This window comes from Paralichthys olivaceus, chromosome 18, assembly GCF_024713975.1.
Source record: "Paralichthys olivaceus isolate ysfri-2021 chromosome 18, ASM2471397v2, whole genome shotgun sequence".
Lineage (NCBI taxonomy): Eukaryota > Metazoa > Chordata > Actinopteri > Pleuronectiformes > Paralichthyidae > Paralichthys > Paralichthys olivaceus.
The window spans coordinates 4646814-4935171 of NC_091110.1; the positions used below are offsets into that span (position 1 = coordinate 4646814).

A 288358-nucleotide genomic window follows, 5' to 3' on the forward strand; every position below is an offset into this window, starting at 1 on the left:
TTGGAGTCTACGTCCTCCAGTGCATCGGCATCTCTGGCTGGGGCGCCAGGTAAGACAACAAGGCGTGAACACACTGAGGGACAAAAAACTAGAGACAGCTTAATTTATCCTTAGTGCCACAATCCTCACAGGAGAAAGAAGTTCCATTGATTTTAACATTGTTATATATCTTTTTTTTTTAGAGCAGCATAAATATTCTTTTGGTTCTTTTAGTTCGCAAACATTTGATGGCCTCTCAAATCAAATATTTGCTTTGTCATTACATTTTACTAACGTTGTAGAAACTTTATCTTTCAGACTGGTAGTTGGACAAAACAAGACATTTGAAAATATAGTCTTAGGCTGTAGAACATCATGACGAACAACATGGAGATATAGATAAAATATTTATAAAGATAATTACTTGCAGCCCGAGAGCAGTTCTTACAAAATGTGAACATTCAGAACTTCAGCCTCTAGCTCTTTTATTCCTATTTAAGGACATAAACCATTTTAACAGAAATGTAGACTTGTTTGAAAAATACAAATTTATATGTATATTTTTTGTAGTTTTTACTAAATTAATCAAACAGTAGGAAATGATGCATTTGTTGCAGACTATTTTCAGTGGCGGATTAATCCACATTTGAGGCAGCAGGACGTTTGTGTGACAGAGACGTGGGTGTTCATGATGAACAACAGTGTGTCTCATTGACGTGTTTGGAAACAATGTAGCTCAGTCCATTAGAGAAATTGGACACATCAGGCTTTGATACACTCTGTACTTATTAGTCAGATAGATGTATTCTTAGATTTGGTCTTTTCATGGGCTTTATTGACAACGAACAAAATCCAGACCCCTTAATGAATGTCTTTTTCTTAGTGGGTGGATCTCGGCTTTGACCGGGCTGAATCGCAGCATCCCAGTGGGCATTATAATGATCCTCATCGCTGCTCTCTTTACCTCACTGGCCGTCATGTCCCTCATCATGTTCAAAAAGGTACAGTGGACGCACCACAAGCCCAGAGATAGATTCCGAGTGTGTTACTGCCTGTTCAGCTTTAAATCGTCCTTTCCTCCTCACCAGGTCCATGGGATGTACCGTACCACTGGCGCCAGCTTCGAGAAGGCCCAGCAGGAGTTTGCCACGGGCGTCATGTCCAACAAGACGGTCCAGACGGCCGCCGCTACTGCCGCCTCCAGGGCCGCACAAGGAACCTTCAAAGAGCAGATCTGATTGGCCCCAGAGAGCTCGCTCAACTCTCCGTCCAACACCCCCCTCCCTCGTCGTCCTCCTCCTCTTTTGCTCACAAATGCAGCCCCCAGCTTCCCTTGAGCCAAGTGGCCTGTTTAAACACATGGAGATTCCCCCCCTAGCCTACTGACATTGTCAGAGTGGTTCATGCGGGGATGCCGCAGTCACCCATGATCTTTAATCTGAGAGAAAACCACTACTGGGATGATTCCGACCGGCTCATGGCTCCACCGACATCACACGCGCTCATCTCTGACTCTGGGAACCCCTCATCGACGCTGCACTGACACCACTCAACCAGCGCGCTCTACTTTGTTTCTGTATGTGTGTTGTGTGCGTGTGTGTATGTGTGTGGCCAATTTAATGATTGTTTGTGTGCCTATATAAACGTCTGTCCAGCCTCGATTCCTGTGCGTAGACTGATTGTAATGTAGATGAACCAAGTCCGACTCTCTGAAGTTATATGAAGATCTGTGTGTTTCTTTAATTTATCAACCTAATCACTACTTCCTGTTTTAAAAATTAATTTATTATCGGACAAATAGAAGTCATGCAGTGCCCTCTAGTTGTCGGTGAGAATTCTGAGATTTATTTTGCTGGGGTACATCATTTATCACTGCTGCCCCCGGTGGAGGGATTTTGTATTGTCAAAGATGAATGCTGTGCATTCCAGTTCACTGCCTTGCCTTCTGCTTTCTGTTTGCTTTTGTCAGAATTTGATTTTAGAGTCTTTCTCCTTTTAAAGTGACACTTCAACTGAAGTCTCATCTGTTAAGTATCGACCCCATTTGTTTTTTCTGTTGGTGAGAAGTGCACATCACGATTTCTCGGAAAGTAAATCCAAAGTGCTTGGTTTGTCCAAATGTGATGTAAGAGCAATCAGTCACATTTAACAGGTTCTGTCAGAGGTGATGTTTGCAGTCATGCAACATGGTGTGATATGGACGAGACCACGAGAAGATGATTCTGTGTTTTGAGAAGTTTCTTTAATTTCAATTAAAAGCAATCAGAGCTGCAGACTTTTAACAAACCACCTCTTCCACCTTCAGCAGTGTTTGATACTTAAAAGATTGTTTTATTTCAGGGGGAACATCACTTTAAAGTTTGCTCTCGAGTGTCTTTTTTTTTTTTTTGCTTCAAATCTTTTGCCTATACTGATCTTCTTCATATCCACAGTGAAATCACACCAAGTTGCACTTTAAATCCGGTTATTAGATTGTTTATTCAGTCAGTGCAAATGAATTGATATCTATTACAATGGCCTCACGCCTTCCCGCTCATTCGTGTAATTCGTAGGTTCTAACATGCACCAGCTGGGTTCAGCATCGTTTTCACATGGAGCCTACAACACACACTGTTCTATATATACAGCTGCATGTTTATACAGTCTCTTTGAGAGGAACGTTTCATTCTTCTCCAGCTTTTCGTGTGTTCTGGAGATTTACCTCAGTCGTACTCAGGATGCGCTCTTCACTTGCATGACAAGGATAAAAATTAAATTATACCAAGCTGAACAGAGACTGACACCTAGATTTAAATACACGTGCTGTTAATGAACACGTTGCAATAAAAAACTTAAAAAGACGAAAAACATGGTCAGTAAAGTTCATGTGATATTCTCTTGATTGCTTGCTTATTAATATCTTGAGAACCGTGGATTGAATTAACCACAATCAGATGCGCAATCAAATCTAAAGATGAGGTCATTTGTTTAATCACCAGTTTGTGGTCATTAATAATGTTCTAATGCATTTTACCTGCGAAAATGTCTCAGAATGTGTGTGTGGAGTTTGGGAAGTGCGAAGCAGCTGTTCACTGTGTCTTTTTTCTCTCTGTTGCATCTCGTGTTGAAGCCGGTTAAGCCTTTTGTGAGTATGTGATGTGTCAGAGTGTAAATAGAGAGGAACTAATATTTGTGCAGGGCAGAGTCTGAATCCGTCTCCCTGGAGAGGAGATTTTTTTTTAATTCAGTCTGTCCGAGTGTTCTCCAAGGCTGTAACATGCCTTCTTGGCCCTCCCCTCCTTTTTGCCTCTTTTATTTCACATTGGCTTAATTTGGACCAGTACATTTCTCTCTGACTAAACACATGCATGTACAAAGCATCATGAGATTGTTCCTTAAAGAGATTCCTGATGTTATTTCTGACTTCAAAAACGTTCTCGCTTAAAAAAACCCAACACGTGTGAGAAAGGCAACAGATGGACTGTAATGTGAACTGTGGTTTTAAATTGTGCTTATGATAAACACGGTTTGTGTTGGAAACAATGAGAACAAAATGAAAACTTTCATAAGCTTCTCTAACAGTAACACTTTAATAAAATGATTCAGGATTACTATTATTCAGAAAAATACTAAGGAATGTTTGTATATTTTGTCTGATTTACTGACGGTTGGCAGTTTGCTCTAAATTTGTGTGTAATTTGAAGATGCACTCTGGTTTCACCTTCAGTCGCATGTTGAGCAGTTGAGTTTTGTATATTTATGGTATAAGCACTGAATAAATTCTTCTTCTGTACCGTTTCTCTCATATTTGTCATGTGCGAGGAGAATGCATGTTTCTGAGGGTCCAGCAGGTCTTGTGCTGCACCGGCAGCTGAAAACCAGAGGAGGTCAGTAGTGACCAAACAACATGGATGTTCAGTGCAGATGTGTTGCTTATTAAATCTGTTTATTTTAGGTGAATCCTCAGTTTTCATATTTAGAACAACAAAAGTGAATTGGTTCTTCACCACTTTACAAAATGACATGGAAGAAGCTCAGCACTTTTTACAAAATACCGTTCTAACAAAAACATGAACTCCTTGGTGGAGGAAAGATGAAGTATGAATCACTGAATGGTTCTATGAGGCGTAAAATAATGATAAGCTCCTTGTCCTCTTTTAAACCTCTCTTAAAGACACATTTATCAGGTGATTTCTTCCGGTTCAGACTATTTTTTATCATTTTACAATGTTTTATTTTATCTTGTTCTCACTCTCTTCCCATCTGTTACATTATTTACTGCTGTAACTGTTTCCTATTGTTTGCCTTACATTTTTCATTTCCAACTGTGTTTTGAAAGATGCTACATATACACGTTTCCAGTTTTGTCTGGATCTTTAACTGAAGCCCCTGACCTGTGTCTGCAGGACTGAATCCCCTGCACTGCTGCCACCTGATCGGCTGATTTCTATTTGAATAGCAGGTATGCAGGTGTTCCTAATAAACTGCATAACTAACTGATCACTTGTCTCCTGCAGAGACAAAGCACTTGTCACGTTTCCTTTCTGTTTGGTGGATTTTTGTTTCATAAAGTCTAGACAGAGGGAGTGGCTGCTGCAGCCACCCTGGCAGATTCACTTGTTTTAATACTTATAGTTTTGATTAGGGCGGCACAGTGGTGCAGTGGTTTGCACTGTTGCCTTACTGCCTCTTGGTTTGAATCCCATGTTCAGTCTTTCTGTGTGGAGTTTGCATGTTCTCCTCGTGTCTGTGTGGGTCGCCTGGGTTTAGGTTAATTAGTTGGCAATGCACCCTTATGGTTGATGCACTTATTGTAAGTTGCTTTGGATAAAAGCGTCAGCTAGATGAAATGAATGTAATGTAATGTAAAGGTGAGTTGTGATTTGAACATTGTAAGGTTGGTGCAGTCTCTGATGTGTTTGGGGAGAGAGTTCCAGAGGGAGGGGCAGCTGTGGAGAAGGCTCTGTCCCACCAGGTCTGGTGCTTGGTCCTTAGTGGATGAGACAGGAGGTTAGCGTCAGTGGAGTGGAGCTGACGGGATGGAGTGTGGTGGTGGAGCAGGTCGGTGAGGTAGGAGGGGGCCTGGTTATGGAGGGCTTTATGAGTGAGGAGAAGGGCTTTGTATTGGTTACGTTGTGGGATGGGGAGCCAGGAGAACAGGGATGATGTGATCAGGGGAGCAAACAAACTTTTAATTCACACCTCAAACATACGGGTTGTTGAAAATAAATGAAATCCATGCAGAAGAATACAGTATCACGCTCTTAACTTTTGTTCCAATCTTGAGAAATTCTTTCAATGAGTTTACTGTGGAATCCAATGCCTGGGGAGAAATTCCTCAGATGATCTCTGAATTTGGTCTGAGATAGTCTCTGCATCATCCTGGATGCATTTTCAGTAGTAGGTAGTAATGTACATAACACTTCTCACCCTGGCATGTTTAGTGCTGATAAAAACGACAAAGGTGAAGGAAAATACAGAGCAAAACTGCATGGTAGCAATTGGTGATTTGTTCAACTCAAAAAAATTTCCTGACCACCAGAAGCAATGCTTAACAATAATAAGCTTGTGTAGGTCAGAGTGGAAACAAGATAAGTAAGAAAGCAAGCAAGATAAGTGATGCAGAAAGAATCTCCTTTATAATAGAAGGAGCAGCTGCCTGTCGCAAAAACCTCTTTATATTATGTATTTATATTTATAATTTATGTGATGCATTAAATTTATTATTATTATTGTTATTATTCAGTCAAAGCACTTTGGGGGGGGGGGGGGGGGCATGACATCACCATGCCATTGATCCTCCATGCCATTGATCCTCCATGCCATTGATCCTTTCATGCCTTTGACCATTCATGTCTTTGAAACACGTACTTTACCTTTGACATTGTATGGTCATTAGGCTCATTAGCAGAGGCACAAATCAAGAGAAGCAGATTTTTTCTTCATTCTGACCCCCACATATTCAGAAGAGACAAAACCCAACAACATGCCCTTCCTGACCCTTGGTGTCCTTGTAGGCACCGCAGTTACTACAACTGTGAAGAGTCTGTTCGACCATTTCCTCCCACCTGGAGAGAGAAATGTAGCAGCACCCATGCTAACCACTGAACTGCCTGAATGGGAAGCTAATGTTGAAGAGGCAGAGGCCAATCCATTGGCCACTGCAGAGTCAGAGCCTGCAGCTGTGTCCAGTAAAGAAGAACAGGTTGAGGGTGGACCTGCTGCAGCTGTGTTAGATGTTGCAGCATCAATGGATACAACCAGTACTGCGGCTGTGTCCCAAGTTGCTACGGCTTTCAAAAACGCTGCAGGCGCTGTGAATAAGGCTGTAGCAGAACTGATAAGGACCTGCCCCGCCTCTATTTTCTCAGGTGATACAGCGCCAATGGAAGAGACCAGTGCTGCAGCTGTGTGGAACCTGTCTGAAGCTGCAGATGCTCTTTATAACGCATCAGTAGAACTGCACCAGGCCAGTGATGATGTTGCTGTGTTTGACACTGCAGATGTTGCCCTCAACGCTACAGCTCTAGAGGAGGACTCCAGTGTTTCAGCTGTGCTCAATGCGGCTGTAGATTTGTATAGTGCTGCAGATGCCTTGCACAAAGTCACACTAGCATTGGATTGGACCAGTGCTACAGCTGTGTGCACCTTTGCTGCAACTTGGTACAATGCTTTACTGGCTATGTACAAAGCTGCAGCAGCACTGCATGAGGCCAGTCGTGCGGAAACTCTGTTAGGTGTAGTGCAACCTCTCTTATATGTAAGAGAAAGAGCAGATGTGAACAGTGCTGCACCTCCGTCACCCGTTGCCACAACTGTTTAACGGAGCAGGTGATAGCTTTGGAGTTGTCATCTCTCGATGAGACCAGTCCAGCACAATCCTGGGAGGATGCAAACTGTCAAATTCTAAATAAATAAAATTGAACAATATCTGCTTGGTATCGATTTTCTTGTATATACCAGTAGCATTGCTCCTCTGTTGATTCACACCAATGTTTAAATTTACAGAAATTAAAATTAGTCGTAATACTCTACTATACTATTGATACAACTTTAACTGTCATTTCAATTCTTTTTAACTTTATAAAAGTCAAAACTTTAAAGAAAAATTACAATCAACTATCAGTGAATTTTCAATTAAGATGAAACACAAACATGAAACCAACTGGTACCCTCTGCCTCCCTCTTCTCTCTGGCATACTGTATATGAGTGCATGGGCTGTGTTGCATTGCACCGGGCTGCACAAGAATCCTGTGTGACAGTCCTGACTCACTGCAGAAAAGCACAGGGGTCACTCAATTCAATGCATTTGTTTAGCACCATAAAACAACATACATTATGTCACAGCACTTTGGGGGGGAACGGGGTAACAGATGTTTGAGTAAGTTGTGAAAGTTTTTCATATTATTGTAGCAGTGGCAATAACAGACCTGTTCAAGCAACTGTAGAATATAAAAACTAGTCTAAGACAATGCAAGGGCCAGGTCCTCTGCTCTCAAACAGTCCTGTGTGAAGTCAAGCAGAGCAACACTCTCACTCAAGAGGAAACTGGTAGCAGACTCAGTTCACTGCCAACAGGAAGGGGCACGGATGAGGAATAACAATCTCCCACAGGCTTCGGGGGGGCTTCTCTTCTGCCTCTCGTCCATTTCAGGACAGTGTGTGTGTGTGTGTGTGTGTGTGAGTGTTCTGCTCACACTATGCTGTCACAGGATGAATTCACTTGAGGTGATATAAAACGTTTAATGTTGGTGATTTCATCAAACCCTGGGAGGTGAGTCCCTACAGTGAGATGAAATGAGGCTGGATGGAGGGAGTGGTCCATCACCATCAAACCAAGAATCATGAAATCACTGATGGACGAATTTCAGCATCAGCAGAACAAATCAGGGTTTTGGTTTGAAACTGTTTTATAAAATTGTATAAAGTTTGGACGAGTGACCTTGAATTTACAGTTTTTTGAATCTACATTTCTTCATATTCATATTTTGTATTGTTGTTTTTGTGTGTTAGTAAGCACCCCCCTCTGTGTTTGCTCTTGCTTTGTCACACGTGTTCAAAACGATAAAACAATACACCTTTTTCACAGCAGCATTAATTAAATCACATTCATAAAGGCTCTAGCTATATAGAGCACAACCTGGGCTGCAGTGAAAAGAGGCTATCGTTTAGAATTGTACAATGACACTCACTATTCAAAGTGATGAGTTGATTCTCAGTGAAATTGTCACAACTTCTAAACTTTCTTTCATTGTGCATTTTCTTTTTTATTGCACACAATCTGGGCTACAGCATCTTGCCCAAGGAAACTGGAGGAATCAACCCACCATTATCTTCATGTCTTATACATGCAAATAATATATTGATTATACTATGTTTACAAAGATGGTACAATTAACAAAGCATGCTGAGACTAAATAACATGGAAAGGAGCTGTTTGGCTTCTGACACCCTCGTATACCTGCTGAAAGTGAGGAGTTTGAATATTTTTTCTCTTCCAGGTGTGAAAGGAAGCAAAACTCTGAGGCTCTGTCTCCCCTCGTTCTCGTCTCCCTCTGATGCTTTCTGCAAAAGAGGAAAATGAGAGGCATGACTAAAAGCCCCTGGCAGTGAAAACAGGCCTGAATTTGGGATTGCACGATTTGTCATAATCTGGAAGTCATCAAGCTCTGTGTTTAGTTTGAGTGCACTGGTGGAGGACGGCGGCCACAGGGTTGTGCCAGAGATCTCTCTGTAGTCCACAGGGAGGGTGGAACATCTGGGGAGGGAGTTGATGGACACACACACACACACACACACAGACACACAGACACACACACACAGACAGACAGACAGACAGACAGACAGATTACACACTAAAGAGCAAAAACGGAGGCTAGAAGTGGGAAGTGTATGGTTGTAATTTTGAAGATATAAGCAATGGGGGAGGAAATAGTCAGATGTTTTACTTTAAAAAAGTATCAATACAACTATGTACAAACACTCAATCAAAAGTGCTGAATTTAAAAATGTATGTGTCCAAGTATTATCAGTTAAATGTGCTAAAAGCATCAAAAGAACAAGAACTCAATCTGCAGAACGAGCTGCTCGTGGTGGAACTAGTTTGATCTAATTCATACAGTTCGCTTGTTCAGCAGTTCCCAGGGTCAGGCTGCTCGATGGTCACCAGATAAACCTGAGGGTCTGTGACATGATTCAAGAAGAAAAAAACAAAGTTCTGCTGAGTAGATTTCTAGAACTGTGTCAGTCTGAATATACGACCATTTATTTTTCTGTGAATCAGGTTTGAAAGAGCAGTGGTTGTCTTTTATCTGAGGATAACGTTGTAAACTTTGCTCTTTTGACAAAAATGTAATATATTATTCTGACTGAATGAAACAAGGGCCACTGGTTGAATTGTGTTGTTAATCATCTTTTCTATATGTTAATCTTAATATGAATTTAAATTACTACAGCTGTTAGATTAATGTAGTGCAATAAGAAGTGCAATTTTAACAATCACTGGTTACTGAACAGGTCTGGACCACGCCTGCAAAATGTCCCTGTAAAAAAAAATGATCAGAACAAGACACAAAACAACCACAAAGAGACACAAACAACCACAAAGACACACAAAATGATCAGAATCAGACACAAAACAACCACAGAAACACAAAATGATCAGACTAAGACACAAAACAAACACAAATAGACAAATAAAACCACAAAGAAACACAGGCAACCACAAACAGACACAGATTATCAGAGTAAGACACAAAACAACCACAAAGAGACACAGAACATCCACAAACTGTTTTGCATCTCTTTTAGTACGAGGGGGGTCTTGCTCCTAAGATGGAGGAATGGATGGGGGGGCTTTTCCATGTCTGTGCCCTGGGGTCCACTGTCTCATGATCCATCCATGTAGTGGAGTAGAATTATAAAGAGGCATAAAGTGGAAATGTAAGTACCTAAAAACTTTACTTTACTTTAGTATTAATGTAATCAGTTACTTTTCTCTCTGAGTTTGAGGCCCAAGCACACAGGGACACACACACACACACAGAGTTCAGTTCTGCATTAGTGGAAAAACTGATCATCCGCTGGATGGAAAACGCACCCACCCCCACCTGAGGCCAAACCGAGGTCTCGGCACCAAACTGGATGCATCCCCTCCCTCCTCCTCTCCCCCCGCAGTGCAGCTTTCACTCTTTAAAAACTGAGACAAACTGGATTTTTCTTTCACTCCCCCGTCTCTTTATTCATTTGGCAGAAACAAATGAGAACAGATTGGACACTATCCACAACTCAGAAGACTCCCTGAAACTGCAATACTTCATTTTACGTGTCCTCATATCTCAGTCCATGTCTTTGTGCGCAGGTCGCAGGATGTCCGCTGAAGGGGGGAGCAGGCGGAGACCCTTCACAGGTCCCACCTCTCAGCTTAGGCTAGGATTACGTTTGTTTAATTTCAAACACGCTTCTCGCAAAACGGAGGAGAAACAAAACGCACCGCAGAGCTTCGTTTGCTCGTCCTCGTGCAGTTTCACTGATACATTTCAAGGGTCTGCAAACACATCAATCATTCCTATAACAGTACATTCTGTGAGCTTTAAGGACATCCACTCTGAGCTAAAGGCCTTTTATTCTGCGAGTAGTTTATTCTGACTGTGTAGTGGTTCCCTCGAGTTCATACTCAAACAGTTTACAGGTCCAGGTTCACTGGTCGTGGTCTGCAGGCAACACCAGTGTGTGTTTCTTTTCCTCAAGGCAAGAGTGACATCATCAGCCCAGCTCGGATCATTCCGTGATCGTAACTATGTACAAAATATATATAATCACACTTATTTACAGAGCATGTGGTGACGGACAAAGCCTGTCTGGGCGTCCACATGGTTACACATGAATACAATAACATACACAGCACCCCTAGTGGCAGAAAGACAAAGACACACATTGAGAAAAAAAGAACTTGGCACTTGTAGGTTTCTCCTACGTAAACACACACAGACAACATGAGAGTCAGTTTTAGTGGTAAACAATTCAGGGGTCTCCATTTCACGTGCCGGCTGGAGAGCAAGTGTTGATGGTTATTTGTTTGTCTCTCTTCTTCTTCTTCTTCTTCCTCCTCCACAGGACTTAAGTATCTGAGGCCTCAGAGGAGGCAGATCAGGCTCTTGCCCTCCTCGATCTCCTCCTGCACCTTGTCGCTGGAGGTGGCGATCTCGGCCTGCGCAGAGAAGACGGCGCAGATGAAGGTGAGCACCGTGCCGCCCATGGCCGTGTAGAAGGCCCAGCCCATGGAGCAGAGCCCGGCCCGGTACGGAGCGGCGTCTTGGCCGCAGTACAGCTGCACCTTGTCTGAACCCCAGCCAGCGGGATACAGCATCAGACCCAGGATCAGAAACAGACCTGCGAGACAGGAAACAGGGAGGAGGAGGTCAACTGATGGTAGCTTATTAAAATAGAGTAGGGCATTCAAATTAATTAATTTATCCTCTTGAGAACAAGAAACTGCTCAGTAAACATCAAGCCTGTCTATCTAGATTATTAATTAAAGTGTGAGCATTTCAATTTTGACCTGTTGTCGTACAAATAGTTTGAGTAGCTTCAGATGCAACAATTTAAGAGAATTCATCAACTAATGTCAGCATCCTCTCCAAAACTCACAATCCATCAAACACGGTTCATTTTCTGCGGGAGTCTGTTAATGATGACTGCAGCAAATTATCTGTGTGGCCCCTGCACAACACGTTTCCTGCCACACTGCCATTCTGCCATTCAAAGCATCTCATCAGGCCAAAAAACAAAAGTCGCAGTTTCCTGATGACCGCCTGAAATGTGACTGAAGACAACCGCGACGACTTATCGACTGAATCTTGGCACCCGGGGCTGTCGGGTCAGTGCACAACGACGAGAGGAGAACAACAGGAAAAGGCAAACGAAGGGTTTCACCGTCTGCCTCAGTCCCTGGCCGACCCTCCGGCGTCCTGTGTCTCGCTTGGAAGGACGGGGGGTCACTTCCTGTGTTACCGTGACCCACTTCTGCTGCCGCGCTGACTCGACTTCAACACGGAGATAGTATTTCTGACAGACACTGCTACCACACATCGAAAAACAACCTTCCCTCTTCAGGTGATTTTACATCATGAGGATTCTGGCATGTTCAACAAATTAAAGAGTGGAATATTTTTTAAAAACTAGAGAGAATGTATGGAAAAGAGCGAGGGGGTGGGTTTTGCTCGTGTATGCCCAGGGGCCCGATAACTCATAACCTGACCCTGGACCCAGATATGCTGCAGCAAATTCATAGATGGATGAATCAATTAAAAACTTAAAAAGCTTCCTATCGACAACCAAAATTTATAATACATTTTCCAGTTCATGACAGACCAGAAAAACATTCAAGGTACATTTAGTTTAAGGCTTTATATCTTTTAAGGAAGGGACTTGAATGTTTTTTCGATTCTCCTGCACAGTAGAGGAGCAGTAAGCTGGAGGAGCCTGCCACCAATCAAACCTCAGCAGGAAACATTTACAATAATAAAATTACTGATAATAAATGAACCAGGCAGCAGATGAGAATTTCAGACCTGACTTTTTTTGCTCTCCTCCATCGAGCAGGTCTCGCTGCTCTGCTCCATAAAAACAAGCGTGGAGGTAAAACTCTTCTCCTTTCATTTTTCATTCTCTCCTAATCTCTACCTCTTTTTCTCCCCCCCATCTCTCTGCTTCCTTTCTTTCTCCTCCCATTCTCTTAAAGCACCCAATATCGTATTAAACAAGGAAATGAAAACTAGGTCATAAATTCTTTCCACATGTTGCTGCATTGCCCTGACGTCCAGACTGGCTTCAGTGATGGATTGAAGGTATGGTTTTAATTCCCAAACCCCACTCCTCCGAAGACCCCCACCCTCCTCCTCCTCTCCTTCCACAGACACACACACTCGTTCCCCGAGACCAAAGACCCTCTAACCTAATATCCCACTGCACTCCACCCTTCCAGCCTCACTACTCCCACTGCACTGGCTCTTGTCTCGGTTAACTTCCAAACTGTCAATTCGCCACCATCAATCTATTTCTGGTAGCTGACTCCCTGCCACCACCCAAACAATTTACCAACTAACCAACCAATCCCCCCTTCCCGTTCCAACCTCTGCTCCCCCGGCCTCCACCTTGTAACACAGCCTCGCACTCTGCTCCAAAGAAATCTGGCCACCTTTCCCCTTTTCAGGAAAATAAAGAGGAGAAGCCAGGTCCACCTCTGGGATCCAGGAGAGAGAGAGAGGGACAGAGAGAGAGAGACGGGTGGGCATTGGGGGTTTTCTCTTTCTCCTTTTTGTTTTTCAAAACTGCTGATGGCCTTCTTATTGGACGTTAGCCACTGACGTAAACTTGGCAACTGGGTTAAAGTATTCTGATCCAAACATAATATTCTTCAGACAAATCCCCGAATTATCTAACATATTGTTGATGACTTTTATCTATTGGTTGGAAAATGCTTAACACTGTAACATATATGTATGTTAATTCTGCAGGTTAAGGAAAAGGTTTTCCTAAAGGTGAAATACTTGTACTTGGGTTCATAATTTTAATTTGGGGCACTACTTGATAGGTTTACAGGCTCCAATGTTCAGAAAACACTTTAGTGTCTGAATACTGTAGCTGCCTCTGACGTTCATTATGAAACACACACCTCCACTGTAAACACAGGTATCCAGAAAAGAAATAGGACTCGTGTGTTTATCAGTGAGAGCTGGTGACTCAGCTTTCCTATTTTCAGTATCACAAGCGTCAAGAGTCATCACCAGACAGTTCCTGTAAAGGTTTTTATTTTCCTTTCTTCCCTCTTCACTCCAAGTCTGGAGATTAGAGTCACCGTCAGCGTTTACACTTGTGATGGGGTGTGTGACTCACAACTGGAGGGAACGTTTACAGCAGGTAATAAAAGCATTCGACACCAAACGCACCAGATTTGGAGACAGTTTTACGGCCGGGTTTGTTTGCCGTCTTGTCTCTAATCCTTTTCGACATGAATGAGAATAAGTGTAAATGTACAGAGAATTCCCTTTCAGGTAGTCTAACACACCAACTGGAGTGTGTAAGGACTCTTCAGGGGCCCTTAAACGTGCGCCAGCAGGACACACAAGTTTACTCGACTGACCCTCAGCAGAAGAATCTGTTTTAGCCATTCCATTACGTAAAGACGCGGGAATGAATACACCCACGGGTGGAATCTGAAAGACTGCCATCAGAAAGTGTGTCACAGGGGAGGTCAACGAGTAAAAAGCACAAGTGACATCAGTCTATGAGAAGACTAGGTTAATGGGGTTTTGGAGGTACTTCAGTGCAATGACGTGACCATCTCTGGCAACGGCATCACACTCTTCCCATCTGAGGTCAATCACTTCCCCAAACATCTGCCGTCTGGCTCCAGTTTTCTCATTACCGGAGGGTCGGCAGTCGCTGTGGAAATAATGATTAGGAGAATAGTCAGCGTGGTGGTGGATATCAGCGAGAGTGATATCATTCACAGGCCTCGTGGAAAGACGGCGCCCAAGTGGAAGATGGTTCCGTGCGCTAACCGAGCGATGATTAATGCTGGTGGAACAACAAAGAGAACATCGACTTTGCTGGATGTCTCACCAGCCGTATTGATGGGTCTTATCTCCCCCAGTGGTTAAAGGGTTATCGGCCTTAAACTCCAGGAGGAAACGCTCCCGCCTCCTCTGCTGTTTGATGCTCCGTCGCCCCCTTTCCTGTTCCTCTTCCTCTTCCACATCCTCATCTTCTCTACAATGAGGAGACTCAGCAGTGCATTTCCCTACTTTCATTCCCTTTTCTCTGAGGCCTTTATATAGATGGTAAACAGCAAGATTTCAAGTGATGATTAAACCATGTGTCTAAAAACATTTCTACAGCTCAATGCTGTATTAAACTAATTCTGTGATGGACCTTAAATATGAAGTACAGTTAAACTGTGCACTTCAAGGACTACCCCTCTTCTTGTGGCACATAAATAAACCCATACATACATCTTATTAAATCGACACTTCAAATAGTTATATCCCATATTTTTCTGTATGTTCAGTGTGTTTCAAATGTGTCTCCATTACATACTGGAGCTGTATAAACTCATAGCTCGGCCAAAATGACCACATTTATCAATTTATTGGCAAAGCGATGACTGATTTAGAACTTGAGCCTGACCAATAAATCAGCCAATGTTTAAAAAAACACAAAGGAATGTAATGTTGCTGAAAAGCAGGAATATGATGTAGAAAAGCCAAATATGTGTTTGAGGTAAGTGAAAACGAGTTGTGTCATAGTTTGCTTCCCAGAGAGCTCAGACAAGTTATTTTTTAAAGCAAAATTACAAAAATGCTTTTTTATATTAGATATTTGTGTAAAAAAATAAAAAGGAAACCCACCACAAAGTGTATTAGGTTTACCAGGCTTTCAAGGCTTCAGGGAAATAAAACAGCTGCTCTTACCACCTCTGAAAATTAATTTCCTGAGAGAAATCCTGAGCTATTTATTATCAGTCCTGATATTGAATACAGTAATTCAATATTGGACTGATTATTCATAACAGCGAAAACAACCTGAACACAGCTGTTGTCTTGTTTGCAGGAGCCGTTCAAGCCTTCAGCTCGACAGTACGCAATACTGGATTTTCTCCTTTTAAAGTCCCAAACAGCCTTTTAGACAAACAGTGTAGAAAGTCCATTTAGAAACTATTTACATGTGAAATAAGCAATGAGGAATGTCTGGTGTTGGCTAATCCATCTGATTAAATTAAAGCACTTCATCACGTTGATGTGAAAACCACACAATAATCCAACAATGCCTTGGAGTCCTGCTTGTTGATTTGCAACATCGCCCACGATTGCCTCATACAGTCAGTATTAAAGCGTCTGTTCCCTTGGTCTGAACGTTACAGCAAAATCTCTTACATTAACTCATCAAATAAATTGTCATGTCGCACGCCCCCACATGTCACATGCAGAGTTTCCATTCATCATGTGAAGGGATTCGAGCCATGTTTCAGGTCAGCGGAGCCACATGGAGCTGGGTCCACACCACACGCCCACCTTCTTCTGTTTTGGCCTGCACCAAATAAACAACTGTGGGGGAGGAGAGCCATAATCACCAGAGAGCTACAGTCTCTGAGAAAAAAAATTAAAGAAGGAGGTTGAGCGGGCCTGATCTCATGGCCTCCTCCCTCCCATAATTCACCACAGTGAGTCAAAGTGGCCCAAAGACACATAACCACAGCAATACACACCCTTCACACATAAACTCTGATACGCATGCGTGGTCAATTACTTTTTTTCAATCTAGAGACAGAAAAGCTCAGATGGACAGGGCAGAAGGTAAATATTTGGATGGGAGCAGCAACTAGTGACAAGAGACAAGTTACTGTGTCATTTAGAGTCCTGACCGGTTTGGTAAAATGTCACTGAAGGCTCCACAACAACCAAACACACGATTGAGGCAGTGGAAGTTGTGGCGCTCGTAATGAATGTGTTCAGCTGAGAGCGTAACTTTTCATTTACCTTGAGGAACGCCACGGAAACAAACAAACAATGAGGGTTTCATGACCTGAGATAGCTTCAGGACTCCTCTCCTCACATTTCTCTTTAATTCTGTCTTTCTAAATTTTTGAACCACCCCTTAAACACATCATTCCACTTAAAAATACGTTAAGTAATAGGTTTTCGAGCCCAAAACTGATCTCATCGGCTACAGAGGGAACAAACAGATACAGAACATTGAAAACATATTAGTGGGAGGTGTGTACTGACCCTGCAGGTTGTAAACACATCCACCTGTGAAACTCAAAGTCAGGTCATACTTAAAGAGAATCAGTTTGTGAGATGTGATGTCATGTTAGAAATAAAATGTGTTTATAGGTGTGGGGGGGCATTCATAGTGTTGCACTGGGTTGTAAACAAGGGAAACAACAGAGGTAATTATGTAAAAATAGCTGAAAGTATCACTTTTGACTCTTCTCACTTCTATAATGTCAGTTTTCAGATAGGTCCAAGAAAATCTGAGGTCAGAAATTCACTGTTACAAACCAGTGTGATGGATACCAGCAGGCAAGTCGAGTCTTGAAACCTTGAATGTAATATGATAAAAACTTGGAGGAGTTCAACAAGTCTTTGGCAGACAGCAATCCCTCTCTAGATCTGCACCGAAACCATTTCAACATGTGTGTTATCGTGTGTAAATCTCACCTGCGATCCCTTGCAGCAGTCCACACACATTGAAGATGCTCTTCTTCATGATGCTTTGGAAGCACATGGTGAAGACCGAGATGAACGCCACGGCACACAGCAGCAGGATCCCTGCAGCCAGGAAGATTGAAGTAGCCTGCCAGAACCCGCTGGCGATCTCCCCAAAGTGCACAGCGTACGGTCCACACAGGATCCCACGCAGGTGTGGCAGTTTTATACAACGGCCGTAGATGCCTAAAGTGGGCCTGTAGGCCTCTCCGGCTGTGGTGGCCCCATGGGGGCCGAAGACTGCATCCGGGGTCCGGGGAAATCCCACCAGCCAGTCAGTGCTCATGAAGGCGATGAGCTCTCCGAACGCAGCCACAATACTCAGCAGAGTCCACAGCATGGAGCGGCAGGTGACAATGACATGGCACATGCTGACGGTGGCTGGAGTCTCCCTCTGTTCAGATTCACTGAGAGGTGAAAAGGTGTGAACCTGTGGGTCGGACGTCCGCAAAGGACCGAGAGCTGAGGGTGTGATCCTTCTCCGGCTGAGACACAAGTGTGAGTGTGCGCTTCACAGAAAGGAGTAGGTGACCCTGCTTGACACAAAAGGTTCACGTCAATGATTCACAGTCTTCTGCTTCCCGTTTTTCCCTCTCTGCTTCCTTCACTTCTTATCTTCTGCTGCTGTCACTTCGGCACAGCTGTTGTTCCTCCTCCCTGGACTCTCCCTCCTTCTGTCGGCTCGGTGCTCAGACTCTGACTGCGTCTGCCTTTTTGGTGTCTACATTGTACTGAAGTTCAGTTCCCCGAGCCAGCCCGCTGGCGTCACATCAGACACACCTAAGAGATAAAACACAGAGACGGAACAGGGTGAGTGCTTTAATTGCATGTATAGAATGTAACTGTGTGAGATAAAGCTCAGAGACGATTATTGATTTATGTTGTCAGAAGTGTGGGGGAGGAGTGTGGGGGTGAGATAGGGGGGTCTAATGAGTTGTGTGGTTTGAAGAGAACCTCGTCTGTTTCCAGTGTGTTTATGTTTGAGGATTTGTAATCAGGGTATTCAGTTTACTCTCCACTCCCAGTGGATCCTCATGACAGAAGCCATAAAAATAAGAAATCATTTAACAGAAAGTTTATATGAGTGTGTGTGTGTGTGTGTGTAGAGATCGGAGGGTTAAAACAAATGTGGAAACAGCAGAATGAGAAGCGGATGCAGACAGAGAGAAAAACAAGCCCGAGGCCTCTCATCAAGCAGCCCACACAGCTGACCCGGGGTCAGTCAACGGTTGATAACACAACGTTCGTCCGGCCGTCACAGGACCGCTGATAACCTCGGTGACTTCAACCCTGCTGCACCGCACCGCACGGTGACACCACAATGACGAACAATGAAATGTGGAACAATAATGAGAAATGCTCATTTTGATTTCCCAATAACAGTTTTTTCTCAAACCAACAGTCAAAAACATAAAACAGTGACTCAGCACTAACCATTTCATTACAAAAGATACTTTTTTCTGACAGACTCCAGTGAACAGACAAACACAGTGAGATTGTGAATTAGGAAATGCTCACAAATAAAATACAAAGTGAGCTTTTAAACATGAGACATTATCAAACCTGGACAGAATATCCATACGACTGGCATTTTCAAACTAAAATGATCCGTCCACACGCTCCATTTCCAGATGGGAGTCATGTAAAAGGAGCCTGGTGAATCAGTGAAGGCTGCGTCGTGACCAAAAACACCCAATCATCAGTGTCTACCTCAGAGTTTCAAAATGTTTCAGTTTCTTCCCATCCAGATTAAAATGCACCCCCAGATTTTTCAAACTAAAGCATTTCCAAACTTCTCTGTTTTAGCGGCTCTCAAACTGGAGTAATGTGGATGCCAGGCGTCTCCGTTGCCGAGGTGATGAGTTTTCAAACAAAAATGTACTAATGTAGATGTAGCCTAAAACACAGGAGCGGGATTTCCAGAGAAGATTTCCAGATGTATACAGGCCTTTGTGCTCATGTTATAAATACAGCTCTGGGCCAAAGCTGACAGTTGTTTCTTTTCTTTGAGCCCCTTTCTTCTGCTCTGGTTTCCCTGCCGTCTCCTGGGTGTCTGTAAGTCATTCTCTGACCAGCGTTTGGCAGGGCAGCAGTGGGAGCCGGGGGCCGCTGCTGACACGTGTGCCGCCTGCGCTGCGAGGTTCCCATCACTCGGCCCCTGGAGCAAGAGGGGCGGGGAGCCACGGTCATCCCTTTGCGGTCAAATCCCAGCAAGAAAGACTCAGTGTGTGAGTAAGAGCATTACACAAACTTTGATCTTTGTCATCCTGTCGAAATATCAACAACAGTTTCTTTTTCCCCCACTTCTTCTTTTCCAGTGTAGAAAATGACCCTGTGGTCTCTCGCAGGGTGGTGTGTGTGTTTGTCTTTGTGTATATGTGTGTGTGTGTGTGTATATGTAGAGTATGTTTGGACTGTGTAAAACAGATGACATCATAAGAACAGGCACGGACAGCCGCCTCTGTGGATTTGGACCAAAATTAATTTTATGAATCACAAGCGTTCTCATTGCCTCACCATGAACAGATGCAGGAACAGATGCAGACACGCATTCGCTAACTGAACTTTCTGGAAACACTCCTCCAAAGCCCCTCACACAAAGGCTGTTGACGTTTAGGGGGGTGAGTCCCAGAGGTCCTTTGACAAGACTGATGTTTGACGTTAGGGTTTAAGACAAACGGCTTTTCAGGCACGAAGCACGGGCAGTCCAAAGTTTTAAGGTCAAACATTTGCTGGAAGACTAATTCTTCACTGACAGGAATATTGTAGCAGCTCAAACAACTCGAACCACATGGGGAGATACGCAGCTTTGAAGAGCTGGACACTTAACCTTTGACCTTGCTTTGCAGCAGTGTGTTTGCATCACGTGCCTGTTGATTGCATAGTGCCTATGAGGGGGTCCGACTTGAATGTGGGTTAATAGATCTGAAACAAGTCCGGACAAGTCTGCTCCTATTAATGTGCCTGGTATTTGTCACAGCACATGTCCAGACGCCTGCTCACTGTTCTCAGATTTGAGCCGTTATCATGAACAGGAGTTTCCCAGGACAGAGTGAGGCATGGTAGTCTATATGTGAAGCAGATGGATTTATGATATCCCTCACTGAGTAACCAGGGAGGGAAACTGAGGATTATTTGGGTCTCACTTTACATACACATAAGAGTTTACAACCCCAGAGTACACCCACCACCCTGTTGACCCCCCCAGTGCTAATACCCATGGGTGTGCACACTTACAAGACTCCCTGGCTTCTTACACAAGCTCCCCAATGAGTTTGTCCTGACGACAGCGCAAGAACAAAAGATGTGGAGAGAGTGGCACAGGAGGAAAAGTGACTGGGCTTGGGCTTCATCCTCTGGGTACCATGAATGTCTTTACCACTTTTTGTGTTCCATCCCTTTCGAGAAGATGTTGAGATATTTAACAGGATGAATAAAAAGAATTGACACCCTGGTGGCACCTAAAGAAAAGTCAGAGGATCACCAAGCTGATGATGATCTATCCTCTAGGCACAATACATGTCTGTACTGAATCTTGCACCATCCCTTCTAGAACATACAGATCATTTTAACATGATGAATAAAAAACTAACATACTAGTGGAATGTAAAGAAAAGTCAGAGGATCACCAAACTGCTGATGATCAATCAATCAAATTATATTTGTATAGCACATATTCACAATTTGTCTCATATGGCTTACAAGGTGATAAATCCTGTCCTTAACCCTCAACAAGAGTAAGGAAAAACTACCAAAGAAACATTTTAACTGAGGAAAAAGTGTAGAAACCTCAGAGAGAGCCACATGTGAGGGATCCCCCTCCCAAGACGGACATGAGTGCAATAGATGCCACGTGAACATGATGATGATGTATTCTCTGAGCACGATAAACGTCTGTACTGAACCTTGCACCATTCCTTCTAGAAGATGCTGAGCTATCTAACAGGATCAATAAAACAATTTGCTGATGTGATATAAAGACAAGCCAGATGAACATCGAGCTGATGATGATGTATCCGCTGGGCACCATGAATCTTGTCTGTACTGAATCTTGCACCATTCCTTCTAGATGATGCTGAGACATATAACAGGATAAATAAAAACTGAGCCACTGGTGCCACGTAAAGTGAATTCATAGGATGACCAAGCTGATGATGATGTGTCCTCGGGGCACCATGAATGTCTTTGCGGAATTTCAGGACAATCCATCCAAGATTTGTCAATGAAAAATATAAGACTCCATCAAATCATCGCCAAGATATTTCGTTTTGAACCAAAGAGACTGACACAACATTGCCGTCCCTGTAGCCGTGTTTCTATTGTGGCTAAAAAGCTTAAGCTAAAACTCCTGTTCAAATTGTCCGCTCAGCCTTTCTCTTATCACAGCAGCGGAACAGCAGGAAGCGCCTTTCTACGCTGCCGCCGACAGGAAACAATCTACATATCTATGGACACGAGCAGAGTCACATTTCACCACGGAGAGGGGTTAAAAGAAAGTCCACCATACTGACAGGACATCAAGAGAAAGCAACTAATGCAACCTGCTATGAAACATCTGCAGTTCAGCTGCCTCATTGTGGTAAATATGACCCAATGACAGACTCTGACATTTCCAGCTGCCTTCTGGAGGCCCCGCATCTCCAGCCCTCATTCCCTTTGCCTCAGTGACCCAGCAAACGGCAGAGCAAATTTAAAACAATGACAGTGCTCATAATCTGTGAGGATCTGTTTGAATGAGAAGCCCCTGCAGCTACTGAAAGGGAATGTGAGAGCCGGTTGGTCACAGAGGACCTCAAATACTAATCCAGGAACACTTCCTTTTCTAATATCAGCTCTGAAATCAAGATGAACCATGTAGGAGAAAAAGGGGCGACAACAACCGTGTGAATTGATCACCTATAATAAAAGCATGGCATCCATATGTTGAGGGTTAGAGTAAAAAAATAACCCTGAATCTTGTCATTACTTAAGGAAAATTACAGACTTCAGAAGTAATAGTCAATAACAAAGGAGTTCATAGTCATAGTCAGACTTTCCACTGAAAAGGAGCCAGTCTGTCCGAATACTTCTGCACAGCTGCTCAGCATCTTGGAGAACGCCGCTAAGAGATTGTGATTAACACCTAAAACACAATTTTTATATTCCATTACATCAGCTAGGAGCCCAGCTGACAGTTCATAAGAGGAAGCGTGCCCCCAAAGAGTATCGTCACTGGGTTAAAGGAGAAATTAATGTTAGACAATTAAAAAATAAGAAAGTAGTCCAACCTGTCTCCATTGGCCTGTGGGTAAAGTCCAGCTCTCCTGGAGATGTGCCTCCTCTGCCCTGACTCTCCTCCACCGCTTACACTCTCTCTAATGCCTCTTTCAGACTCTGACTCACAGACCCTCCCCGCGTCCCTCCTCCTGGAGCGCCGCACTCTCCTCTGATTGGCCAGGCCCACACTGGAGCCACACTTCTTGAGAGGGTCCACATGGTGGCCATATTTCAGTGCTGAATCTGGGTTAAAATAACAAGAGCTGGAGCTCCAGAGGGTTTCTCTCTCCCTCTCTCTTTCTCAGTTTCTCACACCTTCTCGTCGTGTTTTCACTGCTCTCTGCACTCTTTCAATCAGCCAACGCCAACATCTGACTATCAGCCTACATGACAATTGCATTTTCACTGCTGTTCAAAAACCTCAAGTAGACACCGTAAAGTATACTACTGTGAATAAGTACAGTTGTGTTGATATAATGTTGGATTAACTCTTGGCCTTCTTGGAAGTGGACAAGCTTAACACTCGGACTAACTGTTTTCACTTGTACACTAGTGTATCCACATAAATGCATCTCTGATCATATGACATTGTTTCCTACTTCATGCAGTTCCAGGGCAGTAGTACGGAGGCAAAAGTGATGCCAAGGACTATACGTTTTTTTCGAGTTCTGTTTTTCCATTTGTCTCACGAGTATTTGTGAAACTTCTCCTGTGAACAACTGTGTTTTCCTAGAAAGACTGTCTGTCAGTATACACAATTATCCACATTTATATTTTATCGATGACCTCTGTAGCTATTTGGATCAGGTATAAAACCTCTGATTTCCGACAGCACATCTTGTGAACGACGGATCATAAACAGGCGCTTACAGTTCAGTGCTCTCTCCCCCGCACAGCTCAGCTCAGCGGCTGGACTGATCAGGGATCAGATAAACGCCACAGCAGCTCAGTGCGCCTTGTATTTGATCGTATGTGTAGAAAAACTGATGGAGCAGTTTCTGCCCTTTGTTGCTTTAAGGAGACGGGGAACAATTGGAAATTTCAGAGTAAATGAGGACAGAGGAGACGGACCAGGGACGTGTTTGGAGAATCAGACAATGTGTGGCTATTTCCACAGACCGACACAGTTACAGTATATTATGGAAGAAATGAAGCTCACATATGCCTCTTGGAAAAACATATGCATCTTCATGTTTTTCAACATCTGGCTAGAATACGTCTTAGATTTCATTGCATTTGATTCTGAGGCTGAAAGCTTCATGAATGCATTTAAAATCAGCTGTTTTTAGATCAGACACACATCTGCTCAGCACAAGATGCATGAAGTAACGTGTAAATGGAGTCTAGTCTAGTTTATTGTAGACTACATATATGTTCTTCATGCGAGAAAACTACTAGTACTAGTGTTTTTTTGTTGTGAAAATACTCTTCTGGCCATCTCGCAATGATCAGAGAAAGAGTGCTATTGTTTTGGAACATTGTGCTTTAACTTTATTAAATTAATTTAAATCTACACATGTGCAGTTTAAGCATCAACATTTGTTTAAAGTATTCCTAAAGTTACCTTGAAAAACAATTGTGTGTGAAGTTAATATTAAGTTGCAAGTATTTAGGCAGTTACTTTGTGTTTAAAATATAAAGCAACTTTGCAAAATAGTAAAATTTGAATATTGCAATGTCAAGTGTTACTTTACATTCAAAGTAAAACTGCAGCTTAAAAACTGTTCTTTTTGTTTGTGTAAACTAAGTATACTACTATAGTTCACTTAAAGGCTTACCATGGGGTGAAGATATTCTCAATGTGAATTTATAGATACTGTCTATATTGTTTCTCTGTTATTTTGCATTGTTTTAATTGTAACATCTTATGACAAATTTTTTGTGTGAGGCACTTTGTGAATTTTACATCTCCAGAAGTACACAGCTATCATGGCGCATACCTAAAATGTTTATACATATTTACTTCTCAACTGGAAGTTTAATTTGAGTATTCAAATAATTCACTGCTATTATTTAGTTTGTCTATAGATTTTAAGCACAAAGCTTGTGTGGTTGCTGCCATTAATACATGAATCTCAACACACACCTTTCTTCAGTTGACAAACATGTGAACGGCACATTAGATAACAGTCTAGATGTGTAGATAACTGACTGATGGAGCAGTCGCTTCACTGTCAGACTAATGGATAACCTCTGTCTGATGGGAGAAGTGTCCCAGGATTGCTTGCAGCAGCACAGGGTGCTTTGAGCCAACACTGAAGTCAGCTACAGTATTTGTCTGACTCGTGTTCGCTCACAAATGACTTCCATATGAAGACGGAGGGGAAAAAAAAAAAAAAAGCAGTCGACTCAAACAGGAAGACGAGCCGATAGGTCAGCCAGGCAGTTGAGCGCAGCGTGGAAGGCCCGAGGAAGAGGCCGTCCTTATCAGTTTGAATGGAAGTTAGACCATGACAGCTCAAAAATATATCCTTTCAGCAGAGATGAATCAATCCCAGACCTACTAAAACGTCTCCTTTGACCCATTTCTAATAAACCCTGGTGACTCATCCTCTCCCTGCTGCTGTGAATTGGTGGGAAGAAGTTAATAGACAACTTTTAAAAGACAACTGGCTGTTCCCTAAACCCTGCCCTCCTTGGACTACTGTTGTAATGGCTGTCAGACTTTCCTCTCTGGTGCGGTATGTTTACAACTGTCATGGTGGCAGATGTTCAGCTCAAAACGTCATTTTTGAAAGAATAGCTCCTTGATTTCAGACAAAAGCCACTTCTCAAGCCTGTGACACACAGTTTGGAGCAGGTTTGAATCGTCACGCTTCTAATGGCAGCAGACAAACACACACATTCCTTACCCTTCCTTCTGCTCTTGTGGTTTTTGGTTTATGGGAGGCTAAAATGACACCACCCTCCAAAACTCCCCAATGCAGAGTCTCAGTATCACCAAAGCCACATGCACCGCACTTCACCATGAGGAGAAACCCAAAGCTACACACACCTGCTGTCTGGTTGAGGACGTTAACCTGTGATTGTACGGTTTATTAAAAGGTGAAAACTATAGTATATATACTTTATGCACCAGTCAGTGAGACTTTCACTTTCTGATCCAAGCCGTGTGCACTGTGCACATCACATCACTCCACACTGTGGAGGCTTTTATGTGTGTGTGTGCACCTCCCATACATCAAAATATATGTTACAGTGTTATCTAGAGATGTTACCAATATCGGCATCGGACATCTATGTTACGATCTGATAACAAATATATTGATACTTAGATAAAAAGTGTAATTTTCTTTTCCTGGAAATCAATTCTTCTTACTGTTACCGTTGCTCTTGTTTGGGGCTCTGGAGATACATAAACACGTCAGACCGAGACTGACTTCATATCATTCTACAGACTGGTGGAAAGCTTTGTGGTGCTGGGGGACTAAAGATGCTGCTGGAGATTTCTCCTGGCAGCTCCGACACAGCACAGACCCCTCACATCAAAGACCAGAGGATCAGAGAGGACGGGGGAGACAAAAGATCCTCAGCAGTCCTAATCCTCTCAGCACATATGCACACATGTACTCACCAGACATATGCTGAGCTGAATCATCCTTCATACGGATACGACAGAGCTAAAGGTAGAGTCTGGTCGTAGCCTGCTGGTGATTCATCTTTCCCTGTCAGACTCTGATCAATAGTTTCTTGTAGATCTAAGGAAAGTGGATGAGTGTGAAGCAAAGCAGGGTCACAGCTGATAAGAGTCAGATAACAGGTGGGGTAAAACCAATCCAATCTAGCGAAAGTTTGTTTCAGTCACAACAAATTTGATAAGCCTCATAAAACAAATTTGCAGGTAAATCCAAAGTTTATAAAATGTGCAGAAACTCGCAAGAAATAAGATGATTCAGTCCTTTCCCATTGTCAGTAGAAAGGTTTGCCTTTCTGTATTTTTCCCCGTCTTGCCAAATAACCTCACTCGAGTGTCATGTTCCATAAAACCCGTGTCTACTGCAGAGTTACTTGACCCGGGAGTGAATGGTGATTGTGTACATTCCCATTGCAGACAAAAGCCAGATGTTAGCAGACGTTATGGATTTTTTTGACCAGCTGAAAAAGGCTTTACAAGATCTCTTCCATCACGTCACAATCAATTTCTGATCCATTGATTCATCGACAAATTCTTGCAGCTCGACTGTCAATCGAATCTGACCAAACACCAGTTCAGTCCTCAAGACGCAATTTTCAAATGTTATTGTTGCCATTCAGATGCAAATATCTAAAGCTACACAGATGTGATTGTATCAGGTTGAAGGTTTTCCTTAAAGAGACAAACCCACAGCTCCACAGTTTCTCTCTCTCGCTGCAGAGCATTTCAACATCTTTCAGCCTTTCAGGTTTTATTACCCTGGCTTTGCCTGTTTTAACTCAGTTTCACTGCTCTCATGACAGTACACCCCCGGTACAGCCATCGCAGGGCATGACAACAAAGTTAGCAACAAAGTGGTAAACACAATGGAGCCTGTGGCTGCCAAACATGCCAGAAGTCTTCATTGTATGAGTTGTTGGAGACTAAAACTAAGAATAAAGGGGAGTGAATATTGGATTTACATTCACCAGGTCAACAGAATGGATGTTGATTTAAATTTAAAGTTACATTTTTGGTTCTTCAGGTGGTTTAACATATTTTCTATTTTCCACACATCGCATCCACTCATCTGTTTTCCATTAGGCTCGCGACAACATTTAGCAAGATTGCTATCATAGGGAGGATGAAAGGCTGAAATGTCATGTTCAAAACAACAAAGAAATGTCACTGGACACATGACACAGTGGAAAGTTATTCAGTGGACCTACAACTCCACAACTTGAGTCTATCAGCATGAAACACAACCTTACATTAAAGATCATTTAAAGTTTCAGACTGTAAAATTAAATTGGAGAAATATATGCATACAAAGAGTATATAAAAAGGACAAGCCCTTTAAAAAGTTTGCACCTTTAAACAAAGTTATTAACATGACAGCACAGGTTTTGTATATATACACCTGAACTGGATTTAGATCCAGGAACTGATTTATACAACATAAACCTAAAGCTTTATTTTTGGCTAATGCCGCCACGACTCCCGGACGTGCCTCAGAAATCTCAATGAGGTTTTTATCTCCACGTGTTTTTAATCGGAAGTGCGCCTGCATGCGTTGCATCACTCCACCGCCCATCCGCGCTGAAGAGGCTACACTTCACTTTCTAAAAGCCTCTGTGGAAAAGAGATGGCAGCGGAGGGGAGACATGGAAATAGATGGAAGCAGCGGACAAATTATATATTTGGCTCGTGGAGTTTCCACTTGAAAATAGTAAAGGCAGCTTACTGTGTGTTGAAGTCAGATGCAGAGGAAAAACTCACCAATGCAAAAACAAAAGTTAAGACAAGTGGAGAATCTGATACCTGATGGTAGCATATGGATGTTAACAGTATACCCTTCTCATTTCATCGTTCAAATATGTCAGGCATTTCTCTACCGCCCCAAAGAAGGAATGTCTCAATGCAGTCTAAAAGCAGATCTGAAGTGACAAATGGATGTTGGGCAGTTCACTGTAGTACATTAGCTTCTTCGTGCAATCAGAGAAGTCTGAGCTCGGTTTGAATGCCACAGAGGGAGCAGCTACGACCATCTGGCCACTTACACCACATCTGGCCTTTCCAACCATCACGCCACAGCTTGATGGGTGTAAGTCCCATCAACAGGCACATGGAGACATATGTTTAACATATTCACACAGGGGAAGGGGCTGCGTCGACCGAGAACTATATATTTTCTTACTTACAAGAGCAGGGTTGGGCTCGCACTGATACAGTTTCAGAACGAATAACACACTTACTTTGAGAGATATTAACCTGTTTTTCCCCTAAAATACATTTTATTATTTAAACCAAGAACTTTCTAAACAAAGAAAAAGTTGAGAAGAATACCAGTTTGACCAAAAGTTCAATGCCATCGTTTAGATTTGCCCAATTTTCAGTAATCTCTGCTACAGACACACTTTGGTCCAAGCCAAGAAGATCTGACTTCAAGCTTTCACCACCTCATTATAAAGAGTAATGCTGATGGTGTAAATACAAGTGCCAGTAATATCTTCACTGACAACCTTAAGCTGTTATTAATATGACACCGGTCCATTCATTCAATACAACAGCTGAGGTCAAGACACATATCAATTTCCCCTGCGAGGTCACGCCACATCACTTTTATCCATTCTGCTTTAGTCAACAGTGGTTTTATTTCTCTGTATCTTTGTAAAGCGGGTGTTATCTCAGCAGTGTATTTGCTAATTTATTAACTTTCTGGGGAGTACCGCTGGAGCATAAACACACGGATGTGTTGAGGGTGAGGAAATCCCAACACTGAGCTTCGGGGGGGGAAGCAGGACGGGAGCGTGGGAAAGAGAGTAGGAGGGAAAGGGAATATTCCTGCAGAGACCGGAGCGTTGACCAGATTCCACAGCTCGTGGTCAGCAGGGAGTACACCTGCGAGAGGTGTAGAGCTAACATGTCGGCCACAAAGTCACAGAGGACTTATACCAGCAAAGTTGGAGGAACTGTTGAGAAGTATGAGGGGGGGAGGAAAGAAAACAATTTCACCTATTAAGTCTTTGTCCAAATACATAATAAAAACACAGCATAGTGTACACATGAACACATGTGGACCTAAGCGCACAAAACATGCACACCTCTGTCTGATCTCAGTGCGAGCAGTCAACTGTTGCCTCCCCGGGAAACATCTGTTTACACAATAGTGAAGCAGAGCGGGAGTCGCTCTGGTAGGAGGGACAGCTGTGCTTCTGTGGAGGACAGCGGAGGTCAACAGTCCCTCATTTTCTCGTATTGACCATAACAGCACTCACACGGCGAGCCCACGCCACGAGGCTAAAGAAGGTGACGGAAAACAAAGACCATCTGACACATCACAGTCTGGCCTCAAAGTGGGTGGCCAACTGATCAGCCGCAGAGCGGGTGGCGGAGGGAGGGAGGGTGTGGTCACTGGATAGGCATCTTGAGAAAAGATCGCTCTGCGCGGTTTGTCACAAAAGAGTTTTATTTGTTGCTGGTCTGACTCCGTGTGAGCGTCTCTAAGGAGTTAGATAACATCCATCACAACAGAGTGATAACAGCCGAGCTACAGTCACTGCTACAGTCATCGTTTGTAGCGCAAGAACAAAAACAAGTGGTTGTACAAGCACCAAAGGATAACTTGAGTCAAATATCTCTTCATTTATAAAGACGTTTAACCAAAACAGTGATTTTTTGGAAAAATAAACCCCCAACAACACATTTTGCCATTTTAGGGTGTTTTTATTATGTTAAGGTATAAGGACGTATCCACTGTGTGACAAAGATAACATGAATTTGTTTTTTCAGTCTTCTGTCAAGTTGTTTCTTGGGACTCTGATTGTTCTTGAACTAATCAGTAGGAACATTGACAGTACAGTATCTGCATAAAGCAGCATTAGCACACAATGATAATGTCATCATATAATGCTCACTGTGAGGGACTGTTTATCTCAAACCTCAGTATTTTCTATCAGCAGCAGCCAGAAAAGAGGATCCCTCTGGTCCAGACTAGTATCTGGACATTGTTAAAATGATACAGTATAAGACTCACTCAGGCTCTGAGAATTCAACAATCTTAAGAGCATTGACTACTTATAAAACACACCACAAAGACACTACAGAGACTGAGATGTTTGAGCTAGTCAGTACATTCTAGGGCTGTGGCGAAACAAAGTTATCACTGATTAATATTGTATTTTATTGATTAATGGAGTAATAGCTTGGACAATAAATCAAAAGACACTGAAATAGTCCATTTTAACATATTTGACCACAGGGTGTCATTTTCTAAATGTCCCCTTTTGTCCAACAACAGTTCAAACCACCAAAATATTCAGTTAAATACATTTTAATACCAAGAAACAGTAGATTCACAATCAACAGCCACACACTGAAGCTTGGCAACATGGAGGTAACCTTTCTTTAATCTGTTTCTTTTGAACACACGTCACATAAATAACTGGACACATAGATTTTGGTTTCATACTTCATCGATTTATTTGTATTTTTTTGTGGGATTTGATCAAGTTTTCTTTGAGTTACCAGTTCCTGGGGGTTGCTGCTGGAGTCGTCTGGCTGGCCATCAAAAGGAGGTCCAGCTGCAGCAGACAGGCTTAAAAGGTGTTGAGAGCTAATTGGACTGCACCATGTTCCTCTAAATCATGGGGAGGGACATTGTTTCCTTATTTAGATTTTCATTTGTTAATTTTTGACCACTGTTTGACATTGATGTTTCATTATTTTGCGTGAGTTAATAGTAGATGGCCTTATACTGGTTTGTTTTGTGGCTGCTGTAGTTTGTTTAAATGTTGGTACATCTTGGTCTATCGCCCTTTTGTGTTTTATATATATTTCCCCTTTGTGTCAGTATTTGTGCTGTTAACCTGTCTTTAGTTTGTGCCTGAGATTAGTTTTATGATCCCAAATCTGTTGTTAAGTTTAGTTTTTTGCCTTTTTCAAAAACATTTTTGCAGACGAAACTACCTGTGTCTCTCTGTTCTACCTTCTCGGTCCCTGACACTCGAGTGGAAGTCAGCTTGTTTGAAATATGACTTAATTTATTGGTTATCAAAACAGTTGCTGATTAACTGACCAATTGCTTGTTTGACCAATTGTTGCATCTGTATAATGTTATGTACCTCACTGAGATTAATTTGCATCTGTAATAACAAACTGCAGAGGAATAAAAATATAGGTCTTGGTCAGACTAATGTGATTTTCAGTACTTCACATATTCATCAGAAAATATTCACAGGTGTGAAAGATCACTTACAGAAATTATGGGCAACATTCTTCACACCTATTTCCTCTGACTGCTGATTGACTGGGGGCCCCAAGGAGCCTCAGCACTTCTGCTCTGTTTCCCACTGTTAGAGAGCTGCAGAGTTTGGGGGCCCTCAGGCCTAACAGTGTCTCCATTATGCTTAACCATTTCCAGCCCCACCTAAGGCCTGGAAACAGCCCCTGGGGTCTGTAAAAGGTAGGGGGTCGCAGGAGAAAACTCCTTCCACTTCAAATCCCCACGTTTCTGTTTTGCAGGCCCGACTCTGCTGAGCTGGGTGGATGTTAGGTATTTGGCCCTCTTCTCTGGAGGGGCTCAAACCATTGTTCTCACTGTTTTGTGTTTGGGATGAGTGCAGTTTAATCCTTACTTCCCTGTGGCTCTGACCTGCTGCTCCCAACTGAGTTTCCCACTAAAGCACACATACAAAAAAAACCCACAAACCCCCTGCAAGCTGAGACCTCGCTAGCCGCTTTATCCAAACGCCCCTTGGGGCAGAGCCATAGCTGTTGTGGGCACTCGGAGCTCAACCTGATACTCCGCTCAAAATCAAAAGTAAGCACCGCTGACGAACGTTGGCACCAGACTACCTCTCTCTTGAGTTTCAGATAATAAAAGTATCAAGTGAAATCATCCCCCGGCTCTCGGGCTCTTGGCAAAACACGTTAGCGGCATGTGTAGGAGTCGGGGAGGCGAAGGACGGAGACAAACGAGGCGAGACCCCGGGTGAAAGCGAGACACTGCGGACAGAAAGGAAAGGTGGGAAGCTGAGAAATGAAGAAGCGTGTTGCTTTTGTCAGTTTGGTTTCGGGGGAGTAAAGTGAGATGTGTAAGTGCTTTCACTTGCAGACAAAGAGATGAGTGTCGACAACTAAAACCTGTCCATGTCAGATTATAACAAAACACGACAGATATGGACACCAGCGCTGTATCCTGCAGAGACAACAGGACTAATCTGGTTGAATTAGAGCTGACATGGCAGGATATATAAAAACTGTCAAGTCTCATGTTTCCAGATTACATGAGCGGAGACATTCCTTGGACAACAGCTAAGAAGATACCGATTTTTACAATTCTTTAATCCAAACTCCTGATTAAAATAAGTGTTTGTCCTAGTTATATTAAAGCACGGCATATTCTAATTGATGTGTCCGATACAGAGCATGAGGACATAGGAGGTTTAGGAGAAAACACGTGTGAGATAACAGGAAGCGTGGCCGCTGACATGAAGTCTCCCTATTTAAGGAGCAAAGTGACAAACAATCATTTTGTTTATTATGTTAGCGGGTGCTTTCCACTTTGCAACGACCTCCACAGATGGTCTCTGCTCAGTATCTCTCACTCCATTGTTTTCCTCCATATTGGAAAAACATGGAACACCCGCCTCCATTCCATCCACCCACCCACCAACACCCCCAATTTCCGACCTCATCCGCATAAATAAACCAGACTGATTTCAAAAGTGATCATGGATGGTGAAAATACAGCAGGGGATTGAAGCAGTTATGAATGCGGTTCACCTTCAGTTAACCATTCACACGTGGCCTTTAGACTTGGATGATGTCACGTACATACAACTCACTTTTCTAGCATCTGAGAGTTAAACAAATATAAAACATGCATGGATCTAAAAAGTTGTGATACACAAGACTAACACTTCTAAAACAGTCTCCTCTATAATGCTGGTTTAATATGAAAATGAGTTTTGTGGCAGCAGGGATTTTCAGTTTGCAGCTAGTGTCACATGACTAAGTCAAACTTTTCTCAACTTCGATCAAACGCCACAGAAGAAAAGAGGAGAAATGCAACCATACTGTAGTTAGGCACCCTGTGACGTCACTTCCCATTCAAAGTGAATGAGCAGCCTTTCCATTGAAGCCTTCAACGCGGGAGTGCGAGTGCTTGGTGTGTTATTATTATCCACTATGCTTAACTTTTGATATTTTGTTTTGGCAGAAATTGTTCTCCATAAATTTTGATTTTAACTATGAGCCTTTTGATGAATGAGTCTGACAGGAAACAACCACAGGTATTCATTCATTTTCACACATTACTTTGTCGGAAGCAATTACTCATAGTTGGAAGCTGAGTCAGAAAAAACAACAGTCTTTAGGGTCTTTAAAGGAGAGATGTTAGGTAACACCTGCCCGGAACAATAGGAGTCATGGGAACAGCTTGTGTTTCCATTAGTAACAGACAGCTGCCAGGAACCCCAATAATATCACACAGAGAAAAGCAGGAAACCAAGTTTCTGTTTGTTTTGTTGGTCCTCACAACTCCAAAGACACACACATCTCCGGGGGAATAAGTGTTTACTGGAGCGGACAAAAGAGAGCAGATGAAATTAAAGGAAAAATACACGATATGTTATGTAGATCTACTCATTTACAGAAGTGACGACACCGACCTCTTGTGTGGAATCTCGAGGCGAGCACAGAGGCCAGTTTCTTCAGTTTAAATCCAGATGTTGTGCGAGTCCTTTCTCACTCTTCACAACCTGCGGAGACAGTAGAAACGAGGCAATGAGTCCAAATCGCAAAACCATACCACCTCCTGAGAGGCAACCAGAGTTCAGTCATTGTTGGCTCCTCGACAAGAATGAGCATCATTTTCTCTTTGCTCATCGGTATTTTCCATCCAAACCTGAGAGTGAGCAGGACCTGCACCTGGAGAAGCTTTTAAACTGTTTCACATGTAAAAAAACAAAAGACAGACAGACGCTGATGTCTGCATCACTCACTTGACATGATTGTGGGTCCCTGGGGCAATGTTACATAATGCACAACACAATGTGTATTATCTAATCCAATCAAGGCGCTAAATGGGATTAGCCATAAACTCTGTGTGAAGGATGCAAGTTTCCCCACGTCCTAATTTTAATTTAACGCAGACCAACTGAGATTAACATGAGTCCAACTGGTTATTAAGTGACTTTAGACTCACTTCAACTCAAAGCTTAACCCAAACAAGCCAACTTTGATGCTGAGGAAATCTTGTTGAACGGGTTTCTGTTTTTTCTGTTTGACGATGTAAGTCACTCTAAATCTAAAAATACACTTGTCATGCAGACAGTTATAAAGAATTCAATGACCAACTCATCAATGGGGCCTGTGTGGCAAGACACCAATCACTCCTAATCAATACAAACTATTGACAATCATCATACATCTTCCTGCTGTCAGCAGCAGATTCAGGTCCCTCTGCCCTCCTCACACTAAAGCCACACATACGTCAGGATGTAGATAATTAACTAATGGCCGACTCTCCTCCCTTTCACTCAGCACTGCTGAGGTCCTTAAAAGGATCGTGTCCAGAGAGAGCAGCACTCTGCTCGGCTAACAGTCAGGTCAAAAATCTCACATCAATAGTCACGACGTTAACAGGATTGCAGAGTTTTTTCGCCATCAGTGCTCAACAACATGAAATGAGATAAATGGACCTCAAACTCAAAATGATTTGTCAACAGCTGATCATTGTTCCAACACTAAAACAAGATTTCTTAACTGAAATTACACAGATAAAACAGATTCTATATTTGATGGTTACAGATGGCACCTACATTTTATTCTATGACACTTCAGCAAAGTCACAAAACAGCTGTGCAGGAAGGTTGTTGTGAAAAAGGATGAGAGGTAAAAGTAATTCTGTTGTGGCCTTTCTGATAACTTAACAAGGACTAGTGCACCACCTCAGCTCACCACCGGGGCTAAATACTGAATTGTGTGACCGATCTGACTCTCAGACTCTCAGCAGTGCAATGACCGCTTCCTCTTCAGGTAACCTCAAGCGGATCATGTGAGAATCTACTGTATGTTTGCTGAGTGATAAAGCTGAATGGATATTCCCTCAGGAAGGCCTCACACTCACTCATCACAGTGGAATCTCCATTGTTGAGATTTTGAGTGAAATAACAAGACGCATAAAAGACTTGATGACGGATTTGACTGTAATGGTATCAAACAGCTCCTTTAATTACACAAACCACTCCTCACAACTGTCTGAGTGCCGGGAACAGCCCCAGATACTGACGTCAGTGTGAACCTGACCTGTCCTACAGCAGCAGGTGTGGACAAGGAGGTCTTGGAGACTGTGTCCAAACACCAACTGTGCGCTTTGTTTTTGTGTCGAGTTATGAACAGTGGAAAAACAAGCAGTGTTTTACCACAAAAACGCTGAGAAAAGCCTGAAATAATATAATTCAACTCAGCAGCTTCACCGGGATCTCTACGACTTCCATTCGCTAATAAACAACACACCAGCCATATACAGCAGGCCTCCATTAACCTTTACCTTTTCATACTTTTAGCATTTCTCTAATATTTGCATGATTAATCATAAGAGTCTCCAACACCTGCATTTTATTCTTTAGGACTTGCAATCAGAATCACAACTAAAGAAATAAACACAGAAATTGATGTTGATCAAGCTTTTCACTCAACACAAAGTGGGAACCAAATATATGTTCACAGGCACCGATGAATAATTTAGTGGGGCTCAATAAGTATATGTAACTTTTTCCGGCACCACAAAAAATCGCAGAATCATTTTCAACACCAAATAAACCTTTTAAAGCCTCAACTACAGGTTTATTTTCACTGTGTATACAGAGCCTCGCTCCACTTGCCAAAGGTGCACCAGAGAGCGTCTGCGAGTGAAACCAGAACTTGTGAGAAAACCTTGTAACTATGATAATAACTAAAAACCCAGCTTTAGAACAGAGCCTAACAGCATGTCACGTGGCTCATCTGCTAAGAACATGAAAATAATCCCGTGTCGTAAAAAATAAAACCCAATCTGATATTTCATCACAACACAGGCTTGGAAAAGCTTTTCACATTCGGCAGCTGCTCAGGTGTCGTGGGGGCAGCTTGAAGGAGAATGTTTTATAACAGCATTACAGTGTAAAAGTCTGGGAAAGAGTCACTGTTAATGTAAAATGCACATTGATCACACATTTTAATAGTAAATAACATAAACCATCTTCAACATACTATGCAAACTAAGACATTATCTTTTAAAACTTTTTACAAGATTATTGCTTGTTTTTTTATATATTTCATTATCATATTGTTTTAGGTAGACGCTAGCTTGTTTTATTGCTTAATTTTTTTTTTACTTTTGTTTTATTTTTTATTTAAAGTATCCTTTGTCTCTTGCATGAACTTGTCAACATTTTTAACTGCACTGCATGTATTTTTTGCTTTTATGCCTGTGAAGCTCTTTGTAAACCTGAAAAGTGCTATGTACATTTAGTAGTAAAATTATTATTCATATTATTATCATGAGGTTTTACGTAAATAAAGTCTGTTCACGTCCTCCTGACTCCACTTACGTGGCTGAGCTAGCAGAGCTCAAAGAAACACTGACTGTACACACGTGCTGTGATTTTGTTTGTCAGTGATTTTGTGTGCGTTCAGCTTTGAGGTAAACGTTTCAGGTTGAATCTTATTACAAGCAGTTTGCACACTGTGTTCTCAGTGATCTAATGAAGCCGGGTGGATGAAAACGGGAACCTCCATTCCGAGATAAGGTAAGAACAACATGAGACATCACATAATAAAAATAGAGTGTTCCACTGCTCACCATCTGCAGATCCATGTTCTCACTTGAGTTTGGTTCTTACATAAACCTCAGCGGTATAAATTCTTGTTGAGCATTTAACTTAATTGGAAAATTTGCCAAGCTGACGGGATTTTTTTTCCCCCCAGCATCACCAACCAGCTACGATTTTGGCCTTTAAAAGTAATGCCAAAAATAATGCCCTCACATGCATTAAACCTGGGAATACCTCTTGGGCTGTGTTAGGTGCTGGTGTTTGAAGCTCAGCTGTTGAACCTTAACACAGCTGGGGGGCAGGCTATTATGTGAGGACTGGGGGGGGACGTCTGTAGGTATGTTCACTGCTGCCAGGCCCCACCACAAAAGGCTCTTTCTTATAGTATTTAAAGGCTTTGGGAACAGGGGGGCAGGATGGAAGGGAAGTACGTGGGTTGTTAGGATTTAAAGAAATGGTTTAACATTTGGGAACGAGGATTCTGTGCTTTCCTGCTGAGGGTTAGATGAGAGGATCACTGCCGCTCTCATATCTGTTAAATATGAAGCTACAGCCAGCGGCTTAGCATAGCATGAGAATGGGATGGTTTGGGGAGGTTTGCTGACTCCGACCCTTATCGCCAAAAGCTCTCAAACATATTCATATTCATCCAGTCTGACATCTGTCTCATGTTAGAAATATCAACAAACCATGTTACTGCTGTGAATGTTCCAGACATTTTACCTCTGTATTGTCAAGTGTCAGAAAATGTCCTGAGAATACGCCCTCAGCAACTGACTCGGACATTTGCTTTCTCACAAATATTTGGACTTCAGTGCATGTCTGAAGGGAGCTCTACTTTGGCTGAAGCCAGACTAGCTGTTTCCCTCTGAGTCTTAATGCTGAGCTAAGCTGTTGCAGCTTCTGGCTGTTGCTTCAACAGACATGAAGTAAACCAAGCAACTACCTTAAACTACTATCAAGCTATTTGTTTAAGTGGAGCTGCACATTGAGGCCAAGATTGGCCAAGTATGCTGTTTAAACAAGGTCAAAGGTCAAGGCTGGGACATATCAACCACTGTTACTGTGTCCTGGCAGAGACGTAAGAGAAGCAGGAGGTGAATCAGACACATCTTCCATTGCCATCCACACATGTTGTTGTCTCTTAATGAGAGGCATGTGGGGCTGAAGCAGAAAGCATTCTCGTTAAAACAACCAGCTCAGGAGTCACATCCCACAGGCTAACAAACACAACACAGGTGTTAGTGGATGGAGCTGGGCAGGGGCTGCTTCCGAACACTAATCCCAATACTGCAACTGCTTCTGCAAAGTGTTCAATGAGCGATTTATTGGAGTCAATCATCTCAAGCACTGAAGGTCTGCAAATAGAAACAGGGATCAGGCCCAAACAAAGACAAGTTCACCTCAACCAACTAATGTACAGGGTCGAATACAACGTGTTTATCTGAATTGAGAGGGGAAAGTAAAAACTGGATTCACAAACATTCACCATGTGGGAACATCTGTTTCTGGAGTTTATAAAAACATAATACATATTGTGAGTGTAAACTAGGTTATATACTGTAAGTCCTCTATCTTAAGACTGGAACTGAATGGGCATTGCAGCTGCTGTCTACTCATTCAATACAAAACAGATTTGACCAACAATGACTTCATACTTGCACTAAGCAGCCAGTGTGTGTGTGTGTGTGTATGTGTGTATGTGTGTGTGTGTGTGTGTGTGCGCACACAGGCGTGTGTTTTGCCTGTGTCACTGGAACATTTTTATATGACTAGCGAACTGTTGCTGCATCAGCACCACAGAAACCGCTCAATGGCAGCACAGTGGATTCAGGACATGTGGGACAAGAGGATAATATTTTTCACGACCGTTGAGGCGAGGGCAAGTGGCAGTTCGTAATGATTCTCTCATTTGTCATGTAAAATGCATGGAATGTGCACAAAAAAGAGCCAAACATTTTAAAACAGGATAAATCAAAGCAATTATTGTTCTTGAGAATAATAAGCATTGTCTGTTCCTGCTCAGCTGGGCAGCTGGATAACATTCACTACACATTATTTTAGGAGCCAGTGTTGAGACAGAGGGGCTTTGAAAGCTTTGCCAGGATCTCTTCAAAGAGAAGAGGAAAAACCGTTGGGTTTCTGGTGCCTCTGCAGCTTCCGCTTTGGGTTTAGATGCAACCCCCGGCCTGTTGACGGGGATGACGAGGCTGAAACAATGTTGTTCCACTATCTACATGAAGGTTTGAGTCCAGTTGACAGTTCACAACACCAATCCCAACACCTCTTAGTTATAGCCATAGAGCACTTATGGAGTTTACATAATTAAAGTGCCAGTTTTTCCATCAGTGCATCTTTGATTCCAGACAGATGTAAACAAAAGCTGAATTCAGGTTTTGAGCTGCCAGACATCAACTCAAAGATGGTGTCCAAATGTTTTGCCCAGCAGGTTTGGTTTTAATTAGTTATCTGACGCTAAAAATATAAAACACACCATGATTGACAGCAGCCTACTGACTGTTGGTAGTGTGGCATTTTATTTTCTGTCCATGTGACAAATGAATTTCCCCACTGTCTGACTAATAAAAGATTATCTTACCTTATGTTCCATTATCACCTCATGTATTTTCCAAAGAGAAACCATGTAAAATGCGTTAGAATATAAAGATCATGCTCAAAGCCAGAGGCCAAACCTAACATGTCCCAGGCAAAACGTTAGCATCCTCACTAGGTGTTGATCCATGCAGGTGACAAGTTAATGAAGATGTGTTGCTCTTGTGTTACAGTCCAAAGCTATAGTTGGTTCTCATAACGTCAGTGAAAATCAAAGATCAGGCTGTTGTTTCATTCTAGCTGTTTGGCTTACATAATTTTTGCCTTTGGTAAGGCTTTGAGGATGAGGACTAACCAGTGTTTCTGGCAAACGTAATGGGAACGTTTACCACAGTCGCTGGAGTGTAAACTTTCCAAATTCCAAATAAGAGCTGGCTTACAGCATCCAAGTTCACACAGTAGAGAAATGTTACATAGTAAATGTAGTTGTGAGCAGGCCTTTTTTTAGCGTAACCTTTAACCCCACAAACTCATTTACTTAGTAAATGATATGCTCCTTGGAAATGGAAGCAACACTTGGTTACTTGGTGGTGAACTACGGTGCTGAACGCCAGACTGTCAGTTTTCATTTGAGCGGACGATTCAAAGACATGGAAAATGAAGATTTGACTTGGTGTGGAGCTGTATCTCTCTTTATATCATTTATTCCCAGAATTCTTTAATACGATTATCTGCACATGAAAACTGATCCTGTGTGACATTGTTCGATGACGTTACGCCACTAACGTCCAGCTCGATCTCCTCGGGTCGCCCCTAATTCCTCCGACAACGCCACCCCCCTCGTTCCACTTCCACAAAAAAAGGCACTTAACACTGCAGCACAAGCCGGGCCATTAGAAAAAAGCACTCGGTGTGGAAAAGTAAAAACACAAGGTGTGTTTTACTCCCTCGGGCGCCCGCTGATTACACACTCTGCAGTAATGCAAAGATTATCCACACTCTATCCAATTTCCTCCTACATATGTGTGTACTGTATGTGTTTTTTATGTGTGTGTGTGTGTGTGTGTGTGTGTGTGTGTGTGTGTCTGTGTGCATGTCCTGCCTGTAAACCACAGAATGACGTCACCTTGCAGTGATTAGTCTGTTAGCTCAACGTGAAACACAACAGATGGCCACATAGCGTCATTCAGCAAGACTGGGTTCTAATTCTTATTACAGATAAAGGAAAAACAACCGATATGGAATCAAAGAGGAAGAGGAGGATGAAAAACTACAACCTTTAACCCGCTTTGAGTTCATGTGTGTGCAGTTTTCTTTGATCTGACGTGGTGAAGTCATCACTGCCGTATCTCTCTATATGATAAAAGACAGGTGTATTAAGTGCTCTATAATGGGAATAGGAGGGTCATTTCTCCGGACTGGATGCAAGCCAGGTTTCTCCCAGACTGCGATGACAGACATAATGGGCAAAGGGGTTTCGCATGAGTTTACACACACACAATCACTTGTTCCCACACACGTGCGCGCACAAACACACACAGTGCACGTGTTGCAGCCTAACTCATGTTCCCCAAATTACATTATGAAGTCTAAAAGAAGGAGAGGCATCGTCTTTTCTGTCTGGCCTCTGAACCTGTGAACCTGCAGTCATAAAGATTCCCATTCAGAGTCTCAGGCCACTGGCTCCCAGGAATCTGATGGCTGTGCAGTAACTAGCCCATAACGGCCTCTTTAATGTGTGTAACCATCCTGAGAGGTGGATAAGATCGTGGAAGTGTTTACATAATCTGGTATTGGCACACCTCAGACCACTGGTGTGCCCATCACAAGACCCCCTGCAGTTTGCATATCAGCCCCATGTTGGGGTTGATGATGCAATCATCTACCTGCTGCAGAAGGCCTACTCCTCTCTGGACAGACCCAACACCTCAGTCCGGATCATGTTTTTTGATTTCTCCAGCGCCTTCAACACCATCCAGCCCAGACTGCTGAAGGCCAAACTGGAGGGCACGCGGGTGAGTGCTCCCCTCATCACTTGGGTCGATGACTATCTGACGGGCAGACCACAGTTTGTGAGATTACAGAACTGTGTGTCTGATCGTCTGATCAGTAACATCGGGGCCCCCCAGGGAACTGTACTGTCCCCCTTCCTCTTCACCACATACACTGCTGATTTTAAGCACTGCACTGAGTCGTGTCATCTGCAGAAGTTCTCTGATGACACGGCCATTGTGGGGTGTGTTGAGGGCGGGGGGGAGGCTGAGTACAGGGACCTGGTCGACCGCTTTGTGAAGTGGTGTGGGGAGAACCGCCTGCAGCTCAACGTGGAGAAGACGAAGGAGATGGTGGTGGATTTCAGGAGGAACAAGCCCGTGCCCTCTCCTGTCTGCATCGGTGGGACGGATGTGGAGGTGGTACCTGCATACAAGTACCTGGGTATCACACTGGATAATAAACTGGACTGGTCCACTCACACAGAGGCCGTCTACAAGAAGGGCCTGAGCCGGCTTTACTTCCTGAGGAGGCTCGGGTCCTTCAATGTCTGCAACAAGATGCTGCAGATGTTCTATCAGTCTGTTGTGGCGAGCACCATTTTCTTTGCTGTGGTGTCCTGGGGTGCGGGCATCAAGGCAAAGGATGCCAACAGACTGAACAAAATCATCAGGAAAGCCGAGTCTGTGGTTGGCTCTAAGCTTGTCACCATGGAGGAGGTGGTGGAGGACAGGATGCTGGCAAAACTGCTGGCAATTATGGACAATCCCTCTCACCCCCTCCACAAAACACTGGACAAGCTAAAGAGCAGCTTCAGCCACAGGCTCATCCAACCCCGCTGCTCTAAGGAGCGATACAGGAAATCGTTCCTCCCAACCGCAATAAGACTCTATAACTCATCTACCTCTGTCAGAGCCACCATCACAGAACTGCACTAATATACCTGTCACCTTTGCACCATGTACCCTGCACTACACTACGTGTGTTACTTTAAACCACTTTAATATTACAGACCTTTTTATACAATAATATTGTCTTTTGCACATCCAGTCCACGTATTCTTACACTGCCAGTATATTGTATAGTCAAGTACTTATAATTATACCCTACTATATATTATATATCATATCATATTATATCATACTCTGCATACTCTGCATATTCTCTGTATATTCTTCGGATTTACAAGTCTATATACACATATTTATACATGTGTACATGCTATTATTATATTATTATTATCACTACTACTACTACTATTATTATTATTATATATACTATTGCTGCCATTATTACTATATACTGCTATTATATTGGTATAATTACTGTCTATATAAATATATATTATGTTATATTGTATACTATATATATATATATAAATATATACTGTACTAATATTCTTATATACTGTCTAACAATAACATTACCATCATATCATTATTACTATTATCATCATATTGCCACTGCACTACTTGTCTGCCTATTCATCTTGTGTTTCTGTTTCTGTTCTTTTTACCTAAATGTTTTGTTTTGTTTTGTTTTGTTCTATTGCATTGTGTTTTGTTGTGTTCCGATACACAAGCTGCTATGACACCTTAATTTCCCTCCGGGGATGAATAAAGTACTCTATCTATCTATCTTAAGTGCCTGCCCGCTGTTAAACTGTCTCAACTGGGCAGCGTCAATACAACTGCAGATACTTGGGTAATTTGGTGTTTTCAGTCCACACACTGTATTTTCTGTTCGGTTTTTTTAATAGGTCAATTACATGTTTTCTTTATCACCTCTAATTGTATCTCTAAATGTAAAAACATTTTTTTTTAAATAGTAAAATATGAGTCACATTACTCCAATTGTAAATAAGAGTATAAGTTTACACTTTATTTTATATTTAATACTATTTCTACGACTTTATACTGTACAGTATTCTACTTAATAATATATTTTATAGTGGTCCATAGACTATCCATATCATGTTATACTGTAAAAGAGAACAGTTTCCAATAATCTTATATAATCTATGGTGACCGCAGGTCTCCAGTGTATTTTAGGGAGAACTGACAGATGGAGGGATGAATATATGGAGGTCAGAGGCAGCTATTAAAAAAGTGGAACCCCTGGAGTCATCAGAGCTGGTGGAGGGACGGGGGGGGGAGAGAAACGATGGATAGAATGAGGCAGGTTACAAAGACAGCTCCAGTCTCCTGCCCCTGAGAGACTGGGTCACAGATGTCTGACCCAGAGCTGCTCCAGTTAATTGTGAAACAAAAGCCTCACCTTCTCTTTCTTTCTCTCTCCAGTTTTCAGCTCTTTGTTCTCCTCTTTTTCATTCCTCCCTTTCTCTTTTCTCTCTGACATTTGTTTTCCTTTGTGTCTGTTTTCCATCTCCCTCCACTATTATTGCTGCCCTCCATGATTCCCTTTTCTCAGGCCTGTGTTTACTCTCCCTCTCCACGCAGCGAGCGACGCTGTAATCCCTGCTGTCTTCAGACGGCAAATACCACTTGGCTGTCGAGGGCCGCCCCCAAAAGACAACAGCAAACAAAGAAATGCCTCATTCCCTGCATTCTTTTTTTTTTTTTCCAAAGCATGTATGCAAGCTTCTTGGGACAGAGCAAAAGTCAATCACAGAGAGAGAGAGAGTTGGAAATAAACATGAAATCATAGCACTCGTGTCTGCAATCAAAGTATAAACACTGAGACAACAGCAGCTTCACAGCTGGAATGATCTGCTGCAAAGATGCTTTCCTGGCAAAAACAGGTGAACTTGACACAGTGGAGATTTGAACAGTGAAGAGACTGTGGCTCCATCCTTACTAATACACTTTAAGATCAAAACAGCCTTTTAGTAAGCATCCATACTAACACACCTGAATAAGTCGATATCACATGACTTCACATACACTGGTCATGTCCAAACAGCAAGCAGATTGTCTAATCGGCAGTTGGATGCTCAGGCCAGTGTTTTTCAAAGTGGGGGGGCCGCCAGGGGGCGCTAGGGGGGCCTCAGAAAAAAAGGGAAGATAAGAAAAAAATAGCAAAAATAAAAAAATAGAATCTACTTATTTTATTTCATCATTATCATAAAATAGATTCCATTTTTTTAATCATTATTATAAAATATAATTTATAATAATATATCATATCGAAATGTTATTTGCCATGCTCATCTTTCTGATTGCCTGCCAGTCAAAACATCATTCATGGCGTCATGACTTCGTGTGTAGACCTGGCGATGTGCGCCATTTATAATATATATAATATATAATACAGTGTTGAAAACAGTTAATAAAAGTAAGTTGATGTTTCTTTACATACTTTGTAGCATTGTCTGTGGGTTTGCAAAGGGGGTCCCCGGCCAGAAGCTATGCTGTTTGAGGGGCCATGGCATGGAAAAGTGGAACCCCTGGCTTAGGCTACAGACATTTAGACTAAAAACATGGTGTAAATGACACCGTTCCAAGTCCAGTATGAATGTAGGGGCTTATGGACACTTGGATGACACCACAGGAGAGGTATGGAGGCATTTTATGTTTTTATCTGTTGCTTTTATACGTTTGAAGAAGTGCTCACCAGTTACTTTAATCGTATTGGATTTGGCAATAAAAAAAACAGGAAAGAAAACTTGCAAAAAGGCAATTTTTTGTCCTGAGGCTTGTGTGCATGTCTGTGTGGTCCCACGAGTGCTGTAACATTATCCCCGACCAGCCTCGCTGAGCAGTCACCCTCACCTGGAGAGTGCTCACACTACAAATCAATTCACAGCTGTGCAGACCATTAGGCAGTGACCAGGGCCTCTCAGCGACACAGTTGAGATTAATGGAGACAGATTCCGTCAGAGGTTCCCAAGCTTTTATATTCAATTTCACATTTCAGCGTTTTACACTTAAACCACCAAATGTTTATCCTTTCCATTATTGTAATAAGTGTAAAGCACTTTCATTGATTTTGAGGTTCGGGCTGTTGTCTGAAACTTTACAAACCAAACACTCAGAAAATCTGTGATGAAAATAATCATTCACTTGCTATCACTTACACAAATACACTTTGAAGTACATGGTTATAATTACATCATTTTGCTTGAGTAATATTGAATGCTAAACTTACATTTTTTGCAGTATAGTATTGGTACTTGAAAGTATTTGAATACTTTTTCCACAGCTGCACACTGCCTGTGTAATATGTGAAGATGGAAAGCTTGGCAGAAAAAGAAAAAGTAACTAAAATACAAACGGTCTTCTACAGTGACTACATTTATTAATATGAACAGCATCAGGCTGAACCAGTGACCTGCCTTACATTTAGAATGAGTCACTTTTATTAAAGGTACTTCTGCCAAAGCAGGATGGAGACAGAGAAAGCATTATAGCTGCTGGTCCTGCCGTGCTCTGGATACCAGGCTTCAGTGGTGATAATGACCGGTGACAGTGGGCCAGCCCAAACCAAAAAGGAGGGTTTCCATGGTGCTGGTGAAACCAGAACCCCAAACACAGGGAATCATGTCTCTGGTTGTGAGTAATACAGGCTTCGAGCAGCTGGAGGGTTTCTCAGCTGTGCGGAGATTTAGCAGATTTAGTAAATGTGAAAGTGAAATGACTCAAGTCAAGGCTTTCCAGTGAGAGCTAATCAGGGGCGTGAATGGAGTCTTACTCAAAATGAAACTGGTAGATAAACTGCAGTAAATTGGTCAGTTGTTAGATTATACAATTAGATGAATACATAAAAACACAAAAACATGTCTTAAATACATGAAAAAAGTACAATGAATTATTTTACTATATAATTATTTATTAAATAACTTATCCTGTGTGAATGTGAGCAGCTGTTTTGATCTAAAGCTAAAAGGATCGGTGATTAATCAGCCTCTCGAATGTGAGGACTCCCTGTTTTCTCATAAACTCTTTGGACAAATCAAGCTGTGAACCTAGAAAGAGTAAAGTGCTTTCTGGTTCAAGCTTCATAATTAGTCTTAAAGGGTTAATCCTGTTACATGATCGGATTGATTAATAAAAGAAATGACAGGCAGTTGCAGCCCTGCTTTGGTTTAAACCTACAGTCTCTATTTACAGTCATTGTTTTCTCATTGTAACACAAACCAACTGGAACATGAAAGATAACTTTTTTCCGCAGTGTCACAAACACATTGTGCAGCCTGCTGTTATCTTATTCATACATCTTAAAGCCTTTTCCATGACCTAAGCCAAAGTGAACATCTGATACGGCCTTATCGCGCATTACACACAGACGGCCTATTGTGGCAGGTCGTAACCTTCCACCATTAGCATACAGCTGTGAGGCCGAGTCCCAGAGTTCCAGCTTATTAATCAATATTCATGTCTGATACGAGGATTGCCAGTAAAGACAAAGGGATGGATGGCTGGAAGGTAAACAGGAGACGCTGCCGCTGACTCAAGAGACGTAAACTGAAGTGAGTGTTGAACACGGTCGGCAGAGTTTAATGAGCCTGCAGCTGCTCCGCGACGAGATAGAGTGCTGGAGGCCATGCAGCTGCAAAACCCACCGTCTGTCTGCCGCACATTCCCCTGAGAATGACCCCCAGCTCGCCACAAAAGAAACAAAACCCACTTCTTTCTCCTCATTTCACCCGACAGGAGGGTCCTGCCTCCCCCCCCCTCTCTCTCTGCCCCCCTCCGCAAGTGATTCCCTTTCCTAGATATCTCTCTTTCTTTCTGAGGGTGGGTACGTTCCACACAAACCTACAGTCAGCCCTCTATTGATAGAGGGAACAAGTGTATAGGGTGCAGGCTTTGTTCCTGCCAGGACCCCACCCTGCTGGTTTCCTAGTAAACAGTGGGCTGCAGAGCTGTTGTTGGAGGAAGATGTACCCCCCGGGAGAGGCTCATCTCCAGGAGCCACAGGGGAGAGGGGTGGGGGGGGGGGGGTAGAGCCAGACAAGCTAAGAGCAGCAGAGAGGAGAGAGAGGGGTGATTAGCTCCAGCGCTGCCTAATCTAATCAGCTCATGCATGGCCGGCCCACAGCGTGGGCAGGGAGGTGAGGGGGCGAGTACAGACCAACAAAGTTTTGGTCATTCTGAGGTGTATGGAGGGTTTGGAGACATGAAGCAGCAGTTTCAAAAACAGATACAGGTCATCACATGGGTGAGGTCATCACATAGGTGAGGTTAGGGTTACCGCAAAGCCCTCTGGACACTAGGGCCGGGCAATTAACCGAAAATGTATCAAAACCGATGTTCATAACCTCTGACCAACTTATTCTTGCTCATGTCTGTTGATTCAGTTAATACATTCCCCAATGCCTGCATTCACAAACCGTTGGGTTTCCGCTATGTTCGTATTTGCAGCCCCGGGAACCTTGTACAGTGCTGGATTATCGTGCTGCATGTCCTCCCCCCCTCCCCTTCTGATTTAGCTTGACGCTGTCCATTGACATTGTAAACCAAAATAAATAGGATAAAAAGAAGTTCATAACACAGGTTTTTATACGTGTGTTGCGTTTTATTTTATTCGAACTAATTACAGGGTCAGATACGAGTTATTTGAAGATGATTTCTTTTTATTCCCTATAGCAGACAACAGGAGAACGCCTCTCTGACGTCTTCCTCTTCCTATGTACTTTGCAGACCTTAGAAACTGAGCCTGTTTCTGAAGCTGCTCTATAAAACAGAAACCAACACGGACACACGGCTGCTTTTAATTCTCTTTGGAATACTCCCTCTAGAAGCTTGGAATTGAGAGCCCTCATAACGTAATGTGACCCAGTTAAGATTTGTCTGAATTTTAAGACTTGTCTTCCCCACATTACGTCAATTTTATAGCCAAATAAACAATCTTCAGGGTAAAAGGGGTGTACGAACAAAAAAGAAAAACTTTGTAATGCGTCGGTTTCATTAGAGAACTTCCTGGATGCTCCTGTTGAAAGCTTTATTGACCACTCACTGAGAGAGCAAAAAAAAAAAATACTGTGGGGTGAAACAGAGACTGAAGAAAAAAGAGCCGATTGTCAAAAACAGATGTTGCTGTTCCGTGTACAAGTGCAACAGCTACAGAAGTCTGAAGAAATATAGTACAAATAAGCCAGTCTTGTTACCAGGGCCGTCGACACTGGAGGAAATCCAGAGCGCTGCGACAAACTGTATTCCAGATGTTGGTCGCAGCCGGCCGGAGTCATCTGGTTTGACCTCTGACACAGGAGCAGCAGTTCAATTAGCGGATTTCACACTCTGGTCACAGATTCACTATGGTCCTGTTCTTTGGTTTCCAGCACACACTGATAGTGCCCAGGTCTGATTTCCATCAGCAGACCACTCTGAGATATTTACACTCACAGACGCATAAAAGTGAAGTGTTTATTTAGGCTCCAAATGTGCGGAGGAGATGTAGATCAAATACCCCAATGAAAAAAAGGAAGTCGTCATTCCAGGAAAAATATGCTGACCAGTCCCATAAACTACAGCCAGGATGCTGGATTAATGACAAAAGCACTGCCATCAAAGCTCGGAGAAGCACGGCAGGCAGATGATGTGGTCTGCATGAATGGGTTAGCAGTTAAACTTCATTTACTTATTTATTTATTTTTACACTAAAAGTATCACCAGCTGCTTCATCTACAGTGGGCGAAAACAGTGACTGGCAAGTTTTTTTTTTCCGTGCTTTGAAAAGTTTACCATTCTGTTTAGGGAAATGAGAGGAGAAAAAAAAAAAAAAAAACATTAAAGAAGTTTTCCAAAGCATCTGCGCTGCCAGGCTGCCAAGAGAGAGAAACTCAAGTATTTTTGCTTTTCCTGTGGCCTACACGGAGGAGAGAGAGCGTTCTGCAGGGTCGTAATGAATGAAGCCCAGAGTTTTTTAATGGGCCAAACACGGAACCCTGAGGGACCACGTGCACTGGCACATAAGTTGAAACCACTGGCAATCCCTGACGGTGGACTCCAACTGACCGCCATCTTTAATGCTAGTTGTTCACTGATGACATAAGCATCATTAAACTTCTAAAGCTCACTTGTGCTAACTCTAAAAAAAGGAGAAATTACAAAGAAATGGTTTCGGCTAATTACAGAATATCGACTCACGGCAGAGACCATGCGGAGGCCGAAATGCTGCAACTCCACATCTGGAAATACGGTGACGATGATGCACTGAAATACGATTTAGCACGTTCAGATTTACAACATTAGACTGCAGAAATCTGAAGCGACATCAGCAGTGGTCGTCTACAGGCAGCGAGAGCAACATCCATGTGGAAAAAGACAGATCACATGGCTCGGATGTTTCCTACCACAATAAATCAGTGACTGAGGTTTGGAACAACAGCGCTACATCTCTCATGAACACTGTCTATTAAATAGCTGCAATAAAGCATCACATATGGAAAAAGAAGAATCGCAGCTTGCTGGGAAACACATGGAGAAAAAGAAAAGTGGGGCTGTCCTGAGGCAAAATACATGACACAATGATTGACTTTGGTTACACGGCGGTGAAGACTTCATATATGTATATGAAAGAACTGTGCCCTCGGGAGACCTTTCTGTTTCACACACAAACACCGGTTTACAGGCCGGACCAGTTCTCATGTTTACTGTTGAAACATAACACAGGAAACAGGATAAGAATCTGTGTCGCACTTTGTCAAGACCACTGACTGACTTTATCTTCACCTCACAATAGCAGAGGCAACCTGAGACCCCTGATGCGTCCACTGATGCACATGTGAAATCAGCAGGTGTTTGGGGTTCATGATGCATCCATGGGGCTTTTTTTTTAAAAATTGAACTTAGAGACAAGAGAATCAATGGATCATTTGATTGCCAGAAAATCAGTTGAGAGAAATTCCAAGTTGGAGCATCTATTGATTTGACAGTGTCTGCTGTAAAAAGAAAGACATCTGAAAACATTAGCCTGTTCATTCGGGAAATTGATTTTCACCTTTATCTGCCAGTTTATGGACAAAACAAGAAATGAAGTGCCTCATATGAGTCTCTTTTCCATCTTCAGTAAGACATTAAACAAAAGAATAACAAAACAGATAAATAAAAGAGAGGAAATCGGTTTTTAGGTTGAATTTTGCAAACAACAAGGGTTACAATTGACAATTGAAATGAAAATGTGCCACTTTCTTGTGTTTGTTGGACAGAAAACACGACTTTTGATGACATGAGTCCAATTTCAAAACTCATTTCTAACACGTGATGCATTGTCACCCAGTTCAAACTACATTAATGGAGGAGTCAGATTTCCACAGCTCCCAGCCCTCAGCAACACGCTGGGCTCACGATGAGCTGCAGTGCCTGGCAAAGCATCAGTCTGCTCGGCTTCCCTGCCACGAGTTTTCCTCCACAGCCCAGAGAGAAACTGCTTCAATGAGAAATGTGGAGGATCTTGGGCGCAAGCCACAAAGATCCATGTGGGAGTTTTTGCAACAAAGACGTGTTTCATAAAGAGATCATCTCTGTGCTGTTAGTTTAGAAAGAAGAGGTTTGTCTTCTGGTTGGAGAAGGACTGTTACTTACGTGGAGCTGAGCAGCGACGCCTCTGAACTCCAGCGAGTTGAAGGATCTCCGTGCGTCTTTTTACGCAGCGTAAGTTAAACTGTCGGACTCGATCCTGGCTTGGTTTCGTCTTTTTTTTTCTTTTCCTCCGCCACCTCCTCCACCGCTCAGTGTCTCCTCTTCATCCTCCACGTTTTCTCCGGGACCACAGAAGAATGAATGGCTGGCTCCGTCCCCTCCTCAGCTCCTCCTGCTCCAGACAGACTACTGTTGGGATGGGAGTGACTGCTCCGGTAGCTCCCTCCCCCAATCCACCAGTCACTGGCTCTCTGCAGCTCCCACTGCACTCATGACAGTCTACATGATGGATTTCATTCATGACACCGTGTGTGATCACACAGCATGTGAATGGACAACACAGGGATGTGGTGGAGAACACAGCAAAATAAAGTGGGCCTACAACTTAGTGTTATTTGAGAAAATAGTGCACGTTTTAATTCTCTACATTTATCTAACATGTGCAATGTAAGTGGTCACTTAAGACTTAACACAGAAAACATATCCTCTAACACATGATTATCGATTAAACTACAGTCAGAGTAGAGTAGTTTGATTTAGTAAATTGCTTCTTGAAATGCATCCAAATGAAAATGTCTAATATTTAACAACAACAACATAATCATTGTTTGAATAATAACTTTATTTTTAGAGCACTTTTCAAGCACCGCTCAACAAAACAAATAATTAAAATACAGAAGGAAGTACATCATAATGGTTAATAACAATGGTCATAATAATGATAATAAGAAAGATACAGAAACAGACTCATTCCCTCAGGCAATATAATTTTCAAACAGGGAATTCTTTTCTGCATAACTTCGGGTTTTTGCTTTTACTTTTGCTATTAGTTCGGAAGCACCACTTTGAATTGAAAGGTTTGCGTCAGTAAAGCAGTTACTTCTCCCACTGTTGTCCGATGTGTTGTCCATTATCAGATGGATTGAAGAAGCTGCCTGAGGGCAATAGCTGATTTCACATAGTGGCGTGCAGACTCTCTGAATGGCTCCCATTCATGCATCATGGGAATAGCTTTCATCTCAAAGCTCCCTGGGTGTAGTTTAAGTAGAGCAGTGACTTTTCTAATTATAGATTCACCCTCCTCCATTGCTCAACCAAAAAGAAAAGAAGACAAAATATAAAAAAGTGGTAATGAATCTTTTAGAAAACAATTTCTTTGAAAGGAATGTGTAGTTTACCAATAAAGGGGTTGAAAGTACAAGATTATCAATCAACCTCAATCGAATCTTATCTGTGTTGTATTTTTCATACATACTACTACTTATTTTCATAATTATTCATAAGCAAAATGATTATGTAAATAATAAAACAGCTTTATGAATAGCTCAGATATTCAAATATATAATATAACATTAAATATATGACTAAAGCAAATGAGAAATAAAAACTGTGAAAAGTAATTATAAAACCATGAGAAAACATATTTACAAAAATAATTTTAGTTTGTATATCAACCCACTGTCAACTGTTCTGTACCTGGCTTACATTTATCAACAAGTCTTGACATTGCCGTGCCCGTAGACAGTTTTCTCTGGTGTTCTGTCAGCAATTCTGCACTAACTGCTTGTTTACTTTGCCGTTTTGAGTAAATTTCACTGATTATGTTGTTGTACATTGTTTCTTTCCTAAAATAAGCTCGTCTCTCATCGCCGATCAGATATACTTTTATAATTAATGGAAAAAGTTGTCACATCATGATTGTGGCTTTCACCGTTCCTTTCATTAACAAACACCTAACCAACGCTGATGTATTCTAACCAAAAATGTCAAGTTAAAATACAACAGATGTCTTTTTACACATTGAGCAGACATGTCACAACATTAGCTTTTATTTGGGGTCTTGGTTTTGTCCAACTGATCAATGCACATTTAATATTCACTCTTCTTGTAGCTCTGTTTCTTTCTTCCACAAACTGCTCTTTAGCTGCTGAATGTTCCACTGTATTCACCAGGGAGTTGTCGTGTATGTGGTGTACTGGGTTTTTGGAGTAACTTTTGCTGTAGAGCCACAAGAAAGAATTAAACCAGTGAAGTTGTGGGATGTTAAACTATAACAATAACATAAAGGATGTTTGAACCGCTTGTAGAGCTAAAAATATTGATTATTGCACCTTAAAGTGAATGTTAAGGAAAAGTAATGTACGACTCCAAAAGTAAGGTTCTCCAGATACAGTATGAAGTCATGTTATCTGGCTCACAAGTAATATTTAATAGCAACCAGAAAACATTACACTGATTATCTACAGTTTATGAGCTCTGGTGGAGAAATTATCGCATAATTTATTATCCTGATGTGACTCAATTCAACAATACAGGGTTGGATTTTCACTAATATAACTTGGGAGGGTGTCTTTAGATGATTGACTTATGAGCTGATGGGTCAAAGGTCAAGTTTAACAAAAATAACCAAGGCAAATGTATTCATATAGCAAAATAATTCTAATAAGAAATAAAATAGTTAAATAAGAAATTAGAAATGATTTAATTTAATAAAAGGCCGTGGCGAACCGGAAAGTGTTCTATTGATTTAAAAGAATTAAGATTTGCAGTCGACCTGCAGTTCTGCCTGTTCCACAAATGTGGAGCATAGAAACTGAACGCTGCTTCTCCGTGTTGAGTTTTGACACTGAGGACAGAAAGCAGATCTGTTCCAGACAACCTGAGGGGGCTGGATGGTTCATAACCTGAGATCAGATATATATTTGGCCCTAAACCATTCAGTGCTTTATAAACCAACAACAGGAATTTTGACAGACCAGTAGAGTCTTAGACCTGCAGTGATATGACCCACTTTCTTGGTGTTAGTGAGGACTGGAGCAGCAGTTTTTCTAAATCCTGCTGAGACATAACTCCTGTAATCCTTGATATGTTCTAAAGGTGGTAATAAGATGAAGTTAAGGTTAACCTCATATTGTGTATAATTAAAAATTCACGTAGGACTGTAGACAGGACCTTAAGCTTGTATGACTCAAAGAAGATTTGTTTACAACCAATAAGATTAGAGCCATATCTCTAATCTTATTGGTTGTAAAAAAAAAAATCAATGATGGTTAATACAAGCTGTGATCTACAGCTTGTATAGATTAACCATCATTCGTCAACCATCATTATGAATAGGTTTTATTACAATATGGAAAAGTTTGTGAGGTATACACTGGGTGTGCACAGGGTATCCATCAGCCCTCAGATGTTTTTCATTCTCATAATCATTAAATCAGTCATAATTCAAAGACAATCTTTTTAAAATGCTGTTTCCAGCTTCTCAGTTATGAAAAACACATGCAGACACAAATGCATTGGGTAATTTAATAATAAGAAATAAGCATTTGTATGAAATAGTTCCCCAAGATTCCCCCAAGTAAACTATTCACACAGCATTACATGAATATTTGGGTACCCAACACTGAATCTCTGTGGCTCTGAGTCTTAACCTTTCAGGGGAGGCTAACAGCTGAGCCAAAGACCCGCAGCCGGCAGCAGTCACTGCAGATTGCTCACATTCTGAAGGTTTAGTCACGTCCAACATGTCTAGGTCCATGCTGCACAGCAGAAAGCCATACTTTGCATTATTTCCGGATGTGAGTCTATGAATGCACCCGCCAGTCTGAAGTCTTCTGTTGTTGCCCAGTCCAGTGGAAATATAAGGCACCTGTTTGCAGAAGATAGGGTGACATGGTGCCGTCGGCAGAACAGAAAAAAGTGTGAAACAAAACCTTTTGTATATTCATGTACGGTTTCCATGACAGTGTGAATGGTCTATTTTGAGAATGTTGTGTCTAGTAAGGAAACAACTGGTGCCAGGACCTCGGTGCCCTCTTATTTGTGCTGCTTGGTCAGTAAAATGAGACTTGAATGGAGCGAAAATACAAAGGCAGTTGCATGACTTTGGTTGGAAAGTTTCTTGCTAAACAGCTCCGCGGTTATTGACAATAATAACAGGCCTGATGTTATCCATGCAGCTCCTCATTGTTCGGATCAGTGAGTGACGTTTTGTTTGATTAGACTCACAGAACAATAAGCCGCACTTACCTCTAGCAAATGACTTATTGAGTCATAAGATTTATAGTTAATCTGAGATCTGATGGACTTGAACTCTCTGTAGCCAGTGTTTAATTATAATAATATACAGGAACTTTATTTATATATCACGCAGAGACAAAAAGGGAAGGCAGCTGAAAGTGATGATGGAGCGTTCCCATTCATGACACCGTGAATTACACTGAGATTACACTGAGATTACAGGGATACATAATACTAAAGGCACACACTTTTTACAACCTTGCACTATATTTCTACTATTTATGGCTGTACATTTTATAGCAGCTTTTGTTGATTGAAAAATTAGAAGTACAAATCCAGTATGAAATGGTTGCTTCTCTGGAGATTTTGCATTAAAAACTGAACTAGAACAAAGATAAGGATTTGACACTGCTGTAAGTAACAGTGTGATTATTTATGGTTTAAAAAAGATGTAAAATGCAGAGGAATAGTAAAGTAGTGGTGGTTTCCATAGTCCAATGATCAAATCTGAGGTTTAAGAAGAACCTACAAGAGCTTGTCTGTTCTGTTATATCATCACAGAGGTGTTTCTGTCTTTTGGACCATTTATATCCGGGATGATTCACTCAAAGACAGAAACGCCTCTGTCTTTTAGTGAATACTACATCCTCCCAACAGTCATACAGGGAAATCAACACTTTAAAATAACACTGTCAGCTTCATGGCAGAGGGATCTACAGCAGGACTGTTGTGTAGCCTGAGCTTATTGTGCCTAATGGAATGACAACTGAGTGTGTAAGAGTCCAAATCTCCTCCACGTTGCTAACAGCTTACATTCAAATCTTACTTATACATGTTAATGCACACATGATACAAATTCTATAATGTTTTGTATTAAAAAAAACATAAAGGCTCATTCTGCATCATAAGTATTTGTACTAATATTATTCCAATTAGAATTTTCTGATGCTTGTGTACTTATACTTCAGTAAATTGTCTCTGTGCAGTAACTCATCAGCTTCATTGAAAGTGATCTGCACAACTACTTTTTTTTTCTGAACCACGTCATGCTCCGTGGTGGTCTCCTTGCTCTGTGAGGGACTGTTGGGAAGGGGGTTCTCTTTTTTCTTTTTGTCAGGCGCGATGAGCTGTCGGATTTCCCCCCTTCAGGCTCAAGGTTCAACACATTCCTGGCTGCACTGGTCAGTATGATTTTAATCTGTTTTCACAGGCAGGGCAGCACACACAGACAAGACACAATCTCGTTTGGAATTCCAGTCCCTCTTAACCACGAGAGACCTTCAACTGCCGCAGAGGGAAATCGAGTGGAGGTGGCATCCATTTTTTGTGTCCCACGTGTTCACCATCAAAACATCTGGGCCTCTATTTGTCAAACTTTCATGTGGGTGAAATCTACAGGAATTATGAAAAAGGGGAAATTAAAAACTGTTATTAATGTAGATTAAATATAAGGAAATGCTTCTCTTTGTAGAAAAAAAACGTCATAAGAAGAATTTAGTACCACACAGATGAAAGTGTCTAAGCATCGGATTTATTCTTGTGTGTTTACACAATATGAATCCAAAAGAAACAAGATAAATTGGTGTAAGGTCTCTGAAACTATCTTAACTACAGTACTTTAGTTATTGTATTATCATCAACAGATGGCAAACAAACTTGTCTTTACTGCAGACATCATGGATCCACTGAACAGACCTCTGCAGATTTTTTATATCAAAATAACTTTGACAAATTAGTTTGTAATGATTACATTTGTCAGTAAAAGTGAATGGATCTTTAATTTAAGCACAACATTTGACTTTCAGCTGTTTTTTAGATACGAGCTCTGAGCATCATGCCAGTTAGTCATATCTTTGCACTGTCATATCTTTCCAGGAGGCCCACACTTCCCTGTCACAGCTGTAAAAACAAAACGTGAGGGTCAGGGCGACGTCAGAGCCGCTGTTGATTCAGCAGAGGAGTGTGTTTGTCACTCTCTGTGAGGCTGACTTCACAGGCCAGTCTAAGCGCAGGATTAAGTGTGAAAAACACACCAAAACCACTTTGAAAAGTATGAGGAGGAGACAAGTAGTGGCACAGCCAAGGTTGGCCACTCATAATGACAAGGAGGGTGGGGGGGTGGGGGCTGGAATAGTAGTTCACCACAGACCGGGTATGTGAAATGCAGCAGTGGTCTGCAGCCGAGCTGAGAAACTCGCAGGCCTCGGTTTTAGGTGACCGGCGAGTCCTGGCAACATCTAATTATACGAACCATCCCATCAGCCTGAAATGCAGAGTTTTGATTGCAGAGTAAACTAACAGAATAAGCGAGTGACAAATTTATGGCCTCAGCAGTGTAAGAAGTGCTTTCTCAGAAACAGAGAATAATCGTGCGGTCTGCTGGTAGTCGTCCATTTACCAAAATCCCACTTTAAATTCAATATCACAGCAGCTGGAGTAGAAGATGGTCGTATACACTTGTGAACATGGTTGTTCTGTCATTTCATGTTAAATCAGAGGCCGACTTGTCTTAAAGTGCTAGAAAATATATGATTGGTTTTCAAACAAGGCCCAGTCCCAATACGAAACCTTCAAATTCACTTCATCCAGATCTAATTTAGTTCCTCACTCAATAACATGCATGAGACAAAAGCCAATGCATTTCAATGTGTTCCTCCTCATTTGTTAGAGCCTGCTGGTGAAAACTAGTAATGGACACCAGAAGACGTCCGGTCCAATGTTTTGTCCCTCGCCTCCAGACTCTGCATATTCTGATTATACCTTAACTCTGCTGGTGTCACACCCACCTGTGTGTATGTGAGGAAGAGGAGCAGTAAAGATGATGAAGCTTGTGTTTGTGAAGGCTCTGGGACTTTGAACTGGAGGCATTTGACGACCCTGGAATCATATCAGGAGCAGTCACTCCTCCTCCACCATCTCCTCCGTCCATCCCTGCAGAACCAGTCACTCCTTCACCTGCTCCTCCATCCATCCCTGCAGAACCAGTCACTCCTTATCCTGCTCCTCCATCCATCCCTGCAGTACCAGTCACTCCTCCTCCACCATCTCCTCATTCCATCCCTGCTGACCCAGAGTCAGCAGTCACTCCAATTAAATGTGTTCAGTCATTTTCAGTTGTTGTGAGCTGCAACAGGAACATTTACACACAGAAATAACATTAAATACAGGAGTCCAACTGATTTCATTGAATTATTAATTATTATTATTATTATTATTAATATATTTAATATTATCATCTGCTTCTGACTCAAGGTCCAATTACCATCTTCTTCCTGAGCCTTCTGAAGTCGTCCTGTCTAAACATAGGACCAAGACCCTAATGCAAAAAAAATTCATGAGGTCAAACCTTTACTGGAACAGAACTACAGGAATAATTAATAAAATACCTTAAGAACCAAACATTTATTTTCATATGATGGGTCGTGGTTGATTTCAAAATAAGGAATGTTGATATATTTATGTCTTCACTTCAGCTGATAAAGGTGGAACTAATTTCAACTATTATATATCACTAGCTTCGTCTCAATGGACGCACGGAAGGACAACTGGAAAACACAATGCCTGTGGCTAATGGCTGTCGCCAGAACAGAGGCATGAAATGATGATTGGTTTTTAAAATTTAACTAAGTAACTGGCATCACACAGTAGTGTTGGGTCGACCATATGGGAGGACTGTTCCTACATAAATAATTCAGTGATGTACGACATAAAATCTTTACTCATTAATTAAGTGTCACAGTTGATTCTAGGTTTCAGAAATGAATTGTGTGTTGATTATATTGCTCTGTCAAACTACTAACTATATTTAGGAATAAATGTTCTGTAACAGTTCAACAATTTTGGAAATAATGAGCTTGGGATGGGAGGACATATATCACTTTAATGTCCATTTCCAAAAAATCTCCTGGCACCTAAAAAGCTCATCAATTTACATGTTACATTAAATGTTAAATGATAAATCGTGGTTTTGGTGCCAAATTATTTCTTGGCCACATGCTGCGACTTATCTGAAAGTTTCATAACTCCTGTTAAAAACCACAATAGCTGATATACACTTCAGCTTTTGCAATATAAACAACATAACACAGCAACTACTGAGTGTTCAAAGGCATTTGTTTTGTATTTTCACACAGAGCCTGGCTAGTTGTTTCCCCCAGTAAATTTAAATTAACAAATAAAGTAATTGCATTTACAATTAAACTCAAAAACAAAAAAAAAATGTGTAAGTATAAAATGTTATACAGATATTAAGCATCAAAGAGTTTGAAAGCTCAGTCTCTTTTCTTTTCAGGGATGAGAATGGTGTTGATGTATGAACAAATATGAACTATTCCTTTAAGCATCCCTCTCTTTCTGCATGTCTGAAGTTTGGTTGTGAAAAGGAGGAGCCACACTGAGACTCATAACATCCAGCTCAGTTATTTTATGTCCTACTGTACAAAAAGCTAAATCCAGCTCAGTCTAAACCACGACACAGAAAAACGCCGCCACCACCTCCCTGGCTGCAGCAGTGACAGGTCTGACAAAAAACAAAGATGACATCTGTAAAAGAAACAAGCTTCACTGACACAACGAACCTGCTTTTGTCGAATAGCTTTAAAGCTCCACTGTTTTCCCCAGTAACCACTATTGTTGCTGCCTCGCTCGGCTGCCAATCAACTCGAGGGGCGGGTTAAGGGTCACAGCTCGTATTAGGACGGGGCCGCCCAGTCTCTGCAGGGAGCATTTCCTGTGGTGGTCTGCATGCTGCTGCCAGTCGGAGGTCAAACACCAAGGGGCCAAAGGTCAAATTGCGAGTATGTATTAAGGAAGTTTGTTTCTCCCGCTCATACTCCAAATATGCTAATGACTCTTTTGGAAAGATGCACTTTTTTTAGCGTTTAGCATGTTGGTCCTCGGTAACCTTCTAACTTCAGCTGATCAAATGAAATGAAACAAAATCGGTTTCCACGGCAGCACAAATAATCTATGTCACGTCCATGAGAACTGAAGATTCACCAGTGACTGACATGTGGGAATCATCTCTGTAGCCATAATATCAGAGACACCTGAAGACGTCCTGGAATTCCTTTCGGTCTCTCAACAGAAACACACAGCCAACCCAATTAACTTGAAGGCAACAATGAAGGAAATACATTTCGTACTTCACTGAATACAAAGCAAATTAATTATGAAATAAAATCCTTTATTTTAAAAACATTTTATTTCAAACGTTTCACATTTTAGCCATTTTTTTTATGCAACAAACCATTTTCTGAAATAAAAAAACCTGATTTCTCCGAACACAGCTTTTAATGGTTGGACTGATGAGCGAATCAGGAGAATGGGATCCGCTGAAAGCTGAAGAAGTGCTCCAACTATGAGTTATCATATATTATCTGTGGCTCTTTTACTTATTGAACCAGGGGGGCTCCCAGAATCCCTAAAACTAATGGTTGCACAGCAGAATCAAGTTACATTTGTTCCAGCAAAGAAGCGCAGAGCTGAATAACAGGCAAACATTTTAGCATATTAGGCTGAGAGCAAGAAAATAAGAAAATCACTTTTAAACATACAAGATACTGTTGGAAAACAAGTGTAAAAGTTAGATTTTCCCCCTAAGGTCACAAGTGCAATTACAAGCGTCCATCAACTCCTGAGGAAAAAGTCTGACTCGTAAGCAGCTAAATGTTCCACTGTGTTCACCAACTTGTCTCTAACTTTAGCCGATTCCAGACATGAACTCCAGAGGATGTTTTTGCAATTGGATCCAGAGTTTGTCTTTCACACATGAATAATTCAGCAGGAGATTCTCTGGCAAGATCCGTTCACAACACAGAAATCTGGAGAACGTTCAGGTGAGGGGGGGGTGCAGCAGGCAGAGACGTAACAGGGCTGGGCGATATGATTTCAAATCAATATCAAGATCTTGTACCTTGATTGTTAGCTATATATTATATATGATGTTTATTATTATTATCACTCAGAGCATTACTCAGTGTGATTCTGCTCCTCTGCCTTTTTCTAACCACACACACTTGTTGTGAACTGATCTTTATAAAAACCGTCTGAATTCAGATAAACAGAGCATCGCTTCTTCTGCAACAATGAAGTCAGAACACTGTGCTTTTCATTTTCGCTTTAGAAATGTCATCAGCACGCCCACTCGCTCATTGTGAATCCTGGGGAAGTTTTCCTGCTGTTCTCACAACCCCCCCCACCCGCGGTGTTCAGTTAGGGTCTGAAAGCAGCTTTTGTCTTTTTGCTTGTTGGTCCTGAGGAGAGTACAGTGGCCCCATCAGAGCTGTTCTGCTGTCAGTCTACTGCTGCAGTCAGAAAGTATGCTGATGAGTGAGCCAATATTAAAGTCACATGTCCAGAACAACGAGCTGAAAAATACAATTAGTGCAGGATGGTGGAACCTCTCTGTGGGACAAAACTTCTGGTTTAGTGCAGCTTTAAATGTCAAAAATATGACCAAACTCCACATTCTGTGTGATACTCTCTCCATACTATCATAAAAGAGCTGAAAAATACCCTGGCGAGGCCCCACGGTTTGGATGGTGACATATTTCTCTCAGGTTAAATACTGCCTGCTATTTCTGTGGGGCTTTGTGTTTGACAAATACAAGGAGCCTGCAGCTTCTCAACAGTAGATAAACGAAGTGCAAATACCTGAAACAGCAGGGAGAGGGTCTTTACAAATCAGCAACATGTGTCTTTAAGACGTTTTACGCAATCGCTTTAATTTACCTCTGAAAGCATTATTGACCTGGGACGTAAAGATGGATAACAAGGACAGCATCCATTAGTCAACTAATGGATGGATAACATGTCACATCGAGTTTCTGCAAAGCAAAGAAATTAAATATATATGATTGAATAAAATGTCTTTTAGACAGCCATTATAAAATCTAATCATAATTCATTAAAAAATAGGATTTTCTCCACAGAGGAAAACAAAAAGTTCATCCTTTACAATCAGTTCATCATCTCCAACTAAGCCCAGGGTCCCCAGGCTCCGGTGGGGCCTGGGTCACATTTGGGGTCATCGTCTGGGAAGTTTATTGGCAAGGCGCTTTTCTGGTGTTGGTGGAGCCTACTGAGGAGATAATCCACCACTGAGGGGAACTGATCAGATACCTCCACCCTCTCCTCTGGGTCTTTCTCTATGTCGAACAGCATGACGGGCTTCAGTTGACCCAGGCTGGAGGGGCTCGACTCGGAGCTGTTGTGGTCGGGCCGCGGGAACCACACGTCACAACCTGGAGGAAGACAGATGATTTACTCAACACAGTAGTTTGAAGTTTAGCTTGTACTTTATTTAGGTTTTTCCATTTTATGCTACTTTATACAATTTAAATTTAACTAAAATAATTATATGTAGATTCTATATAAAAAACATATAATAAGCTTGTAGAATAAAATGACCATAGTATATACAAAATTAGATCAAATCAGGGACTCAACATGTTTAGCTTGTGACCTCTTACAAATAAAAATATCCACTTGTTGCATCTCAGATGTCCATGAGTGGTTGGATTTGTTTAGTATATGTCATTAAAAAGTATTTTTATTTCACTCCCTGTAGTTTCTAAGAGTCCAGACTGACAACTCTGAAAAGCAACCAACTACCACAAACTAAAGATACTTTATAAACTCTTATATAATGTAATGATACAAACAAAAAGTGGAAAATATTCACATCTGAGATAAAAAAAACCCTATAAATATTTGTCCATTACGCTTAAAAAAATACATTAAAATCTTTGTGTTTATTGAAACAATTTGAAAACAAATACATATATGCAAGATTTACACAAAGATGTAAAACTCTAATATTACTATAGCCTCTTTCCTCTTCCATTAATTATCTGACAACCCCTTAGACCTGAGGAGTCATGATAAATGAAGGAGATGAGCTCTTTTAATACTTTAAGTACTTTCAGTGGAACAGGACATTTCACAATAAGGTTTGACTCTTCCACTGATTAGCTTAGAGATAAGAAGTGAATGTGTGCCTGTGCGTATTTACGTATGTTCTTCATTTTCAACTTCCCACTTAGACTAAACATGTCTTTATGGGTGACAGGAGATACTGACCTGGGTAGCTCGTCAGCAGCTTCCAGTTATAGGATCGAATGGCGGCGTGAATGGACACATTGAAGCCGGAGTTGGCCCACGAGTCTCCGCCGACCACTTTGGCCAAAGTTAACCGACGCTCCCTGCCAGGACCTGCACAGAGCAGAGGACAGAGCTGATCGCGGAGGTCATCCATCTTTTTAAAACAAAGATAGAAACTGCTGATTAAGATGATATTAGACTTCCACTGCATACAAAACGCCCTGTGTTGGTTGACTGGCACCGAACCTTGCATACCTGGAAATCAGTCTGTATTGAAGGTGTGAAAATAAATAGTGATACTGTGAGAAAGACTTCTTTTGTGCAGAAAAATCTGCAGTGAAACGGCAGAAATCTGAGTGGGTCAAAAACTGCTAAAAACAAAACAAATTCAGGACTATCTTCTTCTTTAAGAGCAGAAATGATTTGACGTATTAATTTCTTTAAACACACGGTACTTTGGGGTTGGAAGAATGTGACAAATTTGGTGGTAATGCGGTCGACTCAGCACCAGTCTGCCACTTCTGCCAAGCACAATGAATAATTTGACTCTGCTGCAGTTGGGGCAGATTGGAAGAAGGAACAAGGGTCTTAGATACCAACCGGCATCATTTTAAAAGTTTCACAAGGCAAAAGTACATAATTAATGGATGTTTTGATCGTGTCCAGAATTTTCTGTAGCCTCCTGCATGCTGCTATTTCTGTCCCTCCAGAAAATGTCTCCCTGAAGTGAGCACACATTTCAAGGTTTTTTTTTTTTTTTTTGGAACGGAGATCTGGCCTTGGGTGTATTCTCAGGTTCATGCTGTGGTCGACCCCCGACAATATGGTCCTGATTAGACAGATTTGCAAGTAATTTTTGCCTCCTCACGCTGTCAAAAGCAACTATTTCCCCCACATTCTTCGCAGATGGACAAAGCCCCACCCACACAGAGCTCGTTTTATAGAGCCGATGCGACCACAGCGACGTGACGGGAGAATTAAAACATTTCTGATCTCAGCGTTTTTTTGCCACCACATGTTAAAGCTGCGACATTGAATTCTTCTCTGCTGGCAAATGACATGCGGGTATCTTAATTGCTCTCACATGAGACATGGAAGCGTACTTATACACATGAAGGTTGTGAAGCTCAAAAACTTGCATAAGAATAGTGTAGTGACATCTTGTAGTATTCTGGTGTTGACGCAGGTGGTAAGACAAACGATTTGGGCTAAGCAAACATCTGAGTTGCAGGAAAGGGGCTTCAGTCCCCAACAGTAACTCTGCCCCTTTTATTATGTTCATTCCTCTCACAGGACTGAGAAGAGAATGTCATAGCAGGCCCTGCTCATCTGGATCCACAGCAGGAGGATGCACAAAGAGGCTCAAGAACAAGCAGGGAGGAGAGGGGGAGAAACGGTGGGCAGAGACCCTTAGAGAGCAAAGAAGAGTGTGGTGGGGAAATTTGGGAGTGATATAAGACTTAGGTAGAGTCCAGCGACTCTCTCTCTCTCTTACTTCCTCTCTCCCTCGAGACGTGAGCACTTCAGGGACCCCTCTGTGGCCCATTTCAATCAGGATCCCTCTTGTCACACGGTGCAAGAGCAAAGAAGAAGGGTTTTCAACAGCGACTTGAAAGGAGAAAGGTATGCAAGAAAAAAAAAAAGGGCCACAGTCTTTTTATGAGCTAAATAGACAAAACCCAAAGAAGCTTGAAGAGGGAGTTGAGAAGAAATGTGGAGAGCGCGGTTCCAAACAGAGGCCGGGTTATGAGGAAAGAGAGGGGGTGAAAGAGAAAGAGGAATCTCAGGGTGGAATGCGCCGAGGGAGGCTGGTTGTCACTGTGGAGGCTGACAATAAAGATTCAAACATAAAACACGGGGGCGAAAGCTTGTAAAGCGTCAGGGTTTTTCTCTGATCATGCGGGTGATTTAAATGGTAATGACCAATAGTAAACTTGGAGGATAATTCGAGGACGCCTGGCTTAAGCTTTATAAACAGGCAGTTCTCGGAAACGTGATAAAGCGGTGACTGAACTTTCCACAGACATTATTCATCACACAGAGGCCACTCGTATTTATTCCCAGTAGGTTTTGACTACTTCTCAGCCATTAGAGGAAAGAGAAAGAACATTTGCATTAATTTACTCTTCTTTTTAATTTAAAGAGCTGCAGTTTTTCTACTTTCATAATGGTCATTAATCAAAATTGCAGTTTAATGTGAAAGGTGACTTTGCAGACCCCCTTAGATCTGTGGAATGCTTTAGTGTCACTCAGCTAATGCTTTTGGTTTTTTACGGCCTGCACCATTAATGATTTGGTCTCCACACTCCATCAACCTCGTTAACGGTTGCGACAGGAAGCCGTTTTCAGATAACGTCATTGTACACAGCCTGCCCAGCAGCACACAGCCCACAGACCAAGTTAGCAACGAGCTAAACAACAGACAGAAGTCAGATTTGTGCCTCTGGAGTTGGTGGACACCACTTCACTGATGATGATCCAACATCTACAAGTTTGAGTGTGGTCGGTCAGCGCAAGTGTAAATACTTTTAATTTCCAAGATTGATCAATCAAATTTTAATTGTACAGTCCATATTCACAAGTTGTCTAATAAGGCTTAACAAGGTGTGACATCCTCTGTCCTTAACCTTCAACAAGAGTACGGAAAAACTACCAAAAAATCTAACAGGGGAAGAAAAAAAGAAAGTAGAAACCTCAGAAAGAGCCACATGTTGATTCAAAAAAAGAACCAGAAACTCTGCAATACCTTCACGCTGGATCAAAAGCTACGCATCTGCTCTCTTGCAGAATCATTATGTGCCTATTATGGTCCATCTGTGAAACATTTCAGGACAGAAATGTACTCCTCCTATACCTCTTCTGTTTTTGAATGTCCAACAAAGGTGCAGCGTCCTCCACAAAGTCAGAAATAGTGGCCTCACACCGGGAATACGCTTCCTCCTCAGAAATGGCTGTGGTTTGGTTCACCTAATAGCAAGTGGTTCAGACAATAATGAAACCACTCCACTGTGTAACAAAGCAATAATAAAGGGCAGTCGCTAGACCCATTTCCTGGAAACCTCCCTACAATCTTAAACTGTACGCACCCTGCCCTCAAATGTCAACCCTCTTCGATGACTGATTACAGTTTCCACAGTGACTGATTACATTTTAAGAATTCAGATCACCGTTGCACACAAGTGGAGGAGGTTTCATTTTAATCAGGCAGACTTTCTAAACGTGGCTAAATTGGAGACCCACTGATGATAATCCAGACACCACGTGAGATCAGCCACAAACAACATCCGCCCGAAGACTCGCAATCCAAACAAACAGACTTCATGATGAGCATAATAGGCTAATAGGCTGAGTTTAGTCAAATGTTATGTAATACGCTTCCTCAGTCTGTTTTAACTTGCGTCAATTGGTTTTTACAATGTCTATGGTTTGGGAGTTTTGGCCCAAACAATGAGGTCTTGATACTTATGGCCATGTTGGGGAAAAAGAGCGAGAATTACAACATTAGAAAAGAAAGAACACGCTTCCCACAAAGTATAAAAAAGGGATGAAGGGAAGGAAGGAACACAGGTTTTCCATCACCTCAACATCCTTTGTCAAATTGATACCTTCAGTGGCTCAGAGGGTTTCAAGCAGCCAGGGCTGTGTACGTGTCTGCACGTGTTTCCTCCCACAGTCCAGAGACATGCAGCTTAGGTTAACTGGTGACTCTAATTGCCTGCAGGGGTGAATGGTTGTGTGTCTGTGTTTGTCAGCCCTGTGACAGACTGGTGACCTGCCCAGCGTGCACCCCTCCTCTCTCACCCTGTGCGAGCAGGGAGACTCCGGCCCCCGGCGCCCATCTATACATAGATGGTGGGTGGATGGATGGATGGGGTTTAAACTAGTGGCTCCCAACCTGGAGAGGTCAGCAGATAATTAAAGGGATATAGTTTACAGACAGTGTGATGTCACTGTGATGGCAGTGTGTGAATTATGTGCTTGAATGGGTGAACAGCAAAAAGAAGAGCTCTATATAAATACAGACCATTTATTATTCATACCCACATAAAGCTTCAACCTGGAATGAAAGACCACAAGCAGACATAGTTGTATTTTAAGAAGTCTGAAAAGTTGGAAACCAACGGGTTAAAATTCTGTCAATATGATTCTCTTCTGGGCTGAGAATACAATTTTATATTGTGACATGTAATTTTTTGCTTTAGTATCGGATGTACACTGAAAAATCCTTCATTACCTCATTTCCAATGAGCTTCAGGACAGTGTTAAATCTGTTCAACAGGACAAGGTGCAGGAGATCAGGTAAAGAAAAGTAGGTGTTAATTAGGTGTGTTAGATTATATATATCTATATAATGTGACAACCCCGCTCTGGTCGGATTAGGTAGTTTGTTCCCCGATGAGAGAACTGCAGACAAGAACAGTATGGACGTGCAGTAATGGCGACGCCAGACGACGCTCCTTGGAGGAACACGGCGGTCAAGAAGGAGCATGAGCCCGTATGATTTACATATAGAAGTGAAATGATCTCAGCCTATTGGCAGGATTTGCTGCGATCTGTTTACCTTGTGTCAGTCAATGTTTCTATTTCACGACTGTGTGTTTCAACATTCATGTCAAAATTCTCCCTTCACCAACTCTGGAAAAGAGCATATTCGGTGAATGGTACATACATTAAGCTGTGGCTCAAAGCACAGGGGAGGAAGAGCGGGAACGTCCAATAACCGCTAACCAGAAGGTCAGCGGTTCGATCCCCGGCTCCTCAACTCTGCATGTGGAAACTTCCTGTGCCATATGAGTGTGAAGGATGTGTGATAGAAAAGCGCTGCATATAGAGCTGCAGAATGAATGTGTGAGTGAATGAGTGAATAGGGTTTAACTTAAACCTGAAATTGTTGGTTGGAGAGTTTTTCTCCTGGGAGCTTTGTCATGATGGACATTCTTCATAATTGTCTGACATTGTATAGATTAATCCATTAACATGATATAATCATTAGTGTTCTGATGTACAGTGAAAATGTGAACTTACATGGAGCAATATCTTCATAGAGAGGGTCGATGTTGTGCAGCAGCTCCAGTCTGGGTGAGGCAAACCCGTAGCTGTAACATAAAAGCAATGTTACTAAAAACACACGAATACACCAACACACACCACACAGCCTAACTCGTGCACTGCAAAGTTTACTGGGATGTGTAAATCTGAACCAGCTGGCCGATGTTCACCAGGCAGTCATATGCTCTGACCGCACTCCACCGCAGAGAAAACGCACCGCTCTCACTGACCACAGTGTCTGATAACACAACTAAAATAACTCTCACTCTCTGCTGCCTGCCTACTGTTTTGGTTTCATTCGGCTTTTATTTCACGACCCGAGCTGTCAGGCTGCTGTTTTCTGTAACCAGCGAGCCAATTAAAAGACAAAATGCAACTGTAAAGCAGTGCAAACAAACAGCAGTTTGTTCCTCGTGTTGTTGCACGGCTCACACGGCAACGCCAGCAGCCAGCGGTCAGCTGATGTGCGCCGGCCAATCGAGTCAAGTGGAGGCTGTGAGTAGTAGTTTGTGGTCCTGGCTAAGCCTTGATTTTCTGCTGGGGCTCTGCAGTAGCCCTCAATTTCACCTCTTTCACTGCGTCCACATTTAGTTTACAAATATAATTTGTCAGTCAAACAGGACTCGGCGACAGCTTGTGTGATGACCCGAGCACAAACCAACATGGAAAATTGACTTAATCTGATTCATCAAATCACCAATTTCTTTGAAAACTTCGAGAACACATGATTTAATATATCATGCACACAATAATTACAACATCTCAGGTTTGTTCAACTTCCAACATGAAAAGATTTGGAGAAAACGAATTAGCTGACATAAAAGTAGGCTTTAATAGTTCTGAGAGGCAGAGGTGGGGATGGAGAGCAAGTAATGGCAAAAAACAGAGGGATGAGGGGACTACACATTGGTGTTAGAATGGCTGATGGAATTTCCTTCTCTTTGAGCTCCCATTGCCACAGTAACAAAGGGCTTATTGAAGGAGCAGGAGCTCCTACAAGAAAAAGACGCTGGGTCAGGGAGACAGACAGAGAGAGCTGGAGTGAGAGTGCACTGGGGGAAGGATCAGGAAGGGGCACAAAGAGAGGGCAGGCTGTCAGAAGTAAAGAGCTGCTATCGCTCACGCTGTAAGTGCAGGCCACAGGCCGACCTGCCACCGTGACAAATTCTCAACAGGGAATTTAAGATCTGTAAAAAACCTTCTTCCCTGCTCACCTGATTGTTTTCCACACGTTGAATCCATCTAGAGGCTTTGTGGTGTTGGGAGTCGCTCCTGCCAGGCCCACAAGGGTAGGCAGCCAATCAGAGATGTGGATCAATTCGAGGCTGACGGTTCCGGGTTGTTTCAGTAGCGGACTGGCGACAAATCCAACTCCTCGGACCCCACCTTCCCACAGTGACCCCTTCCTGCCTCGTAGTGGCCAATTGCTGCCGCCGGACAAAGTCTGACCTCCGTTATCTGCCGGAGGAACAAAATGTAAAGACACAAGCAGCAAAATACACTATTTTAATTCAGTGGATATAAAGATGAACGAGGTGTTAATGAGCCGCCTCCACCCCATATAGAACCCAAACCTTAGGGTTAAAGGCAGAATTGCAATCAATTGGCGCCCAAGAAAAACAACAATTTAAATTCATATATATAGCTCTTCTCTTTACATCTGCTGTTATGATTGAGTTCACTTTTCCAGGTTAAAAATATAGTTACATTTTAAAGTAACAGAATTTGTTAGATGAAGAAGATGAGAGTAGTGTGGTGCAGTCTGTCAACACAAAGTTGGCAAACACATTATCGTTCCTGGCATGAAGTAGATATCTATAAGATCTTAAATAGATGCACACATTGTGTTTTCCTGTACCAAGGTTCATGACAATCAATCCACAAGAGACGTTTCACTCAAGTACAAGTACAAATTTCAAGCTCATGGTTGTGCTTGATGAAAAGTCACAGGTTAGCAAATCAATCATTGGGATATTTTCTCTGGGAACAATGAATATCTACAAGATTCTGTACCAATACTGAAAATAACTAAAACCTTATTGTAGAACTAGGATAAAAGTCAGGGGATCAACAATGTCATTATGCTTCATCTTCTGAGGACCATGAATCTAAAAAAAATAGTCCAATAGTCAGTGATGTATTTTAATTAAAGCCAGATATGAGCAAAAGATCGACAAATTTAGAGAATTTCATCTTCTGGTGACCAAGAAAAGGTTTTATGGCAATTCTTCCAATAGCTAAGTCTGGAGATACAGTCTATGGTCTGGACCAAAGTGGCAGGGTGACTAACACAGTTAGCGTGGATAAAAACAAGTGACCTAAGACATTAAACAAACAGAAATATTCATCCCTTTGTCCGCCCTGCTAGACAAATATTCCTGCACCCCGTCCAACCATTACACAAGTGCACACACAGGCAGCGAGGCCGACTGTCCCAACAGGCCGGTCCAGTATAAACACACATGGCCAATCGCATCCAGCCAGGGCTCCCCTTTCAGCGGCACAATGTCGTGCAAGTCCAGGAAGTAGTCTGTGCCGATTCCCGAACTGTTCTGGAAAAGACCGTCTCGCTCCTTAATGCCTTTTCAAGCTGCCTTGGCTCTCTGCTGCTGGCCATACCCCCACGCCCCCACCCCCGCTTTAACTGCAGCTTATTTGCTTACAGTCAAGTCCCAGTGAGGCGGTGAGTTTGCAGAAAATGTCATCACTAAGGAACAAGTTCAGGGCTCATTTGTTTCCTGTGAGGCCTGACACATGTGGGTCAATAATAACAGCTTGACCACGAGAGAAATTCAAATGATCAAGATGCAAATATCATCAATAACACCTTTGGTCAGATAACTTTGCAGCAACAGTGACAATTATTGGTTTATAAACTATATTCTGGTCACATCAGAGATTACATAACCGGTGCATAACTTTTACTGACACAGAAAACAAGGAGTTTTCTTAGAGTCTTTCTCCTCAGCCTCAAATCAGCAGATTGTGTCTGCACAGCACATGGCTGACTGAATCCTCTGAGTCAGAGCCAACCAAATGTGTGGAAGAACAATGAAACAGGCCACCTACCGCAGCCCACCACACGCATTAAAACCTCGCACTTTACTTTCACAGCATTGTTCCTGTCTTCTAATTACCCCTTTAAACCCCTAAAAATAACCCTTAAAGGAGTTACCTACTTCAGATGCAATCCATTATAAGTTCCACATGTGGAAACCAGTGAGTAGGCACATGTTTAGATGATGGCTCTAGCCTCGTCTTGGCCTTATTATGTTCCTCAAAGGTTTATGGGATGGATATTTTTCAAGATTCAACAGAACTGAGACTCCAGTGGTCTATTTGAAGACCTGAGCCAAGTGAAGTCTTCTTTCTTTCTGTATAAATCTCTGTGTCCTTCTCGACCCTGATAAACAAGAAGCCCTGTTAGAGCCTATAAAAGAAAACACTGGTCTCTGGTGGACAAACTGAGTATTGCAATGGCATTTTTCCAGTGTTACCAGTCATGAATGACTCAAAATCACAACTAATACAAACATCAAACATGCAAAGCAGAGGTAAGGGCTCAGAATCAGGGACGGCTTTAAGAAAGGGGAGTGGGGCACGTTGTAGAATTAGTCAAAAGTGCTTAAAGCTCTTGTTCTTGGTGTCTAATAAACTGTATATTACTAATATTTAATTAAATGGATATCAAATAAGCAAGTTTAAATATTCTGATATGAAATGTAAGGAAAAGAAATGTATTGAAAGTGATGCAAATGGCGAAAAATGAATAAAGTCTTCAGGAATCAGTTAGAGGTTGTTTTGTTGGTTTGGCATAATTAATATCTTGAATCATTTTCTGTCTTTTTTTTTTTTTGGCTCTATGCTTTCTAAAAATTCTCTTTAGAGTTGTTTTTAGTCTTTTCCTCGTCTCTTTTTGTTCCTCTTTGGTTGTTTTGCTTCTTTTTGTGCTTTTTTTGTTCCTTTATTTATGAATGATTTTCCATCAAGCGTCACTTACAGACCTGACAGAGCCTCAGCCTGTTCAGTAATGCATCCTATCAACCAACTACCTGTCACCCTCTGGCTCTGGATGGGGTCACCATGTGCACTCAATCTGATACTGATTTGTCTGATGGAAAAGAGATCCAGGTAATTCTTCATCAAGTTGTGTATAAAATGTGCCATCAAACCCTCTGATGCATTAATTCAATAAACCTGGAGCTAAGCTTTCACCTGAACTCTTCACCCTGGGAAAATCTGTCTCTGATGTTTAAGGGAAATCAGATTTTCTGCAAACATAAAACGTGACTACTCTTTTACTTCATCAGCACCCACTGATCTGGTTTCAATTCTGGCTGAATATAAAAAAAACCACTGGATAAAAGCATTCCTAGTGTCATTCATGATTATCCTATTTGTGAGTTAACCTTGTTTATGACTTGTACTGTAGCAGGCCACCAATGGGCGATCAAGACACAACCATAACAGAGAGAGTTAGATTTATCCAGTGGCTCGGTACAGGCACACACCTGTCGAGAACACGAGCACTGTGTCGTCCCAAAGTCCTGCCTGCTGCAGAGCCAGGGTGATGTTGCCCACTGCCTCATCCATGGCCGACACCATGCCAGCGTAGCGCCTGCGGTTGGGGTCGCTGATAAAATGGTAGGGGGCCAGGTAGCGCTCTGGCACCTGGAGGGGAGAGTGGACTGCCTGCAGCGCCACATAGAGGAAGAGCGGCTGAAAGATAAAGAGGAAAACATGTGAAGACCCGTCTCTGTGGCTCAAGCTGTCTTCATTGTCTAAAAGACAAATAATCATTTTCCAACCCACATAATACTGGACTGGACTCACAATCATTGACTGACAGAACTGTGACAATCAGTTGCACCTTAGGTCAAACACAAATCACAGCATTGTGACTCCTCACCAAGATGAGAGACCCCATCTCCCCCACACTGACCTCTCTTCACTCCTGTTCCACTTTTAGGGAAACTAAAAAAGCGATCAAGCATTTTCCTTTGTGATATATATGTGTATGTGTGTGTTTATGTGAGTGTCACCTTGTCGGAATTGTGTTTTTCAATGATGCTGATGGCCCTCTGACTGAGTAGCTCAGTCGAATAAACTCCTTTGTATCCGGTGGCGACTTCTTCTCCCTCCCTCAGGTCCAACGCACAGCGAGTCAGGTTCAGAGCAGTGATGGGATAACAGCGCTCATGCGTGTAGTAATCCTCACTGCCTGTCAGGTAGCCTGCAGGCAGACATGAGCCAGAACAATACTATTTGAGTTCAACTCACTTTTAAAAGTTTCAGCTTGATTCACTGAGTGAATGACCCATGAACAATTTTCTCTTTGTTGTTCCAGCCACAAATGATTCAGCATATTGTCTAATTGCTCCTAACCTGTATCTTTCAGCTGCATTGGAAATCCCTCAACTTATTTTTCCAAACTAATTAAGCCAACAAATAAAATACACAACACATACGAAACATTTTTCATATTGCACAAAACCATATACAGCAGTTATACTTGTTTTGTTGTGTTCATTTAGTGTGTAGGTCTCAAAATATTGTGTGATGTTGAGATTCAGTGTCAGTGATGCCTTCACACCTTCACCCTGTAAACACTTCACTACCCGCTTAACATCCCACAGAATTGAGGAACATTCTCAATGTTTTTTGGGTTCTGCTCCAGAAATGCCAATATTATTGTGATTTGAATTCCTTTTCTCAAATATTTTATACATATCATCATAATAATATTTATGAAAAGTATCAGGCCTTTATAGAGGAAATAATATGTGACTGGACAGTGGACTAATGAATAATAATACAGAATTTACATTGCATGTATTATGTACTAACATTATGGACAGCATGATTAACAATTTAAATATGTTTTTACTTTTCTTATAACACAGTCACCTAATAAAATGTTAATACAACGACAGACAAACCAAAGTAGGAGTCAAAGCCGCGGCGGGTGGGCAGGCAGTCCTTCTTGTACATGCCCAGGTGCCACTTGCCGACCATGTGTGTGGCGTAGCCCTCCTCCTTCAGCAGCTGGGGCAGCAGCTTCTCGTCCAGGGGCACACAGTACGGCTGACAGGGCCAGATGAGCTGGTGCTGCAGGCCAGTGTGGATCTGTGCAGGAGGTCAAACATGTTGAAAATGGCTCCAAGCCAAGAGGGAACTTGCAGACTCTGATATGCAAGCAGAAGTTTTGAAACACACATGGTGAAGGGAGGAAGGTGTGATTGGTCTTGTAGTTGAAGTTCATAAGAGTCTGTCAGCAGGAGGTTCTTTTACTATGAATTATCTTATTATTACTCATACGTAAAAGTACATTTTAATTCAGAGCTCAGTTTCACACAGCAGTGTGTCCATCTCTTGTGTTTTCAACCAACCTTATGATGCACAATGATGTTAGTCTTCTTCATCATTAAAATGTTTTAAATGGCTTTATCTGTCGAAGTATCATCGGTGTCTAATAATGTTTTCATTGTGTAAAACCTCAGCTGTTAGAGAGTTTTCGCATCTATAGTTGTATTGTGTCTTTTACCTCTTTTTCTACTCTTTCAATCTCTTATTCTCCTTGAAAATTGTTTGAAACTGTGCTCTTTGAATTGAAATGGACTTTTTAATGTTGTCTCTTGAGTTGTGTTCATGTCCCTGTGCAGAATCCCCTTGTGTGTGAATGAACTTTAGAAATCAAACCGCCTCTCCTGCTGACAGGCCTGCAGCCCAGCAGCTGTGACCGGGCAGCGGGCTGCAGGCTGCAGGCGGAGGACCCCCCGTGGTCTCACCTGGTACCTCCCGGTCATGAGCTGGTTGCGGGACGGGCTGCACATAGGCTGCACGTAGTAGTTCTCCAGGCGGACTCCTCCGGCCGACACTTTGTCCAGGTTTGGCGTCCGGATCTCCGAGCTGTGATACCCGACATCGTTCCAGCCGAAGTCGTCGGCCATGATGAACACGATGTGAGGCCGCCGGGCAGCTGCCAGAGCCGGGCAGCTGAGCAGGAACACCACGGTCAGGAACTTTTCCTCCATCGTTAGCTTGTCATGTGCACAGCGGCTTCAGACTCGCACAACGCTCGGGTTAAAGGCGGAGGAACATGGCGGAGGTGGAGCAGCAGTAACCAGACGCATCAAACTGAAGATCGAAGAAGGTAAAAGTAAAACCTGTTCTGCTTTTCACTTCCCTGTTCAGCAGATCAAAAACACTGCCTCAGCTGCAGCAGCCAATCAGATGGCTGGAAAAACAACCAATCACGTGAATGTACGGAAGCCTAGTGTGGGTTATGTCGTTACTAGTGTGTGTGTGTGTGTGTGTGTGTGTGTGTGTGTGTGTGTGTGTGTGTGTGTGTGTGTGTGGTATGATGTAAATTAGGTTTAAGTTAAGGGATAAGGTTTTGATTAGGTCCATAATGAATGTAAGTTAACGCATAAGTCCTAACAAGCAATCTTTGCAAAGTTACATGTGTGCACACTATAACTCAACAAGGCACGGACTAACTGCACATGCACAAAGCTATTAGAGCAGGGTCAGTATTGAGCTGGGGTCTCCCTGTCTGCAGCAATGTTTTCTATCACTTACCTTGACCACAGTGACCCAGTCAAGTTTGATTTTGCGTTGAGTATTATAATAATCTGAAAAATGTCCCACCCTACTCATAATAATATAAATTACACCTGTTTTGCTCCACAGCTTTCTGCGACAGTGTCCCATTCAAACATCCATAAACATTTTTACGTTATGCATGTTGAGGCAGAGTCTGTGCATGTTCACAAGGCATCATTACAATATTACAAAGTAAGCACTGCCTCATTGTGGCATATACAACAAACCCACTGGGATGGTTTTCATTCGGTGTAGTTAATTATCTGTTTGTTAGTTTTTTTTACTATTAGAGTTTTCTTCATGTGGTTTTGCTTTTAATTGATTTTTGGTGTTGATTTGTTCAATTTGTTTGACGATTTCACACAAGGAGAAACCTCATGACAAGGCAGAGTGCATTGCTTTAATTATAAAGGTATCGATGAACACCAATTTAATTAAATACAAGTAAAAAAAACGGATTTATAAAACAATCTTTGTACAAGTTTGCAAACATTCTGTTTCTTTTTGTTGTTGGTGTTTAAAACAGCTTTTCTTCACATGTTGTTATTCTTCGTCATGGTCCCAGAGTGTTCTCATGACCATGAAAACTGCAGCTGCATCATTTGGGACTTTGAAATTAACACAAAAAGCTGATTTTATTTGACCCTTTCTTTTGTTCTGCTCTTTGCAAAAATCTACATCTATTCATTCAATTAAAAAAAGTAAATTGCTCCTCCCACATTTTAAGACACTGTGGTGCTATTGCATTCGTCAACAGTTGTTCTCTCTCAGAAACGCACTCTAAAGATGACTAAGCATTTCTCACTTGATCAACAGGAAGGAGGACAGGAAGAGGAACTAGTCAATGATGTGACTGTGCCTCCTGAAGATGCCACTGAACTCTGAATGCAAACATATCAGTACATGGATTGCACGTGATTCCTCCGCAACATCTTTACACATCATCTCAGACTCTCATTTATAATTCACAGTGTGATCGTTCATCTGTAGCTGCTGACAGACTTATTTGAGGACAGTCCATGCTTATGCTTTGCCCTTTGCTTTCTTCTGCAGCCGGGTCCGTGTGGGCTCGGTGAGGACTAACGGCTCCTGGATGACCATGGCGGGGTATTTCCTCCCCAGCAGTTCCACCTCCACATTCTGGCCCACAGAGCACAGCTCCAGAGGCAAGTAGGCGAACGCCAGGCTCTGCTGGCTGCTGTAGCTGTAGGCGCCGGACGTCGTGTTGCCGACCACCTGATGAGAAACACAAGGGACAAGGGCTGAGTGACCGCAACCTCAAACTAGCCACATGCTACAGGAAGTGTTCAGCAGAAGACTTCAAGAGGCTGGTCACTGTTGCTGTTGCTAACCTTGCCGTTGTACCAGACGGTCTCGTTGCCCTCTGGGTCGATATTATCCGTGTCCAGTGTGATGTAGGACAACTTCCTCTTCAGGCCTTTGGCTTTAATTTCCTGAAGAGCTGCTTTGCCAATGAAGTCAGCAGGCTGGACACGCACAGACACAAACAGTTCACATTGAATTAAAATAAGAATAATCATAAATAAGTATAATAATCATATTTGTATAGCATCTCTCAAAGCAGTCAATACAAAGTGCTCAACAACAAGAATACAAAACATTAAAGGCAACAGGCAAATTAAAACAATAGCATTTAACATTACAGAAAGCAAATGTATATATATATATATATACAAAGAGTATATATATCCCTGCTATATATACAAATGAACACGTGCGTTCACGAAGACTAAAGTATGTTGTTTGTACCCAGTTGGCGTATACAGACTGATGTAAATTGTTTTTCCTCACTTGGAGTATACAGATGTGTTGGATCATGTCCACACATTTATCATTTATTTTATGGCCTAATATTATGGCATTTCTATTATAGTTCTGTAATCGTGGAGAATTCTGGAGGACTTCATCCAAAAGTTGATTTACAGTATTTTAGTCTGGACCATAATGGTGGGAGGCCAGAGCAAACAGCATCTCTAACCCTGACGTCATACACAACTAAAAAGCAAGACAGATGGTTACCTTGTTCAGTTTGATGAAATAATCCAACCCAGCCTCCAGAGGATTGGTATCACAGTTCATCTGAAAAGATCAACAAGTTAGCAAATGACCACTCAAAATGTCTAGGTGTGTGTGTCTGTGTCTGTTTGTGTGTGTGTGTGTGTGTGTGTGTGTACCTCAGCTCCCCAGCCCCTGAAGCCTTTCTCCAGTCTGAGGGAGGACATGGCGTAAGTGCCGAAGTTGTCGATGCCTTCGTCTTTTCCTGCTTCCATCATGGCCTGATACACAGCTGCCATGTTCTTCTGGTCAATGTACAGCTCCCAGCCGAGTTCACCTAAACACACACACACACACACAGGGACATGCAGTATCACCATATGCAGTAGGCTATTGGTGGGGGGATGACATGGGATGCGATCCTCGGTGAACAAAAATGACAGAAACTTCATCCTCTCTCAGCCACCCCCATCACCTCTGAGAGACAGGGCTGCGTGTGCACATAGAGAAGTGCTGCTAACTAAATCACAGGATGGCCGGTGACTGCTCCTGCAAAATGATGTAGTTTGCAAGAAATTACAACATAGTCCATACAAGTAAACAGCTGTGGGACGACATGATTACTCATCATTATTTATCTCCCCTATTTTATGTCTTCAAGATGCTGATGGTCAAACTACTCCCTGAGTACATCAGCTCTCGATGAGTATCATCTACATCCACTGCCACCAAATCTGTATTTTGCTGGAGTACATTACATTACTGTTTGCTCAGTGCAAGATGTTTTCTTCGCGTGTTTTCATATGCTGCTGTCGTTATGTTCGAACTCAACTCAACTTGCCTGATGAGCTAATTAACTGGATTTTTTATGAACAGGAGCAACAAAAGAATGATTTAGAACAAACAGGGAGTGGCTCTGTACCGGTGTAGGAGATCCTGATGGCCCGGACAGGAACGCCGGCCAGGTTGATTAACTTGCATTGGAGAAATTTGAATCCCGCGTCGCTCATATCCTCATCTGTCAGTTTCTGAAGAACTTTGCGCGAGTTTGGTCCCGCAATGCCCAGCACGCCAATATCATCTGTAACGTTGCTGATGTCCACGTTGTGTCCACCATCTGCAGCTTCTGCCTCTATCCACCTTAAAAGCATAGCACAGCAAAGACGTTTTAATATTAAGCATCTTTATAGCAACTACAGTGGTTACACTATTGCCTGGGGGGGTTCTCTGTGTACTCCAGCTTCCTCCCACAGTCCAAAACATACAGATTATGGTCAGGTTAATTGGAGACTCTGAACTGACCGTAGGTGTGAATATGAATGTGCATGGTTGCATGTCTCTTTATGTTTGGACCCGTGATGGACAGGCCATCTGTCCACAGTGTGTACAGCGTCGGAGTCAAACCCCTCAACTGCCTTGGTGGTAAAGTAACTGTAGTGACTTCCCTCATTTGTAATCTTGTAGCATCACCACTAGAGGTCGCTCCACAGCGTAAAATTGTCCTTCACTCCCTCATGCTGGGCAGGGTTGTTACAGTGAAGGAATGATGAATGATTTTATATGCTCCCTTCTGGTTGGAGCAAACGGAGAGGCATTGTGTTAACAGCTGCTGAGCGGTCTAAAGTTTCTGCGGCATAAAACAGACTGTGAGAGAGTTTCATTCTGCACAGCTTAAGAATCAAATGATGCATGTGTCTATGTGTGTGTGTGTGACAACTGAGGAACATTTGCTGCAACATACAGTATGTACTCTTTTTGTGCTGGGACACTGACTACTGAAATGTTGTTCTCTACTATTGTGCTACGTTTTGCAAAGATGCATCAAAATGGAAGAAAGTAAGTTCATCTATTATAAAAAAGAAATATTACAAACTTCAACTCGTCCAAAGGGCTTAGCACAGGAGAACAGATGGAAGGGAATGTACGAAAGAAAGTGGAGACATTTCTGTAACATCTGTGTGTGATGGGGGATGAATCAGTCAATGTCAACAGGGTTTCCTAGCACAGAGGTTAGGTCATAATAACGGGTTTCATTGCAGAAGCTCGGCTTATTTTATATAACTGGAAGAGCCCACATGAACCAAAATGTACAGAGTGGCTTAAACTCCAACAGAGGGCACAGAGTACTTGTTAGCAGACTATCAGGGATTACTGGGTTTCTTCTTTTGACTGCTTCCTTTTTTATATATAACTGTCTCTAACTGTCCATTGTATTCTTATTTTAGAATCTTATTCTAGATTACTTTACTGTGTCAGACTTGTACCATCTGTAATCTTTATATATAAGTGTTAAAACAAATTAAATGACAAAAAAGAGCCATCACACATTAGCTTAAAGTGACCAAAATTCATACGGTTGCAAATTAAAATGAGTAACTTTAATTATAGTTTCTAAAAGTTTCTTTTTCAGATGGCTGTTGTCCTTTGTTTTAACTGTATGTATGTATGTAACTGTACTCATGTAGAACTGGTTGTGTCAAATGACCCGACTGTACACTGTGTACATGTTGTTGTTGTATGAAAAATTAACCTGTGGCATTTTAATGCATATGTCAATAAATCAGGGTAGGGGCATGTCCGGCCTCCAGGCTGTGCATGACCCACGAGACAATTTGATTAAAAAAAAAAAGCACCTACGAAGGACAAACTATTTCTCATGACATTAACTGTCCTTGTCTGAGAGAAATGGACAAAGTGCCTCTGTCTCTGGTTCATTTGAACGGCAGTGATGAAAAGGTCAACCTCAAGTTTCATTACAGGTGGAAACGTGCAGATAAACTGAATGAGTTACTTGGATAAAGTTAATATCCAACAAACATGTAGGCATGTGAGCTGAGATTTTTTGAAGCAGCCTTGCAGCTGTTCAAGCATCGTCTCAAAAGACTAGATTGTTGATATGGTACAAGAAATTCAAAAAGGTTTTGCTGTATTTGCCAGTCAGACATGGCTCTACCAGAAGTGGGGATTTGTTTGAGCAAGTTGTTCTGGCTAAAATCACCGGAGTAGCATCATCATCATCATCATCATCATCATCACTACCACCTGACATCAGACACCTCGCTAAAAAAGCCATCAGATCAGTAATTAAGTAAGGCCCTATTATGATGTTATAAAAATATGATATGAATAAAGCTTTCCCACACACGCAACATATAAACCCTGTTGCATTTTCCCGGAAATTATAGTTTCACTATTTTTCTCTGGGATAATATCAGGTGACGCACAGATGGGAGTATTTCTACAGCTTGGATTGGCATGAAATGTTTTAGCAGATATCTGGTTCCTTTATAAAAGTCAAATGAAAAAGACTGTTTACATTAAAATCCATGATCAGAACGATGATTCCCACAGTGCATTTTAATAAAAAACATCCTCTCAGAGTCCACGTCATACCAAACTAATAAAACCGGTCCCTGTGTTAATTTGTTAACCGCTGCTTATTTTCACCTTTACCAGTTGCATCATCATTCACTTGGAGTCGTGTTTGTGTCCACCTGACAATTCTAAGCCCAGTATTATTTCTCAATTTTGGTCTCTACTGACTCCTGAGGGAAATATCTGTCTCTAAAGCTGCTAAATCCTCTGCTACAGTTACCAGCTGGTTCCTGACTGCATCTGTTTGCTGATGTCAACAGCTTTTTGCTCTGGCCCAAAAAGAAAAGAAAAAGCTACGGAAGCAATGAGAGTGAGACAGCAAAGTTGTTATAACTTGAGCATTATTGTGCATGTGTTTTGATGCATTTCACCTGAGGTCGTGTAGCTCTGACCCTGAGCCAGTGATGAGCAAGAACTCTCCTGGAGCCAGCTGCGTGATGGTGACCTCAGCGAAGACCCGTCCATTGGGTGTCAACATGTGGCTGATATTAGTCTGGCCCACCTGAAAACACACAGGTGAAAGGACACAGAGCCAGAGAGAAGAGAGTTTTTTAATATCACATCCCCAAATCTGTCAACCTCTTACCCAACATTCACAGCTACAGAAAGTTAAGCCTGCTCTACCTTGGGCATGGTGTTAGCAAAGAGACGGTCCAGCAGCTTGTGTGAGTCCTTCCCCTTCACGATGAACTTGGCAAAAGGAGTCAGGTCGATCACTCCCACCTTCTCCATCACCAGCTTGCACTCTCTGCCAACTGGTCCGAACCAGTTGGTGCGACGGAAACTGGGCCTGTGTACAAGCACAATGTGAAGAGCTGCCTTACATCTGGATCCATTATTATTACACAAGTAGCAGCTTTTTATTCCAACAACTGTAATTGGCTTTTTTTTATTAGATTGCACAAATAGTATATGGGTGTGCTAATAAATGAACATTGTTCTAACAGAGAAACAGATTTATGTAGCTATTGCTTAACATTTAAATAGCTCTAAAGGTTCTTGTCATAGGACACTTCAGTAAGCAGCCACCTCCTGAGCAACAGCAAAGTGTAACAAAGTTTACCTGAGGCTGATTAATGTATTAAAGCTGAGTGTTGCACAAATTTAACTTTTTACCAGATGCTTTTTACTTGATGCTTTGTTAAGGGCTCAACAAAGTTACGATGCATTCTCTGTGGATTTCATGTCAATCGATCCTGTAGTTGGTTAAATGACTCAATTTAACCACACCATAAATGTGCCTAATAATACAATATAGTAAAAACTGGGGAAAGTGTATTGCATAGCCACATTATGACTGCTGCCTTCATGTCTGTACAAAGACACATCTCTGTGTCACAGATATGAGCCAAGTCTGCAGCTACTGAGAAGGCCGTCTGAACTCGACACCCCAGGTTTGGTACGAGTCCAAACTTTCAAATATATTATCTAACACAATCTTTGACCATGTGGTTTTTAAGAATTTCATGGTGCATATTTACAGACTCAGATCTGGTGATGTCGTAATGTAATCAGCTGCTCTGTTCTTTGAAAGAAAAGCACAGCTGAATGGTATCTGAATGGTTCTCTTGTCTCGCAGTTTGGAGTCAGTGTAGTCTGTTGGATGATTTGCGTCCAACTGAAAGAGCTGGGAAGGAACTCTGTGCGAGCGCATGTGTTTTTGTTCTCTGAGAACATTGTGTCCTTTAACGTTTATTCTGGCATGACTTCCTTCGCATCACCATCATTTGCACATCATATACATATATGCCGAGCTGATTATCCACACCACAGACTATTGTTGCTTCTTTTTTTATGCACTGGTATGCAAGCACCATCAGTATATTATCGTTCTTTCACAACAGTTATGATAGGGTATTTTAAAGTGCAGAGGTGGATGTGGTGTGGATCTAGGGCAGGGACGAGCGATGTGGCTGGAAGACAGCAATTAAAATGAAATCAGTTATGCAACAAAAGCTAAAACATCCTGTTCAAATGTTTACTTATGGAAATGTTGCTCAGGTCTGAGATATTGTAGATGCAGCTGGTCAATCAAATCAAATTTGACACAGTAGCATTACTTGTATTCTGTGTCATCTCCAGGTTTGTAGAACCAGTGAGGTTGTTCCCAGCCAGCGTGAAAGCCCATAGATCCGCTGTCCTTCAGCAGTTCGTAAACGCCACTTGTTCGGCTGGTTGGCCGGCCAGCGAAGCGCTCCTCCTTGGGGTAACCAACTGGACGCACCGACAGAGTGAGGAACATACAGCAAGGAGTTAATTGGAAGTAAAAAGATAAGAGTTTCCCCAGAGAATTTCCAATATTTTTTTTTTATTCGACTTACCAACATTGTTGAAGCCATAAGACTCTCGAGCTTTGGCACACATGAAAGGCACATCTGCCCATTTGCCGTAGCGGTTAGGGTCGCATTCAATCAGGTCATAAGGAGGCTCTCCATTCCTGATCCAGTCACTCAGGAACTTGCCGATACCACCAGCATGGATGACTCCATATCTGAACACATGAATTATCTTTATTGGTCTTCAACTAAAACGGTGTTGAAAAAGTTTGAGATTAATTAAAAAATAACTTTTGACAACAAAAGCTGTGATCAAATTACTCTTACAATTCAAAGTGCATCATGCAAGAGCATGCATCTGCAGAATCACACATTGTAGCCCCTGATTAACGAAACAGTTTCCTCCTCTGACCAAGTTTCTCAATTAAGATGGTAATTTAGTTAGTTGACCTGAAGCAATGCTGTTGTTAAGAAGCTTGTTATGTTTAGGAACTTTCTGCTTCTGTCAGTATCTCATCTTGGAATAAATTTATTTATGTACTAAATGAATCGACAGATAAGGTACAAAAACATGCAGGTATTTATAAAAACGTGAGTTAGTATAACATTTATATCCATTAATATCACTTTCAGTAAGGTGTCGTTGAAAAAGTTCAGGGATTGAAGGTGACAGTGCAAAAAACCACACTGAATCCACATAAAATCCTTCCACACATACCCAAAGCCAATGGCACACCAGTAGTTGGGAACTCCCTGGTGTGGTCCCACCATGGGCAGCAGGTCAGGAGTGTATGTGATTGGTCCCGACACAATGTTGATAATGTCAGCTTTCTTCAGCACAGGGACCATCTCCATGGCCATCTCCACGTGCTCCATTATCCTGTCAAGGTCCGACTCAAACAACTCCTTACCGAAACCTGTGGCAGCCAGAAGGCACACACGGTGGAGACATGCATGTAATCTACAAGAAATGTTTTTGCAGTTCTTGAATGTGTCGACAAAGCTTCGCGGAGGACAGACCTGGAGGTACACCATCTCTGACCCAGGAGTCCTGCAGCACCATCTTCTCCATCTTTTCATACGGTCCAAACAGCAGGCCGTCTCTTTCCTGACGTAGGTAGTAAGAGCCCTCCAGGTCTCTGATGACAGCCAGCTCCTTCTTTAGAGCCTTCACCTCCGGCACTGTTGCTGTCACTACGTACTGGTGATGCACTGGGATGGTTGGGTGATCAAAACCGATCAACTGTCCCACTTCCCTGGCCCAGAAACCTGTGGACCAACAGAGATTAGATAAAACACTTTAACACGATGGATACATTACTTGATGAAGTTTGAACTGAATGTAGGTTTTCTTTTAATTGACCAAATTAGTTATTTTTGATGATGCATATATGTTCATTACTGTGCATGAGCTGCCTCATGTTTATTCTGTAGCAATTAAAGGAATAGTTCAACATTTTGGCAAATGCACTCATTCCCTATCTTGGTAAGAGTTAGATGAGAAGATACATTTGTGCCCTTTCACTGTGAAGCTGGAGCCAGTGCGAGTGGTATTGCTGTTCTCTTTTAACGCTCTGCAAAAAGTGAAACGATTCCTTTATAGCTGCTTCCACGGTACAAATATAAAAAACTGTACGGAGCTGAAACAGTATGTTCTCCAGTTTTATTGCCTCTATACGTGATGTACAAAAAGTGATGAATGAATAGTGTTTCCAAGTGCCACCTCCTGCAACACCCCTCTTTTACCATTTGGTATTCAAGTGAATTCAGGCACTGTTCCTTGTGAACCCAGTGCACTTATTGTAGCACAACTAAATACTGTGAAGCCATGTACACACAGTCATCTTCATTAACTTAATCACAGATACGTGTAGATAACCTGCTGTCCTACACCTGCTGCCTGACAGACTTTCCACCACACCTTCATTGTCTTTTTAGATATCATGCCAACAGATCAGAAAGCAGGTCATTCCCAATAAATCCCCCAAAATCCTGCAATACAACAAATGCTGCAAAAACACGGTGTCAACATTTTGCATTGAAATTATTTGAGCAGCATTTCTGCCACTGCGCCTTTTTGTGGATTATCCAGACTTCACGGGATCACCATTTCTGATCCATTGCACAGGTGGAGGATGAACTATCTGAGAGTGCAAACTCTCCACCTTAAACCAAAAACTATCAGCATGGTACAATCAGGGGTTGTTAAATGTCCATGTTTTTAATAACCAGATCAAACTTTTCACACATCAGACACATTCACACATCAGACACATTCCAGCAACAAAAATAGATAAAAGAGCAGAGACAGATGCACAAACACTCACAGAAGAATGTGGACATGTGCGAAGGAGAAAAAAGCGATGATTTAAAGTCACTCACAGGAGGATTCAAAGTATTTTAAGGGAAGAACTTTTTTTTTTTAATCACCACAGGAATCTGCTGTATTAACATGCTTGCCCTTACAGGATGGGACAACCAAGGTAAACAGGTACACATGGGCTGAAAAGGCAAAGATAAATTGTAACCAAATGTTCAGGTTTGTCACGGGAGCTCAAGCTGATTTAATAAATTGCCCAAAGCAACAGCATCAAGGAGAACTGCCAAGATTTTATTTACTTCCAAAGGGCTATTTGTGAGCAAACAGGATATTATTTGGTTACACAGCATGAAATAGAATTTAACCTCAGGGTTAAAATTATGTAACACTGGCAATTTTTCATTTTGCAGAGTTCCTCCCCAATATTGTAACAGCATCTCAATATCGAGTGGAAATAAAAGTCAGCTGACCGAAATATGGACCAGAATATCAGAATAACAATACATATACTTTTTTAAATTATTATTTATCTCTATATTTATACTCACACATTCAAGCCTGTGTTTATTTCGCTTTTTTTGTGTGAAAACAGCTACATCCATCTCGAACAAAGCTAATGAGAAAAACAGAAAAAGCGTGGGCCTTAACGCTGAAGGAAATGAGTTTTATGAAAACCCTAGAGCTGACAAAAGGTTCCGCTCGCTCAATTTCTTTTGGAGTCAAATGTTTTGCCATCGGAAAAACTGGTTTTATATAACCTGGTTCATACACTCAAACAGCCACAAAACAAATACGCTGTGTGTGTTCTGAGTCTGTATGTGGGAGATGTGACCTCAACAAGAATCAATGTGGACCTTGTGCCAACTCAGCTTCTGTGACCAGAGTCAGCTGGAGCATGTGGACCTGTCCGTCTCTGTCGCTATCTTCAGCCGCGTGTTGCAAGAGCGACACTTGTCAACGGCGCTCCACAAATTCAGCTTCATTTTTAAAGTTTACACCGCAAATTATGTTCATCTTTGTAATAACATGCAAGTCTGCAAACAATTACACTGCAGCATCTATTTATATTCTGTACGTGAACTTTATCTCGAGGTAAATGATGGGGTGGGGGTGCATAAACACAACATGCTGATAAGTGCAGGCAGTTTAGGTAAGAGTGGGGCCTGTTTACCAGGTGGCTGCACAATGGGCCGATTCACTGCAGGTTACACACTCTGAGTCAACAAGCTCAACAACATACAACAAACTTTGAAGCTGTCAGCTGGCAATGCATTTAAATTCCATTTATGAATCTATACTTGTGATACTCAATCAGAATTTGGTGACCAGTAGTTAGTAAGCAAGCAGTTTAAATCAATGAATAAATTGTTAAAACTATTCCATTTTTTAAAAATGTGGATAAACGGAACAGACAATGAAATATAAAGAAGAAAAAGTATACTGAGAAGAAACTGAGCGGAAGCACAAATCGTGTTGCATGGAAAAACAATAGTACTGAAATCCATGTATGTTTTTAATTTGATGTCAAATGGAAACGGATAAGATGTATAGATTTAGAGGGACATATATATTTAGAAAAAGTGCCGGCTCCTGTTCACACAATGCTCAAAGCACTGCTCTCCTCTTGTTGGTCCCAAAACTGATCTGGGGAAACTGATCTTATTGGAGGGGGGGGGGGGGGGGGGTTCACATTCCAAGGAACATGACCTTTGAATTTTATTTAGACTTGCTGGTCAGGGGGGGAACAGCCCATAGTATGAAGTTGCGGAAATAATAAATGGGGGAAGCAGATTCATTGACTGGAAAATAAAAAAAGTATGCGTCTCTGTGGAGGCGGAGGTGGAGAATGAGAGCATTATGAATAAATAAAAAAAGAAAAGAATAAGGGGAGGAAAAGTTGAACTCAAGATGCTTGGTGTTGTGCATGCTCAGCAAAAAAGCTGCCTGTTGGTTTTCAGCAGTACGTGAGCACAATGCGTTTATAAAAAGACTGGGGCCACTATTGTTTCTTGGAAACTGTCTGCCTTGTTATCTGGGGTATTTAAGAATGATTTTTTTTTAACTAGCTCATTTACCCCTGCAGCCCACAATGCATCTGCTGTTGCATGGGAATATGAAATGACAGGCACAAACTCCACATGGCGACCCTGAGTTTGGAGCGCGACTTGCAAAAGCCATTTAACACACACGACTTAGATTTCAATGAAAGCCGCTCAGCTGCAAACTCATGGACATTAGATTGACGTGTTTGTCACTGCACATAAAAAGGGAGCATCAGCACAGCGGCAAAAAAGATAAACCCGACCTTCAGGAGGAGTGCATGTGCTGCTGCTTCAAGATTGGATGAAATCTGAACTGCTGGCCTACTTGGATTGGCCGACTGTCCCAGCGACGGCAAAGGGCCAGCGGGGCCCCAACAACATAAACTGGCTTCAACCAGAGAACAGAATGTGCACATTCAGGTGGAAAACACGGAGCGCAGAAGATATGCATGAGATGTTTCATGAGCACAAATGTTTATGATGCCATTTACAGTTTAGTGCTTGAAAGTGTGACTGGAAATTTTAAGGGACAGAGAGTTTTTGCATTCGTTGCTCCAGGTTTTCTGCACGGCTCATCCAATGTCACGTAGATTATAATTGAATACATGTTGTATGGTATGAAAGAGCATTTATTGACATTCATCACAGTCCTACTACTTCTTCTGTCACTATACCTCTCAGTTGTAGGAAACAACAAATACCTCCACCATGAGATTATGTTTTCACCCCTGTCCCTTTGGATTTTCTATTAATTGGTTTTATTTGCATAAACGTTTTGGATTACCATAAAACCTGGTGTGGATGGGACATGGGCCAAGAAAGAACCCATCACATTTTGGCGCAAAAGCAGACAAAGGAGCGGATCATGACTTTCTTTACATTTTTAACAAGAGTATAATTCTTTAACATTGTAAGGAGGCAGCTTTTTGAGATTTTTAACAATTTCCCTGGGAAATTCATGGATGTTAATGAAAAAATCAGGCATATGACTTGTATGTAACATAAGTCTGAGACAGTGGTATTGGAGACCGTGGTACTGGAGACAGACAGACAACACCTACAGACACTGTGCATAGTTGAGCTTTGACCTGTTACACATCACTTGAAGGTCTAGAACTCTTGTCGTTAACGACACAAGAAAATTGTGACGGAATTCTAAAAAATATTATATATAAAAATGAGTAATGAGTAATAATATATTATTATATATTACTTTATAAGTAATGAGTAATGCAGTGGTAAGCACTGTCACTTTATGGAAAAGTGTGAAGTTTACTATGTCTGTCTGGGTTGTCTTTGTCCAAAGACAGGAAGACTGAGGTTAGACTAATTTGGGACTTTAAATTGCCTGTGTGCATGAATGGTTGTTTGTCTCTATAGTGAAGTGAACCCTACGATACAGTGACAACCTGTCCAGACTGAACCCCGTCACGCACACAGTCAGCTATGATTGGCTCCAGCTCCCTGTGACTCTTGGATGGATGGATAGATCAAATCAGGCATTATTCAGTGGATATCATATGATTACTAGCATATGCTTCGAATTACATGTGGTTTTGTTTTGCATTTCGGACCCTCAAAATATACCTGCATTTACATGTTGTCAATGTATTCAAATATAGTTAATGCTGTTTAATATTCAAGGACTCGTTCAGACTTTGGTCTCTTTTTGCAGCTTTTATTTGTATTTTATATTGTATTCTATACATTATATTATCTATCGGTCTATCTATAATGTTTGTTGGTTCATATGTAAATGAACGCAGTGCCAAAAAAAGACACATACAGTTAACTGAGATATGTTACACAATAACCTCTACAGACGAGGCAGAGAAACTAAAGTGATTTCCTGAACCTCACCAGATAAACAAGCGACAGCAGGAAAATCCCCCCTGAACTGGTATGACCCAGTTCAAGCCAAGACTCTTCTCCCTGAACTGTGTGAGCAGTGGTCTGTGTGGGCAAAGGTCTCCTGCTGCTGAGTTTGCATAACAACAGGTATAACAACAAGATAAGGTAGAGCAGGACCTCTTTTTCCTCCGAATAATGGACGTAATGTAAAGTTATATACAGATAGTAGGGGTGTAATGATTCACCAAATCAGATCTTGATTATTGAGCTCCAGTTAAGTTATTTTATTTTAACTCTTCTGAGTAGAAGATACCTGGGGGGTCATATGTATTATAGTTTCAAGCTGAAACTGCACCAGAAAGGAAGCATAAACATCAGCAATATCCATGTTTCTGAAAAACATGCCAGTTTCCCATTTTCTCTGGTTTGAGAGAGGATGCACGTTTTAACACTAACCTGAAGCATTGACAATGCGGTTGGCACGGATCGTTCCATGAGGAGTCAGGACGTCCCACTTGCCATCAGCGGTTGGAGTGAGGGCAGTTACCGGGGCTGGATTGTAGATCTGGGCGCCGTACATACGAGCCCCAGCCGCCAGAGCCATGGTCAGAGAGTAAGGGTCAATGTGGCCGTCTCCTGGGGTGTACAAACCTGCCAATACCTGAAAATATACACAACAGTTCAACACGTTCAACACTAATTGGGGGGTACGAGTTTTCTGAACTGGAAGAAGTTTGTGATTCTTTCCCCACCTGTAATCTTTGAGCACTGAGTACAGGTCTATATATATCACTGAAGAAACAAATGTGTATGGGGATGCATTAGTAATGTTGATGTGGTCCACACAGACCTTGTCAATGTTGAGCAAAGGGAAAAGCTCGTGGACTTTCTCCGGTCCGATGAAGTACTGTTCCGTCACATGCCAGTGCGTGCGGGTCATCTGGTACCTCATCTCATCCACCCGGGCCGCTGTCGAAGCGATACGGACGCTGCCGGGCTGGTGAAAGCCCACCGCCTGCAGGGAGACAAATGTGAATGTCGTGCAGGCGCACAAACAAACATTTCATCATAGTTATCGAAGATGAGCGAAGAGACTCACCTGTCCAGTTTCAGCCTCCAGAGTCTCGTATAATTTAATGCTGTCAGAGTGGACGTGCTTGAGGTTGATGCCAGGGTGGTAGTATGTTGTCAAACCAGCCTGGAAAACAAAACTAAATGAATTAAAAGCAAATACAGGGCAACATTATTATCAACGTGGAGTCATGTTTGTGTCCACCTGACGAGTGTAAGTCCAATATTCACTGTCCTTTTAGCTCTGTTTTTGGTTTCTACCACTAAAGGAAACTATATCTGGCTCTTTAGCTGCTAAATGCTCCACAGTGAAAGTATTAAAAGCTTCCTAAGTTCAGCAGCAGCACAGCTACATCAGAAATCAGTAAAGTTGTGATCCAAAAACCAAAACATTGAGGTAAAAGAGGCTAAACATCTTCCTAGTGACAACTCTTACATGCACAAAGTCATTCGATGCAATGTTAATAAAGAATAAATATTGATTATATCAGCGTCCATTCTATACAGTTATACACTGATTATTTTTTATTGATCATCTTCATTAAGATTTTTAATGGAAAGTAGCATCTTTAAATCTTATTCATGTCTGCGTGTGTTTACTCTGGGTGCGTCTCTCTGAGGGAATATCAACCTGGCAACCCACCTGTCACCCAGTGCATGCTGGGATGGATTTCACGGAAGTAGAGAGTAACCAAATAGGAGTAAAGCCCCCCCCCCCCCACTGTCACATAAAGCATGTTCATACTGTTACAGTGAAGTACATGAAAGTGAATGAGTGACAGCGTGGAGGGGTAAGTGGGTCAAGACCCCGAATGCCTTGAAAACCTAGAACGTGACAGATGCTACGACTGAATGACACAAACAGAAGTGCGAGTAAACACCTTCACTAAACAGGCTGCTGAGGAAAAACCACTCCATGCTTTTATTTTCTAGTTTCATTAAAAGTTCAGCCGTCACTATTCCTACTAGTCAAGTGTCTGACTAACAGACTAATTAGAATTGTCAAGAAAAAGTCTCTTCATGTTGAGACTTGTGGCTGTGCCATCATTCCAGCCTCTAACTTGTGAGAACTTGCTTTTTACCTGGAGAGCTGCAGCGATTGGTTGATTTATTGAGTAGGAGGAAATTAATCTGCAACTGTTTTAATATTCTCTGGTTCCAGTTTTTTAAATGGGACATTTTCCTGTTTTTCTTTGCAATAAATTGTAGTTAATAAAAGCTCTCTTGGCTCTGAACATGTTAAACAAATGTAAATAATAAGTAAAACAAGCAATTTAAGAATACAATTATTCTTAAAATAATTAAAAATAATAGATTAATCTAGGATCAAAAGAAAATGAAAATAACTGTTAGAGCCAGTCGTACATTTATGGGATATAATTTGGATTATATTTATATGTAGTCATTAGATGCAGGCCTAACTTGAAATGTGTTAGAAGCAGGGAGTGCAGCAACATATGCTCCTTCCCATTCATGAACCTGGGGACATTTCAGACCAGCATGGTGCGTTTCCCCTAGAAGAAAGAAACGCAGGCTGTGGTAGACGTACAGCGTGCCAGGTGGATCCAGCCGTCAGCTCAGACTTCTCCAGCAGCACCACGTCCTTCCTGCCAGCTTTGGCCAGGTGATAGGCCAAGCTGACCCCCACACATCCACCACCGATGATGACGGTGTCCGCTGTGTCCTTCCACCGCTTCCCCAACACCAAGGATTCATCGCTGGAGAAAAGTAAGAAAGAAACGGAGGAGTTAGATTATTTTTCATTGATTACATTTTCAATTTCATTATTGAACCAAAAGTCAAAACTATCTTTTGATACTCACTCAAGTCTGGAAAAGAAATGTAAGAAACTAGAAATCTGTAATATTTGAATTTACTTTTACAAATATTATGCCAATGCATTTTCTGTGAAGTGACTAATCAGCTATTGGACTAATGGTTGCAGCTTTAAAGGAGATAGGTGAATACATATGGAGAATTAGTGTACATATACGCCATGCAAAATATTGTGCAATGCCAGCAACCACAGACTGAAGTCAACATGAACATATGAGGTGACTTACATTGACTCTAAGCATCTAAACAATAATCTCCAGACAGGTTCAGCTGCAGGACTCAACCAACTTTACGCATGGAACTACAGCACTGGAGAGATTTAATTCAGCTTTCAACCCGCATGAGTTTAATAGTCTTCACTAAAACGTCTTACATGTAAATTCTACATGTGATGTGATTCACTTCCATATGTAAACTGTCCAACAGTCTCACCTCTCAGCGTGTTTTCTTGTCGTGCAGCTGATGGTCCTCAGAGGAAGCCGAGCAGTCCCACGACACGCGGATAAATCTCTCCGCAGCTGAACTTTCAGCAGGTTTAATATTCGAGACATGATTATAGAAATATATATATATTAAAAAACTATATATGTGCGGCTCAACGCATACACAACACTGCAGTGTCCTGCGTAGTAACTAATATCCCTCCTCTGCGCCTGCACGCAGCCACGTTGGCACGCCCACATGTCGAGAACCAAGTCAGGACGAAACTTTACCCAGAACAACCCTCAACCAAATTAACACTTGCTGTGCCACCGCCCCCAAATATAGGTCACACACACACACACACACACACACACACACACACACACACACAGACACACTCACACACACACACACACACACACACACACAGACACACACACACTCACACACACACACACACATCCCCCTGAACCTGACAGCAATAGATCTGGATCATCACCATAGACAGTAGGGTTCATCATCTGAGAACCATGAATGTTAATCAATTTAATATTTGTTTATATATTAAGTCACAATGATAAAAATAGAATAGATACCAGTCAAAATATATGCAGCATGTATATGCGTGCACATAAATAACAGTCGAGACATTTGACCTGGAAGTGTCTGTTTGATCCAGTCTGAACTCTCCACAAAGAAACATCTATCTCTGATTGGTCCTTGAGCCTTTTTATTGCAACACAGCCTCCTGGATCAGCTGCAGCAGGTTTGAACCGGACAGGTATCCTGATAAGTGCAGTGCATTTCTTTACTGGACTCATCGTAGCTCTCACTGAGGGGAAAAGCTCAATGATCGTTTGACAGGAAAAGGATCAATTCTACCGATCAGTCTAATGATCAACTCACCCGCAGGATTGGAACTGAGACCATGGGCCAATTTAAAAAAAGACAGACTTTGACTGTACATCCACTTCAAATGGATTTCTAAAGTCATTGTGCAGAGATGTCAACTTCAATTATGGGTGAACTGAGAAAAGTTTAAACAAAAACATGGCTGGCCTGTTTGCCAACTGTTACAACTGACATTTTATTTCGAAAGTTCAGTTAAGGGGATTTAAAAAAAGGGCTGAAGAACTCAGTCAGATTAAAAAAATAATAATAATAAAAACTCAGTGGCTGTGCAACTATAAAGGTCCAAGTGGATCAATTACCAACTTTTTTGATTCTTATCATCTGTTTTTCAACGATTTCTATCCTCCTTTTTGTGGGAAACACAATATCTGGATATTATATTTAAAAAAGCACATTCGCATTTGTTTACCTTACTGGATTATTACAAATCACGTGGTAAAAAATAAACCAACTGTTGCCCCCTGAGGGTAAAGAGACAAGTTGTGAACTGGTTATGAATGATAAACAGATGAGATGTGTGTGATGTGGTCACTGCTCTTAGAACATTTTAAAAGCCTGGCAGCTCTTTGTGATTGTCACTTGCTGATACCAGTTTTCAAATTTAGAATCTTTCAATGGAACATATTTTCAGGTTTTCAGGAAAAACAATTCTGAAACTTCCAGAACAAAAAAAAAATTGTTAGTTGAGAAAACAATCAGTAGATTGATCAAAGATAAAGATAATAGTGAGTTGCAACCCTGGGGAATTACTTCTCATACATTATTGCAAATAGGAAAATGTAAAAACTCAAAACAGAATTATCAGACCACTTTTAATTCGATGACAAGTGGCAGAAAAAGTAGATGTAGGAAAAAGCATTTAAAGCAGGGCTACTGAATACATGGCCAATATTGAAGCTTTAGATATAGTTTCCATATTCTCAAGTTCTCTTTAAATAGTATTAAACAGATTATTGTTAAATGTGTGCAGGAGCTGAAATATTCAGGGTGACACCATAAAGGGTTAAAGATTCTACTCCAGACGTTGTTCAGGACCTTTAAAAATGCTTTGCTTTGAATACTGACTTGTGTTTGGTATGTTTGGCATGTTTCCTTGTTAGAAATCCAAGAATTACATCTCCTCCTTCTCCGTCATTGCAAATGTTGCTTTTTTCAAATGTTCAGAGGAGCCTTACATCCCTGCAAAGCCCCTTTGCCCACTGGAGTCAAATTGTGTGCATGTTTTCCTTATGTAAGATTAAATGTGGTTCCCAAAAAACAGGTCACTAGAATCATGCATCCACAGTGTAAACATGAAACTCAGATTTAATGGGAGGATTGAGAAACTTTTTCCTTCAGCAGAAGAATGTGAAAACAGCCTTTAGTGTCAAACTCTGCACACACACACACACACACACACAGTCATATCTCCATAACTTCCAAGGTCATTACATTACATTGATGTCCTGGAGACTTACTCTAACCTTAATTATAGTTACTACTTGCCTAAGTCTAATCTTAGCTGAAACCTAACCCTATCTCCAACCTGTCGTCACCTTAATATTAAATGATTTACATTATGAAGACCTTTTTTCTGTCCCCATAATAAATACAAGTCCACATAATGTGAACACATTTAGATTCCTTCATCATGACACATCTGTGCAGTGAAGCTCAAACATCCAAGTGGAGTAACAAAAAGCAGTTTTGACTTTACATTAACATTCATTATGTTATTTTATATAACATTATATTCATATATATTCTATGTTTGTATTCCATGTTTTTGCAAAAGGTTACATGCGGGTATCTAAAGCCTCGTGTATCTAAGATCTGTGACTTTAAGTTCTAATGTCGTCAACTAAACTCACCAATAAGCCACAGTGTTGCAGTGGGTGATACATTCTGTCATTAACATGAACACACACACACACACACACACACACACACATACACACATACATCAGTCTGTGCAGTGGAGCTCAAACACCAAAGTGAAGAAACAAAAAGCACAGTATAATGGCTGCTACCGCCCCTTTTCACCATACCATGATGCGTAATCTGCATTTTCCAATTTATGCACTCAAGATTTGCATGCACTCATCTCTGTGTCATCTTGTGTGCAGCTGTTGTGTCTCTGCATGTATGTGTACGTCAAAGAGCCAGTTCAAGACAAATCACATCCTGTCCCCACTTGATTCATCTCTTCCAAAAGCACCAAAGTAAACGTGCTCACATCCAGCTCATCATGAGAGCTGACTCTTCATATTTCTGCTGTATGAAGAACAGTGGGCTGTTCTGTGGAAACTTACAATGAGTACGAGGAGGGGTGAGAGGAGGGATTTGGACCTGACATCAGGACAGCCGCGCCCCTCTTGGATTATAAATTGAGCATGGATGCCTTCACTAAACCCTTTCCAAACTCAGAAGGACGCTGAAGCTGGGAAGTGTTGGCCGGTCACTGCTGCAATAATCATGGCACCAGCTGGAGCAAAGAGGGTGAGTGACTGGATCTGATGTCTCAGTTTATTCTGTCCATTGCACCTGATCTTCTCCTGCAGAAGAAAGTGGGTGTGCGCACTGCCTTGCGCCGTAGTGGTAAAGTGTGTCCAAACTTTTGCGCATTTCTGTGTTTTGACCCCCTCTCTGCGTGCGTAATCTTCCTGCAGGGCGTTCTGGAGCGTCTGGATGCGGGAGAGGTCGTCATCGGGGACGGAGGCTTCGTCTTCGCCCTGGAGAAGAGGGGCTACGTGAAGGCAGGGCCGTGGACACCTGAGGCTGCAGCCGAGAACCCCGAGGCGGGTAATGTCCCATCCTCTGTCATTACGCAGATCATTCTCCTTGATTGCTGGGCTGCAAATCCAATTTTGTGATGTATGGGATGAGCCACGTTCCATGTTCTTGATGTCTCCTTTGTTGCAGTTCGACAGCTGCACAGGGAGTTCCTGAGAGCAGGCTCCACTGTCATGCAGACATTCACCTTCTATGCAAGCGATGACAAACTGGTGAACAGAGGCCACACTCAGCGCTTCACTGTGAGTTGTCTTCATATTAAAGTTATTTTTGGCATGAACTCCAAAGAATGTCCACACAATTGGGGTCTGGACTCTCTCCAGAGCTTGCATTTCATGCATGAACAATGTAGCAGGAGATTATTCAGTCAGATGCATTCAAGACCACAAATAAATCTTGGCAGCATGCAGGTGAGTGGTGGTGCAGCAGAGATCTCTGGAGGATCTCCTGCCGATTCAGGCTCATTCAGAAATTCTCCAGGGGTTTTTAACTCAGAGGCTGGCCGGAGAAGTTCTGGAGAAACTCTGGAGCCACTCACTCAGCTATTTGTGTTATCACACTCAGCCCCTCTTGAGAATTAGAGTTTATCCAGAGTTCATTGCAAGTCTGAAGTTGCCTGCAGCTCCTCAGAGGTCCTGCAGAGACATTGGCAGAAACAGAAGTAGAAATTCCATGTTCTCCTGATATCAAAATTAAACCTTCTTTTTCCTTTTATCATCCACAGGGGCAGCAAATAAATGAAGCAGCATGTGACCTGGCCAGAGAGGTGGCCAATGAGGGGGATGCTCTGGTGGCAGGAGGCATCTCTCAGACTCCCGCTTACCTCAGCTGCAAGAATGAGGGGGAAGTCAAGGCCATCTTTAAGAAGCAGATCGACGTGTTCATCCAGAAAAATGTGGACTTCTTGATCGCAGAGGTACGTAGGAAAGACTAATGATCTTTTCCCCCCTTATCTTAAAGTTGATGTCACATGAGATGAGATTTAATATCTGAAGTGAGCTTTGTTTAAAAAAAGGTCTAAACTGAAGCAGCGCAGGACGAAGTTTCCTGACTTTCTCCTCAGCAGTGTGTAAATCTTCCCTGAGCTGGTGGCATTTTGATCTTCTTAAAACCAGCAGTTGGTAGATGATGCGTATTTGTCCACAACTTCCAGAGTGAGGTAGTTTTCCATCGGTGTTATGGGCAAAATCTGAGAGAAAAAAGTCCCCAGACACCCACAGGCTCCATAGACACTGCACAAAACTCCCATTTGCAAAATTGAAGGAACATCGTGTGATGTAGCTGGTGGCGACAAAATAAAAATACTCAATTGAAAGTCTCACTGCACACAACAATGACACCAGTGTGTGGGTCAGTCATTCCCACATTAGGTTGTTAAAACGGCCTCAAAACGATTCAATAACATGGTGCACAAATGTAGACAGGGTGACTTTCATCTGTCTCCAAACTCCAACTCATTCGTATGTCAATATCTGTCAGTTTTATTCTGAAGTTTCATGCAAAACCTACAAATGCACTTGAATCAAATGTCACATCACATGCGTCTTGTAAGATGAATTCATAAATAAAAGCTCAGCGGTTGTTATTTGCTTTGAATTTATGACTAATCCTTTGTTCCATCAATTCATTGTTTGACCTCTTTCGTTTTTGTTTGATGTGAATGCAAAAAGTATTTTTGCTTTCGTATATTTGATTCAGTTGTTTTATTTACCTGGCTTGTGTTTTGCTTCGCAGTACTTTGAGCATGTCGAAGAGGCTGAGTGGGCAGTCCAGGTTTTAAGGACCACCGGCAAGCCAGTGGCTGCAACTCTCTGTATTGGACCTGAAGGAGACCTGAATGGAGTCAGCCCTGGAGACTGTGCCGTCAAACTTGTCAAAGCTGGTATGGCGAATCTAAATCCACTGCAATGCATGAGTCCCTGTCCCAGTGTGGAGAAATTGGTGGGAGGACAGAAGGAGAGAAAGAGGGGGTGATGCAAGGGAAGACAAAGGTTAGAGCCAGGGTTGGACCAGCCTGTCATTGGCAGCTGTGACTGATGTAATTTAAGCGTGCAGACAATCTCTCAGTCCAGAGGAGGCAGAGTCCTGACGATGCAGAATTTATACATTTCAACTTGTGGCAGCAAGTGGAGAGAAATCAATTTATTAAGTACATTTAGCTGAAACTATTGCAGTTGTCTAATACAAGAGATCCTGAAGGATATAATGTTCAGTCCATCCCATTTATATCTTTATATATATATGCATTAGCTCTACTGTGCACCTGAAATCATTTTCACATGTGCAACAGTTTTATATAAATGTGCAAATTCAAGAAAAATGCCCTTCCATTTATCTGAGAATCGCAAGAAACCTGATTTTCAAAGATTTCAGAATAAAAGCAGCAGAGTCTGAGATTCTGACTTTTATAATCTGAATGAAGTTCATACCCCAAAAATGCTGGATCCTTCAATTCCCATAATGCAAACCGGCATGTTTTATATCGACCCTGAAACGTGTGGTATCGGGACAGAGAGCTGCCGTTCTGAGCCCTGAGGATGTTTTCTTGTTTCCTTTGTTGTAGGAGCTCACATTGTGGGCATTAACTGCCACTTTGACCCGGAGACCTGCGTGAAGACTGTGAAGATGATGAAGGCCGGAGTGGAGAAGGCCGGCCTGAAGGCTCACTACATGAGCCAGCCGCTGGCCTTCCACACTCCTGACTGCAACCGCCAGGGTTTCATTGATCTGCCCGAGTTCCCCTTCAGTACGTGCACACTCTGACAACTGATGCGTCTCCACATTATTAGTAGAACTGTTGTGATGGAAGATCATAATCCACACACTCATCAGCAAATGTTTTCCCACAGGTCTGGAGCCGAGGATCCTGACCAGATGGGACATGCAGAGATACGCCCGGGAAGCGTACATTGCTGGCATCCGCTATATCGGAGGCTGCTGCGGATTTGAACCCTATCACATCCGTGCCCTGGCTGAGGAGCTGGCACCTGAGAGGGGTTTCCTGCCCGTTGGGTCCGAGAAGCACGGTAACTGGGGAAGTGGCCTGGAAATGCACACAAAGCCGTGGGTTAGAGCGAGGTAGGTTGAGGCTTTTCTTTTCCGCACATCATTATTCCCCTAAAATGCTTAAAGTTTGGTTATTTTATTTTAAAAATCACCTCAATCCCCTCTGTAGGGCTCGTCGTGACTACTGGGAGAAGCAGAAACCTGCGTCTGGCCGTCCCTACTGCCCGTCCATGTCCTCACCTGACGGCTGGGGCGTCACCAAGGGCCACGCTGACCTGATGCAGCAGAAGGAGGCCACCTCCAAGGAGCAGCTGAAGGTTCTCTTTGACAAGGCCAACAAGTGCCACTAAGTCGTGTCTTCATCCCCCCCCCCGAACCCTCATCCCCGTCTTTCCAGGCTTAATTTGAAAGGAAGAGGTCGAGGGGGGGGCGTGTGAGGAAGCACACTCACACATTCCCTTCAAGTTCGCATACCAAAATAAATGCTGACATTGTTTCTCTTAAGGATCTTTTTTTTACTAACATTTCAAATTAGCTGTCCAGCCTTAACCAACGATGAGTGTTTCAGTACGATGATGGTATCTGTGAAATTACAAAGCTCAAAAGAGCAGCTGTGATAACCTAACACTCCAAACCAGCAATTCTTGTCTTTTAAAAAAAGGACTGAGTTGTAAGTAGAAATAAACTTGTATTTGAACAAAACCAGCGCGTGTGCGTGAGAAGTTCTTCGTATTGATTGCTTTGTAGATTTTTATCAGTTTTATTTATCAAGCACATTTCATACACAGAGGTAGATTCATGGCATTGACAGAGAAGTGATCCTCCAAATTATCGAGAATGGTTTAACACCCTCACATAAACGCCTTTCTATTAATACCTCATTTATAAGATAAATAAAAACTTCTGGGAATTTTTCCTGTTACATTCCAGGAAAAATGGGAAAGCTAAAAGAGTCTTAGAGCCAATAACACATAGTTGAAGCCTAGAAGTGCAGACAGGTGTTATGTGTCCAGGTTAAAGTGGTGGGAGATACAGCAAAATACTGTTTCCTGACTGTTATGTTGCAACATTTTGATTTTTTTCTTTTCTTGTAAGTGTGTGTCTATTTTTTATTTCATGGGAACAATAAAAGGCATAATAAAAAAAGACATTTATGCAGTACAGGGACATGAAAAACAACAGTGACGAAATTAAAAGAAATCTATTAAAATAAAAATGTGAGCAAAATAAAAGATAAACAGCAGAATCAAGGGGATGAAATAAATATTTATGTAAATAAATAAATATCTTCCCCATTAAAGAACACATGCCAGCCTTATTATAGTAGATGACCTACATAGTGGAAGATATTACCTTAACCTTTTTACCTTAACTTTGGTCTGATGTGCGTGATACAGAAGTTTACCTTGTTGGATGTGATTGGTTACTGTAACATATCAGTCCTGTGCTTTAATTGTGGTTTACTACAGGCTAAGATGCTGTTATCAGGTTAAATCAAACCTGTGGCGTCTTATCAAGCCCATCTGACTTGTTGAATATGATTCAATGGTTGATTTTAATCCTGGAGGAATATTCGCTCTAATTTTGTGTTCCTGCATGTTCTTGGTTTTGTGCTCACTGACGATGACACTTGGATCACTGACACTCCCACTGAACAGGGTCAAACAGTAAATGATGTTTGATGCGTCTCCTGCCATCAGTGACAATCACCAACCTTTCTAAATCTCTTAAACAACAGCTTTAATTGTTAATATTTAAAATGATTCGGCGTAAACAAATTACCATTTTATTGTCAAGTGACTCAATGGTGAGTATTTTATATTTATTTGACTTTTTGCTCTCTGCAACATTTATATTTTTTCTGTTTTAGTACTCAATCCTTTATTTTGTTAAATAATTTATATTATGATTGTAATAATTGTGCCATCAGGTCGATATATATCATCAATAACATGATCGTACTCATATCAAATAAATCTATAATGAAAGAGCATTAACATTATTAAGAACGTGAGAGATTTGCATGTGACACTGAGTTCAGATATGAGTTTCACTCCAACAAATTCATATAATGTGGATAATTCTGTATATAGAACATTTAAAACAACTCGGTGGAGCAAAGTGCTTCACAAAGTAAAAGGTACAACAAGACAGCAACATGCAATACATTAAAATACCAATAGTAAAAAGAAAATATAGAAAATAGAATGAAAGAAAATAAAATCTGCTTGGATAAAAACATTCTCAACTCGAAAAGAAGGCCAAAGATAAGAGATGTGTTTTAATAATGATTAAAAGTGTGCTAGATAGGAGGCAGATCTAATATGGCTATATAAGCTATTCTGTTATTACAGTAATATGAGAAGAACTGGGCCCTGGAGACTTCAACAAGTCAACATGATCCTCATACAGTGTTTCACTCATCTAAATCTTCTGCTCTTTAGTATCACAAACACAAGGTGGCAGCATTGCACCTCTGTATTTGAGATACGACAAGTGAGTCCAAATTGAAGAGGTACTGCTGCTGTCATCTAGTGGTCAAAATAATAAGGACAGAATCAAAATTGAGTCATAATGAAGTAATTCCATGAAATAATGTAATATATGTAAGTATTTAGGTTTTAAAGGTGACTGCATGTTAAGTTATCATTGCTGAAGATGTTAAAGTCACTGGACGAGAGAGAAAACAAACCCACACATGTCAATTTAAAGTCTGGACTGTCACTGCTCTATCTTTTCTTTCCAAGAGACGAATTACGATGGTAATGATTTACTTCCATGTGGGTTTTTATACTGGAGGTCCAAAGGGAATTTTGATATCCTGTGTTTCCTCAGCTGACATCCTGCATCTGTACACAGAGATGTGGGAATATTAGTATAAGGTCTTACGCCCCTGGTGGACCTCGTTATTAAAAATAAAGCATGGCGTTCACCCTGGGAACTACAAGTAAAGCATTTCCTAGTCTCCTTTGAACGTGCTTTCATGAGCCCTGCTAGAGGCTGCAGTCCATAAGGAAGGAGGCATGAATACATTTAAAAAGCATAACATCTTCATCAGCCAGCCATCAGTGAATAACAACACATAAGACACATTTTTAGGCTAATCTTATTCAGAGTAACTCACTCACATGACTAAAATATACAACATAAATAAAAACTTGCTTTTGAAGAAGACACCACCCCTTCTGCTTCATTCCACAACTGAATAAATAACATTACCGGCTCTCTGCCTCCGTTTTGTAGATTTGATTAAAGCAAAATACGATTCACTTACCCTTAAGTGATGTCTTACCATACTGTTTTTACATTTATACAAATGTACTTAATATTAATGTACTAAAACATCCCTGTACAATATCACTGATATATTAAATGACTTAAAACCGTAACATCTTCCAGCTAGATTGTATCAACTTACAATTTAACTGTAGTGAATTTGATCTTATGTATGATTACAAACCAAAGGGTTAGTTCAATATAGAAAATATAAGCAATTACAAAATGCATTGTGCCTGTGATTTCCAGTTAAAGGTCCAGTGTATAAGATTTAGGTGAAGGGAACTTTTGGCAGAAATTGAATATAAAATTAAGCCTATGTTTTCACTCATGTGTTTCATTAAAAATTTACAAATTGTTGTTTTCTTTACTCTAGAATGGGCCCTTTATATTTAAATACTTATATTTACATCGAGGGGACCCTCTCCGGAGACCGCCATGTTTTTTAAATTAGTCCAAACTGGACCAACTAAACACCTTTTGAGTTTTTATGACAACTGAAGCTACCACAGGTTCTCTGTCATGTTTGGAAGAAGAGGGTGAGGTGAGGGGTGTTCAGCTGCAACATGAAACTTTACCGTTAGATGTCACTCAATTCTACACAATGAACCTTTAAGGTCAAAGGTTAATCCCTAGATGTCACAGCTTCCTCACTTTTGTCCTGGGTTTAGACGAATGCAACATGGCTCCACATGGTACAGAGCTGTCTGACAATGTAATGAACCAGACTGTGAGACTTCATGAGGACTGGAGAGGATACAAGAACATCACAAGGCTACTGGTCATACTGTAAAGATATAGAAGATGCAGGAGGAACCATGAGACAGAGTGCACAGAAGCATTGCTCTCAACCACCACGAAACTGCAAGATGAAACTTCACCAAAGAAATGAAAAGAGGCCTGCAGGATACTGGCAGCACATCCTCTGGTCAGAGGAAACCAAAAAATGAATTTGTCTTGATCAGACGGGTTCCAGTGTGTTTGGCTTGGATCTGACGAGGACCGGCAACCGCGGTGTGCCGACTGTGAAACATGACATGAGGGGATCGGACTGACGCGGGGGCTGCATGACTGAGGGATTTATAGATCTCTCTTTGAATGCAAGATTAAATGAAGAGATGTTGAATGAGAAGATGACTAGTGGTCTATATAGGCTTGGCAGGAAAGGGATTTTCCAACATCACCATGATCCCATACACACAGACAGCAACAAAGCCCCTCCAGGAGAGAGCAGCTGAAAAGATTCTTCTTGGACTGGGCCTAAAAGCAAGATTGTAATTACTTTACTTTATTGGCACTGATCATTCAAACTAGTCGTATCACTATGTTTTCCACAGTGAGATCATTATGGATATGAATACAGCATGGTGGGAAGAGACATTTCTCCCTTTGTTTATGTCCAACTGTCTTTTGTCTCAGTCGGGTTTCCATACAGCATCCGGCCGTCTGCACGTTCCCTGCGTGCTTGCGTCACGGATTTGCCCACGTGCAGATGTTTATGCTCCTCGTGCACGTCTGCAGGAGTCAGAGGGATGAGCGTGAAACAAAGAAAGAGCCGCCATGGAGGCAAACGAAGATGTTATGCGATCGTCAGCGTCGAAGCACTGACAGAGGAAACACAATGTCATCGTTATCTGCGTCTGTTGTTAGGTTCAGGGACTCTGCTTTGATTTATTACAGTCTGAAGTAAAGGGACCGTTGTGGTGCCTTCACGTCGTCTGGGAAACAAGAGGCACATTCTGGAAAATATAAAAATATACAATAACTCGAAAGTTCAGAACGATAGATGTTTGCGAAAACATGAATGTGCAATACTAAATTGTTTGTTCTTTGTAATAAATGAATGCCAAGATGAACAATCTTTAACATTATATAATATACTTTACCACTGCATAGCTTGCAGCTGTATGGTCAGAACATGACAGCTTGCTATAATCTTATTACCCTCACCCCTGGTAGTTCCACCCATGTTTAGATTTTTATACACCCTTTTAATGAGAAAGTGATCAACAACATTATGTATTATTACCACTGACAACCGTACAATTAGAAATAATGCCAACAACATATACAGTAGAAGTGCAATATTACTCCAGATGTGTAATACTACTATCATTGTGCAATATTACAGTTTTATTCACCGACTTATGTTAAATATTGTGCAATATTGATATACATGTGAAATATTATCATCATATTATGTCAAATATCACGTGTAATATTAGTATTCACGTGTAATATTACTGTTTTTCCATCATATTATGACTTTATGCTATTATCACTACTACTTACTCCAAGTTTAGTTTAGTATTAGTTCACTGTCTCATACAATTTACTTATTTTATATTCATTTCTATTTTTACTTCTATCAGGCGCTGATTCCGCATTTACTTCATGTACACTTCATCATTTTATCTTTACTTACAATACTTTTAGTACTTTTTATTTTCACTCTCTCTGTACTTCATGTACTTGAAGTGCTTGATAGTGGCACAATCACTTTCTTCTTATCTTATCGTATGTTATGTTATATGTCTGTTTTGTCTCATCTCGTTTTGTCTCGTCCTATCTCATCTCGTCTTGTCTCGGGATGGTTATTAGACATCATCTTCTTAACCAAGAGGAGGACATCTTATATCCAGTGTATGTTTATATTTTAAATTTTAAATAATTAAGTTTAGAGTCACTTATATTTAGCACTTATAGTTTGGCTTTTTAAAGACTAATTGTACGTACTTGAATCTTACTGTTCTGGGTTTGTATGTTTGGACAAAAGTGCCAGTTAAATGATATGTAATGTCTTGTCTCATACAGCAAACGACATTCGGATCAGTCCTCACATTTGGTATTTTCATCATGTCAGTGAAGGCATCGCGTGGGACGAGGAGGGGGGTGCAGCAGTGAAATCCCTCCCCGGTTTGACACACGCGCACGCACGCACCTTGTCTGCTTGTAAACACAGACTCACACGTGACGGCGCGCGGTCGCATTGTGTGCGAGCGGACAAAGGAACTCTCACGGTCCGCGTCGTTGTTGTGACCGAGCCCCGGCGGCGGCGGCCAGGTGAGCGGACAGGCGTCATGACAACCGACCCCCTCTCGGCGATCTGCCCCGAAATGAAGCCCAGTCGCCCGCTGCGTTCGCACCGAGGAGTCCGGTGAACTTCTCCCTCGCGCCTGGATCCCGGAGCCCTCCGGAGCGGACAGCGACGTCAGCTGCGCACTCCGCCGCTCACACGCAGCTGGCAGCGGGTAAACAAAGCCGGAGTCCCTTTGTGTGTCACCGCTTCATTTCAGCCGGGTTATTCGCCTCTGCTTCGGTGCTTCTCTCCGGGCTGGCGCCTGTCGTTAGCTCGCTAGCCGAAGCCCTTTAGCCTCGACATTTTTTTTCCCCCAGCTCACGTTTTAATCTGCTCGTCTCCTCTTCACTGGCTGGATGAGATGTCATTCACCATGGAGGACAACTTGGAGTCCGGGTGGGTGTCCGTCCGACCCCGACTCTTCGACGAAAGAGAGAGGCACAAATTCGCTTTCATCGTGGCCTGGAACGATGTCGAGGGGAAGTTCGCCATAACCTGCCACAACAGAACCGTGCAGAGACGGGCCACTTTCCTGGACCCGCTGCTCGACTACAGCCCCGGCTCCGCCGTGCCTCCTGTCTGCGGAGCCTCCGGGGCAGAAAAACACGCGAAAAGTCCAGGAACCAAGAGGAGAGACGAGGCTAAAGTTAGACCCCACTCCGTCCCCAAAGGAAAGACCACAACAAAGCCTGGTGCCGGGGACAAGAGGGCTTTAAAGGCTGGTGGCTCACAGACATTAGAGTGCATCAGCCACACGTTAGGGTCCTGGGACATCGTGACTCCCAAGGTGGTGGACATCGAGATTCTTGACCCCGTGGATGTCCCGCTGTCTCCGGATGAGTCCGACCCAGGGGACCGTGACGCCAGCGGCCGCGAGGACTTCAGCTGGGCCGGGCTGTTCTCCTTCCAGGACCTGAGGGCAGCCCACCTCCAGCTGTGCTCCGTCAACTCCGACCTGGAGCCGTGTCTGCCGAGTTTCCCGGAGGAGCAGTCCGGAGTTTGGACGGTGCTCTTCGGTGCCCCCGGGGTGTCGCAGCGGGAGACGGAGGCCCTGTGCTACCAGCTGCAGGTGTACCTGGGTCATGCCCTGGACACCTGCGGCTGGAAGATCCTGTCGCAGGTGCTTTTCTCCGGGGGCGACGACACGGAGGAGTACTACGAGAGCCTGAGCGAGCTGAGGCAGAAGGGCTACGAGGATGCGCAGGAGAGGGCCAAAAGAAGCATGCAAGAGGTGAAACGTGCATTTCAAATTTACATCCGATGTGAAGAGATGATGTTTAGTTTGTGGATCAAGGACATGAAGTATTTGGCACGATTTTGAGAATTTCTAAAAGCACACATACTCTCTTTAAAGTCGTTTAAGACAGAGCAGGTCTTTAAGTCATAAAAAGGTATTTAAAAAGAGAAAAACATATCCTAATTCCATATAATAACCCAAAAACATGAAGATATAATGAGTTAGAGTATGTGATTATTGGCAAAAACTAGAAAATCTCAATTTCTGTTCTCCCACACCTCTGATTCTGTTCAAAATACACCTGTGTATCGCCATCCATCCATTTATTCGTCCAGTTTTTTGCTGCTCATCCAGATCCACTACAGCTGCAACGATCCATCAATTTAGGCGACGGACAGAAAATTAACCTGCAAATAGTCTAGTACCAAAAATAGTGTCAAACATTTGTTGTTACTAGCTTCTTAAACATGAATATTTAGTTTTTCTTTGCTATATATGACTTGAATCTTGATATATTTGGGTTTGGGATGGTTGACCAGTCAAAGCAAGTCAGTGAAAGTTGTCATCTTGAGAGAAGCTTTTCTTTGATATTTTATGGACAAAAAATGTTAATTGATGATAAAATAATGTGCAGAGTAATCATTAATGAAATTAGTCATTGGTTGATTCCCTATATTTGGTGATAAATAACATGAGGAGTAATTATGTAGAAGCACTGAAAGATGACGTGCACTTCGATTCTGGTTCTACCGGTTTTTATTGATATCCTGATGCTCACAAGACAGGTGTTCAATGACATGTGACATTGATATGTAAGAAGTCTTAACTTTCACTTGGAGAAACCAAACTGGTCCCATCCAGTCTGTAGTTTTCAGAGCATAATTGTGCCTCTTGGTCGGCTCATTCTCCTCCTCTTCCTTTGCACCCCCCCCTCCTGTGATAAACCATCTGTTGCTGCGAGTTCACAGGCCTGTAATATGATCGGCTCTGGCCAGACATCACACTCCAGTTGGCTGAGCAGTGTGAAGGGAGTCGAGCAAAAAGACAGGGGGGAGAACAATCAGAGGTGGAGTTACCGAAGTGACGTGTCAGCACAGCTGTTGGGATTGTTTCAGTGTTGGTCCAGAAAGCTGCAGACACACATTTAGCCCAGCAAACGTGTGAGGAGCTAACACATGTTTTCATTTATGTGCATTGAATAAGTGTCAAAGGTTATCCACTTGTGCCCAATATACTATATACTATACTACTACTATGAAGTGTAAACACAAGCAGGGAGGAGACAGAGCAGCAGGAAAAGTCTTTCACCTGCTCTGTTGTTTTGTTTAGCAGATGAACACACAAAGAGCAAACAGCAGGGTAAGGAACCAGGAAGAGAGTTATTTAAAAAGACATAATGTCTCACTTATACGCTCTGAAGCCACTTTGTTGGGTACACTGGTTAAATATAATTGAATCGCAGACAATAGCTCCGACATAAATGTTCCCTTCACCAAGATAGTGATGCTCACTTAAATCTTGCCAACACCCTTTACAAACATGTGGTTACAAACTGCAACCTTCATAATAAATATGCAGTTGTTTTGAGTGTATACAGAGCTCTTCTTGCACAAACGTCTTGGAAGGACATGGCCCCTGTTATTGTTGTTGTCAGTGGTGAGTTTCCTGGATTCTCTGCGGAGAATATGTCAAAAACAAGGATGAAAAGGGAAGCAGAGAAATGTGTCTGTCTGCATGAGGACAAACACAGCAGAGCTGAAATGATAGAGAGAAGTAGAGCTGATATGAGCTGTCAATTAATTGATTTGTTTCTATCGACTGGAATTATTTTGTTGTTGTTTAGAGAAAAAAGCTGCTGAAAATATTCCAGTTTCTCAAATGTGAGGTTTTTGCTGCTTTTTCAGTTTGATATCATTGGACATTAAATATCTTTTGGTTTTAGACTGTTGGTCTGACTAAAACAATTTGAAGTATCTTAGTCATCTGAAAACGTCTTCTTGTTAGTTGCAGCCATAAAAAACAGACATACATATTTGTCTTTGTATCTTGTCCTGTGTCTATTGAATGTGTATTTAATATTTGTGTCTATGCCATTTACATGTATGGAACACAAAAACACATTGTAATCTAATGCAAGCCAGCTCAGTCACTAACAACAGCCCCAGAAGGACCCCATGATACCGCTCTGCTAAAGTGCAGGGCAGTGCACGTGCTTCCATTTTCCTGGTCACTGAGACTGTAGGTATTATAATAAGCCAAGCACTGACCTGGTCCCACTAGTTTGGAGGCCAGAGTCTAGATTTATTGGAATGTTGAGATATGAAGAAAAGAGACACACACACACACACACACACACACACACACACACACACACACACACACACACACACACACACACACACACACACACACACGCCTCTGTGGAAATAGAATGAGAGTTTATCTGCATTTGACCCTTGAGGTTACTAAGTAATATACTGTTGAGCTGCATTGATTCATCTAAGTACTTTTGATATTCAAACTGATTTTTATTTGTATCCATACCAAATCGCACACACTCTTAGATATCATTCCCATAAACATGCCTGATGTTTTTCATCAAGATCCATGAATTATCGCCTGGGAAACTGGCGTAAATGTCAAAAAACCAAAGTGATGAAAACTTCCTGGGTCCACCCCAGAATGTATCGGGTTCTTTCTCTCTCTCTCTTTGCGTGTTGCATCCTTCAACCAAGTTTTGTGGAAATCTGTTCCATTGTTTTTGTGAAATCCTGCTGACAAACCAACCAACAAACAAAATTGGCAGGGGTGAAAACATGACCTCCTTGGTTACAGGAGGAAATAATCCGGTCAGTCATTTTCAAGCAAAACTGGTTTAAGCTTTTCAAATTTGAGATTATGATGTTTTTCTTTCTCTAAATGAATCATTTGTCTAAATGACAAAAACAGGCAGTGTAAAGCACGTGTTGTGTTGTGTTGTGTTGTGGGATACTATGACAAACACTTTTCTGGAGGATCAGGTGGAGAACCACTGTTGTGCCCTGACCACAACTTCTCATAAGATGCAGCCTCAGTCTCCTGACTGTGATGTGTGATAATGACTGGGGCCAAGTATGCATGAGGACAGACTGTGGAAAACAGTCATCAGATGTAGGGCATCCGTCTGTTAATCATTGACCACAGAACAAAGTGTATCTGTGGCCTGTCTTTAAATACAAACAGCTCCCCTACAGTAAACCTGACACGTTGCAAGCTCTTTGTTGGTCAAGACCATGTAAAGCATAATTAAAAAATGATAAAACATTAACTAAACTGAAACGCAGGAAGGATAATGTTGAACAGCATGATTAAAACCAGCTGGGTGGTTTACATCAAACACGAGTGGAATTGATTATCACTTGGTCTATAAAACATTAGAAAACAAAACACATTATGAGTTTCGAGACTTTAAGTCGACATATTTTAATGCAGTTCATATTTCAGACTAGTTTATCTCATCCCTCATTACAAAAGCTGCAGTGTGAGGTGATTTTGAATTGTACTGCATTGGACCCAGAGTTGGTTCGAATATTTTGCTCGCCCCATTTATTTGAATGATCAGAACCACCTCAGTATTATGCAGTTTAGTCGAGCAGCACCACAAACTGCATCCTCAAAACAAATCGTACTCTGGAATCAATACCTCTTTAAAACAGTATGGACTACAATCAAACATTATATTCTCCGTACAGTGAGGATATATTGCAGCACATTTTTATTACACAAGTTTCTGAGTGGTGTAATAAATCATCACCTGAGGGTATCTTTGAGCTGAGAGCAGTAATACTGTTCTCAAGTTGCTTGTTACGTGTTGAGACTGTCTCTGTCATCTACAGATACAAATGTTACTGTTGTACTTGATATACACCAGCAAAAATACTTATAGTACAATGATGAGCCAAAACATTATGCCCACTAACAGATGAAGTGATTCATGCAGATAATCTTGTATGAATTTCACATCTCAAAGTGTGGGAATATTTTAGAAGTTAAGGGAACAGTCTCTTCTCGTAATCAGCAGGTGTAAAGATCTGAGCCACATGACTCAAATAAAGCATCCCCAAAACAGCAGAGGCTTGTGGAGCTCTCGTGGTCAACGGTGGCGAGTACCTGCTGACATTGATCCAAAGCAGAACAAACCAGTGAAGCCTGTCGTTCCAGGTCTGAACCAACAGCTAAGTGAGGGATGTTGTGCAGAGTACGTCGCATGCTTCTGCGTCTTGTGCTGTGTTGATTGATCAGTCTGGTCCAGGTTGATCTTATCATGTTAATGTTGTACGGATGTAATTTGCTGAAAGAATTTGTGGCAACAGGTCTGAGTTCAGTTGATTCTCAACTGGTGGCAGTTCTGCAAAATACTGGTGTTCCCTTTCGGACTAACTTTGCTTTTGACGACTCTTGGATGGGCATTCAGTTTCAAAAGAGCTTTTTGTGTCTGCTCAGATCACAGTGGAGGCGTGTTCCTCCTGTGAGATGTTTCAATTAAAAGGCAGAGAGAAAAGTACACCAGCAAGGCTGAGCAGATTTAGCTGCGACAAACTGGACGAGTGAGTTCTGATGACAGGGCTGCACCGGCTACACTGAAGCTCAAGTCACTCACAACATCCTGTAATTACGATGTCATTGCTCATCGGAGTGAAATGAGACTTAACAGCTAAATTTAGCACATGTGACATCTTTCAAATAAGTTGGAAAAGTGAAAAATAAGTGTATACACTCACTGCTTTAATTCAGCAGTTTTGGTCTGTATTTGTTTGGGATATCATAAGTGATTTATCAGCAACAACTTTTAAAGATTTGCATTAGCACAGTAAGAGATCAATTTGATGCTTTTACAATGTCATGGAGTCAACAGACAGCAAAAAGAAACATTTTGAAAATGTTGCTCTCAAATATAACTGGGATTAAACTGGGTTGAAATATCAAATCATTTCCTTTTCGATTGATCTACTTACTATATTCTGGATAATTAATCAATCGTTCATGTAAAAATATGCCTATCATAATTTCTCTGAGCCTCTATGACATCCTAAGATATCTTCAGTTTTGTCTAAGTGCCATTTCAAATCAGAATTAAAGCTGCAAACAGCAATGGTCAGGCCCTCGCAGTCTGCACATGTTGGAATCCGCTGCGGCTGTGGTGTAGTTCTTAGAGGTTGGTTGACATGGCTTGGTTTTGCATTATGCGCATACACAGTGCATGAATCAGTTAAATGTCACATCCTGTTGAGGCGTGCATCCCGTTGCTAGTGGGGGGTGCGATGATTATTTTGAATATTGGCATATAAATATGGTCACGCCAGGTCATCATGTTCAGTCATGTTTCATGCTCCTTGGTGATATGGCCACAGGAATGCTGTCGAAGGAAAACGCATGATTAGCACAAATTTTCACTGTCACGGTTGTTTGTTTGCACTAACCAAACCTTGGAGGATGAAATTGAAATAATTGTTCTCTAGGAGGAGTTCGTTAAAGTAGAACTTCTGCAAATAGCAAAAAACAAGCAACAACTACTTCATCCAAACGGCTGACATCTGGACATGATACATATGATGTTTCTTCCAATAGGGTGAATATTGAGTTTAGCGGAAGCTGCCTATAATTATACAGTTTATATTCAAATAATTTTGTGTCGACGGAAAAAATAGATAACTTAACTCTTTGTTTCTGTTCTATAACAAATGGTAAATATTCTGCATTTATATAAATGGACTGGATAACTGTGGTCTAGTCTTATCGCCCACTCAAAGTGCTTTACACTAAAAATCACCTTTACCCATTTATTCACACATTCATACAGTGCGTCTATACGCAGCACTTTTTGAATCACACATCATTCACACACTGTGGGAACAGCAGTTAGGGGCAATTTACTACAATTTACAACAGTAACAACATAAACAATGAAAGAGGAAGTTAGAGAACTATTTTGAAGAGACAGTGTTGTGCCTTTGGCAGCAGACTGGATGTTTGGATGCTAAATGTTGTCCCGCAAGTCTCTGGTAATAAACTGACAACATTCAATGAACTGTTATTTCTTCAGTGTTTAATGACAGTTTGCTTGGAAACCATTATTTTGTGAAACAACATATAATCACAACCCTACTTTCACTGAAAAGCAATAAATAATGTTGTAAGATTAATTTAAAGGTAACCTTCCATGATAAGCGCTCAGCATGATTGATGAATCTGCTGGTTATTATGTTTCTATTTTCTTTACCGTTAACATAATGAAAAATTGCCCATCACAACTTCTTGTGGCCCAAATTTACTTATTGAAATTTACTAACAGTCCAGAACCAGTAAATATTTAGTAAATATCACCCAGGACAAAGAAAAGCAGAAATCCTCTGCACTGGAAAACTAGGACTGAAGAATGTTTGGTATTTTTGCTTTTGATTAATCGACTAATAGTTTTGGCTCTAATTAAGACGTGTAATCCTGCTGGCTCAGCAGCTCAACACACTAAGCAGTCGCAGGCCTTCTGGCCCTCATCAACAAACAGATTCGACCATGTTAAACAGTTACAGTAGAATGGGGCATCATATTAAAAAATGTCAAATCAATGTCGGTGATTAATCTAATTATAACTAAAAGCTAGTTTGAATCCAAGTTGATAACAGCAAAGCTCTAATTCAGTGGTGCCCTGGCGGGAGTCGACTCATTTAGCCCAGGGGTTTTCCTGGCTGGCAACGACTGCAGGGGCAGGGAGTCGGTGTACGTTTGGTCAGCGGTTACCAGGGAGACGCAGGCCCAAGGTAAACAGTAGGAGCAGTGTTCGAGCTGAATCGCGCTGTGTCTGCCCCGCTCCCCAGCATGGAGGGCCTTGGAAAAGCAGCCTGGAGTTAACATAAGAGTGTCTATTCATATCTATAGAGAGAAGAGCACTTCATTCACTGCTCCGGACGACGATTGGGTGGTGGTACATTTCAATATCATATGAAGCGGACGTGAAGGAGGTGTATTGTGCTGTAGAAATCGGGTGCAGTGATCTCTGAGAGTTGGGAGATTAATTGTGTTTGTGTGTACAATAGCTGTTTTGATGGCGCTTATCTGAGCAACAATGCACAATGTGGATCGCTGGACATATGGTATGAATCAGCAGCTGGGGCCAATTCATTCCCATTGTACTGCACTCAAACAATGCATTTTATGATATCAATCCTTACCACACACACACACACACCAGCGTGCCTGCACTCTGACTCTCTTGACTATTGTTCTTCCATTTTTCTTTCACATTCTTTACCTTGCATCACTGAGTTTTTGAACATTTTCAGAAAATGTTCAGCGAATTATGCACAGACCTTGATTTTCCACTTTAGTACTAGGTTTTATTACGAATAAATCATTCATCAGACCACTGGGCAATGGCGTAGGGTTGTTTGGCCTTGGTTTGCGCTCTGTTGAATGCCATTCTAGTATAATCTGCAATGTCATGTACAGTATTTTCCGGTAATATGTCTACAATTTTACAATTTCTTGCTCTACTTACCTCCATCGTTGTCCAGACAGGCTTTCAAATGCTGAACTTCACTGTTGCACTGGGTGACCTGTCCCTTCATCATCACTATGACCAATGTAGGCACCGATTCATTTAGAGTCGATCCCACATACACGTCCAGCTGATGTTAACTCTCTCCAGATCACTGAATATGCAGCTGAAGATTCTCACCAACAAGTGAAATCTTTACTCCTGTTTGTGATTACTACTAGAGATTACTTTCTCTATTAATTATAATTAAATAATGTGATTAAACAAATTCAAATTTCTTGGTAATCTCCTGGAGCACGGGTTGATGTGTTGATGTCTTGATTTGTTTGATCAAAACCCAAATTGTTTTACTCTCATAGAAATTTCAGAAAACCTTCAAATATTCACACTGGAGAAGATGGAACCATCGAGCTTAAGGCAGTTTTTGAATCCTTCAATATGAATCACAAGCTTGGTGTGCTGAGGGCCACATACAGGCTGGAAGCACTCAGAGACTGACTGACACAATGTTGGTGGACCTGAGACAGATAAATCAATAAGTTGCCTCTCAAAAGTGTTTCAGTCATTTTTGAAGCAAAATTAGAAGAAGAGAAGAGACACTTTGTTAATCCCTTGAGGGGAAATTCTTTTAGTAATTTGTTTTAGTGAAACGATGCCAAATACTTGCACATTATTGTTATGAGAGTCAGGATTTGTTGCACTTTGTCATATATCATTGCAAACCAAATTATTTGGGGGGTTTTGGACCAACGTAGTAGTAACTGCAATGTTGTGATGGACAAGTACTGGAGCTATAGTCCTAATCTCATTGACATCTGTTTTTCTTAGGATTTATTGACAGTTAGACAAATATGAAACAACGCCAGCCTTGTCCGATTTGAAGTGGATCTTTGTCCATACCAATTTCCGAACTTTGTCTTTTTTCCTCTGTGCGTCTTGTCCCAGGTGTTGGACAAGCATAAAGCCATGGACAGCATGGTGGAGCTGCTGCAGGTGTACCCCGAGGAGGACGAGGCGTATGGAGAGCTGCTGGAGGCAACGACTCAGCTATACCACTACCTACTTCAGCCTTTCAGGGACATGAGGGAGCTGGCAATGCTGCGCAGACAGCAGATAAAGGTAACACACATGCACACACGCACACACACACACATGCACACACACACACACACACACACACACAGTACCATCTGTTTTAGGGCTTGATTTAAGTAGGTTTAGACCTCGCTGTAGCCTGGTAACTGGTGTGTCCTGGAACACACTTTGACTTGTGTCAGGCTGCCTCTACGCTACAGTGCACTCCACCAGTCACAATGCCGTCTTTTGTGGTTTGAAAAGCCGAGGTTAGCGCTGGAAAACGAGCCCTGAACCACTGCACGATAGAGTCCTCCATTGAGCCTGCCCTTCTAAGCCCACTGTAATGACATTAGCATTAGTTGCTGAGGCTACGTGTGGTAGTGATGGTGTAGTACCCGATCCGTGCTACCGTCTAGCTTTGCATCTGGGGGCTGTGGAGGGCAGAGGATCAGCCAGAGAGGCTTTTTTCCCCCCGCCCAGAGCGGCTTAACAACCAGCATAAGTATTATTACAGCAGCCACTAAACCACTCAGTAATTCTGCAGCCTCAGCGCACTCTTCTGTTTTCCACACTCTTTCTCCACTCCATCTTTGTTGTTTTACTTCATTAGAGGCTTGAAAAGGGAAGTAAATCTGCAGGCTAATCTCTCCTGTCTCTGAGCCTTCATAGAGCTGGGTTCAGTGTGAACACATGCCTGGTCGGGTCAACAGGTCACAGTCCTACTTGATTAATGGCCCAGCAGGAAGAAGTGACACACTGTTCATTAAGGTGATTTCTGGACAAATGCATGGAATGATATTGAAATACAGTCTGAGAATGGACGAATATTTTTTATCCACCGACAACAATTCATCCAATACTGAAAACATTTTATTAAGTTAGCATCATTAGTGTTACCCAGACCTCATGGATAAATAAATAAATAACCAGTTTTATTAGTAGTTAATGTCATTATCTGTGTTGCTCCTGGAAAAATGTAATGAAATAAATGCTAAAACTAGCAACCAGGGAAGACATTTAACAGAATGTTATTTCACCATATATTACTGTTACAAATGTGTTCTGTGTGTGTGTATTGTATATTATGAAGCCTGCCAAAATGTGGTTAGCCTATCCAAATATCATGGCAGCTATTGCAACACAACAGCAGCAACATTCTAACTGCTGCTGTTTGTTTGTTTTTTGCCTTTGTTTCCATTTTGGCAAACCTGCAGCATTAAGCAGTTTGTGTTTGCAGGTGTACAGACAACTGTCACAGCGTTAATTCTACATAATGGGAAATCTTGAAAACCTGATGATTATCAGACAAGTTTTAAAGATTTGTTTTCTATCAATTTATAAGCTACTTTATGAATTTTTATACGAGTAGTATCTCTGGATCAGTGAATCTAAAAAGATGTATATCATGTGTGTGTGTGTGTTCATGTTTGATGACTCTGGGAAGAAGTAGTTCTTCTATAGACGCAAACTGTGGCCAAAGTCGGACCAAGTCTGTGTCTTGTTAGCCTGAGTTTGGCTGTGCAGCGATGATGACTGGACACATGTTGTCCATATCTCTGCCACTGTGTCTGTCTTGGACTCTTTGTCATTCGCCCTCTGCTGTGCTGCAAGTACTTTCCCTTCTCTGAGATACATTCCTCCCAAAGCATGCTTATCCAGCATTGTGTCACTAACCAGCACAACTGACTGCGTGGGTGTGTTTATGACTGTGTATTATGATGGAATTTGGGTTCTTGGGCGGGTGCTGATCTAAGTTTAGAAATTTCATAGAACCAACATAATGTATGCTGCACTTTCCCCTTCAAATCTGGCGATATGATATATACATAATCTTGTTATTGTCTATGAATCTCATGAAAAAAAAGGGAAACCAACAATGAACTGATCTTGTTGGCAAGTATCACATGTGTTTCCCAAGCATGACATATGTTATTCCTGTGCGCCAGAGCTCCATTGTTTTCGAAAAACTATTAAAAACACATTAGTGAGCCACGCTCACACGTTACTCCGAGTGACACGCTTTATGGCTCTACCTGAGAATCTGAACTCTGCTCGATGCCAAAGTCTCAAGTTTTACCACCTGCTCCCCTCAGGGCGATCCAACAACTGAAAACAAAGCTGTATGCAAAAGAGTCCCTGATGCCGGCAGACACGGGTGGTTGCTCCCAAACTGATGAGTCAGGGAATCATGAGGGAGATTATCGTTTTGTGAAAAAAGGGAAGGAGAGCGCTTTGGGACTTAGGACACAGGATTCTTTAATTTACATGCAGTTTGCATCTTGCTTGATGTGGCAAAATAAAGATGGGGAAACAAAGAGACGCAGCTGAGTATCAGTTGCTGGAATTACAGCCTGTTCTGGGTTTTACTGTGAGTGTAAAGGCACGTGACACCTGTTCATCCATGTGGCCTCAAGCTGTAAATGAACTGGAGTCACGGTTCAAACGTGTCAATCAGATGCTAAACAGTTTTACAGTTGATTGTGGCTGCAATCAATAGTTATTTTCATTATTGAATTGTTTCTGATTAAAGGTCCAGTGTGTAAGATTTAGGTGAAAGGGATCTACTGGTCTATCCTCATGATGTTTTCACTAGTTCATTTCATCTACATTGTATGAATTGTAGTTTTCTTTACCACAGAAAAGTCCCTTTATATTTAAATACTTTATATTTACATCAAGGGGGTCCTCTCTATGGAGGCAGCCATGTTTTTAACATTAGTCCAGACAGAACAAACTAAACACCTTTTGAGTTTTTATGACAACTGAAGCTGCCACAGTGTCTTTTTCATGTTTGGAAGGAGAGGGTGAGGTGAGGGGTGTTCAGCTGAAACATGTGATTTCAAAACGAGATATCACTAAATTCTACACACTGTACCTTTAATTTGTCTCTAAAATAAAACATCAATTAATCGTGAGGTGAATCATGTCCATCACAACTTCTGAAAACTCATCAAATTACTTGAAAGAAATTCAGCTTAAAATAGATAGAAAATTCTCACACATGAAACAAGGTAACGTCCAAAATAACTTGTTTTGTCATCTGTGTCTTTCTGCAGAGATGCAGCTTTCCACTTGATCCAGTTTTAGACATCTCAGTTTTATCTGAGTCCGTTAATGACACAGCAGATGGACAGATGAATGAATGAACACCAGAATGAAACAAAGGGTGTCAACTATTTTGGTGAATGGTGCATTGTGGGACAGTCCTATTGCATGTCGGTGTGCTGCAGCACGGGTGTCCTGTTCCCTGGAGGGTCTGAGTACTGTCATGAATTAAAAATGTGGTTTCTCTGTGTGAGTTAGTTTTGTAACGCAGTGAGCTCCAGTTACTGTTTCACATCAACTCCACTATTACATGACAACAGTCGCCAGGGTGATCACGTGAGCTAGTTTAACATACCTCTCTGTTATCAGGCTTCAATAAACCTAACATTGGTCATCCTGGAGAAGCTGTTCAACAGAGCTGGTTATCGACTGTCTCACTTAACTCTGGGTTTTCCAGCCATGAGCACGTTAATGTGGAAGAGGCAGCAACATCGTCTGAACCCTGAATTAAGTGTTTAATATGATATGAGAACAAACACTGATATCTGCTGGGAAATTGAATTACAGTAACAGACAAAAGTGACATTCAGCATGGTGAAATACAAACAACATGATCATATGATTAGAGAAAAGAAAGAAACACCAGTGTGCATAGATAGTCTGCACATAAGCACATCTTATTAAGTTAAATTAAATTAATACAAACATGTGATACAGTTGTGCAGGATCCATGAATTATTCCCTGGGAAATCTTCAAAAATGACAACAAACATTTACAAGGTGGAAGAAAAAACTAACTCCTAGATCTTCCCCTTTTTCTGGATTCACACCAAAGTGTAATGGGTTCTTTCTTGGCCCATGTCCCAGCCTTCCACCAAGTAATCAGGCTGACAAACAAATAAACAAATGGACATTTATTCTAATGGGAAACATTAAACCTTGTGTGGATAATTTATCCAATAAAAGACATCAGAGGTTTTAGTTACCATTTCAAATTATCATCTCAAAGTCTAACGAGGTCTGTCGAGAATCTTTGTTCACTGAAAATTATTATGAATTTATTTAGTGTAATAAGCTCTCCCTCAGTTTGTTGGAAGCTTTGTTTAAAAACCAAAGTGGACACATTGAAAGACAAAGATCCTGTAGATCAACAACTCTGGTTTTTCTAGTGATCTAAGTGGTCAGCAGTTATGCGGTGTCTTGAACTGAAGTTGTTCAGCATAAGGTACAATGGTGATTTACAACAGTAAGAAGTGAGACAGCTTTGTAGAAAGAAAACCCAGAGGTAAAACTGTACATATCACAAATCCTGCATTTGAGGCCTTGTATCATAAGATGCTTTCAGATACGCACTGAACTCCAGATAATCTCCTGACACTCTCCAGAGGGACTGTATAGCTGTTTTTAGACATGTCCTGTCGACGAACTCTGAAGAATTGGGTCCAGACTGTCTCTACAGTTCTCCTTTCACACATGCAGAACACAGTGGGGGGTTGTCCGCTAAGGTGCGTTCACAACAGTAAAAAATCCTCCAAAGTATTCAGGTGAGGGGATGGTGCAGCAGACAGAGGCAGGATGGAACGTATTGGTTCCACTGCGAGGATCATGTGATTGAGTTCACATGCACATCGACTGCGACAGCGCTTTGCATCTGTCGCTTGCATCATCAACCCCCCCCATAGGGGGCCAGCAACAGTTCACATCGACCGAGTGGGCGTAATGACGTTTCTATAACTTGACACGTGCAAAACTGAACAAAACAGAGAATACAAATATCTGATAAAAGCTGTGCCATATACATAGAATACACATACATGAATTAATATGTTGCATCATGCCTCTGCCTGCTGCACCAAGTGAGCGCTCCAGAGATTTCTGTGTTGTGAACCGACTGAGCAGAGAATCTCCTGCTGCGATGTTCATGTGCAAAATGGAAAACTCTGGATAAAATCCGGGACCCAATTCTGCAGATTCTTTTCTAAACTCTGATACAAGTATAGGTTTGACCTTTCCAGGGTGTTTTACATTCGGTCTCCTCTTCTCTGTGGCTCTCACCCCTCTGTACACTGATACCTACTAAATATTTAAGAAATGAATAAGAAATGTGTTTCACTGACATGGTTTTATTTCTTAAAAAAGACAAAATCATTTTCTTTGACAGATGCGCACCATTGTTTTTAGGAAACAATTCTCAAAAAGGGAAACGCTGCACCTATTTCAGCAGTGGATTAATACACATGTGGTGCAGTGATTAGTTCAGGGAGCAGGATGTTGTAATTACTTTCAGACTCAAAGTAAAGCACAGGGCCAATGTCACCTTATGACAATGGAGCTCTTTGGCACAAGCTTTAGCTGTGCTTCAATGATTTTTAGTTGCATCAAGTTAATGGACAAGAAAGGTTCTCAGCACCGTTTCTATTTTCAACTCTAGACTCGTGGAAGGAGGCTGTTGCATCTGCCTGATAAAGACTGCCTCGTATCCAAAACCGCATCACTAAGAAAAAGGCTCTTACAGGCTATTTTAACCAAATGAGATAAGGGCCACCATGACGGTGTCCATGCTGTAATCCCAGCAGTATACTGCGGGAACTTACGTCACTTCTATTCTCAGTGAGTCTGTCACGTCTGTGTTTTGTCACCAGCAGCTGTTAAGCAGAGGTGCTAAAGGAAGTCATTCAATCACCTCTTCCACGCTGCCTCAAAAAGAGGAGTCAATAAACAAGCTGCTGGAGAACCTGGAAACACACGTAATGCTTTATTATCCCAAACATTAACAAAACATGAGGATCTCGAGTTACCACGCAGATCCGCGTCTCAGCTAAAACACAAAACTATGGTGACGCTTCAACACATGTAGCGTTCTCAATGACACGTCTCCCTCCTCTGTGTGTCTCCCACTGTATGTTTAGGAGTGGTGATGAATGAATGGTGTAAACATTGTGCGGGTCGGGATTAGGTCAGGTTACCGGGTGACATCAGGAGGCTGCAGCTGAGAGGGAGAGTGACCGATCAGAGACGATGGAGTTTTAAAGATGTTTCTCCATCATGTCATCCTTTAAGAAAGCGAATCACTCATCAGCTTCTTTTAAGCAACTAGCTGCATAGACAATGAGGATAATAACATGTGTTTCCCCGTGTTTCCAGACAGACACGATGTAACGTATACAAGTGTGAAGTGTTACGTTCCAACTACCTTTAGGCCTCTGAACATTTACAGGAGCTGTTTATTGCCAGAAAAGAGCGTTGATTCTTTCTGCTTTGCATGAAACCAGTGAAACAGACAATTCATTGAATCAATAGCCGGCACGTCAGCAACAACATGCAAAGGAGTTGAAGATACACAGGGTTGGGTCAGATCACTTTGGTTACTGGATACAAATGACCTGGCCCTTTTTCTAATTAATGAAAAAATCCGTTGAAGCACAAAAACCTCTAAATCTGAATAATATTGTATATAAAAGTGCATGTGGCTGCAAAATTCTTAGTTCTACAAATATTCTCAACACCTCAAAAACATGTGTTTTACAAATTCAGCAATAGTGTGTTTGTCTAACAAGTTAACCGTCTGACATTATTATTCTTATTGCTGTGGTGGAAACAATAATCTGATGAGTATGGGAGCAAATTAGATCCTGATCGAATTCAATCTCATAGATCAGCACGGTGGTGAAAATGAAACAAAGCAAACAAATTCAACATAAGCAAAACAAATTGCAAAACCCAAGGTAAGACTATCCCCTATTTTTTTCGATGTCAAGAAGAAGGAAACTCTTTGTGACATCGCAGATTTGAAGTTCAGGTGTTCTCAGCTTTAGTTTGGCTTTCACAATTTTTAAGTACATTTTCTAGTTGAAGATGACTCATGGAGATATTGCCAGGAATTAATGGGAGGATATTTTGCAGACTTCTGCTCGTTCAGCCATCCATCTTGACTCAGCGCTGGTCATTTCCTTCCTGCTCGACAGTGGAACACTTAACAAATACACCCAGTACATCAGACATACTTTTCATTGGTTACTAGCATGAAAACAAGTATTTCACAATATTATAAAGACATAATCCAAATGTTTCATCATGCAATCCTTGACTCTGCAACTATATTTTTACTTATTTTTTTTGTGATCTGACTTTAACCCAATTAAATGTAATCTGTTACTACCCAACCCTGGTTATACAACAGATGTTTCAGATGCCATTAGTGTCACAGTGTGAAGACAAAGGAGTCATCCACTTGTTGCTCTCTGGCTGGGAGATCTTGGGACTATTGTTCCATGTGTTTGCATGTGGGTGCAGCTCTTTCACTGCTCTACATTACTGTACTTACAGCACACTGAACAGTCAACATATCTGAACGCTGAGATCATAGCTCAAAGGGACTCGAGTTCAATTTCTACTTTAATATGAAACCTTTTGCTCTTGGCTTCTCTCTGTTCGTTTTCTTGCTGGTCTCTGACGTAATCTCTCCTCCCCCTCTCGCTCATGGTTTCACCCACTGAAAAAGACCCTCCCAGTTCTTGTCCCTCACGTGCAGACACACACACGCTCCCAGTACAAAGAAGTGGGTATGCTAACATAAATCAAGGCCTTCAAGGTTTGCTGGCGATTGCCACATCCTTGTTTATTTTTGAGCACCTCCACACATCTGCTATACATTGAAATATTAATGTATGACTCTGTGCAGGAGGCCCTGAGTTAAGCTGTGTACATTTTGTTCCTGAAGGTTGTGTGTTTCAGTGAACTCCCAGGACAGAACTCCACGTGGCACTGTTTTTTCCCCGTTTCTCACTCTTTTGACACGACATGAGCCGGCGAGCTGTGAGAAAAGAATGCTGTTTGACAGAGTTGTGCCACGTAACCTCAACTCCCTCCTGAGTGCAATCAGACTTCTTTTGTTTTCGAGGATTTGTTTTATTTTCCAAATCTTTAAATGCCAGCCCAGTAGGACACTAGGTTAGTGTGACTCGAGACATAAACAAGCACAGGCATTCCTCACTGTCATGAGTAGCTGTTAGCACCATCTGCTGCTAGTTGCTAGTATTACAGAGCAACTGTAGAAAAGGGTCTGCAGCAGTGGGTTCTCAAACTGTGAGGTGAGCTGTGGAGGGAGGGAGGTGGTCATGTGCGTGATGGGTTTAAAAACATCAGGAAGATAGAGCTCTGAACTATTTTAAAGCTGTCAGTCTGGTTTGTCAATGATGATACTCCTTGTTGGATTTTTTAAAATATTTTACTAAAGTAAAAATACTAATAAATTGACAGCAATGTACTCAAGTAAAAGTAGAAGTACCACATTAACTTGAGAAAAAAGAAAAGAAGTACTCGCTTTTTAAAATAACGGTGTACAACGTCCACTGTGTTCTGTATTGTACAGACTCTGTCATATTAATAATACTACTGATGAGGCCACTGAAAACACTTTGTATTGTTTCATGGGGAAGATCGTGGCCTCTCCCAAATCCATTCCTGGTGTTTCTTTCCCAGTGATGCTGCAGGAGGCGGGATATAATGTTTCCTGCCCGCTCTGATTGAATCAATGGACCAATTCCGCTCTCATTATTGATTACAACAAACTGCCCTGTCCAGCTCTCCTCGTGTAACGGCCGGTCTCCTGGTATCTCCTCCATGCTCTTGAGACTGTGCTGGGAGAAGCAGCACACCTTCTTGTGATCGCACGTATGGATGAGCCATCCTGGAGGAGCTAAAGTTGAACTCACTTGGTGTTTTACAGTGAGGATTAAGTGTTCCCTACATTTTTTTTTTTTTTTTAGCAATTTACGTTCCTGCACTGCTATTTTCTATTTCAACAGAAAAGAAACAGTGCTGTAGAATGGGCAACAGTTTGGGCATCCCATAAAGTCAGTCCTTGGTGAACCCTTCTCTTTTGGCAGATATCACAGCCAGCAGATGCCTGTTGTTGTCGGCCCTTACCGCAGCTCACTTCAGCTCCTGCACACACTGTATTTCAGATCTACACACAGATTTTCAGTGATGTTCAGATCACGTGACTTTTACCTTAGTTCCAAAAGCTTCAGCTGGTGTTTCTTCAAAAACATTTGCAATACACGTTTTTAGATTCAGTGTGACAGTAAGGATATCATGATCCATTGTGTCCATTAACATCCCTACATTTCTTGAGACATAGATGGAAACGGAGATGCTGAAGAGTTTCAGAACAGGCCCAAGAGTGAATCATCATGTTTTTAACTTTTAACTCTTAATGGTGCCAGTTGTCCAAAATTACAAATAAGCAAAGAGTAGACAAAGGAAACTGGGCTCAATAGGGAGTTATCTGCAGCTAACCCACTGAATCCATAGCAACAATATACTTTCCATTTGTATCCCCCAAAACTGAGGGTATGAGTATCTACCCATAGAGTCTATGATATCTACCAAGCAGATGAACAAGAATAATCCATAAATCCATTAATATAAAGTTTTGTTATGTCAAACAACTCGGAGATAGAGAATAGTATATATTTTCCAATAGACTGTATAATATTGGGGCACAGTTGTCTGGATCTTGTCTGAGGCTGTCATACAGTGTGTGTCAGATTTAAAGATGTAAAGAGGTTTCTTCTGACTGATCTTTGCTGCCCATGCTGACACAGTTCATTTGACCTGTTTTAACCCCATCAGATCTCACTGGAGACGGAGCGGCTGGGTCCTCGTCGTGTGGAGGGCCTGAGGAGGGAGGATGAGGAGTGGCAGAGGAAGGCCCACGCCGCCGTTCTCTCCATACAGGACCTGACCGTCAAGTTCTTCGAAACCACAACTAGATCCCAGAAAGGTGAACACAGAAAGGATTTCAAACTAACCTTCCCTGTACTGCACCCTCATCTCTGACCTCTCACATGCCAGAGTTCCCCGCACGCTGCTCCAAAACTATTTTAATCCTCAAACCCTCTCAGCTATGCAAAGAAACAACTGACTGCTGTTTTGCTAAGGAATAGGTTTCACTTAACTAGGTTTTGAGTCAAAGAGCTATTGTCAAACACTGATGTAGCGTTTATTCATTCAGTCAGCATTAATGTTCTCGGTTATTTTCATAATTCATAATTAAATGTTTTGGTTTTACAGCATGAGAAAAACAGTAAAAAAATGTTCAAATGTCTCCTTGTGTGTGACGAACAATCTAAAACTCAAAGACATTCACTTGACAACAAAATGACAATTATTGATTGACTAATTGTTTCAGCTCTAATCCACGTCTGACAACCGTGTACTGAATCTGTGTTGCAGCTCTGTTTGAGCGTATGCGTGCTGACCAGAAGAAGTTTGGCAAGTCGGCGTGGGCAGCAGCAGTTGAACGCATGGAGCGTCTGCAGTACGCTTTCTCCAGAGAAACTCTGCAGCTGATGAGGGCCAAAGAAATCTGCCTGGAGCAGAGGAAACACGGCCTGAAGGAGGAGGTAATGCGTCAGTCATGTAGACCAAGTTGTGTGACAGTGTCAGATTGGGAAGTTTAACTGGGTGTGTTTTTAAAGAGGTTGCAATGCTCAGTATGTTAGTAACCCTAACCCCAAAGCCCCAATGACACCACAGAGAGATGACATTTGAATAATACAGCTAGATATAATGGCCATGTTGGAAGAATGACCTCACGGCTCAGACATCCTGTGATGGAGTCCATAACATCCTGGTCTGCACCAGTGGAAATGACTCAATGGGAATGACCGCCGGGGTAACAATATTATCTTTAGAATACTCTCAAACTCCAGTTTACCTTTCCTAAACTGGTGTGGTGTGGAGCAGCACTTAGCGAGAGCAGCAAAAGTGCCTCAGGTTCTATATCCATTAAAACAAATGCACATCAGGTAGCGCTGCAAAGCACTTTGGAAAATCAGCTAAATCTGCAGCATTTGCCTTTTAGTCCTGTGGAAGTGTAACATAATCATGTGGCTTTGAATCTAGATGCAGAGTCTGCAAGGCGGGGAGGACGCCATGCTGCGCCTGGACCAGCTGGAGGAGCTGTACTACGAGTTGCAGATGCAGCTGTATGACATCCAGGCCGAGGTGCTGCGCTGTGAAGAGCTGCTGCTCACCGCTCAGCTGCAGAGTCTGCGCAGGCAGATGACAGGTGGGACAGACTGCAGTGTCTGTGCTTTCCGTCTGTGTGGGGAAAATATACAATCTGACAGACACAGGGGGGTGTAGCATGATGGTGTCTGCTTATTTCAGACGGGTTCTTATTGGGTGATATATTTGCCGATCAATAACAAGAATTTGCAGCTCAGAGATTCCAAAGATATGTTTGAGATGATTTACAAAATGTTTCCATGACCAAGTTTGTTGCCACACAGCACTGACTCATGTATTTTTCAACTGTGTCAGTCAATACACAACAATATTCTGAAAATAACCAAATTTAATGGACCAAACATATTTGTTTGTTTTTTGTCTTAGATATTTTATTGGGTTCAAAATCAAGTAACAATTTAGACAAGATCTCTGATCATTGTCATTACCATTAAATCATGTTCATATATTAGTATTCTATCAAATGTTTTTAAGAAATCTGAGAAAATGCCATTTTCAGTTTTTTCAGAACCACTGTGACGTCTTCAGGCTGCTTGTTTTGTTCCAAAACCCAAACAGTTTTTCCTGTTGTGTGGTAAAGAAAAGCAATAAAATAACTCTCATCATTAAGGAGATATTTTAATATTTATGCCTGAAAAATAACTGATTGATCATCATCAATCAAATCTAGATGCCAAATAATTTTCTATAAATACATTAACCATTGTTGTATTGTTCTTAAGAAGACCTAGTTTCTGGTCTGTTTTGAAATCATGCTGCAGCATCAAATTAGTCATACATTTTATTTTATAAATAAGTATATTAACTGTTATGTGTTTGGTCACAGCAGCTTTTTGATGAATCTCTTCTCATGTTACACCAGAGCGTCAGGATGAGGTTGTGTACTACGATGCCTTTGAGAGCCCTGACGCCATGAAGGGAGAAGAAGACCCCGCATCGCCGCCATCCCCCCTCAGAGAAGAAGACCTGAGCGTCCTGCAGCAGAGGACACGGCAGCTGGAGGCTCGCCGGGGTCGCATCACCACCAAGAAAGTCTACCTCAAAAACAAGAAGGCAAGTGCTGACGACTGACGCTGAAGTGTTGTGGAGATGCCTCCAGGAAAGTTCCGATGTTTTGATGATTTGTGTTTTATTTCTTTTCATTCATAGGAAATCTGTATTGTCAATCACAACCAGAAGATCCAGCAGCGCCAAGGCGGCCCTGCTTACACCAGGTCTCCTCAGGCACTGCAACAGGTAAAACTCAAAGATTCATCATGGCCTGATCTGATGGGATGAACACACAGTACATATTTGCTGCATTGTTAAACAGAGTGGTATTTTGTACCAGATGGTAGAACCGGCAGGAAGCAGGAAATGTTTGGTTCTAGGACGAACAAGATGAAAACTGTGTCTGTGGCCTGACCTTTGTTATTTATTTTTTATGAGTCCATTTTATTTGAAGCTGCAGGAGTGAGGGGATTGAAGGAGACCAGTCACAGGCAGTAATTCTTTCCAGAGTCAAGCCCTTCCTTCCTTCTTGAGGTGCACATGTTTACAGTGAAGTGGGCTATTGAGTGGGGTCATGGGATAGGCTCCATGTCTGGTTGTTGTTATAGAAATAGGATGCCCAGACGTTGACAAAACAGTGCACACAACTATCCTGAACTTTGAGAGTCAAATACAATTAAAATATTAAGAAAATCAATACTTTTTGATTCCCATTACTAAATTAATGTGTATTTTTATTTTATGTGTGTGCTTCCTTTATGTATTTTAATACTACTAATGTAGGATAATATATAGCACCTTTCAAAACACAGTTACAAGGTGCTTTACAAGTTAAAAATAAAAATTACGAAGCAATAGTTAAAAGCAATTTGAAGATCACATAGCATTAGAGCACAAATACAGATATAAAAATAAGAATAACATTGTAAAAACTGACAGTGAAATCCGATAGGAGTTTACCAGACGGATCTCCTCAGTAGAAGCTCTGACAGAAAAGGCCCCATCACCTCTGCTCCTCAGCCGGGACTGTGTGATGTCGGACCTGCGGGCACTTAGAGGTGCTTAAAGATCTGAAATGTTCTCAGGTGCAAGTTCAGAACCGTTAGCAATAAAATCTTAAAATCAGTTTTAAAGTTTACCAGGAGACAATGAAGAGATGTAAAAAGTCCGGCTGCTGTGTTTTGGACGAGCTGTGCCTCGGACTCAGCCCTCTGGCTTTAGCCGCATGTGAAAACATAATGCTTGCAATGTGGTTGTGTTTACTCACTCTCCGGGAAAGAGGGAAGGAGAGAAGAACACACACACACGCACACTTTTCTCTTTATAGTTGTGAGGACACTCATTGATATAATGCATTCTCTAGCCCCTCACCGTATCCATAACCATCACAACTGAAAGCCTAACCCTAACCTAGACCTGATTCTAACCCTAAAACCAAATCTTAACCCTCAAACAAACATCTGAATGTGTGAGCACCAGCCAAAATCTTCTCTCGATGATGGTGTTGAAGCAAAGTTGGCTCTTGTAACTACGCGAACACGCCTAATGTAATGGTAACCTAATGTTTGTGTGCCCTCTAGTGGACAGAACCTTTAACAACCACATGCAGAAGGTGGTAAATAATCTGCACAATTAAATTGAAAATGGCATAAAAAACTGATTGACAGCTTCAGTGTTTAGAGAGGTCACTACAGTTGTTTTCACTTGATGACTTACCTTTATCTAACAATTCACAGCATAAGATTAATACGAATTTCCTCCAAATCAAAGACATTTTGATTCACTGAGAAGCTTTTGTTGATTGTTGAGGTTGAATATCATTTATAATTTTATTGCATCTTGTACAGACCTGAGGCATCAGCTGTTAGAATTTGATTAGTTCTGGTTTAAGGTAATACTGACTGTTGAGATGATGAATTTGAATCTGGATTTGCACTTTATTCTTTATAATGCAACCGTCATGTAAACTGAATGTTCTCAGATGTTGTGTTTTTGAATTTATCAAAACTACATTTGTCAAATGATCCTTTTAGTTGTTGTTGTTATTGTCTGTTGTAAACCAAGAGGCTGTCAGCTTTAAGCACAGAGCCATGGAAAAGGAAAGTCCTGCTGAATTTTGCCAGGGTGTTAATTTGTATTCTCTAATAGGTTCGTGGAGAAATAATTTATTATGAGCATTAATAATTCACACTTCCTCTAGACCCTGCATATCATTAATAGTGATGAACAGGAAGTAAAGTGAGGGAAAAGGGTGGGGTCTTGCTTTGTGACATTACTGGGGGTTTGTTTAAGTGTTTTTAATGAGGACCAGCTCACATACAGGGAACAGGACACAACTCAAACCTGTTTCTACAGTTTGTCTTCAGACTGATATTTAAAATCCCAACACTTGTACTGATGAACAGGTGTTACTGAAGAATGTGCATGAATATATAACTGATAACTTTCACACCAGCAAAATCAAATGGCACTAAACAGGAAAACACCAGAGTTATTTTGCATGTGAACAAATCAATCAATCAACGGACTACAACTAAGATGGCACCCACAGAGCATATACCTGCACCAAGGCCCGACAGTCTCCTTAGAGGCCACATTTAAATTCACTAGATCTGGAGTTTTTATTTGGATCTGCACTAACTTGCACACAGTCATAAATATCAGTTGTTATCTTCCGTTGTTTCCTGTAAAGGGAGGAGAAGCTGAAGCAGACGATGAAGCCAAACAAAATGCCCGGGTGAATCAGGAGAGGCAGAGGACGCTGGACAGACTCCGTAGCCTCAATCAGGTGAGAACATCCGCAGTCTGACGTTCAACTCGACCGGCCTCCTCTGTCCCGTCATCACCGCTCACTCTGTTTATTCCCCACACAGCGTTACCCGGGCCAGGTGACCCTGAAGTCCAGCCGGCTGCGTCTGAGTCAGGGTCACAGTCGGAGGAGGGCGGGGCAGCAGCCGAACACGCAGGCAGCCAGCGTTCAGACCGACTGCATCTCCGACCTCCCCCAGCTCTCCGCTCCTCCTGACGCCTGCGGCTACGACACCGTGTCTCTACCAACGGTTGAACTCGAAAGCCTCGCCTCTTCGCCTCCCTTCCTCTCGCTGCCTCCCCTCTCAGCTCCCCCATCTGTTCTGTCAGCGGGTCCTCCACCACCTCCCCCTCCTCCTCCACCTCCGCCTCCCCCACCCCCTCCGCCGCCTCCTCCCTCAGAGCAGCAGCAGCAGCAGGGCGAGGACGGGGACAGGACCCTTGCAGCAGGCAGTCTGGTGCTGCAACACGAGTCAGAATCCTCCTCGCTGCCCCTGGCTCCATTTTGCCCTCGATTCTTTGACAGCAGCCAGCTGATGACTGCGAGGACGAAGCTGAGGAAGACGGCCTCGCTGGACTCCTCACAGTGGAGGAGAGGTGAGGAGGCAACTTGCTATCCTGACGTTTATCAAACAAAGACGGTGTTTCGTTGAAACGAATATTCCTGGTTGATTTGGTGACAGCAAATCAAATACTTGTCAAGCAGCTGATTAACAGTTTACAATGTGGCAGAATCACATCACTTCTACATTCAGCATCAAAGTTTTTACTTCGACATTTGTCTCCAGACGTCTGTCTATACTACTAAAGTACTAAAAAATGTAATAGAAGCTCAGTCTCTTCTTCCCCCTCCTCATTTCAGCAGCCAACATCTTCTAAGAAGTGTGCAGGCCACGAGTAGAGATTGGTTTTTCATTTGCATTTCGAAAATAAAATAAAATTGTCAATATTGAAGTTCACTTCACCCATGATATGTAAAATAAAGCAAAAGAAAATCTCTCCTCTGATTTAGTTCAACTTAATTCTCAACATTTCAAATTAATTTTCACAATGCAAAGTGAAACATATACTTTCCTCTTCTCATTTTTTTGCCTGGCGACAAAAACCAAATCATCATTTCCTTGTCTAGGCAAAAGTTTATTGTGTTTTATTTAGTCATGTAAATTGTTTCTGTGTGTGTCTGCAGCGAGCTCCCCCATGGACGAAGTGCTGGCTTCTCTCAAACGCGGCAGTTTCCACCTGAGGAAGGCCGAGCTGCGAGTCCTGGCCCCGGACCCGGACGACGACAGCGACAACATCCTGGCTCAGATCAGGCAGGGCGTCCGGCTGAGAAAGGTTCGCACCCGGCCGGAGCAGCAGCAGCGCCACGCCAGGAGCTTCCCCCACTCGGCCGACGCTCTCACCCGCAGCATCCACGAGGCTCTGAGGAGAATCAAAGAGGCTTCACCAGAGTCCGAGTCTGAGGACGAGGGCCTCCCGTGCACTGACTGGGAAAACTAGTCCATCAGAAGAACCTTTTTTTAAAAACTGCTTTCTTTCATGGATGTGTGGAGCCAAAAGGAAGAGTTACTGTACAACGGCTGAAGTTAAAGGGACACCTCAGAGTTTTATCACCTGGTGATACCTCGGTGCAATTTGAACAAGGAAACCCCTTTTTTTTGTAATATCAGACAATGGCTCAATTTGTTTCATACTTGTGCGTGTGGTTTGTAAAAGACGGACCACTAAGGTTGTTTTTTTTAAGTCGCTGCTGTGGCGTTCTCGGCGAGGACACAACCTCTGACCTCCCGGTGAATTCATCGACGTGTCGGAGTCGTACTGTACTGTAGCTTGCTGTGATGGGTTTGTTTGAAGAAGTGAGTATTTTCTATTTTATTTTCACCTTTCTCTCACTTTCAAAGCATTCAGACTCTCCACCAATAACTTCTCTGTATGTTTTTTACATTACAAACACACAGGAAATTTCAGTGCATTAAAAAAAAACGCCTAAACATGTAGACACACAACAATTCACACTCACTGGAAGAAATAATTTGACATTCTGGAAGTTCTTTCACTTTTCAGACATGAACTCCGGAGAATGTCCGCCCAACTGGGTGCGGACTTTCTCCAGAGTTTGTCTTTCACACATGAACAACGCAGCAACTCTTCTCGGACACGTTCCCAACCCCAGATTCTCACGAGTTCATTTCACGTGTGAAAGCAGCTCTGCAGAACACTTGTTCTAATCGTCTCAGCTAGAGTAAGTGAGTTTCCCAAAATGTTGAAGTCTTCATTAGTTTGATGTTAGAAGTGGAGCTACATGACTGAAAGTTGCACAACTTGGTTTTTGGGCCATTTCTATCATCCTGGTGTTAAAATACCAGAACCAGCACTGACTGGTGTATTTGGAGAATAAGCCATACTTCTTTTAGCATTTTCACTTTTACAAAGTAATATATGATACAACAGGAGGAAGGGGTTTTGGAGGACGTATATCGGACTCTGTTTAAATCTCTATCATTTTATTGAGAGGTTTTCAGACCGTGAGGGTGACAAAGACACAGCTCACGGAGAAAGTTAAGGTTTAAATTCACAGCATCACATTTCTTTCTCTGGGTTATAGCTCAGGACAGGATTTTGAGATTCCGTGTGACCTTTACTTTACAAGTACATCCCTGTATCCAATATCCACAGCAAAGAAACTTGCTACATTGCACAGTGGGACTTCTAATATTCCTTATATTTTTAATGAATAAATAAATCGGACAAAATCTCGACAAGCATGAAAGAGAAAAAAGCAGGGCTCAAGCTGTAGCTGGAGCGAGCTAACTGAATCCAGGATATTATCTAGACTTCACACTATAATATATACATAATGTAGCTGATGGAACTCTAGTATAAAAGAGAGATTAGGTTAAGCTCCAAATAACCAGCTTACCTCCCACACAGCGCTATAGAAATAGGGACCAGATGACAAAAGTATATATTTTATCAGAGACGTTTCAATTCATCATTTCTGAAGCAGCGTTGGAAATATTAGCTCGTTACTGATCGTTATTCAACTTGAACAACTTTTAAAGTTGCCCACACACAGTATTCTGACACAAGAATGGATGAATGGATATGCAGTAATATTTATTCCCTCTGATGAATAACAAGCTCCGCTGTGGTCACCCTGTGTTAATTTACTCTTTATTTCATATACAAGTAACACCTGACAGAAAGGAAACCATCAGAAAGTAAACTGTGGTGGTAACTGATCATGAAAATTAAATCGCTCGACAGAAGATCAGCAGTAATTTAATAATTCATAGTTTTTTCTCTGGTTTCAGCTTCTCAAACGTAACCATTCCCACCCATTTTATAGTTTTATACCCTAAATGTATAATATTTAAGTTTCTGACTAATGGTCGGACAAAAGGAAACATTTATAAACGTCACCTTGGGCTTTAGGAAATTGTAACGGACATTTTTTACTATTTAATACACAAAATCAATTAGTTGAAAAAGGCATATATGAAGTCTTGAAAGAATGTTAAGCATTTTTTGAAAAGCAACTTCCAGCCCTTAAAAAAAAGAAGAAGCTTTTACGCACATGTACATAACAGACTCCAGATGCGGAGCAGCATTAAAAACAAACAGGAGCGTGTCGTCAAGTCAGAGATCGGAGCAGACGCAGCTTCCTGCTCGCCACACCCAACATTATCGGGATCACACGTGTTGTTTACCTTTATTTCCTTTGTCTTTTTAACTGTCGTTTTATTTACCCGAGAGTCTCTCTCTGTTTCCACTGCCTTTGTTTTTTTTTTTCCAGGTTTGTTTTTGTCATGGAGTTGTTTTTCGTGTGTGTGGTTTTTTTTTTTTTATACCAGTCTCTTATTATGTATGATCTGTGTCAAACCTGTCTACAGCTGAAAAACACATGTTCCTGTAGTTAATAGGCACTGAGCAGCAGGGCTTCATTTAAAGAAATCGTTTGACATTTAGGGAAATAAACACATTTATTCTCTTTCTTGCTCAGAGTTAAATGAGAAGCATAAACAAATCCAAAGATCCTCTGAAACTCACAAATTAACATCCTGTTGTTGGACTGTGTCAAATGCAACAAATACTATTGTTTACCTTTTATTAATTGTAATAGATGATGTAAGTTGTGGCCTTGTAGTGTATTTACTTTGAGATACATTTACAAACAGCCATTCACCAAATACTGACAGAGAAACACACTGACAAATTCTGACGGGTGTAATGACAGAAGCTGTACCTCACCTCATGTCGTGTCAGGTCTTTTACACGTCGTTATGGAAACCTATTTCTACAATGACGTATGAGAGCTGTAAAAACTATTTATTACTAAATATCACAGAGCTGAGGTGTCCTGTTGTGAGAGAAAGAAATATATTTTCTGGCATTTACGCTGAAAAAACTGGATATTCTGTCGGATGATGAAGTCAGAAATAGATGAGAGAGAAAATATTTAATTAGCTTTTTTTTAACAAACCCTCTGCAGTGGATGTCCTTAACAAATTATTTTGCAATTAGATTTGACTGTAGGGAAATGCTGCTGATTTAAGCCCAGAATCAGGCTGAACCGAAATTCAGATTTACATGAGGGTTGTGGCAGGCGAAGGTTGAGGGGATAAAGAGAGCGTTACATGCTACATTTATTGCACTTTTTTCCGTCCTGCGGGAGGGATCCCTCACATGTGACTCTCTCTTACGTGTCTACATTTTTGTTCCTCCTAACAGGATTGTTGGTTTAGTAGTTTTTCCTCACTCTAGTCGAGGGTTTAAGGGATAGTTCACCCAAAAAGAAAATTTCACTTATCATTTACTCACTGCTATGCTGATGGAGGGCGGGGTGAAGAGTCCACAGAATACTTAAGGAGTTTCAGGGGTAAACAACGTCGCAGCCAAATCCAATACAATTGAAGTAACTGGTGTTTTTTTGGACTCTAACACTTCACCCAGCCCTCCATTGGCATAGTGGTGAGTAGATAATGAGTGCATTTTCATTTTTGGGTGAACTATCCCTTTAAGGGCACATCCATCACGCCAAACAAATCTCCCACATTTGTGACTTTATAATCTCTGAGAATATCCAAAGGTTTTTTTTTCTTGTAAATTACTGATTTACCGGTAAGTGTCATTTTTTTTTGTTGCTTTTGGATAGAGCCAGGCTAACAGTTTCTATCTGTTTCCAGTCTTTATGCTAAGCTAACTGCCTGCTGACTGGAGCTGAAGTGGGTATCGATCCTCTCATTTAACTCGACATGAAGCAGAACGAGTGCGTTTCTCATTATGCTGAACTTTGTGAAACACGCAGTCACTGTTGCCAAGTGTAAAACATCATTCCTACTCAGAGTGACAGTAATTTCTCTTCTACCCACACACACCTTTACTGATATTAAACATTAGATTACAAGTTTGACTTTCACCTCCTCACACTGCTGTTTGCTTTTTATTTTTGAGCTTTTTGTAGACTCCAAGTTGTGACTCGTAGATTCCCTCCATCTTTTATTTTGACCTTTATGACCTTATGCATGTGGCTGGTTTGAGGACGAAACCCATCACAACATAAGTGCAATAATGAAGATTAAAGTCATTTTATGGATAATACTGTAATGAAATGTAAATCATGTCAAAAAACTATATCCGCATGCCTAAATGTATTGAAGTATTTATTGAAACTTCATATTTTAAAGAATTTTTAAAGCGTACAAATGTAAATGTACTTTATAAGCTTTTCTTTTTGTCGCTTTTTGTTTCCTATCATGACATTCCTCTCTGCTTTCTATATCCTAGTTATTATATATATATTTTTTGTCCTTTTAAAAATAAAAAAAAATAAGCACCAAATTATGTTTGAATGTTCTGACTGGATTGGTCTGTGTGTAACCAGTATATAAACACTTGAATGGTTTTAACACTATAGTGTAGACTTGGGCAAGTTCCTTCAAATTTTAAATAATGTTGATTTGACTGCAGAATGATATTCAATAAATGAATTGATTACTTTAATATTAATAATAGGACTCAGAGGATTATATTTCACATGATTCCATCACGTGATTTATCCGCCAAAATCGATCGATCTTAATGCGATACAATCATCAATCCTGAATATAGTGCTTTAGGGTCATTTATTATTCTCACCAGTGCTGTTTCGCTGCTGTGTCCCTTTCTAAAAACCAGCCTGTGTTTATGGTTCATCAGTAGGAAATCATCCAACTGTTTAGAGATGGCCTTTTCCAGAATTTTACCAAGGAAAGGCAGATTGGAAATGGGTGTGTAGGTGTTCAGCATAGAGGAATCAAGATTTGTATTTTTAAGAAGGGGCTTTACCGGAGCTGTGCACCTGGAGAGATACCTGTTTCTGGTGAGCAATTTAACATGTCTAAAAGTAAATAACATCAAGCTTATGTTCACTGATAAAATCATTGATGATGACATTCTTATTAGTAAGTGTTTGAAAGAGACATGTTTCCATCTGGCCATGTCTGAGCTTTTTATTTATTCATCACAAATAAAGTCCAGGCTGAGAGTTACCCTGAGAGGAGTGGGCAGTACTGGACTTCAGCCACAGGGGGAGCTGGTGGCAGCGTGGGAAAGCACGACTGTGTAGAGTGGCAGAAGAAGAGCAGGGGGTGACAGGTGATGTAAACAGTCGGTCACGAGGTGTAAACAGCACAACGTGCTGCAGATCACCCACCCGGACAGATCCGGACCGGCCTGTGCAAACAAGCCAGAGTTGTGGATGAAGCCGATGATGAGAGTGGAGCATGAGGACCGGAGCCAGGTGTGGAGGCCGAGGGTCGGGCGGAGACGGCCGATTCCGGGACCCAATGAGGGGAATTGGACCCGAGATGAGGGCAGACCTCCCGGTGCTGCTCAGCGGGTCAAACAGACTGGTGTCATTTGATCCGACGTGGACTACTATCCGTTTAATACTCAATGGGAGTGAGGTAAAGTTAATTAAGTGGACATTTGCCCTGATGGAGTCTCCGATCACCAGCGGAGTTGGAGAGATTGGAGGACAGTGATCGGAGAGGCGAATGGAAGAGACCGTGGGCTGCAGCGGCGAGGTGGAGACTTCCTCCCCAGGGGATGGATTCCCTGCTGTGGCCCAGCCATTATTTCAGGCTTTGCTCCCCCTGGCGCCCACGGATCATCAGGCTGTGCTGAAGCAGCCTCAGGATCTGGATCTCCTGTGATCCGGCCCTGGAGGTTTGGCCTGGTTGCGTTCAGGTGATAACTGCAAGGCCGCGATGTGTGAGGCCTGAGCCGTGGCCACAGTGGTGAAGCCACTCAGCTTTCCCTCAACTTTGACACGGTAAGATTGCAGGATTCACACTGAGATCCAGCCTCCATAATGTCAGTGTGTCCATAAAGGTGCTAAGAACTGAGAATCCACAATAAGTCCGCAAAGCTCACAGAGATGAATCCACTGTTTAGGGCCTAGCCGCCTGGTTAAAGGTTCAGTGAGTCCGACTCATATGAACAAACCATGTAGAATAAAAGCCAGAGAATTTGGGGCATTGCGAACGCCAACCTTGACATTTTTAATCAACTTTTGTATTTCGAAGCATCAAGTCAGAATCTGATCTGTTTAAATTCTGAAAACGAAACCTGATCCGGACCAGGTGAGACTGGTGGGATCAGTTTCCCAGGTAACTAAGTGTGTGTGAAAAGACCCTTCAGATTGTGAAAGAACAACACAACAACTCAATTTTCATTTTTGTTTTACTATAAACTCAAAATTACAATTTGTGTTTTTAATCATGTGGTATAATCAACATTTAAAAGTATTATTCAAATGTTTGTTTTTTTTCTCCATTTCAAGCCGTAAGAGACAACGTGATAAAGTCACTGCTAAAATCGCTCAAGTCTCCCAAATGTAACAGAACCGACAACAAGCCCTTAAGTAATGTTCTTCTGGTGTACGTTCTCTCTTCCTCTCAATGTCGCTGAATTTTTGGCAATAGTAAATCCCACGAAAGAAAGAAAGTACCGCTAGTTAGCTACCGTTGATGCATCTCTGTACCAAAGGCAATGTCAGCAAAAATTCTGTACAGGAAAACGTTATTTGGCAAAAGAAACAAAAAAGATTCTTTGCAAATCCGAACTTCCGTCGCCTGGCATATTTTCCATTTGCTCTGATAAATAGTTCAAAAATATTGCCAGTTTTTCAAAAAACTAAAGTACCTCAACACCCACGTACCAGACTATAGAAAAGATGAAGTGAAACCGAGATGTAAATAAAGATCTTTTTCGTACAGCTTATCATTAGAATGAACTCAGTTCTTTGAGTAATAAATTAACAAAAGAAGAAAAAGGTTAAATCATTGCACTTCAAGTAGCAACAGAAACAATAAGGGAAAGAAAACAAGATCATCTGATTCACCCACACACACAAACCCCATTTTTACAAGTGCACTATGAATTTTTTTATAATAATATTCTTTAAAAAAAATTATATAGAAAGAAAAACTATTGAATAAAATCCCACCTTGCTTGTGGTCTAATCAAGACAGGGGTAAAATTACCTGAAAGTGAGAGTGGAAAGTGTTTATTTACCCTCGGATGCTCCCTTTTTGTATTGCTCATATATTGTATAAGAATATAAGACATACTGCAAGTCCTCCATGGCCTTTTTTTTTTTTTTTTTTGGCAGTCCAACAGTGGATTTCAGTCAGAGGAGGAACATCAGTACTCATCTCTTCATCACATTCGACCCTCCAGAGTTTCAATAACGACAAAAAAAAAAAAAGATCAATCTAAGGGTGTAAGAAAAGCTCGAGTCGACTCTTACAGGGTTGATTTGGCTGAAAATGACCCATGGGAGGCTGAGAGAAGTGAGGAAGAAAGAGAAGAAAAAAAAAAAGGAGATGCGGACCAATCGTAGGCTCCAGGTGGTTTGAAAAAACTGCACCAAAGCGAAGCTGAAAAAGTCGAAATCAACGAAGGAGCAGAAAGCAAGAAGAAAATGTAACGTCTGCTCAATATTCCAAAAATTCAAAACAGATTCATTCAGAGTTTCTGTGTCGTCACAAAGTCAAGAATAATCCAGAGTGGAGCGAGCGGAGGGAAGGCATGTCCCGAGCGAAGCCCTCTTCACTTTGTAAACGATGCGGACGTTGCAAAATGTGTGTACCGTTAATGCATAAAGTGTGTAAACATACTCTTACACGTATCGTATACATGTGGAAATAAAAGAGAAGAGAATTCAAGTTGTTTTACATGTCTGTGATAATGTGAGTGCCAACATGCAGGTGAATTCTTTTATTAGAGTGACTCTCTGGGCCACGCTGGCTGCTGTGTTGACGTTGGTGGAAGTGGAGGCGTGCGTGCATGTGTGTGTCTAGCTCCCCTCGATGAGCTTGGCCAGTGTGTCCCGCAGCTCGGTCAGCTCGAAGATCTTGGTGTCCAGCAGCTCCAGCAGGGAGCGCAGGCTCTTGCGAAAGGCTTCTCTCTCCAGCTGGCTGCTCTCCAGACGCTGCTCCAGGTCGCTCAGCTGGGCCTCCAGCGTCTGGTTCCTCGTCTCTGTGTCCTGTAACAAACGATAAAACGTTTATTTCATTCATTCGATTTCAAAAAAAGAAAAATGAAAACCACACAATGAAATGAGAAGAAGAACCTTGCTGCTTTTCCACATGGTTCTCAGTGTTTTTCACACATTTTACTAAGTTGTAGATTTAATTTAATATTAGAAAAATTGACATTGACATTAAATTAATCGACCCTGAATTTCCTGGATTGACAAAGTGAAGACATGATTTTAGAAGAAGAAAGAAACAGATTTCAAATATCTTAAAATGTAAACATGTTGTGGGACACGTGTTCACAGTCAAATCCCTTTAACATTTTTACTAAAAATATTGAATGAATAAATTAAGATGCATATTCACAGTAGTAATGTTACTACTTGATTTTATTTACTACTGGAAACAATGGGTTTGCACAAGCGTTTTCTGTCCATACTAACATGCCTGAAAACCAGGGTCAGTAACTGATTGTCCATGTTGTGTTCAACGCCGGTAGCTGAGGCCGATGTCTGTTGTTTTCTATAAAAAGAGGATCGGGTGATAAGAGCCTAACGAATCAGCGAAGGCTACGTCGTCACCACTAAAGACCCAATCTGCAAGTGTTTGTGAGTGTCTACGTCATCGTTTCCAAACATCTCTGTTTTCATGGAGCAGTGTGGACGCCAGGCGTATTCGATGCATTTTCAAACGTAGTAGTGTGGCTGTAGTAGTTCTTTTCCTCTCTTCTGGTCATATTTATTATATATATTTACTGTTCATGTTGATGTAAGCACAGCGTTCACTCACCTGTAGTTTCTCTGTGAGAGAGTCTTTCTGAGACTGAAACTCGTGTGCACGCTGCACCTCTGCTTTAAGCTTCTCCAACTCCTGAATGTGTAGAAAAGAGCAAAAATATGAAGATCACACACGTATGTTTAGGAGCCGACAGGACACTGACATGTCGACGTAACACAATGCTCACACCTCCTCTTTGTCCTTTAAAGCCAACTCCAGCTCCTCTATAGTTTGGTTAAGTTCTGTCTTCTGAGATTTGATGACCGTTGCTTGGCCGCTCACACATTCGAGCTCCGTCACCTGGAAAACAAAAATAAAACCTTTGTCACGGCGTGAAAACAACATGACATGTTGTTAGAAGTCGGACTGTTTATATTTCTGTGTTTCTGTGTACGGTGATTACCCGTTTGTGTAGCCTCTCCGCCTCCTCCTGATAGGCTGCCAGCTGCTGCTTCCACTGTTTGACGTTGGCTGTGGACTCGAGCAGAGCTGCTGTCAGTTTGGCGTTGTTCCCCTTGAGTGCCGCAAGCTCCGCCTCCCAGTGCTTATTGATGTTGGATGAACTGGAACTAAGGAGAAAAAAGAAAAAAAAAAGAATAATGTGAGCGGGACTGCAAACATGTGATTTCATTAGTGATTAATCTGCCCATTCATTGAACTGATAATCTGAATTTAGTCTCAAAAAAAGGTCATGTAACATTTAACTTACTGAAACCTGAATACAACTGGATAAAAAAAACTGAAATCGGATTTAACGCGTTAAACATTCCTTTGTTTTCTATGTTTGTATACTTTATGCATAATGATGAAGTCAGTTATTATAACTTTTTCACATGTAGGCCTAAAAATATTGATGTTAGAAAATAAATAAACTGTGCAGAATTTTATAACCAGAACAGTTAAGCTGATTCTGCACAGTTTTCCGTTAAAGCCTGATTTTAAAAATGAGGTGAACAGCATCATATATAAAAAGAGCTGTAACCGAATGATAACCATTTATTTTAGAAATCACTCTGCTTCCATTTGTGACTTTAATCAGCCCATCGTTGCCTTGACCTCACGTTTACCTGTGAGAGAAGGGCAGTGCATTCTGGGACGGCTCTGCTCTGGCTTCAGCGGGTTGTGGTGGGTCTGGGATGACTCTCTCTTCGTCCGTACCGTTGATGCTCTCAGGGGTCAAAGGTGACAGCAGGTCACCCGGGGCCGACTCCTGATTTGACAGATTGACGAGACAAAAACATAATTTTTTTTAATCAACATTTGGTTAATGTGCACCACTCTCCTGTCTGTCTGTTGTATATGGAGCCAGGAGAGTTAGCTTAGCACAAAGACTGTAAAAAGAGGGATACAGCTAGCCTGGCTCTGACCTTGAACACTGACATATTCTGTCAGACATGAAATACTTCACACTGCTCTGTTCATCTGATAACATCTCTGTGTCTTTTACATGTGGGCCTTTAATGTAAATGATCGTTCATAAAGAGCCACAGTATTTGGCACCTGGTGCAGGAGATGACAATGTAGCATTGTTACTACAGGGAAACAGATTAACAAGATATGAAGGCAGAGGAGTGTTCCTCTCTCTCTCCGAGGATGCAGCAGCAGCAGTGGACAGTACAATGTATTTCTCACTGAATTCATTAATGACCACCGCTGCTGTAAATTCTCTCATTGGTTTCATCATTTAACCCCAAGAGCAGAGACTGCTGTATGTTATATTATCAGACTGTGCAGAAGGACTTGATGAAAGCTTGTTCACTTGGGACGAGCTTTCGACGTTGGTACTTTAATGTGCAAGTGATTTAGCGGATTATGCAGATGTTTGCATGCATTTTTTAATGAATTAAACAAATGACTTGTTGATGACTGAGCATAAGAGGGGCTGGTGGGTGGATTTCGCTGTTTCCCACTCTTTCCAGACTTTATGCTAAGCTTAACAGTCGCTAACTGCAGATATACTTAAATGTGTAGCCATGAGAGTGGTGATGATCTTCTCATTATAGAAACGTATTTCCAGAAAATGGAAAATTATTCCTTCAAGCTGGGATTTTGAGACAGAACAAGTATTCAGTGATAAAGTGTTAACAGTTCCATGCTCTCAAAAATCAACCGGATTTTCAGCTGAAATGTCGAAAAGGAAGTTATGAGCCTTCTCGTCTCTGAACTGTTCAGACTCCTCATGACTACTGGACACAAGATTCACTTCAGATCACAGGATATTTCCACCCTGTTTCAATTTGCTGATTCAATTTGCTTCTTTTGTTCATTGTGTCTCTTTACTGTCTTTGTTCGGTTAATTTAGTCCTTCCTGATTGGCATCTGCTCAAACATCCTTCACTTTATTCGACTTTGGCTTTTTGAGAGCATGAAAGGAGAAGCGGAGGGTCGTCAGCGGGAGGTTCTGGGAGAAGGGGGATCCTCTGGTTGTTTCTCTAACATCAAGACGATGGATGAGGTTGTTAGAGACCGATGACAGGGTGGTCCCCAGAAAAACAAAGACCGGCTTATTACACCAAAACAACATAGCAATAAGTGATAAGCCTGGGTTTTATTCATACGCAGAACCCCACAGATCCATCATCACAGTTTAGACAACGTTTGAATACTTTATGGTGTGCAGAGGAAAAATGCGGCAGGGGAGACACCAGAGGGAAGTGGAGTTTCTATCATTGGATGGGGTAAGACTGGGGAAAAGGGGCCATCGGAGCAGAGTCATGGGAATGATTCTTTCCGTTTTCTTTTTACCTTCTTTTTATCAGGTTTGCTGACTGACAACACGTTCCTTTTTGCAGCGCCGCTCTGAGGAGGAGGAGTGGTTAGGGAGGTAAAACAAGCCACAAGGTGTTTGTTAAGTGGATGGAAACAAGCTTGTGTCAGTGAAACATAAAACTTGTTATGACAAGACGGTTACGTTCATTTCTCATCTATTTGTAATGAGCAGTGATTCACGCAGGTTGGCAGTTCACTTTGTCATTATCAACAGGCTCCTTATCAACTTTATTAGCATATTAATACTTAATTATGGAAAGATCATAGATAATAAGTGGAGAAGTGAACACACACGTTAGTTGGATTAACATGAATTACATATTGGAATGACACTTGATCAGTAAAGGCTAAGGTAGTTTGGAAATAACAGCTTATGAGAAGAACAAGCTAAAGTTACGCTTGGAAAGTATTGATTATCTCAAGAGGGGAAACTTCTCTTCTCTCTGCTTTACTACACTGGCATCCCATCTATTTAACCTGTATAACCTCCATCTTTGCTTTTATCATTTCTTTTGGAGAAAGCTCTTTGCAAAAAAAAAAAATTTAAATCTATACTAATAACCTTTTTTTTTTTAAACACAAGCATTGCTTGGTTGATGGGAGATGCTCTGAGATTTTAACCCACACTGCCAGTGGATGGTTTAGGACACGGTTCATTTCTCTTGCTACCTGCAACAGCTAACGTTATGTTGTCTGTGGAAGTGACATCACTGCTACAAGCTACCGTTTCTCACTGGAATTACATCTGTCATGTTAAGCAGCCAGACCTGACAGATGTCAGTCAGCATGTGGAGGTAATTGTACTTGTTTCCAGCAAGTTGTATTAGTAAAAACAAGCTATCATGGCATTGTAGCAGCAACTTTTCTATCCATCTGTAACATGTTACAGACATTCTCTTCTTTAAAGAGGCCTTCAAGTGTAAAAATGTGTGAGGACACAATAATGAAGATGGTGGTTTTTACCTGAGAGGGAGTGCTGGTGAGCTCCATCTTCTCCTGAGACTTCTCCTTCGCTAGTCGCGCTGCCTCCTTGAACTCAGCAAACTTATCTGCAAACTAAATGTAACAGGAGCAATTTAGTACTGCGACAACACAGCCCTGAATATTGGACAGCCCCCTCACCCCTACAGAACAGAACAGCTGGATTATTTCAGACAAATCCTTATTAGAACGTTCCTTGGGTCTGTTTCCTGTGTCCTCACCTTGACCAGGTGACTCTCAGACGAGAAGCCGAGGCCGTAGACTGTGTTCGCCCGGCTGTCGGCCCACTGGCCAAACTTTTGCGATGTCTTTGTGAATGTCATGTTGGGGGTGATGGTGCTGTTGATGATGGCCTGTGGAGGACAAACACACATGACTGAGCCACACGAATGCTTTTCTAATTCAAAGGTAAAAATAAACGTGGGACGGCTGCCTTGGGCTGAAGCAGCTGGATATCTGATATTTGCTGGGACTGTGTATGTGCGTGTGTGTGTGTGTGAGGTATAGACGAGGGTTTGCGTTCCTACTGTTTGGTAAACAGGAAACAGTCAATGAGGAGTCCTAAAGCGACTGTTCTGTTATTGATCTATGTGGGAGGGAGAGAGGCGGGCACAGATGGATTTATCATTTAAAAAAATTAACTGCTGCCTCTCAAAATTGTTATACAAGACGCCATAGATACAGCTGAGCTTGACCGTTCATTCTTGATGATGGAAACTCTCTTTCTTTACCGGAGCGTTCTATTGTATCACACAGTTCTCATCAGCAGACTGAGTTTGCCTTTTTGGCACAACGCTGTAGATGATCAAACTTCCCATGTTTCCAAAAACCTCTGACGCTGATTTAAACGGCTGAAAGCTCCAGCTCAAGTTTGTGTCAACTTGCAAATGCAAGTCCAACATTCAGTCTGTTTTGTTTCTGTAAAGACAAACTCAACACCCTATTGGAGGAGGCAAACTGTTTTAATCCTCAGCGGGACAGGAAAGTTCATGTTAGATGTAAGGTGACAGCAGCACAGAGAGAGATTTGCACATGTCAAATGGGGGAAATATATATATATAGGCTGAATCTTGTACATGTGCAGTGTATGAGGAAAAATGACTTTTAAATGTTTTACTGTAGTACAGTAATAGTATAATATGTAACTATATATAACTCTGGGAAAAAAAACGTCAAAATACATTTGTAGTTTTCTGTAGATTTCTCAAGAGAAAACTACATTCATCAAATTCAAATGTAACAACTTGGAGGGAAGAAAATGTTTTTTTCTTCTTCGCATAGTAGTTTGGTCCAGTTCAGAAAAGTTATTTTTACACTTTACACGACACAAAAACCTTTGAGTTATGCAATTTTCTGAAAACCTCCACTTAGCTGAACCCTGCACATGCAGCGTTTTCATTTCCAATCTCATGTTTGCTCACTTCTGGAATCTGGGAAGCAACACATGTGGATTAGATCTCTATGTAGATTTGTTTCTGTGTGCCTGCTTTCTTTTTCCCTGCTGAGAAGACGTATTGTTGTCGGGATGATAATGTCCTCCAGCACCAACCCACCCAATCTCTGCTATTTCCAGCTGAACCCAGCGCAGCTAACTTGCTGGTTGCATAACCATGTTAACTCCACCCCTGCACCTCTCCCAAGACTAAAATAATCACTGCCACATAGATTCGACAGGCCTGGACGCCCCTTCACTGCGTCAGCACGGAGAGGCCAGGGCCGAGGAGATCGAGTCAGCATCACGAGCTGAGGGTAGAGGTGGGCTATTCTGATTGTTGTTGATTAGTTCAAACTTTATTGATTCTAATGTAAAATTAAAGGAGATTCTTTTTTTCAGTGGTTGGTACAATACGTAAAGCTACAGGTGGATATTAGCATCACCTTTAGCTATCTATGTTGTCTAGCTATGAGCAACAACTCAATTAGCAGCACACACAATTTAACGATAGAAATGTCATATTCGCCTCCGGAGTTTCCTGACACCCATGACCACAGTTGTCCCACACAGGCAGATGATTCAGCCAGCGACTCAAATGGTGTGTGTGTGTGTGAGTGTGTGTGAGTGAGAGAGACAGCCTAAGGGCCAAAGAGGATGAGGGACATGTCTAAATCGTAGACGATGTGCTGGTTTAGGGGGAGTATTTTCAGCAATGATTTGAAAATAAGCACAGCTTTCCAGATTCCCACTCACAAGCAGTTGAGTAACTTTTTCAAATATATATATACATATATATATATGTATATATATATATATATATATAAATGCCATGACATCCCAAATGGTTTAATCTACGTAAGCATAGGCCCTGCAAGGCACAAGATGGTCAAAACAGTAGACGGCGTTATGAGCCCTATTCAACCCATTTGATATTAAAACCAGCATTAATGTATTTCATCAAATAACAGTCATATAGTTTAGATTGTTGTGGTTGAACCAAACTGAGATGCTGTAATAAATGAAACATCCCATTAAGGTAGGAAACGACACTCAAACACACCTTAGATCCATCCAGGCTGATGATTCGATATACATTCCTGGTACTGTCGAAGAAGTAGGAGACTGTGACAGCGTGTTTACTCGTGGGAACCCAATTCTTCTTGGTGTTTGGGTCAATCTGGAAGACGTGGGCCCGTGTGCTGAAGATGGGCTGCTCTCTGCACAGAAAGAGAGTGTATAATTTTAAGTCTGTGGTCAACCTGCCTGAAATATACAGCATGCAACAAAAACACTGGCCTGTAAGGAGAAAAAGACAATTTAATTACACAACAGACGAGTTGTGTGTGTGGGAGTTTTTGTCATCGCTGGGGTCTCAGAACATTCCAGCAAAAGTATGTTTGAAACATCCTGTTGTTTTAGGACGTTCCTGTGAGTTACAGTAGAATAAGAATAATGAAAGACCACCTGCAGAGCTGGAATTATTATTGTTGTTATGATGATGGTGATCACATTCAGGTATGGACAACTTCAACTAACGGAACACCTAGCTCCAGTTTAAAACAACAGTATAGATAAAGTCAAAAGGTGTGCACACTAAGTTATCTGTGCCAGGTTTTTTTTTTTTTTTACTGAAACAGATAATCGGCCGGATAATTGCACGGATGCTCTGTTAGCTCCTGTATCTGACACACTGATACAAAGCAGAATCTCCAAGCTGTCAAATCAGCTGCAGCAGTTTTCAAAACCTTGTTACCAAACAGAGCAGTTTGCAGAATCTCTTTTCACATCATCTCACTCACAAGTTTCAAGTGTTATATTCACAACTCTGCACATCACAGTTGAACTAAATTTGAACTTTACTTCTAGTTTCTGAATGACTCTCCCCTTTCTGTGTCAGATATCAAAATGTTGATTTTGACTGGTTATAAAATGTAATGATTTCATTTGATTTAGTGACCAGTTGTTCAAGTAGACATAAAGTTTAATATAATTATATCAAAAAACAAAAACATATGAACTAAGAGTCCACAGACATTCAGCAAAGTCTTTAGGGTTCATCGTCAGGAAACCATGAACGTCCGTACAAACTTATTGCACCAGCCTACGTGGTAGGGTTTACACAAATACAGGAAACTATGACCTGCTGCAGGCGCTAGACGAAAGTCAGATCACCACTGTTAGTGGGATTCATCCTCTGAGGAACACGAAACAATCCACATCCACATCAAATACAAGACACCAAGGAAAGGAAAGTGGAAGTACTGAGGAATTAGATTACATAGGAGTGAGAGACAGCTCCCAGATCCCAAGACAGCCATAATTCACTTTCACAATCAGTGAATGGAAGAGGGGAAAAAAACACCCACCAGGAGTTGACGCTGCAGAACAAGTGTGCTTGTGTGCCAACGTGCAAATGTAAAGGCACACATGTACACAACTTCCATCATTACCGGTCATGTTAAGTCGCAACACAAGACCAGATTTACAAGTTCAGATCTTTTAGCATCTGAAAAATTTGTATGACAAATAAAACACGGAAAAAAAGAATGCCTGCTCCATAATATGGACGTGCTGTGATTTTTCATAAAAACTAAAAACCACTGCAGAGTCATTATGTATTATGACTATATGTAATTGCTAAAATAAAACATCTATCATGCAAACAATCATAAAGCTAAGATTTATGCCACCTCAATGATATTTAGTGCATCTAAAAACAAGGAGTTACACTGAAGAAAGAAAAAAGTGCTTGTATAAGAAATGCAGCATGTAACCTGGAGGAAGAAAGACACAGTCAGAGGTTGGGGCGCCTTTCTTTAAACCTACTGCCTCGAGTTGGCGGATGAGATCAAAATCAGGGAGGACTCGTGCATTTTTAAAAGAAGCAAGCTGAAGGGCATTTATGCAAAACATTTTCTACTTTTAAAATAAGAGAGGCAGCGCCCACACGGACACGATCAACCATCATCTCCCTGTGAGCGCAGCGGCTGTGCTGTTTCAGAGGCAACGACCTCTGAGGTCGTCACAACTCACAGCAAAGACACTCAGTCACTCTTTTTAATGATGCCGTAGCTTTCCAGAGCAACTTGCGTGACAGAGTGAGGATTAGCCTGATCAACAAACAACAGGTCGATTGATTGGAGCTAATAAGACCATGTGGGTTCAGATCGATTATGTGCACAGAGTCGGTCCACCTCCGTGTTTCTTTTTCTCTCACTGCTATTGTTTGGGCGTCAGTCATCTCATTCTGTACACTACTCCCATTCCTGACAGAGGCAGCTCCCAGTGATCGACTCGGATGATTTTACCTATAAAAGCGGCAGGCTGTTATATTCAGGTCTTGTATGTGTGGGCATGTGCAGCCCAGACTTAACCAGCAGAGTGTGTCCCTGACATAAAGCGGATGGAGCGATGCAACGATGCCAAAGGTGACCTGGAAGCACCTGCGCTGACATACAGGGGGATCAGCAGGCCCTGGACGCCCTCCAACCATTGCTATGGATCAAAATCTCCCAGGGTCTTGGATTAACAGTAAAACAAGATATACGAGTCTGGTTGTGGTTTGAATGCTCAGTGAAATCCACAACAAACTCAGAGCAGATTTTTTGTCTGGAGATGAACAGACTCAGGAAATATTCCAAGTGTTTGTTTTCCCTCAGAATTTCAAAGCCTAGAATTGACACATGCACAAGTCATCTCCTCCAGCTCAATATAAGGACAGATTTAAACAGACATTGTTTGACTAAAAGCTTTACAACATGAATGGACAGTTGTATTTGTACAACCTTCAATAGTGGAATATACACAGATTATTTTCATGTTAACATTCATAAAATGTTTTTTTAGCTGCAAAAACGTATCAATTTATCAATTAGTCAACTGACAGAAGATTAAATCTCTGTAGGCTCTGTGACATCGAGAAAGAGATTTTTTGTTAGTTTCTCAAAAATTGTATGGATCAAAAATTGTATCCATTATCTTAAATAAATCAACAATGAAAGGTTTGGGTTCATAAAACAAAGTAGGGCTGTCTGCAACTAACAATTATTGCTTATTAATTTCGGCTGTTGTTTGTTATTTAATTATTGGATTAGTTATTTGGTCTGTAAAGTGACAGAAGAGTAAAAAGTGCCCATTACAGCTTTTCCGAGACCAAGGTGACCTGTATTGATCTGTGTTGGTCTGTCAATGGTGCAAAAGCCAAAAATATTGAGTTTACAATAATATAAAAAAAACACCAGAATGACTCAAACAATCGATTGTTTCCTATTATCTAATCTTATACTCTCCTGATTATGGTATACATTTAAAAGTCACCAAGGATACTAAACTCCCTGCTGAGGGGAACATAATGTCTCATGGTGGCACTAAAAGAAAAGTCAGATGTTGACCTCAGTCAGTAGGAGTCATCATTTGTGGACCATGAATCTCTCAACACACATATCTGATACAGATATCAAACTGCAAAGCCATGTCCAGAGCTACATCGAGTAGATCCTACCATTGAGACCAAGATCCTTCAAGGCACAGCAGCTACAGTCACGCTACAATTCTCAATAAATAAGTAAATCCAAATGTATAATGTGTTATTTTGACATTGGGATCCTTCACATCCCTCATGAGACCTCCAGGGAAACTAAATTTGATTGCTTGGCTGAGTGTCCCAGGTCGTCTTCTCTGGCACACGTCGATTACTCCCCTCTCTGGGGAGCTCTCATCACGTCCCAGTCAGTGTGTTAATTAAATCAGCAGAGTTCAGACCCGGCAGATGTTATTTAAAGATAGACGGTTAATCAGAGAGATGGTGGCAATGTGCATCCGGGATTAACATTGGATCACACACACTAGCAGCTCAGCAGTGGAGATGGTAAGAATATACTGTATGTAAATATTAATATGCTTGTTAAATACAGCATGCAAGGTATTTGTGTAGTACAGTTCATGGGTGGTGTACACTGATACCAAGAAAGGAGAGGAGATAAAGTTATCACTTCTGTGGAGGTTTAGAGGAAGTCAGTGATCATCATGAAAATATACTTTAGTTTTTTTGCTGACATAACGCTGTTGCTGCGTGTGATAAAAATGTACTAATGCTGTTTAACACAGTGGTCAAGTCTCAATTCTCAAAAGGTTGCCCTGACCAAACTGTAGCAGGTCATTTTATATGTTCAGGGTGTTGTTAGGCCAACAGCGTGGCCTAGATCAAAATCTGCCGCGGTGGTGTGTGTCTCCATGAGACTGTGTGGTGATTGTTAGCCCATAATCCCTTTTCACAATGAAGCGTACTGAGGCATTCAAGTCTCAATGACAAGTGCTTGGACAGAGGAATCTGACCGCAGATGTTATCAAATCAGCAGTTCTCTGCTTGCAACTCGCACATCAACAGAGAAAACACACACGCACGCACACACACGGGTGTTTGAACGGTAACATGCTGAGATTAGCACACACGACTGCTGCAGATCTTTACAAGTAAGTTCATGATGAAGTTTGGCCTTCCCTTAGTCCTTAATATTTCATAGTGTCCTCATATATAGTTACTATTTGAGTAAGGCTGCAAGTTTATTAACATCATAAAATAGTGAAAACCATCCAATGCACATCCATAAAATCTGCAAGTAGTAGCATTTTTCACTATTCTTGCTTGAAATGAATGATGGTGGACCTTGGATCATGATCTTGGTGGATCGTACAGATCAATTATCCTTCAGTCGATCAACTAATTCATCAATCTACTAATTGTCGGAGCTCTAGAGTGAATGAATCCTTTTTTAATTGGTGAATCCATCCCTTCATTTTCTGTTGCTCATCCAAGGCCAGGTCACATTCACTTAATTATATAATTAGGATTTAATGCTGAGTAGTTGTGAAGTAATGATAACTAATTTTAGGCCATATTGTCTCTGCTGGTTTTCCATCATGCTTTCTGGGTAAATCTCTATAACTGGTAGTTAAATTGCATTTAATGGAAGATTGAGAAAGTCTTTAAAAGTCTGTGACTAATCAATAAACCGATCATTTGTTTCAGTTCTACTTTACGTTCTTAGCCGTGATAATTCATGTTGCGGTTATAAAAGACTCAACACTCATCCGCTACATGAAAAAAAAACAGGAAGAAAAATCTAAATAATCTGAGCACAACATGAGCAGACTCCCCGTCTATCACTGGAAAAATAACCCTGCATTATAGCTGCTGCCTGCGTTGTCATGGAAACGGCCCACGTGACTCAGGGCTGGTCATGAGCCGTGAACATCTTCCAACTCTGTCTCTCCCCTGTCCTTCCCACATGCTCTCTCGCCCAATCCAATCCCGGTGTCCCTGTCGGTTAACCCACTCGCAGAGGGAGGCAGCGGGGGCTTGGCAAAGCAAAAACCTCCAGCTGAAAACACCCATATGTCGTACGCAGCACCGAGAGCCTTCAGAGGCCACAGGAGAACGACTTTTCATATCATTATATGCAAACACCCTCTTGGCTGAAACTTTGTTTGTTTGTTTTTTTACAATTTTTGTGCCGTGTCCATTCCACCACTGCTTCCTCTGTGTCTGGGTGTAAAAAGTAAAAAAAGGACAGTGTTCCAAGTTTGTCCTTTTCAGATCACTTCTCTTTGACCAATGAAATATCATAAAGCAATTAAACACGCTTTGAAAAAGAGTTGGCACAAGCCTACATGATCATGCACCATTGAACCAACATGTGAACTGTATATAATATTGATGTGTAACCTTTCTCTTGTTAATGTTTTCTGTCATCAGACGTCTCTCACAGCTCCTGTATCCATCACTTCATCCCTAGCATCACATTTGAATGTAGCCGAGATCAAAATGCGTGTCCTATCTTTTATAGCTCAGTAAATACATTATGCTTAAGTTTTAGTTTGCAATGATATTTGACAAAGTAAAGCAACAAAATGTTCCATTTGAGAGGCTGAAATCAGAATAATATTTAAAGTTCTGTTTTATTCGACCAAACGTCCATTAAACCCCACATATTGAATTTACAACCTTATACAGGAAACATTTGTGAATCCTCTCATTTAAGGGACTGAAATCTGTGAATTTATTCATCATTCAATTAATTGTTGCTCAAGTTGGTCTCAGCACTACATTATATCAGCATAGTACTTTTCATATGTCATCACACTTGACTTCCAGTGACAACAGTCAATACTGAAATGACAAGATGAACCTTTATTGATCCCCTTGGGGGATATTGGATATCCAAATCAATAGTTTGGGATGTGCGCTACCAACATACGTATCTGTTTCCACTGAAACCATGCCGACCGCAAATCAATCCCTGACCTACTGGCCTATCCAGTGCAGCAGAACGTATTGCCTGGACAGTTTTATTTCAAGTGCCAGCCACGTTTCAGGGTGACACGCTTGTTTACAATCATCTTTTATACAAGAACAGAAGCTGCAGCATTTCTAAGAACAGCCAAGTCTGACTGGCTAATTTAGGGCTGAGGGCACACACAGGACAAGCTCTCTGTCTGTGTCGGAGGAATTGGTTGTGGACTGGATTATAAACCATTGGCCTTGAGAATTACAGAGGATGTGCCTTGCATGAGGAGGTAAGCACTTCACCCCACCCCTTCTGCCCCACCCCATCCTCCAACCACAATATGACAACAAACCAATCACATGCTACATCATCTGCTTTCATCTGGAGTAAGAACTAGGTCGCTCCTGATCAGGAGAATCACCATACATCTGCAGGTTGAGCCACATGCATCGCATGAGCCAAGTGTATGAGAGATCATCACTGTCTTGATGCTGATGTAAAGAGGTTTATCTCTCCCTGGCAGCACAAAATGACTTATAACACTCTTTTACTTCTATATTTTCTGTATGGGACAATCAAAAAACAATAATGCGTGTATCTTCCTTTCCAAAAACTAATTCAATCACACTCAGTCATTAAGTAATCAGCAATAGTGCACTTCAAGACGCCATAACGCATACGACTGTGTCTGCAAATAACTATTATCTTTAATATCCTCTATTCTGCAGAATATCTTATGAATTAATCGATTACACATTTGGTTTATGAAACCCCAAATCATTTCGCTGAGCGGATAACGACATCTGTCAAAAGTCCAGGAAACACCAAAATATTCTCTTTACATTGATAAAAGACACACAAAACTCACAAAATCATCTATTGAGATAATTTTATACAATTTCAGTTTGATTATGATTATTTTTCAGTCCAAGAATTAATCATTTCACATCTATACAGGACTGATTAACATTCATATAAACCATATTAATCACAGTGTACCAAGTTATTCGCTGCTCTGACCTGTTGACTGACATCAATTCAACAGAAGCCTTCTACCATCCATAAAGCATATGACTATGTCTGCAACTCACAATTATCTTCATCATCCTCTTTTCTGCTGAATATCTTTTGAATTAATCGCTATTATGTTTGGTTTAAGAAACATCATAACACTTCTCTGAGTTTATGATTACATCCATCAAATGTCCAGGAAAAACACAACACCAAATACTTAATTTACTTTGATAAATGACACAGAAAACTCACAAAATCATCTTTTGAGGTAATCTTTTACAATTTCTGCTTGATTCCGATTATTTTTCAGTCGAAGAATTAATAATTTCACATCTGCAAAGGACTGATTAATCGCCCAATCAACCATTTTCATCACATTGTAGCAAATTATTCGCTGATCTGACCTCATGACTATGTCTGCAACTAACAATAATCTTCATTATCCTCTATTCTGCTGAATATTTGTGTAATGAATCGATTAAACGTTTGGTTTATGAAACATCAGAACATTTCGCTGGGCTTATGGTAACGTTCATCGAAAGTTCAGGAAATACAAAACCCAAAGTCAGTTTGCAAACACACATTTAGATTAAATTTTTAATATTTTTCAGTTCTACACATATATGACTGATTAACCTCCTACACAGAATACATCACATTGTTATCCTCTGATCTGACCTGTTGTCTCACATCCCAACAGTAGCCTCCTTCATTACAGTGTGATCTCTGGGCTCCTGTCACCTACATGTCACTGTATGGAGGCAGTATAATGGACTCTAGTGTTGTACATGTTGCACACTTTGCCATTCTTCTGATTGTTATTTCCCATGTGCTGCTAAGTTCCCAGCGGTGACAGGAGTAGTTCACAGTTAGCATGAGGTGGCTAACCTTGCAGCTCATCTCTACAGTCACACCCTGACACGTTGAGAGCAGAACAACAAGCTACCTACCCCATGTTTGCTGGATCTGGTGGCTGGAGCTGGTGCAAACTGCTGCTCTCCGTGGTCTCTGGAGGGCGATGAGAACGGGTTAGCTTCCTGATCTCCCCCCCTCTCCCCGCCTGGTAATGAGCCGCTGTGGTCGCTGCGGTGACTTCACGGCCGGTGGAGCCACGGTGCTGCTGTCAGTCCGACATGACTTCTTCTTGTTGTTGTTGTTGTTGTTATGCCCTTGGGTACATTTTGGTGGTGGTGGTTTCACCCGAGCTTGCGTGCTTGCATGCTGCCCGTGAACGCACCGCAGCCCTGGCAGTAGTTGATGCTATAGCTAGCTAAAGACAACTCCTCCGCTGAGTCCAGGCGAGGATTAACGACCCCGGCTCCCACCGACAGGACTGGGATTTACAGCCCAATTCAACCCGGAGTGCTGGAGCTGCCTTTAAACAAATAAAACTAAGTTAAAATGTCGGGGGAAACAACAGCTTCGGCGTTATCCATCCGTCGTTAGCCCGCTGCGAGTGAGTGCTGCTGATGTGAAATCTGAGGGCGAATGTATGGAGACTTATCCCGAACCGAAGAAAGCAACATCCATTCCTCAATCCCAACAAACCCGCTGTTCACAAACCCCTGGTGTCAGCCGCTGGTTCTGTCTTTCCTTCTCCGCTGTGCCATCAATCCTCCTCCTCCTCCTCCCCCCCACCCCCTTCTCCAGCACCCGCGACCCACACCGTCCGAGATTAGCGGGTTTCACAGCCGCCGAACAAGTCCTTCAAAGCGGACATCTTCTTTCCTGGCGGGGCTTCACCTCCCCTGCTTCTTCTGGAGAAAACGCAGACGAGAGCGGTCGGTGCATGATCCGGGCTCCGGCGTCACATCCTCAAAGACCGGGGGGGGGTTTAAAGGTGAAACTAACGCCGGTTGCTCGTTGTATTTCTCACTCGCAACGGAGCTTCGAGTCGGATCCAGCAGATGTGGTCGGAGGCCGGTGCGGGTGCTGCTGCTCCGTCGGCCGGCTCATCCTCTCGTCTTGCCCCGGCCCCTCTGCTCTCTGTCAGCCCCTCTCGGCTCACTCATCGTCCTCCGTCCTCCCTCAGGGATCGTTACCATAACGACGTCATCACGTTGCCCACTGAAGTTTTGATGTCACTGGCAAAACTGTGTTATCACATCCGGTGTGTGGCCATGGTAAAGATGTGTGTTTTGCCATATAAGACAAAGTTAAAATAAAAAATGTCATTACACTGCACTACACCAGAACCATGGACGGATTCAACTTCTCGGGGGTCCCTGGGGTAAAAATGCCTTGTTGGGCCCCCTGACAGAGCATTCTCATTAGGGGTGCTCCCATAGTGATGAACCGTTTTAAAGAGGTTGTGGCCCTGGCAAGTGACAAGACATCTGATGCTTCAGTTCGGTACACATGTTAAACAAAGATAAAGGCAGGATAAGCTGGTGATGCTGATCATGGAATCCGAAGCATGAGGGCCCCCTTTTCATTTAGTTGAGATTTTTGAAAAGACTTGGGATCGGTCAGTGTTGGCGGCTCACTGATGCTACAGGAAGCAGAAAGTGTCCAATTTGATGGCTGCCTTTTTTTTTTTTACTCCTCCCTGCAGCCACCGCCAGATCAAGTCAACCAGAGTCACAGCAAGTCCACTTCTTATTTCCCCCGTCACATCAAGAACCTAATCATTACTCTGTAAACGGGAGCGTCCGTTTAGAGCTGGGGATAGCAGCGGGGTAGAATGTCACTACAGTGTTTGACCTCAAATATACTTGCATTCACTTGCAAACTTATGTGGATAACCATAATGCCCGTAGACTGTATATATGGACGACACATCTCCACATCCTCCCACTATCCAAATACGAAGACTAGTAATTCTGCCATCTTGTGCACAGGTTATGATTAGGTAAGTGAAACTGGTTTGCACATGAGGACAACTTTTGCCCAGATACAACCTGTTGACCGAACCCTCCCCAGCTCCTCTCTTTCATTTGCCTTGTGGTCTCACTGTCACACTGCAGGACAGACATAAACAAACTTCACTTTTTCATTCACGCGTCTGTCAGGCATCAAGAAAGGCTGATTCTTTACAAAGAGCAGGAAGACATGTTTAATTGAGAGTTGCATCTCAACCCATGTGTATTTGTTATGAGGGAGAAAGAGGGGATTAAAGTAAAGGTGGTGCTCAAGCTTCCTATTTATGCATTTGAATTTCCTAACTGTCAACTGTTAAAGCTTATATTGAATTTATGTGATGTCTTATCAGTTGCTATGCACAATGTAAGACCAGAGTGTCCCCACTCCTGACCTGCAGGCTTGCAGACTCTTGACACTGGATACAGGCTGGCAGCAAAAACTTATATTTAGACCGAGACATTTACTTCATGCTGCTGCATTTTTTTCTCTACAGTTGTGATTAGTCACTGACTGCAACTTATTAACCCAGATCAACCAACTTTATAGTGCATACCAAAAACAAGGATTCAGAGGGTGTGAACAGATGACAAATTAACCTCCCTACATGTTGCAAATACTTGAGATGAAACACTGGAAGACTCGTTTTCTATTTCAAGATTAGGCTGAGCATGAAGACCAGACTCAGACACACTCGCTTAGAATGGGATCGACCGGGCAGCGCTGAGTTGTGGTGAGAGGCCGGAGAGAATTCATCAAGATATTACAATAATGGATAGTGTGACAGAGGATTTAGCACGGTCAGACGTTGACGCTGAGATGATGGTGTTGACGCCTGAAGATATTACTGAGGAAAACCTCGACGCCTGCGATGATGTGGAGAACCTTCGAAACAGGTGCAGATCAGGAGCTGTGATTCAGTTCTGTGGTTTTACTTAATTGTTTTTTCATCTGGTTGTTAACTTTAATCATTTTTTTTCATTTGCAACAAATCCCAAGGAGCTCAGAAGACACGGTTTATTTCACAGTAATAACTTGAATGCATTCCCATATGAAATGGGCAATTAATGAAGGAAATTGCATCAGTGTGACTGACCTGTGTGTGTGTGTGTGTGTGTGTGTGTTTGGGTGAATGTTTTTACATTCAGCTGCAGATTATTAGTAACACCTACAGTAAAATACAATCCAACACAACATTTGATCATTTTGGAAAATACATTTTGTAATACTGAAAGATTTCCATTACTGTCAATGGGGGTAGGCTTAATATCTGTATAACATAGTACAATTCAACAGCATCACCACCTCTGAAATACTTTCAGCAAAAACTTTATGGTTTAAACTTCATGGAGGCAGAATCTAATGAAAGCTAGTGAACCAAAGTTCCTATTTATTCTTGTATGGTTGGGATAGACTGCATTGGTCTTAGCTAGTTGTACCTAAACAGGTGACTGTGTGTTTGTGTGCGCGGCTGTAAATCTGACAGAAGAATAGAGTTTGGAGAAAAACATTCAAATCAATAGAAGCAACAAGTCTCTAAATTTAAGTTAAAATGATTATGTCATCTAGCCACATTATAGTATTCGGAGGACTACTCGTAGGAACGCATGTGTTGTTAAGAGGCAGGTACGAGTGGTTGCTGCATTTACCGATTTTCTCTGTGGAATAAACAAAGTTCACGAGAGGTTCACACCTGCTGTTCCGATCTTTGACTCAAGAGTGATACTCCCTTAATCTGAATGAGTTAGAGTTTAAAAATGATGCCAAACTCACCTTAAATTATAATATAATGTTATAATAATGATAATAAATACAATAAAAGCTGACTGAAAGTCTTTTTGCAGGTGTTGCAGCTGACTCTGTAACACCACCTACTTAATGACATTTTGTCTTCCATCTCAGTCCCTGTCACGTCTCATTAACTGTCAAAGACTCTTTGCTTTGGCATTACGATTGGTATACTATCTCACTTCCCATTAAACCAATCCTGCTTATTGATGTCATAGCATTGCTCTATGGTGTGGTGCCATTGGCAGCTCATCAGTATTTTCAAATAGTATCAGACCCCTTAATAACATCATCTTCTCATGACAGCAGCAGAACTTGAAGCTCAGGTGGTCAAATGTCCTCAACACATGATGAAACTGACTGGAGCAATATCTGGCTTTATATAGATATATATTTTGAGTCATTTCAGCTCACTGCCACATTGTTTCTGTGTCTTCAGTTTACGTGAGGTTGTCCACGATGACAACGTCCAGCCTAAGATGCAGTGTCTAATGATGGACTCCTCCTTCTCCATGGTAACCATGCAAGGAGAGGACAGTGGGATCGCATGGGAGACGACCCCTAGTCGCTGTACCACACCGTGGGCATCCGAAGCTGGAACCTCTACTGTGGATCTCAGCTCTCCGGTTGCAGTACGGCATGCACAACCTGGGTCTGTTCCAGCAGGGAAGATAATCTTCGTCATGGATGAGGAGTTGATTTCCAGACGGAAGAAAACTAAAGAGAGGGCAAGTGCTCAGAGGAGACAACGAGAAGTCTTCGCAGACAGCTCGGAGGACGTCTCCGGACGGCCAGAATTAGTGGAAGTCTCCGAGCCAAACGTGAAAACCAAAGGAGAAGGAGCTGAAGAAGAACCAACTGAGCCTCAGGAAGATAAAGAACAATGGCTATTCAGCTTAGTGTCTGAAGGCTCTGAAATCCTTAACATTGTTGTTCCACTTAAACTGGATACTGTGGATGAAGAGGAGAGCAAAGAAATGGCGGACAACTTATCTTATCTGGAGTCGAGCCCTGTTCCTAAAGCAAACGAGGAGACCAATGATAATGACATAATGATCTTAACAGACTCTCCTACAGCTGCAGCAAGAGCTGAACAGATGCAGCATTCATTTCTCATGGGTCCACATGGGATGGATCCACCAGGGGCTCCAGTGGCCAGACCTCCAGGCAGAGGAGCTCCAGGACAAGTGGACTACTTTGAGGCGTTCAACCTGATTGATGCCCAGGCTCCGGGAAGTCCTGCTGTGGTCGCAGAGAGACAAGTGGAGCCCGAGGTCGAGGGTCTCGCCAACAGCCAGGATTCTTCGCTAGTGCAGTCTAACAACATCACCACAGAAAGGCCAGTGAATCTCGACAGGTCAGACACAGTCAGTCTTGGGGAAATCAACATCGAGCTTCTAGATGAGGTCTTCTACGGTGGTACAGATGACTATCACAATAAAACTCTAAACAGAGAGGTCAGAGGTGGAGATGCCAGATGTGCACCCTTGAGACTCCCGTCAAAAACAAGCGGTTCGACTTTATTTGGAAGCCAAGAAGAAATCCTGACACCGATCTTTCTACCTGAAGGACCTACCAAAATTATTGACCCCATTTTGCTAGAGGAGCCCAAAGCCATGGCCTTCCTTTATACCGACCTGTATGAGGAAGCAATCGGCAGTCGACAGAAAGAGGAGGATACAGAAAGTATGACCTCGGAGAAGTCCTTCCACAGTAGGCATTCAGACAGGGAGGCCAGGGGATATTTAGAAAAATATGCCCTGATAGATGAGACTCCTGCGGTGGAGGTGGAACCAACCGATAAAGAAGAAGGCCCAGAAGAAGGTCCTCGGACATTGTGTCAAGATTTGTATGATTTTGATTTTCTGTCCAAGCCTGAAAAAGGTGAGGTGCCAAACTCAGAGGAAGAAATAACCGATTTCTTCAGATCCAGTGCCAATTCTTCGCCATTCGATATGGAGCCCCTCTCTCGATCAGTAGAGGAAGACAACACACAATCAGCACCAAAGAGTAAAGCTAAGACAAATAAAAAAGTCTCCATAACAGTAGGACAAGTTACTGAAATCCCAGCAGACCCACTTAGCATCTCAAGCTTTGAGTTTCCGGCAGAGGAACCAGACTGGGGAACTACAGATGATCATCCAACAACCTTGGATGAGAAAGATATCAGTTGCATTCCAGATCAGAAACGGTGGAAACAAGATTTGGAAGCGCAAAGGCCAGTTGCCCCTCCTAGGAAAAAGGCAACAACCTCTCCTAAGGCAAGTCTGGACCTGACACCTCTGACTCCAGTTGATGCCATTATACAGGAAAAAGAAGAGACTTGTGGAAAGGAGCAGAGGGAGGAAGAGAAAGAGACAGCATCACCTGAGGAGACTGCTGACGAAGGAGACGGAGATGGAGAGGAGACCCTGCTGTCCTCTTTTGAAGTTTCTATGTCTGAATATGCACTGGGTGCAAAGGAAACTGAAAGTGTAAAAGAAAGCAGTGAAATAACAAATACAAAACCAGCGGCAGCCGAGGAGGAAGACGCCAAAGAAGTAGAGGAGGAAGAAAGTGAAACAGCTACAAAACAAACTGAATCAGAGGGGGTAAATATTACATCACCAGATTCGGCTAAAACAGAAGTTAATCCTGAAAAACAAGAGGATATTTCAGCTGCGTTATCAACTGAGCCAGCTAAAGACAAAGGACATTGTATAATACTTTAAAGAAGCGACAGTATTCAATCATATTAATGTCAAGTGTCTTGCTGATGTGTCTTAAAATCACAGTAGAATGTACCTGCATTGAACTGAGTCTTAAACCCTCCAATATGATGGGTGTAAAAATGTTGATTTAAATGTTTCTAGTTTTTATAATTTGCACCCTGCTGTTCTTCTTATGCATGAATTCAACTGTAAAAAAATGCAATGCAAAAGTGGCACTTATTTAGAGATTAATCGAATAGTCGATCAACATGAAAAATAATCAGCAACCATTTTATCAATTGTTGTAGTAATTTTTTAAGCAAAATAGTGAAAAATGACAAATATTTGACTCTCAGCCTCTCAAAAGCTAAGATTGGAAGATTTTTTTTGGGACATTTATCTTGTAAACGGAATATTTTTTTATGTCACCCTCAGCTGAGTGAAACAGTTTTTTGATATTCCATAAATGAAAATAGTTGTTAGCTGCCGACCTACATAGATCAAATATCTTTACCTCTGTCTCTTCAGTATTGCAGGGTGGTAATAACGCATGAATCATGGAGTGTTTGAAGGGAGAGGTATGGGTTTTAGGTGTGAATAAACAGGGGTAGAGTGCATGTGTTTGCGCAAGGTTAGGGTGGATCTTCAGCTATAAATAAGCCTCTCCTGTCGTGAACCTGACACCTCGTCTCAACCAGGAGGCTGTGTGCTGTGTACCTACTTGTAAACAGTCAAAAAAGTGTGTAATACATGCAGACGGGCCTATTCATAATAGCAGTTTTTTTCTGATACTTTGTTTAATCCTTAATGTTTCCAAAGACTACCATGGCTGTATTGTATGCTAAATTAAAATTATTCTAACTCTGTGTGCACCTGTTTCCACATTATCAAGAGACTGGAAAAAACAGATTATGACCTGCAAGAGATGTTTTCCATCTCATCAAGAGGTGTGGACTTAAAGATCATTGTCAGACATTTTAATACATTACTTTTATTTCTACTCCATCTTTGAAAGGTCCAAAAGCTATTTTTCAATCCAAAAGTTGAATTGCTGGACACAGGATGTCTCCCACTTCACTGTTAGTCTAGTTTCTACATCACAATACTCAGCCATAGTTTATATACTGGACCACGATTGACTCCAAAGAAGTTGTGACGCCACAAATCAAACCTCAAATTCAGATTTAGGGTGGGCCCATGGTGAAACAGCCTCATGGTGGAAAACACTGAACATGACAATTTTTTATTCATGAGGACTTTTACGACACTGAACTCTTGAGCTCTGTTTATTCAACACATGTGGTCATTAAAGCGGATCCATGTCGGGCGGTATTTTCAGATACTGTTGCTTCCAGGCCTGAATCCAAAGGTTCCATCTGGAGCTCAGCAGTGATGGCTGCGCCTGCTGACCTTGAAGAGGAGACTGAAAACACACACTCACGGATATCAACAAGCATGTGCACACATAGTGCGAATGTGCCTGAAGTAAAAATGTGTAGCACAGTGGCATTTTGTTTTAGCAAAGTAATGTAAGCAATGTTTTAAGACTTGAGTTACCACTGGTCATCTCACTGGATTTGTGTTGACTTCATATTAATTGGGCTTTGGCGACACCCAGTGTTACAAATATGAATGTCCATATTGTCTAACATTTTATCATCCACATGTGAACTAGGACCCAAAACAGGCCGTATATAGGCCTTATTTAAGAAGTGGCAAAAATGTAACTGTACATTTACAGCAATGTGCAAAAGTAATGGCTTTTTTAAATAAATAATGAAACAGCGCTTTTCTTTTAAAAACTACTCGTGCAAAACATATTCCCCATAGCTTACAAAGAACTGAAAGTGTCTGATCACCTATTGATATTTTGACAAAAGAAATTACTTAAGAACTCTATAAAATCAATGAGTGGGTTACATAGTGATTTAGTCTTGGACTTCTGCACACTTTGTCTTCCATATTCTCGTAAGTATTGTGCATGACATTAATAAAGATATTCCATATGATCTCCATCAAGGCAGCAATATTAATAGAATCACTTCCTCTTTGGCATTTGTCTTCATATTAAAAGCACAACATTCATTTTTTTGCTGCAGTCTAGCTTACAAAGATTTCATTCTGAAACGTTGTGAACTTGGGTCTAAACTTTGTGAAATAGCCCACTTGCATGAATGTGTGAAAAATAACACCAAGTATAGTTTATAGTTGTATAAAACATTTTTATTTCTATACCTTCTAGTTTTTATATAGTTTTTGTATTGACGATTACCACGGGTTAACTTAACACAGTTCTATATTTATTTTCTATGCACATTTTCTGCAAATATTTAATATTCCTGCACATTTTTAATTCCTCTGTATATATTGAAATCCTATGCAAATGTTTAATTTCTCTGCAAAAGTTTAATTTTGCTTCAATTGTTTAATTTAATTCAATTTCTTTAATTCCTCTGTACACATTGAAATTTACATTAATCTCAGGCCCATTTCTACGAATGGTTACTGTGTTATAAGTTAACTCTAATGCATAAATCAAGTCTGATGTATGTTCAATGTATGTTACTGCCACACGAGGCTTGAATTTCCTTCGGGATCAATAAAGTATCTATCTATCTATCTATCTGAAAAGGTGTCCATCCCAAATGTGTAATGGCCCCCCCACTCTGGGCAGCCTAGATCCGGGCCTGCTTTGAACCCTGATGTCCTCCATATGTAAACAACCTCTTCCTGTGTCGCTTCTCCTACTTTTAAACATGTTAGCACCTATGGTTAGCACAGTACTCTCTCTTCTCTGATGATTGTTTTTAACGGTGAACTGAAAACTCTAAAAACAGAAGCAGCACCAATAGGAGACGAACTTCGGACCGTGACGTCACAACACCGCGCGTGTTCATGACAACCGGCAGCCCCTCCGCTCACTGCAGGGTTCCCCCAGCTCTGTCTTTGCGACGTGTCTCGCCCGCTGGCCGTCCATTAACAGGGTCAACCCCACGCTTCTGTGGATAAACAGGAGGCGTTTGTGTGAAATGACACCGAAGAGGAGTCAGGCCCTGCTGCTGTGGCTGCTCCTCTGCTCCGGGGCCGGGACCGAGGCCCTAGAGCCCGTCAGCACCACGATCGCGGTCGGCGTGGCTGCGACCCTGACGGCGTTCATCGCCAGCTACAGGAACATTTTCAACTATTTCTACGAGTGCTGCCACCCCGAGTGGATTGTTTTCAACAGGACAGGTAACGGGGGACATCCGGCTAACACACCAACAGCAGCCACATTGGACTCGTCTGTGCTGTTTTGACTCCCTTCAACTGATTTAAGCTAGCGTTTGGTCTGTTAGCCAAGCGGGTTTATGTGCTACATTGTCAGTTAGCTTCCCAGGCGCTGCAGCGGTGTAACGTGTATCACAAAACCACCTGTTGTCTTGTGAATGTGTTTGTTTTGCATCGTTTTCAAACATGTCCGGGTTATGCGTTGAACGGACCCCGTTGTTTTCGTCACTTGTTGATGACGTACGAGGAAGTTCCGCGTTGTAAAGACGCTCGTTGCTCCAGCGCGGGTTAACCGTGGGTTTAATGTCGGTTTTGAACACATAAAGCGACCGATGTGCGGGATTTAGATGTCGAGACGATGAAAGTTGCACGCATATGTTTGTTGCTGCACGTTTTGTCGACAACCTGCCCGCTCGTCAACGCCTTCGATCCGGTCACAACAACAGTGGTGGTCGGTATCGGTGCGACCCTGGGCCGGAAGATCTACAATTATTTCCATGAAAGTTGCGACTCCAAATGGATAGCCTTCAATGCGACAGGTAAACGCGATCAGCTGCGTTACACGTGGCAAAGGGGACAAACGCTGTTGGATCAGTAAATCAATGTACAATTTAAATGATTGCGAAAGTGCCATGGGTTGAGTTTGGTTCAAACCCGAAGCCACACTGGGAAAGAAAGACCTCCAGACTCTGTGCTTCATCATGTTGACTTTTTAAACTCTGCTTTAAATCTGGCAGGTTTACATCGATGTAGAAAAACAGTGTGGGAGAAAGTCTTTAACACCACACACTGCCCTGCACAGTTTATGGGTTCAAAGGACGAATGAAACCAAACACAATCATCATATTGGGTATTTTGAGTCTGTCTCTGCCTTTAGTCAGGTCTTCTGGTCTTCTAGCTGGTGCTTTGGCAAAGATTCCTGCTCAATCATGAAATGTGACCCATACTTTGTCATGTAGCACACAGCAGCGACGTACTAATACACAGCAGCAGCAGCCTGCCTGAGGATCTGACAGCAGTGAAAAGTTTTTATATGTTTTAATGTAAATTTAGAACCTCCCTCTAATGCCTTGGCTTTTAATGAGACTATTTTACTGCCTTAATGTTATAATTTAATCATATTCTTGCTTAAAGAAAGACTGCACACTTCAAAAAGAGTTTGATGATACATCGACTAGGAATGGAGAGAATGATGCAACTTTTATTCATGTTCCTCATCCTGCCTGTTCTTGCTTTATGTAACTGGTGAGTGGGCACGATCTCCTGTGAGACATGTGAAACTGAATGATAGTGGCCAACTCAATTGTCAGAATCAGATCCAGAAACTAAAAGTGTAATGCTGAACTGTAGATCAGTTAAAAAAGACTTAGAAGTCTTTAAAAAACAGCTTTTATGTCCAATTTTCATGCAGATGGACACAGAGCCCAAGGGAATTAATCGTCATGTGTGGCTCCAGAGGACGCTGTTGCAGTAAAAGTTACATGGCGTTTCATTTTTGTATATGAGTCTTGTGGTTCATATTTATCTTGTCCGTCACCTCCGAGGCACTTAGACCTGGTTATAACATCTCTTTTGAATGATCGGAATCACAAGCGGACAGCTCTAACCTCAAATATCAACAGACCCACAACACATTGAGGACACATTTGTGATCTGATCACTCAGACCATATCTAGGGGGGGTCTGAGATGCGTATGGCCAAGGGAGCAACATATATCTACTCAGCTGACATCATCTGACTCACTACAGTTTCAATGAACACTTCTCAATGTCTCACATCCACAGAATTACATGTGGCCAACTGGCTCTCATTACAACATTTACACTAACGGCAAATGGGTAAAATCTTATTTCATTGCAAAGCTGCACGTATTGACCCACTCAGCTCCTCCTGGCTCCTCTTTCTCCATCTCTCGCTCGTCCTGACACACAAACATGGACAACACATCTATAAATTGCTAAAACTTGCATATTTGCATATCGAGCACTGAGATCTGGAGACATTTTAATACCAGGTGTTAACAGATGAACTTAACGCTGTCCACTTGTGATTGGATCTCTCAGAATGGATTTTGAGGTGTGAACAGGGCCTTCAATACACAAGACTGAGTTCTTATATATGAGTGTTTCCATTGTTGAAGCTGTGAGCTCATAACTAACAGGATGAAGACTAAATAATCTGAGAAAGGTGTTTGCAGACACTCACCCTGTTGACCCTCTGCTGTGTACCCTCTAGCTCTTGAGGCTGACCTGAACAGAAAACTGTTTGGACAGCACATCGCGTCACGCATCATCCTGAAAGCCGTGAATGGATTCATGAACAACGACAACCCGAAGAAGCCCCTGGTGCTTTCTCTGCACGGGTGGACCGGCACAGGGAAGAACTTTATCAGCAAGCTGATTGCTAATAACATTTACAAGGAGGGAACGAAGAGCAGCTTTTTTCATTTATTCGCATCCACGTATCACTTCCCACATTCAAGTCAATATCTTCACTACAAGGTATGTGTACAAAGAAGCTGAAACCGTTCACTGTCAGTTGAAACACAGCGACATTGGATTTTTTTCAGCCTCTCTATGTTAACTGAAACTTACTGCTGTTTCTCCTCAGTCCCAGTTACAGCAGTGGATCAAAGGGAATGTCTCCAACTGTGAACGCTCCATGTTCGTCTTTGACGAGATGGACAAGATGCATCCTGGCTTGATTGACGGCATTAAGCCGTACCTGGACTACTACGACAAGCTGGATGGAGTTTCATATCGGAAAGCAATCTTCATCTTCCTCAGGTGAGAGGCTAAAATTATTTTTTTCCCCAAACTAGTGCAGTGACCATTCTAAAACTGCCTGGTTAGCAGTTTTCTTGTCCTGTGTTAAAGCTCTGGAGCTACTTCAGAATAATTTCCCGTCATTAGTGAGTTCTCCTCAAACACTTCTACAATAAACTGTCACTTTTTGTTGTTTGTGTGCTGGATGTTGTGTGCAGAGCTTTTTAGAAACAGTCTAGGATGCAGAGTGAATTTAGACATTTGTGTTCATCTTAAATGAAGATTTTCTAGTCAATGTTTTTCAGAAAATGAAACTGAATTTACTTTATTGCTGTCCATGTGTATGGTTTGCAATGACTGGTGTTCTTTTTCACACATTACTTGTCAGCTATGTCAGAGGACAAACGCAATCTTCAAACCCACGTTCACAGCTTTTTAAAACAAAAGCTCTGTAAGTCAGCTTGATATAAGGCGTTATAGCAACAGAATGAAAGTTGTGGTTTTGCTTTGATGACAACTTGCGAAAGAGGAAGTGATTCAACAAATGTTGCAGCCATGACGGAGATCAGTACCCTTGAACGTCTGTGTCGGGCTGGTATGGTAAAATCCCAAATAATCACATCATTAAAATGATTTGTGGTTGGACCCAGTTGTTGGACCCACGTACAATACTCATGCCCAGTGTGAAGCTGATACATGAGCAGTTCTAGAGATATGTGTTCCACAGATGCTTGTGGAATTAGTAGGTAGAAGACCCCCCTTGAAGACGGCGTGAACATTTCCAGTCTCTCCTCGAAGGTGTTCATAGAGTTGTACCTAGTAATTCACTTGAGAAGTGACAGTTGTGTGTAGGACTGGGCAATATGACCAAACTCTCATTTCCAGAAAGAGGTCATTTCATATAAAGATAAAGATAAATATCCTTATTCGTACCTTTTCTCGATCGTGAGAGATACTTAAGGTGTAAGGTGCAGTGACAGCCATTATCTCCTTCCAGCTTCCTGTTGTTTTTTTGCTCATGTGGCAAAAGCCTGGTAGCATCTGAGACTGACTGTCCTTTTGTGGTTCTCATCTGTAGAGACTCTGTAATGATTGACGTGATTCTTGCATACGTGGTGAAAGAGTTAAGTTGTGGATCAATCTGGACCATCGTTTGTTAAATACAGTTCTTTGGTCTGTGTCACACTCTTAATTGTGTTTTCATCATACAAATTTCCTACCTGCTAAAAAAAACCAAAAAACTTTCTGCTCATTTTTGATCTTCCTCACAGCAACGCCGGGTCCGACAAAATCGACCAAACAGCTTTAGATTTCTGGAAAGCAGGACAAAACCGAGAGGAGATCGAGCTGAAAGACCTGGAATCCTTGCTCTCCTTATCAGTGTTCAACAACCACCAAAGTGAGTAGAAATGACATGAAATGTGCTTTCATTATATTTTTTCAAAGTCTAGACTTGATTAAAAAAACATCAATCTCCCTCTAGGTGGCTTTTACCGTACAAGTTTGATTGACAAGAACCTGGTGGACTTCTTCGTCCCCTTGCTGCCTCTGGAGTACCAGCACGTCGTCCAGTGCACTATGGCCGAGATGAGAGCCAGAGGAATGCAGCCGGACCAGAGTTTGGCAGACAAGGTGGCCAAAGATTTACTCTATTTCCCTAAATCTGAAAGGGTCTTCGCTGTGACAGGCTGCAAGACGATAGAAAGCAAGCTGGACTACTACTTGTAACGTCACCATGAGATGGACGCTGCGTTCAAACTCTGCACTTTTTAAATGAAAACCGCTCTCGGCCAAATGACTAAAGAGAGGGAGTCAAGAAATCTGGAGAGGTCTTCTTCAGAGGTTTCTGTGTGAGCCCGTATCAGCAGCACTTCAATGCTACATCTCGCTTACACTGAATGAAGGGGTTTAATGAAAGCACACAGTGCCAGCTGAATGAAGAAGACAATAAGATGAGACAGCCATCCTTTGTAACTGGTGAAGGGGGTTGATTGTTTTTTTTATGTCACACACCAGTGGGTTTTAAAGAGGGCATCGTTTTGCTGAGTGTCTTAAAGGTGTCCTGAAACTATGTCACGCCACTTTTGGCATTCATTTTTAATGTGTAATCTATATACATGGTTTACTGGATAACACTTGCCTTAATTCTTACTGTCATGATTTTCGTAGTATCTGCTGTCCTTTTATAAACGTCCACGAGTTCATTACCCGTTGGACTGACACTCTCACTGTTCATTTGAAGAACTATGTGATGCAGCAAACTGCAATTGTTGTGTACATAGTTAAATCTTGAAATATCTAGGTGTAAATCTACTAGGGATGAGGATCCAGAGAATCTTTCTACACCAGGTCTGGAGCAGTGCATGAACTCAGGATAGTATAACACAAAAAAAAAATCTACCAAAAAATATTTTTATCATTTAAAAAAAAAAATGCAGATGATTCACAACACAGAATTAAAATGCTACTGTACATGATTGATTGTCCTTTCAATTTTAAAAGAAGTAAAGATTGTGCCCTAGTTTACCTAAATGTTTTTTTTTTTAATCAAATCACAAAACCTTTCTGTATTGCAGTTTCTTTTCATTGAGGAAGAAGTGTTTTCAGACACAGCCCTGCCTAAACAATGTGAAACTTTTTCTTCTGTTGGTTTTTCAAAATCTGCAATGAGACCATAAGAAACACCAGTAAAAAAAATATGACTGTAGGAAGTCTGTAGGCGTGGATGCAAAGCCGACGTCTGCAAGCGTCTTTTTAGTTTGACACCACCTGAAAAACAAATCGCAAATAAAAAATGAAACTTAATTTGTGTCATTGTTTCTGATTCGTACATTGAGACTGCTGGACAAGAGGCTGACGATTAAACAAGAGCCTTCGTCTTTAATGGGTCAGTCGTAGAAAGTGGCTCACAAATTTCAGAGGATGCCAACAGAACCCTCCATCTGTTTTCTACATTTACATTTTCACACCCAGTTCCTCCTCATTCAACCATGACACAGTCCTGAGGGATGTTTACTCATTTAAGTGGGTTCATTTATTAAATCTGCTATGTCCTACCACCAACCTTGTTAAGATATTTAGTTATTCTCACCGTGGCCATTTGTCTAAGTCCCTGATTTACACCATGCAGGCTGTTGTAAGATCCGTTGATTAACATACATGTGTTTGACATGAGGCCTTTTCCCTGAATTTCAGACAGGTGGCAGCTGGGTGGTACCAACACCAGAGACAAGGGGATCTGTATCTGTAAATCATTAGGAATACATGTAGTAAAATCATGACTAATGTCTCAAACACCATTTACGTCTATCACCAGTCCTGTAGAACCTAGTGCATCCAGCCTAAAACTTAAAATGTGAGACATACTGTATCAACTATCATTTGTCAAATCTATAAAGTTCATGCTGACAGACTCTGAAGAAAATCTTTGTCTATGTTCACTTGGTTTTAAGTGATGCACTGTGTACATCCTGTGATTCTGAGGGAAGTGAAACTGCCATAGACTGATGTTAAATAACCAGCCCTCCACTCTGACAGTAACTGTGCGTCTCCTATAAAGCAGCAAAGCTTTTTATTTTACACAATCAAATCATTGAGTTGTCCTCCGGCAGACGGAACTGCAAACTCACGTGGGAGTTATCTAAGAATCGAACAGCTCTCTGAAATCCACAGTGCAAAGTGCAACTTCAGAGAAAGCAGCATTTGTGGTATCGTGTGGCGGATGCAGCTAGAGGGCGCAGTGGTCTTATGGCAGTGGAGGGTGGGGTTGCAGTATTTCACCTTCATACTTTACATGGAGCTGAAGTACAGAGTGCAAAGAGCACGTTTGCAGTAAAAGAAGGTCTTGATACAATGAAACCATGAGTGTGAAGCAGTGAGGTCATTTTAATATGAAGAGAAAAAGCATAAAATAAGAAAAATAAGTTCTGTTCCCATGTTTAGTCACGAATCCACAGGTTAGTGCTCTGGTAAAGCTGTAGTCTGGATTGTCATATAAATGATCTACAGGCGGATATGTGGTGCTGTCCACATGTCCGTGCTGCTTCCTGCGCTTTTCCCCTGTGAAACAATTAGGTCCCTCGCAAACACTGACAAAGGAAGAGGAGGAAGCAGCAGCCTGTGAGGTTTTCAGCCTCTCTTGAATCACATAAATGTTGAGCACGTTCATCATCGCAAACTCATTTGTAGTTTTAAAGCCAGGCTATGGCCAGCAAATAACAGGGAGTCATATTTCAGCAGAGGGGAAGAATGTGATTAAACACAAAATGTTCAATGAACTTCATGTTAACTGCAGCAACATTTCAAATATACCTGTCATGTCTCAGTAACGTGCTGTGAATCGGTCCATCAAAACCCTGTTTACCTACTGCCAAGTGTAACGTACCGTACGTCTGCTCACATGTTACTTGGGACATTAGGCAGTTTTAAATATAAGGACCCTCTTACCTCAACTGGAACACAATAATCTGCAGGGTTGAGTTTGTTTGTGGCAGCTTTACCCTCGTTCTGATATTTCACTTTTCAGCTTTGTTGAAAATAAGGCTTTGCTCTGTTGCTGTGAAGAATTATTTTCTTCTGATTGCATTAATTACAGCTGAATCCCAGTTCACTTTGTTAATCATCCTGTGTTTTTCACAGTAAGCCCTGGTTGTCATGAGTCTGTGGCTCGGAAGTTAGAATGAAGTCAGTCCACATGCTATCTATGATTTCTCCTGACAGCTGCACCATGAGCTAAATGACAGACTGACAGACAAAGCACTAGATACAGAGGCGCTGTGTTAATGGGTGAATGTCAACTGTACTGTGAAGTGCAGGGTCTGTTTTAGTGTTTTCAGTGATAAAAAAATGAATCAATGGTTATATTATTGCATTAAATATTAACAAAGAGCAAAGACGGCGAAAAAGGCAAAAAGAAACAAATCATCTGTCGTCATTAACTTTATTTATATCAAATGCAACACAGATATTAACTCCTTTTCTTTTCCTCTGAGCGTCCAAAAACTGATTTGCATCCACGATCTTCCTGATGGTCCGTTCATGTGAAGCTCCTGACTTGTTGCGTCTTTGTGTTCTTTGTGTAAATGTGAGTCACCAGGCACAGTCTGGTTAGAGAGTCTTATACCAGCAAAACTGCATTAATGCAGCCGTCGTTTTCTGGGTTATTCGTCACCTGGGCATATTTACCTGGGAAGAGAGGACATTTATTTACAAAAGTGTCACATTAAACATTAAGTATCACATTTTAAAGGATCAATTATCCTGGAAGCGGCTCTCACGTCCATCTTCACATAACCCTGCAGAAATCCAGCCAAGGACGTAAACATTACCAGGATATACAGTATTGTACAATAGTTCTACACATTGTAGCTGTTTAGATCCCTATGCATCGTGCAGATATCAATATCAGTTACTCTGCAGTCCAAACATACAGGAAGAGTCAAAGACAACTATTTGAAGCAACTAGAAGAACAATGAGTCTAGCAACAGACGGTGTGGCCCCCACAGAGCCCTGAACTCCACATCATGGAGTCAGTCTGGGATCACATGAGGAGACAGTGAGACTGGTTTCAGTGAGACCCAAGTTCACAGAAGTAGTCAAGGCTTTTTTTTAAATAATGAATTAACTCAAACCATTTTAGAAAGTATTTTCACTTCATAGAATTATTTCACACGTTCCTCATTATTTTTGCACAGCACTACATGCTGCTGACTTAAACAGGCTGTTTTATTAGTCTGGATTTATTGTTTATGAGGTTCCAGTTATTCCCAAATGTGGGAATAAACAGATTACTGCAGTGTTACTCACAGGTTTATGGATTCACATTGACTTGAGCACTTACCCCAGATAACTTTTCCACCTTGTGTAACCAGCCCCAGCTCACTGACATTGACCTCTATGACTGTTCCTTTTGTGATAACTCCCAGGGAGGTGTAGAGGGGTGAGGAGGGGTTCTTCTTCACTCCGAGGATGGGGAGACAGAACGTGGCCTTCAGCTCCGGATGTGTGACATGAGCCTTCTTAAAACGCAAACCCTGATGTGGACAAAGAAATCATTTAGACACCTCAGTTGAAACAGAAATGCACATCTGAACTTTAACATTGATAATGAATGGCAATTAAGAATTCAAAAGAAAACATTTGAACTCGAGCTATGATAAATATCTTACCATGGGTCTGATGAAACGCTCGTATTTTGGAGGTTTGCGAGTGAAGCCATCGCCGACAAAGCAAACTTTTGTGACCATTCTCTTCCAGGCTTTCTTTTGTCTCTTTCCAGTTTTGATGACTTTCAGCACTTCTGTCTCGCCCTGGGCGCGTACTTTTGGCAGAGGCACCTCCCATTTGCCCTGAACAAAACATTACACAAAACTAGATGATTATGTTTTGCAACAAAAGCAGAAAATATTCACTGTGGATTTCTACCAGAAAACCACCAAAACAAGTGGGGAGACTGACAATAGTGGACACTTACAGCCTTCTCTTTCCTCTTCTGTTTGATCATGTTGGACAGAACCTTAGCGCGGGACTGTCCCTCTCTGTCCAAAAGGTAGGCTGGCACTGCTCCCTCTGGCGTCTTATCATCGTTCTTCTGTTTAGTCCTCCTCTGTTCATGCATTTTGATGCTGCCAAAGACACAAGTCATTATTGTTCAACTGTTGAGTTCTAATGAGCTGATTCTCTAAAACCAACAAGAGAAGCCAGCTCTGTTAAAGACAAACCCAGCGTCTCCCCTGTACTCACGTCTTCTTCATCTGGATCTTCTCTGAGTGTCTCTGTTTGTGGTACAGTTTGGCCTTCAATCCAATCAACTTTCTGGCTTTGTGCGACCGCTCGTGCGCCTCACGGCTCTCCTTCTTCCTCTTCTTTTCATGGTGGTCCAGGCGGTAGCCATGCCGCTTGCGGTGCAACTCGATGTGCTCGTTCTGTGGCTATAAAAGACAATACAAACATACAATTTAATTCAATCTCGAAATGAATTATAATAATTTTTTTTTTAAATCTAGTTTCCAGTTCCAAATACAAATCACTACATATTTAAAAAGCTTTAATCAGCTGTCTCATGAACATGAGTCAAGTTGTGTTTGCAGATGTAACATATTTAACCTGGAGAAAGAATTTAACTGATCTTTCATATGAGTCATGGCTTTCACAAAAAAGGAAAATAAGACATTAGCAAATATGAACAAACACAAAAAAATAAGTGAAAAAAATATATTGGAACAATATGTTCTGGTGTAACTCAGGAAGCAGTAAGATATCTAATTTGTTTAAATGATGGCTCAATCGTTTTGCCTGTAAAGACAGTGACGTTGTCTGGAGCTGAATGGTAATTTGATCAATGATACTGATGATAATAATAATAATCAGCAGCTTGTGTGACATTGGATTGATTGTAACAGTCACAGCAAAGTGAGTGAGATGGTTGCACATAATACAACAATAAAGAAAACAATGTTTAACTGCAGCCAAAATCAACCAGTTCATCTTTTTACTGGTGTATTGATGTGATGCACGTTTACCAACAACACGTTCCACAACAAATCAGCTGTTCTACCGAGAACACTTGTGGAAACTTTGACCAAACCCGAGCTTTGGTGCTCACACGCCGGGTTATCACAACCGCATCTGTCCGTGGCGACAAATCTCTCCCTCATAAACATGAAATACACAGAAACACGTTCCTCGGCACGAAGCGCCCCCCCTGCCACATGTCAGCCGAAGCTAATGCTAACACAGCATGCTAACCGCGCGATAAAGGTCAAAGAATGGAGCATTACGCGGCTGCTCTCCTACCATTGTGTCGCGGAGGGGTCGAGTGTTACAGTGGAGGGGTCGCGGGTGGTCGCAGTCGACACGGACGCAGGTTGTTCGGTGTTTTCTTTCTTTGGCTCGGGTTCTTTAGGTGTTGTTTTCCCCGGAGCCCAAACTTAAAGGAAGTACGTCACTCTGACGCAGCGCCCTGTCCGCAGATTTAACAGGGACGGCTGATCCTGACACAAGTCTACTGTAAGAGGGAATTCTATTTTAATCAATTACAATATATATATTAAGTCAATGATTAGTGTTATTTTGACATATTGATATTAAATAATTTAGAAGTTGCCAATATGGACGAAACCCGCTTTTGTTTTCGTTCCCGGAACTCTATACGCCCACACCTCAGTTCCTACGGATATATTTTGGAGCTGGACCTTATGAAAGCGTGACTTTCTTGACAGATTTAAAGATGTCTCTGTTTTGAAGGACATATTCATGTCTTTTTAAATAGTTCGGTCTTTAATATATCCAGGACGGTTCTGCTGGATATAACCACCCACTCTTCCTGCCTCCTGCTGTTTAATGTTCACCGTGTTACCACCACACAACATTTCTCCGTTATATGATTTGCTAATGCTCCTCCACCATGGCTCCCCCGAGGCTTTGTTTCATCCCGAGGAAGAAGCTTGGAAGAGACGCAGATGTTAAATATGTGTGATAGGACGTTTCGCACATTCAGCAGGATGATGTTGGTGAGACGAGGATCTGACCGTAACATGTGCTGTCAGTGTCCCGTTGCATCAAAATCACGTTGTCTTCCTAACAGGCTCGCTGTCTTTCACAGGGGAGATGTTTTATGAGATGCAGGGTGAGTCGTCAAGTGAGGAGACACTACAGCTTCCTTCCGGGTATGTTGTCTTTATCATCAGATCCACTGACTGTTTTTTAATTAGCTGGTCAATTGGTTGTTTAAGCTGCAGGAAACTAGTTGATCCAATTTCTGGTAAACAGTTATTGCATTCATTTGTCAAGATAACATTTCTGTTCCTGTAAATCTTTTCATTTTGTTGACCGAATAATTTCAGCACCTCTAGGTGCATTTAGTTGCTGAGGTTTTTGATCATATCACATGATCTTCATCAGCACATGGGTTTGACCCGTAGCTATGGAAGGGTAGATGTTAATTTTTCCATTGTTAACAGAGCATTTACAGGAGGTTGATAATCGCTGACTAAGAGAACATCAGGTAAATTCCTGATAATAGTTCAATACGACAGGTTTTTGGGAAAGCTCTCTTGCTCAAGGTCCGATGCTTGGTCCTGTGTGGTATGAAGACAACTTGGCGTCACAGGAGCGGAGGCTACGTGAGGGAATGTGGTAGTGGAGCATGTTTGTGAGGCAGGAAGGAGCCTGGTTGTGCGGGGCTTTGAGGCTGAGGAGGAGGATTCTGAAAGGGATACACTGAGGGACCTGGAGTCAGTGGAGATTCTTAAGGACTGGGGGGATATGGTCACAGGAGTGGGTGTGGGTGAGCAACAGAGTTGTGGATGGACGGAAGTTTATTGAGGACTTTGGAAGATGCACCACAAAGAATTCTAGTGCAACAGTCGATTCTGGATGTGATGAAGGCATGAATCAGGGTTTCAGCAGCAGAGAATTTGAGTGATGACATAGTCCGGACTATGTATGAAAAAGGCAGTCCTGGTTTAAGGATAAACATGGTGTTCGAAAGTGAGGTTATTGTGCAGAGAGGCTTCATGGTGGCAGATGTGCTGGGAGGGAGACAAGGGAATTGTCAAGTTGAGGATCCATCTTTTGATATATTTGTGTCTATGATAATTGTGTAAATTTGTTCATGCAATCTTATGATATGAGTGAGAGCTCCAGAGATGCTTCAAAATGCAAATCTGCAGTTTGAAACTGAATGTATCCTCTTTAGGTTGTTGTTTTGACCAACACAAGAGCTCATGCATTAGTCATTATTTTTCGATCAATCATTAAACCTTTGCCTTAATGATTATACTTTTAACATAATAGAAAACATAGTCAGTAGTAGAAACACATACACAGCATCTCTGATTCAGTCAGATGATCATCTTTGTACTTCGTGTTCATAGATGACGTCAAATCACTGCGGGCTGTTGTCAACCCCGATGTATCCAAGTAAGTATCTGCATTCAGTTGTTTGAAATGCTCTTTAGATTTCGCTCCATGTCAACCTGTGTGCCGTATTTGCAGGATCCGAAACATTGGCATCATGGCCCACATCGACGCAGGAAAGACGACAACCACAGAGAGGATGCTTTATTATTCTGGCTACACACGGGCCCTGGGAGGTTCGCAGGAGAATCAGAGTTTAACATTGATAATTCTTCATAACCAATGGCCTGCCTGTTTCCTTCTGTCTCTCTGTTCATTTCTGTCCCCGTTGCTTTTAGACGTAGACGATGGCGACACAGTCACAGATTTTATGGCTCAAGAGAGGGAGCGTGGCATCACCATACAGTCGGCAGCAGTCACGTTTGATTGGAGAAGTCATAGAATAAACCTTATAGACACCCCAGGTAGATTAATATTATATGAAAGCATCCTTTGAGGATTAAAAATATCCCAGTGGGAATGAAAACAAACAAGACACATTTTGTGTGATTTCAGGACATGTTGACTTCACTCTTGAGGTGGAGCGGGCGCTTCGTGTTCTTGATGGGGCCGTTGCAGTATTCGATGCTTCTGCCGGTGTTGAGGTTAGCCTCTTGTCAAACATCTTCCCTTTTCTTTTAAAAACAAACAAACTTATGTCTTAAAATCAGCTGCACGCTGAAGACTGTTTCTTCTGTGTCCCTGAAAACGCAAACAGGCTCAGACTCTGACTGTGTGGAGACAAGCAGAGAAGCACCACATTCCCTGTGTTTGTTTCCTGAATAAGATGGATAAACCTGCCGCCAAGTGAGTGACTCAGCACATCAGCCACATACTACTTGTTTTTGAAAGTTTAACCGAAAACTGTAATTTTCTTCTCTCAGCCTGAGTTTTTCCATGGAGAGCATAAGACAGAAGCTGAAAGCCAACCCAGTCCTCCTGCAGGTAGGCCTTTAGAAAAACTAGGCAAAAATGTGAAGCATCATTTGTGCGAAACAGACGCTGTATGTGCCGTATATTTGACAATGCTAACGATGCTTATTTTTTATGTTGTAATAATGTCATTTCATAATGACTTCATCATAATGTTATGTATACCACCATGATGATGGGTAATTGGTTAATCTTAATCTTAATCATGTGTTTAATGTTATTGGCTCCAAAATGTAATGTAAACTATATGATGTCAATTTCTGACCTAATGATGTCATTCCAACCATATAATCACTGTGTCATTCTTTGCGACTTCCTCATGACACCACATCAAATGAGATCATATAAGCCTTAGAGATTTTGGTTTTTTAGACCATCATTTTTGACCAACCAGCTCCAAACAGGCGTAAGCAATAACAAGAAGTTCTCTTGTCTTGTAGATCCCTGTTGGCAGCGGCAGGAACTTCATGGGTGTGGTTGACCTGTTGACCAACCAGAAGCTGATCTGGAAGCTAAAATCTATAGGAGAAAAATCTATAGGAGATGATGGACGAATGTTTGAAAGCAAACCTCTCGACCATTCTGATGAGCCAGAACTCCTGCAGGAGGTCAAGGAGGCCAGGGCAGCTTTAATTGAACAGGTACAAATCATCAATATCATCTTCAGCATTCACGATACAACTTCTGGAAGAAGAAATATACAAACATTAGTTTTGTATTTTGGATCTCTTTCCCAGGTTGCTGATTTGGATGATGAGTTTGCTGAACTGTTGCTAACTGATTTTAGTGACAGTTTTGATGCAGTTCCTTCAATCAAAGTAAGTAATGAATAATTCTATTTTGTAAGCCTGTAAAGCAGCACCGTTGCTTGTGAAAACAGTAAACAGTTTTAATGTGTCTCCAGCTACAAGAGGCTGTGCGGCGGGTGACTCTGGCTCGTAAAGGCGTCCCAGTTCTCTGTGGGAGCTCTTTGAGGAACAAGGGTGTTCAACCTCTTTTAGATGCCATCGTTGCCTACCTGCCTGCCCCCAGTGAACGGCACCACGACCTGGTGTGAGTAACCACCTGAGACCAGAACTGTCACAACACAGAGTAAAAGAAACATTCCAGCATCAAATCAAAATCAAATTGCAGTTTATTTTGTACAGATCATATTTACAAATCACAATTTTCCTCAAAGGGTTTAACTATCTGTACAAGATGCAACATCCTCTTGACTATTGACTAGGGTGAGAAAACACTACCTACGCCCCCGACCCCTTTAACAGTGGGGGAAAATGCAGGGACCCCAGAGAGAGTCACATGTGAGGGATCTGTCTCCCAAGACCGAGTGCAATAGATGACGTGTGTAACATAAATGGAGAGGTGTATCAATGTTTCAAGTATTTATACAAAACAAAATGTCTGACAGAGATGAAGGGAGCAATGAAAAATGGAATCAAAATCCACAATCAGCTGCCACCATGATCATGATCCATGATGTGGCTGCAGCAGTGATCTAGGATCTGCAACGATAAAGCACAAGGACTCTGGGGAGGAAGTGAAGTCATTAGTAACATGTATTTATGAGACATTAATGTGATGAAGAGGGAGAGGAGGGAAGAGAAGCTCCATGTGTCCAATCCAAGGACAAGAAATGGAAAGAAAAGAAGGAAAAGAAAAATACATGCATCAAAGAAACAAGGTTTCATTTGCACTCATGTGTAAATGTAAATGATGCCTGTAAATTGTATTTTTTAGTGGGGATGAATATGTGAATACTTCGAGCATGAAATCTTCTGTAGTGGTGTGTGTGAATAATCACAATTAATGTTAAATGGATAAAAGATACATTTAAAAAAACAACTTTACCTTCAGTAAATGTAACATGGAAGTTTGAAAATATCTTTCTATAAACATTTGGCCATTTTTGTCTCTATGGTAACTGTTCAAAATTCATCGTCATCCCACAGGCGGTGGTACAAAGATGACCTATGTGCTCTGGCCTTCAAGGTTCTCCATGACAAGCAGCGTGGTCCTCTGGTGTTTCTCAGGATTTACTCTGGTACTCTGAAATCCCAGACCGCCGTCCACAACATCAACAGGAACAGCATGTGCGTCGCCTACAGTAAAGCAACCTGGACTGACCGACAAATCAGTTTTGACCCATATGATGTGTTAAAAAACATTTTTGTATCACGTTGTCTGCAGCGAGAGGATGAGCAGGCTGCTTGTGCCGTTTGCTGATCAACATGTAGAGATCCCCTCGATGACGGCGGGAAACATTGCACTAACTGTAGGACTGAAGCAGGTAGAACGTCGTATACCATGTTCGTTCTCTGCTCAATTAAAGATTTTCCTCAGGTTATTTACGTTTTCCTGCTTTCACTCAAGACAGTCACAGGGGACACCATCGTCTCATCCAAGGCTTCAGCAGCAGCTGCAGCCCGCAGAGCCCACAATGAGAGTAGCACTGGGAAGAAGCATGGGGACCATGCGACCGTGGTGCTTTCAGGAGTGGAGGTCCCTGATCCTGTCTTCTTCTGCACTATTGAACCACCCACCATGGCCAAACAGGCTGGTCAGTGATAGTTTGGTTGCACATGCACAAGCTGTTTACCACGGCATCCTTGCAGCCACTCACACATTTGTGTTTTATTTCTCCTGAAAGATCTTGAGAATGCACTGAACAACCTCCAGAGAGAAGACCCCAGTCTTAAAGTGAGGGTAGACCCTGATTCTGGCCAGGTATGACCATCACTGGACTACCCAGGACGTTCTTTAGTAAGTGCATCTGCCACAATGACTCAACTTTATGTCCTTCACTGTCTCAGACTGTTTTGTGTGGGATGGGAGAGCTGCACATCGAGATCATCCATGATCGAATCAGAAGAGAGTATGGCATTGAAACTCACCTTGGGCCACTACAGGTGGCATACAGAGAGACTGTTCTCCATGAGGCCTCGACTACAGGTACAGCAAATATTTCTTAAGCATTATGCCTAGTTCACACAACGTGTTTAACCTGTTTAGCTATGTGTGAAATCTTCCAAGGTGCAGTTCGAGAGGCTCGCCTCCCGCGACTAGATTGACAGTTGACACATATCACACCCTTCCACCAAGTTTATCGTGGTGATCCATCCTGAAGGTTTTGCTTAATCCTAACAGAGATGAAAACATAACGTCCTAGGGAGATGAGAATGTCTGTACATTATGACAGTAATTATCAAATACTATGTTTTTTTTTTATTGCATTGTTAAAGTTGAGAGTTATTATCATGCCTTGCTATGTCTATACTACTGAGATGTGGTGTCCACCAAAGTGTTTCACCTCTTCTCCAGCTTGATGAGTCATTCTGTAGCAGGATGAAACGCCTGTCAGTTGCGTCGTATGAACTTACAGCGACTTCAAGACAACATTTCATGTAGTGTGAACTTGGCACTAGGTGGTTCTTGTCGACTAGATGCTGTGGCTGTATTGATTTTCCTCACCGCTGATGATGTAGATACACTGGACCGGACAGTTGGCGAGAGAAGACATGTCGTGACAGTGGAGCTGGCTGTCGGGCCGGCGGACGCGTCCTCTACAACTGCTTCATGTGACTTAGCATTCACAAAGGAGGTCGAGGAGAAACTATCACAGGAACTGAAAGATGCAGTGGAGAATGGAGTGCACAGCTCATATCTTCAAGGTAACACTGACTCAACTCATTTCTTGTTTTTATTAAAAAGGCCCCGGAAACCATGCTGAAAACTCTGTTTCAATTTAAATGTATTCCTTTCACATAAAATATTAATGGCTAATTAAACAACATAGTTAAATTCAGAAAAAATTAAATCCCAAACTCTGATTTTCTTTCAGAGGGCTATATGCGTGTTCAACTTTTGACAGACCTGAGACAATTTACACAGTACAGTGACTTTAAACAGCCACACGAAGCAGTCATCCAACACATTTAATCACCAGAACTGTTTAAACTTGGGCAAAATATTGTGTTGATCGCTCATAGTAAGAAGCCGAGTAAGAATCATTTTTCATTGCCTGTAAATGAGGAGGGTGAGTAAACATCGCACTGATCTGACAGCAGTAGTCACTGTGTTTGAGACTCGCTGATTGTTTCTTATGTGTGCTTACACCTCCAGGTCCATTGCTAGGTTATCCTTTACAGGGTGTAACTACGCTGATCCAGAACGTCAACATGGAACCAGGAACTTCTCCAGCCATGGTGTCTGCCTGCGTGTCCCGCTGCATGCTTAAGGTAAAGCATTACAGGCTCACATGTCACATGAATATAAACTAGAAGGATTGTCAATAGATGAGCTAAAGTTGTGCGTGTGTGTGGCTGCAGGCCCTGAGGCTTGCAGGAGGTCAGGTCCTGGAGCCAGTCATGTCCCTGGAGATGACAGTCAAGGAGGAGCACCTCAGCTCCGTGCTGGGTGACTTAGCCCAAAGACGTGGCACCGTCAGCGACATCCAGAGTCGTCACGACAACAAGCTGCTGCTAGCGACCGTGCCCTTGGCAGAAATGATGGTGAGATCAGATCTGACGCAAACATTTCGTCGGAAGGTTTTCGATGTCGTTTATCTTAAATTTTGTTGTTTCCTTCTGAAGGGCTACTCCACCATCCTGAGAACAATAACATCCGGCAACGCCACTTTCTCTCTGGCGCTGGACACTTACGAGACCATGAACCCTCAGGACCAGAACATCCTTCTCAAAAGAATGTCTGGTCTGTTGTGATTCATGTTAGCAACTCAAATAGATCAGGAACAGGACCAACTGGCTTCTGAGAAAGAGGAACAACTGCTGCCCAAACAGGCTTTTCCAGGTCATATCTGAGTAAAATATAATTATAGTGTGAATAAGTATGTGTAAAGTAAATCTGCAACCAATTACTTCATATCCTGTTTTTTTTTTTTAAATAAAACAACAGACTAGCACTTAAAATCTCAAAATTTTATTCACAATCAATTATACAATCATTCATTAAAAAAACCAAAGAATGTAGTTACTGATCCAGTTGTTTGATAATATTAGATGTTGATCGAGAGCTCTGTAAAGCAGATTGGAAAGGCAATGTGTCTCAATGTTTCGATGTCATCTCTCCACAAAAACATGTTCTGTATTTTCTGTATATCAGTTTTCAATTCAGGCATGATTGCGTTTGGATTTGATTCATTTTTCCCTTTTCCGTCCCCGTGGCCAGCTGTTCACCTCCCGTCAGATACCTCTGTACTCACGGCGACAGTAGCTGGAAAACAACGGCTCAGCTGGGATCCCGCGCCTGATGGAAAAAGAAAGAGGGTGTTTTTAAGCATGGTTCTCAGATTCTGATTTAGCATTTGGAGATCGGAGACTGATTTAGATACAAATGTTTAAAAGAGACTGTAGATACTTACTCCACCATCCTACAGCGGTGCATGGACAGTCTGTTGTAGGCATCGTTGATGTCTGTCACATTCTTGGCGCTCCACAGCCGCTCTGCCACTGCACTGGCACGAGGCCTGGGGGTTATAGACAAGAAAAGAAAAAGACATGAGAGATGTCAGTCAGACATGTGATGTGAGGGTTCAAAGTACATTAATTCTCCCGTAAGAGCTAATTAAAGGTTCTATACACACACAATATTCACACCAACTAGATGTGGCAATAGCTCTCGTGCACTGTAAACTAACATACGAACGTTTACCTGGACCGGCTACCAAACCAAAGACCAGAAAAGCTCTTATGATTACAACAGTTTCCAAACCTTTCAGCAACAGGACCTTCGATCACAGAGCATAGGGATTTGAGCACATCAGTGTTGCGTGTGATGCTGTGAATAGATCTTTTGTCTTTAATTTATTTATGTATAAAATCCACCATTTCTATTTGTTTGGCTTGTTATAACGTGTCAATCGATCAAGGTCTCCCAACCCTGGTTTTGGACCCACAGAGGGGAGTAGTGACTTAATTCTCTGCTCAGGGCACCATATCTCCACTGTTAATGATTGTTGGCTGCTGTAGGTATATATAAAATCTCACATTTATAATATTTGAAAGGAAGCACATGAGCCATACCAGAGTCTGGGTGTCAGGTTGGTGGCGTCCACATATTCACCCCACAAACAAGCTTCTCCACCCATCACAAGTTTCTTCTGCGCCTCGGTTCCTGTTTTAAAAATGTAATATTTGATGAGATCAGGCAGCAGGGAAACAAAACTCCACTGGACTAGAAAGAAAAAGAAATACCATGTTTAGTTTAACTGAATTACAATTGTGTGGTGATTTATTGGCATGCTTTTTTTTCAACAGGCTTACACGTATTTGCACAAGAGTGACAACTCTAAGATAATTCAGATCTGTCTCGAGTTAAACAGTAACAGAGCAATTAAACAATCGTATGACTGAGGCAAACTTCAAAATCCCTCGTGTAAATACTACAAGCAGCAATGTTGCAACGCCAAATGTCCTGGCAAAATAGATCGGGCGAATAAATCTTGCAGAACAGATCATGCATACACAAACCCTTGAAATCCTGCGGGTCAGCCTTGTAAGCGGCCAGCCAGTCCTGTCCGTAGGAGATACGGTTCAGGTACCAGGGAGTAGACAGCAGGGTCTGGTACCCTGATGAAGTAACATGTGCCATCTCATCCTGGTATTGCTGCTGGGTCCCTTTCCAAACGTGGATTTGTGTGTCTGGTTTCAGCTACACAGCACACACACATAAATACATACATACATATATTAGTATTGGCGAGATAAAGAGTAATTGGGAAGGGAGGAAGCACAAGGACGAAGATTCCAAGTCTTCTATTGAGAGTCCACTTGTTTGTCGTTTGTGCTTTTACTTCTGCTTGTTCATTATGAATCAATTTGCAGAGCACGCTCTGCTTGATGACACCTAGAGGAAGAATCTGGAAAAAGGTTGCGTCCAGCTCTTGTCTTGTTCTGTTTATATGAAGGACCAATCCCGACTTATTTTTTGCCTAATACAGTCAATGATTGGCTTTAGTGTATTGGACTATTGTTTGAAATGCACCTGGCTTGGGCCGCCACTGTGGTGAACTACCTCGGCCCTTGAACGGAACACAATCTGAAACCAACAACCACACTGCCGGTCTTTCTCTGACTGTCTAACCTTGTCCCACCTGTGCAACATTGTAAGCCTGTTGAATTATATCGAGATTTTTGCCTCCACAAACCAAGATCATTTACATGTTCGATTTGACACGACACATTTACAAAAATGAAAACTGACCGTTGAAGTTGAGTGGCTCAGCCTTGTAGTATCTCTGCCAGTCCTGTCCGTAGCTAATATAATCTAAGTACCATGGGGCGGAGAGGATGGTATGGTATCCTGCTGCTGTTGACTTGCTCATCTCCTCTTCAGACGCACGGTTCATCCACACATGTACTACTGTATCTGGCCTTAGCTGGAATTGTTACAGGCCAAACTACTGTTTTTAGGTTAAATACTACAAGAGTTGTTAGAACTGGTTAAAAGGTTAAAAACAATAGTTCAACATTTTGGGAAATATGTTCACGCTACTAGCCTTTCTATTTTATGCAGCTGTTCACATTATCTTTCAAAATGTGGCCAGTATCAGACTCCAAAGTGGACTGGTCATGGCCCTGATGTGACCCGCATGCACAGAAGAACAAAACAACCCAGGAGGAGAAAATGTCGGTCAGAAAAATAGAGGCGTGATGTGAGCATTTGAGGTTTTATTTTGAAGTTATTGTACAGTGGAAGCAGGCAAATGCGGCAGCAGGTGAGGGAGTAGGAGAAGAATGAACAGGAGGAAAGCTGAAAGTTGAATTATGGCTTTTCTGCCTGCTTCAGCACAGAGTTGTGTGTGGGATGTCAATGGCTTCAATGAAGCAAATTTCTGTCAGCGCCTCTCCACAAGACCCGCCCACTGCCTTTCGATCGCACATAATTATCGCTGAACTACGATATGGGGCATGGCTGTTCAGATTTTTTTCAAAGAAATCTGATCTGTATTTGATATGGAACCACATATGAAAGTGGCCTAAATCTGATTTGAAAGGATCAGCTAACGTGATTTGTGCCGTTCGCACTGTCAATCAGACCTGTTGCCTTGTTCCATTGTACCTCGCGGCTCAGCCCTCGGAATGATGTCAGACCCAAAAAACAGTTGCACAGGATCAATTTTAAGGGTAGCCAGCAAGTTGTAGTTAGAAAAAAACATAACACATTGTGTGTGTGTGTCAATGCGGAGAGGGAGAGAAGACAGATGTAAGAGAGAAAGAGCAAGAAGAACCAGTTTAGAAGGGGACGCATTGTCAACACCACATAGTTTAAACTCCAAGACAGCCTCTGTCATTGCAGGGGACTCCTTAGTGAGTAACTTACAGAAGGTTAATTTAAATCTGCTGTGGTTTATTCTGATTAATTAACATTGTGTAAATACTTTTGCATTAATTCAATCTTTAATTTTCTCACAAAAATATTTTGTGGTGTCAAACTCATGTTTCATACTATGTAATTCATTAAAACTATATTTATATGTATACTTGAGTAGCTTTTGTCATTTGGATAATGAGTTAATTGTACCTTTGAACAGAGTCTCATTTATTAGCCTTAGCTCATTTCTTTTAAGGCTGCTGACTTTGCTTCATTTCAGTGTTCAGTCACAAGAGTGGTTGATCTTTGTATCGAACTTTCAGTAAAAAAGAAAACCGTTTCCCAAAATGTCAAACTATTCTGACAGAGGATAAAAAAACAAAACACAACCACCCCACAAAATGTTTCAATACTTTTTCAAATCTGTGCCCATACATCTCAGCTGTATTCCAATTCAAGGGACACATTCTGCTTTTGAAGACTGATTGCTCGACATCAGCATGACTACGATGTCTCCTTTATACGTGGCTGACAAACCCATTCCCCGGAAACTAAGTGTCCCACAGTTGAACCCTTCTCAGGCCAACCTATTCCAGGGTTAATAGTAGCCTGTTACAGACCAGACATGACAAATTTTGATTCTGCATTTTCCTCGAAGGTGCCTTTGTAGGACTTCAGGAAGCAGCCCCTGAATTGGGACACAGCTCTGGTTTTATTACATGGACATACTCATTGACATAGAAACTACACTTTACCTTAACGCCATTGTCGAAGACCTCCTGCCAGATTGTGTAGCCCTTTTTGGTTCCTGCGACGATATCTAGGAGTCTGTCAAATAAAACAAGGGAAAAAAGTAATAGGGAATAAGGAATAAAACCTGGAGCACAAGCAGCATACTAGTGTACGAATGAGAAACACACTTTTGGATGTAGAATGATTCCAGTTTTCTGTAGTCATCTCCGAAGCCTTGCTGATCCATGAACTTCTTAATGTCTGGGTTTGACTTCCTGCAGGGCAAAGCACAAACACCAACCAGCATTAACGGCTGTTTGGTCTCAAATGTGGAGACGTCTCCAATAGTGTTTCTCACCAGCAGCTGAAGTCCACCTCATCACCCCCGAGGTGAATGTGGGCATCGGGGAACACGGAGCTTATCTCTCCGAAGAACTGCTTCATGAAGTCATACGTAGTGTTCAGGATGGGGTTTACCGGTCCGAAGGTTCCAGAGGGTTTGTCGCCAGAGTAACAGGGTGTGAGCAGATCGGCTTGGCCTAACAGGAATGATGTAGACTGAATTCATTTCTCTATCTTTTATTGTCTCAAATACACCATTGTTTAATGCTTCCAGGTATTTTTTTAAAGCAGAAATTACAAAAAAAGGGGGGCTGACTCCAATAATTTCCTTCATGTAATACTTGCAAAACTCACCTTTGCCCCATGACTGTGTGTGTCCTGGGGTATCAAACTCCGGGATGACACGAATGCCTCTCATGCGGGCAAACTCAATCACCATCTTCACATCAGCAGGTGTATACACATGAGTGTATGGGTGGTAAGCTCCCTGTGAACAGTTCAGTGAATAAGCTTCTTATTCAGAGTGTCCTACTATTGACGTAAATCAATAATTAGTCCCACTGACCTTCTCGCTCAGTTGTGGGAATGTCTGGCTCATGTAAGGGAAGGCTTGTTCATCCACAATGTGCCAGTGGAAGACATTAAATTTGTTCATCGCCATTACTTCCTGTGTGAATGAACACAGAAAAGGCGCGTTGATGTATTTACATAATATATAAAATGAGGAAACAAGAAAATACGCAGCTCTCACCGACTCACCAGATTAACCAAGATGACGTTGACGGGCAGGAAATGCCGAGAGCTGTCGAGCAAGATTCCTCTGTGTGCAAATCTGGGGAAGTCACTGACTGTTGTGGCATTGATGCTTTTCTGAAAACAAAAATGGAGATAAACCCAGGCTCATGTACATACAGCCCAGCTGAGTTTGAATGTTGAATGCAAGTTGGATTGAAGCGATATTGTCACTTACGGCTCCATATTCATCTTCATACATCAACTGGCTGAAAGTTTCCAGACCTTAAAAAACACATGAGAAACGCAGTCATTTTATTTTTTTAAGCAGCAAGTTTGCACCACGTTGTTGCAAAACACGTTATGCCACAGAGTCTGTGTTTTATTGACACACCAGCATATTATCATTATCATGGAGGCTATGTTTTTGTATCTGTCTGTCTATTAGTTTGCCGGATCATGCAAAAACTAATAGTTGGAAGACAGTCAATTGATAGATGAGTCAGGAAAGAACACATTCACTTTTAGGTGTGGATCCAGATTAGGGGGCCAATCCACTGGACTGATATTTATGTGTAGAATTTGTTGCAGATCCAATTAAATTCGAGATTTAGTGAATTGTTGTATGATTGCATTGTTATCATGAATACTTTTGTCCTTGATAGTAATGTGGTAAAAGTCCCATATTGGGACCTCGGTCGCACAAAATGAGTTTTGTTTTAATCGTACCATAAATTAATTAGGTTGTGTTCTTGATGAGGGATACATGAGAAGATCAATACCACTCGGTTTTTTACATAAAATATGATACAATGGATTAAACTTAAAAAATACTAGGTGATAGTATCTGAGCTTTTGTGGTGCAGGTAAGCAGGTTTTATTACAGATTCTCAGGCTTTATGATTTATCAAGCCGAAAACTTTCTAGCTGTGGGTCCAATTTCCTGATGAATCAAGAAGGAAAACAACTGTCTGATGTAAAAGTTTGCTGTGTAATGGTTAAATAACAAAAAGAAGAGATCATACCGTGCAGGGCTCCCCAGACCTTTGGTGCTTTCAGGACAGCAAAGGGCTGATCCACAGTCAGCTCATCTGTGGACACGACACAGTTTTACATTGCATGCATATATTTATTCTGGTCAAAGCTCGGCAGGGTCTGAAGGGGGGCTTTAAACGTCCGTCCTAGATTTACCGTGACAATTCTTGTATCTGCTGTCCAGGTTATCTCTAGATCTACTGGCGAATGGCATATACCCTTTCTCTGGTTGTAAGATGTAGTTAGACGAATCGAATAGATGCTCTGATGAGTTATTTGTTTTCTTTGTTTTTTTTAAATTAGATTTTGGGGTCTCACTCATGATGAATCCTCAGGAGGCTCACCAGAAAGTCGACAGTCTGATCCCAGTCTGCACTTCAGCAGCTTTAGAGATAAGTGTTCAGGAAAAACTTCAGGAAAACACTTCCCACCATTGTTATGAGATATGAGATTCAACGAGGAAGAGAGTGAGACTCACATGACTCATCCGATGTGACACTGGGGTAACCGTCACAGTCAGAGTCAGGTGATGTGATCCACACCTGCAGCTCTGTCAGCTCGGAGCTGCCTGGCTTCCTGCCTTTGCCCTGCCCCTGACTCTTAAAGCTGCCAAACAAGTACTCGTAGTACCTGTGGAGAAAAGGCACAGAGGTGAGAGACGTCCATCAACATCTGGAAACGTTTTCTCCTGTGAACCCAGCCTGCACATGACACATCCAGCCCCTCACCTCCTGTAGGCATCCTGCAGGACGCTGCAGCTCGGGCCGGCGGACGAACCTTTGGCGTCGACAAATCTGAAGCTAGAGCCGATCAGCTTGAATGGAACCTCCGAGATCTGCACTTTCTGCGGCAGAGGCCACAGGGAGCCGTACTTCGAAGGCTCGAAGACGGGCTGTTCCTCCGTCAGGACGACGTCGTCCTGGAGCGCTGAGCAAACCCCGAGGAGCAGCGTGAGAGCGGCGACGCTCAGAGACGCGAACATGTCGATGGACAGCGGCGGAATCACGAGACGAGATACCGCAGCAACATTTTGCCTGAGCGGGGCAGGGCGGGACTTAAAGCGGAAGTCAGTTGTGCAAAACATTTAAAGGTGAAGTGTGTAAAATTACAACCCACTCACTTCCCCCTCCCTTCCTGAGCGAGAGGGAGCTACGGTGGCCCTCGTGCGTCAAAACGCCAGGATAGCGCACCTCCTGTTTCCTCTCCAGTGATGAGGAGTCTGAAGATCGATCCATTTATTAATGTTACCTGTGTATTTCCTGTGTTTCCAAACAGTAGATGAATGGAGAGAACACGTTACCACGCTGTGTTAGTACTTTAATACTGAGGTTAGGAAGCTGAATGCTACCGTGGGCTAATGTTAGCAAACAGACTCACATAGTCTGATAACAGAGAGACAGTGTTTTCCATCGACAGCACCCATTACTGATTCAAAAACAAACAGTGAAGAAAGTTTCTGCTTCTTATTATGGCTCCACACTGACGGCTCTAGTTATATTATTTGTTGATCGTCCTATGGATCCATGAGCTTACTAACAGCACTGTATTTAAAATGGAAAATGAAAAGGATCCGTACTTCTAAATAGGCTTTGTGGTTACCTTTAACAATAAATAATCTGTTACCATGTCTCTAAACCATCTGCCTATCTACTACCTATCCCTGGTCTATAATATAATATATGATAGTTGTAGAGTTGTTCATTTTAATGAAGTTATTTTCTATCTAAAGTATTTTTTTAGTATTTAGTTTCAGATAGTATATATATATATATATATATATATATATATATATGTGTGTGTGTGTATGCAGATTTGAATATAATATTTCAATGATCACGTTAAAGCATGGGTCATGCCTGTCCTGTCCTGCCTAAGATCCTCAGGTGGAGCCCTGCTGGTTGTTCCAAATTCAAGGGAGAAAACTAAAGATGACCATGGCCCCTCGGCTTTGGAACAGCCAACCTAAAGAGGTACGACTCACAGAGTCATTGACTTCTTTTAAATCACCTCTTAAAACCCATTTTTATGTGACTTGCTTTTCATGTGATGTTGTTTTGTTATTTTTATTGTGCGAGTTTTCACCTTTTATTTTAAAAATGTCTTATTGTCTTATTACTGCTTTCATGTGTTCAAGTTTTCATTTGACATAGCTCTATATTAATTAATTTAATTTGAATACTTCCTTGTCGCATTGCATGCTGCTGATTGTTATTTGTCTCATATTTACTTTTCTTGCGTATATATATATATATATATATATATATATATATATATATATATATATATATTATATATTGATGTACCTTCTCACAGCCATAAACCAAAGGCAGCTAAATTAGCTCAAAACAGGAAGCATTGACCAGTAACTGGAGTTCATAAGGTTCCCAAGAAATATTCAGACAGGTGGGGCTGCTGTCTGACAGGCTGTTATGCTAAAATGAAAAAAATAATCATATCAATGCTGCGATTTTGACTCATGGTTTGACTCCCATGGTTATCTACTGTACTTTATCCAAGGATGTCGAAGAATACCCGTTCAACTGAAGTCTCACTGCCCCACTTACTGCTAGAGCGCTGGTTGCCTGTATATTCAATTTGTGTTGATATTGATATATGAATGTTATATATCAATGTATGAAGTTGATCAAATTATGTGTTCAAATGTTATGAGTTTTACATACTGCCAGACATCTGTGGAATTAGAGGTAATTTTTTTTATTACAATTGTAATCTGATGTATCAATATCAATATCAATCTTACAGTTATTCTTCTAAGTTCATGACATTATAGAATAGAATAGAAACTTTATTGTCATGTACAACGAAATTAAGGTGCAGCTCCAGAAAGTGTTTCATTATAGTTGACCCATCACCAAAGAAACCCGAAAGTAATATTCACATTCACATTAGTGCAGCGCACACACCCACCCACACCCACACAGACACACTGACACACTTTATTGATTTATTTGTGTTTGTAGTTTCCACAGCAGATTCGTACTCCATCTCATTATCACTATATTATTTTTGGGGCCTTTTAACTTAATAAAAAAACGAATAAAAATGAATTACAAAGGCAATTGAATGTTGCAGTTACAATAGTAATATTTTAAAACTACATTCTGTTTCAAACATAAGTAGAAAGGCTCCCAGTGATGAGCCTTTTCTTCCACTAGGTGTCTCTCACATCACATATATGGACCATTTGCAATTTTTCTTCACACCCAAACACACTTCTCTCAGGATCAGTGTGCTGCATTATCCTCAATAAGAAGCTACAGTAAGTGTGTAATGTCATCCAGGAATGCAATTGAACTTATCATTCCCAACTACCCCAACCACAAAATACAATGTCTTAAAAATCCTTTTGGACTTAAACTGTGTCTGTGGCATTAACTGGTAGGTTTGCTGTTACTGTTTACAACACAGTCGGACAAAGAACTAGAGATGGGTAAAGGCCAGAGTAAATAGTGCGACCCCTATTCTGACACATTTATTGAAACAAATGAATGCAGCCTATCCAGGCAGCCTCAGACAAATGACTGAGTGGTTAGAATGGGATTCCCACAAAGAGGAAGTTGTAGTACAAGACAACTTAAGCAGTTAAAGGAGAATTTGGAGGGTTAAGATTGGGCATAGGTGAAAATAGAGTAAGACTGATACTTAGGTAAGTAGTGTATTTTGTTAGGTTTAGGTCCAGGTTGGCTTTACATAAATGTTAGGGTAAGTGTATGGATAGGCAAGTTTAACTATGGTTGGGGTAAGGTTAAGGTCAGGTTTAGGTCAAGGGTAGGATTGAGCTCTGAGGGGCATGTGCACATGGGAACAAGGGTTAGGGTTAGGCAACTATTGTTAAGATTCGAATAAAGCCTGATTCATGCTTCTGCGTTAAAGGTAAGTTGTAGGTATGTACTGGGCCAACGAGCATTCATAGTTGTGCATAGGTGTGTGTGCGTCGCTCTGCAATTACACTGCTGAAACTCTAATGGGTGTTGAGTTTCTATGCTACCGGTTGAGTTTCCTCCGGTTTCCGGTCTGCTTATTTGCAAAGTCTCTGGCATCTCTATTTACTTCGGAACAATGGCGTGTTACCTTTCCTTAAAGAACTGCAACAAAGAAAAAAAAGACATCATAGGAGATGGATGCGAAGTCGGAAATTCTGGAAATACTGTCTCCCGGAAATGCGATGCTGACAAGCGGACCTGTCACAGCTCTTGTGGTCTGCGTTGCCTCGAGTGGTTCCATTTTTGGGGAGATGCACGTCAGGGTACGGTGTAGGGTTCTGCGTAGGGTGCACGTCTAGATGCATAGGCTACGCCAGAGCTATAGCCTAGATTTGATGCAGAAGAAGCATGAACTGGACTTTAGTCTCCAGGAAATGAATGCAAGTCAATGTTATGTCCTCTGAACTCATAGAGACACAACTGTGTGTGTTGTTGTGTGTGGGGGTTAGGGGGGGTTACATCGAAGACCCTCCCCCTTCTTTTCCCTACCCTCCCCCACCACACACTTCATTTCCTGCACGAGGGTGGCGGTCCTCCCCCCACAGTAAACACACCCATTGATGAGCGAGAGAGAGGGAGAGAGAGAGAGAGAGGAGAGAAGGGGGTGGGAGACCAGGAGCAGGAGGAGGACGATCACACAGCAGCGGAGTTCAGTCTCCGCACAACTCTTCCAGACCTCGGTAACAACAGCCTCGTCTCTCAGTCTGTGCCGAAGCCCCGATGTCCGTGAATATTTCCACTCGCGTGTAACCAGAAGTGTGGAGGACGGCGGCCGCAGCGTGACTCGAGCTTCCGGGCATTCCACGGGAACCAGCACGGACTAACCAGCAGACTCCCCCCCGAGCGCGGGGCTCGCATCGTGGCTTTTTCACGGGTGGCATGTTCCGGGGACACCGCGGGCGCAATTGAACTCCTGCTTTCACCAGAAGAGGTACATTTCCCCACCGATCCCCTCCAAACCGCTCCCGTAGACTGTGCGTAAAAAGGCTGCTCCACACCCACACCATTGTTTTAATGGAGCCGCCGCTGCATCCCTGACGATGGGAAACTAACAGAGAGAGAGCGCAGCAGAGAACACACAAAAGATTGTAGTGGCCATGTCGGTGGTATGTTTTTGCTGCCCTCCACCCTGCACGGTGATTGCTGTATGTGTGTGTCTTGTGTGAAATTGAGCCCAGATCTCCTCCTCTCCTCCTGCGCGTCCTCTCCGGAGCGTCTTGTTCCTCACGCACGCCCGAGATGTTTTGAAGGCGACATCAGGTGTGTCGCCCTCTCCTCTCTCCATTACCCTCTGATAACCAATAGTTAGTGGGAAGGTTTAACTCAGCGTCCTCGTGGACAGCTGGTGTGAGACTAAATCTCATTCGGTTTGATTTGGATGAAGATGGATGCAGACGATCAGATCAATAGTTGCTCTGCTCTTGTTTTTGAAAATCTCATCACCCCCCCCTCCCCTTGAAAACAGCAGATGTATACACTTGGCCCATATAAGCCTGTTGTTTACTTTTGAAGTCTCTCCCTCCCCATCCCTCTTCCTGCAGCCCATGGTTGACTGTGGACACCTGGCAATGATTTGAGCCCAGCTAGGCCACAGCCAGTCCACAGATCATGCATGTGCCTTTTCTTCTTGTTCTTCACCATGTTTTTTTGTGCACTTCCACTCTCTGTGAGTTTATGGGGTGGACATGTCTCACACACACACACCCACACACTCTCAGGGAATGTTGGGGTGAATGTACCCACTGTGTTATTGTCACACAAACTGGGCTGTGGAATTGATCATGGACTAAATATACTACCACAGGCACAGATTGTTCACTGTAACTTCTGGTTGGCTTTGGGGCTGGAATGCATAATTATTTTCATTAGTGACTAATTATCTTTCGGTTAATTGATCAGTGACACTGCACTGATATGTGCTTCTTTTGTTTGCGACCAGCAGTCAGACACATAAAGGTATTCACATATGGGACAAAAGAAAAGCAACTGAGAGTCTGAAGCACAGAGTGGGTAGTGTCACTTTTGCTATTTGTGCTTGAAAATTTGACTGAAAACATTATCAATATATTTCAAATTTTTCTGTCAGGCAACTAATCCATGAACATTTCAATTCTTGTTGGTTTACGCTGCAAAATAGTTTATTTTTATTTAATTTTCATTAAGGTTATAAATTGCAATGAATATGCCTCAGTAACAACTCTTGAAAATAATTAGAACAACTAGAATCAAAGTGAATGCGTACGCTCATCAGATAACAATGAGGGCGCACGATAAAGCCAAAAACCCAACAGCCACACTATCACATGAGTGTAACACAGGCAATCAGGGGAACTCCAAGACATGAGAAGTGAGGATATTATGTTTCCTCCTGTGGATGCAGCTGGGAAAAAAAGTAATTAATTTGTCTGTGGTTAAAGATGAGATAAAAATAATAATCTTAGTGGTAAACAGTTAGTTTGCTGCCAAAGTTCTCAAGATTTACGACAATAATAAAATAATAACTTGGCATTTTCACTTTTCTTTTAAAGTTTTAAAACCTACGATGTTTAAGGCCCAATTTATTGTGTTGATGATGAAATGATAATGCTGTAGGGAATTTTTAACTCCCTCGCTGTGGGTAAAAACTCCAGGACTGCACTGTCCGTTTCACTTAAATCTGCAGACGTTGGTCAAGGTTGTTTTGAGAAATCCTAAACAACAGAGGGCAGACTGTCATCATAGCTTTCCCCGTTGAGCTGCAAGATACTATAAACTCTGGAGATGGGGACGTGATGCATGATAAAATAAACGATATATTGGCAACTAGGTCAAACAATATCAGTGACAATTCCCTCCGTAGCTTTGTGTTTTAACTTAGGATGTTGACAGTGTTGCTGTAACCCTTTTTCTCTTAACAGTCACATTAACTGCAGTGACTGTTCTAAACCTGCCTGTGAGCGTGGCCTGTGGAGATGCTGCGGAGTGGTTTCAGAGTTAGCCCTCTTTGAACTGTCACTTTTTATTGTTTGCTTGCTGGATATTGTTTGCAGAGCTTTTAAATAAACAGCCTATGATGCAGAGTGAAGAAAACTGGGTTTACTTAGCTGCTGTTATTTTTTCACACATTGCCTTTAGGCTATTCCAGAAGTTCGTTAAGCACTTGGCACAATTTTCAGAGCCAAGTTCACAACTTTTCAAAATAAAAGCTCTGTGTAAAGCATTACAGCAACAAATCAAACACTGTGCTTTTGAAGACAATTTGCTAAAGACGAAGTGATTCTAGGAATGTAGTTGCCATGACGGAGATCAGCACCCGTTGAGGGTCAGTCCACCTGTGTCTTTAACAGTCCTACATGGTGGTTTGACCCCAGACCACTAATGTAGTTTATTTGAGGATGCAGAAGAAGTACATTTCCCCCAATGACTGCTACAGGGTGCTGGCTACCTGTCGATTCATTTTTTATTTATATTGAACGTATCGCCACCACCAAAATAAAGAAGAAGAAAGTAGCACATTCACCTGGTTGTCATGTGTTAACTGCAGGAGACCTGTGTCTGCTGCAGAGTCAGTGACAGGAGAAGTGAATGATGATTGTATCCATTCATCCCATTGCAGACGAAAGCCTGATGTTAGGGTTTTTTGACCAGTGAAAATGAGCTTGATACTCTGATTTAAGTGGTTATATAAGTTGAAATAACCGGATCTACCAACAGTCGTGTTGGGTTAATGAGGAATGCAGGAAACATAGTTTACAGATGGTCTATAGTTTCAACTGATGATGATTATTAAAGAACAACAGACTTGAATATAGCATAAATGTACAGGTAGGTAAAGTATTTACTCTGTATAGACAAGCAGATTTATAACATATGACAAAGTGCCATTTAAATTAAAACTTAGTGAATGAAAAGATTTCATGACCTGCAGGCCTACTTGGTAACCATACTTTGAAATGCAAATGGTCTAAGTATGTGGCTGTTCTCTTTTTCCAGCTCTCCTGCGCTCACTGCATGTATGAGTGAGCTTCTTTAACTCTGGCTAAGTTTGTTTGTCGTTTAATAAAATGCAAAACTTAGATATGTGGGGGCGAATGGGTCAGTGGCAGCAGGATAGTACAGGAATGTGTGAACTCAGATTATCACGATTTAGGCCATGAGTTAATAAATGTAAAATTCAGGTGTTATAAAACATGGGGTTGATGAATAGATGCTGTGATGAGAAATAAGACTTTAAGACATTTTGAAATTCTTGATTATTTTGTTTTCAGACATGACCTACAGAGAATTTGCTACAGAGTTTACCCACAGTTTGCCATCCACACATGCACACCGGGGGTTTGTTTAAAAGTAATACAAATATCTCTCGGAGATTTGAGAGTTTTGATGATAAGAACCGATGTGTCGATGTGTCGTAAGCCAAAACATTACAAAAAGGTGCAGCATTTATACATCATGTCATTCCTCCCACATGCTCTACCCAGACACCAACCCTTGACTGGATGTTTTGGACATTTTGTTGTTGCTGGGAACGTGTCTGACCTGGAAAATCTCTTCAAATATAAAAGGAAAACCCAGAAAATATCCAGACCCCATTTTCTGGAGTTCATGTCTGAAAACTGCTTTATACTCTTAAGCTTTAACAGATTAAAACTCTGACATTCCTGAGACCTAGAGTGTGTCATCCCTCGCCCATACAAACATGTGGCTGAGACTGTGGGACTCCTAGTCATTTCAACGAGGAAATGATTTTACTTAATAAGTTAGAGCACACCAACACAAACAACAGTAACATTTACTCACTGCAGGAAAGTTTTTGTTTTTCAATCCTCGTTTTGTCACTGTTCTCCCCCATGAGAAGAAAATTAGCACATAATACCAAATACATACCAATAAGCACAACTGCTGATTTGTGATCAAATTATTTTGTGCAACAGCCACTGTGCCTCCTGAACCGCTGAAGGTTATACTTATTACCATGCTAATCAGTGGGATATGCAAATCCTAGCGTTCACAGACTGATTTGTTTGGGTCAATTGCTTAAATCAACCCACTTACGACTTCCAGAAAACCCGAGCTACAGTTTTAGTTTTCTGCGTGTGTGTGGAATGTGCGGCAGGTGAGAGGACAGTCTCATTATAGTTGAGCCAGAGGCTATGAGATGACGAGTTGCTACTTTTGTCAGCGCTGGAATGCAATAAATCCTGCTGAAACAAAATGGCAGTTGTTTTTTAGCATTTCATTAAGTTGTGATGAATAATATTCTTCATCTTATTATTTTTGTCAAATATAACTTGAAGCCTGTTTGTACATACATATATGTTAATTTTATGACACAACCACAGGATGTGCTTTAACATTAAAATCGGGCATCGCACATTCTCAACATCTTTCTCTCCTTGCACTATTCAGCCTCACTGTTTTAAAAAGCCCAATGTACACAGGCCGTTCAAGGCTTCTCTGTCGCCCTTCTGTATAAAATGTACAAATGCATGGAAGAATGGCAGGGCTATTTTTGTTCCCCTAGCATGCTGGCAGCGTAGGTGGACCCGGAGCATTATCAATTATTGCTGAAGACTTCACACCTCTAATTTCAAATGCAAGTGTACTATTTAAGACCATACATGTGGCAGGAATGGGCTGGCTTGTTCGTTGTAAATAAGCAAAGCATACAGAGCTTCTTAATGGCAATAAAACTGCTTTCAGACATGCACTGAACTGGGGCTGATTGTGAGAATGCAAATGTCAGAGTGACTCGCTCTGGTCTTTCTCCGGAGCAACAGTAATTTGATCTTTAACTTAAACGGCAAGTAACTACGCAGCTCTGTTGAGGCCAAAGGTGGGAGGGCCACCTGATTGTGACAGCATTCTGAGCATTCTGAAGATTCTGTAGCAGATGATGCAACTTGAGGAAAATGGAAAGTGTCCTCAGCAGCTGTGTAAGACACCTCTGAATGTTAGAGCTCTATAAGTGTTGAGGTGAAAGTTTTTCTTCTATGTGTGACAATCATGATTGGAGAAAAGGGGTTTTAAACACTCCCATCAAAGTAGTGAGGGTTATTTCCTTGTGTGATAAAATGAGAATATGGATTGGCATGAGAAGGTAAATGTTTTAAGGATGTTTTGCTACTGTTAACAACCTTGCCTTGAACATTTTTCACCAGTGGAATTGAAGCCTGCAGAATTAGATGGGTATAATCCTTTCTGAAGGTTTACTGTAAAGATTAACTAATCTTCTTTCACTGCTCAAATCATTTCCCCCAAACTATTTAGAGCAGGTTGAGACCCTAAAATGTCTGTTTAAAGAATCTGTCAGTTGTGGATTTAATAGTTCAGACAGCGACTCAGTATTTCTGGAAACACACGGCATGCAGGCACTTGACATGTCTTGAAATTGGGCGGGATGAGAGTGAGCCCTGAGCGAGGACAGGGCAAGGACTGTGAGGATTGGAGCTGTGACTTTGGAAGAGGAGTCAATGCTGGGCCTTTCCCAGAAGCTTAAAAGAATCCTGCTCTTTCTTTCCTCTTTTTTTCTTATAAATCATGGCATCTCAACTAGAGGGGGATTAGTACTGGTAAGAGATGAAAGTGGAAAAGCCTCCTGCTCTCTGAAGAGAAGACAATTGTTATCTGCTTGACCTTCACAACTGTCAGATGCTGCTAGTACTTTTAATTATCGAACGTCTTTCGGTTTCTAAGAAAGCAAAACACTTTGAGTATTCGGGCTCAACAATGTTATATTTCAGCATTGAGATTACAGTGTGGCAGCGTGCTATAGTCCCTGCTGAGGATGCAATGTAATAACACAAATAATACAATAATTAAAAACTAAAATGATAGCAAAATCTGCTTTTTATACTTTGACCTTTAATCAAGTTTCTCTTAATAAACATCATGATTTATCTCGATTTAAAGTTTTTTCATCCTAGTGCGACACTAATCTAAATTATTTCCTGAACAAACTCTTATATTATTACTGAAAGCATGCTTCCTCTTCAAAAGAGAATCATTGTGATGAAACGAAACTGTCCAAACTGTTGACTCACAATAGGAATTGCATTAAAGAAAGATTTTTCTTGTCTTTTCTCTCCCAGGATTCAATGAAAATGTCCGTGTGCGTCCATGAGAACCGGAAATCAAGGGCCAGCACCGGCTCTATGAACATCTACCTGTTCCACAAGTCCTCCTATGCCGACAGTGTCCTCATGCACCTCAACTCATTGCGGCAGCAAAGACTTTTCACAGACGTCCTGCTTCATGCAGGCAGCCGCTCCTTCCCCTGCCATCGTGCAGTGCTGGCTGCCTGCAGCCGCTACTTTGAGGCCATGTTCAGTGGTGGGCTGAGAGAGAGCCAGGCCAGCGAAGTCAACTTCCATGACTCCATCCACCCGGAGGTTTTAGAACTCCTGCTGGATTATGCGTACTCTTCACGTGTAGTCATCAACGAGGAGAACGCAGAGTCACTACTGGAAGCAGGGGACATGTTGGAGTTTCAGGACATCCGAGATGCCTGTGCTGAATTCCTAGAGAGAAACCTTCATCCGACTAACTGTCTTGGCATGCTGTTACTCTCTGATGCCCACCAGTGTATCAAGCTGTCAGAGCTCTCCTGGGGCATGTGCCTCAGCAACTTCCCAGCTATTTGCAAGACAGAGGACTTCCTCCAATTGCCCAAAGATATGGTGGTGCAACTTTTGTCACACGAGGAGCTAGAGACAGAAGATGAGAGACTGGTTTATGAAGCTGCTCTTAACTGGATCAACTACGATGTGGAAAAGAGGCACTGCCACCTACCAGAGCTTCTGAGAACGGTCCGCCTCGCCCTGCTGCCTGCCATCTTTCTGATGGAGAATGTCTCTACAGAAGAGTTGATCAATGCCCAGGCTAAGAGCAAGGAACTGGTGGATGAAGCTATCCGCTGTAAGCTGAAAATCCTGCAGAATGACGGTGTCGTAAACAGCCCGTGTGCTCGACCAAGGAAAACCAGCCATGCTCTCTTTCTACTTGGAGGGCAGACTTTCATGTGTGACAAGTTGTACCTGGTAGACCAGAAGGCCAAAGAGATCATCCCCAAAGCGGACATCCCCAGCCCCAGGAAGGAGTTCAGTGCCTGCGCCATCGGCTGTAAGGTGTACATCACTGGTGGGAGAGGCTCAGAGAATGGTGTGTCTAAAGATGTATGGGTCTACGACACTGTCCATGAGGAATGGTCCAAAGCAGCTCCGATGCTCATCGCTAGGTTTGGCCATGGTTCTGCAGAGTTAAAACATTGTCTCTATGTAGTAGGAGGCCACACTGCAGCAACTGGCTGCCTCCCGGCTTCTCCATCCGTGTCACTCAAACAGGTGGAGCAATTCGACCCAGTGGCGAACAAGTGGACCATGGTGGCTCCTTTGAGAGAAGGCGTGAGCAATGCAGCAGTAGTCAGCGTCAAACTCAAGCTGTTTGCCTTCGGAGGAACCAGCGTCACCCATGACAAGCTGCCCAAGGTGCAGTGCTACGATCCGCAGGAGAATCGATGGACAGTGCCCGCATCTTGCCCGCAACCATGGCGCTACACAGCTGCTGCCGTGCTGGGAAACCAGATCTTCGTCATGGGTGGGGATACAGAGTTTTCAGCGTGCTCGGCTTATAAATTCAGCAGCGACACCTACCAGTGGACTAAAGTGGGCGATGTAACAGCCAAGCGGATGAGCTGCCAGGCTGTAGCATCGGGGAACAAACTGTATGTGGTGGGTGGGTACTTTGGCACACAGCGGTGTAAAACTCTGGACTGCTATGACCCCACACTGGATGCTTGGAACAGCATCACTACTGTGCCGTACTCGCTCATCCCCACTGCTTTCGTCAGCACCTGGAAACATCTGCCTGCTTGAGACCAAAACTCTACCTGCACCGTTTTCATAAGGTATGTTTGACCTCTCATGTCTCTTCGTCTGCCAGAAAGGGGGAAATCCACCAGTTTTGCACATGAAAGCCAGTTCATATCTTTTAGGGTGTACTACTACATGTGAAAAGAATTATAAGCCCTTAGCTTTCATGCTTGAAAGGAAAAAAATCTGGGTATGTAGCGCTACAGTGAAGCGAGATAATCTTATAATGATGCTACTAACTTGAGGCTACAACTAAATGTGGGTAATATAAATGCCAGGTTTGACATTGAGGAAAATGTATTGAACAGTAGAGATCATAATGTTGGTTGTGCTGCATCAAATGATTAAAATTTAATTTTAACAATCTGTACAACATTGATTCAGTTGCATTTTATCTTAACTCATTGATTTTTGTTTTTGGCACCACTAAGTAGGCAGATATTAAAATAGTAAATATCTACTTAGTATTTCAGGGTGTAGAGATAATTATATTCTGGCTGATATCCCCTTTTCACACTATCACTTCAGACGAACATCAGAATCACAGAAGTACACATCAAAGCAGCACATTTTAAAGCTGATCAATACATTTTAATTTCAAGTGCTCAATTTGAGCTGTGTGTAGCCTTCACACAAGAGTAAATCTTTATAGATATTACCTACAAATGACATCAAATACGACAAAAATAAAGTTAGATTGAGAAAAATAATGGTGGATAAAATATTCCTGTACTGCAATTTATATTTGCACATCCGCCAACATATTTTACATGCTGATACTTGGAATCAAAGCATTGATATCCAATTTTCGGTTCCTGCAGCCAGGTAGCATCTTCTCAGTAGGAGAGAGGAGGAAAATGTAGCAGAGGGAGGGTGGACCGGTGGGGGATTGATAGGGGCTTGTGTGTGTTAGTTAAGTGAGTTATGTCGCTATGGGGATGGGCTGAAGGACAGAGGAGGTAATTGAAAGAGAATGGGATACTTTTATTGCTCCTGTGGGGGAAATCGTTCTAAGAGGCAAAAGGGGGTCTGCCAATTAGACAAGCCACACACCAGCAGGCTACAACACCCTGGCGAGGCTAATCTAATGTCAGTCGCCTTCCATTGTTGAGGTTTTGGTCTTTACGTTGGGTGAGAGGGAAGCAGCCGGTGACTCACGCAGTGTCGGGAAGCATTCATCATCAGTTGCAAGTGGAGGTGACTGAGAGAAGTGGCAGAAGAGGAAATGAGGAGCCCCCCCCTCAACCACCAAAGCCCAGTCAGACACACATCATCCTTGATAGTCATGGCCTCACTTGAGATTTACTGTTAAAATCAGCAGTCTCTTCCGGCTCCATCTTTGTCTTCGTGGCCTCATTCTAACCCCACTCCCCTGCTCTGATGATAAACAGTCCAGGCGTATGTAGAACATGTGTAGTCAGCTGGCAAACCTGATCTTCCTACATGCTGCGGGCTGCGGAGTCCTGATCACATCACATCACGTAAACCTTACACCCTAATCCCATGCCCTCAAACATAACCACGCAGGCAGTCCCTGTTCATTCTGCTGTATTTGTTAAAACGGTTGGCAGCCCTCAGCTCCAGAGTGACTCCCCGGCTGTCCATGAAATATTTTTAAAGACTTTTTATTCCCTTTCTTGTCACCGGCTCATCTCTGAAAAGGAGAGACTACACTGAAGGTTCGAACTATCTCTAAGCCAGAGCAACACAGTGTTCAGTGAAGGATATAATCCTGCCACTAATTTAATACAGAATTTGTTTTTGGTGCGTCTGCCTGTCGTGGCAACTGACTGTCTACTCAGTGAACACACTGAAAAGACAAAATGTGGAGGAATGGAAAAGAAGGCTGACTGTTTAGGAATGAAAGGGGAAAGGAAGTATGTTAGACCTCACAGAAGGAGACTAACTGTGAGAGAGAAAAAACTTCTCAATCTCTCCCAGGGGAACAATTCAGAACTTGTCTAAACGTCCTTTTTTGTCAGCTTGGAAGCTTTGAGTCGGGGCAATTGGTGCTGACAATTAAAACACATCAAAAAAGCCATAAACTTGAATCTTGCCACTTCACTTAGACAGAACAGTATAATGAATTGAACTCAAATGCAGTTTTAAGGCCAAGAAAAGGTCACTTTTAATCTCTTTTACAACCTAACAATTTGAATTTAAAGCTTACTGCATCTTGCCTCATAACACCACACTGATATATGGCCTGACATTTGCCAAATAGTCCAGGGATAAGAACCAAGTGAAAGAATGCAGCGCCACCACAAACGAGTCAGGCTCTACACACGCTGAGCTGAAGTAACCTGATCAGCTTCATTGCAGTTTAAATGCCCGTTAAAATGAATGAATGGTGTAGGAAACGTGCACATTGTTAAGGTAATGCCTTGGTATTTTAAGGAATATGTTTATCACCTTCACCTTCGTTGTCGAGAACAGACTGTACTGAGTTGAGCACTTCACCAGATCTATTCGAGATACAAAATGTAATAGTAACAGAAATAGTTGAAAATAATAATGACATTGATGGGAGTTAAAACCTTGTTTAGACTTAATCAGGGTTTAAATTCTTTCATTTCAAAAGTGATTGTTGAGTGTTATAGTAGTGTGTGTTGGATTATACCGTACAGGAAGTGAATAAAATGCAGTCCAACACAGTATCACACAGGAAGCTATTGCTTCGGATTGTATTTCACTGTCCAGGTTTTGATTTGATTTTATCCAACCTCGGTGTTCAATAATGTTGTGAGATAACCCAGGAGCTTTATGCCCGTTTTTTGTTCTTGGAATAATTAAAAAATTATATATATTAGCCTGTTTAACCATTCATTTTTTCTCTCCCTCAGTTTTCCAAGTTTTGCATCATCTTCTGGACTCCAACTGTGAAGAAGCACACGATCTCTTCCTCTGAAAGAGACATTGAGCAGTGATGTACAGACACCCACATTCATATTAACGTTGCGAAGATGCAGAAGCTGGACACTTCGCCAGAATGATGTCACCTCCTGTTGCAGAGAAGGAAGATGAGACATACAGTAACAGTCATTCACGCAAACAAACCAAACAAACCGCTGCTTGTAATTTGAGGCACACCCTTGTCCACATCCAGCATATCAGGCTTTCATGCTGCCATATGAGGACTGCAAGAATATGCCACAACCTGCATTTTTCCCATTTAGACACGGCAGGCTTGTGATGCTTTGTATGATAAAAAGAAAAAAGAAAAAACACTCATAGCATGATGAATGTTCCGTTTAGATGGAGGGAAGGAGAACGCAGTGATTGGTGTGCGGAACAGAAAGCAACTTGGTTTGACTGAATACAGCTGATTTATAAAATGCACAATGAAGGAGCAAACCTTCCCCTTCTGTCTTCTGATAAGCTCTTTTGTTTGACCCTTTGTATGTATTTCTTTCTTTTTTCAAAGGCGTGCTTCTAACAGCTCACACACAGAAACAAACCTCTGAGTGTTCCTCTCATGAAGGCCGTGGCACTTTGCTGTCACTGCAAGCCACGAGGTGTTGATGCCCAACACCAGTTGAGGAGGATGCAGGGGATCTTTGCGTGGCCATGAGGGCGGGGGTGGGTGGGGGTCAATGTGCCTTGAGGGTCATGACCTGAAATGTTTGCAGCTGCACACTAACGCCCGCTGAGTGCCGGTTAACAGACCCACTGTACACAGGGGCGGTATTCAGTGTCGTATTCAGCTGTACACTTAATGCTGTAAAAGAGCGGCTGTGCTTCTTCAGATAAAAGCAGTGGCTTGCTTGCTGAGTCATAGATAAAGCCTTTTTAGAGCATGTCCACTCATAGTGACTCAGTGCAACTGGCATGAACTCTTCTCTATGGTCACAGAAATCTTGTCACCTTAATCTAAACTGAGAATTTAATCGGTTTCTTTTTTCAAACTTGCTGCAATGTAGTCTTAATTTATATGACGATGTTTACTCTGTTATGTTCATATGTTTAATCCTATTTATTTCCTCTCTGCCTGCATTCATATGTGAAACTATGTTCGGTTTATGTCGTGCATGGCCAGGTGTTGTGTTTTATTTGACCTCAGTTGGGCTGCATTTTGCACAGTTCAGTCTTTTGCAGGAGAAACTTGTTCTTTTGAAAGAGACAGAGGTTCAACTCATCAGAGCATCGATGGGAGAGGAAGAATGACTCTGATTACTGATGACGTAAAGCAGTTTAAGCTTCTGCTTGAATAAGAAGACTCAATTGGGTTGAAAGAATTAATCATTTTACTTTACATAGACTCTATTTAAGCTCTAACCTGGGTCCATTTGCCCATTGGGGCTCAAATTGTACCAAAACAGACAAGAAGATATGAACCATAAAACAGATAAGACAGATGGGCCGGTGCAGTGTGTGATCCAGTGACTATGAGGGACATCAGAGAGGAATCCTGACTTGGTTAAGAATGTGATGGTCTGTGCAGCTGTCCTTTGAGACAGCTGGAGAACTGTCACATGTGCTAACTTGGCTCTTTGGGGTGCAAAGCCGCAGTATTCTTCAGCATTAAGTGGAGAGAGAGTTGAATCCAGTAAACTGTGCGCCGATAAGGGCAGACACCGCAGTGCTTTTCATCATCGTGTTAATGATGCACATACAAAAGAAAAAGAAAAACACTGCAAGTTCTTAAAGAACAGAAAGTGAGAATGTCCTGAAACACGTGCATATGAAATGCTTGGTAACTCTAATCAGTGTTTTTGTCTGTGTGTCTGTTTATGTGACCTGAACATTGACATTTTACAATTGGATATAAATGGACTCATTGAATTTCAATGTAAGAGGTAGTGTTTCAGTGCAATGTGTATTTCTTCTCCTCACGTCCCTTGTCGTGGATTCATGAATACATTCAAATCTGTGGTGATCATCTGGGAAACAGCCCTGTAAATTCCTGCTCCACTTTTTAAGCCCCCCAAAAGTTCATCCTTTTATCTGCGGTTTCTGGACTTCCACGGAGACCCTCATGGCTCCGTAATGTTCACCTCCTCCAGCCATTGAACACAGAGCCTCTGGCCCCCACCAATCAGATTTCTTTCCCATAGAGCACAAGTTACCCTGACAACAGCGAGTAATGAATGCCCCTTCAATTCGGTCCTAATTGCTGAGTGGCATTTCCCATTTCTACTCTTGCCCTCCTCTTATTCTCTGTTTTATCTGGAAATCCAACCGGCTCAGATTGGAGCACAGTATCCTCCTTCACACCATGATGTAAATTAGACAGAGACCCTGTCAGCGTGCATCAGTTTCCTTTTCTTTTGTCATGTAAGAGTTTATTTTCTATTTTTATGACATTATTTTGTACATGTGATTTTTTTCACAATGTGAAATTCATGGCTAATAAACATAAGAGTTTTTTCCTCTTGACTGTATAGCTCTCTGCCTCTTTGTCTCAGATTTGGAGATAATTTGTCTGTCTACCTTAATGTGATCGTGCAGATTTGGCAGGAAAAAGCAGCTTCAGCCCAGCGAAGGGAGCGTTCTCATTACTGCATGTTTCACATATTTAGGCAGCTTTGGAGTGAATACAGCAGTGTCCTGAGGTATTTCAGGCAGTATATCATGCGTACAGCTTTTGTTCTGTGGAGGAGGGACTGAAATCATCTTATCTATGCCTCTGGCTCCGAAGCCTCCTGCACCAGAACAGGCAACACACAGCCAGATACTTTCCCTTTCTCTCTCAAGTCACCTTGGCAACGGCAACCTTTATCTGCAAAGTGTGGGGGCTGGAGGAGAACATGAAATCTTAAAAAGCACCTCTCGCTATTCTCCTCCTCCCTCCCCCCATGGCCTGCCTCCCCTCTCACCTCCTACGCCTCCCCTCTCACACTTTTCATCAGTGAAATGCATTGCGAAGCAGTGGTGGAGCCCCCCCCCTCCTGCTTTTGCCGTGTCCTGGTTTGCAACAGTTCTAACATCCCATTAGTGAGCGACTGCCGAGCACACTGACACTCACTGCGTTCCTCCAGCTCTGTTCGCTGTTTACATTCTTTGCCCTGACACAACTCCTGACCGTTGACACAAAGTTGAGAAACACCAGTTTTTCTGGATCCTGACCCTCATGCACTCACAAACAAAATACACCCATCCACTTGGCGGGGGAGGGCTTGGGAAATAAACAAGCATTTGTCTGACTGCCCACATTGTGTGCTGAGATGTTGAAATAATCTTATCTGCGCTATTTCAAGATAATTCAGTCACAAGATGATCTTTCTCAAGCATGTCTGAGAAACAGGAAAGGAGAAAAAAGTTTGACACTGAAGGGGAAATGTGGGAGCTCTGTGCACAGGGGGCCCCCACAGCGGCCCTTTGTGATCCACCGGCCCCCTACACATTAATCAAGGCAGGAAGTTGAATTTCCTGTCCGCCAGGAAGTAGGTCTTATCCTCCACCCCCGCATCCCCCTTCCAGAGCATACCGCTGATGGCTCAACCCTTCAACACTGCAAATCCTTTGGGTCCTCTTAACTTATGCAGAGCTTGGCTCAACAGACTAAAGAGTCTCGTCTCGGAAGTCTATGTGCGGCAGAGTGTGATAAAAACAGTGCACCTACATGTCATCGTCACCTGGCAACGCATCGGGCTTTAGCTGCAACTCAGTCATGCACACACACATATAGATGTTTCCTAATAAAATTAACTGCGTATTAGTTGCACGTGTCCTTCCGTTCCTTACAAAGAAAAATGAAGAAGCCTGGTGAGTTCTCCCAACCACACATGAACATATAGGGTGGAGCTGCTTTAAACTATTCCAGACACACACACACACTGATACTGCAATCACGTCTGGGATGTTTTCTAAATGACAGAGCCGTCCACAGGCTCATGCTCGCTCTGACCTCTGAGTTACATCAGCATTCAGGCCAGCAGCTGGCCTCAGGCGAGGGGACTGTGTCAGGGGCCAGTGTGTCGCTCTCAGACATCTTGAGATGGAATTTAAAGCTTAAATCTTCATATGGAAAAGATAACTTTTCTAAGTTCATATTTCAGAGAATAAATTTCCTGTCATGTTTCAAAAACCACTTCCTATTATCACTGGAGCACACTTGCCGTACACGAGCTGAACGACAGCTCTTCTTTTTAAATGTCACACTTCTGTACTGAGAACGTGTTTATGGACACGTAATGGTAATATTTTAAAGGTGTTGTTTTAATGTGTGCCTTAAGAAAGTTTCCTCTCCTTGTAAACACCCTACATCTGACCCTGCTTATTTGGACCACAAGGCGACTCGGGAGATAACATCCTGGGAAAAAAAACATCATCTATTGGACTGCTGGACACAGATCACCCAAGATTTTCAATCCTCTCCCTCCTCTTATCAGAGGTTTCCTGAACCTCCAGCGAGTCGCCTGACTGCAGAGATACTGCAAACTGGTGGTTCTTACAGTTTTTTGTCTGCTTTGGCTCAGATTTATGTTGCATGAGTAACACACCTTCATTAGTCCTCTTTATCCTCCACAGCAGGCCCCCTTCCCCTTGCGTTATCATAACAAGGCTAAATGAAAATGAATGAGAGGTAATTAAGTCTGAGGAGGTCTGCACATATAACAATGGCACCTCTTTTCTTTCTCCTTTCCCCCCCTCCCCGTGCCTTTGTCTGTCACTTGTGTCATTACTTCAGCCTCTTTCCTGGGTAATCTCGCTGACCCCGTCCTTAAAACTGGCCGATATCCCGTGCTGATTGGGTTCCTCTGCGGCCAGAAGCCAATTTACTGCTTGAACATCACCTGAAGTGATTTTCCATCACATAAGGACATTCAGAAAACTGCTGTAATTAATCATACACTGGGGTGCAACAAATACGTGACTGACCTTGACTAGATGCTTTTGACTGTTTTTGGAAGAACTCCAGACTTTTAAAAGCAACAAACTTTAACTTAAAGGGATAGTTTGACATTTTTGGATTGTAGGAAATGTTTCTAGTTAACATAACAAGTTGCAAAATGTTACATGGCCGATATAATATTTACGGTTTACAGTGTTGCATGCTAATATTTGCTGATTAGCCCTTGAGACAAAGTGCTGCGACTGATTAGAACAAGGTGATATCTGGTTAATACGAGGCCCCTCCAACATCCTGAGACAAAAAGAGCCTGAATAAAAAAAGGTTAACATAATTTAATTGGATAATAGTTTACTCCTACAATGCTCCTGTAGACCGTAATCACCTGTGAGCATTTAATATAAGTTGTTGTATTCTCTAAATACATGTACTTTCTGGTGTAGGGCACCGGCCAAATGAAAGTGAATAGGGTCCCTAAAGTTTTGGCAACCACAGGACCAGAGGCTGCTCTTTAACTGGTTGTTTGCTGATTTTCCACAGGACATACCTCTCACTTTTATTTACAGCCAATAAGTATTGACATACATTCTTTTAATCGATAATGTGATTGGTCGAACCTCAACACTCTCCTACTTCTGCTGCGAGGTGACCGGCAAAGATATGGTGGCTTCAAGTGGAACTGTGACAAATCTGATCATTTCTTTACAAAAACACTCCAACAAGAAAAAAAGAGGATAAAGTGGCTTGGTCCAGACCGACACGACAGAGTCAGCAGCCAGTGATGAGGATGAGCTTATACCCGAAGCATCTCTTGTTATGAGAAACAGAGTTGGCTAACTGGATGTGGTGTACATATTGCATTTTATTGCTTCCCCTGTTTGCACGGGGGTACTGTGGACAACAATGGGGGTGTGAGACCTAAAACATCTTTCTGAAAAATGCAAACGGCCACAGACATTTAAACACAATGAGGCTACATTTTAAGCAGGCTTCGCTTTGCTCTACAGCACGATGAAGGCTACAGGATTGACATAATGTGTGCTGCTGAATTTACTAAATTTGATCACCAGCCATCACTGTGAGAATATAATTAGCATTGCAGGTCAAAGTGCACCACAACCAACTTTTGTGCTGCAAATAGAAATGATTCATTACAATAAAAAAATATATAGAAATTTACATTTTGATAAAATATGGATTAAGAAATTTCTAAGAGACAGGATTGACAAGAAAGCATATAAGCATAACCCTAAATGTAAAAATAATCAGGATGACATGACAAAGCTCACATAGTTTATATTCAATCAGTTTGAATAAACAGAGATGCAACAGGAAGGATCCAGACAGAGGAAAACAGGACGGAACTGGTGCCACTCTGCTTATCAGAGTCACAGCCGACACACTTTATCTGTGGAAAGGGGCATCTGGAGCCATCGTAATCCTCCTCTGCTGCCTCCCTGTCCTGTCAGGCTGTTTCAGAGCTGAAGACAGTACGTGAGAAAAAAGCAAGTTAGACAGAAAACCCTCGTACAATAGAGATTAATGTTTTCAGAAAGTGCGGATTCCTGATGAAAGATGAAGTTGTGCATGGTTAAGACTGGAGATAAGAAGACGGATGTGTTTTGTTAAACAGCTGGCTCAATACCTGCATGCAACTGTCCCGAAATACCTGCTCTCATTTTTTTCCGACAGCTGCAGACTTATGAGCCTGTGAATCACAACACAACTTCACCCTTTGGATATGCTACAGCTTTATCAGACTTCTTCATGTTGATAAGATGTGTTTGGGGTCATTAGTACATACTTATTAACCGCTTAGGGATGCTTTTAAGGCCACTTAGCCTACCTCAGCAATCTCAGGGCTTATCTCATCGCTGAAAACCGCAGGAAGATGAAACGCGGTGTGGTTTGATGAGGTAGATGTAATAACAGTTTGGGGTGAGTCACTGCAGGCAGCGTGCTCATAACATTGTTTACGTTCTCTTTGAAATAGGGTTGTTGGGTCTTTTAATCAGCGTGGCTCAAAGGCATTTGCCCTGCAATTTCTGCTGTTATATGGATTTTAACCCCGGGTGTGGTTTGAGGTTGGGGAGGGAAAGGGGGGAGGTGGGGGAGGGCTCGGCGGTTCAGACGGGTTGAACTCGCTTTATTGCTAAAGTAGCATGGCTCGGTTGAACTCTGCTTAACAGTAAACTTTATTCTCTCTCGACGGGAAGCCAAAACAATCAATTAACTGCTGCCTTCTAATTAAGGAGGGGAATTCACAAGAGAGGAGGCGGGTGTTCGAGTGCACTGTTATCTTCCACAACTCCTCACTTTCAACAGAGGAAACTATTTGAGTGCTGACCCAAAGCAGCTATATCATTCATATGTATGATTTAAGAAATCCTTGTGGTAGAAGAAGAATTGTTAATTGGAAATACTCCAAGTTCCTTACCTAAAGCAGAAGTAAAAAAATAGCCTGGTGTGATTACATGTAATATTATGTATAGATTTTTAAATTAATAATATCGATGCACTCATGCATAGATAGAATTTTATTGTTAGCTGAGGTGCACTAAAACTTTAATTCCTATATACACAGTTTGAAAAGTCACAAAAGATGGTATCTGGGGTCATGAGAGGATTCATGTGGCGGAGAATAAGAAGCTCCGGTGCTACTTCAGAATTATTCCTTGTCATTAGTGAGTCCTCCTCAAACAGTTGTACAATATACTGTCACTTTTTATTGTTGTGTGCTGGACGTTGTGTGCAGAGACTATGATGCAGAGTGAAGTTAGAAAACATTGAGTTCATCCTGCCTGGTTTATCTGCAGTGAATAATTTACCATCAGTGTTTTTCATAAAATGAAACTGAATTTGCTTTATTGCTGTTCATGTGCGTGTGAAGTTTACAACTTTTCAAAACAAAAGCTCAATAAAAAGCATTGCAGCAACAAAATCAAATAGATAACAGACAGAACTAACTTACTGTCAAATAAATAATCCATTCTACAGTTTCAGTCATTAAGTAGCACAAAATATGAAAGACTCAAGTAAATCACAAGTACGCCATAGAAGTTATACTTCAACCTTGACAATAATGTATTTTGTCCTCTAACTTTTTAGAAGGAACAACAACATGGAGCTGGATTGTTGTAATCTTGCAGGTGGGAGACATGATCCGAGTTGTATTACTAATCATGCTCAGCTCACTGACCCTCCCTGATCCCCTGAAACTACCTGTCAGATAAAGGTCAAATCTGCTTTCACTCTGACAGCATGTCTGCACAAACAACTCCAGGCTAAGATCTTAATCTGCACACCAAAACAACTTTGCTAGAAAAATAGATATTAAGAAAGAGATTAAAAAAATAAAAAAACATAGCTGAAGGAGAGGCAAGCGTGTGTTTACTGAGGCATGCTCACAGGCTGATAAATGGATGTGTGCTTAGGTAAAGTAGCCTAGCTGCAGCTAATGAATGAGGCCGAGGGCTGAGCAAAACTCCAATTTCTCAGGCATTTTTATAAGCACGTGGAGTCAGACTGTGGTTGGAAATTGCATTTCTCCGTCTCTTTCATCAATTAGAAGAGCCTCCTTAATTAAACGTCAGGCTCACAGATGGAGCAGAGGTGAGGCAGGGACAGCAGTGGGTGGGGATGAGAGAGACAGAGTTTGTAATTAGCGGAGTAATGCAGCACGTCTGACAGCTGGTTGGGATTTTGACTGTTTTATTCTTTGCCCGCCTTCCCCCGTGGCTGGTTGTTATCTGTGCCTTAAAGAGATTTCATAGGCTTCCACCGGCCCCCTGATGGGTGCTTCGGAGCTAGATCTCAGGGCCTGACTGCGGGAGACCCCTAAACTTTTAGTATTAATCACACAAAAGGATTCCTTGCCTGACTCAGGCATGTGGTCCCCATTGGGGTCTCGGCAAGCATGAGCAAAGATGAAAGCCTGCTTCTCTTTCCTGCACTGAATGTGCTGTGCACACGCCAACTCTGCTGATGAGTGTCCGCTTTTGTCTGTACTGGACCACACACACGCACACACACACACACACGCACACACACACACACACACACACACACACACACACACACACACACACACACACACACACACACACACACACACACACACACGTACATACACACGTACGTAAACACTGCAAACCGCACATGCATTTGAGGACCATTCCAAACACCCACAGACACATTAAGTCAGCCGCAGTCACCCAGACACTCCCCGATGTGCTATCAAAACACCGAGCGGTAATGATGAAAAGTGGGCTGGCATTTCAGAGGGGCTTTATCACACGGATTTGCTGATGGCTTCAGTGACCACATCAAACTTTGGTTCTGGTGTTCCACTCACAGATGTTTCCCTCTCCAGCATTTCGCTTCATATGGATCGAGTAAAGAAGATGGAGCCGGGGCTTATGTTTGCGCTCTCATCATTGGTGAAAAAGGGGATCTACATGAAAAAGTCTTATTTTCAGAGTAGAGCAGCAGCAGCAGTATGAAGCTGCCAAGTCTCCCTTAAGATGTACGGCACACAGACGAAATTTAAGCTATTCAAGGGATCCTGAGAGGATTGAATTTTCCATTTTCATTAGAATTTCCTAATCTCACTGTTAAACACGAATACTGTGAATATTCCAAAATGCATTCATGAATTATTTAATGAATCATACTGGCAGAGCAGATGCGTATTTCGACAAAGCACAGCCGCATATGGAAAATGTTAGGGGAAATTACTGCTTAAACACCATAAGCTTCTCTTAGCGAGCAACCTGTGTAGAGTCAGGAAGGAGTGCTGCAACAACTCAGAACGAGAGCAAACCAGGATACCAAAATGAAATGTGCAACTTCATCGGTTAACCAAGGAGATATAATTAAAGGAGATATCTCCAACCTTTCAGATTATTAATTGCCACTGTTAAATGCATAATGTGCCTTTGCTGAAAATATTGGAAGCTTTGACCTTTGTCAGCAAAGGCTGAACTGCACAGTAATGTCATGTATAGTCAATGTTAATGGTTTAAGATAAATAAGAGTTTGGGAGTCAAGCAGATCTAAACACAAGTGACTGGATTTGCCACAGTCCGCTATTTGTCAGGGCAGTAATTATAATTGGCCTATGCCTGCTACTTCTCAATCCTCAGACCTTGTCATCTTAATCTTTGCTAATCCTCCTTTGTGTTTGCAGAAATTAGTTTGTGAAGTGGGCTCAATCTAGGTCAATCCTCCGGGCACTTTGGAAAGAGTCTGACAGGGGTTGTGTGTGTGTGTGTGTGTGTGTGTGTGTGTGTGAGTGTTTTGTGTGAGTCCCCCCATGACAGATTTGATGGGAGGTTGTGAGAAGGGAGGACAGAGCAGAGGAGCAGTGGTGGGCACTGAGTTGGGCAAACACCTATTATCACCATTTTAATTGGAGATTAGTGGGAGGATTTAGCCGCAGAGTCTGCAGGGAGGCAGACAGCAATGGGTACGATTTATAAGCCTGTAAATCTGTTTATGCTCAATGTAGAGAAAAAAGAAGAAGATGATAGTCTATTAAGGGAGTGTGGAGAGTTTTTTTTATTTCCCCATCTCCCAAAACTGAGACAAATTACTGTGCAAAATGAGTTTGCCCTTTGATTGTCACAGCCAATATTCTTTCAGTGGATTCCCCAAAACCCTGTAAAATCTCAAAGTGTTGTTTTTATGCTGCACTTTCTGCACAGATTGAATTTATTTTGATTAGCGAGCCTACAAGGGGCAGAATCTCTTACCGTCCCACAGAGCCATGCTACTTTTACCCCTTGTTTCCAAGCGTAGACGCTATACTAATCAGCTGCTGCATGTAGCATGCATTTATTATGAGACTACAGAGTAGGACACGATTTCAGAATTTCGAACTCCTTCAAACACTCTTGAGCCGTTTTCACACATGATCTCTGGAAAATGTGCAGACGACTGGGAATGTAGTTCCTCTGGTCAGACGCATTCACAACAAAACACACATCTGCGGATCATAAAGGTGAGGAGGGGCAACGTATACATTTCTCTGTGGAGATCCCGTGTTTTTATGTACCACAGAGTGACACCGGTGTCGGCCGTTATCACTAAAAGCTCGCTTGACGTCTGCTTCTGTGTCTTCTACACATTTTTCATCCGAATATATTTGTCTATCATCAACATGGCCTCCAGAGGATCTCCTGCTGTTGTGCTCACTCAGACACAATCCAGAATTTTTACTTGGGAGCTTGTCAGAGAAAGTCCGGCGAATGTCTGAAGCCTCCAACTCTCACACTTGCGTCCTCACATACAGCTCCTCTGGATAGCGTCAGGAGATTATCTGGAGTTCAGTGCATGTGTGAAAGCAGCTTTGGTTGCCACTGATGCTGGAAAATCCCCAGTTTTAGTTGTATAAGCCCAAGTGCTGTGTTTGTTTTATTTGCACATCTCCAACACTGGGATAAAGTGGTTTTACTCATATTTACACACTAGAGTCTTTGGTCTCCACATGTGACCTCTGGGGTTCATCATCCACAGGCATAATTCAACTTCTATGCAGATGACACTCAATTGAATCTCTCTTAAACCTAATGACTCTTGTCAAATCATTGTACTTAATGACTGCCCTGACCTCAACAGAGAAATCCATTTCCTGCAGTTAAATATTGATAAGACAGGGGTAATTTATTTACTATTGGCCCTCACAGTCAATGCTTAGAACTTTATACCTCAAACATCTAAGCCCCAAAATGTAGCACATTACTGTACAAATCTTGGATTCAGCTTGAAAAAGCATGTTAACATGGTTATCTAGTCTTATTCGCTTTAATCCAGTAGAAATCTAGAGTTGATCTTACATGTATTCATGTCTTCTTGTTAGGAAAGAATCTAGTACGTGTCTTCAAAATGCAGCAGCAAGACTTCTCACCAAAGCCAAAACAACGAGCACATTTCTCTCATTTTAGATTTACTTCATTGGCTTGCAGTATTAGAATGTCTACAATTCCGTTGTCGACCTTTAAGCCCTGTTCTGGACTTGCACCTTGCATATCTCAGAATGTCCGTTGCCACATGTGCCGAGTAACAAAGGTTGATTCCTTCTCATTTAAATCCCTCTTAAAGACAGAGGGGTGCTTTCTCCGGGCTTGGGATCAGAATTCACTTTTCACTTTTTAAGTCACCCTTTGAACTTATTAGTCTCCTGGTTCTTTCTGTAAGGAATTTATAATGTTTTATGAATTCTTTTATTGACAATTTCTTTTTAAACCTTTTCTTTTATTGTCCTCAATTTTATATTTTTGTCTCGTAAAACACATCATCATTATTATCATTTTCACTGGGTGAATCAGCAGCCACAGTACAGGTGTTAATTGATAAAGAGTTGTTCTTTTTCTCTGCTATCTCACATACAGCACCTGCAGCTGCTAACTTGTGACTACTGATTCCAAGCTGAAGAGTGGACTCTGTTTAATCTTGCATGTTTGAATTGCTGGAAAGTGCACCGTCATAAACATGCAGGGATATAACCTTGGTCACAGTGTGCTGGAGCCTGATAACACACATGGTTCTCAGTGATAATAGCTAATAGACAGGAGAGCTGATGGGGATTTAGCATGATATACTGAAGCTTCACAGGGTTAGTGTGCTTGAAAAAAATGCCCTTATATCTTGCTTACTAAGCTCTTTTCCCACAACTTTCTCACCCAGAGCATTCTCTCCACTCCCCCTTCTCATTTCTCACTGTCCTCCCAACCATCCCTTTCTCCACCTTGTTGTTCGACTCATTTTATCTTTTTAAGACATTGCAGGGAGGTCAGGGAATGAGTGCTCCCTTTGTTCAACAGCCTACTGCCGGGGGCAGATTTTCTACACTGTAGATAACTGCAGTATTTAAAATGAATAGATAAACATTTTGGGAAGTACCCTCTTTTACTTTCTCACAGAGAGAAAAGATCAACACAACTCTCTGTTCTCTTAATGTGAAACTTGAACACAGATATAAATCCTCCAGTTGGCAGTGAGGGCGACATGACACCTGAGGTGAACACAGCGAGGTGGCAGAGCAGCTCAGTTGCACTGGGGCAAAAAACAGAGAGGCCAACCTCTCCAAATCCTCTACTGTTGATGGGAAAAGAGTCAATCGCCTTTAAAAAAAAGTGAACCTGTTATTCATTTTGGTGTAAAATAGGTATTATTGAGAGCAACTGTGCTAAGAAGTATAAAGTTGTATTCCCAAAATGAGAAACTTTTGCTTCAAACATCTCATTTTACCTATGAAGTTATGTAAATTCCCTCTGGTATTAATGGACGTTGATTCCAGGGATTTGGGCAAAATCTAGTCATGTAAAAGATTCTTTCTGGATGTGTGGCTGCATTAAAAGAATACCCCGCTTTAACATCTTACCCATCCTACATAAAAACTGCACACTGTTTAATCCTCAGAAACAGAGCACCTCATTTTAAATGGTGAAGGGCTGGAAGGCAGCCGGATTTATGAAGCACGAGTGAAAAACCTCCTCAATAATCATGAAAAGCATTTGTACCTCTGCAAATCATCTAGTTGCAAATCAACAGTTTACAGTTTGTTTTACGTTTGATCTCTTGTTCCCCTGCACTCTTCAGCATTTCACAGTTTTCCGCTGCTTTTGGTTCCGTAGAAACAAAACAATCAGTTCACACCATGAGCAAATGTTTTTCTCTCACTATCCATCTTTACTCGGTGCCTCTCAAACTCCCACAGTGCCCCTGTGCCTCTCTCTGTTTCTACATTTACATCCGGACCTTGACCCACTGTTCAACTTTCAACTCTGCTTGACTTGTGTGCTAGAGCAGCAGCAGCAGAGCTTCTCCATCTATCAGATCACACGCAGGGAGCACATACACCTCCACTCCTCCTTGTTCATGACTAATCAGCCGGAACACTTTTTCTTCTCTAATCATTCCAAACCACCGTCTCCCACAGACTGCAACCTCTCGTTGTTATTGTCTGAAGTTACTTTAGATCCAATATGATAATTGAAATGGTGCGGACACACTCATTCAGTCAAAATGAAAATAAATAAACACATTTACAATTGAGGTATATGACAGGCATCCGTCATCGTTTTCAGAATAAACCGTTAAATGATAAAATCATTTTCTAAACATCGGTTACAAAGGGAAGTTACTCAGCTACACAAAATCCTCCAGGGCTTTCCACCTCATCTCACAGTCTTCAGCAGTGGATTGAGTTTGCTTGGCAACCAGTCATGCTCCCTTTGTTGATGAAAGCCATGAGATGTGGTTGAAAGCTGCAGAAAAGCTAAGCTTAAGTGTGCACACATGTTATGTGGGTAACGGTTATTTCAAGGATCACAAATCCATGAAACAAACAATTGTTAGTTGAGCCATTTTCCATTTCCTTGTAAATATTTGACAAGCTCTCATCCTTTTGTGATACTCCTTTCACAACATACTGATTTTCTCTCTTCTTCAGCCATTATGGAATGATAGCCCTCTCTGAGTAACCATTTGGGCAACGACCCAGTACTTTGGCCCTCGTTCCAGAACGATGGCTCTGTACCGCTGTTGATCCACATGTGATGGAGCCCGTTCAATGCCTTGGAAATCACTCAAGGTCACCGTTCAATACTCATATTTCTATTTCCTCAGGCAGGTCATGTGATTATTTTTTCCCTTCTCTGTATCTGACCACTGAGAGAACCGATCTTTAGTCAGTGTCATCAAATGTCCTGAAGACTTTTATCTTTTAGGGGCTTTTATCTTCAGCTTGTGAAACCAGTGTGATTTGGAATGGCTCTGTCCTGTGAGCATCTGTTATCCCAGAATGCCCCTGGGGTTCTCGCTAACTCTCTGTGAAATGACTGAGATTTTAATTGACCTGGAAATCACAAGGTGTTTTTTTATTAAGCTCCAGAGACTCTTACTCTGACACATACAGACTTACATACTCTGTGTATATTCCCTGTATGCATTTGACTACTTTGCAGATGAATATAGATAAATAATAATTAATAAACAATAAAGTCTCAAATCTTGATACAAACCCTGCACCTCCTCTTAATGTGGCAAAGTATACATACACATAGCAGTGTATACAGTAAAGACAAGTACTCATTGGTAAACTATACTCACATCTACATTCCTATTTCCAAAAGACAAAAAACATTATTCAAATAAAAGATGAAAATTGGTCCCAAATAAGCTTTTGGCTTTAGAAAAGTTTCAGTAACTTCCTAAAACAGATGGACATTGTGTTTTTTAACAAACGGGAGTTAACACAGTTTTAAATGGTGCAGTAATACTCTAGTGAATATTTACAACTGCAGAATGTGGGATTGATTCAAAAACAAACTACATTATCCACATTTATTGCAACAAGGGAACAGGCAATAATATCAGGCCTTGGATACACAGACAATCCTTTTCGGGGTTTGGTCTTTTCATGCAATATCAAGAGATGTATAGATGTATATTATGCAATATGTATACTGTCTTCTGTATATAATTACCATTCATTTCAATACATCTCAACAAAGATGAATTTTACACAATTTTATAGTATTTGGTTTGTTAGCAGACATCTTTTTTTATTTTCTGCAACCTAGAGGCTTCTCACCACCTGAGATGTTTCTTTTTTTGTGACTCCACCACATTGTTATGCAAATATCTGGAGTTGGTAGAATCAAGATAAACGGCTGGCAGCTCCGAACCTCCCGTTGGGTGACATTTAACCGACGCGGGAGAAAAGGACACAATGAGCTGACATAACTAAAAGAACGCCAGTCAAACCTTAAACGATGCAAAACCCCTCTGGATGAATGATTTAACTGTGACATTTCTTTCATGGATTTCTTTGAGGAATGTTACAGTCTCCTCATGGTTGCTCCAAGATCTGATGTTTTCTTTCTCGTGATCTTGACTCAGTATAATTGTCAGTATCGATACACATTTTGTTTGAAGCTCTGAAACTATGTAAAAGACTCTTCAGGGTGAACACCTTGGTACTATTCATTAGCACCCAATAAAATCTGGTGTACTCTGTGAAACTGCGGAGAAATCACAGTCACGGTGGGCGAATCACAGCTTGCTGGAATGTGAATTGACCCAAATATCAATTTACTGGTTATACACACACACACACACACCAGTGTGCTTCAGGCCACTGTCTCGTCTATAGATGGAAATTCCAGCAGTCACATCACATGTAAATCAGTGTGTGCAGCCGCTGCTGTGAGGGGCACAGCAGTCCACAGGTTACAGTTTAACCCTGCTTGTTAAAGCAGTCAGGTAGTGGCAGAACTGTCAGCAAGCCCACCCCCCTCCTGTGCTACATTTCCACACTGAAATCCTAACAAGCCTATTGCGATTCAGGAGAGGGTGTTTAATTTGCCCCGGAGCCAACATTTTTTCCAGCATGTGTACACTGTAATGAGATTTCCACTGCATTTCCTCCAAGCTTTGAAACCATTTTCAGGACATTTGAATAGAGAGAAACTGCTGCAGCTCCCCAGAAATAAAACTTTATGGTGAATAACAATAAGTGGTGTTGGTTGTCTGTTGGTTTTGCATCATTCTGCTGTGCCTGGATCCGAAGCCTTTGAGAAAAGAACTCAGTAACATAATGCCGTGTTTACTCATTACTGGTCGTCTTCTGGTGAGGAGAAATAATGGGATAAAATGACTCATACTGCAGCTGTGTGGGTTGGGCAGCTTATTGTCATTTGTTGTTTATTGGCCTGGTTTGGTCTTGAAACTCATACAAATTCCTGCTCACAGTTTAAAGGGGGTGTTAAATAAAAACGGAACAAATCAATCATCAGTCATGAAATGAAAAGAAGCCGCTGGTGGGTTGAAGAATGAGTTATCATTAAAATACAAGTTCATTGGCATCAACATATATACAGCTGGAAAGACCCGAGGAAGATTAAAGCATAAGTAGATTTTTCCATTTCATGACATTACCATTGTAAAATGACACATATTTCTCAGCTAGTTGACAAACTCTCCAATAATCTTGATTTAATGTAGAATTTATCAAGAGAAGTCCTACAGATACCAGATACTATTGGCAGTATAAGAAAAACCTCCTTAATCTCACTGAAAACATTATAATTTTTTTTGATCATATTCCACTTTTACTAATTATTATTTTTAAGACTGACCTATTTCAAATGACTATTATTCTTTTATTTTAATTGTTTAGACAAGAAAAAAAGGGAGAAAGGAACTAAAAGTCAAACACACTAGTCAAGTGGCTACATTAAAGAAAGAAAATAATTTGGCAAATGTGCGATGGATGTAGGCCTGTATATAAGGTGTGTGTGTTTATGTGTGTGTGTGTGTGTGTGTGTGTGTTTATGTGTATGTGTGTGTCCTTTTATGTTAAAATGACATCATGAGGATGGATGGTTGAATTTTTATAAATATAAGTGGTTATTGTGGCTACTTTAAAGATGGATCACACTCAGTATTAAAAGTAGACGGGGGATAACAACACAGTGTCTGGGCTCATATTTTTTCTTGCACAAAAAAAAGCAGTGAATAATGATTAGATAACAACATGATGGTAAAATATACAGTTAGTGTTAAAGTAGGATTATGTGCTATCATTGTGAAAACTTTGCTTTCAGCTTCTTGTGTACATGCCCAGATGTATAAGACCATGAAGCACTGAGTCAGAGAGAAAGGGTGGTCTGGGGGTGGCTGGAGAGAAATATATCGTAAGCGCTGACTTTTTGTCAGAAAAGCAGACTCCCGGAGCTGAATTAGTCACACCAGTACATCAGTTACAAAACATAAAGAGTCACATTTTAAGCAGGCCTTCGAGAACCTGACATCACGCTCTTCCATCATCCTCCTCCAGCCCCAGTCGAGGGCCCCATCTGTCATAATCGCTCACATATGTTTTCGGAAGGGGCCCGGGGCCGTCCTCTAAAGGCACCCAAACAAACCCAGCCTCTCCTGATTAATCCCACACAGAGAGGACACACTGCATGACGCTTAACACCAGAGAAACACACACTTCTGCCACGACACTTCTGATTGGCCCGGGCTGCGAGAACAGGCCTGGCACCCCCACCCCTCCGCCACCACACGGCTCATTCATAAAAATGAAGTGAGAAAATGCACTGTAATAATGCATATGCTTAAACGTGTCAATCTTCTCGTAGGTATTAGATGTGTTGTTGTGCGAGGTGATGGAATATCATTTTAAAAGCTTCTAGCAGCTTCATCAGCGGGAGCTCCTGGCCCCTGCTGCCTTTTAATTGGAAGAGGTTGAGCGTTTCGTTCCCCCTGTGCTCAGACCCCCGTGTTCTTACACCTCTTCACCCCTCCTCCTAACCTCTTCACCGGCTTTGGGCTTTGATGGCGCTGGCCTCACCCCGCTGGGACAGACTGTCATCTACTTGTTAGCTCACCACCGGGCGCCTATTTGGGAGGCTGCGGGGAACAACACTCTGGGATGACGCCAGAGTAGCTTTTGCAATTTAGAAAACCACGGAAGGAGGTAGACAAGTATCACTTAAGGTGTGAATCACACATTTGTGCTTGTGTTTCTTTTTTCTCATGGGGCTGACTATTTGCTTGCTACACACATGCACCAGTAAGGGCCAGTTTCTTATTAACTCTGTTAATCATCACCTTTTGTGCATGAAGAAAATGCATTGTGTGAAATCCTGCCTGGCTACTAACACAACAATCTGGCCTGTCTGATCCTCTGACTGCTGAAGTAGTTTTCTTTTGAGACAGCTATTCTCTCCGTACAAAGATGCAGGTATTCCTGACTTCAGCTCAGTATTTGTACCATTACACTGTGCGGACGCTTCGATTACCTAAGCTGCCCATCCACCACTGTGGGTGTGCTTTTAAATGCACAGTTGCTGGAGAGTTTCAATAATTCACTACAGCGGGAGGAGTTGTGGGCGTAAATATTTGATGTCCTCCTTTCTGTGTGTGAGCTGGTTCGAGGCTGATGGATGACCCGCGGTGTTTGTGTGTGTCAGTGTTATTCATCAAACTAATGTGGGAGACAGGAAGAAAGACACAGAGACTCATCTAGGCCGTCTCGGGTCAGACAAGTTTCTCTCGCATTTTCTCTCACTTTAGCGGTGTGCCTCGGAGTAATCAATTCTTAACGAACCCCTCCTGCAGATAAATCATGAATAATACATTGTAAACCTTTTGCTTTCACCTGCGAGGGTTTGTCTGTCGCTCAGGCCGAGCTTCTGACTCGCAAATGGAAAGAACGAGAAGAAGAAAACAACAAATAATACATAAGATGGAACTTTAATGTTCCCATGGTGAAACATATATACACTGTGAGGAAACCTTATATGACAAATACACAACCTCTTATCACAGGAACAGGATTCATTTGTTCTTCAAGGTGTCTTTGCAAGAAATTATAGTGGAGCAAAAACTGAAGTTGTAACAGCTACTGGCCTGCAAACTCCACAGTATCAGATGATGTGAGCGTCGTATTTCACTCTGACAGGCATGAACTCCTTGTGTGACCCAGGGCAGCGCTCGTCTGCTAACCCAGTTTAAGTTTCCCCCACAGAAGTAGTTGAAACAGGAGGGAACTCCTCACTCCAGCTACTGAAGGAAAAGGATTTTGAGAACAATAGAGATGTACAGGAGCTGAAACAACATGTCTTCTCCGTTGAAATTCCTCGTACAACGGTGTTAAAGCAGCTCTTTGTAGCATCACCTCCACATGGAAACATTCACACGTTGACTTGTCATCCACTGGTGTTACAACACTGTTGCGTGCACATACCGCAGCCAAGGCTTCTCACAAGCAAATACAAAGCACACAACAAATTTAAGTCATCAAATTTTTTTTTACCTGCCCTGAATGTTATTTCCTCACACAGATTCTAATGAGGGCAGCTCAGAAATTAGGTCACACGCTTTATTCCCAACGACAGAGGGAGGACACCAAGAACAGTCTGTTCTCAAAACCTTAAAGTAGGTGTGCAGCCATGGCCTGATAACATTGTGAGTTATAGACAGAGGCTGATGGTTTCTCTGTCAGACCCCAAACCCTCCTTCCTGCCTGTCCACTCCCCAGCTGTCTGCCTGCAGCGCTATACGTGACTGGAGAAAGGTTATCAGGCACATCAGTGTGTTGCAGCTATGTGTGTGTGTGTTCACTTTTACTGTGAGAGCCACAGTAATGTTAGGCATGTTAATGGACAACAGACCTCCCAACATTATTGTAATTGTTTTGGGTTATTGTTTTGTTCATTTATAATCTCATTGACATTTTCCAGAGGGGCCGTATGTGAGAAAGCAAATGTCCAAGTGAGAGGTATCGGACTTTCAGAGCAATTTCTCTTGCCAGCCCCCAGAGTAAGATCATCCACAGGATTCACTGCAAGCAAGAGGGGATGATGACAATTGTAACACATGACAGAGGCAAAAATGAGAAAAAGAAAAAATCTCAGGATGAAAAGCATGTGTAGGACATCATTGAAGATGTAGATGTTTGACCTGTCAGCTTGTTTTCAGATCAGATATCAAAACCAACAAGAATAAGGTTAAAACTATAAAAACTGACATTTTTACGACACATTTTTACGACTAATTCACACGAGAAGTGTAAATTCAGTAAATCTCATTTTGTTTTCTCACTGAGTTTTCTTGAAAAAAATGAAATTACACTTTCACCATCAAAATAAAAAAGCCCCTTGTTACCTGGTGTGTTTACTTTGTGTCCACCTCAGGATTAGCAGGAACATGTAATAATGGTCATGTATGTTTCTGTCATGTACATGATGATTTGCAACTGGAGCCTTTCTGCCTATCAACAACAAAGGCAACATAAGTTGAACAGTTATAGTCATGAAAACAAAGCTGCACTCATAAGATTTAGTTTCCTGATCCCTCCCCAAAAGATATGTACCAATAAGAACAGAGAATAACACAGTGTTACTGGAGCAATATAAGAAAATTCTAAATTCACATGTGCATGTTTCCTGATTTTGTTCCGATGTGTGTGTGTGCTTTGAGATAGAGAGGATAGAGAAGATTTCTCGCTTCTCGACACTACATTAAGGTTTAAATTGTGTTTACTCTCATTCTGTGAAGCCCTTAGGAGATAACGCGCTGCAATTAAGTGTGGCTAATTCATCCATTTAGCTAAAAACTCCCCAAGCACAAACACTTGGATTCATTCTTAAACATCACAAGAAAGTTACACTGCCTTTCTTCTGTGGTTCTGTGAATAGTTGCCTTAGGAGCTGGTCACATTTGTCTGGATTGCTGTGGGCAATATGAGCTTTTATTGAACACTTAGAACCAGCTGAGCCATCAGCTTCTGTCAGCTGACGCACTGGATCCTGTTTGACTTTATGACCTGTCTGAACTAACGCTATGCTCAGGTTTGTCCTTAAATGTACAGCTCTGCTTATTCCATTGTTTAAGGCAATAAAAGACACATGGGGCGGTTGATTCTGTTGACTTAAAATGCCAACTCATCTCAACTGCAGACAATTATTCTAAACAAGGTAATCAAAACAATTTATATATTACATAAGTGTGTCAGCTACCAGGGTCAGAATTGAATACTCAAGCCCTTCCATTACCCTAGCCCTTCATTTATTATTTGTAGGGCTACAGCTCACAACTGTTTAGATAATCAATTAATAATTGATTATTAATTGTATAAAACGATATAGGCAACATTTCATCCGGCTGTTTATTTAAAAAAACCTACTCATCTTTTTGTACACTGCTTTTTCTATATATATTACAGTTATGTGCAACTTAAGTATGACTATAGGTCCAGTTTCAGTTTCAGTTGTATTTTAATTCTGACTCATCATAATTGAAGTTCAAGAAATCTATAATTTGCCTTAATTAAAGAGATATTAAATATATAAAATGTTTGAACCACTCAAAGGTTCTACGGACTGATGTGAATGATTGATGGTAGAACATGAGATAAGGGAGTTTCTTCTTTATACTGTCACCAGGTGTGTCAAGTCACATGAAAATGAAAAATATTGCTCTTGTTCCGGATCATAAATGTGAGGAACAGCTCTCAGGGACAAGGAGTCCAGATGCTTCTCCCTTTTCAATCAGCCTGTGAGATTCATCCGGCTTCCGAGGCTATGGGCAACAGCTCCTTTCTGTGTTTGGCTCAAGAGAAACTATAACAGCGGCACTGCAGCTGTACGTTAAACGATGTTTCCTGCTGCTGCAGCAAAGAGCTTGTGAAGTTCAGAAGAGACATTCCCTAAAAATCGTTCATGTGTAGAATGACTACCTTTATTTGTTGGTGATTTATTGGACACAGAAAGACACAGTGGTAGAATGTGCTGCTGTCTCAACTCTTTTGTTGGAAGACAGTGTGGCCGGGTGATTTAGTGGGCCTCCGCAAAGCTTGGGGCTTTAGGAAATTGATTGTGTGGCCCGAGGCCTACTGGGGACACTTCATATATCAACCACGTCCTTCTGCCAGAGAATCTCATAGGTTTAGGGAAGATTTAAAGGATGATCAACATTTTATTAGACCCATGCATATGTGCATAATCAGTTCCTTGAGTTAATGTCCCTTTGTTTTAGAATTTCCAAGAAATCATTAGAAATACCTCTTATGAACAAATCTGCGTATCATTAAGAGGCTTTATACAACATTGCAGATGTAATATCCCTTGTGAGATATGAGGTGTCGATTTGGAATACCCAAAGGCATTGTCAACCAGAACCTGTTCGTTACAGAATTCTTGGCTCATGCGGAAGGTGTTATCTCTCTGTTAACAGATCCCAAGACTGTGAATGAAGGGAAGATAATGGAAAAACATGTGACTCACACACCAAGCAGGAAAACATGAATGGTTCTTTCACCATGCGCATGATTCATTGAAGTGAAGCCTACCTTTCCAAGACCACTGTCGTTCCGAGCCATTTGAACCGTTGACAGCCGGGTCTGAGGCAACTGAGTCTGAGGAGCGTGGTGGTCTAGAGCCGCTCAAACCGCTGGCACAGTCTGTTCAAATGGTGTATGACAGTGAGACAGCCGAAGCGCCAGCGAGGAAGGGGGAACTTTAGGGGTTAGTTTCAGCCATAGACTGTAAATACAAAGGTTTCAGCATAGATTTTAAAATAAGGCTGGTGACCTCCTTCCTTTGATTACAGTGTGTGAACTTTTTCAAATACATGAAGGGATGCTTGCGAGCTAGTTCAGGCAGCGAACTCGAGCTACGCTCCTCTAATCATGTGATATGCCTGACTCTCCACAATCTTCTTTAATACACACCCTTCCAATTCAGTGGTCTATTTAAGCTGCAAACATTTCCCATCACTCCCTTTGCTTGTCCCCCGCTGCTGCTGCTGCTGCCTCAGTATTGCTGCTGTTGATTCAGCCCCTCCACCACAACATGCACCTAGGCTCTGACAGGGGGTTATAAATATTTGCTCATCACGCCCATTATATCCATGTAATCATAGTGATGAAGTCAGAGCCTGGACGTCAAACGCTAACTATGTTCTGCTGCTGCAATAATCATTTCAAATTTGAGTTGTCTGAAATATAAATGTCATAACATAAAAAGACAAACAACTGACTCTGCACAAGCATTGGCCATGCAAGGTCCAATATAATTTAAAAAACTAGGACCACTGACAAATGTAGATGATATTGACCCCAGCATTAATGCATCGTTAATGTGAGACTTAAAACCACTTAATTCAGGTTGAGTTGTTCAACTGGGGACACGAGACAGTTCAGTTGTCAAGGTGAGATTTAGGTTAAGGCTGTGGTACAGGAAATTAATCTAATTAATGTCCCCAGAAGTGAGCTATGACAATATATTGAAAGTTCCCAAGGGATGTGGCGATGGTGCATTTACCGTCCTTATCATAATAAACCCATAAAGGAGTCTGAAGCTCCTGAGGAGCCATTCACAACCCGAAGACCCACACAAAATATCTGGGGCATTAAAACAGACAATAGGATTGTTTGACTGAGAGCTAGAGCTGCTAAAGAGAACCATACCAGACCTTATTAACTCAACAGTTTGCAGATCACATTTCCAAAGCAACACAAGGACAATTGACAATATTGTTATTGTAGATATATTTTAGGGGTTTAATAAAAGTTATTGATGCCACGAGTCAGCCCTGCATTTTACACAATTCATTTTCTTTTCAGTTTCTTAATTAGCTGGCTACTGCTGAACAACTCTGTTATAATAATCGGCAGACTTAAAATGCTGCTCCAACTCTCACCAGAACATTATGGAGGATTAGTTTCTGCTGTGAATGCACCTGTGCAGAGAACTTCCCATTGCATTGTGCTTGTGTGAAACGCAAACTGCAAGTAAACGCTGTATCCAATTCTCCAGATTTTACCCACAGGTCATGTCTGAAAACGGCTTAGGAATGCATTTGTCTAAGCACAAGCAGGCTTTCAGACTGTGCATAAGCAGGATGTTGTCAAGGTGGAAAGAACAGAAATTGTACAAATATGGAATTATTGTTTCAGCTTCAAGGTTCGATTTTCAGTTTGCACGTGGTGACTCATCCTGAGAGGGCTAAAGAACAGACTTGTGTATTCACACCACACTGTCTGTGTCCTTTCTTTTCCAGCCCTGGGAGAGTGCAAAGGAAATGGATGTATGTCTGGATTACATGATGTGAATCAAAGCAGAGACAGAGAGGGAAAGAAAGGAGGATAATGAGGTGAGAGATGAGGGTTGGTGTGAAAACAGGGGACTGGTGCGCGCTGACGGAGGGAGCAAAGGTAGAAATCTGAGGTGAGAAAGAAAATGTAAACCTGTGTAAACCCTCAGCTTGGTGCTGCTAAGTTGAGTTCTCCTTTGGCCAAGGAATGGAAGGATCGTGCCATTAAAATGACACACAGTGGGGACTTTGGTCACGGCCAGGGGGATGTTCACATCCCTGCATTCATTACGACTCAGACTGCACACAGCACAGTGTCCTTTTCCCATCTACTCCCACTTTATTGCCTCCATTTCTCACACCGAGAATTCATTAGAAATTGACAGAGTGACAAGTGTGCAGAGCTTCAACCACTTAATGGATGCAGAAGATAATAGAAATTAAGCTGTTCGTGTGAACAGATTTATTCTGAAGTGGTGTGTACGGGTGAGGAGAACCTGAGCCATTCACCTATTTTTAGTTTCCTTTCAGGTACAAATACAGTTTACAAATGGTCCAGACCATTGTATGATTCTTGTGAAATTAGTCTGTTTTTCACTGATGGATTGCATATTTCTTTAGTTTAAAGTACTTTACACAGCTGCATTATATTTAGATTATTCACTTTAACCCTGCAGTTACAATAACTACATAATTCTATGTATGTATTCTATGTATTTATGTACCTGTCTCAGTGCATGATGGCCAGGGAAGCACACAACTCTTTTATCATGGTAAACAGTGTAGTTGTTTCAGGGCACACATGCAGATGACTGGCTTGATTTGTCAACTGTTCATTGCCAACACATAATGTATTTTGAATGGAAATGTAGGCGGCTGGCTGGAGAACCTTTGGAAAAACTCCAGAGGCTCTCACTCAGACATTTGCATTCTCACATGCAGGAGAATGTCTGGAGATTATCCAGAGTTTAGAGCATGTCTGAAAGCTGATTACTGTCAGAACATAAAACTTAATGTTGTAAAGTAAAACCTATTAAGAAATAACATAACATAAGATAACTTATTATTAAAAGATCAAAATCAAATCCTGATGCACAACAAGGAGATGGCAGATGATAGTCACTTATCTGCGATTTACACGCATCTGAGTTAATTATTTTCATAATAGAATAAAATGCAAAAAAAAGCTGATAGCCTTTAAATGATCCACAGTTCTGCAGTCTGACTGTCACAGTAAACTGAATTTAGCTTGTTATTATCACCAAATGCACAAAGTAACCATTTTATCCTTGAAACATGGCTTAATGCCACCATTCTTTTATTTATCTGTGCACGTTTTCAATGCACAGAGCAACTGTTAATCAGTTTATGCATATACAACATAACACACAACATAAATAAAATGACTTATCTTTAATTTAGTATGTGGATTAATTGGGTTGTACATATTTCTAAGTTGAAAGCAGATAAAACAGGAATGAAATTATCAGCGTGTACTCAAGAGAATATGTGGTGGCCATGGACTGAGGTTGTAAAAATAATAAGCCATCTGGAAGGTGAGATCACTCTTTAGAAGACAGGGTGGAGCTGGTGATATGGATCACAGATGGATTTAACCCAGACTGACAAACTTGAGTTGGTCTTTTCATTCACAGACATATGAAACCATGTACACACACAAGCACACACTCTTGCATGCAGGTACATAGAAGTGGTTAGATAATCCTGCTTGAAATGATTGGGGCCTCTCTCAGAGATACTTATCTGTGAAAACCCAGCAGACTAGTTAAACACACCCTCCTCCCCCTGCAGTGCTGTGCCTTGTTGGAGCCACTGAAGAGAGGAGGAGAGGCTGGCTTGTGTTTTTACAGGCACCCTGCCCAGGCTGACCTCTCCTGGCATGCAGCCGGGGTGGAGACACTTGACTTAATCCAACATGATGAATTGGTGAGACTATCCAGTCATACTGGACTCCAACACTGGGTGGTTCGACAGAGATGACGGAACTGAAACAGTCACGAACTATGACGTCTACCTCGGTGGCTCAGGGTCTTATGGGACAGAGGCGGTGGAGGAGGACATGCACTGACCTCAGGATGATCTCCTGACATTTTCCAAAGGCGCTGTGTGTGAGAAAGCAAATGTCCGAGTTAGAGGCTGTTCGCTTTCTCCGTAGTTTCTCTTGCAAGCAATAACATGTGACCTCTTCAGTGGAATGAATATGCTATGTCCTGCCTATGCCTGCTGCGCCACACCTTTATGCAGAAATCCAAAAAGTATATCCAGGGTTAGTTACAACAACTGTGGACCAGATTTCATTAGTCATCTTTAGACAGTTGCATTAGACAGAAATGATGCTTTAATCAGATAGGAGAACATTGTTATGTTTGCAGAAGAAAACTGCCCTCTAACACAAGCAGAAACCAAGACTTATCAATCCTGCATCAAGTCTGCACTAAATACACCGAGTAAGGAGTGTTTGTTGTCTGGAAGCACTGAAGTGTTTTTCCAGATGGAACTAGGTTCAAGCTTGGGAGGAGTCCTCACTAACAGCCAGCTGAGAAGACAAAGCAAGAGCACTGCAGACCCACCAACCAAACAACCTTTCATTTCTGTGTGTTTTGTCCCTTGTGTTTATTACAACTTATTCTGCTCTATTTGCTTTTCTTCTTGTTTGTAACTTTTCATATTCTGTCTCACTCTGTGACACACCTTGGGGCTGCATGTTTGTATGAAAGTTGCTTTATAAATGAAGTTAAACTGAGTTCACAGGGATAACCAGGCAACAACAACATGATAGATGCAATTTACAATGATATTTACATGTGCGCTATAATAGACAACCATTATTAAGAGATGTCTAAAGGCTGTGTTGGCTTTGTTGGCATGGGGACATTTTGCTTCAGGTGATGGTGACACATGATATACACTCCAGGAAATACAGTTTGAGTAACAGATCCAATTGCAGAGGCCATTTTGAACTACTGGGAATCATTCATAAGAGCATCTAGAATGGCACACAGAGGAGCAGATACGCCCGATCTCACAATGATAAAGAAAGTAATAACACACTTCCTGGATCCTCTGCTTTGTTCAGATCCTCGCAAAAATGTATTATCAGTGGCTAAAAAAAGCCTATACCTCTATGTGAAACCCCATTTAAATCTGCTCGATCCATTTTTTAGGATCCCCACCAGATCGATAGACATCATGAATACAAATCAGCTAAATATGCCTGATCTTTTTCCTTCAAGTTTCACTCATTATTTCATGGGAAACTGATGAAAAAGCTCCAAATCTTTTAATGATAAAGAAAATTCTGGTATTTGTGACTTCACGCCACAAATTTAATGGGTTACTTTTCGTGGCCCATATGTCGCATCCTTCCATGATGTTTCGTGGAAAAACATTGGATAGTTTCTGTGTTCTCCTGCTGACATACAAACTGAGAGGGGTAAAAACATAACCTCCTTGGGGAAGGTTCATTCATTATCATTATTGTTATTATTATCACCATCATTCAATGCAAAACTTGGGAGTTAAACATTTCAATCTGCTTGGACTGTGGTAGGCCACAGGAACAGCAAGACGACATCACAGATGATGGCCCGACAAACGTTCGGTTGGTTTAAATGTTTTTGCTGAACAATCCTCTTACTGGAAACCCACCAACTCATCGTACTGGCCTCATTGAAATGAACAAGCGGGCTGTGTTTTCCCCCCGCAGAGTTAAAGCCTGTCTGACTGTGGCCTCAGTCTAAATTACTGTCATGTTTTTCTGTACTCGGAGTGAAATTTCGCTCCACAAATCTTTTGGCAAGGACAAAAAGAGAAAAAGATGCTCGTCAGCTCGCTCAGTGTCGGTCAGCTCATCTCCATTCGGGCCACGCTTTCAACCCTGAGCTGTCTCTTATTGATTCCGCTGCCAGGTGGCCACACAAATATTTTTCTCAGTGGAAATCTCTCATGATAGATGGTGCAATTTCCATCATCATTATTATAAGGTTGTTGTTTTTTTTTTAATCCCACAAATGCCTCCTGACAATGTGCTCAGAGGTAAAAGAAATGACAGCAATATAACTGCTGTAATGGAGAAAGCTGCAGGGGGGAAAAAAATCAATTCGACATCAACAAACTGCGTCATATGTGTTTGTGATATATCATCAAGCATGCATGTGTGTTGTGATCACACCAAACCCCCAGCACGCATACATCACCACCACCGCCACCAGAACACACAAACACATAGTTAGCACTCAAGAACGACCGTGATGTGATTTATGAGGCCGGCAACTCTGCAGAGTAATGCATTAAACTCTTATCTTTCTCTCCTGGAGAAGGCGGCCCTCGTATCATTTAGGAGAGGAGAGTAGCCACGGAAACCGTCACAAGGAGAGATTCATACACCCACAGAGCTGCAGAGAGAGAGAAGGAACATAACTAAAATACGTTCTTATTGAGGGCAGAGAGCCAGAGGAGGGAAAGTTGTTTGGAAAGTGTGTGAAATGTGAAATGTAGAGTGAGGTCAGAGGACAGAGGCTGAGCTGTTAGAAAACAAACAAAACGTACAAGAGTTTAAGAAGGATTTAAGGATTGTCTCAGTTCAGGGGCTGCATCCTTCGGCGGGCGTGGTTTACCCAGCCCACGAAGAATATCTCCTTCAAGGGTCAGAAGAACACAAGAATCGAACTGAAATGAGTCTACACAGACTTTCCGTGATCCGCATCACCAGCTCGTATCACCCTTATTTCTGCTGCCTAGCAACAGAGCTGAAGTTGAACACAACAAGAAAGTTTTAGTGCAGCTCTTTTTTAACAAGCCGGTAGCTGTGTTGTTGAGTCGAAGTATGATCGGATGTCTCATCACTTGCGATGATTGGATGTCTCACCATTACATCTCTGAATAACGGTTCATCACTGCTGAGCAATGAATCCTGGGATTTGTTGGGCCTGGAAGGATCCACCCAGTCTTTGTGTCTCTGGGATGGAAGGACGCATTTGAAGGAGCCTGTAAAATGCGACAGCTATTGGTCTTCAAACGTAGCCTCTGAAGGATGCAGCCACTGAATTGAGACACAGCTAATGTATTGAATTTTAAAGCCAGAAACTTCAGTATCTATGTAGGGGAGTCTTTGAAAAACAGTCTTTGAAAACCCAACTTGTTAAGTCTTATTGTCAAATAAGCTCCAACATAATCTTTCTACTTTGGTCTTCCCAGAGCGAGGTGTTGGCTGAATACTAATAAAGCACAGAGGGAGCTGTAAAGGACACACAGTAATGTTCTCTTAACAATGTTCTATCAATAATCAAGCTGAGGTGTGTGCAGGTGCTGTGGATTATACAGGAGGAGATAGTCCTTTGTGTCTGCAGCAGCTGCTTCCAGTTTACTCTTGTAGGACGAGGCAAAGTCAAATCAAAACCAACGTTTGCTGCCGGTTTATTCAGAATCTAAAATATAAATATCTCATTCATTTACTGATTAGAGATCTTAATTATCTGGCCTAATTTGTTAAACATTCCAGGTAGACTTACCACAACTCACAAGATTGTAACACAATGTACAACACTACCCATAATCCTCAGATGTAATAGCGACGTCTCTGATTGGTGAAAATTGCTGTCGCCATGGAAATGTTTACCACAACCTCGAAAATCGTCATGATGGAAAAGTCTGGTGTTACTTTTACCACAGGGCAACCATGATTTTCCTCTTTAACAGCAGGTTTAAGTGGATCATGATTTCACATTTATTAAAATGGTTTCAATCTCTGTTTTTTCTCTGAAATGTCAGTGGAGAAAATAAATGGGAAATTTACTTCCTGAACCAGAGCCATTCTAAAAGTGGGCTCTCACTGTTATACATTCTTGGTTTGAATCATTTATTTCCATCTTTCTATTAATCTATCTATCTATCAATCTATCTATCTATCTACATGTATAGAGTGATGTATTTTGTGACTAAATAGGGAAATTGATACCATAATGAAAATAAATGCTTTGAATGTGGCCTTATTCTTTTTCTCATCTCGTCCCCTAAACTCGAACAAACAATGTCTCCTCCGCTCTGTCTCCATCTGGGTTCTCAAGTGGACCTGTAAGTGAAAGGATAAACAGAGGCTTCCCACATTCATCTTTGTCAACTTTAGTCCCTCCTTCATTTCCTGTCTCTCCCTCTTGTTAATTCTCCCTCTCACCCTTGTTCCTGTTTTTTCGGTCACCGGCAGTGGCGTGCAGACTCCTCCTGACCTGGTTTTGTTGGCTGGAAATGGAGCAGACGTCTCTGGGTGGTTAACACTAGCCTACCTCTCTTCTCTATATGGGTAAATCGAGCCGGAGCAGATGCACTCTGGCCTCACAGAAGTGGCTCAAATATGAAATATAGCTGAAGTAAATTCAGGCCTAATGAAAGTCTCATAGATTAAGAGTGGTTAGGATTGTGCAGGAACTTGTTTAAGTGGTGCAACATTTTAAAAATTGAATATCACATCCTTAATCCTTTTTCTTGAAAAAGAAAATGATAAACCTTTTCCTTGTTTAATGAATTTAAAGACTGAATATAAGAGCAGCACGAGATGATTATGAACCTGGACAGCCCCAAATGATAAAAGTTACAAACTGAAGCACATGTCCACATCATATATTATATTATTCAAACAGAAAATCAAGCTGAACTTCCTTAAACTCTACTGGCAATAGGTAATCCATCACAGTCAAGATTGTGTCCTCCTATTTCTTAATGCAGTGATGAGCTTGGAGACTTTAAAAACTCTCTGGTGTTCAAGGACACTTCAGACTTGCAAAGCAGGCTGCAGAAAAGTAGTTCATAGATGCATGGAAAGGACACTGGAAATCGTCCATCTTAAAGTCAATATATGTATAGACTTGTGTACTTGTTTGGTTTGAATTGCACGATATTTTATTTATTAAAAAGTTGTTTCCATTTTTCTGCAGTAACAGCTCCGGTTGGATGAATGCTTTTCATAGGATGTGAATGTTTAGTTCTAATCCTATTCTGTAATTGTAACAGCTCTGACGTTGATGTTAAAACAGTTTGTAAAAGCCTTAGTATTTGCCATAGCTGATTGTCTCTAACAACACTATATAATTTATGCTGACACAATCACAACATTTTTATACACAATTAATTGCAGTTTTTTCTCATATTCCAAATAAAAACAACATTCCTACGAAGCAGTTTATGTGGCTAATGAAAACCAATAATCTCATTCACATGCAGCCTTGCACACAGTTTTACTGAGTATGGAGCAACTTGTTTAATTGTTTCCCACCTTCGTCCAAAATGTCCACATTCCGATATTAGCAGTTATTTAAAGGCACAGTGTGTAGAATTTTGTGATATCGAGTGTTGAAGTTGCATGTTGCAGCTAAATTCCCCTCATCTCCCCCTCCCCTTACAAAACATGAAAAAGAACCTCTGGTAACCTCCAGTTGTCATAACAACTCAAGAGGTGTTTAGTTTGTCCAGTCTGGACTAATGTAAAAAACATGGTGGCCTCCATAGAGAGGGTCCCCTCGATGTAAATATAAGTATTTAAATATAAAGAGTCTTTTCTGTGGTAAATAAAACTACAATTCATACAATTTAGATGAAATGAACTAGTGAAAACATCATGAGGATTATTCTACATTCAATTTCTGCCAATAGTTCCCTTTCACCTAAATCTTACACACTGGACCTTTATAGTAATATTTAAAACTACTTGTGTTTTTCCTTCTGTCCAGAAATGTGGGCCTTGCAACACGTGGTCCAGTTGGCTTGAGTACAAGTCACTGTAAAAAGCAATTGTTACACAAACACATTCTCCCAAAACCCACATAATATTGGCACATTCCACATCTCTTTATTGGAAAATGTCAAATTCGGTATGAGGTCAAATTTGGAATAATCTGTTTACACGACCCATAATCGTGGACAATTTGTTTTCATGCAATCATGAGTCTAAATCATGAAACTTCTTCAGGCACTACATTGTAATTTAACCTGACGAGACACAATGTTCATTATTCTGAACTAAACGCACGTTCTACTCTGCAGCTCAAAGGCGTATTTTTGTGCAGTGTGTCTGTTTTGTCTGCGAGTCGTGAGCTCAGATGATTAGAATGGCATGCAGGGATTTAACTGTGGCCTTTAATGTCTGCGCGCTCATTGTGGTGATTCAATGAGTGTTTAGAGAGCTATGCCCGGAATTCAGGTTTCATTTACATTGTTGTTTAGAAGCCTTTCTCCCCAGATCCACCTGATACACAGCTTGAATGACTTTAAAAAGCATCGCACATGCAGCAAAGTCCATTCAGTTTTACACCACCTCTGCTAAAAGTATCTTATGGAGCGTTCACACCAAACACAAAGTGGAAAGTGTACAAATGTGAGTCTCAGTTTGTTTGTGTGTACTCAGATTTGCAAACGTGTAAAAGTTTGAGAGGCGGCCTGAGCAGAAACTGATGACGTGTCTGTATTTGTGGCTCTTGAAGCAAAATACTTTTCAGCCATTAATCTCCATGTATGCTTTTACAGATCTCAGTACACTTCTGAAATACAAATACATAGCTGCAGATTAGTTTTTACTCATTTGCAAATCTGATTACACACACAAAGATTCTGATTACATATCTGCAGATCCCTGTACACATTCACAAATCTCAGCACCCATTTTGAGATTCTTTTACACGTTTGCAAATCTGATTACACAGTTTTGCTACGATAATGGCCCCATAAACACGGCCCGAGAACTTCTCTGTAAATATCTGCTGTCTAAAAAAGAGGAGAGGAGGAGTACTGGCTGAAGTGTCTACAGCTGCAGCGTTGTACTTGTTGTGGAGAAGCCAGCTCCATAGTGTGCGACCATCCAGAGGAGGACACAGTTTAGGGAATTTAACAGTCTTCTCAAAGAGCTGTTTGGATCATTTCCAGCTACCTGAGGCTGGTTGGATCGCCCTCTAGCTCAGGATCATGCCAGGACCTGAGTCCAGTGAGTTGCATTCTCAACACTGATGGGCTTTCCCGACATAGCATCATGCAAATTCATGTCTTTGCATTGACTGGTAACTTTTTTTTCCCTGGTTTCTGTCATGTTCAAAATGAAAAGTTTTGGACGTCTGAAACTCTGAGCTAATAAACCTACAAATTGTCTTAACAAGGACTTTTTCAAAATTAGGTTTCAATAATCCATTAGGCAACATTCATGCTAAGACTGCTCTGACATAGTTGAGTAGATATGTGCACATAATAAATTCACTCAAGGAGACGCACAACGAAGTAAGTGTCTGACCCTTGCTCAGTGTCCTAGGAACCCGGTGGGTTGATGCTCCTGCAGAGCGAGAGCTGGTGAAATAAACATGAAGGAATCCCACAGGACGCGAAAGGCAAAGTGAGGCAACAGCATCTGTTCCACAGGCACACACACACACTAACATGAATACTGATGTAGACACACTCAGATTTATAACCACTGACACATACACTGTATGAAAACAACAACTTCCTCTGCTCACAAAACTCCCCACTAATCTCTTACAATAACAGTCATGGACTCCGGCTCCTTCTCAGCATAATTAAAATAATGTGCTAAGTTTCTAATTGTGACGCAGACACATCAGAGACGTTATAAAAGAGGAGGGGACGAACCACTTAAACATGAATAGAAGAGCTGACCAAAATTAGGATGTAAATTCTTCCTCCCTTGTCAACAAGTTCAACTGATGGTGGCTGCGAACAGACTTGGAAGAATTTTAGAAGGAGAATAACATCAAAACAAACATTTAAGAGATGCAGATACAGTTTTTTCAACTGTGCAATGAGACATAGAAATAGTTGGTGTCAGAAAACCTTGTGAAAAAAGCTCAAACTTGACTCGTAATTCCTTGTATACTGCTTGGGGGCGTTGCCAAGATTATCCTCATGATGTTTTCACTTGTGTGTTTCATCAAAACTGTATGAATTGTAGTTTTCTTTACCCTAGAAGAGGCCATTTATATTTAAATACTTTATATTTACGTCAATGTAGTAACAGTAGTCCAGACTGGACAAACTAAACACCTTTTGAGTTTCTACGACAACTGAAGGCTTCCACAGGTTCTCTTTCATGTTTGGAAGGGGAGGGTGAGGTGAGGGGTGTTCAGCTGCAACATGCAACTTCACCAGTAGATGTCACTAAATTCTACACACTGAACCTTTAATACAGTAAAAAATACTCCGCCGGAGCCAGGGACGCCACACTGCCTGCTCATGTGCTTGAAGTGGGGTTACATAAGCAGTCAAACATGGTGCATCTCTCTGCTTCTTTCTTTTCTTGGCTTACTGACAGACTGCAAACAACAAGCTGCATACTGCCACCAACCCTCGGCTCTCGCCTATTGCTCAGACATTTGCTGCACGTTGCAGCGTCAGAATCCTACAGCCACATGCTCGACTACTGAGCTTTAGACATCTTTTACCAAGTCCAGTTTTAGGTAGCACTAGTAGGTAGATACTTTTCAAAACAAAAATTTGGGCAAATTTGACGTGAACCATTTTTGCATCACTGTGGCTATTTTTCTTTGATGTTTCATCTTTTATTTTTAGGTTAAAATATTTTTTCTTGAAGCGTACACATTACCTGTCCACCCCAACTGGCTTTTTAATGAAGTCGGGCTTCCTTCTCCATTGGTCCCGTCTCACATTAATCAACTTTTTCTCCGGCTCATAATGCAGCCATTGTACATGACAGGCTGCAGAATTTAATCTAGTAAATGAGATGCCCTTCACAGCTGACGTGACAGGACCGTGCACTGTATGTGTTGCACTCCTTCCCTCGAAGGACTGAGGCTGGAGTGGGGGTCACTCGGGTGGAATGGGTACGCCCGGACAAGGTCGGCAGCTAAAACAAGCGCATCTCATTAGCCAGCCACAAGTTACAGTGCTCAGAGACTCGCTCGACTCTCTTTCGCTACGTTTGACTGCACACACACACACACACACACACAAACTCAGCAGAAATGTGCCAGCCCCTGATGCAGGTGACATCTGCCTGGTCAAGGATGAAGCATAAAACGCCAAGGACAAAGTGCGATCCTGCGACGCTGCCGGCGGCTCTGACTGTAAACCTGCTCTGAAGGATACTGTCAGTCTCTTGGTTTACTTTGTCAGCACAGGCATCACGCCACTCTGTAGGTGGATTAGACTCTGTTTGAACATAACTTAGCCCCCGGGAGAACTGCAATGAAGTGGATTTGGTTAATGGGAATCTGTCCATCACCATATCTCAACTCGCTGTACATTCAATTACTGCACTGCCTGCCTGGCTGCCTGTAATTATTTACTGATCTGGCCGACAGAGCTTTCAAGTTCATGTGTGTGTGTGTGTGTATGTGTGTGGTAGTGTGTGTGTTAGGGGGTAACATAAGTAGAGGAGGGGTGGTGATGGTGGAGGTGGATACGGGGCATCCCTGGAGTTCATTATGAGAGAAGACGGTCATGTGTCATTGGACTTCATTGTGCTGCATTGCCAGCGAACCCCCCCTCAGGACTTCAGAGCAGCAAAGGGAACCGCAGTGCTTAAACAAGACGACGGGCTTGCAAATTGATCTCCACAAGGAACTCTCTTTTTTAAAACTGGGGAATTCCACAAACTGAATTGTTTCCTCATTGCTGACTTTAAGAATGCCTCTCGTAAACATCTGTCTCAGAAACCCCACCCACCAAAAGAAATCCACAGTCGCTGCGTTTGCACGACTTCTGTGGCACGAATGGGAATTGGAGTCAGTGGGGCCTAAATGAAGACAGACACATTTGCCCACGCAGTCACCACCCTCTGGTCGGGCTGTCAGCATCAGTCAGTGGGCGTAATATTTTAATAGGCTGGGGTAATGTATAGGCACTAATCTTGAGACCGCTGACGTCCCACTGGCGTGCGGCCAGGTGGGTTTCCTTCCCAAACTCGGCCCCTCTGCTCTCTTGCTGTGCATTTCTTCTTTTTCTCCCGAATTCTTACCCCCCCCCCGTCCTCTCTTTATCTTTCCCCCACCCACAGTCTCTCATTACATTCTTATCGCAACTATTAATCTCGCACAAGTACTTCACTCAGCGGGCGTCATTGTTCGAGCCACCTGCCCTGAAGTGGGGGGTAATGAATACGAAGATCGCTCCTTTCACATTAGTGACCGCCATTGCCCCATTTTCTTTTTTTTTTGTTCTATTCTTTTCTATTTACTCATAATTTTCATGTTTATTCACATCTCTGTCAATAGTTTGTGCAGACTCCACCTGGGCCCCGAATATAAAGTCTGTGGAAATCCAGGAGAAATGGATGTGTGAAGACAGCAGGGGATTCCCCGCTGTATTCACCGGGAGCGAGCATGGGGGGGGGGGGTTAAAAGAAGACAGCGAATATCTCCAGGTAAAAATGTGGTGTCATACATGTGTAAGACACAGATTAGGATGTCAAAGAAAATCTTGTGATGTCCACAGCGGAGTTAAACTCCACAGATAGCATTGAGTATCACCATCTAAGTAGATCCCTGTTTGAGTGGATGTGAACAGATGTGCTTAATTGAACCAGCGTAGGAGTTTTCTGAGCCCAGTAATTACTTTTGATTAAGGCTCATTGACGACAGTATCGTCACTGTAATAATAATGATGCTCTGTTATGGTGAACTTGAAACATAAAATGTTTTTAATAAAGTAACAGGATTTCTCTATATTCACTGACTACTGGGAGACGTAGACTTAGAAACATCGTGATTCCCTGTGGGTTTGTGCTTCAGCTTGTGGGTGGTGTGTGCCTGTGGAGGTCAGGATGTAGGCTGCAGCATCTGTTTGCGTCCTCTGTATGTTTTCAGGCTGGAAAACAACCAGTGCCCTTGGTTACATTTCCGTCAACCTGACCTTTGAAAGCAAAAAGAAATATTTGGGGAATGTTTATGAGAATCTGTCATTTTCTTAGAGGATTGCGCAAAGGTTTCACTTTCTTGTTTGGATGACAGCCTCATCTTTAACATTTGATTTTACGAAGGCCACAGACCATCAACCTCAATGTCAGGAAGCAAAGAAGAGTATTTCACAGTATCGTTACAGTGAATTTTGAATGTGAAAGTCAAGTCACGAGGAAGAAACTCTTATATTTCTTTTTATTGATGAAACAAAGTTTACTGGTGTTTGCATACACATCCATATGCAATGCGTGTGTGTCTGATGACAGACATTTACATCTGATCCCTGCACCGTTCTTGTCTGAGCGCACTCCGTGACCCCACCTCCCTCTGAAGGCACCCTGTCGGCGGGACAAAGAGTGTGTTGTTATATGAAGGGCTTTAGATGTGTAATTACCCCCAATCTACTCTGCAGGAAGCTTCTTAAACACACAACTACATACCTCTCACCTGAAAATTACCCTGGGTAGGGGCAACAGAGAAATTCTTTAAAGCAGCACATAAACATGAGTGACAGCAAGCATTGAGCAAACAATCTCCTCCTCCAGCTGCACAACCATATCATGTTTGAAACCAGATCTTAGGAGACAAAAGCAAAGACTTATTTTTTGCACATTATGATTTTCTTTTCTCAGAAATTAAGGGAATTTATCATCTTCCTCCACCACCAGTCCCACAAAAGAAAAGGGGGCACTTAATTGTGTGCCTGCTGGCTGCAAGATGCTGGTATTTGCCTTGGAATTTGCATATTGAGCATTTCATAAAAATGGGTGACCTTTTCCTTTTGACCCTCGGGGTGATCATTTATATTACAAATTCACATGTGGGAGGAAGGGCCACGCAGCGTGAGAGAGAGAAAAAAGAGTGCGAGGATAAAAATGTAAGAATAGGGGCATATGCAGTAAAACTGCCAACTCAATAAATCACTGTCATCTTGGAAATCTTACACACAGTTATGATGACATGTGCTTTTCTCCCCACACACCGATTAAAAGATTTACACATAAAGGTTTCAATAAACCATTGAAAGGCCTAAGCCAGTATTTTCCATCTTTGAAAAGAAAGAACATTTGCTGAATACCAAAGACATGACAGTAAATGAAGTGTGGGAGACGATGAAACCAGCGTTCACACAGAGATGCTTCCTCTAAATCAGAAACCTGACAAAGCTGGATCGACCAGTTTGGTGCTGGTACTCGACAGATCACCAAACGGTCACACAAAAAGACAAAGAAGAACACAATCATCACGGTGACACACGCACGCACACACATACACCGTGTGCACCCACAACCATACACACGGAACTTACTAAAGCATGCTCTCACACGCGTAAAAGACTTATGACCTCCGGGGAGGATTTGCATTTAAGAAAGATCAAGGTTTAAAGACACGGCCTGACAAACAAGCATTTTCTAGGTTCTAAGAGCTCCTTCTTTAATTATTTCTTTCACACTCTGCTCTTTGTGTGGGCAGCAGCAATGTAAAGTATGTTAAATGTGGTTTCTATAGGTTTATAAAGGGAGAGACAGCTTGACAAAGCAGCTCCCTATACATATTGTACCAAGAGGCATACATCGCATCCATGTTTTCCATTAAGAAATTATATATGAACAGGTGTATACTCATCAGTGAGTCTATAGATGAAATGATAATTTGCAAAAACACCTTTAGTGTGGCAGGATTCATTTGTTTCTATTATGCCTGATTGATATATTCATTTTCCTTCATCTTGCTTCTTTCTCGTCTCCATGTTCATGCACAGGGATAAATAACCTTTATTCCCCACGCAGCTGCTCTGACGCATCTTTATTCCGCTCAGTGTCTTTACAGCACTGCCCCCCTGACCTCCACGATCTGTCATTTTGCAAGTGGAGTGTGACTGATCCTCCTCCAGCCTCCTCCTGCAAAGCCGAGCTCACGGAATCGACCCATCCCTTACTTCACGATGTGGGAGCCTGACTTAGCTCAAGTTCCTCCGGTGTAAACATTCCCTCCGCATTCCTCAACTGGACTTGACATGGTGTCATGCCTCTGAACACAAGTTCAACCATGTCCAAGGTGCTTATTTTCCCCCGCAAGATAATTTTCCTTCATAGCAAAAATAAACGCAGACTGCATTCCTAAATATGAGGTTAGAGCATCACACCCACTCAATGCCGTCAGAGAACCTCTGAAGATAAATACTGTGCCGTGTGTGCACCTATGTGATGTCCCAACGTCAGTGGCTGTAAGCTTCACTTCACTTCTCTTGTAGGGAGGAAAGTGTAATAAATCAGCAGTAACAGTTTGTTGTTTTAGTATATAATACAAGATAGCTAATATTCATAAGAATCAGCTAAGTATGTGAGAATCCTTCACATTATTTACTGCCTGTTTGGAATGGGCTGTTTATTGACCATTCTACAGCATTCTCTTTTTTTTGCACCAAATTTATCATCAATGTTTTTCACAAGATGAAAATGAATTTGTTGCTATGGTGATTTTCAGTATGAAGCAAAAACAAACGCTGTGCTTTTAATTTGTAGAGAAATCGCTGAAGAGGAAGTAATTCTATAAATGTTGGTGCCTTGAGATAAGTGAGGATGTCTGTGTCAGTGTGAAATGGTGAGATAAAAATAATCAAATGATCTGGACAGATATTATCGTTGGCGACCATTTTTTAGCCAGTGGACGACCACTGCTGTAGTCAGTCTGAGGACGTAGAAGAAGGCACATTCAAGTGGGTCTGCAGACTGCCAGTTTGTGCAGACTGCCAGTTTGTTCACGCTGCCCGGCCCGCACCTACTGCAATGTGCAATGTTTGCCTGTTTATTCAAAGTGTATTAATGTTTAACAAGTGTCCAAATCACACCAAATTTTACACTCCACTTCCCTGGGCATTTAACAGTACTCACGGAAAGTGTGAAACTGATAAGATTAAATGGTTTGTGAGATAAGTGTTCCACAGACAGACAGACACTTGTGGAATTAGTAAGTAGATGCAGCAGGGGTAGGAATTGTGCAAATGTGAGACAAATGAACAGAGCGGTCCGCAGGGGTGGGGGGGTGCGTGGCCTGAGGAGAAACGCTCAGAGCCTGTGATATGAGCGCAAGGTAGTTTACATGTGTGCCGATATTCAGGGGAGGCAGATGCAGCACAAGGCTCTACTGTTGAGGGGCAGGATGAGGGGAAAGGAGCAGCTGACTGACCAGCCAAGCAGCGATAGCCCCCCCCCCCCACCTCCCACCTCAGCTGTCAGAGCCTGCAGAAACGGTCAATTCACACACAGGACATTGGGCCAGTGTTCAAGGGCTGATGGGACATCGTAACACGCAGCGCATATAGAGGAAGGAGTGTGTTCTTGACAACATGCATGGGAGCGACACGCACAGAAGAAGGTTTATAAGCAAGTGTATATCAAGGCTTAAAAACAACATACACGCACAAACATATTCAACACACTGCAAAGTATGTCTCATTTTCCACAGCTGAGCCATAATCTGTATATTCAGTTTATGATCATTCATTTCAGGGATGGGTTGTTTTTCATCAAGCTTTATCATATTCCACTAAAACACTATGAAAGCTCTGGAGCTATACTTCAGATTTATTCTTTGTCATTAGTGAGTCCTCCTCAAACTGTTCTACAATATACCATCACTCTTTATTGTTTGTGTGCTGAGCTTTTTACAAACAGTCTATGGTAAAGAGTGAAGTAAGAAAACTTCGTGTTCATCCTACCTGGTTTATCTGCAAAGATTTTATAGTTCATGTTTTTCATTAAATGAAACTGGATTTGCTTTATTACTCTTCTCATGTGAGACTTGTATACTAGTTTGACTGAGTTGTTTGTTGTTTCTTTTCCATACATCCCAGAGCTCTGTTAAGCATTTGACACAGTGTTCAGAAGGAAGTGATTCTCTGAATGTTGTTGCCATGGCAGAGATCAGCATGTGCTTTGTGTCTCAGTCAAATATTGTGAGATTCGGCCCAGCTGTCAACTGCTGCTGTAGTTTATCCAAGTTGGACGTTGGTCCACAGACTGAAGGAATAAGGAATGCAAAATGTGTGTTTTTTATTTACAAAAATATGATTCAAAGTCAGATATTGAGCACAAGATATTTTCCTAATGAAGAAAAGGCCAGTAAAATCTCTATTAAAGAATATGCTGCATTTAAATAGAATATAAATATAAATAGTTCATATACACACTTTAATATCTCTGTGTTGAGATGATGTTTTCATGGAACTCAAAGGAACCTGCGCATTCATATTCCTGATTCCTTGATACCAAAGCTGTCTTTTCCCAGCAGATCTTCACTGCAAGGCTTTTGTGAAAATGTAACTTCATCACATCCATTTTTTGCCTCTATATTCCCTCAGTAAAAGTGAGAGACTCTAGATAAAGTCAATCTCGTTTATATTTTTTCCATCCTGCCAGAAACTCTCTTTCTTTGTCTGAGACAGTTGTCCAGACTTGACACATCTTAGTCCTGACAGGAGACATTGTGGTGTTTTGACTAATGATGGTGAGCAGGGGGCTTGACTGTCTATCTGCATAGCTCAGTCCTGTCAAGCTCGCAATAAAGGTGGAGGGTAGACGTCCAGCCGGGGACGTGTTCGCTGGATCAAGCGATGTCTCAAAAAGGAAATGTCAAGTAGAGCCGAGCGTCGTCCAGATTTCTCTGGTAAATTGATACAACTTAGATCTTGGCAGAGCAGGATTCCATCAGAGCTGGACAACACGTCAACCAATCCTTCATATGGATCTGCAGTATGTCTTCAGTCAATGAATTCAGTGATTCAGACACAGACACATCTTAATATTTATTTAATGGCAAAGGGATGTGAACTTGTCAGTGAGGTGAAGGCTCATTACTGAATCTCTTCTCAAAGGTCACATGGAGACAGTAGTCAAGGTTTAGCAGTTTTTACCCAGCTGATGGTTGCTGCTGCTCTGCACCACATATTTATATATTTATCTCATATGTAATACATTTTCTCTTTCATGGTTTTTCTCATGATTACTAGGGTGGGGTTTTATTCACATTATAAGCAGCAATGTTTCAATCTTATTCTGAATTCAACCTTATTTTGAATATGAAGTTGAATTGCTATAAATATTCTACTCCAGAGCATAGTCTGATTATGACCCATGTCCACAAATTACATCATGTCATATTCAAGTTGTGTGTCATCGTTGGTAACTCCTGTATGTTGATGTCGCAAAATACAGTGAAAACTACAATTGGACGTTAAAATGTGATTAGGTCACATTTATTTTGAGAATAATTTGGTTATTCTAATCAGAAAATGTTGTTGACATACTGGTGTCTTATAGAGACTATTGTCTTAATCTGGTGTCCATGTTGATGTGTCTATTGTGTCTTTGCTCCAGAGTTGGCTGAAGGACGCCATGGATTGTTTAGCATTCCCCACTTTACTCTGTCCTGTCAAATAAAGGCATAATAAACAAAAATGTATATTTTTTATCTTTAAAAAGCTGTGTATGAAGGCAAAGCTATGATGGATCAGAATAAATTTATGCAGTAATTAAGACCCGTCTATACCCCTTAAAATACACAACCCAAACACAAAGTATAATTTTCATGCAAATGTTCTTCAAGTAAATCACTGAACAGCTTCAGCTGTACACCCCCCCAATCCACCTCCGCACAATCTCTCTTTTGTTAATTAAAGTTTGCCAGATGATGGACTTCTTTCCCCGATATCTACTTGCCACATTTGTCTTGTTCTATTTCAATTAAAGTGACACGTTAATTCCATCTTTATCTATTGATTTCCAAATGGGGGTGGGGGGGTGGGGGAAATTCTTTTGTGTCCACTTCACAAAATTATCAATTTTATGATCAGTCCACGTAGTGATTGCAGATATGAAGATTAATGGCCTGGTGATGATTGTGTAATGATTCTGTCAGCTATCGTTATTAGCTCTTTCTAATTTAGAAATGTTTATGCAGGTTATCAATTGATTGGAAAGCCTTGGGCAGCCATAAAAATGTGATGTGTATTAGAAAAATAAATGAGATCCATGTATCTTTACTGAGTAAACAGTAATTTGTTAAAAAGACTTACAGTGTTTGTGTTTGAGGTTGATTTTTATGTTTTTAAATAAGTTTTGTATGGTTTTTAACTGAAGAGCCACATGAAGAATAAGGCAAGTACATGAAACTTAGTAAGTGACAAGATTTACTTGGATCATAACTGTGAGAAATGAGGGTCTTGGGTGAATAGTGTCTCAATTCAATGGAGTAAATCCCTCTTGTATAGGTGGCAATTTACAGCTCACAGTATTTCCTGTGGAGGAAGGTACTGCCAGTGAAACGTAAAGCTCGGAGGTAAAAGAGAGGTCAGGCGACGATGGAAAGAGGAAATCTGCAGAAAGTTAAATGACAGTGGTTTGGGAAGAGAGAAAGGAATTCTCTGTGCCTGCAGAGGACAAAGGTGAAGAGAGGAACATGACAGAACATCTGACAACTCAAGACAAAACACAGGCAGCAGGAACGACTGGTTCCTGCAACAAGTCTCAAAATTCTTTCAGCAAGAGACGGTGGGAAAGTAAAGAAAAGAGAAGCCGGTCGCTGGTTTTCTGCAGCTAAGAGCTTTAACTTCCAGCTTTTTTTATCCACCTAATACTGAATTTAACTTGACTGGAGAGTAAGACACATTAGGTGCAGATTTGATGCCTGCTCAGGTTTCATCCCTCTAGTCACCATTTGGAGGTTATGTTCTCATGCCTGTCCAACTGTTGGCTTGTTTTAAGAAAAGATTAGAAAAAACTACTGTACGGGTTGCCACAAAACTTGGTGGAGGGCTGCGGTGTGAGAAAGGAAACACTTCACATGTAAGAATGGTTCCTCCTTTTTTCTCAATAATTCATGAATCTTAGGCAATCGATATCTATAGTGTGTAAAATTTGGTGCAGCATTAATATATTTAAGGAGACTGCTGCCATTCTAGCTGGTTTATTTATTTGTTAGCAGTATTACTCAAAAACTACTTAACCAATCTCTACCAAACTTGGTAGAGAGATGGAGCCTGGGCCTGAGAAGAACCCATTAAAACTTGGTACAGATGCAGACTAAGGAGCAGATCCAGGTCCAGAAAATGACGTGAAGGCCTTGGAGGAGGTCCAGACTACCATTGTAGTCCTCTTCGTTTCTCTGAATCATCCTGATAAAGATTAATGCACAAACCTTATACCATGGAGCATTTTAATTTCTTTATGCTCAGTGTGTTTGATATTAAACTTTTCTTTGAGACTCGCAGATAAAGAGAATATAATTGTCATCAATACATTTTGTATTTGCAGACAGCTCATCTTCAGCTTTTATTGAAACCCCTGCTGAGTTCCTATTTACTCACCACTTACTCACCGAGCTGCATGGTTCAGTGAATAGACCCGTGTGTGAATGTTTGTCATTCTTCTGCACAAATAATATGTTTTCAAATGCTTTGTTGAACAATATGGTCATTAAGTGAGTATGAGTCTGAACATGTATCAGGAGTCATATCAGTACATCTGAGAAAGTACCGTGGAGTAATCTTTCCTGCTGGAAAAAAAGCAGATTCGTTGTTGTGACGTCTCAAAACCCAAAAAGTTTTCAAAGCTGCTGCACAGCCTGAACTTGACAGCGTAAACTGTTGGTAGTCTGCTTCTTAAGGCCTTTGTTGTGAGCACTTGACACCACATCACTTCTCAGTGATGTTATGAATAATGGACAACTTCAACAGTCGAGGTTGATGGCCTCGGGCTGAATTCCAACATCAGGTGGTCTCGGGCTTGTGGGGGGGTGGGGGGCTAAATCAGATGGCATTGTTCTCTCCAGCTACAGTGAGCTGCTGAGTCCACTCTGTGGTTGTGATAAAATGCTTCCAGGCAGCCCGACAGCGCCCAGGTACAGAGAGGAACTGACAACAAAGACATGAGCGCTCAGTTTTTCTTCTGTGATAAATTGTCCACTGAATCACTCATCCCATGCCGATATACACTCTGCATCATATAAATATTATGGATTTTCCGCTCAGTAAACATGAAGTTGGAGTCATTTCCCCTCACAGTAAGGGTTTTCTATAGAATCACACAAACTGAAAAACATTCCAGCTGGTCCGGACAAAATATTTTACCACTGTCAAACCCAGTGCTGCTTCAGTTGAAGTGGTGGTTATTTCTGTTGATGCTTTTTGTTATGCTGATGAGTGATTGTGGCTGCAAACAACAAATAAAGAATCCTAAAATAATCTTTCTAACTGCATCTGTAAGAAAATGTAAGTCTACCAGATAAACAGGGAGATTATACTGTAGATGCACATTTATTTTTAGGTTTGACATAAATAGTACTGATAGATTATCAATAAATATTAAAAATACTGATTATTATCTTGTACATATTGTCATAGTGATACAAGGTCCTTTCCGAAGATAAAAAATAGTTTACGCACTGAATAATGTTAGCATTTTGTTATTCAACAAAAAGAAGTACAGAACAAGTATGACAACAAAACTGCAGTATCCCATGGAGTATTTAGTTTTTTCTCCTGTACCTACATCTGCCTATATTTGAAGTGACCTGAGATCATTGATCGCTGAGAGAAATAATGAGTTGAAGATGTTTCTTAAACTAACCTTTCAGACATCTCAGCAACGCTCTTTTGAGTTCCCCTGAATCCTTCCTTTGTTTACTCTGACGGTCACTGTTTCTGCTGCACATCTGGGAAAGTGGTGGGTGTTGGCTAATGAGGTGATTTAAAGTTTTACTCCTCTGCATTTGAAATTTAAAATACAAGCACACTTACTGTATACTGCAGACAAAATAGGTGATAGTGTGATAAATAGCTGTATATGCACATGTTGACATGTCATGATGGGATACGATACATCAACCCTCCTATTAGAAGCTTTTAATGTCGAGACAGAGCTGCACAAATTAAGCAAATGGCTCATTACAGCTTTGTTTAATGATCTTTACATTTTGCTAAAGTTCAGTTTAACTCCCTTTATCTATAAAAAGGTAGATGAACTGCTCTTATAAACCACTTTTCTAAAGGTCAGAGCACTTTATAATTGCCCCTTATTCACATGAATTCCCTCTGTTATGAGAACACTGAAAGTACTGGACTACACAATGCATTACATCAGGTGCCCAGATGACTTCATCCCCTCCCTGTAGTTTTTCTCTGACACGTACACAGGTGCTTGCAGCAAACTTGCACGCCTGTTAGCACATACTGACTAAAGTGTACACAATTTGCGTTATGGCCAAAGAATTCAACAGATGTTTTCCGAATGCAAGACAAGGCAAGATTCATCAAGCTTATCAGTAAAGCTCAGAGGAAAATTCCCCCCTGTTACATGTCTACATTCCTGGCTCGTATCCACAAGGATACTGTTTATAATCTGTGGGCTGGTGACAGGAGGAAATTGCTGGTAAACAAACAACCAAATCTTAACCTGATGAAACATGAAAAAGAAAGGACTGGCACTGTGTGTGTGGGCAGACAGTGAGTGTTCCTTCTTTCCACAGCATTTGCGTCCTTATCTCCCATCGGCACATGATAAGATTCCCGGTGAGCAGCCGTCCCTTTGAAATCCTCTCGGCGTGTTTGTTTATGTCAAGCACTCGCGTGTTTCAGGGATTACATCTTTTCTTTTCCTTTCCTGAACCCCCCCCCCCCCCCCTTGTTTTTCTCAAAGGAATTCAGCAGCAACTTCCCCCACTTACCTCCTGACACACACACATTTTCTTATTATAGAATGCACCCTTCCACTCCATGGCAAAGATTATGAGAGGTGGACAATTTTTTTGTATAGCAACACAGAAACTGCAGGAAGCGTGATGAAAACAGGGATGTGAATAATTAAAATAGAATGAATGTGAATTTTGCGGTGCAGTCGGCAACTTCCTCGTGTGCCAGCATAAAAATTGGTTGCACCACAGTTTCTCTCTCTTCAATCATCCTTTTGGCTTAATGGTCAGGCTAATTAGGTCTTGAGAGAATACTGCTGTCAGACCAGTCAGAGTTGTCACTGGAGAGGAACCCAGAGAGACCAATTGATGTCCACTAGACAATCCCTGCAAGGGTTGTTCAGTTTAGACTAAATGAGCCCCCGCAGCTACACCAGTGTACACAGACAGAGTGCTGCAGTCACTGTTGGTTCATTTCATATTTATTAGTGGTGTGAATAGTAGAGTGTGTGTTATAAACAAAAACATTGTGTTAACAACATTCATTTATAAATAATTTGCTGCTGTGTGTTTTAAAGAAAGCTCAACTAAATGAACTACATTTGTATCTACACAATGTCTATACAGAGACAATGTAGAATATGTGTGAATGCTTTGAGCACTGATGCCCAATAAATGTTTTTTCTGGAACTATATAAACAAAGGAAAATACAATGATCCCGATAGAGTTGAAGCCATTTAACACGTCAGCATCGGGCTTTAATGCACTGCATATGTAATTCATGAGCTATACATTATAATCAGCTCCTGCACAGTTGATGGATGTGCTGTGGGGAGAGCTATGTGTGCAGGTACCACTTAATAATTAGATAATCATAGTGGAATGGTACAGGCCTTCATAGACGAAACACATAAACTCATAATCACAATATATATATAATACAACTCAGGTTTGAAATGTTTGTTACAGCAGCAGAACATTAGTTAGAGTGCAGTTAGAGAGATTGGTGCCCAGGCTACGACCTCATATCTTTGACCCCCCCCAGGCGAAGCCAGCATGTGGTTGCTGGTGGTGGTGGGTCTGAATCGACAGGCAGCGACAGCGTGCAGTGTAAATAATTGGGAGGTAGTGTATGGTCGAGGATCGTGGAGAAGGGGAGGTGTGTCGCCTGAGAAGAGCAGAGTCGCTCAAATTGACTGAACTGTAGCTCACCAATAAAGCTCCATTAACCGTCAGTATTTGTAACATTCAAACTGCAGGAGACTGATGCAAGTTTTGAGGACTTCTGATTAAATATGCAAATGTATGCACAGTTTTTCTGAAAAAATGCAGGAAGCACATCATCGTGACACAACATAAATAATTAATAGGGCATGAAAAATATATCCGATGTTGTATGGATACCACAGCTTAACCATGTGAGATATGAGTATTTTTATATGTTTATATAACGCAGGTCAGACAAGCTTCTCTTGTAGTTATCGTCACCACAACACAAGCTGAGGGGAGGTCTGACGTGCCAGACGAGTTTGCGATGCAAATACACTCATGTACACGGACCCGGGAAGTCTCATGTTGCAGTTTGCAAATTAATCTGTGAAATTATCAGCATTTGGGCACAACCTTGATCAGAGGATGAAATCTCTCCCCTGCCTGCCATCACTGTGCCTATGAATATGCATGAGGAATATATTACAGCCAGTGTCAGAAGACACAAAGCAGTGAATTGTTTTTAAGGTAATGTGCTTTCTGTGGGCTAATGTTTAGAGGAGAACACACATTTATTTGCTCAGTAATTGCCAGCGTCTGATTTAACTTTACCTTACAGTGAGATTTGGAAGTATTTCTTTGGCTGTATTTCTTTGGCCCCTTATGTCATAAGTCAAGACCTTCAATTCTCAGCTATGAAACAAATCCAGACTTACGTAACAAATAAGCACATGTTCAATCTTTATCTTCATATCATAATCAACAGTCTCGATATTGTACATCCTCAGAGTTGGACTAACGAGCTGCTATGACTCACTCTGAGTCACGCAGCGTGCGGGTCAGAGTGGTTTTGGAGGTCCCGACAACATTATAAAATAATTTATGTACAGTATTTGCATTCCTTCTCTGCCTTCTGTTGCAGGCTACCACGGATAATAACCCTGTCTGCGGTGATGAATGCTTTATGTAGATGCATCGAATGGTTCTTCATTTAGAAAACAAACTTTCTTGCTGACTCTCTCTGCAGCCCCAAATGGAGAGTGAGCATCCTCATCTATTTCCCACGTCTTCCGCCTGCACAGTGCCCAGACTAAACTGTCACTTTGTGGTAGTTTACTGCAACCACTGTGATTTCACAACTTGTGTTAACAAACACTCTCACGATGTTCGTTCATTTTAATGCAGGCCGTAAGTCAACAGCAGCCGGTATCTCAGTTTGAAAGTTTTGTTTTGACACTTGCCTGGAAGATCCAGTCATGTGTTACAGCCTCTCCTTCCAATCATCTTCATATCTTATTCATTTTACACATCTGAGGTGATAAACATTTTCTTGGATTAAAGTTTCTGTCACTGTTTGACTTCAAAGCAATCTCAAAGTTGAAGTTGGCCGTGATTGAGTGAAGTATGCAGCTACCGCCCTGCCCACAGTCGACTGATCAAGTTCCTACCTGAACACCCTGAGTAACTAGATTTAATAAACTGTCTACTTAAAATGTTTAGCTGCAGGTGTGAAAGGAAATGTCAAATAAAATTGAGGTACTTTTGCTAACTCTGCAGAAAAGCACCATTTTGTCTAAAAGTGATTTTTAAACATGTTAATTTGATTCATGGCCGATATAGTCAAGAAGATTGAAACCACTCTCATAACCTATTTGGTTTGAGGGTTAGGGTAGAATAAGAGACATTTAGCTCAGTTTAGCTTAGCATGAAGACTGGAATCAGCTGGCATCTGTTTGACAGCAACAAACCTGTCCAACCTCAAAAAGTTCCACCATTGTTAAAATGTATTCCTCCGATCTTAAGGTCGTCTCACGTGAACTACTGGTTACACTGCCCCCCATGATTTTTTGTGGTATTGCTCTGTTCGTGTATTCAGTCCATATTGATAAGCTTTCAGACATACAGAGGAAATGAACACAGACTAAACAGAAGGCTGTGTCCGCTTCTATATGTCTGACGATGAGCTTACCCATAACAGTGTTGTCTAACTCACTGCCAGAAAGTAAATAAGTGAGTTTCCCAAAATGATGGATGTTTGCTATAAGCATAAAGTGGCCGCATGCCACGAGTAAAAAACTTCACAAGGATTTTCTACTTCCAATATGAGACTTGAATACAAATTGGACAATACATTTCAAATGCACACACATAATCTGTTTTCATATATGAAACGGTCAAACAAATAATAATTTCTTTGTTCTCTTGACATTGGTTGCGGTGCTTCCAGCAAATTTCTCTCCCTCTCTCTCTCCTTTCTTCCTTTAATTCGGCAGAATTAGATGTAGAGGCTTCTGTAATGGCCCCCTGGAGGCATGAAATTATGAGAGAGAGCAGAGAGAGCAAGGTAATTACCATCAAGACTTTGGGCCTCAACCAAAAGCACATTACCCACTTCAAACGCTGGGAGAGAAACGTAAGCACAGAAGCAAGATAGCTACAGAGCTGTTTCCCTGAGTCCTCTAACCACCCATTTCTACCAGGCCTGTGTTTATGGAAAAACAATATGTGAAGAGTTATTCATTTCTTTTATGTTCAAAGATGCATTTATGGTGCTCATATATATAAATTAAATGTATTGAATTTAATTTGTTTAATGCTCTCGTGAAAATGTTCTATGGAGGTTACAGCAGATTAATTGAGTTGGTAGCGTATATGTGCTGGACCAGTGGGAACAGACTTGTTTTTTTTTCATCCTGTTCGAAACATTATTAACACACCCACTTGCTCGTGGTGAATCCTCTGGATGATCTCCTGCTGTGTTCCCATTTGGACATTCTCCTGATTTTATACTTGTAGGCTGGCAGGAGAAACTGAGTTCCTCAGTTGGACATTTGCGTTGTCCCATGCAGCCCCTCCAGACAATGTCAGGAGACTATCTGGAGTTAGGTGCATGTGGGAAAGTAGCAACTGCAGGCGTGTTCATTAATGGTGTTTACACTATATGAAGAAACTTTGTCTCATGTCAACAGCAAAGATAACTTTAGTCTCTGCAAATATATGTGTGTGTTTCACAACAGTGTAGTTTTGGGGCCGGCCTGCACTCAGTGGCTACTCAAAGCAAATATGGTGCCTCTTTTTATTAGTTTGTGCTTGTGCATACACAGGCAAATTAGATTTTTACTGGACTTGGAGAATACAGCCTCCTGCCTTGAAAATGACAGAGCACTGTATAAACGCTAAGAATGTACTCCATCTTTTAGAAGGACTGTTTAATGGTTTGTGTATTTTATGTTTTATTATTCTCTTAAACTATCTCGGAGCCTCATTTGTACAGTCAGCATCGATTCAGTGATGCAACCATTATGCTCTCGCCAATCAATAGTTCTCAAAATGGCACTAACGAGATGCAGTGTATATGGAGATCATCTCAGTGATTTTGGATGCATGACTGGATCGGATGCCCAGCACAGGGAGGATCAACTAAATCTATAAACAATACAACCATGGCAACGAATGATTATATGAAGCCTATTCAATCCTGACCACAAAGGTAACCATTAAAACTGAAATAACGCTTTGGTACTCTTTGTCAAACTGCTTCCGCAAGGGAACAGAAACAGTTGTAGTAAATAAAATGGTGGTGGGAGCCTGGAGATTACGCGCTGCGGTTATTACTGTGCTCCGAGAAATGCTTTCCTCTCCCTCAGCAATAACTGCAGGTCTCTGTGTGCACAGAGAAGCTCATTATTGCACTGAGCATCCTCTAAATTTGAATATAACACAAATAAACATAAAAATGGGACTGTGAAGTCTTAAAGGGAAGTAAGAGTATGAAGAGTAAAGATAATCAGCCAGTTGAAGGTATAAATCTGCATTTTAAGCACTAAACAGACTCTAAAATGTATAAGTAGAGTATAAAATTCACACTAATGGCTGCCGTGTTGTTAATTATGAATAATGAAGCGGTCATGCCCATGAGCAGCTCCTTATATCACACTGAATGGTATTTGGTGGGGTGCGGGTTTTATTAGAGTCGGAAGCGTGGCCTCTCCTCTGTCTCATCTCGTCTGTCTCTGAGGTCGGGAGCTGTTCTGCCCCGAAGATTGAATTTTCACCAGCATGAAATTGGACCTTTGTCCGCTTGTCCTCGCTGCACAGGAGTGTCTCGACCTGCAGTTTTACCCAGAACCGACACAAATCTGAACCAGGAATGAACGCAGCGCGGTGTCAACATCAGAAAACACCCCCTCAGTGCCCAGCGTGCTCTCAAAGGACCGACCGAGCGACCCCAGTAAAACCAGGGGCCGTCTATTGGGATATTGATCTGTTTCTAATATACTTTATTCAGCCCCCAGAAGCAGTCTTCTCCTTTATATTCATAACAATGCACCAATTAGAATAATTGACAAATGGTGCATCAGAGCTTTTAGAGGGCTTCTACTGTACATAGTGCATATGGTATATTAAGAATATGCAAGTCTCTGAGGTGCAGTTAGTTAAAGCAGTACTGTAAGAGTACAATGGACAGATACTCTATACTGTATATCATAGCTGTGTCTGCACAGGAATAAATGTATTCAAATAGAAACTGCAAGAACCACAAGTTGTCAGAAGACACCAGGATTGTTTTCAACAGACATTGACTATACAGGTATACTCCTCATGTCGATCAATTTAGCAGCCAACTAAATACCATGATATTTTATACATGTACTTAAATCAATCAAATGTACTTAAATCAATCAAATAAAACCCAACTTGCATTTGAGCTGAATCTGTATAAAAGAGATGTTGAAGTTTATATCGTAGCCAAAGTTTTTCTTCAAAAAATGTTGAAACAAAATCAACAAAGTCAGTTTTATTCATCCAGCATGAGATTAAAGCAGTTATAAAGTAATTAGCAACTATGACAACTAGATGTTCCTATCTATTAAAAATGAAGTTTGTACGTGCAATTAACAAATTAAAGTGAGTTTCAAGTGTCTATAGTTTCTTTCAGACATGCAAAAGATGCAAAACTGAAAAGAAAACAAATATATCTCAGGAGGAAAAAGCGGAGGCATACATGTGGAAAACATGTAGAGATGTCAAGAGAGATTTTGGTGATGAGAGTCGACGCCCGTGTTGATGTGCTGCAAACAAAATGTTTGATCTCCACTGTGGAATTTATGTGTTACATCCTGTCTCTGCCTGCTTCTCCATCCCCCAACTGAACACTCCACAGATTTCTGTGTTGTGAACATGTCTGTGTGGGGACTCTCCTGTTGCGTTGTTCATTAATGAAAATGGAAACTCTAAAGCTTCAATTCTATGGACTTCCTGTGGAAACTATGAGAAAACTGACTGTTGGGAGGTTTGTATATTTATTTGAGTATTGTGTTTATATTCACCTCTGGATGAAGAGACTTTAAAAGATTGATCCACTAACTGGAGATTTGTAACCTGAACCCGGTGAAATGGAACAAAGCATCAAGTCCAGCACGTATCTAAAACACAAATCTCTCTTGAGTTCCTGCAGATAGTTTGATAAACTATTATCTAATGGAGGGTTTTTTGTCCAAGGTTACATGAAAGCCTTGTTTAATCAAACTAAGACGGAAAGTTTGGGATAAATTTGTTTTGACTTCAAAGAACAGAAGACAGATGGATCGGCATTAATTTAAAGCAACTGCCAAATGAAAGAAAAAGAGGAGAGGCGACGGCTTCTTCTTTCCCCGTATACACTCTCTCTCATGTATATTTTAATTGGTCCTTTCGTTTGCACATTTTTCAAGTTGATTTAATGTCCGGAGTCCTGTTGGAGATACTCAGAGGACGTCACTGACTCATGGCTGGGGTGTGGTGCAGCTGTACCTGCCTCGACACATCAGTCCTGTTCTCCATCTACCTCCATTTATCTGCACACCGTGTTGAAATAATTTACATTACAAACTTCTTATATTATCTCCATTATCAAAAACACACAGGTTTATTCTCCCATTGATTTAATTCACCTTTTGGCCATGGTTTAGCTGTGCTGCATGTGGAGATCTTCTGTAAAACAGCTGATATAATTCTTTAAGCCCTAAGGCTGGACACACACTGTGCACACTAGTCTGGGATGAAAAGCCAAATCTCCAGGTTTATGTCTTCGCAATGTGCGTTCTAATTGTCTGACATGACTTGACTGACTGTTTGTTGCGTTGTTTTTGTCAAAGAAGTTGAAGTTTATTTGCTAACAGGGGTGAAACATCCTGGCTTTATCATATGTGTTATTCTGTGTCAAATCGCAGTGTACGTCCATCTTTACCCACTGGACATGTTTGTTCAATAACTGTGTTTTATTTACACAGTATATTATGTGTAACCAGCTGTTTTATATGAATATAAATTGTGCTGAACAAAGTGATCAAACACTTTGAAAGTAATTGGCCCTAGGGAGCAAATGGTATTTGTTTTAATAAAGTAATGCTCCTGAATAGTTTGCTGATTGATGGAGTTTTTTTTCTGAACGTGACTAAATGTCTAGAAGTGTTCCTGCTGCACCTTTCTAATGAGAACATGAAAAAAGAAAACGTCTGTAAACTCTCTTCCCTCAATCGGTAAATCTCAGTACCTACTTCCCTTTAATAAGCTACCTCACTTGTTTCAGTCACACTCGCAGCAGCGAATAAAGATGTGGGCTGAGAGAAAACACTCGAGAAGGATCACGGAAAAGTAGTTGAACATATGTGGTGAGTCACTTTATTTGTCTTCTGTCACACCGCATTTATTGAAACATGAAAGTAGGAAATGACAGGACCTCAGCTCATTTCCATGGTGCTTTGGGGAAGATTATGAACTCAGACAGACAGATTTTCTGACTGATCCTGTGAAAACACTTGCAAAGACTTAACCGGCACAGCACGACACTCGGCTGAAGAGGGTTCCGACAGGTTCTCTTAAAGTAATATGAAAAGTGTCGGTCCACAGTGATACCCACAGGTAACCAGGTCCTCGGGATCCTATAGAGGGTGAACGTTGCAGATATTTAATTCATGGAAAGAAAAATAGTCCAAAGAGTTGTGTGTCTGGATAGAATTAGTGTATACGGATACTGTGGGATAAAGACAAAGCCTGCGTTTGTTTTTCTTAGCACATACTGGTTCCATATGGGATGTTCGTGATGCTTCTAAATTATGTTGAGGAAAAACGGGCTCATATGTCTCCGCCCGTAATCTCACATCAATAAACAGCTGCGAGCAGTGACCTGCGCTGCTTGGGAGGCCAGAAAGGGATCCTTGATTTTTGTTGTCTTTCCCACTTCAAGTTCCCACCCAGTGAAGCACGGCGAACTCACATGTGTGTGAACACCGCGCTCATCTGTACCTCCTGGAGCTGGCGTGATAACAACAAAGGGTCGACCACTTTTGGATAAACGGACATTCATTGTGCGAACGTCTTATAATTCTTTTATGTTGCGTCTGTTTGTCTAGCAGGTGTTTGAAGGAATCATTTTTTCCAGCTGACGTCAGATGATTGACGGTAAACAGAGCGTTACATGTTTGCGTGCAGCGACATGACATCAGTTCAGGTCCAGTGATATAGCAAGAGAACAGAAATAGAAAGCCCAGTTGTGTCTTTGTTAGGGATTATCTGACTCTGTGGAGGTTGTTTTTCTTACTGTATGAGAGCAACAACCCATGAGTCACGTCCACAGTAATGTAGAAAAATCTTAAGCAAGGTTCTGCCCACACGTCACGGGCTTCCGATAGATTTTCAACATCCGTACTAAAATTAAATAACAGTCAAACATCCTCTTTTCTTCTTTGGCAAAAGACAACACTGCACAAGGCAGAGGGAGCACATCACTGATTCTGAGGCTTCAACTAAAACAATCTCTGTCAACACAAGTGTTTTAACCCCCTTCATGCTAACACACCTAATAACACATATCACAGGATCACGCTCGTACACTGGGCAAACGCGTGCAGGTGTAAACAGGAAGCATTTGGTTGTTAGTTGCAGAATTGTCACAAATCTAATTATCAAATAAAAGCTGGTCTCCTACACCTGAATCATTGTAAAAGGAATTCGCTGTTCGCAAAGACAACAGACATTTCCTCCATTTCTGCCCGTACTAAAACGCTACTCCTGAATTTTCAAACTAGTATGGGCTAGCAGCGTTTTCAATCTTCTCCATTTCAGAGACTACAACAGTCTGGGGTCGTGTGGATGGCAGGCAAATCAGAAGCAGAGGGGACGTGTTTTCAAATGTTTTCAAATGAAAACATGGAGCCTGAGTTAAAGGTCCAGTCCGTGGCCTCTGACACTTTGTAATCACTCATGTGTTTAAATGTGACTGAAAACATAACACCAGTGTTGACATTAGCTTTTATTTCTAAAATAAAAAGAGCATCAACTCATTTGATGAGGGTCGTACTTTAAATGCGTCCTGACAACTGAAGTAACTCCACTGATATCCTAAATTAATAAATGACAGGATATACATATATATTAGACAACATTGTTTTTAATCCTGTTGCTACATGTAAGTCTTAAACAATGTTTGCAAAGATTCACAATCATAAGTCAGCGTGTGTCATTTTCAAATTCAAAAACAAAGACAGAAAGAGCATGTGTTTTCACGTTCTGTATTTCTGCATTAGTATGGATGTGAGCTCAAACTGTAAATTCAGCACAAATTTATGAAAAGAACATGGGTATTGAGGAATAAATCATGATCCATTCTCAGAATGAACGCGTCGGGATTCATGTATAGACTCGCGCTAAAAAAGAAATGTGAAGAAAGGCCCGTTATTATCAGCACCCTGTAATTTATAGTCTCATTAGAAACCACATCCAGCCTCTAGCTAATTCCCTCTCTGCCTAGTAGTTCATAAAATGCACAGTGGCAGAGAGCAGATAGATCGAGTCTCTCCTTCGTATGTTGCATATTGAGGCATAAAATGTTGCTTGGCATTTGCAATTCAAACACAATGATGCTTCCCCCGGTTCATTTCTAAATCAATAGATCTATTCAGCAGCACTTTTGCTGACTAGTCTGATGCATGATCAGCTGAATAAGATGCTGGGACGCAGCAGTAAATGATGATGAATATCATGGCAAGATGTGCACGTGTGTGTGTAAACATATCTGATAAGCATGTAAGTTGTCTGTTGGCTCCGTGGACTAATAAAATTAATTTTTTACATTATTGTTCCACAGTAACTGGACAAGACAATGTGGCTGCTACCCGAGACACAAATGTTTGTTCCCATGGCAACAGCAGCTTAAACATCGGCCCCTCTCGGCGGTCGGATGATGAGAGTTTTCATCACGCCAAAACAGACACTCCCATGTTTACATCAGGGAACCGTCACGTAGCACGTCTGCGGTAATGGCAGGGAGGCCCCTTTATGAGCGTCAGCAACAGGCCTGTTACAGAGAGCTGCGTTAAATGGTACATGAGAATACTTTTTTATGGTTTCCTGGCACAAAGCAGACGAAGCATGACCAGTTGGGCCGACCGCATCATAGGTGGAATCAGTTACGGAAAAGAAACAAAAACAAGGGAGCATTTCTAAAAGACAGTGAACTGGCACGGTATGACACAAAGGCAAACCCAGGACGAATCAGATTAATCTAATAATTAGTGATGTTATTTAAATAACTAGTGCAGTGTGTTTTAAACAAGCCTGTTAACTTGGCCTGTGTTTATCCTCCAGAGATACTCCAGATTTATTCCTTGTTATTAGTGAGTCGTCCTCAAACAATTCTACAATTCGCTGTAATTTTTTTATTGTTTGTCCGCAGGACGTTGTGTTCAGAGCTTTTTATAAACAGTCTGTGGTGCAGAGTGAAGAAAACCTAAATTCACTTTGTTTCTGTTTACGGGTGTGGTTGAAATATATTTGAATGATTTACTTTACAGGTGTTATTATACATTTCAGAGGTCTGTGAAGCAAACAACACAAAATTCAGACCAGGTTTACAACTTGCTTCATAATTCTGCTCGATACAAAGCATTGCAGCAAGAAAACAAACGTGCTGAAACTCTAAAGATACATTTTCTTGATGATTCTTTGGACGTTGTCATGATGAAGATCAGCACCTGCGACTCAGTCTGATATGGTATAACAAAATAATCAAAATGATCTGGCAACGATGTTGACCCTCAGGTTGACCCAGTTACAGTTGCCCGCTATTTAATCTTTAGTGTATATTTAGAAAAAGACAGTTGCAGAGCAATGGTTGCCTGTTCTTAAACTTATATTAATATGATGTGTCGCATTCACAGAAAGACAGACAGATGTTTGTGGGAGTAGGTTGATAAAAGATGTCAAACTGAATGTGTGTGTATGTGGAGGAGGACAGACTGTCTGAGGTGCCCGAATGGACAGGAAGAAACAGTAAGTAGGACAGAGGCGTCACAAGTCTGAGACATTCCTGAGGACCAAATTGTGAGAGTGTGTGTCTCTGTGTGTCGGAATGTTTATACACATGTCCTTACAAGTGTCTTTGTTTGTCTGTGTTAGCGAATCTCTTCTGTGCCCCGGCACCGTGGCATCCTGGGATGTGTTTGTGTGTTTGTGCTGAGCGTGTCGCGGGAAAAGACAAAGAGGAAGAGAGTGAAGGGTTGTGTTTGTGTGGTTTGACGGAGGTGTCGAACCACCCAGGGGTAATGGCATCCCAGCTGTGGCAGTGAACCCAAACACCTGTAAAGAATTCTGCAGGGTGGATTATGAGGGAGGAGGAAGGAGGAGGAGAACGACACCATCAAACGCTGCCGAGGAGAGATTTCCGGCCTCCTCAGCGTTTTTTGGAAAAAATGCAAGCTTCGGGTTTACCCCATTCTGAGCTGCTCTGTGAGTCTGAAGTGTCTGTGTGATGCACCGGATCATTATCATGGGCCACTAACTCGTTTAAGGATGAAGTTAAGGAATTCAGAGCCTGGGTGTGATATTTAGTCAGGCTGTGTTAAACCAGCACAAAGTGATTCCCGGAACAGCTATGAGAGGATGTCTTTGAACAGGGCTGGTGGTGTGTGTGGAAGCTTCCTGGAAAATCCAAAAATAAGATTGATGAGATTTCAATAAAACTGAGATAAGAACATGCCTGTGCACCACGAATATTGTTACAGAATCAAGTTTTCCAAGGTGACGGATTTCACTTTCACTTTCTGGCCCAGCAGAAGAAGATTAGATGCAGGAGTTATCATGAGAGTACGGTAAGTGACGTGGTAGCAACAGTCTGTCCCATTGTATACAGCACAACATCAGGTTGTTTGGAACCAGCTCCTGCCGTTCTGTCACACTTTTCATTTTATATGTCTGATCCATGAATGGAATATGTTTTAAAAATAGTTTTGTTCTGTGTTTGTCTTGGCATGAAACAGCAATTAATGTTGTCATCTCCACCAAAGAAGCAATGAAGTTATGTTTTCTGGTCATTTTTTGGTTTGTCTGTCTTTAAAGAAAAGATACACATGTATATAAATACAGACATTTACCACAAAACTACTCTTTCATTTCATGTTTGCTGATTCCTCAGAGAATAATCCATTTATCTTGAGCAGAATCACGCATGTTGAGATGAGTGATATTAAGTGTGTGCAATTTGGTGCAGATCCAAATAAAAATCCTAATCTAGTGAATTTCACAGTGGTTTCATGAGGGAATTGTCGAGCCTTGGCAGAGGTATGCAGTTCCATTCTTAATGCCATTCTAGTTTCACGTGTTATCAAACATCATAAAACATGTCGAATGGTGAGTAATAGAAGTTTTGGTTGGACTATTTTGCATCTATGGAACCAGGCCAATAGTTTCCCCTGCTTTCAGGTCTTTATGCTATGCTAAGCTAATCGCCTCCTGGCTCTCTGTAGCACAGACATAAAAGGGCTATCCCTCCTTTCATGTAGTTTTCGGCAAAAAAAAAAAGCGAATTGGAGTATTAATCTTCAACTATTCAGCCACACAGAAGAAAATCTGCAGGCTTTAATGTTTTCAGTGAAATATTCACTGCATATTTATCACAACCACAAGGACATCAAACCAGGGTCTGATTTCAGAGACAGAGCCACATCTTAAGCCAGGTGCTACAAATCCTCCACTCAAACGGAGCCAACACCGCCCACGAATAAAACAAGTGTGGCTGGATGAAAGATAGCATGCATGTGTGTGTCTTTCCCTACACGTGTGATTGTGTGTGTGCGTGCACAGTAATGAGAGATTATGTTATGATCCGGTTGCATTCTTTTCCTAACCCTGCATTGACTTATACGCTGCATGATGTTTATTCTTCTCATAATGTACCACTTCAATGCAAAATACAGTTAAAGGGATATTTGTTGGTCATTTATGATGAATCAGTGTGTATGAGTGTCTGTGTGTGTGTGTGTATGTGTGCGTGTCTGTGTGTGTGTTTACACCAAGCTGTAAACATGAAAACATAATGCATCTCTCTTGTTTACAGAAAGATCAGCGACATTAAGAATCACAGGTCTTCAGATGTAGAGTGAAAAGGTTCCGCATGGGTCAGCTGTGTTGGAAAACATTTGTCTTTAGGATATAAAAAGTATTAGTATCTGCTCTCCGGCTCCGGGAAACTGTTTACTGGATTTGTAGTTAAACAAAGTCCCGCTCTCATTTTTCCTCATTTATTTTGCTTTATTTTCCAATCACATAACTGATTGATACAAGAACAATTACAATTGCCCAGACTACGCACCTCCCAGACAGCCACTGTGCCATGGGTTCCACTAATGAAAGTAATTTAAGTGTTGTAAAGAGTAGGGTTTCATATTGGTGATGGATGATGGTGTTTGGAGGCCTATTTTGTATTATGGTTGAGGTGTATTAATCATTATTAAAGACGGCTTAAATGCTTTCCCTATACGCCAAGGTAATTTAGACTCCTGGGTAGACGGTGTGTGTAACACTGAGAGACCTGCTGCTGCTGGTTTCTATAATGAAGCACTTACTCAACCTGCTGCCAAGAGACTGCAAGGTCACGATAAGCTGTTCTAGTCAAGGTGAAGCCGTTTCTACGGTAATCACAAATATACACATGGTTACATGCACGTGCTAGCACATAACACTGTGATGTGGCAGTGTATGCAAATATTAGAGAATTAAACAACACAATCGCTGGAGGAGAATGGGCGATACTGGATAAGTCGCAATCTTTAAAAGTCAGGAAAAGATTGTGTTTAGTGGTGAACAAACTTTGGTTTGGCATTTATTTAACTGCACTGACACCTGAGCTGCAGGATCCTGATCTGACACTACTCAACAGAAACAACAATTATTATATTGTTATTATAATTATTATTATGAGCTAGTGCTGTCATCATTAACATCATTACATCCATAAATAGCATGCTTATTATTTTATTTTATCATAACATCCAGTCTGACTGAGATTAAATCTGATGGTCACACTATTTCTGGTCTCCCACTCCCCCTTCTTTCCCCTTTTTTCCACCCACCTCTCCTCTATCCCACATTTCTCTCTGCTCAGCTCAACCAGTCAGCAGATGGGTTTCTTTCAGTTAATGAAGGACTTTTTTCCCTCCACAGTGCTGTTCATCATGGGTACCACTGGGTTTCTCTATAACTGTGTAAGGTCTCAACCTTGCTCTGTAAGTGTCTTGAGATAATGTATATTACATTTTGATATACAAATAAACGTGAATTGAATTTGTCAAGGTTAATACTGCACTGATATAGAATAGATAGCTCTTGATATGTTCTAATTAATCTCACTGACAAGACACGTGTTGCTGTTTTTTCATGTATGGTGCTTTTTCTGGCATCAGGATTCCCGAAGGCTTTTATACTCGGCATCTCACAGATGGCACATATACAAACAGAGCTCAGCGCTCATGGTAAGAAGGTATTGGAGTCTTAAAAGTGAGCAGTCATAAAGCATGTCAGTTTATTAGCTAAAGCTCACCGTTTTTATGCGCACAGGCATGAGCAGCGGACCCAGAGACAGCTAGAGGCATCATGAAAGACTGTTTGATTCGAACCCAATCAACAGACACATCAGCGACTTCCTCCATCACTTCTGTTTAGCGAGAGGATCGTGTGTTTGTGGAGAAATGTAATTACTGTGACTTGAAAGGGCCCATCAATCTGTTCTCTTTACAGGGAGCTGCATGGGTTTGGTTTGAAATGCCATAAACACTGCAGCGCTTTCTCAGTTTCTCACTTTTTATACCACACAAATGGATACAGAGAGAAAGAGAAAGGAAGAGACAGATTTAAAGGTTAGCAATCACAAGTGGGCAATGAAAACTTTCCAGGTTTAGTAATCAGATTAAAGGGTATGGAAATTGTTTGGTTGTGGTTTAAAACGTAGTTGGGTTAAACTCTAAGTAGCTGGCAACAGATGTGAGATATTAATTTCCACACTATAATCATCAGAAGGAAAACTTGAGGTTGCCTAAATGTTGTTGGAAGCTTTTAAATGTCGATGAAGCTAAAGAGAGCAAGTGCTTTAGAAAAAAAAAAAATCATTGTACACAAATTACAATTTTTAGCAAAAATTCTGTAGTGCAGCTACGTCATTCAAAATGTTCACTGAAAATATAAGCACAGTCGGAGATTAGTATTCTAAAGGCTCTATAGATTCACATATATTTAGAGGAGCATAGGCCATGATTAATTGAGAGACTAAGTTGAACCTTTCTGAACCAGGCACCTGGTGCTGTGACCTTAACAAGTCATACATGCACTTTAGATCATGAGATTAGTTTAAATCTATTGTACCTAGAACTTTTTTTGCAACTTTGGTAGAAAATGCTGAGTTAATGTAAAATACCTTAACTTACAGAAGCAGTTAGAAGCTTTGAAGTTTTCAAAATGATCGAACTTGCATCCAGCAACATAGAGAGGATTCTTCATGCAGTGAACGAGAGCAGACAGGATTGGAAACAGAGCGAACATGCTGTTGTGCATCTACTTTCAGATTTCATACAAAGACCTCATCCCTCAAATGGAATGGACTGCAGTTATAAAGAGCCTCTCCAGTCTTATCGACCAATCAAAGTGCTTTACAGTACAAGTCACATTCCCTTATTCATACACACATTCCTACATCGCCTCTAAATGCAGTGTTTTCTCCATCACATCAGTCACACACTGCTGGCACAGCCGTCAGGCAGATTCAGTTTATCGGCCAAGGACACTTTAGCATGTGGACCGGAGGAGCCAGGTGCTGACCCGCTCTTCTTTCTGAGCAATGGCAAAATCATTTCTCCAGGTCGATGCTCAGGTGCCGTGGTGTGATTTGTAATTTTGTTGACTTGAATTGACTTAACACTCCTCTTGCAGAGTTTCATAAATTCGGTAGCAACAAATTTTATTTGTATAGCCCATATTCACAAATCACAATTTGCCTCATAAGGCAGGACATCATCTGCCCCTAACTCTCAACAAGTGAGAAAAACAACTTTTAGCAGGAAATAAAATGAAGCAACCTCAGAGAGTCACATGTGAGGGATCCCTCTCCCAGGACGGCCAGAAATGCAAAAGATGACATCAACAAAATAACAATATTTACAACACTGATGAGAAAAGACAGTCTAACATTAATGGAGAGGCGTATGTATATTTGTACTGAAAGTGTCTGACGGATGAATGGAGCGGAAAAACAATCGTAATGATAAATGTATTGTTAATAATGGTACTATATGTGAGTCGTCACATTGTTTATCGAAGCAATCTAGTTGTAATCATAACCCATGATCAGCTGCCACCACGATCACGATCCACGATGTAGAGAGGGCGTCTGCCTCGCAAACTGAAACTGGGAGATGATTCCACAGGAGAGAAGCTTGATCCCCTCTCTACCTTCAGAGAATGAAGTACTCAGGTAATCCTGAGTGCTGGTAGCAAAGTGCTCTAGTGTGGTGATGTGGTACCATGAGGTCTTTAAGGTGATGGTGTAAATGGAAACTTTGTTTCAAAACTTCTCGGACAACTAAGCTTCAAAACTGAAACAAAAACAGATGGTGCGAAGTAATCGATGATAAGAAATCAGTGTGAGGTTCATCTGTTCTTTCATGTGGCTTCCCCCCTGCCAGCATCACTGCGGCCCTCCATCCATCAGGCCCGGTAAGCGTCCTCTCCCCCACACTGTGGACCATCAGCCTCCTGAAATGAATTACATTTCCTGATAACCAGCGAAAGCAAGTGTGGAAACAGCCTGTGAGTGCATAGCAACAGGGGTGAGAGGGGGGACTGATGAATAGCTGTTGCACGTACGACCACTTCTCGGTGACCCGCGAGGTCAGGAGGGTGAGACCCTGGTTAACACTGACTGGATTCGGAAATGTAACACTGTGATGTGCCCTTCTCATTTTAGACAGGGGGAAATGGACACCGAGGCCTCATTGAAATGAGAATATAGATTAGATACTTAAACCGCAGCCACCATGAAACAGATTTCTTGGAAAACTCCAAGTTATTGCTGAACAATACGAGGTGCTGTGAGCAAGTTTATCAAATAGTAGTGCTGTGGAGAAACACACTTCTACTCTGTTAACACAACAGTGGGGTAAAAAGGTGCTAAAACCAATCTATACACTGGACAATTAAAAAACAAATAAAAAACAATAGATTATCTAAAAACTAAAAACACATCTGTAAATTAAAAACATTTATTTTCAGCCTGGCTATCATATTATGTTTTATATGGCTTTTTATGATTTACACTGGTTTTATATGTATATTTTATACAAAAAATGTTCTTCCTGTCATTTATTCTGTCTTGTTTAATTAACATTAATATTGGTTTCTCATCATTTACTTTGTTATCTTTTACAATGTATGAGTGCATTGGTTTCTGCTTGTAAAGCACTTTGAACTGCAGTTGATTTGTTTTAAAGGTGCTATATGAATAACGTTTAATTGGTTCATATCTTTATGAAATGAATGTAAACTCTTGTTTGATTGTGAGAAAATTCGACAGGGTGGTTGCAAAAAAAGGCATGAAAAAATGTTGCCTGCAGCTGCAGTCCACTGTTCATGGTGTGAATGCTGATTCCATGGAAACGGTGCGATCCTGACCGTGCACCATGGTTTGGGAAGGTGAAGCAAGTTTATTTATAGAGCACATTTCATTACAAAGAAATTCAATGTGCTTTACATTGAAAAAGAGACATAATAGGGACATAAAACATCCAGCATGTGCTGCACAGTGGCAGCAGTTATGATAACAACAGAGCAGCATACAGTATAGAAATATAAACCTATAATATAATGACACACACTGCCATTACGCCTGTAAATGCATGTAGTAATTGGTTTATTAAACTGCTAATGTATTATAGACCCGTTCAGACTGGGTATTAACATCTGTTTGATGATACATTACATTACATTTCCTTTAGCTGACGGTTTTATCCAACGCAACTTACAATAAGTGCATCAACCATGAGGGAACAAACCCATAACAACAAGAATCAAGGAAGTACATTTTGATTCAAAAAAGCCAAACTACAAAGTGCTACAATATAAGTGCCATACAAGTGCAACGAAATATATATAATTTCTTTCTTTATTATTATTATTATTTTTTATTAGACCTCGTCTTCACCAAGGTGTAGTAGGAAGAGATGTGTCTTTAAGCGGCTGAAGATATGAAGACAGCAGACAGTCCTGATTGTGTTTGGTGGTTTGGTCGCAGTGAGGGAGGAGCAGTCCACTGGATATAAGTTTTCTTGATGAATTAAAAGAGACAGCCTAAAAGCACATTTGATGACACTGACATATGATGTCATCCTGTGTCAGAAAAAACTTGTGTGTCATCCTGGAGGACTGTAGTGCCACAACCTTAATATCCCTCGGGATCAACAAAGTATGAATATAATATGTATCTATCCATCTATCTGTCTGCCTGCCTATCTATCTATCTATCTATCTATCTATCTATCTATCTATCTATCTATCTATCTATCTATCTATCTATCTATCTATCTATCTATCTATCTATCTATCTATCTATCTATCTATCTATCTATCCACATTAATCCATTTTCATTTTTCATTTCACTCGGCACCCCACAGTATTTTAGGGTGTGTTATAATGGACGGGGATACTAAACTAATACAGATCCAAAACGCTCAGATATTGACAGAGACCCTTTTAGTTTGAAAGGGCGGTTTTCAAACGAGAATGATGGATGAAGCCTAAGACGGATGATGGATGAAGAGAACGGCACATCTTGAAGGTTCCTCGAAACTCAGCTGCCTCCTTCGCTCCCTTCTGACAAAGGTCATGTCTCACTGTCTGAGCTTCCCCACCTGTAGGTCTTACTTCTATCCCTCCTCATGCTGTTTGAATGGCAACCCTTTACACTCCTCTCCGTCGTCTTATCATAACCAGCTCAACGTCTGACCACCACTTTTTACAAGTTCTCCTGACACCAGAGGCACCGGTCACTGATGTGGAAAATACTCTCATCCCTCCATATTTCATGAGACTTTCCAAGAAGCAGAAGTGTGAAATAAGCTCAGAGTACGATTCACTTACTGATGCAGCCTCGACTACTGGCAGACCCGGGTGAGTCACGCCTGTGTGAGCTGACAGATCCGGTGACATCATGAGCTGACCTGTCATTTCGAACCCTGCGTTGTTTGCTTCTTTGTCTTGTCGGAGTGTGACAGTCTCACGGGGGAAAGCTTGACGGAGCGCAGTTAATAATTCAGCTGCAAATAAAAGCCATATTGCAGCAAATTACCTCATTGCAGCATCCACCCTTATTACTGGAATCCTGATAATGAAGTCATGGGATAGATCAGTTTCAGAGAGCATGACTGTAAAAAAAATAAACATTACATCATCAATTAAAGGCCTTGTGGTTCATATTATACACATTTTCCATTTGAATGTGTTTGACTAGTTTCTGGCAGATACAGTGAACACAACAGCTGTAGCACCTCACATCAAAGTTCACTTATTTCAATGAAATTAAATCTCTAATAAGGCCTCAACGCTGTTATTTTTTATTTTAGTTGAAGATCTCTAGAAGCTGTAAATGCAGCATCTGGCAGAATTTATACATGTTGTTCCACTGAAGCTTAATTTAGGCAGTTTCATTGCACACATTGTGAAATCCATTCCCTCTGTTAACTGCACACAAGCTGTTTTAAAAGCCAACCACGGTGACAACCATGATAAATAAAAGAAACCGCTCGGCAGCCCCCCATGAGGAACAACCTTCGAGGGGAAAATGAGAGGATCGTACCCGGGCTTTCTGAAACCTCTGGTCAGATGGCAGAATGGTGTTGTCAGACGCTAATACTGAAGTGGAATTAAATAGATAAATCTCTCCCCCGCTGCCATTACTGGTCATCCAAGATGCTCGGAGACATGCGGCGGAGGTCGATAATGGCTTGAACCGCCGCCGTGACACCTCTGCTCAGTCGTGATTGTGGTCTCTCGCAGAGCCACAGCTGTAGATTTTCACAGAAACTATTGGGATGTTTGTGAATACATTATTTAACTCATTTAACCCGCCCTCTGCTCAACAAAGCCCCTTGGATGACGCACGATGCGCAGGCTTTACTTTCTTTCCTCTCAAAAGCAAAAAACGAATTAAATACAATAAGATTTGACAAACACCCGTCGCAAATTGTATATTCTCTCACCCACTCTGTCCACCCTCGTAGCTACACTGCAGACATGTGTGGGCGGTTATTGTTGTCTTGCAGAGCAAAATTAAATATGCGGCTGCTGCTTGTGCGTTTGGATTTATGCCATTCGTCCAGGGACATTTGTTTGTGTCTGAGCTAGAATGACTTTGAGCATTCGAACTGCCAGGAGACTGTTTTTATTTTAATTCACAGCAGATAATGAACATTCAAGCTCCGACAATAACAGAATATGTCTATGCTGAATGTTTGCTAATTACCCGCTCTGACTTCTTTTGTGTGGCATTGAAAAGGAGGTTGCAGAACCACTGTACATTATAGGGTGTAACAGCATTTTTTGCATTGTGTTACCTCGATTTAATGCGTGTGAGGAATTTCTGCTTCTTTATTCTAATGCTGCTGAATAATACAAAGACCTGTTTGATCAAGTTGTTTTATTGTGAAGGGCTGCTTTTGTTTTGTATTCCACATCCTGGAAACTTTTAGAAACAGATCAGAGAGAAAGGGTTTCAATCAAAAGTCATGGATGTGAGAGGAAACATGGAAAGTACCTCTATTTTATATGTTTTGCTGCATTTACAATTTATAATAAATAATAAATAATACAACTTCTGCGATACATTCATGTTTGTGTGTGTGTGTGTGTGTGTGTGTGTGTGTGTGTGAGAATGAAAACTCTTGCTATACAAGCTAGTTAGATATGACTTAAAATGTATATATCCATTATAACCACATGGGAATGATTAGAAAAATGGCTTCTTAATGTTACTGAACTCCACGTTGCCCATGATGACCCCATCATGTATGTGTGGTGTGTCAGTGCATATAGTGTAATGCAGAGGTTCTCAATTTCCTTCTCATCCAACGACCCCCTGCAAGAGAGACATCATTCTGGAGACCCCCTGATGTATTTTCCGTATAATAAATTAACATAGCCTATTGTTTTACACTTCTATTTAGACCTGTGAAAGAACAACACAAGGGAAATGTCTTGGCAAGATGTGAGACATGCATTCAAAATATTTTGCCCATGTCACAGAATACCCGTATATCATGATTAACTTTACACAGACCCCTGGCAGAGAGCCATTGAGCCCTGGGGGAAAAGTGCTGTTTCGATTTTTGTTGTGGACGACACAGAGTTTGACTCCTGCTTTGTGCTACACAGATGCATCCAAACACAACTGATCATGGATTTACAACTTGCAGGATGGTTGCTGGCCTTGGCAGTGTCTTATTTCTTCACAGATAAAGCATTCCTCCACCCTGCGCACCTCCAGGGGATTCTGCTTGGAGCACCGCCCCGAGTCCTGTGGTGCCCTGTTGTGGCTGTTTCCTCCCCCCAATTGCGACAGCGACCAATCCGGCTTCAAGAATACAAGAAGCCCTGGGGGATGTGGACGTGGCGGCTGAGTTTTGTGTGAACAGTGCGCCTAGATGTATTTTGTCCTGGTGTAGGACTATTGTGTATTGTTTGCTCTAATGTTTGTGAACGTTAGTAAGTGTAACATTGGTTCTGTGACCACAGGGTTTTCTGTTGGGCTAGAGATTAGTTTGTTATTTGCTTTATCCCATTGTGCACTGCACCCATAGTTTACTGTTATTGCACCAGGCCTTGTAAGTGACGGTTGAAATGTGTTTATATTGATGAGGTCAGAGTATGTCCCGTAGGACAGACAGTTTTTTGTTTTTCTTTGAGTGCAATTGGAGTAAGGAAGTAGGGACCACCATCAGGAAGAGGGGTAGGATTTGTTCTTTTTATGAGTTGGCATCACCCTCTGCCCGTTGTGCCCGAATTTGTGTTTACTATTTATTGTGTTTTCTATAACCCACTTAGCACTTAATAATAAAAAGGCTGTGTTGCCAGACACCATGGGGGCTGTGTTGCTTCCTTTTTCTCCTCGACAAAATCTGGGTTGTAACAGGATAAAACACATTTATTTCTACTCATATCTGGCTTTTGTCTTGCATGAGAATGGATTGGAAGCGTCATTCCCTTCTTGCTCGAATGACTCTGCAGTAGACTGAAGGTTTTTATAAGCCCCGGCTATGATCGGCAGGGATGGAAACATGACACCCAGGTGAATGTCCTAATTTGGCAACACGGTGAGGTGTGAGAGTGCCTCAGTTGTCGGTGCGATTGTGACGTTAAACATGACGCACGGGGACAATGGGAAAGGAGTCAATGGCATTTTTATCAGGTTCACCAGTGTTCATATACCTCCATATATCCGATAACTTTGGTTTTAAAGAGGACTCTTTCTATTTGTCCCCAGTTAGTTGTGTCTTTCTTTCCCATTTCCTGAACAATACATTCTGTAACACATCATGTTCCGTGTCAATGATTTGATTGTGTTTGTGTATGCAGAGATGGTGCTGCCAAAAAAAAAAAAAAGGGGCGAGTTTAGATTGAAACTAAGGATTAACAATGTGGGACTCAATGTTGACTTCTCTTATCAAAACTTTTGATAAAACAGTCTACTTCATTCACTCTGAACATGACGGAGCACCTGAGGCCTCAGTAAAATAGTCTCAGGTTTCTCTCGCCAGCGCCAGCAAACATGAGTAGAGATTTGAAATGATTTCTGTGCCAACCCAACAGGTTTCAGTTCCCTCTCAGCCTTTCCAAGCAGCAGGGGAGTGGGTAGAGAAACCCAGCACACAATCCACTCTCTCAAATAACTTCTCGTGAGAGCCCGCCTGCAGACTCAGAAGTTTTATTTAATCGTCAAGTGTATTGTTGCAAACTTTAATAAGAAAAAAAAGAGTATCACAGCAAACCCCTGAGAGCCGTTGTGCTATTTGATACAGAGTAAAGCTCTAACATTTGTGCTCCATTCTCAAGAGCAGGGTTTACATGATCAGTTGCGGATCAGCTGAGCCCCCGCGGGCTTAGTGTGGCGGTGTTGTATTGACCACATGTGGTTGCCTGTGTATTGACTCCTGACCTCTGACTTGTAGTATTGTGAGTTTGAATGCAGACTGTTGTAGTTGAGTGTTTGTTCAGATCACAAATGTTTCTGATGCTGCTATTGTTTATGTGCGGTTTGGACTGGAAAACAGGCCCCTTATAAAAGATAAGCCAAACCCAGCGACGCTATTGTGAGTTTTGAGCGTGCATGCGGGCCAGTATCGGTGTCAGTGTGCGTCAGGTAATGTGCGATGATTAGCGCATGAGTATGCAGCAGCAGTCATATGTGTCGGCTTTCAAAAGGCTAAATGAGCGAGCTAAACCTTTCCAAGCAGGGCGGACCTGTAACAGGGAGTGTGTTGATTAATGTGTCACATACCACACACACCCGAGGCCTGCGTGGTTAACGAGGTAACTTCAGGTTTGACCCAGGGTTTTCAGGGTAATGACGGTGGCTCACTTCATTTACCGGGGGGTCATCGCCATGGGGACTTCTGCTGCACACCTAACCTGAAGGTTAGATCAATGTGTGCAAACACACCGCCTACTGACCAATCAGTGCTCTCGGAAAATTGCATCATCATTCATAGAAGACCCCAAGGAGCTCAGTGTCAATGTCAAAGCTATTTCACTTTGCTGCCGAGCGCTAAGGCCTTGTACTTGTAGTATTTACAAGATATAATAGTCAACCTACTTAACATTTTGACTTACCTCCACACATGATTTCATATCGACTATGATCCAGGTGGAAGGATGTGGTATGGGTAACTATTTGGTGCAGATCTAGATCAGTGGACAGTTTTTTTTCCTTGATTTCTCAGAGAATAATTCATTCATCTTGATTAATTTTATTTTTACAGGAGTGATGATTGTGTGCAATTCGGTGCAGATCCAACTAAAAATCCAGTTCTAGTGAATTTATATGTGGTTCCATGAGGGGACTGCCTTAGTGGAGTTATGTGCTATTTTGTTTATTAACTTTTTATATCCCTCCAAGTCAGTTTGTCACCACCAAGGCTGCAGTTGAAAATATAATACGTCATACGTGCCATAAAAAAACATCTCATTACCAGATAAATTTAATGAAATACACATACTCATAATCATACTCACATATGGCCGTGATATTTTACACTTTCGTCCTATATTTGGCAGCTGTACCTGTTGCATTCAGCCTGGAATATGTTTGTTATTTCTTGGTACTGTTTGTGTTGCTGTTTGTTGAGGCCCCTGCACACAAGAGGATTTTCAACTCTTAACGGACATGATGACAGATTTAACCGACTTATGATCTTATAATTGTGAGAATAGTCACACTCTATGATTTGGCCAGAACGTCAGACCACACACTGGCCTTTAGTAAGAAAGGATTTCACAGTGGCGATTCCAGAGACTTGGTATCTCACAGAAACTTGTGATAGTCTTCTTCAGTTTTTTTTTTTCAGCACAGTTTTTCTTTTTCGGTCATTACCGCCACCTTCTGACCTGGAGTGAGGAACACTTGCGTGATTGAACGTGACTTCAGGAAAAAACAATCATGGAGAATGATCAACATCGTGTGAAAACAAAACAAATCAAAACAACTATGAATGGCTGAGAAGGTGCGATTGGTTTCTACATTTTGCAGCACGAGCTGAAGGTGAGTTTGAATTGTATTGTTGTTTTTAGTTACAACTCTACAAGTGAAGTGGATGTCACCAATTTTGAACCTTTGTGTCGATTGCATCGCGCTATTTAGATCATTTGCGTCATTCCGAGGCTCACCGCAAGTGAAATTCAAATCTATTCACTTATTTTCATTCGGCTTTGTATGAAATTTCATTGCGCGGAAATTTACTGATGGCATCACTGCTGAATTCTGCTTTCAGACCTGCACTGACATTTTACAAAGGGGTTGTATGTGAGAATACTATTGTCTGTCAAAAGTCAGTTGCTGCTGAAGTTTTGCAGAACTTTTCCTGCCAGCTCCTGAACAAGTGAAAAAAATAACAATCGAAAAGCATACAAACATGTCAGGATGAAAAAGAGGTGCCATACACGTACAAGATGTTGAGGAAAGTCAACGAGTTTCAAGAGCTTTTGATTTTAAGGATGTTAATGTACGATAGACAAATAAGTGATTCAGAGGAATATTCAGATGTCATGTCCTGCCTCCTCCTGCACACTCGTCTGAATGTTAGGAACATTTTGCTGTGGTTGTGAACGTGTCCGACTCAAACAATCTCCTGCTACGTTCTTCTTACGTAAACAGAGTGTTTCATTGTATGAAACTTTTTGTGATTATTTCTCACTTGTTTGTGGTTAGAATGAAAATGACAGTGAAATATATTGAAAACAATAAAACTTCATATAAATGCCCCGAAGGGTAGATTCATTTATACCTTTAGAAGATAAAGGCCCTTTTCAACCAGCATGCACACAAACACACACACTCAGAGTGAAGGTTAGCCAAGGACTGTGTGCTATCTGATGCTGTGCTGTGATTTTTCCACCCTCCTTGTTGATTTACAGCAGCTGGAGTGGGCACAAACACTCCTCCATGGAACAGAACGATAAACCTATGGACATATCTCACCACGTAGCCGGGGCTCCGCTAATGAAATGGATTTATCTCTAAATCAGTGACTTCTAATGCACCTTTGTATCCAGCTGAGGCAGAGTGTCTCCATCTCCGCCCTCATACATTCATGCAACCTCTCCATAAAGGCACTGCTCTGGAAGAAAAGCGACAGAGAAACGTCAGAGACAAGATCAGTGATTTCTATTCTGTCAAAACAATACTTTCACACTCTGAGAAATGCAAACGTCTATTTTCTTTCTTGCCAAGTGTTTGAATTGAATATTGATAGCCCTCTGAGCTAGAATTGATAAGCTCAGCATAGCACTGCAGCACTGAAAGCTGAAAAAATACACCTAACAATGAGTTCTTTACCAAATATGCTGTGTTCTTGCATTACCTGTTCCATTAAGAAACTTAAAATGAGAAAAGATTTATACATCCCACTATGGGGGAATAGTACAAATAGAAAGTAAAAAAACAAAAATCCAATATATGCATTGTAAAATATATATATGTAAACAGGGTATACTATATAAACATCTTTCCACCATTACTGCATGTCTTTGGACTGTGGGAGGAAGCCAGAGTACTGCAGTGCCAAACTCCGCACCCCCTTGTTGCCCCTGCATAACCAGGATCACGCATATAAGATATTGAAAATGCTTTGAATGAAAATGAGTATTGCACAGTCAAATGAAATGAAACCTGAGGGAGTTTACAGATCAGTCCTGGAAACTGGTGGTTTTGATTGACTGGGAGCAGAGCTGGTTGAATAGACTGCAGCAGGGAGGGACGACCTTCGATTCCTCTCATTCAAACACTGCAGGTGAATCTGTCTGAGCTGCCCGGTGCTGTGATGACAGCAGAGCATTCATTCCCCTCTCTCCCCACCACTTCCACTGGGTCAGGGGGGTATCCTAGACCAAGCTGGCCTCTTTAAATGAGTCTTCTCGTTGTGATGCTGCTGCCACAGCCAACCATTCCACATCCAAGACAGATGATGCCACTACAGAGTCATGAAAGGTCTTTGGCAGCGCCCCCTGTACTCCTCAGTGTCCTCAGTAGATAGAGTCTGCTCTGGCCCAGTCTATTGTTCAGGTGAACACCTAAACTATATATGTTATCTTCCACTGAGCTTTACAAATGCTAGTAGGCACTGGTGATGGTAAAAGTTTCCAGACTGCAGTAAGTTATATTTTTCAAAACAAAACTAGGCAGATAACAAAACTGTGCTTTAACTGTGAAAAGTTTAAGATCTTTCCCATGTTGTGTTGCCCTTCAGCAGTTGTAGCAGTATTTAGAAAAAAACAGGCAGAAAAGCTCCATGCAGCCTCCAGAAAAGCAATAAATTCCAAAATATGAAACCATTCATCTCTGTCCACAGAGAACGGTCCAGAGACTTTTTTTATCTTCATAAATCCATAATAGGATTTTCAATCAATAAAACAATTTGTGCAGATTCACAAACAGCTGTGGTCAAGACAGACGGGAATAGAAAAAGTTCATGTGTTAGAAAAAAGTTCATGTTTTAGAAAACAGCGGGATTATTGTTGCAGGAATGTGACCTGCCTCTAATCAAGAAGAGAAAACAGCAGATGGAAAAGGTTGGGTGAGGGGGTTCAAAAAAAGAAGAGAAAGGTCTTTTCTGTGTGAGTGCATGTGTGACAGCTCTAACCCCCCAGTGCTGGAGGGACAGGTCTGTTTCTGCACGACTAAATTGGCTGTCAAAGCTGCCACAGACAACCCTTCATACAAGCAGCCCGCTCATATTTCTCGTGTAATACGACCTGGCGTGGGGAAGGAGGGGGGGAGAAATGCAATTACCGCTCCCTTTCTTGTATGTCATCTCTGTCATGTATGACGGTAAAAACACAGAGCTGCTCTTGTTATAATGATTCCCCCCAAAAAAACTCATTTTCCACCTCCACAACAGACGGCGTGTGGCATGTGGGATCCTATTACCTGAACCACATAAGACTGTCAAACCCGCCCAACATTATATGCTATTATTCTTTATTTTCTCTCCGTTTTAATCAAAGCTCTTCAATAAACGGACTCCCCCGAGTCCACAGAGCTTGAATTACATCATGTCCTCTTGTCCATCGGTCTCAAGGCTTTTTGTGTTTCTCACAACAGAAATGCTAATTGTCCTTTTGCTTGGTTTAAAAGGAGTCGAACAAAGACACACCGTGCACACCACCTGACATCCTCATTAAAATCATTTAGCACAATTTGGTGCGACATAAACACTCTGTATAGACTCAAAGAGGCCACCGCAGCTCCAAACTCACACTTCTTTTTAATGCAAAGGAACATAATGCGAGCTATTATACTGCAGCACTACATCATCACACGAGCTGAAGCCTCAGACTAAATAAAGGAGAAGTATCACAGTGTTCTACATTTGTCTTAGCGTCGACAAATCCCATTCAAACACATGTATCCCAAACCATATCTTAATATTTTATGCTGCTTTCACAGCAAAACAAATTTCCTCACTATGTGACTTGCATAAAATTTGCCACAGGATCAAGTCAACACAACCCGCTCATATTCTCCCTTTCTCCTTCGGAAAGGAGGAGAAGAGGACTACTGGCTGTACAGTCATGGTTCCAAATCAATTTATATTAATAACTTGCACCAGACTTTATTTATTCATTTTTGGTTTTATTGAATTACCTCAAGGACTATTACTTGGATTATCATGACATTGGTGCAGATATTCCTAGTCCCCAGAGGATGAACAGTAATAACTTTACTCACCTGCAAAATATCAACACACCAGCAGATTTAGCAAATGCAAAAAAAAAATCAGTTTGCACCTTTGCATTGTAGTTCTTAAGAATGTCAGTAAGGACAAAGAGCATGAACGATCAGATAATAATAAATAATAAAACTCTTTCTTAGGAAACTAAATACTGAAACGTTCCTCGTAAACATCAACAACAGTTTACAGAACCACTTCCTGTTTAGACTTTTACCTCTTTTACACCACAATTAGCAGGTACACGCAGGTGTTCTGAAACACGGGTAAAGGCGATGAACCCATTTGTCAGTGCCAGTAGAGGAGTTTGCCTCTCTGAGAATTTTCCACAGCGTGTCATGTTCAACATCACAAATGCACAGACAACTGAGCCGCTCTCTCTCAATCCGCTGTCCTGTCAAATGAGAGTGTCACATTTCTGTCACTGCCGATCAGAGCCGTAAACAATTAAAACCTGTCTGCTGCAGAGTCATTTTGGGATTCTTTCTCGGATTGAACAAAAATTTAAGTGGTCGTGATATGTGAATAAAATGATGGCTTGTTCAGAACATGTCTAACTACTTCTGCCCTCTTGCCCTGTGTGACGATGTTGCCATATTTCCAGATTCAATTGTTCAATATCATAAACCACACACACTGATGAACAGAAATATAAAAGTTGTATTAAACAGTAATCATCTGTTTATGTCTGCAACCAGTTTCATTGTTAAGCTTCAGCAATCCACCAGCACTACTGTATGGTTCCCTTGGTTACACTTTAAATTCCACTGTATGTCTTCCTGTGGGGATACAGCTCCTGTTTATTATGACTCTGTATATGTGCTTTCATTTTGCAAGCTAAAGCGTTTGTGAAGACTATTTAAATTTCTCCTGGAACACCATCTTCAGAACATATGAATTTGAAAATGATTGACAGCCGCCCACGGTCACAAACCTCTGTCCCCGCCCCCTATCTGCTCAGAGTTCGTCATTAAATGCGCCAAAATGACACGACAGAGTTGATTGATGGCGCCGCGCTCACATCTGTGCGTGCCCCTGACGTGATTTATCATTTTCCCTCCCAACTCCATAAAAACATCTCTTCCGTGTCACCTGTTTATGTGTGTATAACAGAGTTAGGTCACAATCAGGTGTGGGGGGGGGGGGGACTAGATATGTATTAAGGAAAACCTAATCTCAGAAAGATTGGGGTAAACATCTGTAATGCGAAAGGCTAGACTTCCAGACAGGAAGCCCCATCATAGTGAGTCACTGTTGTGTTGTTGCTGAGCTCCATCTGCCTGCACTCTGGAAAAGACATTTCCACCAACTGATAGATTGCAGGCAACGCTCTCCCACAAATTAAAATGCAGTGTCTTTTCTTTCTCCCCTCGACACAAGAAGAGGTGATTCACCAACCCCAGGGAGGTGGAATGGGCCCTGATGACTTGTATGACATGTGAACTTCTCACACTCTTATTACCCATCATCTATCATCAGCAGCCAGCCGGCCTGTTCTCTGTACGGCTGATGAGTGACCGCCAGATGAATCACAATTAAACACTTCTCCTCTCTCCTCTGTCACCACCGCTGCAGTAATATCACAGAGGATTATCAGCGCAAGACAGCCTGGTGTGTAAATTAAACGCCGACAGAGACGGGAGCTGTCAGTCACCCTGTTCAGAGTGAGTGTATCCATCTGCGTCCCCGCCACCGAGCCACGGAGGAACCAAGGACACGCAGCGGCCCATCACCATTCAGGAGTAGTTCCCATTTCCCACCTCGTTGCTACTGTCTGATTATTATGTGCTTCATGAATAAATATGGTTCCACAGCACCACAGTGCCTCGTGTCCTCAAGTGAAAAAAAAGCAGGGACGTATTGGTGCACACACACTCATGCACGCACACACACATGCAGGACATGCTTTTCGTTGCTGGCAAACAACTGTGTGTTTGCTGTTTTTCTTAACAACCACAAACAGCAGAAACAAAAATGTGAGCCAGGTGCATATGAACACATACACCCACTCACACACACACACAAACACACACACACACACCCAGAGGCACGGCTGCTATTGGATTTCCATACCTCCTTTCATATAATGAAATGCAGATGCTCTATTGTGTTCCAGACAACACAGTTCTTCTCTGCTTTCAAACATACAATCAGGGGATTAGCACGTGCTGCACAGTGATGCTGGTGCACAGCTGAGTTGTATCAGTTACTGGAGTTAAAGGATAAACTTTCAAAGACTAACCAACACGTGACTCATTTCATGGCATTTAAAGAAAAGGACATTTCTTTTTCGCCTTGTCCTTTTTGCAGACATTTATCGTCAGTGCTTGTGCTTTTTTATTTCTTATGGATGAACTGGGCCTTTAAAAAATACCATTCAGCCAGAAGATGCTTGTGACCACGTGGGTGTCCATTCCTTATTAAATGAGGATCCTTAAATGAGAAAACTTTAACAGGCCGCAACTTATACATCAAAGTTTCTTTTATGGCGCTTTATGGGGATCCAGTGACTGTTAAATGCTTTTCTCTCATTAAAGGTCACTAAGTTAAGCGTATACGTGAGTCATGCTGGGAGGGTTTCCATCATGGAGGAGTTATAGTGTTTCAGACCTTCTCGTGGTAAACACATGTATTTAGAGTCTTAGCTCATTGCCATAAAAATTCATCTAAAGTCCTGACGTGTGCTTTTTTTTACGAGAAAAACATAAGGAACAGATTCCAGGGGGAAAAAACATTTTTCTTTAGCACACATTTTAAAGAGCCAGATTAATTATCCAAAGGGGGTCTACTGCGAGCTCTTTCGCCTTCATCATTCGCTTCTTGTTAGCAGAAAAGACAGAGGCCTAACAGGATCCTCTTCAGCCGCTCTTTCTGCCACTAATTGGCCCCTGAAACTGCCATGCGCTCAGTAATTGGGGCCCCGTGTCAGAATTTGCACTTCACTGCTTAAGATGACTGTCATCAAAATTCAAATGGGGCTCAGGGGTTAGAGGTGTGCCACTTGTCGATATGAAGATGCATCCACACTAATACATTTTCAATTGAAAAGCTGTTGCAACGCTCAAGTCTAGGCTATATGATGTAAAGAAAGGGGGAGGCGACAGCAGCCTTGTACAGGAGCAGAGCTGGATGGAGAGAGATCATTGTTACTTATCTTCCACCTCATATCTCTCATATCTCACATTGATTGCTGAACACAAATCAATAAATACGAGTCTGGAAAGACGTTATCTTCCACACTGCGACCAGGGCTGAACACATTCTCAATAAGCTACCTTATGATTTCACAATTTAAGACAGTAGGAAAAAATAATTACAGATCAAATCACTGAAAAATAATAAAGCACAGTGCGTCTTGCAAATTAAAAAAGTAAATGAAATTCAGACAATGTGCAGTCATTATTGTCCAGATGACTAGCTGCTGGTCAATCTTGCACTCCCACCTGAAACCGTTGGTAAGCGGATGTAGCACCTCAGAAGATAATCAACTGACGTACAACCGCGACAGATTTGAGAAAGCACGATCAAAAACTAGTCTCTGTCTATTATTTTGTTTTCCAGTATACAATAATACATGTTTATTGAAAGATTTATTCCTCTTTTCATTATTAATTAAATCAGACGCTGCCGCTCAGCTCACACTATAAACACTGTCAACACAGATCTTGAAAAGATACAGAAAGTTTTGAAGGAAGTGTTTAAAATGTCTTTGAAGGATTCTGTGTCTTTACGCCGTAATGTTGCTTAGCAAACACTTAAAGAATGAAAGTATGAAAACTGACATGCATAACTACTACAGTGTAGTTCAAGCACAACAAATGTGACATTTAATAATAAAGCTCACAGTTTGAGTTTTAGATTGCAAACCAAACTGATCACAACAGTCACAATTTTACTCGATCATGGTTTAAAGCAACGATATTATGCAATTTTCTGATAAGCAACAGCAGCCACAGGTCACAGGTATTCTTTTGGGCTCCGAGTCCGAGCAGAAGCTGCCAGTGCTTAGCCCGGCTCACTGAACCGAAACGCAGCTTAACAGTCGATATTTCCTCTGTTGATTAATGATTACCTGCCCTGACCATGTTGTAGCTGTAACAAACAGGCCAGAACATGTTCAGAGTGTTATTGATGTTTAAAATATTTTCTCACTGATTATCTGAAATGAACACTGGTCATTAATTGTAAGTCATTGCAACTGATCTACTATTACTCTTTAATTTTCTGGTCCTGAATCCTGTAGTCACAGTTGTCTTGTTGGAGATTGTACCCACTCACCAAGTTACATTGTGCAAGGGCAAACATTTGGGCACAGAGACTGAATGAAAGAGGGTCAATTCTATCTATTACAAGTCATAGTTTTGTTTAAAGATAGAATAGATGCATGATGTGGCTTAAGGTAGCCTGATATTTTCTGACACCAATTTCAGTGGAGATTCTTTTTCCCCAACCAGACATAGAAATGGATAAAATAAAGTTAATGCTACCTGGCAGTAAAAAGTAAATAAAAAGACATTACTTTAGTTCATTTAATTGACTATTTAGTGAGCCAATATGCAATATTTGAACTTATAAACCTTTATATTTGCGTATTTGCATTCTTACAGGACAAACAATAAAAACCTTAGCAAAACAATCAAATAAATATTTCTTGCTTGTAATCAATTTAATTGAAATTTAGAAATTAGGGCATATTTGGTTTTATTAACAAATACATAATGATTCTGATGTGGGTCATTGTTGAAGTACAAAAGTTCCAATGACCCATATCCAAGGGTTAAAAATAAAACCAAACAAATATGTTGGTTCAAACCTCTAAAATCATATTCTAAACCTAGATATTAGATCCAAACGAAAAGAGCATCAGAACAACTGAGTCGCTAACTGATGCACAATGGGCTCAGGATACTGGCGTCAGGTGCTACAAAGCTCTGAAATGTGTTTTTAATATCAGAGAAACAACTGGATGATTGCCTTGCAGCATAACAATGCTACATTGATTGTAAAGAGCAGTGTGAACAACAAACAAACATGGAGCCTCAGTGGCTCAGCTGAGGGGAGGGGAAGCTAATACAGAGAGAGACTGTTATTTTAAAGCAATTGTTCTGTGATTGAAGTACTCTGCTCCCCAGCCCCGAGCTATCAAATTAAGTCTGATCCCTCTTTCTCTCAGGCCTCCAAAATCTTCTAATGAAGCCAAATCCTTTTAACTCATGCCCTAACTGCCGGAGTTATGGATATAACAGTGTATGTATTTGTCAGTGTGTGTGTGTGTGTGTGTGTGTGTGTGTGTGTGTGTGTGTGTGTGTGTGTGTGTGTGTGTGTAGAAGTCAGCTGAGTGCATTTTAATATCTCCTGTCAGGGTGGAAAGGGAAGAGCACCAGTTTCCTCTGGAGGAAAAATCACATCAAAGACATCAAAAAAGCGAAAACGTGGAGGATTAATATCAGACCGAATGAGTTTCATCTCACAAGACCGACCAGAGTCTGTAAACCAGAAATATACTGCAAGATTTTTATCGCTTAACTGCATCTAGAAAAAAAGATTTGTGTCCTATATATTGCACCTGACAGACTTTTTCCAACCACTAGCCCAGGACTGGAATGTAAAATTATGACTGAGGATGTAAAACACTAATCCTCATTAATAACAACCAATTAAATCTTAACACGGTGTTACATTGAGTGACAACAAACAAAAATGACATGTTCACATGTGTATAGTTGCAATGGTCTATGCTAGGTTGCCCAACAGGAACGGCCATATCAAAATGAAATGTTTTCAGTTTGCCACAGTTGGTTTTTTTTTAGGAACTGTCCCTGAGCCGAGTTTGTCATTGTTCAGTCGAACTGAAAAGTAGAAACACATGTTTCAGTGGCTGTATTCTGGAACTGTAGTCTCACTGAAAAGCTGTAATACTCATAATGTACTGCAAAGTTATGAACATCCAAAGATCAGAGTGCTCCAAGTTTGTAAACTTCTATAAAGTCTTTTTTAGCCATGCCATCAATCTGTCAGTGAGTCGGTCCACCGCAATGGTCCAGACTAAAGTAATAAAAATAATGAACCACAACTGGATGGACTTCTGTGATATTGTGTAGTGACTTTCATGGTTCAAGACAAAGTGTCCAAGGGACTTTGGCAATCCCCTAATTTATCCTGTAGAGTATGAATGAGGTTCATAATGAAATATGTACACAACTATTAAAAGGATTGCCAGAAGTTATTCATCAGCCTAGTTGACCTCTTCTAACTGACTTCTGACTTTTGTGATCTTCTAGCTTCTATGCTAGCACCACCAGCAGGTTAAACTTTTCAGAGTGCACCAAATATCCCTCATCCACTAGAATGACTAGCATCATCAGAATCAATTTATATAAATTATTTACACCAGATTGTGTTATCAGCTTTGCTTTTATTGAAATATCTTGAAGTCTATTAAATGCAGTACCATGACATTGTTCCAGATATTCCTAGTCCAAAGAGGATAAACAATAATAACTTTCCTCCCCTGCAAAATATTTACACACCAGCATCGTCTTACATATCAGAAT

The 288358-nt window shown here is 41.6% G+C and overlaps 13 protein-coding genes and 1 long non-coding RNA gene across 22 annotated transcripts in view; 8 read left to right on the forward strand and 6 right to left on the reverse strand.

The window, feature by feature from the left end:
• Positions 1-3751, forward strand: part of scamp1 (secretory carrier membrane protein 1) — a 13002-nt gene extending 9251 nt beyond the window's left edge. Inside the window, exons 7-9 of the mRNA XM_020082543.2 lie at positions 1-49; positions 863-980; positions 1068-3751. The exon at positions 1-49 is cut by the window's left edge and continues 53 nt beyond it. Of these exons, the coding sequence (XP_019938102.2) occupies positions 1-49; positions 863-980; positions 1068-1217 (317 nt within the window). The 3' untranslated portion in view covers positions 1218-3751. The remainder of the gene's footprint in view (positions 50-862; positions 981-1067) is intronic.
• A 6421-nt stretch (positions 3752-10172) lies between these two features.
• LOC109626498 (LHFPL tetraspan subfamily member 2) lies at positions 10173-51197 on the reverse strand. Of its 4 annotated transcripts, XM_020082512.2 has the most exons (4): positions 50952-51197; positions 33772-33861; positions 17182-18009; positions 10173-11350 (listed from the first exon to the last, which is right to left on the reverse strand). In XM_020082512.2, exons 3-4 carry the CDS (start codon positions 17597-17599, stop codon positions 11094-11096), a joined length of 675 nt encoding a protein of 224 aa, XP_019938071.1. In that variant the 5' UTR covers positions 17600-18009; positions 33772-33861; positions 50952-51197; the 3' UTR covers positions 10173-11093. The 4 variants fall into 4 exon arrangements, with proteins under 4 accessions (XP_019938071.1, XP_019938073.1, XP_019938070.1 ...); XM_020082514.2 differs by lacking the exon at positions 33772-33861; XM_020082511.2 differs by lacking the exons at positions 33772-33861; positions 50952-51197 and adding an exon at positions 30626-30730.
• LOC138405382 (uncharacterized) lies at positions 17906-22490 on the forward strand. The gene is made up of 3 exons (XR_011239114.1): positions 17906-18039; positions 18336-19457; positions 19548-22490. It is a non-coding gene; the product is annotated as an uncharacterized lncRNA (long non-coding RNA).
• A 9015-nt stretch (positions 51198-60212) lies between the features above and the next one.
• Positions 60213-75405, reverse strand: arsb (arylsulfatase B). The gene is made up of 8 exons (XM_069513881.1): positions 74969-75405; positions 74120-74306; positions 73223-73413; positions 72692-72899; positions 69395-69638; positions 68157-68227; positions 63111-63242; positions 60213-62272 (listed from the first exon to the last, which is right to left on the reverse strand). Exons 1-8 carry the CDS (start codon positions 75212-75214, stop codon positions 62007-62009), a joined length of 1545 nt encoding a protein of 514 aa, XP_069369982.1. The 5' UTR covers positions 75215-75405; the 3' UTR covers positions 60213-62006.
• A 766-nt stretch (positions 75406-76171) lies between these two features.
• dmgdh (dimethylglycine dehydrogenase) lies at positions 76172-93241 on the reverse strand. Its single transcript, XM_020082573.2, has 16 exons — positions 93005-93241; positions 92286-92454; positions 90765-90863; positions 90516-90680; positions 90122-90326; positions 84473-84721; positions 84171-84369; positions 83498-83667; positions 83237-83390; positions 81801-81966; positions 81548-81678; positions 78724-78941; positions 77981-78138; positions 77826-77885; positions 77138-77272; positions 76172-77021 (listed from the first exon to the last, which is right to left on the reverse strand). Exons 1-16 carry the CDS (start codon positions 93121-93123, stop codon positions 76809-76811), a joined length of 2610 nt encoding a protein of 869 aa, XP_019938132.2. The 5' UTR covers positions 93124-93241; the 3' UTR covers positions 76172-76808.
• Positions 93242-96225: 2984 nt separating this feature from the next.
• Positions 96226-100387, forward strand: bhmt (betaine-homocysteine methyltransferase). The gene is made up of 8 exons (XM_020081586.2): positions 96226-96385; positions 96556-96688; positions 96809-96921; positions 97404-97595; positions 98414-98561; positions 99243-99425; positions 99529-99757; positions 99855-100387. The coding sequence occupies exons 1-8, from the start codon at positions 96284-96286 to the stop codon at positions 100033-100035; spliced, it is 1281 nt and encodes a 426-aa protein (XP_019937145.1). The 5' UTR covers positions 96226-96283; the 3' UTR covers positions 100036-100387.
• A 5528-nt stretch (positions 100388-105915) lies between these two features.
• jmy (junction mediating and regulatory protein, p53 cofactor) lies at positions 105916-136609 on the forward strand. The gene is made up of 10 exons (XM_020081524.2): positions 105916-107271; positions 115757-115930; positions 125570-125720; positions 126173-126342; positions 126845-127010; positions 127833-128023; positions 128120-128206; positions 130653-130748; positions 130834-131365; positions 131955-136609. Exons 1-10 carry the CDS (start codon positions 106402-106404, stop codon positions 132266-132268), a joined length of 2751 nt encoding a protein of 916 aa, XP_019937083.2. The 5' UTR covers positions 105916-106401; the 3' UTR covers positions 132269-136609.
• Positions 136610-137954: 1345 nt separating this feature from the next.
• Positions 137955-162757, forward strand: LOC109626420 (cardiomyopathy-associated protein 5). Of its 2 annotated transcripts, none has more exons than XM_020082365.2 (2): positions 137955-138083; positions 159641-162757. In XM_020082365.2, the coding sequence occupies exon 2, from the start codon at positions 159681-159683 to the stop codon at positions 161910-161912; it is 2232 nt and encodes a 743-aa protein (XP_019937924.2). In that variant the 5' UTR covers positions 137955-138083; positions 159641-159680; the 3' UTR covers positions 161913-162757. The 2 variants fall into 2 exon arrangements, with proteins under 2 accessions (XP_019937924.2, XP_019937922.2); XM_020082363.2 differs by lacking the exon at positions 137955-138083 and adding an exon at positions 157947-158309.
• On the reverse strand, positions 138476-156564 carry LOC109626421 (homer scaffold protein 1). 2 transcript variants are annotated; one of them, XM_020082366.2, is made up of 10 exons: positions 155505-156542; positions 147315-147471; positions 145041-145172; positions 144802-144894; positions 143815-143868; positions 142137-142279; positions 141473-141638; positions 141259-141369; positions 141082-141162; positions 138476-140300 (listed from the first exon to the last, which is right to left on the reverse strand). In XM_020082366.2, the coding sequence occupies exons 1-10, from the start codon at positions 155507-155509 to the stop codon at positions 140112-140114; spliced, it is 1131 nt and encodes a 376-aa protein (XP_019937925.1). In that variant the 5' UTR covers positions 155510-156542; the 3' UTR covers positions 138476-140111. The 2 variants fall into 2 exon arrangements, with proteins under 2 accessions (XP_019937925.1, XP_019937926.1); XM_020082367.2 differs by lacking the exon at positions 143815-143868 and having other exon boundaries at positions 155505-156564.
• A 2013-nt stretch (positions 162758-164770) lies between the features above and the next one.
• tor1 (torsin family 1) lies at positions 164771-170729 on the forward strand. 2 transcript variants are annotated; one of them, XM_020081506.2, is made up of 5 exons: positions 164771-165122; positions 167395-167660; positions 167770-167945; positions 169196-169323; positions 169408-170729. In XM_020081506.2, the coding sequence occupies exons 1-5, from the start codon at positions 164921-164923 to the stop codon at positions 169650-169652; spliced, it is 1017 nt and encodes a 338-aa protein (XP_019937065.2). In that variant the 5' UTR covers positions 164771-164920; the 3' UTR covers positions 169653-170729. The 2 variants fall into 2 exon arrangements, with proteins under 2 accessions (XP_019937065.2, XP_019937067.2); XM_020081508.2 differs by lacking the exon at positions 164771-165122 and adding an exon at positions 165232-165697.
• A 2117-nt stretch (positions 170730-172846) lies between these two features.
• On the reverse strand, positions 172847-175895 carry nsa2 (NSA2 ribosome biogenesis homolog (S. cerevisiae)). Its single transcript, XM_020081565.2, has 6 exons — positions 175720-175895; positions 174667-174854; positions 174398-174548; positions 174093-174272; positions 173765-173957; positions 172847-173108 (listed from the first exon to the last, which is right to left on the reverse strand). The coding sequence occupies exons 1-6, from the start codon at positions 175720-175722 to the stop codon at positions 173041-173043; spliced, it is 783 nt and encodes a 260-aa protein (XP_019937124.1). The 5' UTR covers positions 175723-175895; the 3' UTR covers positions 172847-173040.
• A 192-nt stretch (positions 175896-176087) lies between these two features.
• Positions 176088-183683, forward strand: gfm2 (GTP dependent ribosome recycling factor mitochondrial 2). The gene is made up of 20 exons (XM_020081951.2): positions 176088-176435; positions 176528-176591; positions 177801-177846; positions 177922-178019; positions 178122-178247; positions 178339-178427; positions 178541-178629; positions 178707-178767; positions 179196-179396; positions 179493-179573; positions 179660-179808; positions 180708-180848; positions 180946-181045; positions 181129-181315; positions 181406-181482; positions 181569-181707; positions 182241-182426; positions 182878-182993; positions 183084-183266; positions 183348-183683. The coding sequence occupies exons 1-20, from the start codon at positions 176385-176387 to the stop codon at positions 183474-183476; spliced, it is 2313 nt and encodes a 770-aa protein (XP_019937510.2). The 5' UTR covers positions 176088-176384; the 3' UTR covers positions 183477-183683.
• hexb (hexosaminidase B (beta polypeptide)) lies at positions 183678-191126 on the reverse strand. Of its 2 annotated transcripts, none has more exons than XM_020081955.2 (14): positions 190656-191126; positions 190406-190557; positions 189918-189983; positions 189131-189177; positions 188920-189030; positions 188726-188827; positions 188515-188647; positions 188177-188357; positions 188007-188093; positions 187842-187914; positions 185244-185424; positions 184797-184887; positions 184136-184240; positions 183678-184020 (listed from the first exon to the last, which is right to left on the reverse strand). In XM_020081955.2, the coding sequence occupies exons 1-14, from the start codon at positions 191009-191011 to the stop codon at positions 183957-183959; spliced, it is 1749 nt and encodes a 582-aa protein (XP_019937514.2). In that variant the 5' UTR covers positions 191012-191126; the 3' UTR covers positions 183678-183956. The 2 variants fall into 2 exon arrangements, with proteins under 2 accessions (XP_019937514.2, XP_019937515.2); XM_020081956.2 differs by lacking the exon at positions 185244-185424 and adding an exon at positions 185977-186151.
• Positions 191127-191785: 659 nt separating this feature from the next.
• Positions 191786-208161, forward strand: enc1 (ectodermal-neural cortex 1). Of its 2 annotated transcripts, none has more exons than XM_069513381.1 (3): positions 191786-191897; positions 201002-202815; positions 205624-208161. In XM_069513381.1, exons 1-2 carry the CDS (start codon positions 191856-191858, stop codon positions 202781-202783), a joined length of 1824 nt encoding a protein of 607 aa, XP_069369482.1. In that variant the 5' UTR covers positions 191786-191855; the 3' UTR covers positions 202784-202815; positions 205624-208161. The 2 variants fall into 2 exon arrangements, with proteins under 2 accessions (XP_069369482.1, XP_019937512.2); XM_020081953.2 differs by lacking the exon at positions 191786-191897 and adding an exon at positions 194508-194862.
• The last annotated feature ends 80197 nt before the right edge of the window (positions 208162-288358 follow it).

Excerpts from the sequence above, each read along its gene's own strand:
- LOC109626420 (XM_020082363.2), top strand. The coding sequence starts at position 158,185 with ATGGATAGTGTGACAGAGGATTTAGCACGGTCAGACGTTGACGCTGAG. Across the intron at positions 158,310-159,640 it reads GTGGAGAACCTTCGAAACAG|TTTACGTGAGGTTGTCCACG; the intron begins GTGCAGATCAGG and ends CTGTGTCTTCAG.
- hexb (XM_020081955.2), bottom strand. The coding sequence starts at position 191,011 with ATGTTTTGCACAACTGACTTCCGCTTTAAGTCCCGCCCTGCCCCGCTC. Across the intron at positions 189,031-189,130 it reads ATGAAGATGAATATGGAGCC|AAAAGCATCAATGCCACAAC; the intron begins GTAAGTGACAAT and ends TTTTGTTTTCAG. Across the intron at positions 188,358-188,514 it reads CACACAGTCATGGGGCAAAG|GCCAAGCCGATCTGCTCACA; the intron begins GTGAGTTTTGCA and ends CATTCCTGTTAG.
- nsa2 (XM_020081565.2), bottom strand. Across the intron at positions 174,273-174,397 it reads AGAAGAGGAAAGAGAAGGCT|GGCAAATGGGAGGTGCCTCT; the intron begins GTAAGTGTCCAC and ends TGTTTTGTTCAG. Across the intron at positions 173,109-173,764 it reads AGGTGGAAAAGTTATCTGGG|GTAAATATGCCCAGGTGACG; the intron begins GTAAGTGCTCAA and ends CTCTCTTCCCAG.
- arsb (XM_069513881.1), bottom strand. The coding sequence starts at position 75,214 with ATGGAGGAAAAGTTCCTGACCGTGGTGTTCCTGCTCAGCTGCCCGGCT. Across the intron at positions 73,414-74,119 it reads CGGCTTTGACTCCTACTTTG|GCTACCTGACAGGCAGTGAG; the intron begins GTTTGTCTGTCG and ends GTCTGCCTGCAG. Across the intron at positions 62,273-63,110 it reads GCTGCTGACGAGCTACCCAG|GTTGTGACGTGTGGTTCCCG; the intron begins GTCAGTATCTCC and ends GTCTTCCTCCAG.
- enc1 (XM_069513381.1), top strand. The coding sequence starts at position 191,856 with ATGACCATGGCCCCTCGGCTTTGGAACAGCCAACCTAAAGAG. Across the intron at positions 191,898-201,001 it reads GGAACAGCCAACCTAAAGAG|GATTCAATGAAAATGTCCGT; the intron begins GTACGACTCACA and ends TTTCTCTCCCAG.
- bhmt (XM_020081586.2), top strand. The coding sequence starts at position 96,284 with ATGCCTTCACTAAACCCTTTCCAAACTCAGAAGGACGCTGAAGCTGGG. Across the intron at positions 96,922-97,403 it reads GCCACACTCAGCGCTTCACT|GGGCAGCAAATAAATGAAGC; the intron begins GTGAGTTGTCTT and ends TATCATCCACAG. Across the intron at positions 99,758-99,854 it reads AAGCCGTGGGTTAGAGCGAG|GGCTCGTCGTGACTACTGGG; the intron begins GTAGGTTGAGGC and ends TCCCCTCTGTAG.
- gfm2 (XM_020081951.2), top strand. The coding sequence starts at position 176,385 with ATGTTAAATATGTGTGATAGGACGTTTCGCACATTCAGCAGGATGATG. Across the intron at positions 178,020-178,121 it reads CTACACACGGGCCCTGGGAG|ACGTAGACGATGGCGACACA; the intron begins GTTCGCAGGAGA and ends CGTTGCTTTTAG. Across the intron at positions 183,267-183,347 it reads TGCCCTTGGCAGAAATGATG|GGCTACTCCACCATCCTGAG; the intron begins GTGAGATCAGAT and ends TTCCTTCTGAAG.
- jmy (XM_020081524.2), top strand. The coding sequence starts at position 106,402 with ATGTCATTCACCATGGAGGACAACTTGGAGTCCGGGTGGGTGTCCGTC. Across the intron at positions 107,272-115,756 it reads CCAAAAGAAGCATGCAAGAG|GTGTTGGACAAGCATAAAGC; the intron begins GTGAAACGTGCA and ends GTCTTGTCCCAG. Across the intron at positions 128,024-128,119 it reads TCTACCTCAAAAACAAGAAG|GAAATCTGTATTGTCAATCA; the intron begins GCAAGTGCTGAC and ends TTTCATTCATAG.
- LOC109626498 (XM_020082514.2), bottom strand. The coding sequence starts at position 17,599 with ATGTGCCATGTCATTGTCACCTGCCGCTCCATGCTGTGGACTCTGCTG. Across the intron at positions 11,351-17,181 it reads ACTGCTGCAAGGGATCGCAG|GTCTGTTTCTGATCCTGGGT; the intron begins GTGAGATTTACA and ends CCTGTCTCGCAG.
- tor1 (XM_020081506.2), top strand. The coding sequence starts at position 164,921 with ATGACACCGAAGAGGAGTCAGGCCCTGCTGCTGTGGCTGCTCCTCTGC. Across the intron at positions 165,123-167,394 it reads GATTGTTTTCAACAGGACAG|CTCTTGAGGCTGACCTGAAC; the intron begins GTAACGGGGGAC and ends TGTACCCTCTAG. Across the intron at positions 167,661-167,769 it reads GTCAATATCTTCACTACAAG|TCCCAGTTACAGCAGTGGAT; the intron begins GTATGTGTACAA and ends GTTTCTCCTCAG.
- dmgdh (XM_020082573.2), bottom strand. The coding sequence starts at position 93,123 with ATGTCTCGAATATTAAACCTGCTGAAAGTTCAGCTGCGGAGAGATTTA. Across the intron at positions 84,722-90,121 it reads CCGCATTGTCAATGCTTCAG|GTTTCTGGGCCAGGGAAGTG; the intron begins GTTAGTGTTAAA and ends GTTGGTCCACAG. Across the intron at positions 84,370-84,472 it reads CAGAGATGGTGTACCTCCAG|GTTTCGGTAAGGAGTTGTTT; the intron begins GTCTGTCCTCCG and ends TGGCTGCCACAG.
- LOC109626421 (XM_020082366.2), bottom strand. Across the intron at positions 145,173-147,314 it reads TCAGCCTGGATGGATCTAAG|GCCATCATCAACAGCACCAT; the intron begins GTGTGTTTGAGT and ends TGTCCTCCACAG. Across the intron at positions 141,163-141,258 it reads CTTTAAAGGACAAAGAGGAG|GAGTTGGAGAAGCTTAAAGC; the intron begins GTGTGAGCATTG and ends CTACACATTCAG.